The sequence below is a fragment of the Neoarius graeffei genome, chromosome 9, assembly GCF_027579695.1.
Source record: "Neoarius graeffei isolate fNeoGra1 chromosome 9, fNeoGra1.pri, whole genome shotgun sequence".
In the NCBI taxonomy this organism is placed as follows: domain Eukaryota; kingdom Metazoa; phylum Chordata; class Actinopteri; order Siluriformes; family Ariidae; genus Neoarius; species Neoarius graeffei.
Window position 1 is genome coordinate 61,040,820 of NC_083577.1, and position 288,358 is coordinate 61,329,177.

General features: G+C 41.0%; 4 protein-coding genes across 16 annotated transcripts; 3 read left to right on the forward strand and 1 right to left on the reverse strand.

Annotated features, from left to right (window-relative positions):
* The first annotated feature begins 41,738 nt into the window (after positions 1-41,738).
* On the forward strand, positions 41,739-154,508 carry rapgef4a (Rap guanine nucleotide exchange factor 4a). Of its 6 annotated transcripts, XR_009655381.1 has the most exons (32): positions 41,739-41,925; positions 60,292-60,434; positions 60,623-60,711; positions 63,730-63,876; positions 85,145-85,217; positions 90,553-90,614; positions 96,150-96,256; positions 96,397-96,518; positions 102,780-102,963; positions 107,670-107,754; positions 108,077-108,137; positions 108,684-108,760; positions 108,973-109,119; positions 115,803-115,909; positions 116,074-116,159; positions 127,627-127,705; positions 128,007-128,157; positions 129,142-129,230; positions 129,349-129,379; positions 129,490-129,568; positions 141,986-142,132; positions 143,173-143,270; positions 144,131-144,256; positions 145,363-145,541; positions 149,027-149,117; positions 151,846-151,896; positions 152,006-152,093; positions 152,335-152,399; positions 152,685-152,739; positions 152,877-152,897; positions 153,048-153,793; positions 154,328-154,508. XR_009655381.1 is itself a non-coding variant. In XM_060930013.1 (31 exons), exons 1-31 carry the CDS (start codon positions 41,843-41,845, stop codon positions 153,173-153,175), a joined length of 3,051 nt encoding a protein of 1,016 aa, XP_060785996.1. In that variant the 5' UTR covers positions 41,739-41,842; the 3' UTR covers positions 153,176-154,090. The 6 variants fall into 6 exon arrangements, 5 of the variants coding, with proteins under 5 accessions (XP_060785996.1, XP_060785997.1, XP_060785998.1 ...); XM_060930013.1 differs by lacking the exon at positions 154,328-154,508 and having other exon boundaries at positions 153,048-154,090; XM_060930014.1 differs by lacking the exons at positions 152,877-152,897; positions 154,328-154,508 and having other exon boundaries at positions 153,048-154,090.
* Positions 154,509-160,503: 5,995 nt separating this feature from the next.
* map3k20a (mitogen-activated protein kinase kinase kinase 20a) lies at positions 160,504-201,524 on the forward strand. Of its 5 annotated transcripts, XM_060930019.1 has the most exons (22): positions 160,504-160,660; positions 161,255-161,371; positions 163,128-163,294; positions 166,617-166,808; positions 167,549-167,636; positions 171,059-171,160; positions 171,384-171,449; positions 171,713-171,741; positions 171,841-171,978; positions 172,560-172,646; positions 173,295-173,369; positions 176,444-176,550; positions 179,403-179,538; positions 182,679-182,723; positions 183,268-183,301; positions 183,439-183,578; positions 184,219-184,281; positions 184,561-184,659; positions 192,516-192,632; positions 192,722-192,796; positions 193,740-193,890; positions 199,196-201,524. In XM_060930019.1, exons 4-22 carry the CDS (start codon positions 166,650-166,652, stop codon positions 199,876-199,878), a joined length of 2,394 nt encoding a protein of 797 aa, XP_060786002.1. In that variant the 5' UTR covers positions 160,504-160,660; positions 161,255-161,371; positions 163,128-163,294; positions 166,617-166,649; the 3' UTR covers positions 199,879-201,524. The 5 variants fall into 5 exon arrangements, with proteins under 5 accessions (XP_060786002.1, XP_060786004.1, XP_060786003.1 ...); XM_060930021.1 differs by lacking the exon at positions 163,128-163,294; XM_060930020.1 differs by lacking the exon at positions 161,255-161,371.
* Positions 201,525-203,538: 2,014 nt separating this feature from the next.
* On the forward strand, positions 203,539-208,761 carry cdca7a (cell division cycle associated 7a). Its single transcript, XM_060928791.1, has 10 exons — positions 203,539-203,641; positions 204,117-204,248; positions 206,105-206,233; positions 206,359-206,571; positions 206,718-206,795; positions 206,934-207,128; positions 207,221-207,355; positions 207,482-207,631; positions 208,075-208,211; positions 208,365-208,761. Exons 1-10 carry the CDS (start codon positions 203,630-203,632, stop codon positions 208,393-208,395), a joined length of 1,212 nt encoding a protein of 403 aa, XP_060784774.1. The 5' UTR covers positions 203,539-203,629; the 3' UTR covers positions 208,396-208,761.
* A 56,742-nt stretch (positions 208,762-265,503) lies between these two features.
* On the reverse strand, positions 265,504-284,857 carry sp3a (sp3a transcription factor). Of its 4 annotated transcripts, XM_060930023.1 has the most exons (8): positions 284,684-284,857; positions 284,288-284,455; positions 284,003-284,098; positions 270,965-271,984; positions 270,220-270,445; positions 269,739-269,928; positions 268,685-268,881; positions 265,504-267,955 (listed from the first exon to the last, which is right to left on the reverse strand). In XM_060930023.1, exons 2-8 carry the CDS (start codon positions 284,354-284,356, stop codon positions 267,639-267,641), a joined length of 2,115 nt encoding a protein of 704 aa, XP_060786006.1. In that variant the 5' UTR covers positions 284,357-284,455; positions 284,684-284,857; the 3' UTR covers positions 265,504-267,638. The 4 variants fall into 4 exon arrangements, with proteins under 4 accessions (XP_060786006.1, XP_060786010.1, XP_060786009.1 ...); XM_060930027.1 differs by having other exon boundaries at positions 269,739-269,826; positions 284,288-284,857; XM_060930026.1 differs by having other exon boundaries at positions 269,739-269,829; positions 284,288-284,857.
* Positions 284,858-288,358: the final 3,501 nt, after the last annotated feature.

Consider the following 288,358-nt stretch of genomic DNA (forward strand, 5'->3'; position numbering starts at 1 on the left):
TTTCCCGGTTTGGTTTGTTTTCACGACCGCCATTTTTAAAAACACGAGCGAAGATGGAGCAGCACGAAGAGCGGTTGATCGAGGAAGTGAGGAAGTACGTACATCTATACGACTCCAGTTCTAGTCATTATAAGTAACCGGAGGATAAACACTCCACTAACCACATCCACCAACTACTCCTAGCGATTTCGCGACTTCGCGCCCCCTTGCATTGTGGTGGTGAATAACATTGCGCACGCCTATTACTCCCCGCTCAACGATAAATTACAACTGTCTGCGAAAAGCTATCTGCGAAAGCCTTGTCGCAAGAGCATGCAGAGGCCCTTAAGGCCAATTTATGCTGACAACCCAGTCCTCGCAGATGGCGTCGCAGATGGCATCTGCGTAGCCCCCCCACCTTCGCAGACGCTCTGCGCGCACCTCCCAAAAATTGTGACCACCGCAGACAGCCTCGCAGACAGCGTCGCAGACAAGAGGGCTCTGATTGGTCCACTCTACATCCGCTGTACACGCACTTCCGCTTCCCTACTTTCCCGGTTTGTTTTGTTTTCACGACCGCCATTTTTAAAAACACGAGCGAAGATGGAGCAGCACGAAGAGCGGTTGATCGAGGAAGTGAGGAAGTACGTACATCTATACGACTCCAGTTTTAGTCATTATAAGTAACCGGAGGATAAACACTCCACTAACCACACCCACCAACTACTTCTAGCGATTTCGCGACTTCGCGCCCCCTTGCGTTGTGGCGGTGAATAACATCGCGCACGCCTATTACTCCCCGCTCAACGATAAATTACAACTGTCTGCGAAAAGCTATCTGCGAAAGCCTTGTCGCAAGAGCATGCAGAGGCCCTTAGTCTGGCCAGGCAAGCTATCTACAGCTTTTCCAAGCTCCCGAAAAATCGGGAGCCAATCAACTTTGAGCATCTCCAACGGCCCTGGGGAGAGGCGTGTTCAAGGCAATGACGCAGTAGAACTGCGACCGGAAGCCATAGATTGTTTAAAGAATCTATGCCAGAAGCGCTTCATTCACTAGAAACATTACGAACATGGAGCGAGTTCTCATTGAAAACGGAGCAAAGAGCAGCCCTGGAGGTATTTATTGAAAGGAAGGACGTTTTCGCCTTGCTCCCGACCGGCTCCGGTAAGAGTTTAATCTACCAGTTAGCCCCGTCGCGTCACATACGTCAGAGGAAAGAGTGATGTGATTGGTTTAAGCTTCGTCACAGCCTTTTCTGGCTTTGACCAGTAGCAAACTGAGGCATTTCAGGGAGGCGGGTCAACCACGCCTTTGGGAAACAGTTGGGCTTAATATCTTTGCCAGACAAATGCTCGCAGAGCTTTGAAGTCGCATTAGCCAGACTATGCAATATCTACATAGGTGTATAGAGGCCCATTTCCAGCAACTATCACTCCAGTGTTCTAATGGTACAATGTGTTTGCTCATTGCCTCAGAAGGCTAATGGATGATTAGAAAACCCAATCGTGTTAGCACAGCTGAAAACAGTTTAGCTCTTTAGAGAAGCTATAAAACTGACCTTCCTTTGAGCAGATTGAGTTTCTGGAGCATCACATTTGTGGGGTCGATTAAATGCTCAAAATGGCTAGAAAAATGTCTTGACTATATTTTCTATTCATTTTACAACTTATGGTGGTAAATAAAAGTGTGACTTTTCATGGAAAACACAAAATTGTCTGGGTGACCCCAAACTTTTGAACGGTAGTGTATATACTGATTGGGAACATATATGTACCTTTTTGACCCTAAAAAGGGACACACAGTTACCTTGAAGTCCAATAATGAGCCCAAGGGAGTGGTACATTACTACAGATTGTATCTTGGGGGACGGAAATGGACTCTTACTGTACCCCTATTTCTGACAGTGTACCTATATAAAGTATAACTTATAGATTTATAGAATACGTGCTAGAGCGGCATGGTGGTGTAGTGGTTAGCGCTGTCGCCTCACAGCAAGAAGGTCCTGGGTTCGAGCCCAGCAGCCGGCGAGGGCCTTTCTGTGTGGAGTTTGCATGTTGTCCACATGGGTTTCCTCTGGGTGCTCCGGTTTCCCCCACAGTCCAAAGACATGCAGGTTAGGTTATCTGGTGACTCTAAATTGACAGTGAGTGTGAATGGGTGTCTGTGTGTCAGCCCTGTGATGACCTGGTGACTTGTCCAGGGTGTACCCCGACTAGAGATAATGAGATGAGATGAGACATGTTAGAGCGGCATGGTGGCCTAGTGGTTAGCACTGTCGCCTCACAGCAAGAAGGTCCTGGGTTTGAGCCCAGCGGCTGGCGAGGGCCTTTCTGTGTGGAGTTTGCATGTTTTCCCCGTGTCTGTGTGGGTTTCCTCTGGGTGCTCTGGTTTCCCCCACAGTCCAAAGTCATGCAGGTTAGGATAATTGGTGGCTCTAAATTGACCATAGGTGTGAATGGTTGTCTGTGTCTATGTGTTAGCCCTGTGATGACTTGTCCAGGGTGTACCCCACCTCTCACCCATAGTCAGCTGGGATAGGCTCCAGCTTGCCTGCGACCCTGTAGAACAGGATAAAGCGGCTAGAGATAATGAGATGAGATGAGATGAGACATGTTAGAGTGGCACAGTGGCCTAGTGGTTAGCACCGTCACCTCACAGCAAGAAGGTCCTGGGTTCGAGCCCAGCAGCTGGCGAGGGCCTTTCTGTGTCATACATGTCAACCTTTGGTCAATCAAACCTGTATAACCAACCTCCAAAATCCGTATTTCCCTTATAAAATCCGTATAAGATGCAAATTAAAATAATTTACCTAAAATTTGAATGATAATTAACAATGATATATCCAAGTTACTTTTTATTCAATATTAATAACAATAAACCTTCAGAATGAATACAAAGCTCCAATGTTCGACAAAAACACAAAGTGTCACTCTAATGTTCTGAATTGTACTCCATGACAGCTTTTTTTAGCAGTCTGCACCAATACCTCACGAGGCTGCATGTCACAGCAAGTGTCTGTTGATCTTGCCAGAGTGCCCATTCAGAATCTTTTCAGTCGCTATTGAAAGTCGCTCAGGTGGAAATACGCGTTTCAAACAAAATGTAACTTCCCGGTTGGCGGGATTCTCGCAATGCAGTGTGCACATGATCAAAAGTGGAACGAAGTCTCGCTACCACGAGATAACGTGCGATTTCATAAGACTCTTTACTGGCTGGCTGTGCTTTCTGTGGTGTACAGTACGTTTCTAAATGTTATGCGCTCTTTTATCATCGTGGGAATTGATTATAGCTCTAAATAAATATCGAAGTTTTTTTAAAGAATCCGTATAACTTTATTTGTACGCCTGTATACAACATTTATTGAATCAAATCCGTATAAAATACGGACATTCCGTATAGGTTGACATGTATGCTGTGTGGAGTCTGCATGTTCTCCCCATGTCTGCATGGGTTTCCTCTGGGTGCTCTGGTTTCCTCCAAAGTCATGCAGGTTAGGATAATTGGTGGCTCTAAATTGACCATAGGTGTGAATGGTTGTCTGTGTCTATTGCCGCTTTTCCACTACAAACGCGGCTGAGCCGTGCCGTGCCGAGTCGAGCTGAGTCGAGCTGAGCGGGGCTGTTGGAGTTGCATTTCGACTACAACCGCGCTGAACCGTGCTGGCTGGAAGTGGGTGGACACATTGGGTGGAGTTAGCGAAAGTGGGTGGACGTCATGTGATGCCGTTAAGCAGCGCAAACAGTGACATCAGTGACAGTGGCGGAACAAGTCAGAGCCGGGCCGGGGGCGGGGCAAATGACCGGGCCCTTTATTAAAGCTTATCATAACATCATTTTAGGCTACAAAATGTCCGCAACTGCGGTGTTTACCAATTTCAACACTACCGGGTGCAACTATGTTATTTAGTACATCAAGTCCTTCAAACGAACATGTAACTCAGAAACAAAAAACATTAGGATACTGTACATGGCTCATAATAAAACATCAATAGCCTATACTGCGCACATTATTTGAAGGGCATACGAATGAGCGCTCAGAGGTTGCAACGCTGACAGGAAGAGTCATAAATAAAAGGAGGGCGGTGCAAACCTCACTGAATGCACTGTGTTTACCAATTTCAACACTACGGGGTGCAACTATGTTAGTTTGTACATTAAGTCCTTCAAACGAACATGTAACTCAGAAACAAAAAAACATTAGGCGACATACTGTACATGGCTCATAATAAAACATCAATAGCCTACTGCGCGCATTATTTGAAGGGCATACGGCGAGCCTTGCGCTCCGCGAACTCGTGCACGATGCTCTGTATGTCACTGATTCAGTGAGCTTTTAAGCGGTAGTCTCACGACCCGAATAGTAAACAATAAACATGGAGGACATGGAGTCGTTAGTGTTGCTGGTCTCGGTGCTGTGGCTTGTTGTCACCGACAACGCGGACAGATACTGGCAAGAGCGTATAGATGAGGCGAGGCGCATAAGGCTTCAGAAATTCTCGTAATTCATAATTCTTCTTCTTCCGGGTTTACGGTGTTTACAGATCCCAGCGCGCTCGCGGGGCGTGTGTGGGCATGTGAGGACACTCCTCCTCACCAATCAGTGCACAGGGGAGTGTCTGCTCACGCCCCCAGCCTCAGTCGGCACGGTTTGGCTCGCTTCAGCCCCACTCCAAAACGGTGCGAGTTTTAGGGGCTAAGCAGGGCTGAAACGAGCTGAGTCGTGCTGGTTTTTGGTAGTCGAAACGCGAGCCGTGTCGGGCTGAAGTGAGCTGAAGCGAGCTGAAGTGAGCTGAAAAAGGGTAGTGGAAAAGGGCCATATGTGTCAGCCCTGTGATGACTTGTCCAGGGTGTACCCCACCTCTCACCCATATGGCCCTTTTCCACTACCCTTTTTCAGCTCACTTCAGCTCGCTTCAGCTCACTTCAGCCCGACACGGCTCGCGTTTCGACTACCAAAAACCAGCACGACTCAGCTCGTTTCAGCCCTGCTTAGCCCCTAAAACTCGCACCGTTTTGGAGTAGGGCTGAAGCGAGCCAAACCGTGCCGACTGAGGTTGGGGGCGTGAGCAGACACTCCTCTGTGCACTGATTGGTGAGGAGGAGTGTCCTCACACGCCCACACACGCCCCGCGAGCGCGCTGGGATCTGTAAACACCGCAAACCCGGAAGAAGAATAATTATGAATTACGAGAATTTCTGAAGCCTTATGCGCCTCGCCTCATCTATACGCTCTTGCCAGTATCTGTCGGCGTTGTCGGTGACAACAAGCCACAGCACCAAGACCAGCAACACTAACGACTCCATGTCCTCCATGTTTATTGTTTACTATTCGGGTCGTGAGACTACCGCTGAAAAGCTCACTGAATCAGTGACATACAGAGCATCGTGCACGAGTTCGCGGAGCGCAAGGCTCGTCGTATGCCCTTCAAATAATGCGCGCAGTAGGCTATTGATGTTTTATTATGAGCCATGTACAGTATGTCGCCTAATGTTTTTTTGTTTCTGAGTTACATGTTCGTTTGAAGGACTTAATGTACAAAATAACATAGTTGCACCCCGTAGTGTTGAAATTGGTAAACACAGTGCATTCAGTGAGGTTTGCACCGCCCTCCTTTTATTTCTGACTCTTCCTGTCAGCGTTGTAACCTCTGAGCGCTCATTCGTATGCCCTTCAAATAATGTGCACAGTATAGGCTATTGATGTTTTATTATGAGCCATGTACAGTATCCTAATGTTTTTTGTTTCTGAGTTACATGTTCGTTTGAAGGACTTGATGTACTAAATAACATAGTTGCACCCGGTAGTGTTGAAATTGGTAAACACCGCAGTTGCGGACATTTTGTAGCCTAAAATGATGTTATGATAAGCTTTAATAAAGGGCCCGGTCATTTGCCCCGCCCCCGGCCCGGCTCTGACTTGTTCCGCCACTGTCACTGATGTCACTGTTTGCGCTGCTTAACGGCATCACATGACGTCCACCCACTTTCGCTAACTCCACCCAATGTGTCCACCCACTTCCAGCCAGCACGGTTCAGCGCGGTTGTAGTCGAAATGCAACTCCAACAGCCCCGCTCAGCTCGACTCAGCTCGACTCGGCACGGCACGGCTCAGCCGCGTTTGTAGTGGAAAAGCGGCATTAGTCAGCTGGGATAGGCTCCAGCTTGCCTGCGACCCTGTAGGACAGGATAAGCGGCTACAGATAATGGATGGATGCTAGGGTGGCACAGTGGTGTAGTGGTTAGCACTGTCACCTCACAGCAAGAAGGTCCTGGGTTTGAGCCCAGTGGCTGACGAGGGCCTTTCTGTGTGGAGTTTGCATGTTCTCCCTGTGTCTGTGTGGGTTTCCTCCGGGTGCTCTGGTTTCCCCCACAGTTCAAATACATGCAGGTTAGGATAATTGGTGTCTCTAATTTGACCGTGAGTGTGAATGGTTATTTGTCTTTATGTGTCAGCCCTGCGATGACCTGGCGACTTGTCCAGGGTGTACCCCGCCTCTCGCCCATAGTCAGCTGGGATAAGCTCCAGCTTGCTTGCAACCCTGTACAGGATAAGCGGCTACAGATAATGGATGGATGGATGGATGGAATGCATGATTGTTTTTGAATGAATAGCCACATAATTGCCTTACTGTCTTGGACTTACAGTTCTTCATTCGTTCATGTTCAGTAACTGCTTTACCCTGGTCAAGGTTTGCAATGGACCTACAGCCAAACTTCAGCACAAGCTGGGAGAATTCACCCCAGTCCATCGACACACACATTCACACTTATTGTTTAGCATAGTCACCTACCTGCATGGTTTTTGTGGGTGGGAGGAAACCAGAAAACCCAGAGGAAACCCACAGACACAAGGATAACATGCACAGAAACTCTCCACAGAGAGTAACCTGAGCTCGGGATTGAAACAGGGACCCTGTGAGTTGGCGATGATAGCCCCTGCACCACTGTACCACCCACAGCTCCTAATACTCAAAGAATTTGTTCAATCTGCTCACAACTCTTACTCTCTTATCTAAACCTGTGAGACATTCTTTTTTTATCATTGCAATTTTTTCTTTGAAAATTGATTCACATGAAAGATTGATTCATATGAGGGATCTGTTGCTACCTGCTTTTGACAGTACCAGTCAAATTCTGTTCCTGTTTAGCAAGTAGTTTATAGAGTGCAAACCTTTATCAAGATGACTGTATGTTACAAAACTAAAAATTTTAGATCATGACTATGAGGATTTAGTACACAATGAAAGTTAGGCTTGCTAATTGTTTTCACAAAGTAGCAGTATATTGTGAAACGAAAAGTGTGTGGTTCGTATCCCATGTTAGGTACCTGGGATTTGCAGAGAAATGATAAAGTTGATGCAGTTAAGAAACAAATTTCAACAATCACTCACTTTTTCCAGTTTGTCCCACTTATGTTTGGGGGGGGGGGGGGGGTCACTGCTACATGGACCCTATTGATCCCCATGTTACGTGTCTGTGAAGATTCTCAGTCATCCAGGTCATAGTAACTGTGGGTGGTTGCTTCAAGAATCTTCAAGCAAGTCCAGTTGCTCTCTTTTACCACCCACAATCCCCATGTTACATTAATTGGAGCATAGTTTTACACCAGATGCCCTTCTTGCCACAACCCTCCCATTTCCAGGCTTGGGAAACAACCATTCACACCTATGGGCAATTGCTGGGTTTCACGTGACGTCACATCTGCCTCATTAATTATTCAAAACTTTAGCTGGTGGGCTACCAAAGCTCAGTTGACAAAGATGTCTGTGAAGATTCTCAGGCCCTGTCCACACAGCAACAGATTCAGGTGAATCTGATAAAATTGTTTATCGTTTCGGCCTGGCGTCCACACGGCACCGGCGTTTTGGGTGCCCCAAAACGAAATCTTTTGAGAATGGGTTTCAGAGTCAAAAAATCTGGCAACGGCGCCATTGCGAAGTCGTCTGGATGAGTAGAAAGGATTTGTTTACGATGACATCACAACCACATGACTGTCAGTGCTTCACGCCGGGGAGAAGTGTAACGAACTCGATGCGAGTTGTCAACAAATCCTATAACTTGGTTCATGAAACGCGCTTACAAAATATTTTCACTGTGAATATTTATTGTGTAATGGTGCAAAGTGAGAGAGAGAGAGAGAGAGAGAGAGAGAGAGAGAGAGAATAGCCCTTAGGGCAGAGTCTTTAGTCCAAACACTGTGGAAGCAGTACCAAACCGCGCACCGCCCGTGCACTTTCCAAAAACAAAAACAATCCCGCCAGCAAAAATAGGAAAAAAAAAGGAGCGATCTCACCTCTTCAGATGTTGGTTTAAGTCCGACAATACATTCCTCAAAAAGGGCGTAGAAGAACAAAGTAATCCATCAACGTGTAGCATTCAATTTATTCCGGACCATTAAAGAATTCTGGAGGATATCAGAATGTTGGCGTACCGGCTTCCATCTACCCCCATTCATTCCTCTTTCCGCGTCTTTCGTTTTACGCTACTGATTAATAATCTAAACTTTGTGGCTGATCCTACAGAAGAAGGGGTTTATGCGCATGCGTTTACTTCTTCTATTGTTCTGGTGTCTCCGATGGGACCGTCTTATAGCGCACATAGAGGTGTGGCATGTGTATTGCATCGTTTTCAGCAAGCGTTGCGTTGCCATATGAACCTAATATTTTACTGATCCGTTGCCCATGTGGACGCGATATTTTTTTTTAAAAATCTCGTTGCCGTTGTCGTGTGGATGTAGCCTCAGTCATCCAGGTCATAGTAAACTGTGGGTGGTAAAAGAGAGCAACTGGACTTGCTTGAAGATTCTTGAAGACGCTTCACCTCTCATCCGAAAGGCTTCTTCAGTTCTGTCTGACTGGTAGGGAGCATCAGGTATTTATCCTCTCATGGATGGAAAGCTCATCTAAGGTGTCATGGAGTCATCCTGTTGGTGTGGGTCACTGGGGGCTGGTTGTGAACAGCCTCGAGATCATGATCATCCTATCGACTCTCGAGGCCGTTCACAACCAGCCCCCAGTGACCCACACCAACAGGATGACTCAATGACACCTTAGATGAGCTTTTCATCCATGAGAGGATAAATACCTGATGCTCCCTGCCAGTCAGACAGAACTGAAGAAGCCTTTTGGATGAGAGGTGAAACGTCTTCAAGAATCTTCAAGCAAGTCCAGTTGCTCTCTTTTACCACCCACAGCTCAGTTGACAAAGCATTTGTACAGAGAAGGTGTATTGCTCGCATGAAAAATGCCTTACACTTGCATTGTTTTAGGTTGTTTGAATCGATCAAGCTGTGAAACTGATAAAAGTTTCTTCAGAGTTCCCCATGAACTAATAAAAAAGGGTGAACGAACACAGGATTTCACAAAAAGACGTCGAGAAAGGTGGCTTTTGAACCTCTCACTGAAATCGAAGGGAGCTGGGTCGAAGCATGCTCGAGTTTGCAGTGATCACTTCGTGAAAGGTTTGTATATCCCTCAGCTATGTCCTTAGTGTTTTCCAAGTACTTTTCTTGCTATGTGTCATTATTTTACAGTACGTTTTTTAGTCACGAAGTGCTAAAGTCCCCAGCTGTTTCTTTGTTTACTCCTCACTCCTCACAAAGTCCATATGCATGAAGGTCGCGACAAAATTCTTACCCAGCCATACAGTTACAATGCGCTGTGATCACCATCTTGTATAACTAAGATCCAGGTCTTTAAAGGGGTTTCTGATGATCTTTGTGAATGATTTACCTGAGAGATAAGAGCCAACACAAGTGAAAATCAAGCGAACAGTTGTTTATTTACACTTCAACTTGCAGCACTTCATTGTAAAGACGCAAACGAAAAGCTTAAAAAAAACCATACTTACACGGGCAAAAACAATACAGGATTCATTCGGCAGCGACTTGATACCGAGGTCCTTTACCCAGCCACATACAAAAAAGTTGTAAGCCTCCATACTCTTACATACTTTCATCTGTTTTGCGGTGTAGAAGGATGTCTGCAACACCAGATAGTTCGAGATGTCAAGGAACCCGACTGAAGGGTCGTTTTCAAGATCGTATGACAAATCCTTCTTTCCCAGACTGTAGGGGTTGATTCCATTGCACATAGCGATCTTCTGAATAATATCTAAAGTGAGCAGTGGCTTCTAGATTACCAGCATACTCTGATAAGTTATCGCTAGTTGTTTGCACTACGGCAGCCATTTAGACCACCAGCTATTTCACTTCTGGTAAAACCACTAAGAAAAGTCACGTGACTGAAACCCAGCAATTTAGAGTAGCCAGTTAACCTAACTGCATGTCTTTGGACTGTGGGGAAACCAGAGCACCCAGAGGAAACTCACACAGAGAGTATACAAACTCCAAACCAAAAGGCCCCTTCCAGCTACTAGGCTCAAACCCAGAACCTTCTTGCTGTGAGGCGACAGTGCTAACCACTGCACCACTGTGCCAACCAAACAATTTTCAGCAATAATGAAAGGAATGTCTCATCTCATCTCATCTCATCTCATCTCATTATCTCTAGCTGCTTTATCCTGTTCTACAGGGTCACAGGCAAGCTGGAGCCTATCCCAGCTGACTACGGGCGAAAGGCGGGGTACACCCTGGACAAGTCGCCAGGTCATCACAGGGCTGAAAGGAATGTGTCTTCCTCATTTGTTTTAAGGAAACATTTTTTGATGGTCAGTTCAGAAAGTCATAATTCCACTCTTATGGTACCCACTTACAAATCTCCCATCAAGAAAGCCTGCTATTACATGCAGTGCTATGCAGCTAACATCAAGTACTATATCCAGTCTACTTATTTGGGTCAGCTTATGTAATGTTCACTGGAGTGTGATGCTCTGTCTAAAAAAATCACATAATACTCTATACCAGCCTTTCTCAACCGGGGTGCCGTGGCACCCTGGAGTGCCATCTGACTTCGTTAGGGGTGCTGTCAAAAAATTATATATTCTAAATAAAATAAATAAAATGAATTAAAATTCCAAAAAACAATAGTTACACTAGTGCACATCATCGCCGCCTCATGCATCATCAAAATTTGTCTCACGGCCCCCTTTCCCATGTCACAACGTCACTGCCGGGGTCAGCATATGGTCAGTGTGACTGCATATTTTTTATATAGGGGTGCCTTGAGAATTTGCATTTTTCTGAAAGGTGCCATGACTGAAAAAGGTTGAGAAACGCTGCTCTATACGATGTAATAATAATAATAATAATAATAATAATAATAATAATTAAAGCCGCAAGCGGCCTCGACGGGCCCTCGCGCCAGCGGCCAAGGGGGGCGGGGGCATGCGTCCCCGCGAAATACCTTCCACAGCTTCTTTGGCAAGAGACATTACTCCCACAATGGTGACAAAGCACAGAATTGGACACAGAGTACACGGTGCGCTGAGATGTTGTCATGGACAGAACATTTTATGCCATGGCCTCCCAACCAAATTAATGTATTTACCTCATCAGTCACCAAGCTAAAGCTACATAGGATTGTCTTCTGTTAGACATCTATTAGTCTGTATGTAACGCTACAACACTTGCTCCCGACTGCCTACCCATTCCCCACAAGTCATGTGTTTTTAAGGCAACCAAAACAACATACTCCTGGTGCCTCATGATTGTAAACACCTCTCCTGCAACTGCTACAGCGCAATGAGCGCCCCCAGTGGTCCACAAGTCATGTGTGTTTAAGGCAACCAAAACAACATACTCCTGGTGCCTCATGATTGTAAACACCTCTCCTGCAACTGCTACAGCGCAACGAGCGCCCCCAGTGGAGAAAGTTCACCAAATTTGGTATACATGTCAAGGGACCTATGAAGAGTTGTTTTGTAAAGTTTGATCAAGTTTGACCAATCAGAAGCCGAGATATAAATTGTTGCCTGAAAACAGCGCCCCCAGTGGCAAAAGTTCACAAAATTTGGCACATATGTCAGGTGACCTGTTAAGAGTGTGCCTATCAAGTTTGATCAAGATTGAGAAAATAGAAGATGAGATATTGATTTTTGAAGAATAAATTTTCTGGTTTCTCCCATGTCAGTAGGTGGCGCTATGCTGCACATGAGCGATTATGAGTTGGAAAAATAAGTGTCTACAACAGCAACGTACTATCAGAAGGTAGTGGTGTGAAGGAGAAGCATTATGGAATTATTTACCAAAAACCTGTTTCGGAGCAATTGCGTTGGCCAAAAACAGCGCCCCCCATGGACGAAAATTCCCAAAATGTGGTGTACATGACATGGGAGGTAGTAAGAGGGTGGCCGTGAAGTTTGACCAAATTTGAGGAAAGATTGGATTTTTTGCCCAAAAATAGCGCCCCCAGTGGCGAAATATCACAGAAATTGGGTAACATGTCAGATGCCCAATGAGTGATTTGCGTGTGAAGTATGAGCAGTTTTGAGCAATTTGAAGATATGTTATGAATTTTTAAGCATGTAAAATTTTGCATTGAAAATTGATTGACGTATAACTTCTGAACGGTTTATTCTACGTGAAACGTATTTAGGAACTTTTGTCAGCCGTGTCTGTAGATGATGTGTATCAATTTTGGTGACATTCCTATGAACGGTCTAGGAGGAGTTGCGCCGTCTTCGTCGCCATGCATTTCGCACAAAAGTGAAATTACCTCACTTCCTGTTGGGCGTGGCTAATGCATTGGCATTACATTTTTGTCCGGCTTAGTGAGATACATATGCGTACCAAATGGCATGCCACTACTACAAACTACATGGCAACCAGGCACCTTAATGCGGGAGGCCAAAATCACAATGAGTTAGGGGGCGCTATAGAGGCCCTGAGGCCCGCCTGGATCTGGGCTTCTGGTTCTCAGTAGCGGTGGGAGTCTAAGAAAAAGGAGCCAAATTTCGTGCGATGTCGACCATGGCAAGCGCCCCAAAAAGGGTCTTGTAAAGAGTTTGCTTGCCAAGTTTGACAAATCAGAAGCTGCAATATCATTTCTGCCATAACCAGCACCCCCAGGGGCGAAAGTGCACAAAATTTGGCGTACATGTCAGGTGAGCTATGAAGAGTTCGCGTATGAAGTTTGATGACAATTGAGTAAACAGAAGATGAGATATAGATTTTTGAAGAATACATTTTTTGGTTTTTCCCATGTCAGTAGGTGGCGCAATGCTGTACATGAGTGATTATGAGATGGAAAAATAAGTGTCCACAACAGCAACGCACTACCACAAGGTAGTGGTGTGAAGGAAAAGCATTATGGAACTATTTACCAAAAACCCGTTGTGGAGAAATTGCGTCGGCCAAAAACAGCGCCCCCCATGGACGAAAATTCCCAAAATGTGGTATACATGACATGGGAGGTAGAAAGAGGGTGGCCGTGAAGTTTGACCAAATTTGAGGAAAGATTGTATTTTTTGCCCAAAAATAGCGCCCCCAGTGGCGAAATATCACAGAAATTGGGTAACATGTCAGAAGCCCAATGAGTGATTAGCGTGTGAAGTATGAGCAGTGTTGAGCAATTAGAAGATTTGTAATGAATTTTTAAGCATGTAAAATTTTGAAGTGAAAATTGATTGACGTATAACTTCTGAACGGTTTATCCTACGTGAAACGTATTTAGTAACTTTTGTCAGGCATGTCTGTAGATGATGTGTATCAATTTTGGTGACATTCCTATGAACGGTCTAGGAGGAGTTGCGCCGTCTTCGTGGCCATGCATTTCGCACAAAAGTGAAATTACCTCACTTCCTGTTGGGCGTGGCTAATGCATTGGCATTACATTTTTGTCCGGCTTAGTGAGATACATATGCATACCAAATGGCATGCCACTACTACAAACTATATGGCAACCAGGCACCTTAATGCGGGATGCCAAAATCACAATGACTTAGGGGGCGCTATAGAGGCCCTGAGCCCCGGCCAAGTGTGGGCTTTTGGTTCTGAGTAGCGGTGGCAATTCTCGGAAGTGGCGCCAAATTTCGCGCGTTTTCGCCCATGGCAAGTGCCCCGAAAATGGCCCAACAGCGGAGAAAAATAAAGAAGAAGAAGAAGACGGAAGAAGAAGAAGAAGAAGAAGAAGAAGAAGAAGAAGAAGACGGAAGAAGAATTAAAGCCGCAAGCGGCCTTGACGGGCCCTCGCGCCAGCGGCCAAGGGGGGCGGGGGCATGCATCCCCGCGAAATACCGTAAAGAGTTTGCTTGCCAAGTTTGACAAATCAGAAGCTGCAATATCATTTTTGCCATAACCAGCACCCCCAGGGGCGAAAGTGCACAAAATTTGGCGCATATGTCAGGTGAGCTATAAAGAGTTTGCGTATGAAGTTTGATGACAATTGAGTAAATAGAAGATGAGATATAGATTTTTGAAGAATAAATTTTTTGGTTGTTCCCATGTCAGTAGGTGGCGCTATGCTGTACATGAGCGATTATGAGTTGGAAAAATAAGTGTCCACAACAGCAACGTACTATGACAAGGTAGTGGAGTGAAGGAAAAGCACTATGGAATTATTTACCAAAAACCCGTTTTGGAGCAATTGCGTCGGCCAAAAACAGCGCCCCCCATGGACGAAAATTCCCAAAATGTGGTATACATGACATGGGAGGTAGTAAGAGGGTGGCCGTGAAGTTTGACCAAATTAGATTAAAGATTGGATTTTTTGCCCAAAAATAGCGCCCCCAGTGGCGAAATATCACAGAAATTGGGTAACATGTCAGAAGCCCAATGAGTGATTTGCGTGTGAAGAATGAGCAGTTTTGAGCAATCAGAAGATTTGTTATGAATTTTCAAGCATGGAAAATTTTGCATCGAAAATTGATAGACGTATAACTTCTGAACGGTTTATCCGACGTGAAACGTATTTAGTAACTTTTGTCAGCCATGTCTGTAGATGATGTGTATCAATTTTGGAGACATTCCTATGAACGGTCCAGGAGGAGTTGCGCCGTCTTCGTGGCCATGCATTTCGCACAAAAGTGAAATAACCTCACTTCCTGTTGGGCGTGGCTAATGCATTGGCATTAAATTTTTGTCCGGCTTAGTGAGATACATATGCGTACCAAACGGCATGCCACTACTACAAACTACATGGCAACCAGGCACCTTAATGCGGGAGGCCAAAATCACAACGAGTTAGGGGGCGCTATAGAGGCCCTGAGGCCCGCCTGGATCTGGGCTTCTGGTTCTCAGTAGCGGTGGCAGTCTAAGAAAAAGGAGCCAAATTTCGTGCATTGTCGACCATGGCAAGCGCCCCAATAAGGGTCTTGTAAAGAGTTTGCTTGCCAAGTTTGACAAATCAGAAGCTGCAATATCATTTCCGCCATAACCAGCACCCCCAGGGGCGAAAGTGCACAAAATTTGGCGTACATGTCAGGTGAGCTATGAAGAGTTTGTGTATGAAGTTTGATGACAATTGAGTAAATAGAAGATGAGATATAGATTTTTGAAGAATAAATTCTTTGGTTTTTCCCATGTCAGTAGGTGGCGCTATGCTGTACATGAGCGATAATGAGTTGGAAAAATAAGTGTCTACAACAGCAACGCACTATCACAAGGTAGTGGTGAGAAGGAAAAGCATTATGGAATAATTTACCAAAAACCCGTGTTGGAGCAATTGCGATGGCCAAAAACAGTGCCCCCCATGGACGAAAATTCCCAAAATGTGGTATACATGACATGGGAGGTAGTAAGAGGGTGGCCGTGAAGTTTGACCAAATTTGAGGAAAGATTGGAATTTTTGCCCAAAAATAGCGCCCCCAGTGGCGAAATATCACAGAAATTGGGTAACATGTCAGATGCCCAATGGGTGATCAGCGTGTGAAGTATGAGCAGTTTTGAGCAATAAGATGATTTGTTATGAATTTTTAAGCATGTAAAATTTTGCATCGAAAATTGATTGACGTATAACTTCTGAACGGTTTATGCTACGTGAAACGTATTTAGTAACTTTTGTCAGCCATGTCTGTAGATGATGTGTATCAATTTTGGTGACATTCCTATGAACGGTCTAGGAGGAGTTGCGCCGTCTTCGAGGCCATGCATTTCGCACAAAAGTGAAATTACCTCACTTCCTGTTGGGCGTGGCTAATGCATTGGCATTACATTTTTGTCCGGCTTAGTGCGATACATATGCCTACCAAATGGCATGCCACTACTACAAACTACATGGCAACCAGGCACCTTAATGCGGGAGACCAAAATCACAACGACTTAGGGGGCGCTATAGAGGCCCTGAGCCCCGGCCAAGTTTGGGCTTTTGGTTCTGAGTAGCGGTGGCAATTCTCGGAACTGGTGCCAAATTTCGTGCGTTTTCGCCCATGGCAAGCGCCCCGAAAATGGCCCAACAGCGGAGAAAAATAAAGAAGAAGAAGAAGAAGAAGAAGACGGAAGAAGAAGAAGAAGAAGAAGAAGACGGAAGAATAATAATAGTGAACTCTTACAAGAACAATAGGGCCTTCGCCCATAGGGCTCGGGCCCTAATAATACCATGGATTTTTGCCTGTTCTGATTATTTAGTGTGCTAGCGTGCAGCTGTGTAGGTAGTTTTTCCCTATCCACTACGTAGTTCACTATTTTGGAGGTTTTGCTGTTTTGTAACTATACCCACAAGCACATGATGTCCCACAGTGCAATGCAATACGTCACAAACCAAATGAGATGGTATACAATACCCATAATGGCATTTGTAGTGAGCAGGGCACCATTTCGAACACAGAGTCATTCTTTCTCCACATCTAATGAAACAGGAAGCCACTGCAGTGTTAAAGGTCTGCTCCTTTGGCAGTCATTTAAACATTTTACATTTTGGTAGGCAATGAATGAAGAAATCCACCACACAGAACAAAATTTTCAGAGTAAATATGGATAGTGAGCACAAGTGTTATTGTTCTTGCAGCAGAAAAATGGTGATGAGTTTACCGCTTAGCAGTGAATTGAAAAAAACAGTTGTCCTTGTGGAATAAATTCACATGCCACTGATAGAGAACTGTTCTTGTTTGTGTATATTTGCTCCAATATTTGAATATATGCTGAATGTAATAATTCATGTTTTATCAACTCTAACTTAGCTCAACAGTGCTTCCATAACAATTTTGTAAATTGTAGTTTGAGACAGGGCGGCACGGTGGTGTAGTGGTTAGCGCTGTCGCCTCACAGCAAGAAGGTCCGGGTTCGAGCCCCGTGGCCAGCGAGGGCCTTTCTGTGTGGAGTTTGCATGTTCTCCCCGTGTCCGCGTGGGTTTCCTCCGGGTGCTTTGGTTTCCCCCACAGTCCAAAGACATGCAGGTTAGGTTAACTGGTGACTCTAAATTGACCGTAGGTGTGAATGTGAGTGTGAATGGTTGTCTGTGTCTATGTGTCAGCCCTGTTATGACCTGGCGACTTGTCCAGGGTGTACCCCGCCTTTCGCCCGTAGTCAGCTGGGATAGGCTCCAGCTTGCCTGTGACCCTGTAGAACAGGATAAAGCGGCTAGAGATGATGAGATGAGTTTGAGACAGACTGGCGTTCTTTTAGATCCCATCATTTGCTGATATATAGATGGCTGTGTAATGCACCGACTACACAAGTTCATGTGTGTGTTTAATATATAGATAGATAGATTTACTTTATTAATCCCAAGCTGGGAAATTGTTAAATTGTTCAATAATTAATTGCTTGTGTGTGTCTGTGCGTGCAAGGCTGTAGCCAGCATTTTAAAATCACTGAGGTCCGTGAAGCGCACGCAAAGTGCGCACTGAAAAATTTTTGACATATTTAAATGAAAGGGGTGACTTACACATCACACAAGAGATCTCATCTCATCATCTCTAGCCACTTTATCCTGTTCTACAGGGTTGCAGGCAAGCTAGAGCCTATCCCAGCTGACTACAGGCGAAAGGCGTGGTACACCCTGGACAAGTCGCCAGGTCATCACAGGGCTGACACATAGACACAGACAACCATTCACACTCACTTTAGAGTCACCAGTTAACCTAACCTGCATGTTTTTGGACTGTGGGGGAAACCGGAGCACCCAGAGGAAACCCACGCGGACACGGGGAGAACATGTAAACTCCACACAGAAAGGCCCTCGCCGGCCACAGGGCTCGAACCCGGACCTTCTTGCTGTGAGGCGACAGTGCTAACCACTACACCACCGTGCCGCCCCCACAAGAGAGCTATTCCTGAAATTACTTTTAATGGTGTTTGAACTGAATATCATCAGTTTTGAAAAAAAAAAATCATGTATGTGGCAAGAGTAAGAATAATTTAAGCTTGTTTAATGGTTTGATCTGGCCCAAGCAATGAGGACAAAATTGCGCTGCTTTGAAAATGTAAATTTAACAGCTTCATGAAAGTGCGCTGATGGTTACCATGAAAGAAACGTGTCTCCTGCACTGCGTTCCTCCCCTGAGTCGTGCGCTCATTCGTTTTTGTGTTCTTGGTCTCAGAGCCGCTTGCACAAAACAGACACAGAAGACAGAATCAACGTTTAACATAATTAACAATGCACTTTTTACGGAGATGTTTTAATGTTATTCTTTATTTTTTATCCAGTTGAATATTTAGCGTACAAATTCAGCTCTTAAAAATGACCGAGGTCCGGACCTCGGTGGCCTCATAGCTGGCTACGGCCATGTGTGTGTGGTGTGTTTCAGTATCTCAAAAGCAAGTGGGTCATACGGTTAGGTCCATAAATATTTGGACAGAGACAACATTTTACTAATTTTGGTTCTGTACATTACCACAATGAATTTTGAACAAAACAATTCAGATGCAGTTGAAGTTCAGACTTTCAGCTTTAATTCAGTGGGTTGAACAAAATGATTGCATAAAAATGTGAGGAACTAAACCATTTTTTAAACACAATCCCTTCATTTCAGGGGCTCAAAAGTAATTGGACAAATTAAATAATTGTAAATAAAATGTTCATTTCTAATACTTGGTTGAAAACCCTTTGTTGGCAATGACTGCCTGAAGTCTTGAACTCATGGACATCACCAGATGCTGTGTTTCCTCCTTTTTAATACTCTGCCAGGCCTTTACTGCAGCGGTTTTCAGTTGCTGTTTGTTTGTGGGCCTTTCTGTCTGAAGTTTAGTCTTTAACAAGTGAAATGCATGCTCAATTGGGTTGAGATCAGGTGACTGACTTGGCCGTTCAAGAATATTCCACTTCTTTGCTTTAATAAACTCCTGGGTTGCTTTGGCTTTATGTTTTGGGTAATTGTCCATCTGTATTATGAAACGCCGACCAATCAGTTTGGCTGCATTTGGCTGGATTTGAGCACACAGTATGTTTCTGAATACCTCAGAATTCATCCGGCTGCTTCTGTCCTGTGTCACATCATCAATAAACACTAGTGACCCAGTGCTACTGGCAGCCATGCATGCCCATGCCATCACACTGCCTCCACCATGTTTTACAGATGATGTGGTATGCTTTGGATCATGAGCTGTACCACGCCTTCGCCATACTTTTTTCTTTCCATCATTCTGGTAGAGGTTGAGCTTGGTTTCATCTGTCCAAAGAATGTTCTTCCAGAACTGTGCTGGCTTTTTTAGATGTTTTTTAGCAAAGTCCAATCTAGACTTTTTATTCTTGAGGCTTATGAGTGTCTTGCACCATGCAGTGAACCCTCTGTATTTACTTTCATGCAGTCTTCTCTTTATGGCAGATTTGGATATTGATATGCCTACCTCCTGGAGAGTGCTGTTCACTTGGTTGGCTGTTGTGAAGGGGTTTCTCTTCACCATGGAAATTATTCTGCAATCATCCACCACCGTTGTCTTCTGTGGGCATCCAGGTCTTTTTGCATTGAGGAGTTCACCAGTGCTTTCTTTCTTTCTCAGGATGTACCAAACTGTAGATTTTGCTACTCCTAATATTGTAGCAATTTCTCGGATGTTTTTTTTTTCTGTTTTCACAGCTTAAGGATGGCTTGTTTCACCTGCATGGAGAGCTCCTTTGACCGCATGTTTTCTTCACAGCAAAATCTTCCAAATGCAAGCACCACACCTCAAATCAACTCCAGGCCTTTTATCTGCTTAATTGAGAATGACATAACGAAGGAATTGCCCACACCTGCCCATGAAATAGCCTTTGAGTCAATTGTCCAATTCCTTTTGGTCCCTTTAAAAACAGGGTGGCACATGTTAAGGAGCTGAAACTCCTAAACCCTTCATCCAATTTTAATGTGGATACCCTCAAATGAAAGCTGAAAGTCTGGACTTTATGTCCATGTCCATTATATAACTATAACTTGAATATGTTTCAGTAAGCAGGTAAAAAAACAAAATTTGTGTCAGTGTCCAAATATATATGGACCTCACTGTATTTGCAGGGGTGATGTGGCAGTTGGAGTGTTTAGTAACCTCCAGCCTGCATTCCAACATGTCTGACTTTTATTTCTAACAGATCTCAACTTTGGCAAGTGGCTTGCATTATTTAATCAGTTAGATGTGTATGAACTGCTTATGCAGCAGTTTTATAATTGGTGCATTGCACAAAAAGTTTCAGATAAAGCTGTAATGCAGACATACTGTACATGCTATCATTAGTATCAGTTCCTTGAGTCTATTCACTTTGCTGATGCAAACTGTACAAAACTATCCCAGCATGCACAGACATTTTTTCCACAGTTTAAAAACAAAAACAATTTTTTCATGCTTTCAAATGCCATGCTTTCAAAACAAATTAAGATTGATGTGTAAAGTGTGCTTGGATAATCAATCCATTGTGTGATGCTTGTAAGTCATGCATCTGCTTTTGAGTTGAACTAATGTAGATTCACCAAGCAACTGTTTCTGAATATTCTCAAACACAGAGTCTGGCAATCTGATGTTGTATCTATGTAAACAGGACTACGCCCTTGATTGGGTACGAGGGTATACACATTCACATTTGTAAGGTGGGAATAAATTGGAGACCCCAGATGCATCTGTGCAAACATGTGAAACAGACAATTCAGGATTGAGCAATGGACCCTGTATCTGTGAGACAGCAATGCTAGCTGCACCACTGTGCCACCATTCTGATCCTTGCCAAAGAGTCGATGACATCTGTTATTAGATTGGTAACAAAAATAAGTTCATTACTGCTTAATACCATAATCTACTTTAAACCATGAAACCTGAAACATTAGGATATGAAAACTAATGATAGTAATACATAGAAAAACACAGAAACTACTGTTCCTTTGTAACACTCCCCCCCCCCCCCCCCAAAAAAAAAGCTCTACTTGGCAGACAATGCTGAAGCAGATGGTGATTTATTTTACTAATGCATGTCCTGCATTTTTAGTGTTTTTCACCATGCCAAGAACGCCCTAGTATACATATTTATTTTAAAATTTGAATTACCACCAATACAACTAAATACTAATGTGGAGAAAAGGACTAAACATTACTACAGTGTCTTGCAAAAGTATTCATCCCTCTTGGTGTTTGTCCTGTTTCATTGCATTACAAGATGGAATTAAAATGGATTGTTGGAGGGGTAGCACCATTCGATTTACACAACATGCCTACCATTTTAAAGGTGAAAATTATTGTTTTTTTGTGACACAAACAATAATTAAGATGAGAAAACAGAAATCTGGAATGTGCATAGATATTCACCCCCTTTCGTATGAAACCCCTAAATAAGAGCTGGTCCAACCAATTCACTTCATAAGTCACATAATTAGTTGATTAAGATCCACCTGTGTGCAAAGTGTCACATGATCTGTCATATAATGAACCCTGTTCTGGAAGGACCCTGACTCTGCAACACTACTAAGCAAGCAACATGAAAACCAAGGAGCCTCCAAACAGGTCAGAGACAAAGTTGTGGAGAAGTATAGATCAGGGTTGGGTTATAAAAAATATCCCCAACTTTGAATATTCCAGGGAGCGCCAAACCTGACAAGAAAAGGCTGCCCACCAAAACTCACAGACCAGGCAAGGAGGGCATTAATCAGAGATGCAACAAAGACACCAAAGATAACACTGAAGGAGCTGCAAAGATCCACAGCGGAGATGGGAGTATCTGTCCATAGGACCACTTTAAGCTGTACGCTCCACAGAATGGGGCTTTATGGAAGAGTGGCCAGAAAAAAAGTCATTGCTTATGAAAACACATTTGGAGTTTGTCCATGGGAAATGCCATGTATGGCACAAACCCAACACCTAGAGAACACAATTCCTCAAGTGAAGCATGGTGGTGGCAGCATCATACTGTGGGGATATTTTTCATCTGCAGGGACAGGAGAGCTGGTCAGGATTGAAGGAAACATGGATGGCACTAAATACAGGGCAATTTTGGAGGAAAACCTGTGAGTCAGCCAGAGGTTTGAGACTGGGATGAAGGTTCATGTTCCAGAAGGACAATGACCCTAAACATACTGCTAAAGCTACACTGGAGTGGTTTAAAGGGAAACATTTAAATGTCTTGGAATGGCCTAATCAAAGCCCAGACCTTAATCCAACTGAGAATCTGTGGCATAATTTGAAGATTGCTGTACACCAACGTAACCCATCTAACTTGAAGGAGTTGGAGCAGTTTTGCCTTGAGGAATGGGCAAAAATCCCAGTGGCTAGACATGCTAAGCTAATAGAGGCATATCCCAAGAGACTTGCAGCTGTAATTGTAGCAAAAGGTTGCTCTACAAAGTATTGACTTGGGGGGTGAATACCTATGCACACTCCAGATTTCTGTTTTTTCATCTTAATTATTGTTTGTGTCACAATAAAACAGCAATTTCACCTTTAAAGTTGTAGGCATGTTGTGTAAATCAAATGGTGCTAATCCCTCAAAATCCATTTTAATTCCAGCTTGTAATGCAACAAAACAGGACAAACACCAAGGGGGATGAATACTTTTGCAAGGCACTGTATTTACTACAAACATATATTGTAGGTTGAAAATGTAATATAGTTTGGAAGAACAATTTCCAAAGTTTAAAAATCTTAAAAGGAGTCCCTATTTGGAATAAAGCCTACTGTAAGATTTATGTTTTTCAGTTACTTCAAATACACCATAAGGAGTATACATGTGGAATATCTGCTTCTAAGTTGCATACAAGCTATTTCCACAGATGAGTTTGGGTCCTGTGGCATTTCCGGCAGATATCTACTCTTTCATTCCGGCTTGACTGGACACAGTTATCTGATGAGCTCCGCGTCACACAACCATTCAGTCCTTCTCATGTACACAACTGATGTAATCATCTCATAGCTTAAGGCACAACAGAATTACTGACATATTTCCACAATGATCTGCTAAGAGTTTGGAGACGATGGTACTGATTGTGTAGGGAAGAGTGGGGAGACTTGGGACAGGAGTCTTGAGACAGTTTGTTTTCCCATAAATTCATTTCAACCAATCAGGATTTTTAAAAATCCATCAGAAGTTAGGTGTTGCCCCTTAGAGTAACCTACTTCCTTTGGAACCAGGAAGCTGGACACTGCAGTAAGGTCTGTGCAGTTCAATATTTTTGTCAACCAAAACTTGTATTTTCTACTTCGCAATCCACCTCCATTCAATGGTATAATGTTCAGGATTTGTTAGAAATTAAAGTATGTAGCCTAGAGTTACCATATAGTATTATTTATTAAACTTAATTTCTGGTGAAGGCAGCACAGTGATATAGTGGTTAGCACTGTCGCCTCACAGCAAGAAGGTTCTGGGTTCGAGCCCAGTGGCTGGTGAGGGCCTTTCTATGTGGAGTTTGCATGTTCTCCCCGTATCCGTGTGGGTTTCCTCTGGGTGCTCCGGTTTCCCCCATAGTCCAAAGACATGCAGGTTAGGTTAACTGGTGGCTCTAAATTGACTGTAGGTGTGAATGTGAGTGTAAATGGTTGGTTGTCTATGTCTCAACCCTGTGATAACCTGGCGACTTGTCCAGGGTGTACCCCGCCTCTCGCCCATAGTCAGCTGGGATAGGCTCCAGCTTACCTGCGACCCTATAGAACAGGATAAGCGGCTACAGATAATGGATGGATAGATGGATGGATGGAAATTCTGGTGAAAAACATTTAAGGATTTTTTTTTTTCAAAATAACCAGAAAGGGAGAGTTGGGACAGTTCATGTTACAGGTTTTTTCTTGTGACAAACAAGCAAACAAACATATCTATCTATCTATCTATCTATCTATCTATCTATCTATCTATCTATCTATCTATCTATCTATCTATCTATCTATCTATCTATTGTTAAAAATGTGGGTGTGTACCTGCATGAGAATTAAACTTGTTTCATTCCTTCTTGAGAATGGAACTGTTTTGTCTAGTCAGATTTTGGGTAAACTGACATTTTTCTATCGCTGTACCAGCATTGTGTGTTCATACAGTTCATATGTTACAAGTTTTGATAATAAATAAAAATGAAACATGAAGGCCAAATTTATTCCAAATGTATTTATTTATCAAGATTGCCTTTATCAGGATCTAGGTGTGACTTAGATCGTTTTTCCTTGTTCTTAATAAAGACGTCAGTGCAAAACTGATTACTTTAGCATAAAAGTCTAACATTTAGTGCTAAATTCTGTATAACTTCATGCTTGGATGGCTCTGGTTCCTCAGGCCAACATGTGTGCAGTGAACACTGCATGCCTCTTACGCATCTCCTAGTAACTACAGTCTGAAATGCAGACAGACAATTATTAATGGCAGACCATCCTGTGCCCTCATTTCCCAGGAGTATAACTGTTTTGTTAAGCACACTGTTGTCAGGCCAACCCCTACCCCCTCTGTCTCTGTATATTCAATCTGTGACTCTAAAGATTACAACAAGTCAGGCAAGGGCTCTGGGTGAGTTTTACGCTGAGCTGCTTTTTCTTCAAGCCCTCCTTTTTAGGACAAGCAGCTGAACTGAACAGTACACTACATGATTGTGTCCAGTATATGAGTGTGACGTGATCACTGAATTGATGCACTCTCAGAAATAAAGGTACCAAACTGTAATGTTCCTTCTCACTGGGTAGCATAAAGAGAGCATCTTTTGTACTAAGGTACAAGTTATCACAAAGTAGTACATTATGTCCTTCAATGAAATAAGAAGCCACCCTGAATGCCTTAGATTAAAATCACCCATGTTGAGTATAACAAAACTTCAAGGAATAAAAACACTGAAACTGAACAAAAAATAGCATTATACATTAATTCACAAGTATACAGATATTTAGGTCTAATATAAAGTGGATCTCATGCCAGTTCAGCTTCTCAAAAAGCTCATAATGCTTCCTTATGAGCCGTTTAACCAGTTCATCATAAATGACACTTTCAAGGGGACATTTTCAAGAACGATGTTCAGTCTTTCAATTCTGCTTCTCTGAAATATGCACATGAATTCTCACATGCATTATTATCATCATGGCTCAACATTAGAGCTTTCACGAGACTCTTCCAGTCCTATTATTAAACCTAGAGAAGGTAACAAAACAGGGCAGGGTGAAGTGCTGGCCAAACAACCTGGTCAAGACAATCCACTCACTCATATTTTACATCACTCATTCACTTACTCTTACCCCTCACTCATTTATTCACGTTCACTAACACAGCCATTCATTTGTTTGTTTGCTCATGCAAGAAATGTCAAATTGCAACAGTTATTACTAGTGCTGTCAAGCGGTTAAAATATTTAATCGCGATTAATGTCGCGACTGTCGTAGTTAACTCGCGATTAGTCGCAATTTAATCGCACATTTTTGTCACATGAAAAACCATTGTAATTCTCTTATCAGCATAAAAAAGTGAATGGGCTTGCTTTGTACCAATGTTTTTTTTTTTTTTATTGCAGAGCATAACACGTCTTGTCACAGCCACTGACATCCATAACTTCCATATTAGATGAGAAAACCAAGGGATGAAAAATAAAGTGCATATCACTGTGAAAATAAAAAAAAATGTTTTATTTTACTCTTCATTAGTTTCTTTTGAAGAGAAGTATTTGCCATAAAAGAAGAAAAAAACATAACAAAAATAAAAACATTCATCATACGTTCAAAAACGTTCATCATAGTGTGGCACTGTATTATCTAATTCTCACTGCTTATAACTCTACACCTACCCGGTGGAGATGAGCTGGGAAACTGAAGACTGAAGGAACAGTATTGAAAAGTATTTTTCCAGTCTCACCTGTGAAAGGTAATCCCATGTGATCTCATTTGGACGGTAAACCTGTTGGTACAGTTAAACACAGCACATGAATGAGGCATCTTTATTCTCGGCTACTGTATAGATGCTATACCAGAGACGGTTGAAGAATCTCCACTTTGCCCCATCCAATATGGCGGCGAGGATGTTTATATGTCTATGCCTTTCTCCATCACTCACATGTACTCTTATTGAAGCAGCGCACGACAAGCCTCAACAGGAACTACGGGTGACTCGCAGGGCCAAATTAGAATTTGCGTTAACGGCACTATTTTTTTTAATCAAGTTAAATTGAGATCGCGTTAACGCGTTATTATCGTGTTAACTTTGACAGCACTAGTTATTACATTACATTACATTAGCATAAAGGGAGCAGACGCTCTTATACAGAACGATGTACGAATGCAAAAGTCAGGTACACACAGTGCTGAACTTCTAGACAAGAAAGTTCTAGTGCCAACTGAACAAGTGACAGCAATACTTCGTGTAATATTCTGTTGAAGTATCAATACTCAAACAGCCAAGGAAACAAACCAACCATATAAAGTATAACTAGAGAACTCAAACAGCTAACCCCAGGCTAGACCATACACAGCCTGGATTGGTCTAGACCGAAACGCAGTTACACAGTGGGCAGGGAAGCAGGGGAGAGGTGCAGCCTGAAGAGGTGAGTCTTCAGTCTGTGCTTGAAGGTGGTCAGGGAGTCAGCAGTTCTGACCTTAATGGGAAGGTCATTCCACCAACAGGGAATCAGGACAGACAATAGTCTTGAGTGGGCTGGGCAGGAGCAGAGAGGAGGAGGAGCCAGGCAACCAGTAGTAGCGGAGCATAGGGATCTGGCTGGCCTGTAGGGTTGGATCAAACTGTGGCAGTATGCTGGACCTAACCCCTTAACAGCCTGGTAAGCTAGCACCAATGTCTTAAATTTGATGCGAGCTGCGATAGGTAGCCAGTGCATGTTGGCAAGCAGAGGGGTAATATGAGAAGAATGAGAGAGGTTGTAGAGCAGGCGAGCTGCAGCATTCTGGATGAGCTGCAGAGGTCTGATGGTAGAAGCTAGAAGGCCAGCAAGGAGAGAGTTGCAGTAGTCCAAGCAGGAGAGGGTCAGTGCTTGGACCAGGAGCTGAGCAGAGTAGGTGGTGAGAAAAGGGCGGATCCTTCAGATGTTGTAGAGGAGGAATCTACACATTTGGGTCACTGCAGCGATGTTCGCTGAGGAAGAGAGTTTGTCATCAAACATGACCCCTAGGTTCTCCGCACTGGGTGAAGGTGACCTAGAGAGGTGATTTATGCACTTACCAGCCTCTTTAATTGGAACACTTGTACCCCTGCTCCATCCATAATCTATACCACTTATCCGGCAGGGTCGTAAGGGAAGCTGAAGCCAATCCAAGAGAGGCAGGGTCAGGCCCTGGGCAGGCTGCCAATCCACTGCAGGGCTAACACAGAAACAAACAACCATTCACACTCAGATTCACACCTATGGGCAATTTAGAGTAGCCAATTGACTTAATCCACATGTCTTTGGACTATGGAAGGAACCCCATACAGGAACGAGGAGAACATGCAAACTCTGCACAGAATGTTCCCAGCGAGGATTGAACCCAAAACCTTTCTGCTGTGAGGTGACAGTGCTAACCACTGCACCACAATGCCACCTCTGCCCCTGCTCATTTTTGCAACTGTCCAATCATCCAGTCATGTGGCAGAAAATAAAGGCTCTCAGTGACTTTGATGGTGGCAAGTTTGGTGGTGCCAAATGGACTGGCTTGAACATTTCTGAGTCTCCTGGGATTTTCACACATAACAGTGTTTAGAGTTTACACAGAATAGTGCAAGAACCATAAAACATCCACCGTGCAGCAGTGAGTGAAAACATCTTGTTGATGAGAGACATCAGAGGAAAATGGTCAAACTGGTTTGATCTGACAGGAAGGCTATGGTAACTCAAACAACCACTCTTCAACCTTGGTGAAGAGAAAAGCACTGTAAAATGTACAACTCACCAAATCTTGAGGAGGACGAGCTACAACAGCAAAAGACGACATCAGGTTCCACAGTCGGTCAATAACAGGAATTTAAAGCTACTGTGGTCACAAGTTCACTAAAACAGGATAGGTGAAGATTGAAAAAAAGCTTTTTTCTCCCAAAAAATTATAATAAATATAATTCTAATTTAGGGGTGGCACGGTGGTGTAGTGGTTAGCGCTGTCGCCTCACAGCAAGAAGGTCCAGGTTCGAGCCCCGTGGCCGGCGAGGGCCTTTCTGTGCGGAGTTTGCATGTTCTCCCCGTGTCCGCGTGGGTTTCCTCCGGGTGCTCCGGTTTCCCCCACAGTCCAAAGACATGCAGGTTAGGTTAACTGGTGACTCTAAACTGACTGTAGGTGTGAATGTGAGTGTGAATGGTTGTCTGTGTCTATGTGTCAGCCCTGTGATGACCTGGCGACTTGTCCAGGGTGTACCCCGCCTTTCACCCGTAGTCAGCTGGGATAGGCTCCAGCTTGCCTGCGACCCTGTAGAACAGGATAAAGCGGCTAGAGATAATGAGATGAGATAATTCTAATTTATTGTTGCTGATGCCCCCTAAATCCCCCCCCCCCCCGAGGTTGAATGACAAACAGTAGTTATTATAATACAGCTTTCCATCATAGTTAAAATGAATTATAAGTGCCAGTAATCCCTGACACAATATAGGGTTGGGTTGTTTTTTTTTTGCATTAAAAACTATAACTATACCTCTTTTCATTACATGTGTGACATATGAGGCCACACACAAATTGACTTATTTTTGTATCTTCATTACCAGCCTCTAGCACATGTTATTTCAAAAGGATAAAGAAATTTAGACGCACATCCTTGTATTTCACACTGGAACAGACCTTGAACACACTAAAACTCACACTAGAATCTTTTGGAAGAACAGTGTTCATCCCTCAAGTTCAGTAACTGACACTTGTAGGATTTATGTCAAGGCTTACTGAACTGGTTTTGGTGACTCATGGTGCCCCTAAGACACTTTGTGCTGTTTTATCCTTTCATTTGTCACCTTTTTTGTTTGTTTTTGAAAGAAAATACTATACTACGAAGACTATACAAAGTGTAAAGTTTATTTGATACATTTGTTTTTGTTCATTTAAAGGGTGCCAATTATTCTATTCAATAATAAGTTTAATAGTAGTAAACTTATTATAACAATAATACGTTTACATATTACAGAGTGGCACAGTGGTGTAGTGGTTAGCACGGTCGCCCCACAGCAAGAAGGTTCTGGGTTCGAGCCTAGCAGCCGGTGGGGGCCTTTCTGTGCGAAGTTTGCATGTTCTCCCCGTGTCTGCGTGGGTTTCCTCCGGTTTCCTCCACAGTTCAAAGACATGCGGTTAGGTTAATATGGGACAGCCTTGGGCTGAGGTGCCCTTGAGCGAGGCACCTAACTCCCAACTACTCCCTGGGCGCTGTTAGCATGGCTGCCCGCTGCTCTGGGTATGTATGTGTGTGCTCATTGTGCATGTGTGTGTTGATTGCTTCAGATGGGTTAAATGCAGAGAGGAATTTCACAAGTGTGTGATGAATAAAGTTCTTCTTCTTCAAACAATAATAAGTTTAATAATAATATTCTATTTAATAATAAGTTTGAACTGTATTGTAGGGCTGTCAAAAATCAATAATAAATAAATAACATGAATTGATCTATCCATCCATCCATTACCTATACCACTTATCTGTCAGGGTCACAGGGGAAACTAGGGCTAATCCCAGCTGACTTCGGATGAGAGGGTGGGTTACACACTGGGCAGGTCGCCAGTCTAACAGGATTTGATAATGTTATAAATAATATCAATATTGAATAGAGTATTCAAATAACAAAATACAATAAAGCCCTGTGATGACCTGGCGACTTGTCCAGGGTGTACCCTGCCTTTCGCCCGTAGTCAGCTGGGATAGGCTCCAGCTTGCCTGCGACCCTGTAGAACAGGATAAAGCGGCTAGAGATAATGAGATGAGATGAGATGAGAAAATACAATAAACTCATGTGTGATAATAAATAAATAAATAAATAAATAAATAAACAGACAGACAGACAGACAGACAGACAGACAGATAGATAGATAGATAGATAGATAGATAGATAGATAGATAGATAGATAGATCAGGTGATATTTAGATTGTGGTATTAAAAGATATATACAGCTAACACAATGGAGTAAGGAATTCCACGAACAAATATAGCTGCAAGCAGCAATGTGGGGGTCTAGCAGAAATGGCAGCGTCCGCACTGGTCTTCAGATGCAACACTGACTGCACTACATGACAAACACTACATGACAAACAACCAAAGATTCACAGAGATGTGAACTTATCTCCTGCCTGGGGGCTTTTGGGTAAATGCTTTAAAAACTAGAGGTCAAAGGTCACATATAATGGTTTCATAGTCTTAACTGAATAATCCGTCCATGTACCAAATTTGGTTTCAACATGTGAAAGCGTTACTGAGCTATAACACATTTTCACTAATTATAGTGCCCCCCAGAGGTCAAAGGTCACCATATTTAATGTGTGCCCTCAGGATGGGGTCAAGAGTCTATGTACCAAGTTTGAACTTGGAACGTCAAACCGTTCCTGAGATATGACCTCACTTCCTGTTTGGCGGCTTCACCGCCGTTTTCGTTCGGCTGTGGCAGGCAAACGCTTTGGAATTTCTAAACGGCTATAAGTAAGTTTTGTGGGGAATGGCCTGAAGACCATGTGTTCCAATTTTCATGACAATCGGACTAAATTTGCGACCGCTGAAAATTTTGTTTCACTTTCAACAAAATCCAAAATGGCGGAAAATCCAATATGGCGGAAAATGACGTCATAGGGTGCGTTGAACCCAAGGATTCCAACGGTACCTGATTTTTGAAAATCGGGCATACGGTTCAAAAGTTACACTCATGGACGCAACTCCAAATTTGATCCATTGGTGGCGCTAGACCGCTTGACTTGCATACATGGAACTTGGTCAAATTAATCAGGGTGCCATCCCCAATGTGTGTGCAAAATTTCACAACGACTTCCATTACGGAAGAAAATTGAACAATCCTTGCTTACATGAATGGTCCTCTCATCATTCTGAATGCACTTTTAGAATAATCCACACAAATGCCGCCACCTACTGGAATAATGATGCCTAGCACAATATTTCACTTGATCTGTACCTGAGAGGAAAACGATTGAATACCCTATTTTGATACATAAACAGGGTTGTTCCAGAAAAATCTGGATCCTGGATCCTGTGCAAGCGATCCTGGAAATCTGTGGGTTGAAATCCTATGTCTTGGGGGAAAAAAATAGTACAGGACCTTCCTGGGTTGCCATGTCCAGTCCCTGCTGTAAGTAGAGAATATGAAATGGTGTTGAGAAATTGTTGAAAACATAAACAGGTGTACCTAGTGCAGTAGCTGACATGGACAATAACTGAGTTGAGTCTTTTATAATGAACTAGGAGACAAAGGATGCAACACTAAAACTTTGACTGTTGTTTTTACTGGCTAGTGCCCACAGAATCTCTATAATGCAAATGAACTTCAGTAAGCACCGAGTGTGAGTGAGAAAAGATCAAAACCAAGGCACCAGTTCACAGAAACCAGTTATCTTTATCTCCACCAAACTTCTGTTTATGAGTTGCCAGAAAGCTGTGTTAAATAAGATCTGTGTGAGATGCTTTGCTTTTTGCACATAACTGATACACAAAGTCAGCAGGAAACATTGCCTTCTTTCTCTCACTCTGTCTTTGTGTCTGGCCTTTATTTTCTCTGCAGAAATGAAAACCTCAGGGTTGCTGAGTGGACACATTCATAATGAAACTCGGTGACACTGCTTCTCAGCATCTCAGTGTCTGGAGCTCACACAGCTCACACAGAACAAAAAAGTTTTTTTTTCCCCCTGTCCTGTGCCAGAACACACAACCTACCGCAAATGTGACATGAAGTTTCTCAGAGAGCCAAAATCCTTACACAGCTCTGACTGAAACACATACATTGTCTTTTCCTATCTCTTTACTATTTTAAATGTTTTATTCCTCTTATACTGCTGCAAATTTGCCAACAGTAACAAATTTTTATTTATTGAAGATGGACACATCATGCCATTTTCTAAAATCCATTTATAGGTTTACAAGCCCAGTTCCAAAAAAAGGGGACATTCTGTAAAATGTAAATAAAAACAGAATGCTATGATTTGCGAGTCCTTTTTGAATACAATACAAAGACAAGATATTTAATGTTTAAACTGAAAAAAACTTACATTTTTTTTGTAAATGTATACTCATTCTGAATTTGATGCCAAAATTGCTATGACAGGGGCATGTTTACTAATGTGTTACATCACCTTTTCTTTTAACAATACTCAGTAAGCATTTGGGGACTGAGGACATTAATTGTTGAAAATTTTAAAATGAAATTCATTCCCATTCTTGCTTGATATACGATTTCAGTTGATCAACAGTCCAGGGTCTCCGCTGTTGTATTTTGTGCTTCATAATGTACCACACATTTCAATGGGAGGCAGGTAGGCCAGTTTAGCGCACATACTCTTTTACTATGAAGCCATGCTGTTGTAACACGTGCAGAATGTGGCTTGGCATTGTCTTGCTGGAATAAGCAGGAACATCCCTGAAAAAGACTTCATCTTAATAGCAGCAAATGTTGCTCTAAAACCTGTATCGATATTTTAGCATTAACAGCGCCTTCACAGATGTGCAAGTTACCCATGCCACGGGCACTAACACACCCCCATATCATCACAGCTTCTGGCTTTTGAACTTTGTGCTGGTAAAAATCTGTATCGTTCCTATTTAGCCCGGAGGAAGGACACAATGTCCATGATTTCCAAAAACAATTTGAAATGTAGACTCATCAAATCATAGCACACCTTTCCACTTTACGTAAGTCCATTTCAGATGAGCTCGGGCCCAGAGAATTCAGCAGAGTTTCTGGATGTTGTTGATATATGGCTCTTGCTTTGCATGGCAGATGCAGCGATGAATTGTTTTTACTGACAACGATTTTCCAAAGTGTTCCCAAATCCATGTAGTAATGTCCTTTATACAATCATGTTGGTTTTTAATGCAGTGTGACCTGAGGGATCAAAGGTCACAGGCATTCAATGTTGGTTTTTTGGCCCTGCCCCTTACATGTAGAGATTTCTCTGGATTCTCTGAATCTTTTGATTATATTATGGATTGTCGATGGTGAAATCTCTAAATTCCTTGCAACTGTACATTGAGAAACACTATTCTTAAACTATTGGACTATTTGCGCATGCAGTTTTAGTACACCTTGCTCCATCCTTGCTTGTGAATGACTGAGCCTTTCTAACTACCAGTTAACCTGTTTACCTGTAGAATATTCCAAACAGCCATTTTTGAGCATGCTACAACTTTCCCAGTCTTTTGTTGCCCCATCCCAACTTTTTTGGAATGTGTTGTAGGCATCAAATTCAAAATGACTGTATATTTACAAAAAACAACAAAGTTTATCAGTTTGAACAGTAAATATCTTGTCTTTGTATTGTATTCAATTGAATATAGGTTGAAAAGGATTTGCAAATCATTGCATTCTGTTTTTATTTACATTTTATACAGTGTCCCAGATTTTTTGGAATTAAGGTTGTACTTAATGTTGTGGAATATCCAAGAAATAAGTTAATATTTTGTTATCACTTACCTTACAGCAGCTATAAACAGTCATTCACTCACCAGCCTCTCATTTTTCTATCAACAACCCACAAACTCTCCATCCTGAATACTTTCCACTTTTAGACAGTCTGCAAATGGACAAATAGTCATTTTTCTTCAGTTTACATTGCAATAATTAATCATAGATGAGAACAAGAAAAGAGTCCCAAAAACAATTATAAGGTATTTTAAAACCATTGATAAATCCTGTATTCGACACCCTAAAATATCAGCTTTTTATTCAATTATTCATCATAATACATTATATTAATCAGTGACTACTGTGAATTGTTCAGTATTTATTCATATTCTGGATGACACGTATTGATGGTGTAATATTAACTGTATGATAAGTCCTTTTACTTTAAGGCCATGGCCTAATGGTTAGAGAAGCAGCTTTGGGAACAAAAGGTCACTGGTTCAATTCCCTGGACCAGTAGGAAAGGCTGAAATGCCCTTGAGCAAGGCACCTAGCCCCCAACTGCTCCTGGTACATTGTACATCGCTCTGAATGAGTGTCTGCTAAATGCCTGTAATGTAATGTTTAGATAACAAAAAAAAATTTAACTTGTGTTACACCTGCCTGTGGTTCCTCTACACTGTGTTCATTTCATGCCTCACTGCACAGTCTCCACACAGAAAAACCCCAGTTGGCCACAAGGCTTGAACCTAGAACCTTCTTGCTGTGAAGCAACAGTGCTGACCACTGCACCACCATGCTGCTGCTTTGTACCTCCTTTTGTGTAAATATACTTAAATGTCACATAAGGGACTGTTGGCATGATTTTTCCAGTGTATGTTCATCTTCAGCTCTTAGTCATGATTTACATTTGTCATTTTCATAACTGCTTACTTTTCTTGTTAGTTTCAGTGGAGATATTAAATAATTTATAGTGGTTCCTGAATAATTAGCTTTAAGTTGAATAATTGGTCAGATCACTTCCTGGACACCAAAGATACACTCTGTATGTGATATGGCTTTCTAGCCATCACAGACAAGAAAATGAAGTCATCAGAACGACTTCTACATGCAATATGAAGCACAGAACTATTAGTGTGTGAGAAATATCACACATGCTCCTCTGAAGACCAAGGTCTGTCCACAGATGACACCAGGAAAATGCAACCCCTATATGGCTGACAACATACATACAGTGGTGCTTGAAAGTTTGTGAACCCTTTAGAATTTTCTATATTTCTGCATAAATATGACCGAAAACATCATCAGATTTTCACACAAGTCCTAAAAGTAGATAAAGAGAACCCAGTTAAGCAAATGAGACAAAAAATATTATACTTGGTCATTTATTTATTGAGGAAAATGATCCAATATTACATATCTGTGAGTGGCAAAAGTATGTGAACCTCTAGGATTAGCAGTTAATTTGAAGGTGAAATTAGAGTCAGGTGTTTTCAATCAGTGGGATGACAATCAGGTGTGAGTGGGCACCCTGTTTTATTTAAAGAACAGGGATCTATCAAAGTCTGATCTTCACAACACATGTTTGTGGAAGTGTATCATGGCCCGAACAAAGGAGATTTCTGAGGACCTCAGAAAAAGCGTTGTTGATGCTGATCAGGCTGGAAAAGGTTACAAAACCATCTCTAAAGAGTTTGGACTCCACCAATCCACAGTCAGACAGATTGTGTACAAATGGAGGAAATTCAAGACCATTGTTACCCTCCCCAGGAGTGGTTGACCAACAAAGATCACTCTAAGAGCAAGGTGTGTAATAGTCAGCAAGGTCACAAAGGACCCCAGGGCAACTTCTAAGCAACTGAAGGCCTCTCTCACATTGGCTAATGTTAATGTTCATGAGTCCACCATCAGGAAAACACTGAACAACACTGCATTCCAGCATAAGAACCTTATCCCATCTGTGAAACATGGTGGTGGTAGTATCATGGTTTGGGTCTGTTTTGCTGCATCTGGGCCAGGACGACTTGCCATCATTGATGGAACAATGAATTCTGAATTATACCAGTGAATTCTAAAGGAAAATGTCAGGACATCTGTCCATGAACTGAATCTCAAGAGAAGGTGGGTCATGCAGCAAGACAACGACCCTAAGCACACAAGTCGTTCTACCAAAGAATGGTTAAAGAAGAATAAAGTTAATGTTTTCGAATGACCAAGTCAAAGTCCTGACCTTAATCCAATCAAAATGTTGTGGAAGGACCCGAAGCAAGCAGTTCATGTGAGGAAACCCACCAACATCCCAGAGTTGAAGCTGTTCTGTATGGAGGAATGGGCTAAAATTCCTCCAAGCCGGTGTGCAGGACTGATCAACAGTTACCGGAAATGTTTAGTTGCAGTTATTGCTGCACAAGGGGGTCACACCAAATACTGAAAGCAAAGGTTCACATACTTTTGCCACTCACAGATATGTAATATTGGATCATTTTCCTCAATAAATAAATGACCAAGCATAATATTTTTGTCTAATTTGTTTAACTGGGTTCTCTTTATCTACTTTTAGGACTTCTGTGAAAATCTGATGATGTTTTCGGTCATATTTATGCAGAAATATAGAAAATTCTAAAGGGTTCACAAACTTTCAAGCACCACTGTATGTTCAGAGAATGTGTTGATCAGCTTGCTGAGGCTAGAGGGCATGTTTTGATATCTCCATCATCATCTGAGTGGTGAAAAAGTCAACAGTGTCTCGCCTCAGTTACTCTTGCTTTCATCCAGGACACTTAATAACCACCAGCATTGCAGATGACCCCTCCCAACACTCCCATGGACTATTAATCGGAGCATCCATGCCTTATCAGGGAAACTACAACAACTTCCTTACCTCAAGCAATCAGCTTCTCAATAGCCTGCTCAAATGGACTAGACTTGACAACACCAAACTAAACAGCACCCTAAACAGCACTGTACTCGTATCCTAACAGTTTATGTAACTGCTAATTAGAGCCTTTTATATTCAGTACGCCCTTTATATTTAATATCTGATAGATTGAATAGGTTTTGCCCAGGTCCTGTTATGCCATGCAGTGTGTTATATATTATGCCAGAGATATGGCCTAATCAAGCCTGAGTTGTGGTTGTGTTCTGCTAGCAGTCACATTCAAATATATTAATCCCACAGTGATATGTTTGCCAGATGAAATTGTTAAGTGTGAGTCAGCACTGGGGCGCCACTCATTTATTAGATACACCTACCTAGTACTTGCACTGCCTGGCCATGTAATCATAGAATGCATATATAAATCATATAGGTCCATTCTGGATATAGCCCATCTGTTTCATTGCACAATTTGTCACCTCCTACCAAATTCATCAATGAAAATGGAGCACCATTGGACCACCAGTCTGGGTGGTGGATCATTCTGCCTGTAGTGGTACTGACATAAAAGTGGCATAGTAGTGTGCAGTGCTGGTAACAGTAGCATGCCAGGGTTTTTAAACACTAAGTATTCTTAGATTATTCGACATGCCATCCTTTTTGAAACACCTTGTAAGGGGTACAGTTATCTTCTGCATAATTTAAAGTAATATCAATCATCCATGGTGGAACGATGGAGCAGTGGATTTCTGTGTAGGTTTCCTCCAGCCTCCCAAAAAGATGCAAGTTGGTGGACTGGCAATTCAAAATTGACCCTGTGTGTGAATGATGCCTTGCAACAGACTGGTGTTCCATGCATGGTGTATTCCCAGCTGATGCCCAGTATTCCCAGAATTTTATTTTATTTTATTTTATTTTTGAGGGGGGTAGTTAAGTCTTTATTAATCACATGTATATTAGGGCACAGTGAAATTTTTTCTCTGCATATGAACACACATACCGAGAGCAATGGGTAGCTGTGCTGCAGCACCCAGGGAGCAATTGATGGTTAGGTGCCTTGCTCAAGGGCACTTCAGCCATAGATGTAGAGCGGAAAGTGGTATTTATTCACTCCCCACGCCCACACATTTTTCCTAGGAATCAAATCAATTATTTATTTGTTTGTTTGTTTATTTGTTCATTTTTTGTACAGGCTCCAAGTCCATTGTCACCATGACCAGGATAAAACAGTTGCTGAACATAAAGAAGATCAAAATGTTAATCATCCTCTAACATACTGTAGCCTATCAGTGGTTAGTTTCTGACTACAGGATGGCACTTGTACCAGTATCACACATCTGAGAAGGATCCATCACCCAAATACGAACATAATGCATACAATATGCAGCATAGTGGTGCAGTGGTTAGTGTTGTCACCTCACAGAAGAAGAAGATTCTGGGTTCGAGGCCAGTGGCCGAAAGGGGCCTTTCTGTGTGGAGTTTGCATGTACTCCTCGTGCCTGTGTGGTTTTCCTCTGGGTGCTCCACAGTCCAAAAACATGCAGATTAGGTCACCTGGCCAATCTACATTGCCCATTGGTGTGTATATGTACCTGCTACGAGATGAGGGTTTGGATCCCTCTGGTGGCCTATAATCTTCTTCTTTTGGCTGCTCCTGATTAGGGGTCCCCACAGCGGATCTTTCGTCTCCATTGCTCCTTGTCTTCCGCATCCTTCTCTACCACACCTGCCACTTTCATGCCCTCTCTCACCACATCCATGTATCTCCTCTTTGGCCTTCCTTGTTTTCGTGTACCTGACAGCTCCATCCTCAACGTTCTCCTTCCAACATGCTCTGCATCTCTTGATTGATTGATTTGATTGATTGCTTTATTCCGAACAGTAAAGAAGATATTAAAAAATTAAAAAATTAAAAAATAAAAAATAAAAAATGCAATAATCAAAACATCGTCATAAACAAACAGAATAGCGTAGCCACAAGGCAGTAACGTAAAAATGTTTGGAAAGGATTAGGAATAAGTAAATAACATCAAATCCTAACCCTCTATACCATCGCTAATCAAACATCACTTTCTGCCATAATAAACTATATATACAAAAGAAAACAAAAGCAACAAACAAAAAAGAAAACATACCAACATACCAAGACATACCAACATGGTATAATATCGACCAAATCAAATCATATATACAGATACTTATGTTATGCATATATACACACATGCAATACATATATACAGTACATACATATACACATACCTATAACTATACACATATCCATACGTACACAGAAACCCATGATATCATAATTATGCATATTATGCATATATATTATATACAATTATGCATATGCATATATATATATATATATATATATATATGGGTGGCACAGTGGTGTAGTGGTTAGCGCTGTCGCCTCACAGCAAGAAGGTCCGGGTTCAAGCCCCGTGGCCGGCGAGGGCCTTTCTGTGCGGAGTTTGCATGTTCTCCCCGTGTCCGCGTGGGTTTCCTTCGGGTGCTCCGGTTTCCCCCACAGTCCAAAGACATGCAGGTTAGGTTAACTGGTGACTCTAAATTGACCGTAAGTGTGAGTGTGAATGGTTGTCTATGTGTCAGCCCTGTGATGACCTGGCGACTTGTCCAGGGTGTACCCTGCCTTTTGCCCATAGTCAGCTGGGATAGGCTCCAGATTGCCTGCGACCCTGTAGAACAGGATAAAGCGGCTAGAGATAATGAGATGAGAGATGAGTATATATAATCCTCTTCTCAGGATGTGCCCATACCATCTCAATCTCATCTCTCTTAGCTTAATTCCCAAGCTCTCCACATGTGCTGTCCCTCTGATGTGCTCGTTCCTCATCCTGTCCAACCTTGTCACTCCCATCACAAACCTTAACATCCTCAACTCCGCTACCTCCAACTTTGCCTCCTGTCTCTTCCTTAAGGGTAAGGTCTCCAATCCATACATCACAGCTGGTCTCACTACTGTCTTATACATCTTACCTTTCACTTTTGCTGGGACTTTCCTATCACATCATCATCATCATTCGGCCTCAAGAGGTTGGAACACCAGCAACCACCTTGTATCACACTTCTCGGTTGTTCATTGCACTCCCCAAGTCCGACCTTTGCATCCCCGAGTCCCTCACGATGATGTCGGGGAAGGTCATTCTTCTTGAGTGGATGCGGCCGCTTGGTTTCCAGAGTAGAATTGACTGGATCACTTCACCCGTTGTACGATGACAGTGACCGGCAAATTGGAGGCATCGCTTTGTCTGGTAAATAGGTGGAATGTTTCCGTAGATGCGCTCACGTGTGGCATGCTCTGACCAATGAATGTTTTGGACATGTCAAAGCAAGTTGGTATATGCGCCATCTAGCCGTTGTTGTTGACGCATGGTTAGCATCCATGTCGCAGATCCGTAGAGGAGGACTGGCTTGATCAACGTGTGAAACAAGCTGAGTTTCTGGTCATTAGCCAGGCTAGAGTTCCATATGTGGTTACAAGCTGCCCACGCTAATGCCTTATGGGTCTTCGTGTCCCTTTCTGAGTTCACGATATAAGACCCAAGGTATCTGAAGTCTTCGACTTGCTTGATGGTTGCACCTGCCAGCGATCGTAGGTGACAGTTCATGGTTGTAGAGATGTACTCAGTTTTACTCTCGTTACAGTGTAGCCCCACTAGTTTTGCCACCTTTTCAAGGGACTGTAGAAGGGATTCTGCATTCTCAACAAGATCTGATAACAAGGCGAGATCATCTGTGAAGTCAAGATCCGTGAGATACCTTGCAGGGTGCCTCCGACTACGCATAGGATGGATTTGTAGGCCCTTGTTGTTGATAGTATCTACTGAGAGGTGAAGAATATAGTCCAGCACAATGATGAAAAGAAATGGCACCAGGGTATCACCCTGAAGGACTCCTGCTTCAATACCAATGAATGGTGTTTCGCCGTCTGATGTTATAACTGTGGCCTTGATGTTTATGTACAGTAACGATAGGTTGTGGGATACCGTAGAGGGGAAAAATGGTAAACATGGCGTCTCTAGTGATGGAGTCAAACGCCTTTCGAAAGTCTACAAAACAGATGGTGAATTCCTTATTCAGCCTCTTCATTTCCTCTATTACAAATTTCCTATCACAAATTACTCCCGAAATCCTTCTCCAACTGCTTCACCCTGCCTGCACTCTCTTTCTCACCTCACTATCGTAGCCCCCATTTTCCTGCACAGTTGACCCCAGGTAGTTGAATTCACCAACTTTCTTTACGTCTACTCCTTGCATCTTCACTACACTCTCTCTGATGTGCTATAATCACCCAAGAGAACTCAAAGAAGCTAGCTTCTTGGATTGCTGACCCTCAAATATGAGGATGGCAGGAGACAGACTTGGAATGGGAGTGAAATGACAATCCATCCATTATCTGTAGCTGCTTATCCTGTTCTACAGGGTCGCAGGCAAGCTGGAGCCTATCCCAGCTGACTATGGGCGAGAGGCGGGGTACACCCTGGACAAGTCGCCAGGTTATCACAGGGCTGACACACAGAGACAAACAACCATTCACACTTACGGTCAATTTAGAGCCACCAATTAACCTAACCTGCATGTCTTTGGACTGCGGGGGAAACCGGAGCACCCGGAGGAAACCCAGTGAAATGACAATCCATCCATTATCTGTAGCCGCTTTATCCTGTTCTACAGGGTCGCAGGCAAGCTGGAGCCTATCCCAGCTGACTACGGGCGAAAGGCGGGGTACACCCTGGACAAGTCGCCAGGTCATCACAGGGCTGACACATAGACACAGACAACCATTCACATTCACACCTACGGTCAATTTAGAGTCACCAGTTAACCTAACCTGCATGTCTTTGGACTGCGGGGGAAACCGGAGCACCCGGAGGAAACCCACGCGGACACCATGCAAACTCTGCACAGAAAGGCCCTCGCTGTCCACGGGGCTCGAACCTGGACCTTCTTGCTGTGAAGCAACAGTGCTAACCACTACACCGCCGTGCATACAGTAGTAGACTAATAAATGGTCTATAATAAAATTGTAGCTGCAAAAATGTACGTCTATCCTGGAGGATGCAGCTGATAAAATGGGTTATGGGCGTATCTACCGTACAAGGAGTGACTAGTAGTGAATTTCTCCTGACTAGACATGTGTGTAAGTGTGTGTGTGTGAGAGAGAGAGAGAGAAAGAGAGAGGAGGACAGTGCAGCACTTGGGCGCTAACTGAAGCGATGCCTACAGAGCGAACCGTTATTGAGTGAGTCCACAGCACCAACTGTCTCTCCATGATCTCTCCAAAGATGGTAGCAGCTCACACCTCTGCTCATTCCTCCGCATCTGCAGAATGGATAACCTGCCTCGACAAGCGGTAAGCTGCATTAATTACAGTGTCATTTATTATTATTATTATTATTTTTTTTTTTATCACAGTGCTTTTCCACCCGTGTGTTCACGCTTTGTCACGGTGTGTGTGTGATGTTACTCTGCTAACGTTACTCACTAGCCTATGCATGAATCATAATAATTAGAAACAACATAACAGTTGACCCACTAGCCCAGTGTTTATCCAGAAACCATGTTTGTGTCAGAGGAAGCCTGGAATGAAACAATGTGTCGGGTTGGGGATGCGGTCGCAGCCCTCACGTCTTCACACCTCTCGACGTCGCACACCTTACGAGTCATAATTCAGCCTTCCTTCATCCCATTTTCCTGCTCCATTCGGTGTTTTATTTTTAAACAAAGATATATTTTCGCGTTTAGGATATTACTGAGAATAAAACCCCAAACAGGAAGTGATGTTTAAAGGGACATGTATGGAACCTGAGGCAGCGTGGCAGTGACAGTAATACTGCAGACTCATTCATGTTCCTGCCCTGTGTGTGCAAGCTGTACAACAAGGTATAGATCGAGTCTGTCTGTAGGTTTCTTTCTGCTCTCATTTTATTTAGTGCCTCATAAGGATGTGGCTCTGTATTCATTTCTCAATATCAGCTCTCTCATTTAAACTTTATCTCTGGTCAGTTCCTCACAAGCTGCCTGTCCATCATATATTCCTGAGAAACAGACCATTATTGTGTTATTATTATTATTATTATTACTACTACTACATGATTATCGATTACTGTAGCTTTCCTAATGTGCTTATAGCGCACGCAGAGCTCATTTCTGCCAAATTAATGAGCTCCAGTCCATCCATGGTCAGCTTTAATGGATGTATTATCCTCGAGCAAATCAATATATGCGCAGTTTCACACAAGGATGTTGAGAATAAGGCAGAGCCACGCCTCAGATGCCCTCACCCCTTCCTCAGATCACTGGGCACAGAGTCAAAACATTTTCTGAGTCTCCTCAGTTTTCTAAAAATCATATTTGATTGGGGGCGGCACGGTGGTTAGCGCTGTCACCTCACAGCAAGAAGGTCCGGGTTCAAGCCCCGTGGGCCTTTCTGTGTGGAGTTTGCATGTTCTCCCCGTGTCTGCGTGGGTTTCCTCCGGGTGCTCCGGTTTCCTCCACAGTCCAAAGACATGCAAGTTAGGTTAACTGGTGACTCTAAATTGACCGTAGGTGTGAATGTGAGTGTGAATGGGTGTCTATGTGTCAGCCCTGTGATGACCTGGCGACTTGTCCAGGGTGTACCCAGCCTTTTGCCCGTAGTCAGCTGGGATAGGCTCCAGCTTGCCTGCGACCTTGTAGAACAGGATAAAGCGGCTAGAGATAATGAGATGAGATGAGATGTTGAATGGATGTTTGTTTACTAGTTTTCTAGCAAAATACAGTGACAGGAGTATATATCCATCCATCATCTGTAGCTGCTTATCCTGTCCTTCAGGCAAGCTGGAGCCTATCCCAGCTGACTATGGGCGAGAGGCAGGGTACACCCTGGACAAGTCGCCAGGTCATCGCAGGGCTGACACAGACAACCATTCACACTCACATTCACTTTAGATCCACCAATTAGCCTAACCTGCATGTCTTTGGTGGAAACCGGAGCACCCGGAGGAAACCCACGCAGACACGGGGAGAACATGCAAACTCCACAGAGAAAGGCCCATGTCAGCCACTGGGCTCAAACCCAGGACCTTCTTGCTGTGAGGCGACAGCGCTAACTACTACACCACCATGCCGCCCCAGTGACAGGAGTAGTGTAGATTAAATTTTATTAGATAGCTATATATTAGACAAGATATTGTGACACCACAAGTGGTGACAACATGAAAAGTAGAGATAACCCTCACATAATCAGGGTTAATAGGGGAGAGCGGGGAGACTTAGGACGAGGGAGACTTGGGACAGTTTGTATTCCCATAAATTCATTTCAACCAGTCAGGTTTTAGATTACATCAGAAGTTAGATGTTGCCTCTTAGAGTAACCTACTTCCTTTGGAGTCAGGAAGCTGGACACTGCGGTAAGGTCTGTGCAGTTCAATATTTTTGTCAATCAAAGTGTGGATTTTCTACTTTGTAGTCCACCTCCATTCTATGGTGTAATGTATGCTGGTGAATTCAGGATTTGTTAGGAATTAAAGTATGTAGCCTAGAGTTACCATATATAGTATTATTTATTCAACTTCAATTCTGGAGAAAAGCATTAAAGGATTTTTTTATTTATTTTTTTCAAAATGGCCAATACCGAGTTTCTCAAAAGCATCGCAGCACAAACATCATCGTTAAATGGTAGAGCAAGCAGCCCAGGGAATGCTCTCTCTCCAAGTTAAGATGCTCTTAGCATTAAGAGGTTTTTGGGAAACCCACCTCTGATGGGGAGAGTTGGGACAGTTCATGTGCCAGGTTTTTTCTTGTGGTTTAGAAATGCAATTTTAAAAAAAAAATTTTGTTAAAAAAGTGCACGTGTATTTGCTTGAGGATGAAGCTTATTTCATTCCTTCTTGAGAGTGGAACTGTTTTGTCTCATCTGGTTTTGGGTAAACTGACATTTTTCTATTGCTATACCAGCATTGTATATTCATATAGTTCATATATTACAAGTTTTGATAATAAATAAAAATTAAACATGTAGGCCTAGGTATTTTATTTTTATTCCATGTCTCCCCACTTTGTCCCAAGTCTCCCAACATAATGCCCCATATCTTCCCTCAATGTCCTATGTCTCCCTTTAAAAAATAATGACAGAAAAATTGAAGTCTGAAGGCCAGTACATATATGTGACAAGCTGAGAAACTAATGTTATGGTAAGAGGGTACTGTACAGTAAATACTCTCTAATGCAATATGAATGTGATGCTACTTGCAAAGAATTTAACACGGTCTACAAAAGCCGAAAACTTGTTCAAAGTGTCCCTGCTTTACCCTATATACCTTACCGTTCAAAAGTTTGGGGTCACCCAGACAATTTTGTGTTTTCCATGAAAAGTCACACTTTTATTTACCACCATAAGTTGTAAAATGAATAGAAAATATAGGCAAGACATTTTTCTGGCCATTTTGAGCATTTAATCGACCCCACAAATGTGATGCTCCAGAAACTCAATCTGCTCAAAGGAAGGTCAGTTTTATAGCTTCTCTAAAGAGCTCAACTGTTTTCAGCTGTGCTAACATGATTGTACAAGGGTTTTCTAATCATCCATTAGCCTTCTGAGGCAATGAGCAAACACATTGTACCATTAGAACACTGGAGTGAGAGTTGCTGGAAATGGGCCTCTATACACCTATGGAGATATTGCACCAAAAACCAGACATTTGCAGCTAGAATAGTCATTTACCACATTAGCAATGTATAGAGTGTATTTCTGATTAGTTTAAAGTGATCTTCATTGAAAAGAACAGTGCTTTTCTTTCAAAAATAAGGACATTTCAAAGTGACCCAAAACTTTTGAATGGTAGTGTAGTGGCATAGACTACCCCAGCTGTCTGCTTATGCTGGGATCAGACTAGATGATATTTTCTGTCTTTCACAATGATCACTACGTCAGATTATTCTTGCCATGTCTTGGTTGGGAGATTGGCACCACTACAAGTTTGACCCCAACCTATCATCGTTCCTCAGGTGAAGAAATTTTCAATCATGGCTACAGAAGGAACGACAAGGAACATGTTATCGGAATTGTCAAACTAGGCAAGAAAATACAAAAAAAATTCTGACATGCTATATTTTTGTTGTGGTGTTGCTGTTCTTTGATTATGTTACACTACAAGGCCCGTTCATGTTTGGGCCTGATGCTGGATATTTGTCAGCCACAATAAAATTGTGTCGAAATTGGGCTGAATTTGTGTAATCTGGTCCTTGCATTAGTGTCTGAGGTAGATGTTTACAAAAATGTTGTGAATAGTTTAAAGCTGTAGGATATAAGATTGCTGGAATTTCACTCTTTCTGTGGGGAGAAAATGCAAAAATACTATTGGAAGCTATATGTGGAGCATTTTCTGACATGCATTGTTCTGTGTCCTTGTCCAATGTGTGGATTCATAAAAGCGGCTGCCTTACAAAACAAAAACAAAAACAAAAAACCCTGCATTGTATGCACTTAATGAGATGGATCAATAATAATGACACTGTAGGTGTAGTACTGTATTATTTAGTAGTGTAGCACATCTGGAAGTACAGGAAGACACACAAAAGCTCTGGTTAGTCACTAGTTGTGTGTATTAATGCAGCAGCTAAACCAGTTTAGAGAATAAATAAATACAGATTTGTCAAAATTACAGACACCAAAAGTGAACAGACATATTGATCATCTTGCTGTTGCTTAATTTAACTGAGCTTGAAATGCAGAAGTACACATGACTCCTCAAACACACCTTGGTATCACTAGCTAACTGGCTAAAACAGCTTAAAAGTGGCTAATAATACGAATGCCCCAAGAAGAGGTTCATAGTAAATTAGAGAACAAATACAAACCCCATTTCCAGAAAAATTGGGATATTTTCCAAAATGCAATAAAAACAAAAATTTGTGATTTTTTTTAAAATTCACGTGAACCTTTATTTAAGTGACAAAAGCACAAAGAAAATATTTTCAATAGTTTTACTGACCAACTTAATTGTATTTTTGTATTTAATGAGGTTAGAATTTGATGCCGGCAGCAGGGTGGTGTAGTGGTTAGCACTGTCGCCTCACAGCAAGAAGGTCCGGGTTCGAGCCCCGTGGCCGGCGAGAGGGCCTTTCTGTGGAGTTTGCATGTTCTCCCCGTGTCCGTGTGGGTTTCCTCCGGGTGCTCCGGTTTCCCCCGCAGTCCAAAGACATGCAGGTTAGGTTAACTGGTGACTCTAAATTGACCGTAGGTGTGAATGTGAGTGTGAATGGTTGTCTGTGTCTATGTGTCAGCCCTGTGATGACCTGGCGACTTGTCCAGGGTCCCCCGTACCCCGCCTTTCACCCGTAGTCAGCTGGGATAGGCTCCAGCTTGCCTGCGACCCTGTAGAACAGGATAAAGCGGCTAGAGATAATGAGATGAGATGAGAATTTGATGCCTGCAACACATTCAAAAAAATGTTTGGACAGAGGCAAAATAAGACTGAAATGTTTATAGGATATCCAAGTAACACCATTTTGGATAATTCCCCAATAAGCACATTAATTGGTAACAGGTAAGCGTAACATGATTGGGTATAAAAGGAGCATGCACCAAAGATTCAGTCTTTGCAAGCAAAGATGGGTCATGATTCACCCCATTGTGTCAAAATTGTTAGTCGATTCAAAAGAATTGTTTGTCAGTTCAAAAAGTACATTTCTCAGTGCAAGATTGCAGAAAATTTAGGTCTTTCAAAATCTACAGTACATAATATTGTGAAAAGTTTCAGGGAATTCGAAGACATCTCAGTTTGTAAAGGGCAACGTCAGAAACCACTGTTGAATGTGCGTGACCATCGAACCCTCAGGTAGCACTGCCTGAGAAACCGTCATGCTAATGTGACAAATATAGCAACATGGGCTCAAGAGAACTTTGGAAAACTGTTGTCACTTCACACAGTCTGCTGCTGCATCTAGAAATGCAACCTGAAACTGTATTATGCAAGGAGGAAGCCATTCATCAAGTTTATACAGAAACGCTGCCGATTTCCCCGGGCCCGAGCTCATCTCAGATGAACCAAAAGACAGTGGAAATGTGTGCCATGGTCAGATGAGTCCACATTTCAGCTTGGTGAACACGACCATCCGATTTGTTATCAGAGAAAGGTGCAAAAGCCAGCATCTGTGATGGTGTGGGGGTGCATAAGTTCCCATGGCATGGGTGATGTCTCTTCCTGGGAAGTCCATGCTTATTTGAGTAGGGCAATACCAGGTCTCATTCTGCATGTGCTACAACAGTGTGGCTTAATAGACACAGAGTACGTGTGCTTGACTAGCCTGCTGCCAGTCCATATCTGTCTCCTCTTGAGAATGTATGGTGCATCATGAAGATGAAAATAAGACACTGACAACCTCAGACTGTTGAGCAGTTGAAGTCTTGTATCAAGCAAGAATGGACAAAACTTCCAATTGCAAAACTGCAAGAATTAGTATCCTCAGTTCCCATATGATTAAAAAGTCTTATTAAAAGGAAAGGTGATGTAACACAGTGGTAATAATGCCTCTGTCCCAACTTTTTTGAGTGTGTTGCAGGCATCAAATTCTAACTTCATTTATATTTACAAAATTCAATTAAGTTGGTCAGTAAAACTACCGAAAACCCTTTCATTGTACTTTTGTCAGTTAAATAATGGTTCGCATGAATTAACAAATCATAGATTTTTGTTGTTATTGCATTTTGGAAAATATCCCAACTTTTCTGGAAATGGGGTTTGTAAATACCTTACCTGTTCAAGCAAGAAAAAAGTCAAAACCCCATTATATCTGAATCCATTTTTCCTCATGTAGTATTATATTGGAGCCTCTCACTCTCTCAATTCTGATTGGCTGTGACTTTTGCCAGTCATTGCTTTCTAGCCAAATACAACCCACCACCTCTGACTGAGAATTACTATTACAGGAGTGTCAAGGTGATTCATAGCAGCTCAGAAACATCAGGGTATTCTTTTTTCTTTCAATACCCAATAATAATAGAAAAGTTTTAATAAAAAAAAACCCTATGCACTGCAGCTTTAAGATATAGTCATTTTTTGCCTAAAATAGGCCAAGTGAGCAGCCTGGAGAGCAATTGAATCGTCGGGTGTCATAAAAGAATGTAATATGACCAGCAGGCCTGCCATAATTTCAATTACATTTGCATTACCTTCATGTAGAGGTGTTCGATATGACAAAAATACATTATCACAGACGCCATTTCTATGATACATGATATGTATCACCATATTGCTCACAAACTGCTAACAATACAACAGTGTGGCATTTAAAATGTTCAGTGTTTTATTTAATGCCTACAAAAATGTATTTATTTGTATTTTTTAAATTTACAAACAAACAAACAAACAAACAAACAAACAAACAAACAAACAAATATTTAACAATGGAAGGGAGAAAGCAGGTCTATAAAAATATTAACATTTTACAATATAAAAGACTAAAAACAAAATTTGAACATCAGTTGCTTTCGGTCAGTTTGTAATTATTATTATTTTTAAAATAAAACAATTAAAAAGGTATAAAAAAGATATCACACTATCCACAGAAAATCCTTCTGAGACATAAGTTCTCATGATATTGATATTATATCATCATATTGCCCAGCCCTACCTCTAATTCCCATATTTTATTTCATTTCATTTAGTAAGACTCAATTCAATTCAAATTTTCAGTTCAAATGTCTTCATTTCATCGGATAAAAGTATACATCAGATGTTACAATTTAAGGTAGATTAAAAAAAGGTAATTTGTTTGAAAGTTCGTGAACCCTTTAGAATTTTCTATATTTCTGCATAAATATGACCTAAAACATCATCAGATTTTCACACAAGTCCTAAACGTAGATAAAGAGAACCCAGTTAAGCAAATGAGACAAAAAATATTATACTTGGTCATTTATTTATTGAGGAAAATGATCCAATATTACATATCTGTGAGTGGCAAAAGTATGTGAACCTCTAGGATTAGCAGTTCATTTGAAGGTGAAATTAGAGTCAGGTGTTTTCAATCAATGGGATGACAATCAGGTGTGAGTGGGCACCCTGTTTTATTTAAAGAACAGGGATCTATCAAAGTCTGATCTTCACAACACATGTTTGTGGAAGTGTATCATGGCACGAACAAAGGAGATTTCTGAGGACCTCAGAAAAAGTGTTGTTGATGCTCATCAGGCTGGAAAAGGTTACAAAACCATCTCTAAAGAGTTTGGAATCATGTGGACAAGCCAGAAGGCTATTGGAAAAATGTTTTGTGGACGGATGAGACCAAAATAGAACGTTTTGGTTTAAATGAGAAGCGTTATGTTTGGAGAAAGGAAAACACTGCATTCCAGCATAAGAACCTTATCCCATCTGTGAAACATGGTGGTGGTAGTATCATGGTTGGGGCCTGTTTTGCCGCATCTGGGCCAGGACGGCTTGCCATCACTGATGGAACAATGACTTCTGAATGATACCAGCTAATTCTAAAGGAAAATATCAGGACATCTGTCCATGAACTGAATCTCAAGAGAAGGTGGGTCATGCAGCAAGACAACGACCCTAAGCACACAAGTCGTTCTACCAAAGAATGGTTAAAGAAGAATAAAGTTCATGTTTTGGAATGGCCAAGTCAAAGTCCTGACCTTAATCCAATCGAAATGTTGTGGAAGGACCTGAAGCGAGCAGTTCATGTGAGGAAACCCACCAACATCCCAGAGTTGAAGCTGTTCTGTATGGAGGAATGGGCTAAAATTCCTCCAAGCCGGTGTGCAGGACTGATCAACAGTTACCGGAAACATTTAGTTGCAGTTATTGCTGCACAAGGGGGTCACACCAGATACTGAAAGCAAAGGTTCATATACTTTTGCCACTCACAGATATGTAATATTGGATCATTTCCCTCAATAAATAAATGACCAAGTATAATATTTTTGCCTCATTTTTAAACTGGGTTCTCTTTATCTACTTTTAGGACTTGTGTGAAAACCTGATGATGTTTTAGGTCATATTTATGCAGAAATATAGAAAATTCTAAAGGCTTCACAAACTTTCAAGCACCACTGTGTGTATATATATATATATATATATATATATATATATATATATATATATATATATATATATATATATATATATATATATATATATATATTTCAGTTTTAATGTATTTGAGAACAAAGACAAAGCATTCACTGTCAGTTATCCAAGGGTGGTACTGTAGCTACTCAACCGTTATCTGTATCTGAGATCATTCACATTATAAATTGCAAGACAGTAAATGGTGCTATGCATCCAATTACTAATTGCAAGGATGTTGGTGAGGGGGTTGATTTAAAGCAAAATTGTTCTAATATGGCTGAAAGCTGCATAGACAGAAGGCAAAAAAAAGGGTAAACCAGTTGACTTTTCCCAAAGAGTTCAGAGTCTGTTAATGTTATATTCATGTTACACGGCTGGAAGCTGTTCTGTGCTCAGGTTTACAATGTGGTGTTCATGGTGACCTGACGCACTGTGCCAGATGTGTTTGCATAGTAAATGGGACTTTAGTTCCACTTTAACAAACACACTTGCGTACACAGATGAAAGGATGACAGTTTGCTCAGGTGTAATTCACCTGTGAGCTGCTCATTCAAGGCACAAGGTTTATTCATTGTCAAGACTGCTGACATTTGCTTATTGTTTTTTTTCTAAGCTGTTGAAATTGTAATATACTGTTTGTTTAGTTGTAATGCTAAGAGAAAGAGCATAATACTTTAGAGTACTGATCACCTAAATTGTGCTCTGGGCCAAGACCACGCTTGCTATATAGGTGAACTGGGCACCACTTAACAGTAGCACTTTTCTGATTGCTGCCTTTGTTTCCCCACTTCTATGGAATCAATTTTGTGCCAAAATGTTCATACAATACTTTTGAAATATCAAACAAAAACGACAAATCAAAATACAAAAAAAGAAAAAAAAAGTCAATTTTTTTAGACTGGCAAACAAATTATTCGTGTAATCGTGCAAAATATCAGTCTATCACTCTTCAGAACCCTTTTATTTTTGTTCCGCGTCTTTCTCAGTTTTGTTTGACGTAATTTATTTTGGTTGCGATTCCAGCTTTCTCGTTTGCGCTCCCTGACTTTTTGCTTGCAGTTTTGGCACAAACTTCACGTGTGGGTGGGCTGTCCAGGAATGCATTCCCATTGGGTAACTTGTGTTTGACTGACAGCTACGCTCAGCCATTCCCTACTCGGATTCTGGCGGACTGTTTGACGAGTGACCGATCCATTGATGGTAAACAAGGATTGAGTGGACTTCAGTGGCGACTATGATATTGAATTTACACTTTGTTGAATTAATTCAATATCATAGTTGCCACTGAAGTCCACTCGATCCTTGTTTACCGTCAATGGATCGGTCACTTGCCAAACAGTCCACCAGAATCCGATGGCCGCAACAGCCTCCGGGGAATGGCTGAGCGTAGCTGTCAGTCAAACACAAGTTAGCCAATGGGAATGCATTCCTGGACAGCCCACCCACACGTGAAGTTTGTGCCAAAACTGCAAGCAAAAAGTCAGGGAGCGCAAACGAGAAAGCTGGAATCGCAACCAAAGTAAATTACATCAAACAAAACCGAGAAAGACGCGGAACAAAAATAAAAGGTTTCTGAAGAGTAATGGACTGATATTTTGCACGATTATACGAATAATTTGTTTGCCAGTCTAAAAAAATTGACCTTTTTTCTTTTTTTGTATTTTGATTTGTCGTTTTTGTTTGATATTTCAAAAGTATTGTATGAACATTTTGGCACAAAATTGATTCCATACACTTCCAGACTGCTTTGTTTACAACGTGCAACCCTTCACCCATGTAGACTAGAGTACTGTTTGTCAGCCCTTGCTAGCAGTTGATTTGGTCCAAGCACAGATTGATAAGTTTGGGATAAAATCTTTAAGAGTTATTCCACAAAATTGAGTCGTACATGAGCTGATAGCCGATGAGGCGCGTAGCACTGAGTCGGCTATAAGCCACGTACAATGAGATTGAGTGGAATAACTGTTTTATTCTATCCACATTCACTGAATTTTGAGAAACAGAGCATTTTTATTTTTTGCAAATTTGATACATAAAAACTTTATACAAAATGTCCGACACAATCATTTCCGGGGCGGCACGGTGGTGTAGTGGTTAGCGCTGTCGCCTCACAGCAAGAAGGTCCGGGTTCGAGCCCCGTGGCCGGCGAGGGCCTTTCTATGTGAAGTTTGCATGTTGTCCGCGTGGGTTTCCTCCGGGTGCTCCGGTTTCCCCCACAGTCCAAAGACATGCAGGTTAGGTTAACTGGTGACTCTAAATTGACCGTAGGTGTGAATGTGAGTGTGAATGGTTGTTTGTCTATGTGTCAGCCCTGTGATGACCTGGCGACTTGTCCAGGGTGTACCCCGCCTTTCGCCTGTAGTCAGCTGGGATAGGCTCTGGCTTGCCTGTGACCCTGTAGAACAGGATAAAGTGGCTAGAGATAATGAGATGAGACAATCATTTCCGCTTAGAATATAAACAAACTGGCAAAATGACAGTAGCACTTTGTGAAAAGTGCTATAAAAAAAGATACGTTCTTACCCTCAAGTACTTTCCTCCCATATTTTGTTGCTTTTTTAAAAAATATTTTTGGGGGTGTTGTTTTCGAGTAGAGTTTTTATTTCTTCCTCGGCTGGTTCAGTAACACACTCCACCATTTTGTTTTTCTCTACTCACAGTATTGTACAGGGTTAGTCAAAATTATCTTAACACTAATGGATTATTTTTCTCCTGAATGTGTGGTGCACCGTGACCGCTGCTGGCGTAATTGGGCCCTACTTTTTTGACACCCCAACAGTGATGTCAGATGTCTGCTTACAGATGGTGCAACAGTACGCCACTGATGAACTTCCACTACAGATCTGATTGGCGGGGTATTTCCAACAGGGTGGCACACTGCTGCATTTTGGCCGTACTGTTCGTGCTTATCTCGACCACACGTTTCCATTTCGATGGGTAGGTCGCGGTGGACCATTACCGTGGCCTCCACACTTCCCTGATTTGACGCCCTGTGATTTCTGGTTATGGGGTATGGTGAAGGAGTGCGTGTATAGCAGGAAAGTTCGTGATATCAATGACCTCAAGTACAGAATAAGGACTGTGGTATCATCTATTCCCTGCGAAATGTGTGTCCAGGCTTTAAATGGTACTATTGCTTGCTGGTTTTTGTGTATTGAACATGATGGCAAACAGGTTGAGACCGTCCTGTAAATCATCTTTCACATATGATGTATGTTTTGTGAATAAATGGTTTCTACCATTTAAGTGTTAACATAATTTTGACTAACGCTGCACCGTATATGAGCTGATATATGAGCCTAGTAGTAGAGTAGCCAATCAGAGTGTGCGATTGCTCATATCCAGTGAATGTGGATAGAATAATACCTGATATTCCAACAAACTGCAGGTAGAACAGCCCTGTAGTACTGCCTCTGTAGTATTTTTCTGGTGAAAGCCAGGCGGCAGATTTATATCGGCACATTAGTTTTAAAGATCTATGGTAATTACATTACACTTTGTTTGTGTGTGCATGTGTTCTTTTGTCATCTGTTCATTCTGCATGCAGGATGCATTGCAGCCAAGCACCATCGGTCAGTGGAGCCAGCAAACCTGTCTTTAACTTAATAGTGAACTGTGAGTTAAAAGAGGTTATATTATAGTGGCCAGTGTCTTTTATAGTAGTTACTGAATGACATGTTTTCAGGTGAATAACGGAAGAATAAGCTGAGGTTTTAAGGTGTAAAAGGTTGATACGGATTTAAAAGTGGGAAAAATGTATCCCTGAATATATTTTATTTTCTTTTGGTTTCCGTGTTTAGCTACATGTGTATTTTGTGTGTGTTCTAGGATCTTGGAAAGTTATAATTGGATGACTGGACATTACTGACCACGGTTTTACTCTATTTCAGAGCTTGTCTCTATTCAGGTCCAGACTCACAGGCAACTATCCAACATAATTAGTTCATTGAGCTCAACGTCTCACACACACACACACACACACACACACTTTTCTCTGATTTAGCTATAAAAGAGAGCTCTGTCTCATGATCCATATCTTCTCATCTCATCTCATTATCTCTAGCCGCTTTATCCTGTTCTACAGGGTCGCAGGCAAGCTGGAGCCTATCCCAGCTGACTACGGGCGAAAGGCGGGGTACACCCTGGACAAGTCGCCAGGTCATCACAGGGCTGACACATAGACACACAACCATTCACACCTACGGTCAATTTAGAGTCACCAGTTAACCTAACCTGCATGTCTTTGGACTGTGGGGGAAACCGGTGCACCCGGAGGAAACCCACGCGGACACGGGGAGAACATGCAAACTCCACACAGAAAGGCCCTCGCCGGCCACGGGGCTCGAACCCGGACCTTCTTGCTGTGAGGCGACAGCGCTAACCACTACACCACCGTGCCACCACCTGCTATAATATAAACCCATATTGTTGTGTCAAAAAATTTAACTATTTTGTTTTGAAGATATCTGAATCAGTTCCCATAGGTTAAATGAACAGCCAGAGGTCAATCAAATATTTATAATCTCGTCTCCCACCTCCAGTGCCATAAGCATAAAGAACAGAATCAGACATGTATTTTTGAGGTTTATTTTGGAAAACAAACTCTTTTTGATGGCTCTTCTCATAACTATTTATAAAAGCTGAGATATTGCAGACTAACTGTATGTTCACACCAGATGCGGCCAGAGCATCAAAATTCGCTCTGGCTGCCCTGTCAATGACGTTGGTAAGTTTGTGGACGCTCTGTGATGTAGATGGAATAGTTGGCTACATGGTTGTTCAGAATGCTTCATCTTGCAAAGTTTATTTACAAGGCTCACAGAGCAAAGACAAACATCTCAATATGTATGTTATATCTTAATAAAATAATAAAAAATACAGCTATTTAAGGTAGCACGGTGGTGTAGTGGTTAGCGCTGTCGCCTCACAGCAAGAAGGTCCGGGTTCGAGCCCCGTGGCTGGCGAGGGCCTTTCTGTGCGGGGTTTGCATGTTGTCTGCGTGGGTTTCCTCCGGGTGCTCCGTTTTCCCCCACAGTCCAAAGACATGCAGGTTAATTCTAAAGTGAGTGTGAATGGTTGTCTATGTGTCAGCCCTGTGATGACCTGGCGATTTGTCCAGGGTGTACCCTGTCTTTTGCCCGTAGTCAGCTGGGATAGGCTCCAGCTTGCCTGCGACCCTGTAGAACAGGATAAAGCGGCGAGAGATGAGACAACTATTTAAAAAAAATTAAAAATTGGTTAACAATGCCATTTGGGAGACCGGGTTGATTTTTTTTGTTTTAATTTGTTTTTGCATTGTTGCCCAAAAACAAACAAACAAAAAAATTAAAATAAAATAAAGTAAAATAAAAGAGTCAGTAAAAGTAATTCCCTTCTGTTTTCACAAATATATTGTGCACTTCACCAACTCACTTGAAACACCCACAGTTTGTGATATGTTTCAGGGGTGGGAATTTTTTTTTTTAGTTAATGTTTCTATATGCAAGCAAGGACACATCATAAATAAGGGGGAAACCTGCCACCACAAGTATTAATTTCTCTTCCATTCTACTTGAGAACGATTTGCATGGAACCAAAATTCACATGGTTGTGTTTTCTAGTATTCTCTAGAGCAGACCACCTCGAAATTCCGATTACTGCCACACTGTCTTAGCTCATTACTATGAAGTTTCCTGGACTTCAACTTTATTCTGACGCCCTACCACTCAAGATTCACCACCAGCGGTCATGCTGCTGCTCACTGCCAGGAGACACTGGCTCACAGAGAAAATAAAAGATTTCCAGTCACTTTGATGCTGTCACTGCTTTTGGTCTGAACACACTACTGTATAATGCTCAGAGCAGGAAACTGTTGAAGAAGAAGAAGGATTTATTTGTCACAATGTTCACTCAAGCACAGCGAAATTCCTCCTCTGTATTAAACCCATCTGGAACAGTGAACACACACATGCACACACAAGTGAGCAATGAGCACACACACATACCCAGAGCAGTGGGCAGCTATACTGTGCTAATCTTATGTTGATTCATGTGTTTTCTTGAATCGTGATTATGGAGACAGACGGTACAGTTTCTGGGAGTGGCCATCACGGAGGACCTCTCCTGGACTGATAGCACCTCAGTGGTAGTAGGCAAAGCACAACAACGACTCTACTTTCTGAGGAGATTAAGGAGAGTCAACCTCCTCCAGAAGCTGCTGGTCAATTTCTATAGGTGCACCATAGAAAGCATATTAACAAACTGTATGACCGCCTGGTACAGCAGCTGCACCAAAGCTGCCAGAAAAGCCCTACAGCGTGTTGTGTAAATGGCACAGGACATCGTTGGCACTGAGTTGCCATCTCTGGATCTGCTACACAACACTCGCTGTGTCAGAAGGGCCAAAAATATTATATTACCCCGCACATCACTTGTTTAAGCTCCTCCCATTAGGCAGGCGCTTCAGATCTATACGCACATGTACCAACAGACTTAAAAACAGTTTCCTTCCAACTGCAATAAACTTACTGAACTGCGACATCTCCACAGTCTGAGATATGACATGATATTCAAGCCACAACCTGCACATATTGCTTGATTTCCATATCGTTTCTGTTAAGTGTATTTATGTTCATTTCATATACAGTGGCATGCAAAAGTTTGGGCACCCTTGCTGAAAATGTCTGTTACTGTGAATAGTTAAGTGAGCGGAAGATAAACTGAACACCAAAAGGCATAAAGGTAAAGATGACACATTTCTTTAATATTTTCCGCAAGATTACATTTTTATGGGGGTGTCATGGCTCAGATGGCTAAGGCACCATGCCATAAATCCGGGGACCCGGGTTCGATACCGACCCAAAGTCATTTCCTGATCCCTCCCCGTCTCTCTCTCCTGCTCATTTCCTGTCTCTCTACACTGTCCTATCTAAAAAAAAGATTACATTTTTATTTCCATCATTTACAGGCATAAAATACCAAAAAATGAAAAGGACCTGAAGCAAAAGTTTGGGCACCTGACATAGTCAGTACTTAGTAACACTCCCTTTGGCAAGTATCACAGCTTGTAAACACTTTTTGTAGCCAGCTAATAATCTTTCAGTTCTTACCTGGGGGATTTTCGTGCATTCATCCTTGCAAAAGACTTCCAGTTCTGCAAGTGTCTTGGGCTGTCTTGCATGCACTGCTCTTTTGAGATCTCTACACAGATTTTCAATGATGTTTAGGTCAGGGGACTGTGAGGGCCAGGGCAAAACCTTCAGCTTGTGCCTCTTGAGGTGTTCCATTGTAGATTTGGAGGTGTGTTTTGGATCATCGTCTTATTGTAGGACCCATCCTCTTTTTAACTTCAACTTTTTTACAGATGGTGTGATGTTTGCTTCCATAGTTTGCTGGTATTTATTCGAATCCATGCTTCCCTCAACCAGTGAAATGTGCCCTGTGCCATTGGCTGCAACACAACCCCAAAGCATGATCGATCTACACCCATGCTTCAGAGTTGGAGAGGTGTTCTTTTCCTGGAATTTGGCACCCTTTTTTCTCCAAACATACCTTTGCACATTGTGGAAAGTAGGGTTCATCTACTAGTAGGGTTGATTACTGCAATGGCCTTTTCACAGGCCTACCAAAAAAGACCATCAAACGACTTCAGCTGGTTCAAAATGCTGCGGCTAGGGTTCTCACATGAACAAAAAGAACAGAGCACATTACTCCAATTCTAAGGTCCCTTCACTGGCTTCCAGTAAGCTACAGAATTGACTTTAAAGCATTGCTGCTGGTGTACAAATCTCTAAATGGTACAGGGCCCAATTACCTCTCTGATATGTTGCAGCGGCCTAACCCAATCAGATCTACCAGATCGCAGCAGCAAAATTTACTGGTAAAACCTGTTGTTAAAACAACAGGATATGGTGAAGCAGCTTTTAGCTACTATGCAGTACAGCTATGGAACCAACTGCCAGAGGACATCAAAAATACTCCTGCTGTAGGCAGCTTTAAATCTAGATTAAAGACCAAGCTGTTCTCAGATGCTTTCTGCTAACTGATAAATATCATCATCTTTACATGTTTTAAACTTTACGTAACTTTTACAGTCTCTGCATGTTTTAAACTTTACTTAACTTTTATTCTATTTTATTCTGCTGTTTTTTACTGAACTTTTACTTCATTTTATTATTTTATTTCTACTATTGTTTAATTCTTGTTTTTTTTCTCTCTTCTTCCCCCTTTATTTTATGTAATTTTATTTTCTATTGTTTACTGTTTTGCTTTTACCTCTGTAAAGCACATTGAACTGCCACTGTGTATGAAATGCGCTATATAAATAAACTTGCCTTGCCTTGCCTTGCGGCCAAAAAGTTCTATTTTGATTTCATCAGTTCACAGGGCTTGTTTCCAAAATGCATCAGGCTTATTTAGATGTTCATTTGCAAACTTCAGACGCTGAATTTTGTGGCTAGGATGCAGGAAAGGTTTTCTTCTGATGACTCTCCCATCAAGGTCGTATTTGTTCAGGTGTCGCTGCATAGTAGAACAGTGCACCACCACTCCAGGGTCTGCTAAATCTTTCTGAAGGTCTTTTGCAATCAAACAGGGCTTTTTATTTGCCTTTCTAGCAATCCAACGAGCAGTTCTTTCAGAAAGTTTTCTTCATCTTCCAGACCTCACCTTGATCTCCACGGTTTCTGTTAACTGCCATTTCTTAATAACATTACAATCTGAGGAAACGGCTACCTGAAAACACTTTGCTACGCTCTTGTAGCCTTCTCCTGCTTTGTGAGCATCAATTATTTTATTATTCAGAATGCGAGGGAGTTGCTTAGAGGAGCCCATGGCTGTTGATTTTAGGGATAAGTTTGAGGAGTCAAAGAATTTATACAGCTTTGAAATCTGCATCATCTGACCTTTCCTAACGAAGAATTTGAACAAGCCACAGCTCAATAAGCTAATTAAAGTCTGGAACCTTGGTAAAAGTTACCTGAGAACTCAAATGTATTGGGGTGCCCAAACTTTCGCATGGTGTTCCTTTTCTTTTTTCACTCTCCAATTGTACAAAACAAAGATAATACACAAATCTTGCAGAAAACACTGAAAAGAAATGTCTCATCTTTACCTTTATGCCTTTTGGTGATCAGTTCATCTTCTGCTCACTTAACTATTCACAGTAACAGACATTTTCAGCAAGGGTGCCCAAACTTTTGCATGGCACTGTATATTATATTTAATTACTTATCACCTTTCTTAGCTCTCAGGGGTTTTTTTTGTCTGTCTTAATATTTTGCACCTTAACTTTTTGCACCTTTGGGACCAGCACAAAAGAAATTTCGTTGTGCCTTAACAATGACAAAGTACTTGAACTTGAACTACAGCAGTGCAGTGATCATCACTGTCACCGCACAGCAAGAAGGTTTTGAGTTCGAACTTTGTGGCCGAGCGGGGCCTTTCCTTGTAGAGTTTGCGTGTTCTCATGCCTGTGCGGGTTTCCTCCGGGTGCTCAGGTTTCCTCCACCAGTCCAAAGACATGCGGATTAGTTTAACACATTATAATGTGTATATACTATATCAGTAAAATATGGAATGTCAATACAATAAATAAGTCAGTGTTGATGTATTATGTTCGATATAATAATAACAATGAATAATGATTGCATCATATTATATTTTCTTGTGTTGTGTAGACCAGAGGAGCGCTCTGGGGAAGATGTGGACATTATCATGGCTCGTCTGAAGCGTGTGAAAGCTTTTGAGAAGTTCCACCCTGCCATGCTACAGCAGATCTGTCTATGTGGCTACTATGAGTGCTTGGAAAAAGGCATCACATGTAGGTCATACCACACATACAGACATAGTAAACATATCCATAGACTCAAGCACATGCAACCACGCAGTCACAAAATGCTTCTATTCTACTAGAAGTTACAAGCAAGAGAAAAGAAACAAGAAGATGCTTGTCTTGACTATCATGACTCTTAACTCTGTTGTCTATTCACTTTGCACGCTGTGCTGTAGTGTACCGACAGGGTGATATCGGCACTAGTTGGTACGCTGTCCTGTCTGGCTCGCTTGATGTTAAAGTCTCTGAAACTGCCAACCATCAGGTAAAACGTTGCCCATTTTCTGCTCTTCAATGTGTATTGTGAGGAATAACCGTCCTCTTAGACATCTTTTACATATAATGCTTGAATCTTTTTTCCTGCCTTATAAGAGCTGCACACTGTGCTCCTCTAAAATATATATTCTTAAAAATGATGTATTTTTTGATCTTGTATGTGAAATTAAAAAGCCAATCACATTATAATAACGTCAGTATGTTATGATGTTAATGATATGATGATTTAACATTATGATTACGCATACAGAGAGTGATTTTTTTCCTCTTCCTGTTTTGATATACTTAACAATTATTCCACAAAATTGAGTCGTACATGAGCTGATAGCCAGCGAGGCGCATAGCACCGAGTTGGCTATAAGCCATGTACGACAAGATTGAGTGGAGTAACTGTTTTAGAGCCATTCCAAGGAATCGGTGCCATTTCCGTCCCTAGAAAATTATATGTATAAATGCACATAAAAATGTACTTTAAAATACATTTCCTTATTATGCAGAATGTCCTGCACATTGATCTGATTTCAAATTTAAGATATATAATTGTAAGGATTAATAAAAACTACCTAAAACACTGAAAAATAGCATGTGTTACCTGTCCCCGGACTCTAACTTTATACTTAACTATGAAATATTATGATTAAAATCCTTCAGAAACATTATTTCTTTTGCACTGTTGTGTGACTCCATATCCTATCCATGGTTTAAATATATTTTTTTCATAAGAAATCCACAATATCTTAGTTAAAATACACATTTTAGTCGTGTCCCTGGGTTTTCACTCAGTCCTGTTACCCAAACATATTACCCCATCTGACAAATTTGGAACATTCTATAAATCACATGCTCAATGGGAAGTTACATCAGTTGTGTCTTCTGAAGGCCATGGGAAGACCAAAAGTTAGTTCTCTCATTTACTTTTCTGTATATTTGATGATTTTTTAACTTTGACTGATAAGGTCAATGTCAACATACTGTCCTGTTACTTAAATTATTTCTTAGATAATATTTGTTTATTTTAAAAAATACAGATTTTTGGTAAATCACTAGAATGTGCTAAGTGTGGTCATGCTATTAGCGATGACGCCATGTGGCTTAATTCCATGTATTAGCTAATCCTAGGCTAAAAACTCAGTCCTGTTACTTTCAGTCCTGTTACTCATATAAAGAGTATGCAGCCATCTTTGACTTCCAAACCTTGTAAAAAAAATAAATAACGTAGCCTGAGGTTGACCAATACACATTTTGAATAGTTAAATATGTGTGTTATTATAATCAGTGTTGAAAAGATATAACAAATTAAGTTTAATTTGGGAGTGGTACAACAAGCAAATGGCACCCATTCGGTGGAATGTCCCTTTATTCTATCCACATTCACTGGATTTTGAGAAACAGAGTATTCTTATATTTATTTTTGGCAAATTCGATAAATAAAAACGCCCACTTTAAAACGTGCATGTAAAGCAGCTGTGTAGACGTTCCTGTGCTAAACTAATGAGAGACTTCTCTAAGTTGTTGCAAAAATTATGCAAATGGAATATGCTTTAAGTGCAAAACATCCGACAAAATAATTTCTACTTAGAATGTAAACAAACCGGTGAACTGACAGTAGCAATTTGTGAAAAATACTACAATAATAATTCTTGAAAAATAAAAAAGATATGTTCTAACCATTAGATACTCATCTCATTATCTCTAGCCACTTTATCCTGTTCTACAGGGTCGCAGGCAAGCTGGAGCCTATCCCAGCTGACTACGGGCGAGAGGTGGGGTACACCCTGGACAAGTCGCCAGGTTATCACAGGGCTGACACATAGACAACCATTCACACTCGCACCTACGGTCAATTTAGAGTCACCAGTTAACCTAACCTGCATGTCTTTGGACTGTGGGGGAAACCGGAGCACCCGGAGGAAACCCACGTGGACACGGGGAGAACATGCAAACTCCACACAGAAAGGCCCTCGCCGGCCCTGGGGCTCGAACCCGGACCTTCTTGCTGTGAGGCGACAGCGCTAACCACTACACCACCGTGCCGCCCACCATTAGATACTTTTATTCCATATTTTGTTGCCTTTTTTAAAAATATATATTTTTGGAGGTTTTCTTCTTCTTTAGGGTTTTTTGGCGGTTGGCAAACCAACTTAAAGGAGCACTACCGCCACTGAATGGGCTGGAGTGTGGAACAGGAGATATTGAGGAAAAAAAACTATATCCTTTTAGCTATTTCTGTTTCTTTTAAATACTTGATAACAATTTTTGGAGTTTTGTTTTTGAGTAGAGTTTTTATTTCGTCCTTGGCTGGTTCAGCAACACGCTCCACCATTTTGTTTTTCTCGACTCACGGTATATGAGCTGATAGCCTAGTAGTAGAGTAGCCAATCATAGTGCACGATTGCTCATATCCAGTGAATGTGGATAGAATAATAGACATTATAAAGTGGATCTGGTATTTATTGACAGTTTGGTCAGTATCGCATTGGATTATAGCCCACTTAACACCAAGGTTTGTTAGACCTTTGTGTCTCTCAAGCTCCATGAAATGTGAACGTCTCTCATTCCATATGCTTGAGCTATAGTTCTACAATCTGCCCTTTGTCTCATGTATAAAAATGTAGATTTTGAAAATGTTTGCACTTTAAGCCACATGTTTTTCAGGAAAAGCAATCACAGAAATAGATACAGCTCCATTCCTGAGAGAAGATACAAACTGTATTGATACTTCCAACCAGAAATAGTTAACGCCTTCATGTTTGTTTGTTTGTTTGCCAAGACTCACACTCTTTCCATCTCTCTCTCTCTCTCTCTCTCTCTCTCTCTCTCTCTCTCCCTCCTCATTGCTGATTAAGCAGCACTTTAACCTTTTTAACCTTAATCTAAGACAGTACAGTGATTTAAGAGATTGCCTTCTGTCTGGAAAGGAGGCTGGAGCCAGACTTTTTTTTTTCTGATGGCCTTTAAGTGTTTACTCATGCAGGCTGTGTTCCTTCCTGCTCTACATCCCTTTAAGGATGCAGTTACCATTTGCACACTGGGCATCGGCACAGCATTTGGGGAGTCTGTTTTGGACAATACACCGCGTCACGCCACGATTGTAACCCGAGAGTTCAGTGAGCTGCTGCGCATCGAGCAGAGGGAGTTCAGAAGCCTGTGGGAGGTAAGAGAGCCCTCACTGAGTTACACTGCTATGTAAATACATTCTAATATGTTGTTATGCAGGTTGTTCAGATGTGAGATACTCTACATCACTGGTTCTATAAGTGGGTTCTGGGGGGCCGCCAGGGTTTGTGCAGCGTTGTGCAATTTGTTTTAATTTCATTATAGTTTTGGAAATCTCAACCCACTGTTATCAAAGCTATTTATTATATTTATTATTGAGTTTTTGTAATTCTTTATATGAATTTGTAATGTAAGCCTATAAGTAATGTTATTTTGGATCTAATGTGTTCAATGAATGGAAAGTTCAAGAATAAAAAGGCTTCAAATAAATAGCCAGATTTTCATTGTACACATTTAAGTAATGAGTCAAGTATTTGAACAGTTGGATTATTTCCATAAAGTAAATCTATACTGAAGGGAAAGTGAAAATAATTTAAAAGTTAAAGAGCAGAGGCCTTTGGCTGCACACGGTTTGAGAACCCCTGCTGTACATCATGTATGCATGTGTAGAGACTGGGTTCAATTTACACAAGTAAATAGTGTGTTTTGGTGCAAAGGCATATTGCTGGAAGATTTTTTTTTTCTTTGCTTTGCTGTGTTTGTTGTAGTGCTGACCAGCAGAGGGGAGTGTTTTGTAAAAGAAACACTCCTATACTTCATAATTTTGGCACAATATGTCAACTATTCTCATTCATTCATTCTTGTAGCATCCTCCAGTGTTAATAAATATGCAGAGTATTGCAACAGGTTGTACTGATGTTTGCATTGATGGGAATAGAAAACTCACCATTTACGCTGAAATGTATTTTCACATGTACATTTTTAATAAGGGATGCACACAAAGAAACCAAACGTCTTTATTAGGGCTATAAATAATTTAAACACTAACAGGTGCATTATAAAAAACAAAACAAAATACAATATCATGTGCAAATATTTGTCTAATGAAAAACAATGAAACCTCCAGAACATATGAGGATGCAGGAGTCGACAGTGCTCAAGTACTTTAAACTGTTAAATGAACATTAAAATCTAGTTTACAGCCACGTAAAAATTCACTACTCTTTGGGAATGACTCATAAATTGGAAATAAGTGTTACACATGAATGTGGCTTTTTTTTTTTTTATTAAAACCAAACATAAAACGGTAGTAATGCAACAGTGAGAAAAAAAATAATAATTAAAAAAAAACACAGACTGCGTAAAAACATTAAATAGTGAGCTACAATATGAAGGTAGTAAAAAGAACCATTAGTGGCTAACAGCCCAGAGGGGGTTAATAAAATGCATTAAAATAAAACTTCCTTGATATACACACACACACACACACACACACATATATATATATATATATATATATATATATATATATATATATATATATATATATATATATCTTGATTAAGTACTTCATACAGAATCCACAACAAAATGCAAAGGAAGATATGTTTAAGATTTTATATATATATATATATATATATATATATATATATATATATATATATATATATATATATATATATATGAGTGATTCCACGCTTATGGGTACTGAAATGGGGACATGAACTTATTTTTAAAAATTCACCTAAAACCATTTCTTTTTTTTACCATCAGGTCACAAAACATGTCATCTTTAATGAATATGTTAAAAGATAACTTTAATTTTCTGAGATATAATAAAAACATATTTATATGCCAAAGTCAGAACGTAACAGAAGTGCTGTGGACATATATATTCTCAATTTTAACAATGTAGAATTACTTTTTGAAACATAGGAAGGTGATGTTTTAGCAAATATAATTAATAAACATGTGTAGTAGAATAAACATACACATTCTTTCAATAAGATTAACATGGTATATAGCTAGATTGTAATTAATTTGTAACAGACGCGAGATGGACAATCGTAACAGAAGTAATGTAACAGACATCATTTTGGAACCCATAGGCTTGACTTTGGCATATAAATATGTTTTTATTACATCTCAGAAAATTAAAGTTATCTTTTAACATATCATTCATTAAAGATTACATGTTTTGTGACCTGATGGTAAAAAAAGAAATGGTTTTAGGTGAATAAGTTCATGTCCCCATTTCAGTACCTATAAGCGTGGAATCACTCATATATATATATATATATATATATATATATATATATATATATATATATATATATATATATATAACACACACACTGCTGCACACACTTTTTATATGAATGAACCAGACATTTTTAAGAGACACTGTAGTTTTTCTTGCTGGATGTACCAGAGATTTGTGGTGCTGCTTGGACACCTCTTTCTGTCTCGCTCACTAATAATATAATTAAACTCCTCCCAGAATAACTTGATTAAAACCAGGAACTGCATACTCTGTTTCATTGCATGCACTCCTGCCTCTCTCCTTTTTATAAATCTTTCACAAAGCTTAAAGGTTTCGCAGAAGTTACTGAAAACCAAATCTTACACTGAAAATCTCCTTAAACATTTGACTGGTAGTGTACCTTGCTTTCCTCCTACCTTGACATAAAAGCCTTTAATTCTTAAAAACACAGTAATGTGAGGAAAACAGTTTCTCAAGAAGCGTTTCCTAAAGCTTTGGGCCAGGCCCAGGGCTGGATATGGGCCTGGAGGGAAGTGCTGAGACTGAGAGTTGAGAGAGTGAGTCCATCATACTACTTCCTCTGGGACAGGAAGCTGTCTCTCTATGGAGACTGTGCCACTCTCTTGGTGTTGTAGGTCAGACAGCAGGTTGCTATGGACCGTTGTTTTGTAATGCTGTGAACAACAGGGAATGTAAGTTAGGAAGAGTACCAGCAGCACTCAAGCTTCTGTCTGATGTGAGGCGAAGCACAGACCTTTCAGATTTATACCATGTGCAATTTTAGTGCTTGCACATATACGTTCAGTGGTGTGTTGGCGAGGTCGGGCATTAGACTGGGCGAAGTATGAAGGGACAGTCTGATTTTGTGAAGTTTGCAATGGCGATTTTGATGAGCTTAAATTATCCTTCATTGTAATATACAAAGAAGAATGGTCTAGTTAGAGAGTCTGGTAGTGGATATGGTACCGTACTTGACCACGACCTGCTTACATTCACAGAAAGGGGCTATTTGTCTGGCATAGCAAATGACCAACCATAATCAGTGGCTTAGTAGACGCTGGAAAATGTTCACAGCCTTCTTTAAAACTTTTAAAGAAGGCTGTGAAAAACTCTCAAACTTTTTTCCAATCACTGCCATCGTTTCCCCAACATATGTTGTCTGGAAGTGTGTACACTCTGAGGTGTTGATAGCTAGTGAGATGACAAGATTATGTGAGTTGTGGCCAGATAGTTGAGGCTATCAGACGGTCCGTGGGCGAAGCATCTGAGGCTGAGTCTAATTATGAGGCTAGTATTCACTGGTGCTCTTGACTGTTCTTTCACAGTCTTTCTTTAACTAAGCCACAAATTTGTGGTTAATACGATCAACAGCTTTAAGCTTCAAACCAGTTAGGAATGTTTGAGGAAGTTCAGGTTAGGAACGGTGTTGCTAGGAAACCAGTGTTTTTGCAGATTTACTCTTTGAAAAATGAGCTTTTTTTTTTTTTTAAATATCCTGTAATGGTAAGACGAGTTTTTTTTGTTTGTTTGTTTTTTTAATGCTAATGGATCTCTTATTACCAGCTCAGAGAAGACAGGGTTCTACCATACACACATATTCACACTAACCACTATGGGTAATTTATAATGGCCAATCCAATTTGGCAATCTTTAGAGAACCAGAATAAACCCACAATGGACACAAGAAGAACATGCAAAACCTCGCACAGACAGTAAACTCGAGCAGGATCAACATTATCCCAGTGAAGGAAAATTTAACCAACAATGAGAACCACACACATCACTGTTACGGAAGGCGCTGCCCTTGCTTTTAATAAACCAACACATTAACATAGACTGACTGTTAAATGTGAACATAAATACTGATCTACTAATACCAGATCACTATTAACTGCTTGCTCTTCAATGCTAATACGAATGCTTTAAGGCACTTGGAAGAAAGTTGTTAATCCTGTAGATAAAAGATTCAAAGACGCTGCTCATATTAACTGTATACCATAAATATGTGCTGTGCTTCAGGTCCCTAAATACAATGATAATGAGTGCGGCGTTTTATGAGAGTGAATTAGATCTAAATTTTTACAATCCAATAAAGTATTTCTCAGTTCACTAGAATTTTTATGATTATACGTTTTTCAATTCATTATATATGTTCAAAATTGTTTGCCTGGAAGTGTAATCTATTGCGAGATTCTACACATACAGGGTGTTAAAAAAGTCTTGCATGGCAGTGTAATTTGTTACAAGATTCCACACATAGAGCGTGTTCAAACACTTATGTCTGGGTGTGATATTTACTGCAAGATTTGGCCAAATCTACGACTAGGAAACAAGCTTTAATTTCCTTATTATTATTATTATTATTATTATTATTATTATTTTATTTTTTTAAATATCATTCTTAACTTGTGTGTGTGTGTGTGTGTGAGAGAGAGATAGAGAGAGAGAAAATGTGAGAGATAGACAGTACCAGTCAAAAAATTTGTACACACTCATTCATAGGTTTTTCTGTATTTTGACTATTTTCTACATTGTAGAACAACACCGAAGACATCAAAACTACAAAATATCATCCATCCATTATCTCTAGCCGCTTATCCTGTCCTATAGGGTCGCAGGCAAGCTGGAGCATATCCCAGCTGACTATGGGCGAGAGGTGGGGTACACCCTGGACAAATCACCAGGTCATCACAGGGCTAACACATAGACAACCATTCGCGCTCACATTCACACCTACGGTCAATTTCGAGCCACCAATTAGCCTAACCTGCATGTCTTTGGACTGTGGGGGAAACTGGAGCACCCGGAGGAAACCCACGGGGAGAACATGCAAACTCCACACAGAAAGGCCCTCGCCGGCCACGGGGCTCGAACCCGGACCTTCTTGCTGTGAGGCGACAGCGCTAACCACTACACCACCGTGCCGCCCGTCTGAGATCATCAAATAGTAAATAATAATAAAAAATACAGTAAATAGCCCTATGCCACAGCTGTAGTAATCCATATTATGTCAAGAACCGCTCAACTAAGTAGAGAAATGACATCCATCATTACTTTACAACAGGAAGTGTCTTTTAATTAACAAAAATAAAGAAAAAACATTGAATTAGAAGGTGTGTCCAAACTTTTGACTGGTACTGTATATAGTCACTGTTCCACATAAGTTTGGGTGTTTACATGTCTGGCTATGTTGTATTATTATAGTCAGAGTTCAGGGAAAGCTGACTAATGTAGGAAGTGGAAGAGACACTCTGTGTTTATATGTGGACTCCATGACCGTAGGCTTGGGCAGTGCAGTCATAGCACAATCCCTGTACCACCCACACAAGTCCATATGCACGCACAGACATCATCATAACAACACACACACACACACACACACACACAAAACTACTATAAGGCTTTGCCATCATTATCTCCTCTTTTTGGACAAACCAGCACTAGAGACACTATTGTCTTTTATGAAAAGAAGGATGATGTGAATTAAGATCTCAGCCAGTGCTTGCTGATGTGGGAGTGATCAGGCTGTGTTGCTCTGAGCTTCCCACATCATCCATCATGCAGCTTACAAAGAAAGAAGAAATGATCCAAGTGAATGTTACATCATTTTAAATCTTTTTTAGCACACACTAGCGCACCTAATTTGGCATCAGTCTGCAATGGTTAAGAACAAACATTAAGCACAATAAAGAACCTACCAATTCAAGACACATGGAACAAAGTAGAATCCACGTTATTATTATAAAGAACAGCATTATTTCGGAGAAGTTTACTTTTAAATCCATTGTGAAATTAACGTTTTTTGAATAACTAATGTAGATTTTATTTTCAATGCTTTGTTTGGATATAAAAAAAGGAAATTAGTGCATTTAATACATTTCCCACTTCAGTGTAATCAGATAGGATTGCTTAAGCTTGTTCAAAGAAAATTGTGAATTAAAAAAATGAAAATATGGCTAATCATGCTAATGAAAAGCTATATTACTAATGCCTTATTGGCAGCTTTGAGTCTCATTTCAAAGAAGGATATTAGACTTCCTTAAGTCTAAATTAAACTACTTCATCTATTTTTATCTATTCTTCACATACAATAAAGAATATTATCAATTCCGTGAAGTGCTATGTAATGAATAAGTTGCTTTTAATTTCGCTTGGAAGGTGATGCATACTATGTGTTTGTGTCCCACCAATTCTGATATAACAGACATATTGTTTTACTGTTATTAAGTATTAAAGGAGATATGCAGAACCTTTATTTTTAAATAAATTCCTGAGTGGATAGTATCTCCATCCTTGACTCTTGTACTGTATGCTGCATAAATGAGAATTAAAAAAATATAATTTTGAGAGTTAAAATCGACCGCAAAGTTGGCATTCGAGCTGCCCCGCTGAGCCAGCCAGCCCTGAGTGCGTGACGTCACAGCGGGAACCGGTTTTAAGGCCGAGGACTTTGACAGCTATAGACCAAAGTCATATAAATAAAAATTTATGGTGAAAGTAAGAAATCCCGTTACCGACTTGCTCAACTAAGACTGATTTGACTTCATTGATTGTGGGTTGACGCTCATTAAAACAGGATAGGTGTTATAACTTATGCAACATACATGTACATGCATGCATTTTCACTGATAAAACGTAAAAGGCTAATTAAATAATCAGATGAACTGAGACAATCACATTCTGAAGCAAATTAAATAATCTTATACCGGTAACTTAAACACACAATACAAGTTACATGTATTAATCTAAATGCAGGTAAACAACATGTTTTTGTTGTTTTATATCCAAATGAGAGTCGGAGCTTACCCGTCTGTGTTCTCGCTTCTTGAAGGCCGATCTTGTGGCCGATTGTTTTGAAACAATCTGACTTTCAGTTGTTCGTTCAGTTCTCCGTTCATTCGCTTCTTCCACGTAAAGGTGAGATGGCAGCGATATCCAGTGAAGAAATGAGACGGCTGCTCCACTCATTCTCCATTTTCTCCATACTGAATACTCTGCCATTACTGCTTGGCTCAGGCAATTGCTAAACCCGGGACGGGACGGAACATCACCGGTTTTAGCAACAACTGCAGGGAGGTCACTGTCTGAGCGATATGTCCCGTCCCGTTCCGTCCCGGGTTTTACCAGCAACCTTCGGCTCACACTCCGGGAGAACTGGTGCAACTGAACTTACTTTCCTTTTAAAAAAAATAAATAAACGCTTCCCTTTTCTTGTAGTTTGATTTAATTGTTGGTACTGCACCCTCTTTCAATACGGGCTTATAGCCAACGCTCCTCAAAAGATCAGAGGTTTCGTACGAGTCTTCAGTAAAATGTGCAGAGCAGAGGAGAGACCACTTCGTAGGTGCCCAATGTGCCCGTGAACTTCTCGCAAAACGCATCCAAATCTTTGCAGTTTGAACATTCTTGGGCCATGAATGCAACGTAAATCCACCTTCTGTCGTGTTGCTGGCACATCTACGTGGCATGGCGATAAATTAGCTCAAAATGGAGGATCAGAGTTGCAGTCAGCTCTGTGTTTTAGTATAGCGGAAATGGCGATGAGACCAATAGACTTCCTGCTGTGATGTTACGGACGTCAACATCATTCACTCAGACCTCTACCTATATGAATCACTTTAATCATAAAAATTACTATATTAGATTTATTGTTAACGCTTAAAACTATTCCTGTGCCATTCTTGAGGTCTCAAGGCATTTATAAACAAAAGTGAGGCCATGGCTCTGCGTATATGCTTTAAGTATTATTATGTATATACTATTATATAAGTATTTGCTTGTGCATTAGATTTGTTCTTTTTCCTTGTTACTCATCTTGTATAAAGTGAGTTCTTTTATTTCACAGTGCTTTTTCCTTCAACTGATATATTATCAAGGTCTATGGTGTTTATATACTCATTTTGAAATTGTATCATGTCTGATACACAGTTTTGGAAAACAGTTCGAGATTAGTCATGTTTGCATACACTCACATAGACAGTGTATGATGGCAGTGGTAGCTCAACAGTTAAGGCTCTGGGTTACTGATCTGAAGGTCAGGGGTTCTAGCTGTAGCACTGCCAAGCTGCCACTGTTGGGCCCTTGAGCAAGGCCCCTAACTCTCTCTGCTCCAGGTGTGCTGAATCATGGCTCTGACCCCAACTTCCTAACAAGCTGGGCTATGCGAAGAAAAGAATTTCACTGTGCTGTAATGTATATGTAGCAAATAAAGGCTTCATCATCTTAACCCTTTGATGCAAAACATGGGTCAAAAGTGACCCGGCTGCATTTTTATCTTCTATATCTTTGCAATAAATTAATTCCATCATTCAGTATTCAAGGTATTCCTCAATTAACTTGTTTTTGATCATCAGACATCCTTATTTTATTTTTTCCTTTCTTACTTTTTGAATAAAAACCCTTTTTGTATCACTACCCTTCTAATGCACAACATGGGTCAAAAACGACCTGCGTTCATTTTCCAGGTTATTTCATGTATGGCTGAGTGTTTCTATGATATACTTTTGAAATACATTCATTTTGTCATTTACTTTTCCAAATATGCAGTAAATATCTTGTTTTTGTTTAGCACAAATCATCATTTTTATTTTTCCTTTCTTAAGTTATGAACAAGCACAGCTTTTGTAATTCGACATCAAGTTTACACACATGGGTCAGAACCGACCCGCATGCATTTACTCCAACGTTTGGTGGGAACTGTGAATTGTGCTTGTGTCAGACATTTCACAGCTCAGCACAGCACAGTGCCCTTTGCCCATCTAATACATGCAAGTAATGTTTTTCAATTGTTCTAACATTACCTTAGAAAAAAATGGATTATGTTTAGGTTCCCTTGAGAGTGAGTAGATTACTTGTCAGAAAGTTGCAAGTAATTACTATTAGCTACCGAGCTGTTGACATATTCTACTTTAGTTCGCTAATTTTATTGTAGTTGGCTTAGCTAACTTAGTTAATAAATAAATAACTGGCCCCATTCACTGCTAAAGTAATTACTTGAAACAAATTATTATTATAGTATTAAGACATTTAATTTTAAATCACACTTGGATGACCCATGTGTAGTAATATAAAAAGTATTTTTGTTCATAAAGTAGGAAAGAAAAAATTAAATTAATGATTTGTGGTAATTAAAAACAAGATATTTAAAGAATACTTGGAATATTCAATCATAAAATAAATTAATTTCAAAAGATAGAGCAGGGGCAGCACGGTGGTGTAGTGGTTAGCGCTGTCGCCTCACAGCAAGAAGGTCCGGGTTCGAGCCCCGTGGTCGGCGAGGGCCTTTCTGTGCGGAGTTTGCATGTTCTCCCCGTGTCCGTGTGGGTTTCCTCCGGGTGCTCCGGGTTCCCCCACAGTCCAAAGACATGCAGGTTAGGTTAACTGGTGACTCTAAATTGACCGTGAGTGTGAATGGTTGTCTGTGTCTATGTGTCAGCCCTGTGATGACCTGGCGACTTGTCCAGGGTGTACCCTGCCTTTCGCCTGTAGTCAGCTGGGATAGGCTCCAGCTTGCCTGTGACCCTGTAGAACAGGATAAAGCGGCTAGAGATGATGAGATGAGATGAGATATTTAAAGAATACTTGGAATATTCAATCATAAAATAAATTAATTTCAAAAGCTAGAGCAGGGGCGGCACGGTGGTGTAGTGGTTAGCGCTGTCGCCTCACAGCAAGAAGGTCCAGGTTTGAGCCCCGTGGTCGGCGAGGGCCTTTCTGTGCGGAGTTTGCATGTTCTCCCCGTGTCCGCGTGGGTTTCCTCCGGGTGCTCCGGTTTCCCCCACAGTCCAAAGACATGCAGGTTAGGTTAACTGGTGACTCTAATTGACCGTGAGTGTAAATGGTTGTCTGTGTCTATGTGTCAGCCCTGTGATGACCTGATGACTTGTCCAGGGTGTACCCCGCCTTTCGCCTGTAGTCAGCTGGGATAGGCTCCAGCTTGCCTGTGACCCTGTAGAACAGGATAAAGCGGCTAGAGATGATGAGATGAGAAGATAGAGCAAAGAAAAACTCAGTCAGCATGAAATAACCTGGAAAATGAATGCGGGTCATTTTTGACCCATGTTGTGCATTAGAAGGGGTGTGCATATGTTTTGCATCAAAGGGTTAAAAAATCTGTACAAGCATTCATCCTGACAGTTATATAATGAGTGTAATTCTGACAGAACCTCTAGGCAGAATGCCCTTGCTGTGATCAATGCACATTTATAATTGGGAATACTCTACTGATCATGCAGAGGACACACACGTGCACACACACACCCTTTCTCATTCATTTAAAGAGCCATACAAACATGCATGAGCAAAATGCTCCCCGTGTAGCAAAAGAAAGAGGTTCTGACAAAAAAACAAAAAACCACCGGCACCTGTTTGTATGTCAAATAACTAATTTCTATTTCAAAGCTGGCGGCATCTGATTGGTTATACTGATGTCTTTGAATGCAAGCTTTTCCTTTTGAAGCTGCGTGGCTCTGTCAGCCATAAAACCTTGATCGAGGCAAAGTGAAGCTTTAATGTGAGCAGATGGACAGTGTACTTACTATGTGCAGTCCACCTCACTTTCTGCCCGAATGCAGCCATAAGGACCAGCATGTCCAAACAATATCTCTTGTCTTTTTCAGGATTTGTGTTCAAGGGCAGACCTTGTGCTTTAATTATTCAGATTGAGACCCTTCAGCATTATGTGTGTATTACAGTTGACAGTGATTACATTCACACTCAGATATGTCATAAAAATTACTTTGTCTCAATGACAGCGAAGATGTTGGCATGTCATTTTTTATGATCATCTGTATTTTCAGCGAAACTTGAGCATAATGTGTGGTTTAAAGCTATTAGTGTTATAAGACAGCACCCCCTGTTGGTGGAGATTTAATGAATCTCCACACTCTCAACTGGTCATGGCAGATTCAGCTTAAGTTCCCTTTGCTTAGAGTACCTCAATTAACTAATATACGTAATTGATGACATTAGTGTTTATCAGGTGTTCTTAGAAGCACAGTTACGTATGCAGTTAGCATTTGATTTCACCTCTTTGAATTGGCAGGAGTGGTGAGAATCACTTGGGTAACCTATGTCTATGTCACGAAGAACCAACCCACATTAGGACTGACTGGAAAAGTGTTCAGAGATGACCACTGCTATCATGCCAATAGGAGGGATGATGTTAACATTGTAGAACCTGGAGATGGTGCAAAGTGATGCCTAGGTAGCAGCAGCACAAACTTTCTGGAGTGCCACACTTCTCTGTAATGCCCATGAGGCAGAGATACTGCTCTTAGAGTAACATGTCATGGTAGGGGCTGGGCATCTGGCCAAGGTTTGTGGGCCAAATTTAAGACCTCCACCACCCAGTGGGCCACTCTCTGTTTAGACAGGGGAACTCCTCATGTCTTCCTTCCATGGCAGATGATCTGATGATTTGGATCTCTGTCATCTGGTCCAAAAAAGCACCATAGGGCAATACTGGGCATAACAAATAATGCTCATCAGGCTCCTCTTCATGGGATGCTACAAGGTCAATCACTTGGTTAGAAAAATTACATATATGAATTTAGGAAGATAGACTGGGTGCAGAGGTCCACCTGTGACTTGCAAAACTTTTCCTAGATCTGGGACACCATTTCTGAATGCAGATGTCAATCTCTCAGGTGTGTGCACTGTCTTGATAGAACATCTGGATGGGTTCATGTAAGGCAGAGATCAGCATCACCTTGTGCTGCCCCAGTGACTGATTTATCTGACAGTCAAAATGTTGTCCGAATGGACCAGCACAACATAGTATCTCAGAGCTAATTAGAAGAATTTGATAGCAAGAGAGACCACTCTGAATGCATGATAATGACTGTCACATGTTGGGATGACAGTGTGGCTAGTATTCTCAACTTCAATTGATGAATTGTATGGCCTGCTTTGATATTAGGGTGCTTTTTTTCCAAGTTCATTATGAGACTGAGCATCATAATATATGCAAAGAGGGCAGGCATATCCCAGATGGCCTGCTCCTTGATGGGGGTGGAGAAGAATCATCGTACTAGAGAAAGGCCAAAGTGTAGGAATTATTCAAATTAGAGTCCCTGCCCTTGGAAGGAAATCCTCAAAAAGCATTAATGCAGATCTGTTGACGTGAACCAGTCTTCTGACAACATTAAAAAAAAACCAACCTGAATACTGTGATGGCTGAAACCAGAGGGCTTTTAGGAACCAGTTTAGCTCTTTCAAATCTAAAATTGGCCGACAACTACAATCCTTATTCTGAAGTAGGAAGTATGTTGAGTAAAAAAACTCTTCTTCTGAATAGCAAGGTCTGTTATTTCAATTGCACCTCTATCCAACAGGAAACAAGCCTTTTGGAGTGCCAAACTTAGTAGGTGTATAATTTGAAAGGCCCTGAACCCAAAGAGCTTGGGGACTGACAGTGGAACATTATCATCAGACTGCATTGTTTTGATGTAGTGGTTGACCAATGAGCAAAGTTTTTGGCTGTAAAATGTCCAATCTGGGTTCGAACCTGCCAGTCGACTGGAGCCTTTCTTTATGGTTTGTTAATTCTTCTGAAACTGGGATTGGCTCCAGCTCACCCAAGAGACTCTGGCTGCAGACTTGAGCACCACATTAGACCAGAAACACATGACTTCCATGCTCGAAATAACGAGGAAGTAGCTGGGTCAAAGGCTTTTTTTTTTAAATCAACCTCGGTGTGAAATTTGAAAGTTCCTGAACCCGAAATCTTGGGGACTGACAATGGAACATTATTATCAGACTGCACTGTTGATGTAGTAGCTGGTCAATGAGCAAAATTTTCAGCTGTAAAGTGTCCAGTCTGCATAACTCTGTTTATCATGGGTGTTCAGGTCTCACACCAGGCTGATGGAGCGTATATAGTGCCAGTCTATTTAGCTCTACTGGTTTCTAATTTCTGAAACCTGTAACCTTATCTCCACGACTTCTTTGGTCTCAGGTCCAAAGAGCAACCCTGGCACCCAGGATAGGTTTGGTAGGGGTGATTTGCACATATTTTACAGAACAGATTGTGTTAGCTACACTTGGCACCATCCATAAACCAGATCACATCCTGGCCTAAGCGTTTCAGAGTCAGGAGTGAGATTTCAAACAGCCCCCTTCAGGCTATCAGGGTTGATAGTTGCAGACTGGAGAGATCTTTCCAATGCAAACAGAAAAGCCTATGCCCTATTTTCAGGAGATTGTGAGTTTGAATACTGATGCAAGTGGCATGGTGGTTAGCACTGTTGCTTTACAATAAGGAAGTTCTGGGTTCGAACCTGCCAGTCAACCAGGGTCTTTCTGTGTGGAGTTTGTTAATTCTCCTCAAGCTGAGATTGACTCCAGTTCACCCAAGAGAGTCTGGCTGGAGACTTGAGTGCCATGCTAGAATGGAAACACATGACTTCCACACTTGGAATAATGAGGAAGTAGCTGGGTCAAAGGCTTTTTTAAATCAACTTAAAAGGAATAACCAATAGTGAATTCAAGAAACATGACCTCCACTCTAGGCAGGAAACACATGACCTAGAGTTAAGATTAAAGTTTGGGTTAGGAGGTCACATGTATGTTACGTGTTTCCTGTCTAGAGTGGAGCTCCAGTTTGCAGCCAGACCCTCAGCTCACCCATGACTCCCAATGGATAAGCAATATAGAAAATAAAAGAATGAATGAATGCTGACACAACCTCAGCTATCTCTGTTAAAATTGGCCTTAGTCTCTGGGTGTGAGGGATGGCATGCTCTCTTTCTCATCTCAGTAACACATAACTGTTTTTCTTTTAAGATTTTTTTTGGGCTTTTTTTCACCTTTATTGGATAGGACAGTGTAGAGACAGGAAATGAGCGGGAGAGAGAGAGATTGGGAAATGACCTCAGGTCGGAATCAAACCCAGGTCCCCAGATTTATGGTATGGCGCCTTATCCACCTGAGCCATGACACCCCCATAACTGTTTTTCTTATGGCAAATTAGTAGAGAGTTGCCAATCCTTTGATCGCTTGTGCCATTGAACTAGTTCTCTTACCATGCTGTGATTGTGTCCTACGCTAACTCCATAATCACTGCAACACCCCTCAGGATTGCCACACTCCCTCTTTAAAAGCTTGTTGTCATTAGATTTTTTGAATGGTATAATTTCTTTGCAATGCAGACATCAACATCAGACATTTAGGGCAGTTTATGATTTGGTCTTGGTAACACGGGGTGATGAGGTTACAATGTCTGAAGTATGGAGGTGCGAGTATGGTTATGTGTGTGTGATGCTGGTATGGACCAGTAACTGACCCCTCCCCATGACTCGGGAGTGGTTGCTAGGCAATTAGAGTACTCCAATCATCATCATGCTCAGATGAGTGCTCACTCTCTACAGAGAGCACACACTCACACACATGCGCTGCAGTCAGCTTGCTACTCAGTGGGACCTTGATACCCAGAACAGAACTCTGGGCATCTCTTGCACTCTCTCTCTCTCTCTCTCTCTCTCTCTCTCTCTCACACACACACACACATATCCTGTTGTCTGTTTGCTACACATCCACCCTTAGATGCTCTCTCAGAAATATACGCTTGAGTGCAGGGGAAAGGAAAGAGAACTACTACTGTAATGCACAGGTTCATTTTGTGATCGGAACTGAGTGCAGTAAAGCATGCAGAGAGAGAGCAACAGCAAGGAATGTCTCTGAATCCCTGCACTTATGGGGATTACTCAACTGTAGGTAAGTTTGTGCTCTATTGCTATCTATTTCCGTCATCCCTCTGCAGTGTCCTATTTGGAATTTCGGCATATTTTTACGCTTGGAGTGTAAAAGTGTTTTTTTTTTTTTTTTGGGGGGGGGGGGGGGATGCTTAGTCATGGTAGCTTATTTAGTTTAATTTTTGCCTATTGTATGTTGTGAAAGGCTTACGCTAACCCTTCAATTCCCAGAAACTGTCAGCAGGTCTATACCTACATTTCTCACCCTCTGTAAATACATGCTCTACTAGTTTCCCTGTAGTTATTAAACAATTAACTGCTATTCATTTTAAAGCATGATATTCAATAACTACTATATTGAATATCATGCTTTAAAATGAATAGCAGTTAACGACAAATTGCAAGCACACTCTGTATGTGGTATGGTTGGATACATGCAAATAAATAGAGCAAAAAGCACTAGTTAGTATTTGTGCTTGAGATTAGGGAAGCAGTTCTGGCTGACAGATTAGTTTCTTTATCTGTTATGTTGGTAGGACAGTGATTCATTTGCTGGTCTTCAGATGAACTAACAGCTAAAGAAGTGGGAATAATGATAGATCATGCATATGTTGTATACAGGAATATGCTGATGAGATGTGTGTGTATATACAGGAACTAGAGTTCTTCATCAATGAGAGAGAGAGAGAGAGAGAGAGAGAGAGAGAGAGATTTGTATCGCAGATGGCTTCTTGAATCACACATCACACCCAGGTTGTCATTATGCGAGATTTTATGCACTGCAAAAAATTGAAAACTGAATTTGAGGAGAAAATTACTTAATACTTGTGAAATTATCTTGCCGCATGGACAGATATTTTTACGTGATAAGACATCTTAGAATAAGTTGGTTGCAATCTAGTACTAGGTTTAATAATCTCAGAATTGGTGTCTTGTTTTCTTCTAATAGGAAATGCTAGATCGTTTCAACTATTTTCAAGATATTTTCACTTGCTAAGATATCATTTTTTGCAGTGTGAAACATAGTGATTCAAATCATTCAACTCTTGTTGCCGCACCACTTTAGCTGAGCTTTGAAGGTAATCTACGATTATAACTTTGCTTGAATCAAATCATACCTTGCGTTCTGATCTGAAAGCTTTTATTATTTAGAATACAGACATGCACTTAACTTAGCAGGTCAGGTCATCGTCACACAACTAGGTTGAGTTCTTTTCACCTGTTTTTGACTGACAGCTCCTCGAACCCTTTTGTATAACATGGCTGAGGTATGTTAATGTGCAGGACTTGGGAAAGTTGTTTTTTTTTCTTTCTTTCTTTTTTTTTGCAGTATCTGCACAGAGAGCTCTGGTTGTCATAGAGATATGAAGTCCTATCCTTAATTTATGTTTCTTCTTCTGGTGGTGTTCAAGTTGGCAGATGGTTTAAGCCCATTTGTGTAGTCTTCAGAGCAGAAGAGCACATTCAGGTCTTTATTTTGTGAGTAAATGTGTTTCTCATGTTTAAATAAGATACAATCCATATTAGCCTTTTCTGCTTTTCCTGTCTTTTTGTTTCTGCAGAAGAATCAATATAGTACTGTAATGACCAATGCAAATGGAGCCAATTTAAGTGGCATTGAAGAATGACTTCCGGTAATTATATTAATTTGTTCGCAGTAGCAAGTAGAAGCACACAGACAAATGACACTCTTTATGTAGGACAGCCCTCTCTTATGGACTAAAACATCTTTTAGATAGAAGGGATAAGTATGTGGGGCAGCACGGCGGTGTAGTGGTTAGCACGGTCGCCTCACAGCAAGAAGGTTCTGGGTTCGAGCCCAGTGGCCGACAGGGGCCTTTCTGTGTTGAGTTTGCATGTTCTCCCCGTGTCTGTGTGTGTTTCCTCCAGGTGCTCTGGTTTCCCCCACAGTCCAAAGACATGCAGGTTAGGCTAATTGGTATTGTACATTCACTGGCCACTTTATTAGGAACACCCATACACATGCTGTGGTATGCAGTTCTCTAATTGACAGCAGCACAATGCATAAAATCATGCAGATACAAATCAATAGCTTCAGTTAATGTTCACTTCAAACTTTAGATTGGGAAAAATTGTGATCACTGTGGCATGTGTTGGTGCCAGATGGACTGATGTGAGTATTTCACACGTGTGGGGTTTTCACACAGAACAGTTTCTAGAATTTACACAGAATGGTGCAGTGGCGGGGGAAAAAACACTGAGTGAGCGACAGTTCTGTGGGTGGAAACGTCTTGTTGATAAGAGCAGTCAGAGGAAAATGGCCAGATTGGTTTGAGCTGCCAGGAAGGATATAGCAACTCATAGCAACCCTTTGGAACCGTGGTGAGCAGAAAAGCATCTCAGCATGCAACAGCAGAAGACCACATTGGGTTCTACTACTGCCAGCCAAGAACAGGAATCTTAGAATCAAGAACAAGTTCCTATTAAAGTGGCCGGTGAGTGTAGGTGGCAACTATGAAATAAGCATAGTAACTGATGGAAGGTAAAAGATAGCAGTTTACTTTATTGTGTAAGTATAGGTGCTGCAGAAATTAAATATGGTTAAATATACATGCTGTAGACACCTCTAATGAAATCTTGAAGGTAGAGGTCTGCGCGGGTCGGATTTTTCAGTCCCGCTCCCGCCCGCGCCCGCATTGTGCAGTCACGCTCCCGCCCGCGCCCGCAAAGAATTATGATTTTCAGTCCTGCTCCCGCCCGCGTCCACAAAAAAATTATGATTTTCAGTCCCGCTCCCGCCCACGCCTGCCATATTTTGTCCCGCTCCCGCCCGCAAATCCCGCATGATGCAGACGTTCGCGTTATTTCTCAGGAAAGTTCTTGTCTTGACACAGCGTTATGGTGCCCCGCCCCCTACTTTGAGTGGATTTGAGCATAAATATCTACAGCTCACGTTCACGTTTGTTATTATTTACCTTGTTTCTGAATTCAGCATGTAGTGTCTCTAATAATAATAATAATAATAATAATAATAATAAGTGCTGTCAAGCGATTAAAATATTTAATCGCGAATCGCACATTTTTATCACATGAGAAACCATTGTAATTCTCTGATCAGCATAAAAAAGTGAATGGGCTTGCTTTGTACCAAGGGTGTTGTTTTTTTTTTATTGCAAAGCAGAGCTAACAAGAGGAGTGAACTTCACTCTTCTTCCACTTCACTCAGTGAAGTGATTTACTGCTTGAGTTAGTCTACAGCTCTATCAGAGAGACAGGTTACACAGTGACGGTAGGCTTGACATGCTTGATTATAATATAAAGTACACTATTATATTAACTTCAAGTTGAAGGTACTGGTTAATCACAGATGTTTTCCACACGTTTTCTGCTCGCTGTCGTTTGCGATTACTGGCAATCCAGTAGTGCAGTAGGGGTGGACATGACATACCGTAGCACCTTTTATTTGGAGTGAATTTAATCGTGTCTTTGAGACTTCATAATCACCTGGCTACATCAGCCATGCTCAAGCTCCTGGAAGCTGCAATAAGTGTTTATGGATTATGGATGTGGTGTATGAATGTTTAACATTCTCAGAACATTATTATTGATTTTTACATTTTGAGACCAAGGTCTGAATACAAAGATGCTATTTAAATGCCATAGAATATTGCTTGTGCAAATAAATGTGACGTTGTATTGGCTTTGACATTGCTGAGGGTTAAGATTTTAACATTGTGTACCATCATGGAAAGCATATTTATAATAGTCATTCTTCAGTCACAAGTGATGGAGAAAAAATGGTGCTTTGTACCACCATTATGATTTTTTTAAAGAATAAACAAAGTACATGATCATGTGGGATTAACAATAACATTTTAGAACAATCAGTATATTAAAGGAAAATATATAGGAAATAATTGACAATTTAGAAATATGTTAAAACTCCTAAGTCATAGATTTAAGCAGCAATTTCCTGTGCAGTCTGTACCGTATGCTATATAGTGTGGGAGTCAGTACAAGAATATGTAGGCTTCAAACAGCTTTACGAAGCATACAGATTCATCTGTACTTTGAAATATAATGGGTGAAGAGTGCTGAAACGAATAGCATAATGGGTTCTTGATCTATTAAACTTAATATCTGTTGCAAGAGTTAATCTCCTCCAATGAAATAGATAACTACGGTACATAACCAGTATATCAGATGATGAGATGGATACAGAACTAAAGACAAACACTGATGGTAGGATAAGATAAGATACTGTAAGATAAGATAGACAACAATGCATGAATGGCAGAAGCGTGCCATTTTTAATTAATTGCCTCGGAAGAAACTCTCAGCATGGAATCACATCCTGGGATACTGGATAACCATTAGTATTCATCATCATCATCATCATATTCCACATTTTATGAAATCTGGCCTTAAGTAATGCTGTAAAACAAATCAATTTGCTTTTAGTATAATTGTGATCTGTGCCCATTACTATCCAACCTCCCGTCCCCTGAACACACACACGAAGTCTGACTCTCATTAGAGCCACTGCTCTGAGGGGGGATTGTGAGAAGAATTAAGCCCGCTATAACATCCCAGGTGTCTGTATTGACTAATGGACCCAGCAGTGTATGTCATTACTCACCATGCTTATAAATGCTAAACTGTAGAATGGCTTGCATGTAACAAATCTTCACTTATATCAGCTGGATTTGTTTTTTTTTTTAGACTGCTTCTGACAATGATCAATCCTGACAGCGTGCACTATACCCTCTGAAATGCAAATGAATCCTGCCTCAGATGAATGCTGCTGAATACATAGGTCAGGATAATATATTAGAGAAACTAGCTGGTGTTGAAGCTTGAAGTTGGGAATATTTTTGCCATGTCTGTACAAGCTAGCAAATAAGCATAATTTGGAAAGTGAAACATACAGAGCCTGCTAGGAAAACGGGCTTTCGTTTGCTCTTTGAGCATAGTAATTCTCATGAAAAATAATTACATTAAGACCCCTTTATTGCTCTTTGCTCTCGTCTTCTTTGGTTTAGTTCGCTAGACCTCTCAAACCTAATTTCGCTTTATAGATCCATATGAGTTCATCTCGTAGTAATGTACTTTCTCATCTCTTGCCCATATTCTGTCTCGTTCCTAACCTAGATGATGAGCTCATGCATTGGTAATGTATATTAGAAATGAACAGATTTATGAATTTTTATTGCACTTGATTCAAATATGTGAACTGTTGTGTGTTTGTTTTGTAGTGTATTGTATGTTGTAATGTACTGTGTATGTGTATTATATGTATATGTATGATTTGTTTGATGTTGTGATGCTAATGGTGATTCTGAATAAAAATGAAATGAAAATGTGCGTAGAAATGCCAGTTTCATTTACCTAAGCAGAAAACGTTACATCACCACTCTGCTGTCACTGACTCCAACTTTGAGCCTCCGATAACTGTACTTTTCTGTCATCAGACATTGTTTGATGGTAACGGCTCAATACTGTCACAGAGAGTACTTTACTCCATATGCACACATAAAAAGATGAAGCCTCGACTGAGATGTATATGTTTTTGTTTTCTGTGTGCAGTCGGTTTGTGTGGGTGCGTGCTGAGCTTTGATTTTGTGGGCTTTTGAGTTTGTTATCCTCTGTAATTCTGTCTGATTCTCAAATAGAGCAGATGAGAGGGATTATAAGCATTCAGGGACCACAGTACTAGGTTACATTATACAGATACATCATCTCTTCTTACTCCTCTAAGCCTCTGACCAGCACTAAGTGCCAAACACATCACACACCTACATGCTGCCTCGGAAGATGAAGCAGGATGAAAGGGTTCCTTAAGGGCATCCCAGTCCAGTATATATCTAGTATATGCAGATGTATAGACTAATCTAATCTTATCTGTTGTCATATAATATAATCAGTAAAGGTAGTGTTTCTTTGCAAGTGCAGAATGAACTTAGATTTTTAATTTTTTATGTAACTGGCAACCACGGCTTGGCTGTGCTCTGATTTCTCCCTAGTAATATATGCTAGCCAGTTAAAAATGACACAGAACTCATGCACTAGTGAATTCTGTAACATCTGGCTACTATGATGCTGTTCAAAACAGATAAAAATAGAATGATAGGCTTTAATTGCTTTATAGCAAGGCATGTGTTAGCACACCTCTCTCGGGTTGGTACCCATTGCAAGTTATTTATGCAGGGAGTGTGTAGGGTGCAGTTTATAGTGGTCTAATCTGGCACCTTTTCTTTTAATCCATGAACAGCTCTTACTTAACTCTCTCTCTCTCTCTCTCTCTCTCTGTGAGACTAAATATGTGTTAGTGCATGTTAATCTCTATACTAAGGCCCATGATGGAGTTTTGAACCTATAAAAAGGTGCCATCTGTTTCTGCCACACTTGGATAGATGTTATTATGAAGGTGTAACCGCATGACCATGAGTGCACCCATTCATTCCTTTCTTATTCTTGTTGTGTTTTGTTGTGTGTTGTTGTGTTCTCAGAAGTACCGTCAGTGCATGGCTGGTCTCCTGGCCCCTCCCTATGGTGTCATGGAGAGTGGGCCCAGTGCTGACAGTGAGTATACTCCCTTTTAGCTATTATACTAATCTCATTTTCAGAAAAGTTGGGATATTTTCCAAAATGCAATAGAAAATAAATAAATCTGGGATTTGTTAATTCACGTGAACCTTTATTTAACTGACAAAAGTATAAAGAAAAGATTTTCAATAGTTTTACTGACCAACTTAATTATATTTTGTAAACTAGACAGGGACACTCTAATGAGTGCAAACCCCGCCTTTTCCCTATTAAAATACATTGGGCGAAAATTTCGAAGTTCTGCCATGACCTTGACCTTTGACCTTTGACCTCCAAAATTTAATGTTTTCCTTCCTGGGTGATTGGCAACACATGTACAAAATTTGGTCCAAATCGATCCATTGGTTCTTGAGATATCTTGCAGACACACAGACAGACAGACAGACAGACAGACAGACAGACAGACAGACAGACAGACAGATACACACACACACAGACTGACACAGGTGAAAATAATAACCCCTCCGACTACTGTCGGCGGGGTTAATAAAATATAAATGAAGTTAGAATTTGATGCCTGCAACACACTCAAAAAAAGTTGGGACAGAGGCATTATTACCATTGTATTACATTGCGTACAAGACTCCAGTTGCTGAACAGTCTGTGGTCGCCGTTGTCTGATTCTCACATTCATGATGCACCATACATTCTCAATAGGAGACAGATCTGGACTGGTAGCAGGCCAGTCAAGCACACGCACTCTGTGTCTACGAAGACATGCTGTTGTAGCCCGTGCAGAATGAGGTCTGGCATTGTCCAGCTGAAATAAGCATGGACTCTTGGGAAGATATGTTGCCTTAATGAATATGTCTCTCTAAAATCCCAGTACATGCCTCCGCATCAATAGTACCTTCACACACATACAACTCACCCATGTCGTGAGCACTGATGTCCCCCATACCATCACAGATATCCTGGCTTTTTCACCTTTCTCTGATAACAAACTGGATGGTTGTGTTCACCTTTGGCATTGAAAACTCAACGTTCAATTTTCCCAAAAACAAGCTGAAATGTGGACTCATCCGACCATAGCACACATTTCCACTGTATTTCGGTCCATCTGAGATAAGTTCTGGCCCAGAGAAATTGGTGACGTTTCTGCATAGAATTGATGAATGGCTTCCTCCTTGCGTAATGCAGCTTCAGGTTCCATTTCTGGATGCAGCAGCAGACTGTGTTAAGCAACAACAGTTTTCCGAAGTACTCCCGAGCCCATGTGGCTATATTTGTCACATTAGCATGGCGGTTTCTCAGGCAGTGCCGGCTGAGGGCTCGAAGGTGACGCACATTTAACAGTGGTTCCTGACCTTGCCCTTTACACACTGAGATGTCTTCGACTTCCCTGAATCTTTACACAATATTATGTACTGTAGATTTTGAAAGACCTAAAATCTTGCCTAGAGAAAATTTTTTTTCTGGCTTTGCGACACCAGTGACGCATTTGCGGCTATTTTGAGAGAAATTTTGTCGCACAAATTTTTTGAACATGTTCAAAATTTCAGCAACGAAGGAGCGACACTTTGCGACTCATGCGAGGAAATTGAGAAGCCCCGCGAATGTTTCAAGACACTTTTGAAACTCTCTCGCGAATGGCGTTCGCAATTTGTCGCAAGGTGTTGCAGCCCAGTGAGATACTGGCTTTACAATTCTCTCGCGAATTTTGGCATGAAGGGGTGAGTCACATCCCATCCTTGCTTGCAAAGACTGAGCCTTTGGTGCATGCTCCTTTTATACCCAATCATGATACCCTTACTAGTTACCAATTAACCTGCTTATAGTGAAATCTTCCAAAATGGGGTTATGTGAATATCCCTGTCAACTTTTCTGTCTTATTTTGCCGCTGTCCCAAATTTTTTTTGAGTGTGTTACAGGCATCAAATTCTAACTTTGTTTATATATGCAAAAAAAAAATTAAGTTGGCCAGTAAAACTATTAAATCTTTTCTTTGTACTTTTGTCAGTTAAATAAAGGTTCCTGTGAATTAACAAATCCCAGGTTTTTGTTTTGATTGCATTTTGAAAAATATCCCAACTTTTCTGGAAATGGGGTTAGTACTTTGAAGTATAGTTTTATTGATTAAGGATGGTTGCGTTTCTACAATATATCTGACTCTTAAAGATAACATTAATTTTGGTAATTTGCCAAAATAGTTTAATTAAGAAAGCCTAAAATGTTGTGTATGTTGGAAAAAAATGCTTAATGTCATAATATACTACACAGATAGGTACATAAAGGAAAAAAAACCTAATGTGACTTATTATTATTATTATTATTATTATTATTATTATTATTATTATTATTACTGTATTTCAGTTATATCAAATAGAAAGAAAAGGAAACTTCTGTCCTTTCAGTGTTTTATTTATTTATTTTTGATCCTGAGCCAAAACCTTAGCAATCTCACATATCTCTGCAAGTTTCAGTAGGGATGTCAACAAAGACACAAATTGTGTAATGAGGTTGTTTAAACGTACTGCAAAGGTGAGCCAAATTTACTAGAAGCATACTCTGGTATATTTGCAGTGATGTTAATTTTACATTCAATATGCTATTATGTCTAATATACAGGATTTCAAGAGAAGTACATAGTATATTTTTGATATTCTAGTCTGATATACAGTCTAAGTATGCTATTTATTTTAGAAGCTAGCATTTGTAAATAGACCTGAAGAGACATACACTGAATGCCAAGTAAACTATTTGTGTATTTTTTAGATCTAGTAACATGGATAAATATGTATATACATACATACCCAGATCTACTAATTTAATCTCCACATTAAATGATTTATTAACTTGCTTTGTGAACATGGTTTAATTCAGTGTAACAGTATGCTCAGAATACATTTTTAACAAGCATTTTACAGTTGAGTTTGCGGGAGAGATTTCAATCTTCTTTTGCTCAGAATTGTATTTTTTAACTCAAATGTTTCACTTTTATTTTTTAACTTTAATCAGTCTCTATCTTAACATTATATTAACGGCATTTAGTAGACACTCTTATCCAGAGCAACGTGCAACAAATCCAGAGCAGCCTGGGGTGCAGTTCAGTGGCGGCTGGTAGTCTTTCAAACAGGGGAGGCTGGTCGGTTACGATATTTCCAGATTTTAAAAGAAAAATATCAATTTTGCCCATACTCTTGCCTCTGATCTGGCTGATTGTTGGCAGGGTCACAAACTGTGAAATAACAGGTTCTTTTGGCCCATTAGCCTACTGTCCAATATACATGATGGTGGTGTGGGGGGGGAGGGGTATATTTTAACATTTTATATTTTAAAATTGTGGCATGTTGTTTAAAAATTGATCATTATTGAAAGCAGCTCTTTGTCAGGAACCTCAGCAGTAGAGCTGGGTGCCACACATTTCATTCAATGACACTTTCCCTATATTTTACTTATTTTGACTGAGAAATGTTTTATTGACAATTTTGATAACCCTTCACTTTTAATCCAGGTCTGTAGTGTGAAATGTTCCCGGCTGTGTTTTTGTTTAAAAATGTTTTCCAAATTGTAGCTGTGTTTAATTCATATCCAGAAAAATATATATTCCAATATAATATACTCAGCATAAACATTTTAAATAGATTCTATATTTTTGGTCCATCCATGACATATTACTAAAGTAGCCTATTTACTGTTGTTGATGTGGGTCACTTGCTGTTAGCCAATTCACTTTCTCATACCAGGAGAGCTGAAAGGAACGAGTATTATTCCCTACCTTTTTCACCAAGTCAGTTTGAGGCGTTGGTCTCTTTAATTTTAATTTTTTCCTCGAAAGGAAGACTGGCAAATGGCTTCGGCAAAATTAAATCAGCAATGCTTGGCATCCGTGCGCAGCTTTCTTGCTAGCTGACTAGCCCCCTCAAGTTCAAGTTCAGTCACTCAAATAAACAATTTCTGGAACTAAGATAGCAAACTTGACAACACTATATTTACACTTTATTTACAATGAAAATATATACAAACTAAAAAAGCTGGTAGAAACCGTATGTAATGAATGAAATCGAAATGTAAGCTGATCTCTTACAATACACCACAGCACTTGCGAATCCTCATGGGACTGAACTGAGATTCACCGCTGCCTGTCTATAGTTGAAACGAGCTGTCAATCAAAGAAAATATCCGGCCGCTTTCACCAATCACCAGTCTCCTCACGGAAAGCTTTGCCATGTCCCTCCCATGTGAGGCTCGGAGTCTGTGGGCGGGCGTTTTCGCAGTATTTGTCCAATAACTGTCTTGCATTTTGAGATTGAAAAGCGCAGAGCTCCCAAATGCCATTGAAGTCCACTGAGGCTGGGAGTCCGTGGGAGTCCGTAGGCGGGCGTTTTCGCAGTATTTGTCCAATAATCGTCTTGCATTTTGAGATTGAAAGCGCAGAGCTCCCAAATGCCATTGAAGTCCACTGAGGCTGCGCTGCATCGCGCTGTCACGAGGGGGGAAAACTCACGCACACATTAAAGTTATAAGGGCATTTTTAGAGGAGGCTGAGCCTCCCTCGTTGTCTTAGAGCAATCGCCCGTGGTGCAGTTGGGGGTTAGGTGCCTTGTTCAAGGGCAGTTTAGCCATTCGTGCTGGTCCAGGGAATTGAACCAGTGACCGTTTGGTCCCAAAGCTGCTTCTCTAACCATTAGGCCATGGCCTTCACCGGTTTCTCATTCGGTTTCTTTGAAGAAATATTCAGAGAAATGTCTGTGATAAAGTTAACGCCTTAATGAAACGCAAATAATAATTACTAGTGAATCTCTTAAGATATCAAAGAGAAACCTTTAAGCAAAGAAAAAAAAATCCTCTGGCTAGGAATGCATTTTGCTTCAATTGCAAAGATGATCAGAATAAAAGTTGGAAGTGTTATTATCTCTCCCACAGATATTGTTTTAGAATATTTTTAGCAATGTTTTTCAAGGTCTATAAAAAGAGCTTTGTGTCAGCTGAGAAAGGGTGTGCTTTGTGAAAGATAAGAGCATTAGATGGCCGGATGCTCTAAATGGACTGTTTGTCCTGAAGGAGCAGTGCTTACTTTTGTAACCTGAAGTAAAGATCAAGACCTCCCTCAGGATGTGCCTTTACAGATTACACACATCCTCACACACACTCACGATGAATTCCCAGCAACTGTCTCTCTATCATGATGCATTTACGAGCTGTCCTTTGCATTTTTGCTATAGTCTTAGTGGTGTGCTAGATAAACTGTTATGGTAGACGGTTTCTGTTAAAGATAGAGAGGGATCTCTGTGGCTGTAAATGTGCTCAGTTTGTTGTACTTCGAGAGAATTTTCTTTTGTAAATTCAGTTGATTTTTACTTGTTTGTAGGAATGCCTGACAAAGAGAATCTGGGTAACCCCCTAGGATCAATGACCAGACACCTGAATAAGGTATGAACATACTTCTCATGCATGATTTTCCTTCGCTTAAAATTTGTCATTTAATATAGTCAAAAAATAATAAATCAACATAAATTACAATTAAATATTTAGTCAACTGGAAGCAGGGTCATTTTCCAGTCTACTGAAAATATGTGATATTTGACGTTTGTTAAAACATTCGCCTAATTATAGCCGATGCAGTATGCTGATGCATTGAATTGATAACATTTTATTGAATGATACAATACAAGGGTTGTAAGGCATAATGCATAAATGAAAATGGGAGGGTGTTAAAAATGCAGTGTGCTGGCATGTGAACAGGATATGGCTCTGGGGGGCAGACACAAGAGGGGATCATCTCCTGCAGCTCAGCACATGCTGATGTGTACTGCAGGGCTTCCACTCCTGCTATTACAGGGGAAATGCAACCTTTTCATGAATGGGAAATATGTTGTGTATTTTAACAGTAAAGCTCATGTAGTGAGCCAGTGTAAGGTTTTCAGTCATTTAAACGCTTGTTAATGTCTTCTTTACCTTATAAGATCCAAGTGGTACAGTTCCTCAGATCCTCAAAATTCAGGTTACGGCAGAAACCTTTTAAGAATATCTCTCCGAAGATTTAAAATATTAAAATTCACTGTAAAATGTGAACTCATTTGGACCAATTATAGCTTATTTAATTGTGCAGAGTATCTAAGACGCAAGGTTCTAGTTTGGTTCTCTTTTCCATACTGCTTCACCATCATGCGGGAAGCTGCAGCCTATCTCTACTGATATTGGACAAGAGGTTGGGTACATCCTGGGCAGGTCGCCAATCTATATCAGGGCTAACACAGAGACTAACAGCCATTCACATTCACACCTATGGGCAATTTAGAGTAGGTTCAAACCCAGAACCTGCTTGTTGTGAAGCAACAGTGCTAACAAATGCACCACAATGGCACTCTTTTTAGCAGAACAAATTGATAAATTTACAACCCTGATTCCAAAAAAGTTGGGCCAAAGTACAAATTGTAAATAAAAACGGAATGCAATGATGTGGAAGTTTCAAAATTCTGTACATATTTTATTCAGAATAGAACACAGATGACATATCAAATGTTTAAACTGAGAAAATGTATCATTTAAAGAGAAAAATTAGGTGATTTTAAATTTCATGACAAGGCCACACCAATTTAATTAGTTGGTTCTCGGATTTTTTCAGGAAAAATATGAAGCGAGCGGGTGAAATAAAAATTAAAAAAATGCTCTGATGGTAACATTAGCAGTGGAAATAGACCAAACAATACAGGCAAACCAGTAAACAGATAGGCTAAATAAATGATTGAATTACAGTCAATTGAACATCTACAATGCACAGAAAAAAAGATTTGACCAGGAGTAGACTACTTCAGAAGTCTTTAACGAAAGTGAAAGGGGCGATTTGATTGGTTTTCGACGTCACGTGATCTCACATCACGTGACCTTTTCTGTTGGCGGGAGTTTGATTTCGATTTTTTTTTTTCATTTTGCATTTTCTTCAAGCGGCGATTCCGAGAACCAGCTAATCGAATTGGTGTGGCCCAACAACACATCTCAAAAAAGTTGGGACAAGGCCATGTTTACCACTGTGAGACATCCCCTTTTCTCTTTACAACAGTCTGTAAACGTCTGGGGACTGAGGAGACAAGTTGCTCAAGTTTAGGGATAGGAATGTTAACCCATTCTTGTCTAATGTAGGATTCTAGTTGCTCAACTGTCTTAGGTCTTTTTTGTTGTATCTTCCGTTTTATGATGCGCCAAATGTTTTCTATGGGTGAAAGATCTGGACTGCAGGCTGGCCAGTTCAGTACCTGGACCCTTCTTCTACGCAGCCATGATGCTGTAATTGATGCAGTATGTGGTTTGGCATTGTCATGTTGGAAAATGCAAGGTCTTCCCTGAAAGAGACGTCATCTGGATGGGATCATATGTTGCTCTAGAACCTGGATATACCTTTCAGCATTGATGGTGTCTTTCCAGATGTGTAAGCTGCCCATGCCACACACACTAATGCAACCCCATACCATCAGAGATGCAGGCTTCTGAACTGAGCGCTGATAACAACTTGGGTTGTCCTTCTCCTCTTTAGTCCGAATGACACAGCGTCCCTGATTTCCATAAAGAACTTCAAATTTTGATTCGTCTGACCACAGAACAGTTTTCCACTTTGCCACAGTCCATTTTAAATGAGCCTTGGCGCAGAGAAGATGTCTGCGCTTCTGGATCATGTTTAGATACGGCATCTTCTTTGAACTATAGAGTTTTAGCTGGCAACGGCGGATGGCACGGTGAATTGTGTTCACAGATAATGTTCTCTGGAAATATTCCTGAGCCCATTTTGTGATTTCCAATACAGAAGCATGTCTGCATGTGATGCAGTGCTGTCTAAGGTCCCGAAGATCACGGGCACCCAGTATGGTTTTCCGGCCTTGACCCTCACGCACAGAGATTCTTCCAGATTCTCTGAATCTTTTGATGATATTATGCACTGTAGATGATGATATGTTCAAACTCTTTGCAATTTTACACTGTCGAACTCCTTTCTGATGTTGCTCCACGATTTGTCGGCGCAGAATTAGGGGGATTGGTGATCCTCTTCCCATCTTTACTTCTGAGAGCCGCTGCCACTCCAAGATGCTCTTTTTATATCCACTCATGTTAATGACCTATTGCCAATTGACCTAATGAGTTGCAATTTGGTCCTCCAGCTGTTCCTTTTTTGTACCTTTAACTTTTCCAGCCTCTTATTGCCCCTGTCCCAACTTTTTTGAAATGTGTTGCTGTCATGAAATTTCAAATGAGCCAATATTTGGCATGAAATTTCAAAATGTCTCACTTTCGACATTTGATATGTTGTCTATGTTCTATTGTGAATACAATATCAGTTTTTGAGATTTGTAAATTATTGCATTCCACTTTTATTTACAATTTGTACTTTGTCCCAACTTTTTTGGAATCGGGGTGGTACAAACACTATGGTTTTACTAGTCCTTTTTGTTTTTGCAAATCATTGTACACAAACACTGACAAAAAGGTCAAATCTATAACCCTTAAAGGTTGTTCAGTCCCTCTGGGGGAACCCTTAAAGGGTTTTATATAGACCCTGACAACAGAATGTTTCCCTATTAGAAAGAATGTTTTCTGTTACACCATTTTTCTAAAGGTGTAATTTAGGAACATGGAAATTCATTCACTGCTTGATTACATTTTGGTATAAAACACCTGGTTATTATTAGTTGTTTATTAAACCCACAAAACATTGCACTGCTTGATTGAGCTCAGAAATAGATTAGTTTTTGAATACCGTTTCTAAAGGCTTTAACCCACACAATCACTGTAACTGCTGAATAACATCCCAACAAAACATAATTAAAATCAGTACACATTGTAACAACTGCAAGTTGGCCTAGTGGTTAGCGTGTCTGCCTCTTGATTGGAAGATTGTGAGTTCTACTCGTGGTCAGGTCATACCAACGACTATCATAAAAATGGTACCTACTATTGTTTGGCAAGGCACGCTGCACTACAGATGCAAGTGGGGAAGTCAAACTCTGGCGGTTACCAGAGGACTAACCCCCCCCCCCCCCCCCCCCCCCCCCGTAAACCTAGCTCTAGAGGCAGAGGGCTACTGAAACGGAGATTGGTGCCGCACCCATACGCCTTAAAGAGTTGGTTAGTACTGGGACAGGAGACTGCCTGGGAAGACCAGATTCTGGTGTGAGAGGGGCTTTGACTTTTTGACACATTATAATGCACTAATACAATTAACAATTGGAATCAGAGTACCTTTTCATCTGTTCCTTTGAGTAAGGCTATAGTTTATATACATGAAGGCACGCTGCCATTAAAATTATTACTTTTCTCATTTTAAAGAGCAGAACTGAGCTGCACTTGGAAAACAGAAAATGAACTCTGAGAAGTGTGTTGATGTGCTAAAATAAGCTCTTTGTGAATTGGTGTTCTTTAGTTGCAGCTGCTGATATTTTTTGATGACTGCATTTTCAGATTGTAGATCTTTAAATAATAATGGCTGTTTTTTTTCGTGGTCTATCAGATATATTCCATTCAGCTAGCATGATACTGAATGAGTCGAAGACAAGTTCAATATCATGCCAGCTGAATGGAATATATCTGATAGACCATGAAAAAAAGCCAGCCAATATTATTATTATTATACATACACACTCTCTTCATATCAGCATATCAGTATACTTGAAGGCCAACACTAGTTTAACCACGACTCAGTGCTCTCAGCGTGGTAGTGCAGTCACCTTCTAGCTGGTGTAGCGTTCATTAGTAGTGTTAGCGAATGCTAATAAACTGGTCAAGCTCCTGCTATTAAGAGCCAGTATCACAGGCTGACTGAAAAACTAAGATTTCTGTCTCTAGACTCTTCTTCCACGCACACTCGCCACAGTATTTTTCACTCAGACTTAAGTATTCATTTTCCGATGTAATTTATTTCGTTACTTTTAAAATCAACATCGATAACTACACACAACGGCGCTACATGGCAGCCAAAATTATCTCAAAATCTTCCACATTTAATGAAAAAAACCTGGCAGCCATGTTTGTTTACAAATTGTCACAGTCACTCGCTAGCATGGAAGTTTTACGTCTCCGACGTGTCTCTTTTCCAGTGTTTTGATATCCGTTGGTATGTTTTTTCTTGTAAATATGTGTGAAGAATATATAATGAAGTTTTGGTAGCCTTTCGGGTGTTCAGCATGTCTTTAGTTTCAGTTTTCAGTTTATTTATTTAGTGCTTAATTATAGCATAGCTAATCCTAGCAGTAGCACTGGATTAGCCTCGTCATTACTCTTTCCCGGTGAACACAGAAATGATTGTGCGCATGCGCAGCAGAAAAGTTTTGTCATTGAATATTTGCATGAACTCCGACGTGTGACGTCATGTTGTCTTGACAATGTGCAATATTGTAACAATATTGCATGCTCATTCACCATTGGGTAGAATGGTGTAATACATGGAGGATAAGCGATATGCTCGCAATATTGCATGCTGTCAAGCCAAATGAATGAAACCCGCTAGAAGGAAATAGAATACATGTTTTTATTCCATGGAAAAAGTGTCCTGTATGTATAATAATACTTTATATAGACTATTTATTACTAAAATCTCACTGTGGTCTGAGGGTTATAACTAAGGGTTATGAGTCTGTCTTTCTGTCATTCAACAGAAAAAGGGGACAATTTAAAAAGAGTTATAAACAAAGATTGGTCAGATGGAATCAGCAACATGGAGTTAAATATTTCCCCTTTCTCACTCTCTTTCTGTATTTTCATTTTTTCCTGTTCACTCCATCATGTTTCATCAGTGCCTTCTAGTATCTCTCTACATTTTGTTTTCCAGAAATCATTTATTAAAAACTTTGCCCAACTTCACCCCAAAACCATGATACAGGTACAAGTCCATCCCATCATCAGACTGACAGCTGTGTAAGCCAATCACAGTGCAGAACAATTCACTTCCTTGTGGTGATACAGATATCTCTGAATTTATAGGTTCCATCGGAGAAGATCATGCGGGCAGGTAAAGTGCTAAGGAGTGCCATCCTCACCCAAGCACCTCACATGATCCGAGACAGGAAGTACCACCTAAAGACTTACAAGTGAGCATCTGAGGAGCAGCGGCGTTCTTGTCTAATAGACTAATGCTGTTTGACACATTCACAGAGGCATTTTGTTACAGCTCAGTCTATGAAAGGTGCTTTGTGTGTGTGTGTGTGTGTGTGTGTGTGTGTGTGTGTAGGCGGTGTTGTGTAGGCACAGAGCTGGTTGACTGGCAGATGCAGCAGAGTTCCTGCGTGCACACACGGGTTCAAGCTGTTGGGATGTGGCAGGTGTTGCTGGAGGAGGGAGTACTCAACCACGGTCAGTTACAGCGTCATAGACTTGTGCAATACACACAAATATTAATATTTATATAAGTATTCTCTATTTGACGTTCCCTTCAATTAGCCACATTTTCTGCAAAGGTGGCATGACAGTGTTGTGCACTGTGAAGTGAATAATGTGCAATAATGCCATCCTTTTTTCCCCAACTCTCAGTATCCAGAAACTTTATTGTTGCTTTTGACCAAATCTATTTCTGCCAGTAGTCAAAAATACAACCCCCCAAAGTCGAGAATCATCTGTGTGTGGTCACATGAGACTAAATGTAACTTTTTAGCCATAAATATCACTGACAGTTTTGGTGAAAAATGGGGAATTCATACAAGGAAAAGCATCTGATCCCCATTGTAAAATATGGTTATGAATCTCTGATGCCTTGGGGCTGTTTTGCAGCTGGTGGTCCAGTGAAACTTCTGAAGGTTGATCAGGATATTTTATTTAGGTAATTATATAGTTAACTCTGCCAGGAGGTTAAAGCATATACGCAGAACCTTGGCCTCACGTTTGTTTATAAATGCCTTGAGACCTCAAGAATGGCATAGGAGTAGTTTTAAGCGTTAACAATAAATCTAATATAATAATTTTTATGATTAAAGTTATCCATATAGGTAGAGGTCTGAGTGAATGACGTCACAGCAGGAAGTCTATCGGTCTCATCGCTATTTCCGCTATACTAAAACACAGAGCTGACTGCAACTCCAATCCTCCATTTTGAGCTCATTTATCACCATGCCACGTAGATGTGTTGCTGGCCGGTGTAGCATCACGACAGAAGGTGGATTTACGTTGCATTTATGGTCCAAGAATGTTCAAACTGCAAAGATTTGGACGTGTTTTGCGAGAAGTTCACGGGCACATTGGGTGCCTATGAAGTGGTCTGTCCTCTGCTCTGCACATTTTACTGAAGACTCGTATTAGACCTCTGATATTGAGGAGCGTTGAGGAGCGTTGGCTATAAGCCCGTATTGAAAGAGGGTGCAGTACCAACAATTAAAGGAAAGGAAAACTACAAGAAAAGGAAAGTGTTTATTTATTTATTTTTTAAATAAAGGAAAGTAAGTTCAGTTGCATCAGTTCTCCCGGAGTGTGAGCTGAGGGTTGTTGGTAAAACCCGGGACAGAACAGGACGTGACATATTATCGCTCAGGCAGTGACTTTCCCGTGGTTGTTGGTAAAACCGGTGATGTCCCGTCCCGGGTTTTAGTAATTGCCTGAGCCAAGCAGTAATGGTGGAGTACTCAGTATGGACAAAATGGAGAGTGAGTGGAGCAGCCGTCTGATTTCTCTGCTGGATATTGCTGCCATCTCGCCCTTACGTGGAAGAAGCGAATGGACGGAGAACTGAACAAACAACTGAAAGTCAGATTGTTTCAAAACAATCGGTCACAGGATCGGCCTTTAAGAAGTGAGAACACAGACGGGTAAGCTCCGACTCTCATTTGGATACAAAACAACAAAAACAACACGTTGTTTACCTGCATTTAGATTAATACATGTAACTTGTATTGTGTATTTAAGTTACCGGTATGAGATTATTTAATTTGCTTCAGAATGTGATTGTCTCAGTTCATCTGATTATTTAATTAGCCTTTTAAATTTTATCAGTGAAAATGCATGCATGTACATGTATGTTGCACAAGTTATAACACCTATCCTGTTTTAATGAGAGTCAACCCACAATCAGTGAAGTCAAATCAGTCTTAGTTGAGCAAGTCGGTAACGGTATTTCTTACTTTCAACATAAATTTTTATTTATATGACTTTGGTCTATAGCTGTCAAAGGCCTCGGCCTTAAAACCGGTTCCCGCTGTGACGTCACGCACTCAGGGCTGGCTGGCTCAGCGGGGCAGCTCGAATGCCAACTTTGCGGTCGATTTTAACTCTCAAAAATATATTTTTTAAATTCTCATTTATACAGCATACATGAGTCAAGGATTGAGATACTATCCACTCAGGAATTTAGTTAAAAATAAAGGTTCTGCGTATCTCTTTTAAGGCTTCATTGCACATTGTATATGCTTAGCAAGATAATGACCTCCAAATGAACCTAAGGCTATAAAGAAGCTTGAAATGTTCAGCTCAAAAGAGTGCACACATAAGCTTTTACAGGAGGAGGCTCAGTGTTGTTATTGTCTCTGGGAGAACTTCACCAAATTGTAGGGGTACCAGTAATTTCAAAACCGAACCTTCAAAACCAAACATTTAATATCCAAAAAATGCTGCTATAGTGGATCTGAAGCGATCGTGAGTTTGAATGCCAATGATGCCACAGCCATCTGTGGCTGGGATAGCAAAGTTGGCCATGCTGTGTGGGTGGGAGAGGTGACAGACTTTCTCCCTTGTCATTAACAATAGCTACTTGTCACAAACTAGTCACAGTGACACTAACCAATCCTGGGTGTCTGAGAGCTCATGTATGTGGAAGAGGGTGGATAGAGCTTTCCTCTGAGTGTGGTACATTATACTGTGATGATGCATGAGTTTGTAAAGATGCTTGGTTAACTTCGTGTGTCTCAGAGCTAGCATGTGTTAGACTTCACCCTCCCTGGCTGGTAGCTGTCGTATGATAGGAGAGAGCTGGCTGGTGAGTGGGAATTGGTCTAGAGTGCAGACCTGCCAACCTTTACGCATTTTGCGTAGCAGATACGCATTTAGACATCAAACTACGCTGCTACGATTTAACACTTCAAAATACGCAAAAAGCCATTGATGGCTTTGAGTTCAAAGATCTTTAATATTCCGGTTCAACTGTCTGCATTCGCGCACTAGGCAACTCGTCTATGGGTGTAACCGCATTGACCAGCAACCTGTAGAGAAAAAAAGACTTCGACCAGTCACAGCGCTGGTTTTAAACTCTTCAACTAGGCCTAGGCTATGAGGCTAAGCGGAGAGCCGAGGAGCCATCAAAACGAAAGTAATGAAATTGATTTTCATCCCTCTCGGTCGATCTTCATACTGTGACTGGTTTTACAAGGGAGGGCGGTGCTAAACACCGTTTCGAAGGTAAATGGGCAGGGTAAGGGTATTGTGAATAAAGCAAGGACAACCGTCCTAACGTCATAGTTCAAAGCACAGTGTTCCGCCTTATCTGAAGGAAATATTTGTTCCAGCTTGTTTTGATATTTGACCCAGGCTTCTCATCTCATCTCATCTCATTATCTCTAGCCGCTTTATCCTTCTACAGGGTCACAGGCAAGCTGGAGCCTATCCCAGCCGACTACGGGCGAAAGGCGGGGTACACCCTGGACAAGTCGCCAGGTCATCACAGGGCTGACACATAGATACAGACAACCATTCACACTCACATTCACACCTACGGTCAATTTAGAGTCACCAGTTAACCTAACCTGCATGTCTTTGGACTGTGGGGGAAACCGGAGCACCCGGAGGAAACCCACGCGGACACGGGGAGAACATGCAAACTCCGCACAGAAAGGCCCTCGCCGGCCCCGGGGCTCGAACCCAGGACCTTCTTGCTGTGAGGCGACAGCGCTAACCACTACACCACCGTGCCGCCCCCAGGCTTCTCAATCCAAAAAAATATTGCATAGCCTAAAGTGAAAATATACTGTAGTAGCCTACTGACGTTTCCATCCAGTCAACTGATAGACGCGTTAAAATCTTCTGAACTAGGCTACTCGTGCATGTGAGATTCAATGAGCAGTGCACCAAGTGTTTTCACGTACCGTAAGTGCGTGTGGTGGATGATGATGTGTGTTTGTGTATGTGCGTGCCTTGCAGTTAATAATACACGTGACGTCAGATGAGGATACTGACAGAGAGAGAGAGAGGGAAGCAAATCTAAAAAGAAGCGAGTCCATGCCCCTCAGAAGTTCCTAACGAAGTATCAAGATCAATGGCCATGCCTCCGCCCCTCTAAACTGCCTAATCATGCGTTTTGCACAGTGTGCAATTATGATTTTGACATTAGCCATCAAGGAAATACAAGTAATAATATTGCTAACATAGAAATGCTTGCATTTATATACATGGGCCATTATTTTTTCCAAATTAGGCCAGGTCAGTGAATATGAATATTATAAAGGCTATGTTATTGGATAGGCCAGAGTAGCCTATAATTTATTTTCAGTAAATTTTTCTGTAAGTGTGGTTATCAGTTTGCATTTACTAAATATTAATATTGAAAAATATATATTTATATAGGTACTCTGGAATATTCACTTTCGATGTTTAGTGTAGCCTAGTTCGATGTTTAGTGTAGCCTAGTTCGATGTTTAGTGTAGCCTAGTTCAAAGTGTAGCGAGGAGCAACAGAATCTCTTTTACGGTCAAAACTAAATTTATGAAAAAAGGATTTAGAGTGTGTGTGTGTGTGTGTGTGTGTGTTTTGCAGACTGCCGGCGTCTGTTTTAAAAGACATAGGCTATAGCCCTTTGGTTTTTCTGTTATCTATACAATATAATGCTAAATGTCAAAAGGGACATAGCATGCTATTTGGGATTCTTTGTTGTTTATAATTCCCAATGTATTTAAGACACAATATGCCAAAGGCAGTACGTTTATCCGTTATCTTTAAGTTTAAGGTCTGTATAAAGGACATATTTTTCGGGTACAGTTGCCTTGTGCCAAATGTCTTGGTGAAAGCATTGGAAATAAATTCATGCCTTTTCATTAAGAGTTCTTGTTTTCTTCATAGCCTACTTGTATGTTGAATAACTAGATATGGTAGTGAGTGGGAACTCTGTGCTTAGTAATACATTGTTCACATGCTCACTCATTACAATCAATACTGATCAGCAAATGTGCCTGACCTCACGCCGTGCTGCGCTAGACCGCCGCGATAAGTTCTCATCTCCATCTCATTATCTGCAGCCGCTTTATCCTGTTCTACAGGGTCGCAGGCAAGCTGGAGCCTATCCCAGCTGACTACGGGCGAAAGGCGGGGTACACCCTGGACAAGTCGCCAGGTCATCACAGGGCTGACACATAGACACAGACAACCATTCACACTCACATTCACACCTACGGTCAATTTAGAGTCACCAGTTAACCTAACCTGCATGTCTTTGGACTGTGGGGGAAACCAGAGCACCCGGAGGAAACCCACGCGGACACGGGGAGAACATGCAAACTTCACAAAGAAAGGCCCTCGCCGGCCACGGGGCTCGAACCCGGACCTTCTTGCTGTGAGGTGACAGCGCTAACCACTACACCACCGTGCCACCCGCCGCGATAAGTTGCTACTCAAAATTTTTTTCCAAGGTTGGCAGGTATGGTTCAGTATCATATTATCCATCCATCCATTATCTGTAGCCACTTATCCTGTTTTACAGGGTTGCAGGCAAGCTGGAGCCTATTCCAGCTGACTATGGGCGAGAGGCGGGGTACACCCTGGACAAGTCGCCAGGTTATAGTATCATACTAGCTGAATGGAATATATCTGATATACCATGAAAAAAAGCCAGTCAATATTATTATTATTATTATTATTATTAATATTATTATTATTATACATGCACATTCCTTTCTGGTGTCCAACTTGTCTTTCTCTGTCAAAGTTCTCTCAAAATCTTCCTTATTTCATGAAGCAAAAGCCATGTGTGTTGACAAGTTGTCACAGTCACTTGCTAGTGCAGATTTACGTCTCTGACATGTGACAATATGTTGTCTTGACAACCATGCAATATTGTAAACCATATTCAACACTCATTCTCCATTGGATAGAGTGAAGTAATACACATAGGATAAGCGATATGATAACACTTTTGCATGCTATCAAACCAAATGAATGAAACCCGCTAGAAGGGAATAGAATACGTTTTTATTCCAACGAAAAAGTGTCCTGTATGTATAATAATTTTGCATATTTTCATGAAGCGTGCTAATAATTATGGAATTTTGGAATGATACGCCTTACTTTTTGTTATACACTATCACAGGTAATTACAGTCGAATCACACATTTGTCTGTGTGTGAAAGAGTTGTACGATTGTAAGTGAGCTGATATTCCACTTGCTGAATGAGGCAGGCATAGTATAAAGGCTTTGTCTCTCTTTGTGGGCACGCACTTGGTTGGCACGTGCTCCAGTCCAGAGATAGCACTGGCTTGCTTGCTGCATGAGAAGAATCCTAATTGAACCTTTATTTCCTTTCTGTGCAAATCAATGGAACACATACAATCGGTACAGCATATGCTATGGTGCTGCCAGGTGAATGTGTGTTTGTGTCTGTGTATTAATTCCCTCTCCATTGAATAATGCTTGTTTTTGTTGTGCTGCAGTTGATCAGGAGCTGAATTTCCAGGATAAGTACCTGTTCTATCGCTTCCTGGATGATGAGCAGGATGATGCACCACTCCCCAGTGAAGAAGAAAAGAAAGAGAGTGAGGAGGAACTGCAGGACACCCTCCTCTTCCTATCTCAGATGGGTCCTGATGCCCACATGCGAATGATCCTTCGAAAACAGTATGTGCCTGCCACAGAAATAGGAGTGACCTCAAGAGCTGTACTGTCATTATATTTCCTCCCAAGGGCACAGCTATGAATAGAAGTGCTGTGAAATTTAACTGATTAATACACACTCTTGTCTTGGCAAGCTTTCTGCCAAGATATTTTTTTAAATAGTGCTGATCAGACACAGGTTGAGTAACATACAGTAACTCACTACAGGAAATGATATTTTAAGATTAAGGGGAAAAACGCTTGTGGTGGTGCCAAAAGTTTATTGTTCATTGTTTCAAACCCCAAAAGTTGGGACAGTATGGAAAATGCAAATTAAAAAAAAGACAGCAGTGATTTCTAAATTTACTTTGAATTGTATTTCATTGGGGCGGCACGGCGGTGTAGTGGTTAGCACTGTCGCCTCACAACAAGAAGGTTCTGGGTTCAAAGTCCAAAGACATGCAGGTTAGGCTAATTGACCATAGATGTGAGTGTGAATGGTTGTTTGTCTCTATGTGTCGGCCCTGTGATGACCTGGCGACTTGTCCAGGGTGTACCCCGCCTCTCGCCCATAGTCAGCTGGGATAGACTCCAGCTTGCTCGTGACCCTGTAGAACAGGATAAGTGGCTAAAGATGATGGATGGATGTATTTCATTGTGGATAGTATGAACCCAAGATATTTCATGTTCTGTCTGATTAACTTAATTTCATTTATTAATACACAGCCATTCCTACGTTTCAGGCCTGCAGCACATTCCAAAAAAAGTTGGGACAGGGGCAATTTATGGTTAGTAATGAGGTGAACAATGCTGTGATATGAAACAGGTGATTGTAATCATGATTTGGGACAAAATCAGTATCCAGGAAAGGAATCTGAAGGAATTTGGGCATGTAAAGGGCAAGGGCGCAAGCCTAAGCTGAACACCTGTGATCTCCGATCCCTCAGACGGCACTGCATCAAGAACCATCATTCATCTATCACTGATATAACCACATGAGCTCAGGATTACTTTGGCAAACCTTTGTTAAGCACTAAAATACAGAGTTACATCCATAAATGCCAGGTAAAACTCATCTCATCTCATTATCTCTAGCCGCTTCATCCTGTTCTACAGGGTCGCAGGCAAGCTGGAGCCTATCCCAACTGACTACGGGCAAAAAGCGGGGTACACCCTGGACAAGTCGCCAGGTCATCACAGGGCTGTCACATAGACACAGACAACCATTCACACTCACATTCACACCTACGGTCAATTTAGAGTCACCAGTTAACCTAACCTGCATGTCTTTGGACTGTGGGGGAAACCAGAGCACCCGGAGGAAACCCACGCGGGCACGGGGAGAACATGCAGACTCCGCACAGAAAGGCCCTCGCCGGCCACGGGGCTCGAACCTGGACCTTCTTGCTGTGAGGCGACAGCGCTAACCACTACACCACTGTGCCGCCCCGCCAGGTAAAACTTTACTGTGCAAAAAGGAAGCCTTATGGTAACTGTGTCCAGAAGCGTTGTTGACTCCTCTGAGCTCTGAGGCATCTGGGATGGACCATCACACAGTGGAAATGTGTATTGTGGTCAGACGAATCAGCATTCCATGTTTTTTTTTTTGAAGAAGAAATGGATGCTGTGTGCTCTGGATCAAAGATGAAAAGGACCATCCAGACTGTTACCAGCAACAAGTCCAAAAGCCAGGCAGGGCTCAAAATTCGCGGTGGTCCGGTCGCCCGTGGCGACTTAATTTGTCATTTGGCGGGTAATTCCTGTCACTAGCCAGCCCGGCTGGCTAGTTGAAAATAAAAAATATATATGAAGCGAAGATTCAGACTAGGGCTGTGCGATATATCTCCGAAAATTCTGTGTGAGATACATATAATTATTATATCGTAACTATCGAGTATTTTATGGTCATCTGTCGACTTGCGTTTGTTTCATGTTTGTTGCATTTGTTTAAAACCTTTTCCGGTGGTTTTCTCCCTGTCCCTCAGGCAGTAACGTGAGAGGCTGCCTAAGGGTAAAAAAACCTAATAACTTCATGCACTTGCCAACCAATCCCGGGCGACATCTAGGTGCTGAAAGGAACTTGCAGGAAGATTTTCTAGTTTCGGTTTACAGCGCTGACTCAGTTCGTGCAATCGCTGGTGTTGGATAGGCTACTGTGTAAGCTCTGTCAATTTCAGCGACAAATTAAAAATGGAAGCGGACGAATTGGTTCCTAAAAGAACTAGTAAGGGGTCAGTCATCCGGCATTTTTTTGGATATCGTGAGGAGGACGTGGAACAGCAAATGCCAATTTGTAAAGTGTGAAAAAAAAAGTATCAAAATACTCAGGTCTTGAAATAAATGGACATTAGTCATGAACAATGGTAACTACTCTCTTTTGTGTTATTTTTGACAGAAGTAAAATTCATACATGAACAAATTTTGGCTAGTTGATTTTCTGTTTGGCTAGTTACTCTGGAAGGTAACTAGTCCGGCTGGCTGGTGAAAAAATATATAAATTCCGAGCCCTGCCAGGATATGTCATGGTATGGGGTTGTATCAGTACTCGGTAAAGGTAACTTACACTTCTGTGATGGCAGCATTAATGCAGAAAAGTAAATTGAGATTTTGGAGCAATGCATGCTGCCTTCAAAAATACATCTTTTCCAGGGAGATTTCGACAAAACAATGCAAAACCACATTCTACACACATTACAAAGGCATGGCTGTGGAAGGAGAGGGTGTCTGTCCCCTCTGTCTCCAGTAGAGAATGTGTGGTGATGACAGCCCTGTACTGTTGCACACCTTAAAGTGCATATTCTGGACCAATTTCGTGTTTTTTTTATATGAAAGTATGTCTCTTTACACACTCATCCAGAAGGGTAATTTTGCACAAGGCCATCTGTCTACAACAGAAAAAAATAAAATAACAAAACGCATCTGGAAAAATCCCAAGGGAATCTGGAGCCAGATTCATGACGTCACGTGCGGATCCGCCAGCAGGCTGCGAGAGCTTGCATGGATTCAGTGCACAGCCTGTGTAGACCAAGTTTAGCAGCTAGCGATTTTGCATTGAAATATGGAATTGTCGCCTGAGCTTCTAAACCCATGGATTCATGTATCAATGCTCATCTATCTATTGTTACATAAATCATATATTTTCTAATTACTGTTATGTATTTATATATTTCTTCATTTAGAAGAGTACTGGCTACTGTAGGAGAAAGATTTCATAAGCTACACACATGGCATCGGCTAAGCAGGGTTGTACAGTATATACATTTAATGTGTTTGACAGGTCCCAAGATCTCAAGCCCTAACACGCATATCCCTTGATACATGTGAAGTAAGTGTATTATCGCCCAGCGCTTTCGTGTTGTTTACTTTTGTGTGTGCCAATAAATAACATTATCCGTGTACCAGACAAACACAGGAACACCTAATTTAGAGTATAGTCTCTCTTATTTCTTACCCTGGCAACAGTTGACTTGTGAATCGCCAGTTTTCTTGGTCTTTTTCTCGGTTCTGCTTTGGTCCTCGGCTTCCGGGTGCCTTGCACGAAGCGCTCCCATTTCTCTCTCATTGTCCGGTCTTTTGGGAAACGATGAGTACTAATCCCATCAAGATTGGTGTTGCTACACCCTCCTACGATACATCTGTTAACCATTTTAATAATTACGCGATAACGTTTAAGAAATTTGCAGAAAACCACCAGGTCGTTTTCTCATAAACAAGCCAGCGCTGACGTAGGATTCAGAAGGAGGCATCCCGCACATGATGTCACGCAAATCAATGTTTGCCGGGAAATCCAAATGCCAAGTTTTTTCAGAGGCGGACCAATTCGCCTCAAATGGCTTGATTTCAACTGAATTTTTCTGGTATTGCGCAAGGTAAAAAATTGCGCAAAATGTGACAGATATCTGACCAAAGTTTAATATAAAATAGGAGAATTACATTGATCTTGCTCCTGAATTTACCCGTGATATGCACTTTAAGACCTGTTTGCAGGAAGAATGGGACAAAATTAACACCTGAAACACTTCATCAGGGCGGCACGGTGGTGTGGCGTGGGTTTCCTCCGGGTGCTCCGGTTTCCCCCACAGTCCAAAGACATGCAGGTTAGGTTAACTGGTGACTCTAAATTGACCGTAGGTGTGAATGTGAGTGTGAATGGTTGTCTGTGTCTATGTGTCAGCCCTGTGATGACCTGGCGACTTGTCCAGGGTGTACCCTGCCTTTCGCCCATAGTCAGCTGGGATAGGCTCCAGCTTGCCTGCGACCCTGTAGAACAGGATAAAGCGGCTAGAGATAATGAGATGAGATGAGACACTTCATCACTTTCAGTCCCTAAGCATCAAGTGCTGTGAGAAGGAATGTCATCATTACAAAATGGCAAATGCTTTACCGTCCCAATTTTTTTTGGAAATGTGTTGCAAGAATCAGAATTAATTTAAAAAAAACAACAACAACAACAAAAAACAAAATTCATGAGGCAAAACATCAAATAATGTGCTGTTGTATTGCTCTGAGTGTTTTGAGTCTACAGGTCAAAGATTATTTACAAATCATTGTTTTCAGTTTTAATTTCAGTCTCAACATACCGTCCCAACTTTTTCCTGATTTGAAGTTGTATTTCTTTGTAACTGAATAATCTATCAGCCTATTTTTGATGCCTTAAAACTCCCTCTTATGATAGCTTCTATGCTAATTCTGGTTACAAAAGTGATATACATATTTTTCACTCTTTGCAGGCCTGGCCAGAGGACACTAGATGATTTAGAGATTATTTATGAGGAACTGCTACACATAAAAGCCTTATCTCACCTTTCTACGACCGTAAGTGCGCATGCTGCAGTAGTAAATTACATTAATGTACCTCTGGTCTCCCTATGAGTGGTCCAGCAATGGGCAGTCAGGTCACACAGCAGTGCGGTATAACCATTAAAAGACTGATTCCTCAGACCGCATTGCACTGAAGAATAGTATAAAATTGTGCAAATGTTTATTAAAAATTCAAGTAAGAAGCATATTAATTGCTTATGAAAATATTACATAGATAATGAGATATAGATTATGAAAGGTGTAGTAGGTTACCATAAGAATATGGAGCCAAGGTTTTTTTTTTTAATGTGTGTGTGTGTTTTTTTTGTATTTTCAGGTTAAAAGGGAGTTAGCAGGTGTCCTCATTTTTGAGTCCCATGCGAAAGCAGGAACAGTATGTAAGTAGCTACATTATACCTGTTTGAGCAGAATTCGACATGTACCTTTTATTTGATTAAAGCTAGATTAACATGGCAATGATTACTTACTGAATATGTATTTCTGGGTGGTGCAGTGGTGTAGTGGTTAGCACTGTTGCCTTACAGCAAGAAGGTACTGGGTTCAAGTCCAGTGGCCGACAGGGGCCTTTCTGTATGGAGTTTGCATGTTCTCCTCATGTCTGCGTGGGTTTCCTCCGGGTGCTCCGGTTTCCCCCACAGTCCAAAGACATGCAGGTTAGGTTAACTGGTGACTCTAAATTGACCGTAGGTGTGAATGTGAGTGTGAATGGTTGTCTGTGTCTATGTGTCAGCCCTGCGATGACCTGGCGACTTGTCCAGGGTGTACCCCGCCTCTCGCCCGTAGTCAGCTGGGATAGGCTCCAGCTTGCCTGCGACCCTGTACAGGATAAGTGGTAATGGATGGTTGGATGGATATGTATTTCTGTTTCACTCATCTTTTTCTTTTACGTGCCTGACTTGTATTTGTTATTCTTTCGTTGTCAGTGTTTAATCAGGGAGAGGAAGGAACCTCGTGGTACATCATCCTAAAGGGTTCAGTTAATGTGGTCATTTATGGCAAGGTGAGATCAGATGTCATTCTATTACCGTTATTTCTTTTCTAAATAATCGCTAACCTTTTTTTAGGATTTATTGTATGATATCATATACAGGCTGTTATTACAATTTCTGTGTATGTTTAACAAAACCTGAAGTGACATTTTTGAGTTGTCAGTGATGATGTTGTGAGCAGTGTTGGGGTGTAACTCTGCTGTGTGTGTGTGTGTGTGTGTAGGGTGTGGTTTGCACACTGCATGAGGGGGATGATTTTGGGAAGCTCGCTCTGGTAAATGATGCACCGCGTGCAGCCTCCATCGTCCTGCGAGAGGACAACTGCCACTTCCTGAGGGTGGACAAAGAGGATTTTAACAGGATCCTTAGGGTAAGAACATATTTAGAATAATATTTATGTTTTCTGTGTTCATTTGATGTGCTCTTTGGTGTACTGTGGTACTTTAGTTAGTGCCTGTTGCTCAGTAATAACTTTTGGGTGCATTTCTCATTCTTTGCTTTTACATTTCCACCTCTACTCCCTTTACATGTCATTTGCAGTCTGTTGACTCTGACACAGGAAAATCCTCTTTGCTTAGACAATAGGAGCCTCAGCTCAGGAAACGCAAAGCAGTGTCCACCGGATGCTGTCTGTTGGAGAAGGGGTGTGTGTGTGTCTGTATTGCACAGGTTTTTTTTTTTTTTTTGGAGAGGATGAGAGGTAGTCATTTATTTATATTTATATCATTTTTATGTCACTTATTTATATTTATGGCTAGTTTACTGCTCAAATAAAGTCTCCCTCTGTTGGAGATTTTGCAGTATTGCAACAAGTTCTGTGTTGCTTCAAACTGAATGGAAAATGTTAGGAATCTTGTACTTGAAAGAGAAGAACCACTCCAGTGTCTATTAGTGTATGAATATAAAACACTTTATTCTACCATATTTATATTTTGGTAGTTACACAGGACAGTCCTGCGTGTGTGTGTGTGTGCATGCATGTGTGGTAGATCCCAGGATCAATTAATCTGCTGACTACTCTTCTGTCTCACAACCTTGCTAATCCAGCACGCTGACCCCGCTATTCAGCATTCTGTGTGAGCATGTGTGTGTGTGTGTGTGTGTGTGTGTGTGTGTGTGTGTGTGTGTGTGTGTTTCACGGATAGAAGTAACAAATTACAATTACTCTTGTTACTGTAACGAACTTGATTTTTTGTGTACTTGTAATTTTTTTGAGTATATTTTTAAAACTGTAATTTTACTTTTACTTAAGTATGTTTATTTTGCGGTATCTTACTTTGCTACAATTTAAATTCCCTCCATTACAGAGTAAAAAAAAAAAGTCTCCATGAATTATGCACCAAGAAATGACGTGATCTCCTACATGCCCCTTTTTGGTCAAAAACAAACCTTTGAATGGTGGTTAATGGAGTCCACCACTGTTTGACAAGTAAATTGTCGTCACTGCCAAACCTGATCCGATTCATGTTTTGGTTGACTTGGCCAGCATTGCAGCAGTAGGGTGGCCGGTTCCTTTCTGTGCACTCACACACACATTCACACCTATGGGCAATTTAGAGTAGCCAGTTAACCTAACTGCATGCCTTTGGACTGTGGGGGAAACCAGAGCCTCGTCTCGTCTCGTCTCGTCTTCTTCCGCTTTATCCGGGACCGGGTCGTGGAGGCAGCAGTCTAAGCAGGGAAGCCCAAACTTCCCTCTCCCCAGACACCTCGGCCAGCTCCTCGGGAAGAACACCGAGGCGTTCCCAGGCCAGCCGAGAGACATAGTCCCTCCAGCGTGTCCTGGGTCTTCCCCGGGGCCTCCTCCCAGGGGGACATGCCTGGAACACCTCCCCAGGGAGGCGTCCAGGAGGCATCCGAAAAAGATGCCCGAGCCACCTCAGCTGATTCCTCTCGATGTGGAGCAGCAGCGGCTCTACTCCGAGCTCCTCCCGAGTGACTGTGCTTCTCACCCTATCTCTAAGGGAGCGCCCAGCCACCCTGCGAAGGAAACTCATTTCGGCCGCTTGTATCCGCGATCTTGTCCTTTCGGTCATTACCCAAAGCTCATGACCATAGCTCATGACCATAGGAAACCAGAGCACCGGAGGAAACCCGTGCAGACACGGGGAGAACATGCAAACTCCATACAGAAAGGTTCGTCGGTCGCTGGGCTTGAACCTAGAACCTTCTTGCTGTAAAGTGACAGTGGTAATCACCACACCACTGTGTCGCCCTGACAAGAAAATACATTAAAATAAAAAAAGTAAACGTATAGTTGCAATGACATATCAGGAGAGTTATATTAATACTTGGGCAGCTGATGACAGGTGTCAGTATTTCAATAAACTTTGTGGTATCGGTGGTCAGTGTCCTTTTAGCCGAACACCAGAATGGATTAATGATCCCATTCAGTGGCCGGAGGTATCATATCCCCTGCCATTTACAACTACCTCATTAAGTCTCCAGGTAATATTGATTTCTGTCATCTATGAATTTTCTATACACCCACTCCGAGGGGTGTGTGTGTGTTTATACTGGTTTACCTCTGTCTGTAGAAAAGTATACGCTTTTTATCTGTTTTGTACTATGAGAGCTAAGTGAAACCGGAGTCAAATTCCTTGTGTGTGTCCACATACCTGGCAATAAAGTGTTTCTGATTCTGTCCATCTGTCCGAATCTCCATCGGTCCAAAACACCCTTTTTCTTAGCAACCACAAATCATAGCCACTTGGTACCAAACTTCAGCTTGGGGTTCTATACCATGCATACCGTTTTCAGGTTTGTCACACATCAACTTCCTGTTTATTGACTGAATGTATTTACGAAACATATAGGATGGATTTGCAAAATTTTGTCACACTTTTCTCAACAACTACAAATCACAACTGCTTGATATTTGGTACCGAGCTTCAGCTTGGGGTTCTGTACCATGTGCACCGATTTCAGGTCTCTCGCACATCGACTTCCTGTTTACTGACTGAATGTATTTATGAAACGTATAGGGTGGATTTTGATGCTATTTCAAGAAGCAAAATGCTCTTTCAAAATGACAGTTTACCAGGATGCTATTTGAAACCCCTGGCGAGAACACTGCTCTTCACATACTTGTTTCAGGGTTAATTATTTGTTGAAGTCAGCATTCATAATAAGTGTCCTATTCCTTCGATTGCTTACATTCTGATATAAGCAAGAGCGGGGGGATACGTAAGTGAGCAGTAGCTCACAGTTGATCTTGTTTCTGTAGCTGTCTTCTTATGCCATGCACACACGTAGCCGGGTATTTTTAAAACCGAACATTTCCCCCCCCTCCGTTTATAAAAATGTTTTATCCACACCACCTCGTCTTCGAAAAAAATCCCTTCCACACATAACCGAACATCTGCGTTTTCAATCACATTCATAAGCATTCCAAACCTGTAGATGGCTATTTCCCCAAATCCTACCCCCTAATCACATCGCCTGTGCTCTTGGAGCAGTAGTTGGGCTTCTAAAATTAAACATGTAAATAGCACCTGCACAATAATTAACGCTTTCAAGGCACTACTCCGATCCATTACTCTTTAGCTAGCCGCACACTACGCCGATTTTCAGCGTACCGAGCCAACTGAAGTCGCGAGTCAGGCGTAAAGACTAGTTTTCGATGGTACCGACTCATCTCACAGCCGATTCGAAAAACTAATCGGGAGCCAGACTGATCGGCGAGAGTCGCTAGCAGTAGCCAATCATATCTTTCGCATATAACACGTGACATCATTAAACACAATTTCTAGCGCGAGAAATACGTGTTGGTAGCACCTAATGCAGGTATATACTGTAATTCCATAGACTGAAGCTTTATCCATAGACACAGTGGGCTGGAAAGCCACTCTGCTCAAGTTGTGTGGCTGAATTCCAAATCGCTTTAACTCCCCTATATAAGTGCACTATTTAAGGTTGGGAATAATAGCTCATGCAGCCTAGATAGTGTGCTACATATTCCGTGTTGTGTCATTTGTAATTCAGCCTGTAGCATCTTCAAGTGTTGGATTTAACAGTAACTATATCCAATAGCCAATCACAAAGCTATTAAGTTGTCACGTGTCGCTTCAATCGCGACTGCACTCGTCAACAGTCGGGGGATATGTACGTGCCCTGTCGGGAGTCGGCTCTGAAATGGGTCGGTTCGGTACCGCGTGGATCGCCGTGGTGTGCGGCTAGCTTAAGTCCATGCTTAATCTGGCTTCTGCAGTAAACAAAGGTCGCACGTTTGACGTCAGGGCAGATTTGTTGTCATTTTTTTGGCGCAGATTGTGACGTTCTAAAACGCAAACCTCCGGTTATCTCTGTCTACACGAAAAGGCATACACGGAGTTTTCAAAAATCTTCACTTTGCCCGGAGTTTTTTTAAATATTCGTTTTTGATGTGTTTTCATGTGGATGACAGGCCAAAACGTAGAAAAATATCTTCGATTTAGCAGATACCCGGCTACGTGTGGACGGGGTCTCAGTTTGTCCACTTTGTTTGCTGCTGTGATGACTGCTGACTTACTGATGTGCAGATCCATTTTAGCACCTGCTAGGCTAGACTGGACTGGACTGGAGGCGGCAGTATTTCACGCTCTCCTTCCTAGTTTATGTAGGTGAACATTCCCTACCAGTGCCATAAAATCTGTCTTTTGCCCTCCCTTTCCTTATTCAGTAGTCAGTGTGTGAGTGTGTTTTACTGTTGACGGTGCAGGACAAAACACAGTAATTTTTAGGCATGGTGACAACCTCTATCTCTTATTTGCCTCCAGTCAGTTTAACCCTTTGATGCAAAACATATGCGCACCCCTTCTAATGCACAACATGGGTCAAAAATGACCCGCATTCATTTTCCAGGTTATTTCATGCTGACTGAGTTTTTCTTTGCTCTATCTTTTGAAATCAATTTATTTTATGATTGAATATTCCAAGTATTCTTTAAATATCTTGTTTTTAATTACCACAAATCATTAATTAAATTTTTTCTTTCCTACTTTATGAACAAAAATACTTTTTATATTACTACACATGGGTCATCCAAGTGTGATTTAAAATTAAATGTCTTAATACTATAATAATAATTTGTTTCAAGTAATTACTTTAGCAGTGAATGGGGCCAGTTATTTATTTATTAACTACGTAGTTAGCTAAGCCAACTACAATAAAATTAGCTAACTAAAGTAGAATATGTCAACAGCTCGGTAGCTAATAGTAATTACTTGTAACTTTCTGACGAGTAATCTACTCACTCTCAAGGGAACCTAAACATAATCCATTTTTTTCTAAGGTAATGTTAGAACAATTGAAAAACATTACTTGCATGTATTAGATGGGCAAAGGGCGCTGTGCTGAGCTGTGAAATGTCTGACACAAGCACAATTCACAGTTCCCACCAAACGCTGGAGTAAATGCATGCGGGTCGGTTCTGACCCATGTGTGTAAACTTGATGTCGAATTACAAAAGCTGTGCTTGTTCATAACTTAAGAAAGGAAAAATAAAAATGATTTGTGCTAAACAAAAACAATATATTTACTGCATATTTGGAAAAGTAAATGACAAAATGAATGTATTTCAAAAGTATATTATAGAAACACTCAGCCATACATGAAATAACCTGGAAAATGAATGCAGGTCGTTTTTGACCCATGTTGTGCATTAGAAGGGTAGTGATACAAAAAGGTTTTTTATTCAAAAAGTAAGAAAGGAAAAAATAAAATAAGGATGTATGATGATCAAAAACAAGTTAATTGAGGAATACCTTGAATACTGAATGATGGAATTAATTTATTGCAAAGATATAGAAGATAAAAACTCAGCCGGGTCACTTTTGACCCATGTTTTGCATCAAAGGGTTAACTGCTTTGTTTTCCCCCAAAACGGGGCGTATCCCCAAAACTACTTCAAACTGATGTCATGTTGCTCTGATCTATATTTGATCTCGGACCTGATAGAGAGTTTGCTGTGTAGGAGTGCAAATGATGGGAATCAACATTTTAATATGACCTAATCATTCCCGTTATAACGTCGGCTTGTTATGGTTTTTAGTTTTCTTCTGTTATCATTTCTATTCTGAAGATGACATGGTACAAAAATCCTGCAGCTTGGCTGTCAGTTGAGGTGGCATTATATTTTTGCTCAGTATATTTCAGTCAGTAATGTATGATCAGATGAAATGAAAGCTATATGTGCGCCCTTTGTGTACCATGATTATAAATTGCAATATGAAAATGGGATGTGATCAGTTGTTCATAATGTAAATACAGTACAGTGGCTTAACGTGTACCCTTTCAAACAGTTTGTAACTTTAGCTTCAGACATATTTTATCTGTAAGCAAGAAATATACTTGATCAAATTTCAGTATCGCAAGTTTTGCATGAAAGTAATAAATTCCAGCTGTATGAAAAAAGGTGAGCTTAAATTAAAAATAATGTTAACGTAACATTATATATTAAATTAAGGGTGGTGTAGTGGTTAGCACTGTCACCTCACAGCAAGAAGGTTCTGAGTTCGAGCCCAGTGGTCGATGAGGGCCTTTCTGTGTGGAGTTTGCATGTTCTCCCCGTGTCTACATGGGTTTCCTCCGGGTGCTCCGGTTTCCCCCAAAGACATGCAGGTTAGGCTAATTGGTGGCTCTAAATTGACCGTAGGTGTGAATGTGAGTGTGAATGGTTGTTTGTCTCTGTGTATCAGCCCTGCGATGATCTGGCGACTTGTCCAGGGTGTACCCCGCCTCTCACCCATAGTCACCTGGGATAGGCTCCAGCTTGCTCGTGACCCTGTACAGGATAAGCGGCTACAGATAATGGATGGATGGATGGATGGATGGATGGATGGATGGATGGATACTCCTTTGGTGTTTCTACTATTGTGCATGTTTTTTTTGTGTGTGTGTGTTTTCTCTGACCTATGTAAAGCGACCTTGAGTTTGAGAAAGGCGATATATAAAAGTAACCTCTTCTTCTTCTTCTTCTTATGTCTGTATGTTGCCAGTAACCAAGTAAAGCTTTCCCCCCTTATTTATGTAAGTCTTAAGATAAGGCCTGTGTGTGTCTGTGTGCTTTTGTAGGATGTAGAGGCAAACACAGTGCGTTTGAAGGAACATGAAGCAGATGTTTTAGTTCTTGAAAAGAGCAACATCAGAAGCTTCAGCCATGCAGGCTCCTCACCACTCAAGTATGACCCCATCACTGCCTCTTTATCTCAGTCTCTCTGATTCTCTCCTTCTCTTCGTTTTTTAATGATTCATTCACTCTGTGTGTGCATCTGTAGTTTATCAGATGTTATTAGTACTTGCTTTGTGAATACACTGAATGTTTATTTAATATTGTGTGCTGTAGATACACTGTGATGTCCGGAACTCCAGAGAAGATTCTCGAACACTTCCTAGAGACCATGAAACTAGACTCCAAGTTTACAGAGTCAGGTACTTTCATTACGAGTAAGGAATAAAACTAGGGCTGTCAATCCGATTAAAATATTTAATTGCAATTAATCACATTATTGTCCATAGTTAACTCACAATTAATTGCAATTAATTACAAATTACTCTAACTTTTTTATCTGTTCTAAATGTACCTTAAAGGGATACTTTTCAAGTTTTGGGGGAGTGGGAGTGCAGAAATATGCTTGCTTTATGCAAATGTATGTGGGCAGGTCAGGAAGGATAAGGCTGGACACAGCAAAAATGATTTTTGTGGGTATTTTATTCCCCCACTGCATTTAAAAAATAAAGCAGTGTTAACTTTATAATTCTGAGGGTTTAGCACAATTTAGTGTGAACAAAACAATATAGTGTTTTCCTCGAGTTCTGTGCTTAACTTCCAGCCTCAAACTATACAATAGAATAAAATAAATTAACTTGGTGATGTGGACTGTGGAAAACAGTAGTGGCTATCTTTAAATAAAGAAAATAAAAATACAAAACCCAAATAAATACATTCGTTAAGCCACACAGCTCATAAAGATGTTTTCCAGTAAAATACAGAAACTCACGGGTAAATATACAGAAAATTCAGGAGCAAAAACTGCAGTTATGAACACGTTTACAGAACTCACAAATTTCTCAGAATAAAACAAACTATCCAGTGTGCAGCCTGCGCGCTAGGGTTATGACTGTGAAAGTGTTTTCAAAATTTCTACTTTCCTGATGTTGCATTTGGTGAACTTTTACTCATATATTACTTTTTTGAAGTTATTTTTATCGGGTCATGCAAAAACCTCCCGCACCCAACATCACCTCACTTTTGATAAATACATGTATATTAAATAAATAAATCATGATTATAAAATAAATTCATTGAAAGATGTGTAAAGTACTTTTATATAGCAATAAATTGCTTAACAATTGTTGTAATAATAATTATAATTGTTAATTAATACAAATGTAATAATAATTATTAAATTTTTATTAATTAACAATTATAATTATTACCGTATTGGCCCGAATATAAGACGACCCTGAATGTAAGACGACCCCCCCTTTTCCAAGTTCATCTTTGGGGAAAAAGTTTTTTGAAGACCAAATGTTCATTCATATAAAGCATATTTATTTCAAAATTCTGTTTAAAATTAGAGGCTTTTGTTTTTCACATTTAAATAGAGGTCATTTCAGTCTCATTTCCGTGAACACTTTTCATAGAAGTAAAAAAAGAGGCTAAACTGCAGGCTACTAGACAAGCCAAATTAAAACATTTAAATTGCATTAATTCAACAAATTTGTCAGGTTTAGATTGAGAGTTCATAAACTTCAGAATGTCAATGCATTAACTTCCCATAGCCTACGGGTATATGGAATAAATTTGCAGAACAGTGCAAATGCTTTAAACAATGCATTAAACAATACATTAAGATTTACAATAATAAACAACTGAAACAATGGAAAGGGTAGTTTGCTAAATTACAGCTACTCAGCACAGAGATCCTCAGCCTCACTTTGCTCACTCTCACTGGCCTCACTTTCACTTTCGTTTTTGGTGGCATTTTGTCTAGTCCGCGAATTTAAGACGACCCCCCTTTTTAAGAGCTATTTTTTACAACAAAAACACCGTCTTATATTCGAGCCAATATGGTATTACAACAATTGTTAAGCAATTTATTGTTATATAAAAGTACTTTACACATCTTTCAATGAATTTATTTTATAATCATGATTTATTTATTGGGCGGCACGGTGGTGTAGTGGTTAGCGCTGTTGCCTCACAGCAAGAAGGTTCTGGGTTCGAGCCCCGTGGCCGGCGAGGGCCTTTCTGTGTGGAGTTTGCATGTTCTCCCCGTGTCCGCGTGGGTTTCCTCCGGGTGCTCCGGTTTCCCCCACAGTCCAAAGACATGCAGGTTAGGTTAACTGGTGACTCTAAATTGACCGTAGGTGTGAATGTGAGTGTGAATGGTTGTCTGTGTCTATGTGTCAGCCCTGTGATGACCTGGCGACTTGTCCAGGGTGTACCCCGCCTTTCGCCCGTAGTCAGCTGGGATAGGCTCCAGCTTGCCTGCGACCCTGTAGAAGGATAAAGCAGCTAGAGATAATGAGATGAGATTTATTTATTTAATATACATGTATTTATCAAAAGTGAGGTGATGTTGGGTGCGGGAGGTTTTTGCATGACCCGATAAAAATAACTTCAAAAAAGTAATATATGAGTAAAAGTTCACCAAATGCAACATCAGGAAAGTAGAAATTTTGAAAACACTTTCACAGTCATAACCCTGCTGCGTGCTTAGACACACACACACACACACACCTGGACTTTAACACGTCTTCTTTTCTCCCCCTGGACCATCAAAAGCATATAAAAAATACACACTTTTATTTTATTTTATTTTATTTTTTACACATTTTATGTAAACAGTCAGAATGCAACAATATGAGTTAATTCTGTACATAAGTGCACTTTCTCACGACTTATGCCGACCAGCTACTTGCTACATTGCTCGCTTGTGCTACATCACTTCCTGATTTCCCAAACTCCGGGTGACGAATACAGAACATGCACACGTTAATCGCGCATCGAAGAAATTAGTAGCATTAAAAAGAATTTGCGTTAATGCATTATTATTGCATTTACTTCGACAGCCCTAAATAAAACACAATGCTATGTCCAACTATTGAAAAACATCAGAAGATGATCATTTTTTGGAGAGTGCTGTGATGTGATGTGGCCTGAGGTGAAGTGGATCCCATAGCTGATTATTTTCTGATAAGAGCACATCTCAGCTCTTATACCACAGCAATATTCCAACTATTACAACATATACATTTGATCAATTTATAGTCATTATCCCCTGCTGGCCAATAGGCCCAAAGGGAGATTATGTCGTGGCAATTTCCTTCTGTCTGTCCGTCCCGGGAAGGGTACTCACCTTCTGAAATCAGCTCCTCTCACAATTTTTGGAGGAATTTCACCAAACTTGGCAAAAGGCATTGTCATATGTTGGTAGTACGCATATTGTTATTTTGTTCAATTCAGTCGCGTTTTACCAGAGTTGTGGTCCTTGATTAACAAACTTGTACTTTCACAATTTCATGAAGGTGTGTTTGCCTTCTGACATCAACTCCTCTCACAATTTTTGGACGAATTTCTCGAAGCTTAACAAAAGGCCTTGTTATATGACGGTAATACGCATATTGCGATTTAATTTCGTTTGTGAAAATTTTACCAGAGTTTTGACCCTTGATTAAATAACTTGCACTTTGACAATTTCATGAGGGTGTACGTTCTTCTGAAATCAACTCCTCTCACAATTTTTGGAGGAATTTCATGAAACTTGGCAAAAGGCATTGTTATATGTTGGTAGTACACATATTATTGTTTTGTTCAATTCGGTCGTGTTTTACCAGAGTTGTGGCCCTTGATTAACAACCTTGTACTTTCACAATTTCATGAAGGTGTGTTTGCCTTCTGACATCAACTCCTCTCACAATTTTTGGACGAATTTCTCGAAGCTTGGCAAAAGGCCTTGTTATATGATGGTAATGCGCATATTGCGATTTAATTTTGTTTGTGAAAATTTTACCAGAGTTTTGACCCTTGATTAAATGACTTGTACTTTGACAATTTCATGAGGTTGTAGGTTCTTCTGAAATCAACTCCTCTCACAATTTGTGGAGGAATTTCACCAAACTTGGCAAAAGGCTTTGTGATACGACAGTTATACGCATATTGAAATTTCGTTTAATTTGGGCAAATTTTACCAGAGTTATGCCCTTGATTATTAATAAACTTTGGCAATTTCATCAAGGTATGCTTGCTTTCTGAAATCATTTTCCCTCACAATTTTTATTATCTGCCGCTGGCCAAAAGGCCCGAAGGGGGATTATGTCGTGGCGATGTCCGTCTGTCCGTCCCGGAAGGGTACTCACCTTCTGAAATAAACTCCTCTCTCAATTTTTGGAGGAATTTCACGAAACTTGACAGGATTCTTTGCTATCTGTTGGTAATACGCATATTGCAATTTTGTTCAATTCAGTCACATTTTACCAGAGTTATGGCATAGTTGCCAGTGGGGGATATTGTGCTCTCAGAGCACTCTTGTATTTCGTATAATGGAACACCTACAAAACAACCCTTTCTAGCAGTACACTATAGGGATGTGCATCTCCATCACTGAGGCTGAAACGATACACTCAATGCGATCTCGATGCATTGCCAATGATCCGATATGTTAAAGATACAGATGAAATAAATACTAATGCAATACAATATAATTTATCCCGATTTCGATGCCGTGTGATCTGACATGATTTCATTCAACATGATGCAATTTAGCGCAGTATGATGTGATGCCATTCAATATGGCAGCTCTTTTGTGATAATCTGTGACTCCATGATAACCTGTTACTCCTTCGGACACGCCTCCAACTCACTTGAGACTTAAAGTGCCGTTCCACCATTGGATGTATTTTTTGGCATAAAATACAATATATTTTATGACAACATGACTAGACAGAGAAATCTTTTAGCTTCAAAATGATATATCAAACATAATTTTTTGACAACGACAAGTATATTAATTTTGCGACCAAAGTCACCTACCCTTTTAATTTCCGCGCGGTAGTGAAACGTGATGTCATCGGCAGGTTCCCCTTCTTGTGTACTACGTCACGTGTGACGTGGCACAGATTATCAGCAATGGCGGATAGAACGCGATTGTCAGCTTCGGAAAAGAAGCGAAGGAAAATAGCAAGTGATGCCCAAAGGAGACGGTCGATGGTGAATATCGGCACAGCAATCGACAAGTGGAAATCGCGTTCTATCCGCCATTGCTGATAATCTGTGCCACGTCACACGTGACGTGGTACACAAGAAGGGGAACCTGCCGATGACATCACGTTTCACTACCGCATGGAAATTAAAAGGGTAGGTGACTTTGGTCGCAAAATTAATATACTTGTCGTTGTCAAAAAATTATGTTTGATATATCATTTTGAAGCTAAAAGATTTCTCTGTCTAGTCATGTTGTCATAAAATATATTGTATTTTATGCCAAAGAATACATCCAATGGTGGAATGGCACTTTAAAGCAGAGACGCAGAACCTTTATTTTTAAATACATTTCTGAGTGGATAATATCTCCATCCTTGACTCTTGTATGCTGCATAAATGGGAATTAAAAAAAATATTTTTGAGAGTTAAAATCGACCGCAAAGTTGGCATTCTAGCTGCCCCACTGAGTGTGTGATGTCACTGCGGTAACCGGTTTTAAGGCCGAGGCCTTTAACAGCTATAGACCAAAGTCATAAATAAAAATTTATGGTGAAAGTAAGAAATCCCGTTACCGACTTGCTCAACTAAGACTAATTTGACTTCATTGATTGTGGGTTGACTCTCATTAAAACAGGATAGGTGTTATAACTTATGCAACATACATGTACATGCATGCATTTTCACTGATAAAACGTAAAAGGCTAATTAAATAATCAGATGAACTGAGACAATCCCATTCTGAAGCAAATTAAATAATCTTATACTGGCAACTTAAACACACAATATAAGTTACATGTATTAATCTAAATGCAGGTAAACAATGAGTGTTGTTTTTGTTGTTTTTTTAATCCAAATGAGAGTCGGAGCTTACCCGTCTGTGTTCTCGCTTCTTGAAGGCCGATCTTGTGGTCAATTGTTTTGAAACAATCTGACTTTGTTGTTCGTTCAGTTCTCCGTTCATTCACTTCTTCGATGTAAGGGCGAGATGGCAGCAATATCCAGTTTAGAAATAAGATAGCTGGTCCATTCATTCTCTCTTTTGTCCATACTGAGTACTCTGCCATTACTGCTCGGCTCAGGCAATTACTAAAACTCAGGACAGAACGAGACGTCACTGGTTTTATCAACAACCGCAGGGAGGTCACTGCCCGAGCAATATGTCACGTCCCGTTCCATCCCGGGTTTTACCAACAACCCTCGGCTCACTCCGGGAGAACTGGTGCAACTGAACTTTGCTTTTTAAAAAAATAAATAAAATAAATGCTTTCCTTTTCTTGTAGTTTTCTTTTTCTTTAATTGTTGGTACTGCACCCTCTTTCAATACGGGCTTATAGCCAACGCTGTCAATAGATTAGAGGTTTTGTACGAGTCAACAGTAAAATGTGCAGAGCAGAAGAGAGACCACTTCATAGGCACCCAGTGTGCCCGTGAACTTCTCACAAAATGCATCCAAATCTTTGCAGTTTGAACATTCTTGGGCCATGAATGCAACGTAAATCCACCTTCTGTCGTGTTGCTGGCTGGTGCAGCAACACATCTACGTGGCATGGTGATAAATTAGCTCAAAATGGAGGATCGGAGTTGCAGTCAGCTCTGTGTTTTAGTATAGCGGAAATGGTGATGAGACCGATAGACTTCCTGTTGTGATGTCACGGACGTCAAGGTCGTTCACTCAGACCGCTACCTATATACAGTAAATCACTTTAATTGTAAAAATTACTATATTAGATTTATTATTAGCGCTTAAAACTATTCCTGTGCCATTCTTAAGGTCTCGAGGCATTTATAAACGAAAGTGAGGCCATGGTTCTGCGTATATGCTTTAAGTGAGAGACTTGACCATAATTGGCCACTGATAGCAGTAAAGAGTGCTCTTGAGAAACAGTTTACAGAGAAATTGATTTAAATTCCTAAATATAAAATGAATGGTCAAACCTTATTCGTCACATTTCTAAACAATAAAGGCACAGGGCCTCTATTAATGTTTATATATATTAATCAGTTGGATTTTACTGATGCAAAGATGTTAGAAATGATACATCCTAAGTTCATACCAAGTTGTATTTGGTGCACACTTTTTTTAATCAGGGTAATCACGTCGTGAACCTTTATGCCAGTGCACTGATGCAAATCAATGAATCTTATTATCCCTCGTACATTGGGGTTCGATTCTACCATATAAACAAATGAATTATTTTATCGCCTCAGGTGTGTTATAAAATTACTCAGGACACTGTTGGATTTCTGTGTGTAGAGCATCATAACTAGCTTTTGGTGAGCAGGGTGATGGGAAATGGAAGGGGTGCGAGCCTCGTTTTGGGCAAACGATTCACACCTTTCTATAATATCATTAGTATCGAGATAAAATGTACAGCGCATCGTAAGCTTTTTTGATAAAAAAACACAGTATACAACTGCCCCAATAAAATGAAAGCATTTAAACCTACTAGCCTAGTTAAAAAAAAGAAATACTGCAAAAAAGAGCTGCAAATTCTTAAAGCCCTGAGTGTCTAATTTCATATGAACCATTAATCATACTATGGAGTGTGACACACACACACACACACACACACACACACACACACACACACACACACACACACACACACACACACACACACACAGAGAAAATAAAAATAACCAATGCTGAACACAGGCACCCCCAAACAGGTGGAAATTCCTTTTTTTGCCCTGTGGAAAAACAAGTAACATATAAGTTCCTGTTATCATTCATGCTATAACAGCTGTAAACAGTCATTTCCTCATCAACCTTGCTTGGTTTCCTCTCTCTTGAAGTAACTTAAACAAAAATGCAGCTTTGCGTGATAGTTAGAAATTCCAGGACGCTCCTGTGTTAGAAAACTTAATGTTACAACTAAAACAGCGCTAACACTGGAGACTCAGAAATGCTAAATAAATGTCTCTTCACAGAAAACAACCATGCAGGTTATTGTAAATTGTGAGTATAGAAACAAAAATGCATTTGAGTACATGCAGTAATATAAACTTTGCAGTCAGAACTATTGTCTGAGCCATGCTGTTACTGAAAATTAATCCGTTCCTTCTGATCAAGCAGAATTACAAATTCAACAGCATACTGACCGCGAGTCTGATGATGAGACAGACAGAGAGATGATCTTTCTTTTTCAGGCTTATACAGCTTTTACGATATCGCATGGTTGTCAAGACAACATGATGATATTGGAGACTTAAAGCTTCTGCACTAGTGAGCGACTGTGACAAGTTATAAACAAACATGTCCACCAGATTCTCATCTCATCTCATCATCTCTAGCCGCTTTATCCTTCTACAGGGTCGCAGGCAAGCTGGAGCCTATCCCAGCTGACTACGGGCGAAAGGCGGGGTACACCCTGGACAAGTCGCCAGGTCATCACAGGGCTGACACATAGACACAGACAACCATTCACACTCACATTCACACCTACGGTCAATTTAGAGCCACCAGTTAACCTAACCTGCATGTCTTTGGACTGTGGGGGAAACCGGAGCACCCAGAGGAAACCCACGCAGATACGGGGAGAACATGCAAACTCCGCACAGAAAGGCCCTCATCGGCCACTGGGCTCAAACGCAGGACCTTCTTGCTGTGAGGCGACAGCGCTAACCACTACACCACCGTGCCGCCCTAATAATAATAATAATAATAATAACTACCTTTGGGTGGCACGGTGGTGTAGTGGTTAGCGCTGTCGCCTCACAGCAAGAAGGTCCGGGTTCGAGCCCCGTGGCCGACAAGGGCCTTTCTGTGTGGAGTTTGCATGTTCTCCCCGTGTCCGTGTGGGTTTCCTCCGGGTGCTCCGGTTTCCCCCACAGTCCAAAGACATGCAGGTTAGGTTAACTGGTGACTCTAAATTGACCGTAGGTGTGAATGTGAGTGTGAATGGTTGTCTGTGTCTATGTGTCAGCCCTGTGATGACCTGGCGACTTGTCCAGGGTGTACCCAGCCTTTCGCCCGTAGTCAGCTGGGATAGGCTCCAGCTTGCCTGCGACTCTGTAGAACAGGATAAAGCGGCTACAGATAATGAGATGAGATGAGATAATACAGGTAGTTGTCAACTTACGACCTATGCGACTTACGACCGATCGACTTTACGACTGTCTGGTTATGACTGGCAAGTGTTTCCCAGCTGAGCTAGCTGAGCGTACGGCAGTTTCCGCCCCAGCTCCCGGCAGTGCCTCTCGCCGCGTACAACAGTTTCCGCCCCAGCTCCAGGCACATGCGCAGTCTTTCTCGCACTCCCTCGCGCACTCCGTCATACAGTTTCCGCCCCAGCTCCAGGCACATGCGCATTCTCTCTCGCGCTCCCTCGCGCTCCCTCGCGCACTCCGTCATACAGTTTCCGCCCCAGCTCCTGGTTTACGAAATGAGCAAATCCTCCCGCCAGCCCGAGCGCTGCAACAGCTGATGATGACGTAGACGACCCACAGCCAAGCACCAGTGATGCCAGCAGTCACTAAGTTTTGTATTTTGCTATGTTTTACATTTGTATTTTGGTATGTTTCAAACTAAAATGTTTTCTATTTTTCACACCTGTATTTTGTATTTTTTGTTTTGCACATATTAAACGAATTGTACTGTACGCAGTGTAGTATGCAGTGTTTGACTTAAACCAAATAATGAGCCAAAGTAATGAAATAAGAAAATGTTGATAAAATAAGACTTTAAGATGATTACAATATCATTACACGTCACAATATACTTACGTTCATTTAACATAGGCCGACTTACGACCAGATCGGTTTACGACCGGTCAGTCATAACCAAACGCAGTCGTAAGTCAACGACTACCTGTAATGATAACTACCTTTTTTTCGTGGTATATCAGATATATTCCATTCAGCTAACAGGATATTGAACTCGTCTTCGACTCGTTGTTCAGTATCATGCTAGCTGAATAGAATATATCTGATATACCACTCAATGCCAGCCAGTATTATTTAAACATCAGGTAAAGAGCTTCTCAGTTATTTTCTCGGTTTAGAGAACTGTGTAGAAATTCTTCTCCGAGGTAATCACACATACTCCACTGAAACAGTCAACAGAAACTTGTTTGAAAAATGTGGGAGAATTCTTCTAGACAACATTTTCTCATGAACTCGGCTCATTTCTGTCAGTGAATTTTGTCTTGACCAATTAATCAATATCTCACATCAACATCTGATGGAGCTTGGTTCATGATTACAATTTATAGGGGGATCAGGACACTTTGTCCAATGTCATTTAGTCCAGTGGTTGAGACATTTCGTCCAAAGCCTTTTTCATACGCACTATCAATTATTTTATATGTGCAAGTAGATCGAGATATAAACAAACTATAATTAATTTAAGGGAGTGCATTAAGCACCATCAAAGCCTTTTTCATACGCACTAAAACTGAAATTAAGAACAGGAAACAGGATCGGAAACCCAGGGAATCAACACGGGAGAATAAGGCTCAGTAATGTGCACTGACGTGGCGTGATACTTTGCACTGAACGTGTGTTTTCTCAGTCTTTATATAGGCACACTGATGCCTCTTGATCATGTGGAGTGCACGTGTGAGTCGTGCGCGTAGTCCGGAGCGCACCGAGCGGACTCTCGCACGCACGCTGTTAATGAGGCTCACCTGCACATGATCAAGAGGCATCGGCGTGCCTATATAAAGACTGAGAAAATGCATGTTTTCTCATATCTGGATATCATATCTTATATCTCGCACTTGCCAAGGATATCTGCCAAGTGCGAGTATAGATTTTCTATGTAATTTGGTCTAATAAAAACGATCTCTCCCCACAAGCGGCCCCAGCCAAATGCGCCCAGAGTTGACACTCGCTGATTCCCATCATTTCCAGTTTCGTTTCTGTAGCTGCTTATCCTGTACATGGTTGCAGGCAAGCTGGAGCTTATCCCAGCTGACTATGGGTGAGAGGCGGGGTACACCCTGGACAAGTCACCAGATCATCGGAGGGCTGACACATAAACAACCATTCATACTCACATTCACACCTACGGTCAATTTAGAGTCACCAGTTAACCTAACCTGCATGTCTTTGGACTGTGGGGGAAACTGGAGCACCCGGAGGAAACCCACGCAGACACGGGGAGAACATGCAAACTCCACACAGAAAGGCCCCCGTCGGCCACTGGGCTCGAACCTTCTTGCTGTGAGGCGACAGTGCTAACCACTACACCACCGTGCCGCCCCAGTTTCGTTTTCATTTTGCAAAAATGTGTTTTGCTTCAGTCAAATTTCACTGAGAATTCCTCCTTTTTTTGAACAAACAAATACCTGAAATATGAAATACTTGATAGTGCGTATGAAAAAGGCTTTGGATGAAATGTCTTAACTCTTGGACGAAATGGTCGTTGGACGAAATGACCTGTATCCTTTACAGGTAAACTGTTTAATATGTATCCCACAGCATTTTCCCTCTGAGACTCAAATGAAAGTGGTTGGATGAAGGATGAATGAGCGAGTCCAGTTTGGATGTGTCTATATTTAGTACTAAAGACAGCCACTGATCTAATGCAGAACAAGCCATGTGCTTAGTATTCAGGGGTCTGGCCTGACATTTATTGGATATGCTGAAATGTGATAGAGATCTTTTTTTCTTTCTATCGCACTGTTTTTTTTTCCATTTGTCTATGTAATTCTTAATCTCTCTTTTAATCTTTCTATCTCTCTGCAGATCCAGCGTTGGATGACTTTGTGCTTATGCACTGTGTATTCATTCCCAATAAACAACTGTGTCCACTCCTCATGGCCCAATATCCTTCACCTATGTAACTTTTACCCTTTCTTTATTTTTCCTCCTTCTCCTGCTCTCTCTCCCTCTTTTCTCTTAGGCCTAAGTGCTCGTGTACATTTTCGACCTATCTGAAATTCCTCCTACTGTATAACTTTACTTGTCTTTTTCAATACAAAATCACAAATTCTGTCTCACAAATTGGACCGTTCTTTTTGTTTAAACATTACAATATACGGTATCTCGAAACTTCTGGAACTGTTTCAGCAGCTGTATCCACATCAGATGCTGTATAGTACATTGTGTCCTTAACCTCAGTGAACCTACCAGGCGCAGGCGTCTCAGGGCAGTGATCAGGAAAGGCTGGACTATGCTCTGAATAACAAGCGCAGAGTCATTCGTCTGGTGCTGCACTGGGCAACCATTAACACCCCCCACCTGCAGGAGGAGGAGAGCTCTCTGGCCTTCCTCCAGGTCTCCTTCAGCGCACGAACACCAAGGGCAATGTTTCAGTTCACATTACAGTTAGAAATCAGAATAAAGGCTCTGCATCGGTTTCAATAAATATGAGGTCTACATTACACCTAAGTGCACCATTTAGATTTTCAGGGTTTCATTTTCATCACTGGCTTGAAATATATTTTGATGATGACATTTCCTGCTTCCCCCCCCAAAAAAAAAAATTAACTTGATTAAATATGCAGTTGAGTGCAAATGTCTGCACACCCTTACTTCAATATGATCAAAAATCACCAAGACATTTCAAATTTTACTTCATTATCCGAAGTATGAAAAAATGTCGGGATTATTAAGAGTGGAACAATCAAACTTATATTTCTGAATGAGATAAAATGTGGGCTTTTATCCCACTTGTGACTAATGGCTTTTTAATGTCTTATGCTATTTGTTTTTGAATTTTTGAGTGGCACACTTTTTGCCCCAGTTATTTTTTCCCATTCTCTGTAAGTGCTCTTATCTACGTATGTTCCTTCCATTTCTGAATTGTGGTTTTCAATGTTGATAGTGATTTCCCTACAATTCTCTCTTTTTTACACCCTTTTTTTAGGTCAGAAGGATCCTTTTTTCTTTGTAAGGCCTTCTAAAAGCTGTTGTTTTTTCCCGGATTGCACTGACTCAACTTGAATACTCTTGGCAAACTGCCTGAGAGTTTGTGTCTGTTTGAACTTGCATGACTTTTATAAGAAAACATGCTGACCGTTTTAGTTCATTGAAAAAAAAAAATCTAGAGCATGAGAGATTCAAACTTTTGAGCTAATAAATATAAATGCTGTTTTATATCCAACTGCTCTTATATTAATACAGTTACTGTAAATAAACAGAAAATTCTATATGAATGAACCAGAAACTGATCTTTTGCACACAATTCTAAATCTAAGCAAGGTTATGTGTGGATTATCTTTGCATGATACTGAGTTTGCTTTGTTGTTTGTGGTGCAGGATTTTTACGTGTCCGTGTCTGAAGATGCCAAACTTATTCCTGCACTCAAAGATCAGCTGCCTGAGTTGGAAGCTGCCCTCAAACAGAAGTGAGACATTACAGTTCTTCTATTTGCCATTGGTCAGGTTTTAAAATATTTTTAAAGGCCATGATGAACGCTATTAATTTGTAATCACCATGACGAATCCATTCATTTATATTTTCAGTTCAGACGATGCGAATCCTTCTCAGAAAAAGGTAAGGAAAAAATTAAAATCTCTGAAAGAACTGAGCAATTTACATTAATACATGCTGTTCTAGAGTAGTGTATGTCTGCAGTCGTTTATGTTTAATCCCTCTGCTCTCAGCACAAAGTGCTCCTGCGCCACTTCAGCATGGGAGATGAAAAACTGCAAAAAAGGCAGCCAATCAAAAGCACAGATGAGAGTAAGTATCCACGACTTTGAATCATATTTCAAACTCACATGGCAGCAGGAGTTTGTAATATTGTTTTACTCTGCCGTATATAGAAATAGTTTTCATTTGGTTGAATGCATGAAGGAAGCAGTTGGTAATGCGGTGTATATACAGTATGTTTGATTATTAAAGTAAAAAATATGTTCATTTTTCTAGGTTTCACTGTACACACTAAAAAGTGATTATGGCATTATGTAGCTTTTACATATTGATATGTCATGTTACTACATATGAAGTAAGTCGGGGCTAGAGGTCTGCGTGGGTCGGATTTTTCAGTCCCGATCCCGCCCGCGCCCGCAAAGAATTATGATTTTTCAGTCCCACTCCCGCCCGCGCCCACAAAAAATTATGATTTTCAGTCCCGCTCCCGCCCGCGCCTGCCATATTTTGTCCCACTCCCGCCCGCAAATCCCGCATGATGCAGACGTTCGCGTTATTTCTCAGGAAAGTTCTTGTCTTGACACAGCGTGATGGTGCCCCGTCCCCTACTTTGAGTGGATTTGAGCATAAATATCTACAGCTCACGTTCACATTTGTTATTATTTACCTTGTTTCTGAATTCAGCATGTAGTGTCTCTAATAATAATAATTAGTGCTGTCAAGCGATTAAAATATTTAATCACGAATCGCACATTTTTGTCACATGAGAAAGCATTGTAATTCTCTGATCAGCATAAAAAAGTGAATGGGCTTGCTTTGTACCATGAGTGAAGTGATTTACTGCTTGCGTTAGTCTACAACTCTAATCAGAGAGACAGGTTACACAGTGACAGTAGGCTTGACTCAATGCTATCCCAGAAATCCTTCCTGTAATATGCAAATTTGGCCGCCTCTGATTGGACAGCCAAATTTGCATATTACAGGAACGATTTCTGGGATAGCATTGAGTCAAGCCTACTGTCACTGTGTAACCTGTTTAAAACACGTTTTTAGTTAGCGGGACTGCAGCTTATCACCGCTCCCACCCGCGCCTGCATATGTGCACTTCCGGTCCCGCCCGCGCCCGCGATGAGCTTTCAAAATTTGTCCCGCGCCACACTGCTTTGCGGCGGGTCCCGCGAGTCCCGCGGGACTCCCGCGGGAGTGCAGGGCTCTAGTCGGGGCAGCACGGTGGTGTAGTGGTTAGCACGGTCGCCTCACAGCAAGAAGGTTCCGGGTTCGAACCCAGCAGCCAGCGAGGGCCTTTCTGTGTGGAGTTTGCATGTTCTCCCCGTGTCTGCATGGGTTTCCTCCGGGTGCTCCGGTTTCCCCCACAGTCCAAAGACATGCAGTTAGGTTGACGTGGGGCGGCCTTGGACTGAGGTGCCCTTGAGCGCTGTCGCCTCACAGCAAGAAGGTCTGGGTTCGAGCCCCGTGGCTGACAAGGGCCTTTCTGTGTGGAGTTTGCATGTTCTCCCCGTGTCCACGTGGGTTTCCTCCGGGTGCTCCAGTTTCCCCACAGTCCAAAGACATGCAGGTTAGGTTAACTGGTGACTCTAAATTGACCGTAAGTGTGAATGTGAGTGTGAATGGTTGTCTGTGTCTATGTGTCAGCCCTGTGATGACCTGGTGACTTGTCCAGGGTGTACCCCGCCTTTCGCCCGTAGTCAGCTGAGATAGGCTCCAGCTTGCCTGCGACCCTGTAGAACAGGATAAAGCGGCTAGAGATAATGAGATGAGAATTTCACTGTGCTTGAAGTGTGCATGTGACGAATTAAGGTTTCTTAAAAATTGTCTTAAGTTTGCAAAGGTAAATCTGTCTGTTTAATGAGTATAACATAAACCTGCATTTATTTAAGTATTTAATCTTTGTTGAATTTACTTTTTGTTGAAATTCTGCCCTTAATTTAGATAGATAGATAATCAGTCAAAGGAACAATTTTAGACCTACAAAAAATTTTTTTTCCCCATTAAAGGTGCTATGTGTAAGGATTGTTCACCTGGCGAATTCATACTACACATTCCATATATTAACAGTATATTAACAGAAGGTTGGGGAGTCCACCACTATTATAATAAGGAAATGCATGAATGATCACTAACTGAATATCGTGTAAAGCTATTTTTATTCTAACTTTACATTCATACGTTATAAGAAGCCAACTACTAACTAACAGCAAGGCAACAATAAGAAAAATTTGAGTAAACTGCTGAAACTGTGTAACGCGGCTGTGATAAACCAGACGCTCGTGGATTATAAATGAACTCAAGGTTTTAATGAGAACAGGGTAATCAAAACAATGTACAAAAGCCAGGCCAAGTCAATACCAAGAGATCCAAGACAGTAACGAGGGCTAGAGAAATCGTGGTCAGGAAACAGGCAATAGTTCAAGAACCGGGAATCAGGAGATACGGGCAGTCTAAACACAAGGACTAGGTGAATCGTAATCCGAAAACAGGCAAAGATCAAGAAACCGGAAATCAAGAGAAACGGGCAATCAAAACACAAGGGCGAGGCTAGACGGGAAAAACCAGAAGGCAAAAAGGGTATTACACAGGTAAATAATCAGCTCAATAGGCTTACGAAAAGATAAGGCAATACTGTGTAAAGACCAAAACAGACAAAGGGGTATAAATACAGATGCAAACAAAAAGGTACAGGTGATGGTGATTAGAACTCGGGGGAACCACTCCTAGGAAGTGGTTCCGGATTGGGTGACAGAGTGCACGTGGTAGCAACTGGTGAGTGAGGGGGATTATGGGAACTGAAGTCCTGAGGGTTGAGGGTGAGTCCGGAAGCGTGACACTCTGAGAGCCAGTCAAGATAACGTTGCTGTCTTATAATCTTCATGTGTGCCGTCAGCCTATAGTTTAGGCTACGGTATGTAACCGTATTTATTAATAATGTGTCTGATCAAAAGCACTGCCTATGATTCAATACAATAATCACAGAGCTGAATGTTTTTGAAAGATTTATATTTTGTTAATTTACTAGTTGGGACAAAAAGAGGCGTGCAGTCTTACCATGGCCAGTATGACTGTGCTCTCGCAGCTTGCCAGCTTGTGCATTAGCAGATCTTGCACTCAGCCACTGCAAAACTGTTCATGAGTGGAGGGTCTGTAATTCAGTCTTTGGCTGTTGTTTTGTGCTTAGTTTGATCAGAAACGGTTACTTGGCATTTATGGTTCAGTTTCTCCCATTCGGGTCCCTTTTCTTTTCTCCAAAAATACAGCATACTGACATAAAAATGATAACTCCAAATCCAGGTTTCGGTGCCAGGATTCCAGTTATTTCTACAAATTACAGCAATTAATTTGCTTCTCTTTTCATAAATTTTTGGCAGTCTGTAAAAAGATAGCTCAGAGGCTAATGTACATTACCGTTCAAAAGTTTGGGGTCACCCAGACAATTTTGTGTTTTCCATGAAAAGTCACACTTTTATTTACCATCATAAGTTGTAAAATGAATAGAAAATATAGTCAAGACATTTTTATGGCCATTTTGAGCATTTAATCGACCCCACAAATGTGATGCTCCAGAAACTCAATCTGCTCAAAGGAAGGTCAGATTTATAGCTTCTCTAAAGAGCTCAACTGTTTTCAGCTGTGCTAACACGATTGTACAAGGGTTTTCTAATCATCCATTAGCCTTCTGAGGCAATGAGCAAACACATTGTACCATTAGAACACTGGAGTGAGAGTTGCTGGAAATGGGCCTCTATACACCTATGGAGATATTGCACCAAAAACCAGACATTTGCAGCTAGAATAGTCATTTACCACATTAGCAATGTATAGAGTGGATTTCTGATTAGTTTAAAGTGATCTTCATTGAAAAGAACAGTGCTTTTCTTTCAAAAATAAGGACATTTCAAAGTGACCCCAAACTTTTGAACGGTAGTGTATGTAACAGGCAGTGACTTCTGTGTATGGTGAGGTCATGGGCATCCTTATTCTCCTCTCATGTTGGACTGAGGGCAGACTGGATGCTACAGTTACTCACTATCGCCTCTTGAGGTACAAATTGGTATTACAAGATGAATGGACCATCCTGTCTTGGGGCAAGCTACTTAGCATGCAAACTTTAGTCGATATCACTGCAGCACAGTACATATGTATTTGACATAAGATCAAAGCTGTTAGGTGGCACGGTGGTGGAGTGGTTAGCACTGTTGCCTCACAGCAAGAAGGTTCTGGGTTCGAGCCCAACGGCCGACGTGGGCCTTTCTGTGTGGCGTTTGTATGTTCTCCCTGTGTCTGTGTGGGTTTCCTCCAGGTGCTCTGGTTTCCCCCACATTCCAAAAACATGCAGGTTGGGCTAACTGGTGGCTCTAAATTGACCGTAGGTGTGAGTGTGAATGGTTGCTTGTCTCTATGTGTCAGCCCTGCGATAACCTGGCGACTTGTCCAGGGTGTACCCCGCCTCTCGCCCATAGTCAGCTGGGATAGGCTCCAGCTTGCCTGCGACCCTGTAGAACAGGATAAAGCGGCTACAGATGATGGATGGATGGATCAAAGCTATTATTTCTTCACATTTTGTTGATAATTTTAGTTCATTCTTTGAACATTTTAAAATAAAATTCTTACACATAGCACCTTTAAAAAATTAAGATTATTAGTTTTTTACAGAAAAATGGTTGAATGTTAAGATTTAACAATTATTCAGTGAAAGTGAGGTTATTATTCACTGATATTCACTGAGCCTGAGGCGTATAATTGTTTTAGTATAAATACACAGGTAATTATTTAAAAAAATTTTTTTTAATTGTATTTAAAAATTTATTTCAAACTTCAAAAGTGGCACGCGGGGGGGAACAAGATGGCGTCGTAGAGTGAGCAGCACTGTTCAGCAGCTCCAGTGGCTATCTTTATCTTTTTTTTATATAAATACGTGTTTGTATAAAAGACATACGAAATAACTGCGAGGGAGGTACCCTAATATGAATCTAGACACTTATTTTGGACAAAAATTGACTATGGACAAAAAATTGATGAAAAAAACGAAGAATACTCCTGCGAAATCTAGCCTGAGAGGTGAGCAAACGAGGGCAAGCGCTATGGAACCTAGCATTGTCCAGGCTTTGGATAATTTATCAGATAATCTCACGAAAGCTATCGACACGAAAATCTCCACCGTACTAGATGCCATTAAAGAACAGACCTCACAAATTCAAGCTGTTGCCACACGCATCGAAGAGGCTGAAAAACGAATCCTCGATGCTGAGGAAGCGGCCATAGCCTCAGAAGCTAGGATAGCATCACTTGAAAAGCAGGTTCGTGATATGCTTGAACATGTCGATGACTTGGATAATCGGGGTCGCAGGTGTAATGTGCGTGTCGTTGGCTTACCGGAGGATTCAGAAGGGAAAGATCCAGTGAAATTTTTAAAAACATGGATTCCCGAACACCTCCAAATGACGATGAAAGGCAACCGCGTAAAGCTTGACCGAGCTCACAGATCCATGGCACCAAAACCCGGCCCGAATCAGCGTCCAAGGCCACTGATTTTGAAGTTCCACAACTTTCGAGACAAACAGCGAGTAATGGAGGCGGCAAGGCGGCTAGGATCCCGTGATCAAGATGGCTCTACATCCAGGGAGCCCAAGATCTCCTTTTTCAACGACTTCTCGGCTGAAGTGGTACGGAGGCGCAGGGCATTTGATGATACGAAGACACGACTGAAGAAACTTAACGTGGCATATGCGTTGCTCTATCCGGCTACTTTGAGGGTGACATTGGACGGAAAACAGACGAGATTCAACTCTCCTAAAGATGCCGCATTACTTGTACAGTCGCTGGAGGAGGGACGCAGAGGTAACGTTAGGTCGAGCCAGAGCAATGAGTCTGAGGATGATAAAGTGGACACTGATTAGCCTGGTAAATTTGTAAGTAGTACCTCCCTGCTTAACGTTAACGAAAACTTGTATATTTTATTTGTCTAGCCACTGTGAGTGTGCTGAAATGTTTTTTTTTACTATTCTTATTGAGGGTTCTTTTGTTGTTGTGTAGGCTAAGCCCATGTTTACATTAGACTGTATCAGCGGATCATCAGATTAACGTTTTTAAAACGATTAGTGTGCATACAGCAACACCAATACACGATTCGCGTGCACACAGCAACACCAATACACAGATACGCTCAGCTCCGCAGGCATCCTGCGCTCCAAATCACTCCGCCCTGAACAGCGAGTGCCCTCTGGAGGGTGCGCACTCCGGCCCTGCGCAGCTCACAGAGCACGCGAGTGGAGCGCACGAGCCACGATTCGGGACTGAGTGTGTGATCCCAGCGCATATCACTTACCGTACCACTTGCAAGTGGAAGGATGGCAAGCCAAAAGACAATCATAACTACACAATGGGCAGTATTTGCATCAGTATTTGCAGTATTTTCATACTTTTATACTCTTTAATGAAAGGTGATACAAGGCGGAAGTCCGCGCCGTTTTTCAGCAGTCGCGTCACATGACCAACGCCAGCGAATCAGGAAGGTGGATGTCACAGTGACGTTGGCCAATGACGACGCCAGCTAGAGCTCAGCACAGTGTATCCGCGTATCTCAATGTTTACACAGCACCGGAGCTGACACGATCTGGATTGAATACGTGGACGCTGGCGGATTCCCGTTTCCCGGCGTTTCCAGGCGGTTTAATGTAAACGGACAGTGCATCCGCGAAGAAAACGAGACAGATACGGTCTAATGTAAACTTGTCCTAAAAGCGCCTCAATAGTGGCTTTACTTATGGTGAGAGATGAGGATTGGATGGCAAGCTGTTTAAGCTGGCCGAGGATGACGTTTAGAGTTCCCTGCAGGTTAGGTAGCAGGGATATCCCCCGTGAACTTTTAAGTTGGACTTGTTTTTCTTTGTATGATAGTTCTTTGTTACACTATCAGCAGTGTTTCTCTCTTGGCTCAGTGAATGCATTATGTTTTTTTTTTTTTAAACGTTTTATGACACATGCTCAGTATAGGTTATTATTTGTGCAAGCTTATGGTTAAAGTCAGACAATGTGTCAAATGATAAATTGCGCCTCTGTACATGGAACATAAAAGGGGTTCATAATCCTGTTAAAAGAAGAAAAATTTTGACCTTTTAGAAAAGAGGTAATATTGATATTGCTCTCTTACAAGAAACGCACTTAAATGATGAAGAACATTTAAAACTGCAGCGGGGAGGTTTTGCACAAGTTTTCTTCTCTTCATTCACTTCAAGGAGTAGAGGGGTAGCTATATTGGTAAAGAAGAACTTACAATTTTCAGTACTGGATCGTGTTAAAGATAAAAGTGGCCGATATGTTATTGTTAAGGGTGTTATACAGGGCGTGACCATCTCTGTTTTGAATGTATACTATCCTCCTGCTCACCCTTCGGACTTCATAACAAAAGTGTTTTTGGATTTTTCTGCTATTCAGTCAGATATTGCCATTGTAGGTGGGGATTTTAATTGTTTATTAAACCCAATGATGGACAGGCTCCCCCCTAAAGCTATGCCTCTCTCACCACAAACTAAAGCTCTCAGTGCAATTTGTGAGGAACTTGGATATGTAGATGTTTGGAGAGCTCTTCATACTACTGATAAAGCATATACTTTTTTTTCTGCTCCCCATGGCTGTCATACTAGAACTGATTACTTTTTTCTATCAAGGCTCTCTTTGCACAGAGCTCTGTCCTGCTCTATTGGCAGCATCTTGATTTCTGATCATGCTAAAGTGGTTTTGGATCTCTCCATTAAAGGAGTGAATAGTAGGGTGAGATGCTGGAGACTGAATACATCTATTTTGAAGGCAGTGTTGCCAGATTGGGCGGTTTCAAGTGCATTTTGGCGGGTTTTGAACATATTTTGGACTGGAAAACGTCAGCAGTATCTGGCAACACTGTTTGAAGGATCAAACATTTCTTGATTACTTCACTACGGAATTTGGGTATTTTTTGACTACTAATTCCCAGTCCACAGATAACTCAGCTTTACTTTAGGAAACTACTAAAGTGTTTGCTAGAGGGTTAATTATTGCTTTTTCAGCCAGTAAAAGAAAACAAAAAAGGGAGAAGCAAAATAAGTTAATGGTGGAACTCAAAACTAAAGAAGAGGCTTATGTAGCATCCCCATCCCCTGCTAAGGCAGAAATAAATGCAATAAAAATAACCTTAGATAATCTTCTAACACAAGATGAAGAGATCAAAATTCGATTTATTAGACAAAGGATGTATGAACATGGGGACAAACCTGGAAAGTATCTGGCTTATCTCACCAAGAAAAGAGCAGAGTCACAAACCATTGCAGCCCTTGTTGATGCACAGGGCAATCTCATATATGAGAATAAGCTTATTAATGACACTTTTAAGATATTTTACCATAATCTTTACACTTCAGGGCAACCATGTGGTGTATCTGTATTGATGGATAATTTTTTTGCTCCATTGGAAATGCCCACTGTATCACCAGAGGATAAGCTTATTCTTAACTCCCCTGTTTCCAGAGAAGAGGTGATTAATGCCATAAAAGTACAACAGAATGGGAAAGCCCCAGGACCTGATGGGTTCTGTGTTGAATTCTATAAAGAATTCTCTGGCTTATTAGTGGATCCATTGGTTAGCATGTTTAATGATGCATTCTCAAAAAACGAATTGCCCCAGACATTAAGAGAGGCAAATATCGCTCTCATTCTTAAAAAAGGGAAATGTCCAGAGGCATGTGGCTCCTATAGGCCCATATCCCTTCTAAATGTTGACAGAAAGATTTTGGCAAAAGTTCTGGCCACACGCCTTGAGGGTTTATTACCAAAGATCATAAAGGAGGATCAAACCGGATTTATTAAGGGACGAAACTCTTCTAACAATGTCAGGCGTCTTCTGAATATCATTCAAGTTTTTAAAAGATGGCAGATTGATGGTTTGGTGCTTTCTCTGGATGCAGAGAAAGCGTTTGACCGAGTTGAATGGTCTTATTTATTTTACTGTTTAGACAAATTTGATTTGGGAGATAATTTTATTAGATGGGTTAAGGTCCTATATGATAACCCTCAAGCAGCTATTCTAGCTAATGGTATCAGGTCTGGCAACTTTTCTGTATTTAGAGGTACTAGACAGGGTTGTCCCCTGTCCCCCCTTCTTTTTGCCTTGGTCATAGAGCCATTGGCAGAGGCCATAAGGACAACACCTTCTATTCATGGTTTAAAAATAGACAAGATAGACCATAAGATAAGTCTTTATGCAGATGATGTCTTGATCTATGTTGCAAACCCGGAAACATCAATGCCCATATTACTCAATGTTATTGACTTGTTTAGTAAATTTTCTGGATATAAGATTAATCTGACAAAATCAGAAGCCATGCCACTTGGGAGTCTTGAGTCAGTTCCTAATGTGCTGCCTTCTTTCCCCTTCAAGTGGTCCCCAGGGGGCTTTACATATCTAGGTATATTCATAACCCCTGAATTTCAACAAATGTACAAAGCCAACTTTGTCCCACTATTTGAGAAGGTGAGACAAGATCTGGAGCGTTGGAGTTCATTACCAATCTCCTGGCTAGGACGCATTGCTATGATCAAAATGAATACTTTGCCTAGATTACTGTATCCTATCCAAATAATTCCAATTTTGTTTTCAAATGCAGTTGTGAAAAAGCTAAATGGCTGGCTTAGTGCATTCATTTGGAGCAAACGCAAACCCAAACTAAAGATGACTACCTTGCAGATGCCGCATTCTGAAGGTGGGCTAGATTTACCGAACTTTAGAAAATATCAAATATGTGCCCATATGCGATATATTTATGACTGGTTCTTTGTCGACAACGGGTCTGTCTGGTTAGATGTGGAAACTTCTCTATCTAAATACCCATTAAGGGACTTGTTGTTCATCAAAAACTTTAAAACAATTAAATCACTCTGTGATAATATTATCACCCTCAATACAATTAAGGCATGGCGTATAGCCCGTAGGCTTGAAGGAAGGTCAAAACTAACATCAATTTACACCCCCATCTTGAACAATCCTGATTTCCAACCAGGATTGATGGATGCTGGCTTTAAGCTTTGGAGTGGCTATGGCATATATATGTTAAATGATCTATTCTCTAATAAGACGATAATGTCATTTAGTCAACTGGTTGAGAAATACAATATTCCCAGACAGCATTTTTTCCGTTATTTACAGATAAGACACTATATATTACAAAGTACAACTCTCACTGATAACTGTGAAACATCTCCCCTGGAGAGAGTGCTGTTTGGAACATATGGGAGGATGTCTATTAGACGACTTTATGGAGCTCTGCGCACACTACCAGCTGTAGGCCTACAGGAGCTTAGAGAAAAATGGGAGACTGAGCTCTCTGTTACAATAAGAGATAATGAATGGCATGATATGTGGACCTATGCTAAAGCAATTTCAGTTTGTAACCGGTCTAAATCAATACAGTTCAAGATTTTACATAGAATGCACATATCTCCTAACCGCAGACATATGTTTAATCACACTTTGTCACCAATGTGCCTCAAATGTAAAACAGAGATTGGTACTTTAACTCATTGCCTATGGTCATGTCATAAACTGCAGAGCTATTGGTCAGATGTTGTAACGGAAATGGAAAAGATACTGGGTGTGAGGGTAGAAATGGAACCTATGTCTCTTATTATGGGTCTTCCAGGCAGATTTGTGATGTCAAGGAATCAGAGACTTTACTGTATTCTAACATACGCAGCTAGAAAAAATATTCTATTGCAATGGATCAGTGATAAGGGGCATGGTACCTCTAGAATATTTTACATGTGTAATACACTCAAAGTCAAACCAGTTCTTTAAGGTTTGGGAACCATATCTGAATTTTTTAGACCCGGATGTGTCTGATATTATGTTACAAGGATTTTTTGAAAGGTAATAGGAAATTGCTTGATGCTGTGTAACTGTCATAACTATGTTTTTGTAATAATTATTGTTTTGTGCATGTAGCTGAGCCGTGTTGTTGTTGTTGTGGTTGTGTGTTATGTTTATGTTTGTGTGTCTTTTCTAAAGTGAAAACCAATAACCATATTTCTAAAGAACAAAAGTGGCACGCGAATGTAATGCGCCCAGGCTTGTGTCACTTATCTATGCCGACACATAAAATACTTTGTTTTGAAATAGATAATATAAATCACAATTCCACCTTAACTTTGAATAGTTTTAGATCAAACTTCATAGCATCTTTAGTGCTTTTAGGAACACCATTTTCTTTCATAATTTGTAATTCCTCGTCACTTATGGTGATGAAGCGATTGGCTGCCATGTTGTTCGAGGTGATTATTGAGAAATAGTCTGAATCTCTCAACCAATCAGTGTGCGATTTCCTATAATCACCTCTGTATTTATACTAATACCTAATATATGACTTTCAGACCCCCACCCCCCCCCCAATAAATAAATAAATTTACGAACACTTTCGGACTTTATCTGCAAACACAGAAGCAAGTCTGACAGTCAAAGTTTCCAGAATTCTCTGGTATGCTTAGAAATGACGTACCAGTCAATTTCCTTATAAAGCTGCACAAAGTGTACCTGAGAGTACTAATGCCTTTTTAAAGACAATGGGTTGTTTCACCAGATATTAACTTTTGTTTTGTTTACTGTTGTTTACTGCTTATAGAAGTTTTTAATGTTGAAGAAGTTTAATTGCAAGATATATTAAGGCATCCTTGCTTTATATCATTTCTTTGCATGCACCTTAGATGTTTATACAGTACTGTACATCTTAGCCAGAAAAAAAACAAACCAAATTTTATATTTTTATATTATTTTAATTCCAAAGCTGACAGGCAAGGAAAACACGTTTATAATCTAGCCAGCCTGTTAGTTAGTAAGATTCAGTTAAATTCAGAAACAAATGTAGTGAAATCCCATTTCTATGATTTTAATCTTTATACAAACATCTCATCTCATTATCTCTAGCCGCTTTATCCTGTTCTACAGGGTCGCAGGCAAGCTGGAGCCTATCCCAGCTGACTACGGGCGAAAGGCGGGGTACACCCTGGACAAGTCGCCAGGTCATCACAGGGCTGACACATAGACACAGACAACCATTCACGCTCACATTCACACCTACGGTCAATTTAGAGTCACCAGTTAACCTAACCTGCATGTCTTTGGACTGTGGGGGAAACCGGAGCACCCGGAGGAAACCCACACGGACACGGGGAGAACATGCAAACTCCACACAGAAGGGCCCTCGCCGGCCACGGGGCTCGAACCCGGACCTTCTTGCTGTGAGGCGACAGCGCTAACCACTACACCACCGTGCCGCCCTTATACAAACATATAAATTTAATTGTAGCATTCCCACAATGTTGGTGCAACTGAAAGAAGCAGGGCTGTCCCACGTCATAAATCTCGGTTTAAACCCTGGATTCAGCAATGTTGGAAGAGTTGAACATATTCAGCTGAACATCAGTCTCTTTCTTGTCCATGCATTTAACTAGTTCTGTGTTTTTTCCCTGCAGTTCTGTTTAAGGTGTACTGTAGCGACCACACTTACACCACCATCCGAGTGCCTGTGTCTGCCGCTGTCAGAGAGGTTGTGTCTGCTGTATCAGATAAACTGGGCTCACAGGAAGACCTTCTCCTAGTTCACCTGAGCTCAGCTGGTGGTGAGAACATACACACCCATATTTATCTATGCACAGTCTGCTTTTTTTGCTATTAATCATTAAGAGAATGGATTATCTTGTGAAAAAAAAAGTTTATTTAAACTTGGTAAGTGCTTCATTATACAATGGATGATGAATGGCTATGTTAATGTTCTCTAAGTGTGTGACCTCTGGCTGCTTGCCACATGAATGCTTTATTCTGAGCAGCGCATCACTGTCACTGCATTGTATAAAATTCTGCGCACCACTGTGGCTCCTGGAGAGGAGACAAGCTTTTCCATTATGGCCTAATTCTGACCTTCAACCCCCCCCCACACACACACACAAATCTGCAAAGATACTAGTGTTTGCCATGGTACAGTTCCATTATTTGTGTTGTAGACTTTCTGATGCAGATGGTGAAGCCACTGCGTGGCGCGTGTGTACTGTCTACACCTGGTTCCTACACAGATGTATCACAACATACCTGTCATAGTTTGAGGTGTCTGATGATAAAGAGGAGAGTGAGGGCTCAGGGTTATTATAGAACAGCAACCACTCTGTTATGACAACCAGGCAGGAGAACACACTCCTGGGCTGTGCGTCAGGAAAAGTGTGCGAGTGCTCTAAAGCAATAATAGCACACTATATTTAGACTCGAAAGCACAAGCAGGGATTTTTGGCACTACTGATAATGATGGATGTAGTCACTGATTAGACTTGAGGCCGTGTGAAATCTGATGAGCCACATTTTTAATGTCTGAGTTTTGATAAACTGGCGTACGTACATCCCAACATCTCAGACTGTTATGTGGTAGTCTTGCATTTGGGTGAATGTGTACCTGAAAATCTCTTGTGCAAAACAAGCTTTACCTAATTACTTAAGGTCCAAGCAAGCAAAAGCAGTGTTAGAATATCGGAAAACTCTCTAACAATACACAGAACAATTAATATGTTGTTAATAATAATAATAATAATAATAATAATAATAATAATAATAATAATTATTATTATTATTATTATTATTATTATTATTATTATTATTATCTTTTTTTTCCCAGATAAAGTGGTGCTGAAGCCAAATGAAGTGTCCATCTTCTCCTCCCTCAGTATTAATGGCCGTCTGTTTGTCTGCTCTAGGGAACAAATTAACTCTTTGGTAAGTGAAAGCCAGAATATCTCTCTCTCTCTCTCTCTCTCTCTCTCTCTCTCTCTCACACACACACACACACACACACACACACACACACACACACACACACACACACACACACACATTACTGCATTTTCTTTGAACAAAAATTGTATTGTTCTTAAAGAATTACAAAATGTACTCATGAGTAGTATACATTACAGCAAAAAAAAAAAAAAAGACAATGCAAAACCACATTCTGCACACATTACAAAGGCATGGCTGCGGAACAAGAGGGTGCCTGTCCTTTCTGTCCCCAGTAGAGAATGTGTGGCAAATTTTGAAATGAAAAATATGACAATGATGACCCCATACTGTTGCACACCTTAAGGCCTGTTTGCAGGAAGAATGGAACAAAATACCACCTGAAACGCTTCATCACTTGGTGTCTTCAGTCTCTAAACGTCTTTTAAATGTTGTGAGAAGGAATGGCAATGTTGTAAAGTGGTAAATGTTTTGCCGTGCCAATTTTTTTTTTTTTTTGATATGTGTTGCAAGAATCAAAATTTGAAATGTATTCATTTTGAAAAAACAATACAATTGATGAGATAAAACATCAAATAATGTGTTGCTGTACTACTTTGCAGGAGGTTTTTTTTTAAAGCGAATGCATGAAGTGAAACCAAGTTTAGCAGTATAAGAATAACTTTCCTGTTTGTGAAAATCCTTTACAGAAAACAGCTGAAGCATGTCAAAAACAAGTATTCATGGTCTAAAGATGTCAGTGAAGCAGCAGCTTTTGCAGGTGTACAGGTGTACAAGTTTATTGTTATGTTCCATGAGGTGTGTCAACCCGGAGTGATTACTGTGCTTTACTGTGAGTGCAGACTCCACTATCAGAGCAAGAGGGACCGTCTGCTGGCTCCATGTCCACCCTTGAGCTAATGAGCTCCAAAGAGGTGGCCTACCAGATGACCCTTTATGAATGGGAACTCTTCAACTGTGTGCACGAGGTAAACATGCACACATTTACATTTATTCATTTGGAAGATGCTTTTATTGAGAGTGACTTACAGAATAGAATCCAAGCATACAGCTATGACAAAAAAAAAAAAACACATTTGATGCAAATGCTACATGAGCTGTTTCCACAACAAAATACCATAGAGTTCAGGATGTAAAATGAAAGAAACCAAGTGTTACAAAATAAACAACTATAAATAACATTGGCATATAGTAAGGCAAAGCACAAGAGAGGATCACATTAACAAGCGCTCACAGAAGACCAAAGTATTGAGAACACTTCAGGAGATCTGCACGATGAACAGATGTAGCTTATTCTACCACTGAAAAGCCACAATTATTCCATCCACATTCACTGGATATGAGCAATCGCATGCTCTGATTGGCTACTCTACTACTAGGCTACCAGCTCATATACCGTGAGTAGAGAAAAACAAAATGGCGGAGCATGTTGCTGAACCAACCGAGGACTAAATAAAAACTCTACTCAAAAACAAAACCCCCAAAATACAAAAGAAGCAACAAAAAATGGAATGAAAGTATTTGATGGGAAGAAGATTTTTTTTCAAGAATTATTATTATAGCATTTTTCACAAATTGCTACTGTCATTTCGCCGGTTTGTTGACCTTCTAAGCGTAAATTATTTTGTTGGACGTTTTGTATAAAGGTTTTATTTATCGAATTTGCAAAAAGTAAAAATAAAAATGTTCTGTTTCTCAAAATCCAGTGAATGTGGATAGAATAAAACAATTATTCCATTCAGTCTTGTCGTACATGGCTTATAGCCAACTCGGTGCTACACGCCTTGTCGGCTGTCAGCTCATGTACGACTCGATTTCGTGGAATAACTATTAAATATAACTTTTTTGAAGTGAGACATGCAATGAAGGCAACACCTCACAGCAGTTATCCACAGACTATCATGGACCAGATATCATGTAGTGTCAGATGAATGACAATATCTTGTGCTTGCACACACACACACACACACACACACACACACACACACACACACACACACACACACATTAGCACAAAAACACCTAAGACTGGGTCTCCAACAGAACTGATAAACTTCACTCTGCTCTCTTTCAGCACGAGTTGATTTACCATACATTTGGCCGGCAGCACTTTAAAAAGGCGACGACGAATCTAGATCTCTTTCTACGCAGGTTCAATGAGATCCAGCTGTGGGTGGTGACAGAGGTGTGCCTCTGCTCCACCCTCAGCAAACGTGTCCAGCTGCTGAAGAAATTCATCAAGATCGCTGCTCAGTGAGACTCAGCCTCATGTTTATTTGCTTTTTATTTAGGACACTTTCATTATTCAAAAGAGTTTAAAAAAAACACTAGGGCTTCATGATCTCATCTCATCTCATTATCTCTAGCCGCTTTATCCTGTTCTACAGGGTCGCAGGCAAGCTGGAGCCTATCCCAGCTGACTACGGGCGAAAGGCGGGGTACACCCTGGACAAGTCGCCAGGTCATCACAGGGCTGACACATAGACACAGACAACCATTCACACTCACATTCACACCTACAGTCAATTTAGAGTCACCAGTTAACCTAACCTGCATGTCTTTGGACTGTGGGGGAAACCGGAGCACCCGGAGGAAACCCACGCGGACACGTGGAGAACATGCAAACTCCGCACAGAAAGGCCCTCGACGGCCACGGGGCTCGAACCCGGACCTTCTTGCTGTGAGGCGACAGCGCTAACCACTACACCACCGTGCCGCCCGGGCTTCATGATAATAAGTATAATACTAATTATTTTACTCAGTATTGCAATCACAAGCACTTATCACAGTTATTCAGTTTAGAACTAAAATGGTGTATAAGTTATGGTTTTGTAAGGCATTTGGATATGTACTTGATTCTAAGAGCTTATGCACAGTTTAATTACATACAGTACCAGTCACACCAGTTTGAACACACCTTCTGATTCAGTGTTTTTTCTTTGTTTATTAACTTTTATTAACTATTTTTAAGACGTTTCATGTCTTAAAGTAATGATAGACTGTCATTCACTTTATTTAGTTGAGCGGTTCTTGACCATTCTTTTAAGGCTATTTACTGTATATTTTTTTAATTTACTATTTACTGTTTGATCTCAAACACATTAAGAAGGCAAAAAATTGCACTAATTAACTTTTGACGAGGCACCTGTTAGCTGAAAAGCATTCCACCTCATGAAGCTGGTTAAAATAATGCCAATAGTGTGCAAAGTGTCATCAAGGTAAACGCTGGATACTTTGAAGAATCTAAAATATCAAACATATTTAGTTTTTTAAAACACTTTTGTTTACCACATAATTCCATATATGTTTCATATGTTATTTCTTAGTTTTGATGTCTTCAAATTTGTTCTACAACGTAGAAAATAGTCAAAATATATAAAAGCATATGAAGGTGTAGGCATGTACAAACTTTTGCCTGATACTATATACAGTTAGGTCCATATATATTTGGACACTGACACAAATTTTGGTTTTTTTTACCTGTTTACTGAAACATATTCAAGTTATAGTTATATAATGGACATGGACATAAAGTCCAGACTTTCAGCTTTCATTTGAGGGTATCCACATTAAAATTGGATGAAGGGTTTAGGAGTTTCAGCTCCTTAACATGTGCCACCCTGTTTTTAAAGGGACCAAAAGTAATTGGACAATTGACTCCAAGGCTATTTCATGGGCTGGTGTGGGCAATTCCTTCGTTATGTCATTCTCAATTAAGCAGATAAAAGGCCTGGAGTTGATTTGAGGTGTGGTGCTTGCATTTGGAAGATTTTGCTGTGAAGAAAACATGCGGTCAAAGGAGCTCTCCATGCAGGTGAAACAAGCCATCCTTAAGCTGCGAAAACAGAAAAAAACCATCCGAGAAATTGCTACAATATTAGGAGTGGCAAAATCTACAGTTTGGTACATCCTGAGAAAAAAAGAAAGCACTGGTGAACTCATCAATGCAAAAAGACCTGGACACTCACAGAAGACAACAGTAGTGGATGATCGCAGAATAATTTCCATGGTGAAGAGGAACCCCTTCACAACAGCCAACCAAGTGAACAATACTCTCCAGGAGGTAGGCGTATCAATATCCAAATCTACCATAAAGAGAAGACTGCATGAAAGTAAATACAGAGGGTTCACTGCACAGTGCAAGCCACTCATAAGCCTCAAGAATAAAAAGGCTAGATTGGACTTTGCTAAAAATCATCTAAAAAAGCCAGCACAGTTCTGGAAGAACATTCTTTGGACAGATGAAACCAAGATCAACCTCTACTAGAATGATGGAAAGAAAAAAGTATGGCGAAGGCGTGGTACAGCTCATGATCCAAAGCATACCACATCATCTGTAAGACACGGCAGAGGCAGTGTGATGGCTTGGGCATGCATGGCTGCCAGTGGCACTGGGTCACTAGTGTTTATTGATGATGTGACAAAGGACAGAAGCAGCCGGATGAATTCTGAGGTATTCAGAGACATACTGTGTGCTCAAATGCAGCCAAACTGATTGGTCGGCGTTTCATAATACAGATGGACAATGACCCAAAACATAAAGCCAAAGCAACCCAGGAGTTTATTAAAGCAAAGAAGTGGAATATTTTTGAATGGCCAAGTCAGTCACCTGATCTCAACCCAACTGAGCATGCATTTCACTTAAGACTAAACTTCAGACAGAAAGGCCCACAAACAAACAGCAACTGAAAACCGCTGCAGTAAAGGCCTGGCAGAGCATTAAAAAGGAGGAAACACAGCGTCTGGTGATGTCCATGAGTTCAAGACTTCAGGCAGTCATTGCCAACAAAGGGTTTTCAACCAAGTATTAGAAATGAACATTTTATTTACAATTATTTAATTTGTCCAATTACTTTTGAACCCCTGAAATGAAGGGATTGTGTTTAAAAAATGCTTTAGTTCCTCACATTTTTATGCAATCATTTTGTTCAACCCACTGAATTAAAGCTGAAAGTCTGAACTTCAACTGCATCTGAATTGTTTTGTTCAAAATTCATTGTGGTAATGTACAGAACCAAAATTAGAAAAATGTTGCCTCTGTCCAAATATTTATGGACCTAACTGTACACTTATATTATATTGACATCAGTGTTTTACTGGGAAATACGCCACTTGTATTTTTCATACGAGCTACATCCGGGAAATGGAGAACCAAAACCGTGACATAAATCTCTATATGTCAGTTGTGAGGAAATCAATTAATTGTTTTGATAAATTTGGGTACTTTTTGTTTGTGAATGTGTCGATATAATAAATAGAAAATCACACGTTGGCTTGAAGATATGAAGTTTATCTTCTCGTGTTGAAAAACTCGCATTTTTCATATGAAATACATCATGGATCTGAGTGACATATTTCCCGATATTTCACTCCGATGACGTCACTCCCAGTGTTTTCCTGCTGACTGGATGCGCATTGTCAAAATGGCGAACCGGTTCAAAATTAAAATTCTTTTGATTAACTTGCATATTTTTTTGTGGATGTATCCATATAATATAAAGAACATTACACGGGGGTGCAAAGATAAGAAGTTTATCTTCTTGTGTTGAAAATATTTTCATTCATTTGCTCACTCGTGAATATGTTCACGACTCGAAGATAAATTTCATATCTTCACACAACCGTGAAATATCATCTATCTATCTATCTATCTATCTATCTATCTATCTATCTATCTATCTATCTATCTATCTATCTAGTAAGTGAGTTAAAATTATTTTTATGTTTCTCTTTCCTAGCTGTAAAGAGTTTCGGAATCTGAACTCGTTCTTTGCTATTATTATGGGATTAAGTAATCCAGCAGTCAGCCGACTCAGTCAGACATGGGAGGTAAGATTTTACATTGTCATCATCATCATACACTGGGGACAGATTTAACTTCCTGAGAACAGCATGTAATAGCACTACATACACTGGATATAAAAAGTGTACACACTCCGTTAAAATGATAGGGTTTTCTGATGTAAAAAAACCGAGATCACGATAAATAATTCCAAAACTTTTCCCACCTTTAATGTGACCTATAACCTGTACAATTCAATTGAAAAACAAACAAATCTATTGGGGGGGGGACATAAAAAAAAAAAAAGTACAATAAGCTGGTTGCATACGGTAAGTGTGCACACCCTTACACTAATACTGTGTTGAAGCACCTTTTGATTTAATTACAGTCTTTTTGGGCTCACACCTACCATCAATTAAAATGACTCTGATTAACCCCAAATAAAGTTCAAACATTTACTCAGTTGCATCCTGCAGCAAAAGCCAGGGTTCACAGAGAGCTTACAAAGCATCAAAAGGATCTCATTGTTGAAAGGTATCAGTCAGGAGAAGGGTACAAAAAAATTTCCACAGCATTAGATATACCATGGAGCACAGTGAAGACAGTCATCAAGAAGTGGAGAAAATATGGGACAACAATGACATTACTGAGAACTGGACGTCCCTCCAAAATTGATGAAAAGACAAGATGAAAACTGGTCAGGGAGGCTGCCAAGAGGCCTACAGTAACACTGAAGGAGCTGCAGGAATTTCTGGCAAGTACTGGCTGTGTACTACATGTGACAACAATCTCCTGTATTCTCCATATGTCTGGACTATGAGGTAGGGTTGAAGAAAAACATCCAGGCCCGGCTAAGTTTTGCAAAAAAAAATACATCAGCTCTCCCAAAAGCATGTGGGAAAATGTGTTTTGGTCTGATGAAACCAAGGTTGAACTTTTTGGCCACAATTCCAAAAGGTATGTTTAGCGCAAAAAGAACATTGCGCATCACCAAAAGAACACCATACCCATGGTGAAGCATGGTGGTGGCAGCATCATGTTTTGGGGTTGTTTTCCTTCAGCTGGAACAGGGGCTTTAGTCAAGGTGGAGGGAATTATGAACAGTTCTAAATACCAGTCAATTTTGGCCCAAAACCTTCAGGTGTCTGCTAGAAAGCTGAAGATGAAGAGAAATTTCATCTTTCAGCATGACAATGACCCTAAATGACCCCCATGGCCTTAACTTTCATTGTTATGCTGATGATATTCAAATCTACATCACTATCACCCCTTCCATAGCCTCTGTTCAGCTGCTAAGGTCTTGCATCACTGACCTTAAGCAATGGCTGTATAAGAACTGCCTTAAACTTAATGCTGGCAAAACGGAGGTTCTATTAGTAGGTACCAAAAGACAGGTTCAGAATTTCTCCAGTTTTACTATTGATGTAGATGGTGTGTCTATTCATCCTTCCCAAGTTATAAAAAACCTTGGAGTTATCTTTGACTCCACCCTTACGTTTGAACCCCATCTTAAACTAATTACGAAGAATGCTTTCTTTCACCTCCGCAATATTGCTCGTCTCCGCCCTTTTCTTTTGGAAACTGATGCCAATATGTTGGTCAATGCATTTATTTTTTCTCGTCTTGACTATTGCAATTCTCTCTTTTATGGTCTCCCTGCCACATTGCTCAATCGCCTGCAGTACATTCAAAACTCAGCAGCAAGAATCCTCACACTCACCAAGCGCACTGCTCACATCACTCCTGTTTTACAGCAACTGCATTGGTTGCCAGTTATCTCCCAGATCAAGTACAAAATCTTGCTGTTAACCTATAAAGCTCTTCATGGTTTCGCTCCTTCCTATCTCTGTGAGCTAATTCATTTGTACTGTCCCTCCCGCTCCCTCAGATCTTCTGTCTGTGGACTTCTGACTGTTCCTCGTTTTAAATTGGCATCTATAGGTGGCAGATCATTTAGTGTTGCTTCTCCTAAACTTTGGAATTCGTTACCACAATCGCTTCGTGACTGTTCCACACTCTCTTCCTTCAAAGCCAACTTGAAAACTTTTCTCTTTACCTCACACTATTCTTCCTAATTTTTTTTTTTTGGTGGTAACTCTTTTGTAAAGCGTCCTTGGGTTTGTGAAAGGCGCTATATAAATTGAACTTATTATTATTATTATTATTATTATTATTATTATTATTATAAAAAAGTTTTGGAATGGCCCAGCAAGAGCCCAGACCTAAATCCAATTGAAAATCTGTGGGGGTGACCTGAAGAGGGCTGTGCACAAGAGATGCCCTCACAATCTGACAGATTTGGAGCGCTTTTGCAAGGAAGAGTGGGCAAATATTGCCAAGTCTAGATGTGGCAGGCTGATAGACTCCGACCCAAAAAGACTGAATGCTGTAATTAAATCAAAAGGTGCTTCAACAAAGTATTAGTGTAAGGGTGCGCACACTTATGCAACCAGCTTATTGTACGTTTTTTTATTTTTTATGTTTTTCCCCTGAACAGATTTGTTTGTTTTTCAATTGAATTGTACAGGTTATAGGTCACATTAAAGGTGGGAAAAGTTTTGAAATTATTTATCGTCGTCTCATTTTTTTACATCAGAAAAACCTGTCATTTTAACGGGGTGTGTAGACTTTTTATATCCACTGTGTGTGTGTGTGTGTGTGTGTGTGTGTTATGCAGATGTTTTAAGAACTTATAAACATATCTAATCAATAACACTATTAGCATCTTCCATTCAGGGGGAAAAAAACAGTAAAAAAATATTTTACTCCTTATAGAAACTGCCCAGCAAGTTTAAGAAGGTTTATGCAGAGTATGAAAACTTGATGGTAAGCTAAAGTCTTACATGATTTAAAGTACATATGGCAAGAATAGTAAACAAATTCAATCTCTCATTCACTTCCTCACACTTTCGCTCTCCTGTTGCGAATGTTTCAGGACCCCTCGAGAAACCACAGAGCATACCGTCTCACTGTGGCTAAGCTGGACCCTCCCATCATCCCCTTCATGCCTTTACTGATTAAAGGTGGGTGCAGATTAAGCCTGTCCTAACTGTTTTTAATACTCACTTCCAGTTTATCAAAATCTGCAATAAGAAAACCACTTACAGAGAAGATTATAATATGGACCAAGTTATAGCAGAACATACATGGAGTTATAACCGAGCACACCATGATCGTAGATGAGGTTATTAAGCTAAAAAACAAAAATCAGTATAAAGTTGATTGTTTGTTATTGTCTCATTTATGATTTTATATTCCTGTCAGATATGACATTTACTCATGAAGGCAACAAGACATTTGTTGACAGTTTGGTGAACTTTGAGAAAATGGTGAGTTTTATGTATTTATTTTTTGGTTAATCTGTAAAGAATTATATGTAAGAACATTTAACCCTTTAAACTCCTATGAGCCAAGAGCCATTCCTTACTATTCTAACTATGTATCTTTTCTATACAGTACCTTTCCCTGTAGTTACTACTATATCCATAGTAGTTTCTGAATGATGTACATTAATTTGAATAACAGAATAATACATAGAAAATGTAAAGAGTTCACAATATATTACATTTAAATGGATCTGTGTTAGATTATTATAATGTTTATATATTTTTCAGCGAATGATTGCCAACACAGTCCGGATAATAAGATACTGCAGAAGTCAGCCTTTCAGTAAGTCCACAGCATGAAAAACACTTGTATTTCTTGGTATTTCTAGTTTCGCTGATTATTCAGCAGGTTTGTGCAGTAGACATTTCAGCCTGAAAAAAGTCAGTCAGCTGATTTTTAATTTTTTTTCTTGCTTACAGATGCTGTTCTTTATAATTTGGGTTAGTAGGTTGTGGTTAGGAAAATGTGTTGGCAATTCTGAAAATGTCATCTTAACCAGTTAGCAGTTAAATTTTAACATGAATATGATTAAACCACACCCAAAACTGCTTGGACTCTGATCCGCTTGTATCATGTTATCATGCTTATAGACCACGAAGCTCCTCAAGCTACCAAGAATCACCAGGATGTTCGGCTCTATGTGCGACAAATCAGTGTGATTGACAACCAACGTACTCTGTCCCAACTTTCTCACAAGCTGGAGCCCCGACGCCCCTGAGCCCTGCTCATCAAAGAACATTAAAGAACTCCCCATGCTGCTTCACTAGCTGTATACACTCACTGGCCACTTTAGGATAGGAACAGCTGTACACCTACTCATTCACTATTATCCAATGAGCCAGTCAGGTGGCAGCAGCACAATGCATAAAGTCAAACAGATGAACGTTATACATTGTACTGCAGCCACATGACTTGCTGTTTAGACACAGGTGTACAGCTCTTCCTAGTAAAGTGGCCAGTGAATGTATATGACAAGCCTAGAGACCGCTTCCTCCATTGATCTGCGGAAACTGCGAGCATACCCACACTGAAATTATATGTGCCATTTGTAGGATGCTGTTTCATTTTAATGGATAAGGAATTATCCGAGACAATCTTTTGCAGTTTTTTGTACCTTTATGTACATAGTATATTTTTCTGACATGCTGAGGTGTTGTCCTATAATTGTTTTCAGGTCCATCAAAAATGTTAGAAGGCTGGACTGTCTGCTAAAACCTAAAAGGTTTTAAGAAGGAATGTGGAGGAACTATCTGTTTATTACTTGTACTGTTCTGTTTGGTGGCGTGTCAGTGAGCTTGTTGAATTGCAGATGATCTCGTGATGAACGTTGCACAAGGTGTGTTCTATTACTTTTGCACACGAGTTGTTCTGAATGATTGGAGTTTGTTGATGTTGTGCATTTGATGTACTGTTAAGTGTTACTTCATTTGCACCTCAGCATGAAATTAAATTAAATCAGCATTAAACTGAGGGACCCCGAGCACATTTTAGACGTCTGTGGGGAAGCTCTGTTCAAACTTTTAACTGGTATATGTAGACTGCACTGTGTAAATAATTGGAGTGTTTACTGAGGGATGTATGCATTTTGTAAATATTTGAGTCTATTAAAAGAAGGCCTATTTGCCAATCTAAATAGTCTCAGTCATTTATGTTCTGTGTATTGACAAAAACTCTTTTTTAAATAGTAAATATATACGTATATGTCGTATATATTTGAGATATACTTTCAGTTGTCACTTTATTAGGTACTTTTTAACGTATACAACTTCTGATTGTTGCTATGAACAGTGACATTGATGTGTCAGGTACTGTTTTATTGATATTTTGACCCAACTGGCCACTTGTAACACCTTTTTGTATAAATATGCAGGTGATTATAGAAAATCACACGCTGATTGGTCGAGAAATTCGGACTATTTCTCGATAATCACCTTGAGTGACTCGGCAAATGGTGGCCAATCGCTTTGTCACCATAAGTGAGGAAGAATGAGAAGTTATGAAAGAAAATTCTGTTCCTAAAAGCACTAAAGATGCTACGGAGTTTGGTCTAAAACTATGGAAAGGTAAGGTGGAATTGTAATTTATTTTATCAATTTCAAAACAAAGTATTTTATGTGAGTTGGCATAGATAAGTGACACAAGGCTGCACCGTGCCATTATTACATTTGTATGCTGCTTTTGAAGTTTGAAATAAATTATTAGTGTGCTTGCTCAAGCACACTATTGTTCTTCTTAAGTTTACTTATTCTGCCTTATTCCGACACGTTTTTTGGATCCACTACTCCTCCTAGGGTGTTCGAGATAGAGACACCGTTCCAACTCTGAGATGTCTGGCCTGAAGTGTTGTAGTGTGCTTGTATACAGCTTTTGGATCAACGCACCCGTTCTTTTGTTCTTGTCGTTTTTCTTTTGTTTTTTTTCCCATAGAGAATGAATAGGGCTCATGAATCGAATCGTCCTACTCGGACAAGCTCCATCGCAGATGCACCAAACCTCATGTGATACTTCATGCCAACTCCCCCGACACATACATGGAATCAGTTCTGACCCACACTCATATTTTTCCTTTCTTTTTGCTCATCCCTTTTTCCTCCATAGGCTTGCATTGATTTTTGGCCCCATTGAAAATGAATGGTGTTTCAGGAGAAAAACTTTCACTCTCCATCAGTTTTTTTAACCAAGTGACCAAACTTCAAGAAACTTCACTTGATGCCTCAGGCCAAGTCCCCGCATAGATCCATCCCCTCATCTGTTGACCTGCACTCGTCTTTTCCTTGGTTTTCACGCATCTGTTTTTTCCTCCATAGGCTTCCATTGATTTTTGGCTCCATTCAAATGAATGGAGTTTTATTCAGTAACACTTCACCACACATCCACCAAACTTCATACGGCACCTCAGGCCAAATCACCCATCACACACATGATATCGGTTCTGACCCGCACTCGTCTTTGTCTTGTCTTTCATCTGTCCATTTTTTCTCCATTTTGCCGCTAATCAGTGGAAGCTTGACTGAGTCATTCCTCCCTTCCCCCATAGGTGATGATGCATTTGGCAAGGATCTGCTCATTTGAGACTTTGACAGCAAATCAACTTCAACTCAATGGCCACTTTATTAGGAATACTTACACGCACACACGATAGCAATTAGCATATAAGCATTCACGTGTTACCATGCTAGCTGTTAGCATGTTACCCATTATGATATCATGCCTGCTGTTAGCTCACGAGTTGTTAGCATGTTCACCATTAGTATGTTATCATGAGAGCTGTTAACATGTTAGGATTAGCATGGTAGCATGCAGAGTTCGCATGTTTGCTGTTAGCGGGTTCGCCTGAGCATGTTAGCATGCTAACTGTTAGCATGTTAGTTGTTAGCATGTCACCCTCAATGTGTTAGCATGCTAAAAGTTAACATACTAGCCATTAGCATGTTAGCCTGTTAGCTGTTAGCATGATAGCTGTCAGCAGATTAGCCTTAAAGTGTTAGAATTTTAACAAATAGCATGTTAATCATTAGCATGTTAGAATGTTAGCTGTTAGCATGTTATCCATTAGCATGTTAGCATTAACATGTTAACATGCTGGCTTTTAGCATAGTATGCTAACTGTTAGCATGCTAGTTGTTAGCATGTTGGCATTAGCATGTTGGCATGCTAGCTTTTAGCATGCTAGCATGATAGCTGTTCTGCTACAGCTCAGCAAGCACACTTTGCATTTTCTCTGTGGAAATGCAGTCTAGTTTTTAATATGATTTTCTAATTTTATTTGAAATAATCACCTGTGCATTTATACGAAAACAATTATCCACCTCAGTCTCAGTGAATATTGTTGAATAATAACCTCGACTTTGTCTTGGTTATTATTCACCAATATTCACTTTGCCTCTGGCGAATAATTATTAAATATAGCTTTTCGAGTTTATTAAAATAAAATTTATTAAAGACTATAGTTCATATTTTGCCATGCACAGTTTGTCTATGGCTTCTATAAGTTTTTGACCAAAGAGATAATGTTGGTAGGATATTTTTGGTTGATGGACTGTTGTCAATTCAGCAATAACAGTGAAGTATTTAAAAGTATCCCAGAAACATTGCTGTACCTGATACACTTGTATCAGCACCATACACATCTCACTACCATTCTGATATTAGTCCTGTGATGGTCTCTTTTCATTGATGGAGGGAATATAAGAAGGTGAAACACTGTATCAACAAATGGGCTACAGTGTAATTCTGTAATTATACACCTAATATGTGCACCTACACTCACCAACCACTTTAATAGGCACTTGTTCTTGATTCTAAGATTCCTGTTCTTGGCTGGCAGTAGTAGAACCCAATGTGGTCTTCTGCTGTTGCATGCTGATATGCTTTTCTGCTTACCATGGTTGTAAAGATTTGCTATGAGTTGCTATATACTACCTAGCAGCTCGAACCAATCTGGCCATTTTCCTCTGACGTCTCTTATTAACAATGTGCTTATACATACTGTGATGACCTGGTGACTTGTCCAGGGTGTACCCTGCCTCTTGCCCATAGTTAGCTGGGATAGGCTCCAGCTTGCCTGCGACCCTGTAGGACAGGATAAGTGGCTACAGATAATGGATGGATGTGTGTGTGTGTGTATATATATATATATATATATATATATATATATATATATATATATATATATATATATATATATATATATATATATACTAGTGCATCTCAAAAAATTAGAATACCATGAAAAAGTTCCTTTTTTCATAATTTAATTCAAAAAGATAAACTTTCATATATTCTATATTCATTACATGTAAAGTGAAATATTTAAAGCCTTTTTTGTTTTAATTTTGATGATTATGGCTTATATCTCATGAAAATCAGAAATCCCGTATCTCAAATTATTAGAATATTCCCTAAGGTCAATCAAAAAAAGGATTTACAATACAGAAATGTCCGACTTCTGAAAAGTATATTCATTTATACACTCAGTACTTGGTTGGGGCTCCTTTACCATGAATTACTGTATCAATGCGGTGTGGCATGGAGGTGATCAGTCTGTGGCACTGCTGAGGTGTTATTGAAGCCCAGGTTGCTTTGATAGTGGCCTTCAGCGTATCTGTATTTTTGTGTCGGGTGTTTCTCATCTTCCTCTTGACAATACCCCATAGATTCTCTATGGGATTCAGGTCAGGCAAGTTGGCTGGCCAATCAAACAGTAATATCATGGTCAGCAAACCATTTGGTAGTAGTTTTGGCACTGTGGGTAGGTGCTAAGTCCTGCTGGAAAAGGAAATCAGCATCTCCAAAAAGCTCGTCAGCAGATGGAAGCATGAAGTGCTCTAAAATCTCCTGGTAGATGGCTGTGTTGACTTTGGACTTGATAAAATACAGTGGACCAACACCAGCAGATGACATGGCACCCCAAATCATCACAGACTGTGGAAACCTCACACTGGGCTTCAAACACCTTGGATTCTGTGCCTCTCCACTCTTCCTCCAGACTCTAGAACCGTGATTTCCAAATTAAATGCAAAATATACTTTCATCTGAAAAGAGGACTTTGGACCACTGAGCAACAGTCCATTTCTTTCTCTCCTTAGCCCAGATAAGACACTTCTGACATTGTCTCTGGCTCAGGAGTAGCTTGATATTAGGAATGCGAAAGTTGTATCCCCTTTCTTGAAGATGTCTGTTCGTGATGGGTCTTGATACACTGACACCAGCCTCAGTCCACTCCTTGTGAAGCTCTGCCAAGTTCTTGAATCAACTTTTCTTGACAATCCTCTCAAGACTGCGGCCATCCCTATTGCTTGTGCACCTTTTCCAGCCACCCTTTTCAGCAATGACCTTTTGTGGCTTACGCTCCTTCTGGAGGGCATCAGTGGACAACAGCCAAGTCAGCAGTCTTCCCCATGATTGTGGTTGTGTGTACTGAACTAGACCGAGAGATACACTGTGTTCATACTGTTTTACTCAAACTCGAAATGAAATATTCTAATATTTTGAGATGTTTTTTTAATGTTTTTGTACTGTATGCCATACTGATTAAAATTAAAATAGAAAAATGCTTGAAACATTTTAGTTTATGTGTAATGAGTCTATAATATATAACATTTTCACTTTCTTAAATAACTGATGGAAAATATTGAACTTTTTCACAATATTCTAATTTTTTGAGATGCACTAGTGTGTGTGTGTGTGTATATATATATATATATATATATATATATATACTGTTTCCTTTTTTTAAGCACTTAAGGGACAATTTTCAATTGGGGTGCGAACCCTGTTATTGTTCTTAGCCACCATGTTTATTGTTTTGTATTTAGCTGTATTTAATTCTGTTTTTTTGTCTCATCTCATCTCATCTCATCTCATCTCATCTCATCTCATTATCTCTAGCCGCTTTATCCTGTTCTACAGGGTCGCAGGCAAGCTGGAGCCTATCCCAGCTGACTACGGGCGAAAGGCAGGGTACACCCTGGACAAGTCGCCAGGTCATCACAGGGCCGACACATAGACACAGACAACCATTCACACTCACATTCACACCTATGGTCAATTTAGAGTCACCAGTTAACCTAACCTGCATGTCTTTGGACTGTGGGGGAAACCGGAGCACCCGGAGGAAACCCACGCGGACACGGGGAGAACATGCAAACTCCACACAGAAAGGCCCTCGCCGGCCACGGGGCTCGAACCCGGACCTTCTTGCTGTGAGGCGACAGCGCTAACCACTACACCACCATGCCGCCCCCTGTTTTTTTGTATTAAATTTAATTATTGTCATTATTTATTTTTTTTGTGGCTAACCGCAGTAAACTAAACTAAACAAGACATTTCCACCCACAGAACTGTCACTCACTCAGTGTTTTCCCCTGCACCATTCTGTATAACCTCTCCAGACTGCTGTGTGTGAAACCTCCAGGAGATCAGCACTTTCTGAAAAACTCAAACCAGTCCATCTGGCACCAACACCCATGTCACAGTGAAAGTCACAGAGATCACTTTTTTTTTTCCTATTCTGACGTTTGAAGTGAAAATTAACTGAGGCTCTTGATGCATTGTGCTGCTGTCAGTGGAGATAACAGCATAACACAGCAGGTGGATGGGTGTTCCCAGGGTGCGATTTGTCAAAAAACCAGAAGGGGGGATGTTTTTTTTTTTAACCATGAAACGTCACAAAATTAAGGTAACAATAGACTAACAGCTCAATAACATCCGATGATATCAAATGAATAACACTAAATGAAAACGAACACTAAACCAGAGATAGTAAATTCATCTTCCTATCTCTCTGACTAAATACACGAACACTAACACAACAAAGTTCGCATTGCTTGTCGCGTTGCTGTGATGTTTCTCTCCCTCCGGATTAAATGGACAGTGACTCGAAAATCACTAAAATACATGAATACTAAATGAGCTCTGATGGCGCAGTTCACATTGTGCGCAGCTTTCCGATTTAAACTGTTTTTTTTCTCATCCTTATACTTCCTGTTTCATGGACTGTAACGGATTTGCTTATTTAGTAATTTTAATACAGAATTTACTTTGAAATTATAATCAGACACTCCAACGTCCCCCCTAAAAAAAAAAAATCGGCCGTGAAAAAGGCGGCATCCGCCAAAAGGCGAGCTGTTTGCATCCCTGCATAGAACGCAAAGATATTGTTATTATCTACAATGTATCTATTTGCTGGGGACGTTCGTGAACATCAAAGCTGCCACTTCGGGTCATTTTGAAAGTGAGTGCAATGTAGACCACAGAAAACTGTCACAACATGCCTGTCATGTCAACTTTGTTTTTGGTTTGTTTGTTTTATTGACGGGGTTGTCCCCGAGGATTTTTTTTTCAGCAGAGATAAAAACCAGAAGGGGGGATGATCCCCCCCAGCAAATCGCACCCAGGGTGTTCCTAATAAAGTGGCCGGCGAGTGCATGTGTGCATCAGGTTCATGCCGGTTTACCTGGCAATACCGTTTCCGTCCACCATGTGGCGCTGTTGTCGCGTGTGAGACGTGTGTGCGTGTGTGTGTAAGAAGGAGAAGCCAGTGTTTGTAAGACACTGCCAGATGAAAGTTGTTGTGCAACACGTGAATTCCCGGCGGAAAGGCGAGTCGCGAGTGTCACAAGCTCCCTGGCGACCTTTCACCAGCCTTGCCACAGGTCCATTCAGCCTAAAGAGCCGACAGGGTGCGGAGAAACAACACGTGGTATGCAAACATTTGTTTAACCCTCTTGTGTGTTCGCAAAATAAGTTTATTACTAATATTCCTAATAGCGCGTTCGTGCGGCTTTACTGTTGAGGAAGTGACGTTGTTTATCGCCAGTCAGCACTGAGACACAGTGGGAGCTCAGTGTGGAACTATAGGACATGGGGCAGCGTCTAATCGCATGGCATTAAACATGCACCAGATAGTATTTACTGTCACCTTTTTAATATTCCTGGTAGTTTAGGACACAGCCTCGGTTGTGTAACATCTGGATGTTCTGCTCGTGCACCTCTGTAGCCGAGACTACAAAGTTTAGCACTTGGCTAAAAAGAGTAAACAGTCGCCTATAGACTGACGTGTAAAGTATGTTTTTCAGGCTCACAAACATAACTTTAGGGCTGTAAATATACTTGTAAGGATAACTATGGTAGGCAGGGATAGTTTATATTTGCATGACTATAGTTCCAGCAGGATAATTTACTCATATATATATATATATATATATATATATATATATATATATAAAACACTGAAGTACAGACTTGTCCTTGTCACTTTTAAGCTAATGTTTAAATTAGGCACTTTTTTTCTAAGGTGTTTTCGGTTGTCACTGGGTGAAGGGGTCTGTGCTTTTATGAAGAGACAGAACATCAGGACCATATTGGGAGCTTTTACTTTCTTTTTCCAGTTTCAGTCACGTGACCGCTCTTGGTATGTACATTCCAGATAATACTGATGCCCTTGGTGAGTATGGGTTGTTTGGCCTGGTCTCTGCGTTATGCTGAATTATGCATGCACATTGCATTCGGGTTACGTTTTAGGCTGAAAAAACTTTTGAGCATAGTTTTGGGATTAGGCTAGATAACCTACATAACTGCCAGCAGTGGCATGATGGCCATTAAATAGGCATATTCAGGGATATTTTAAGGTTGTGGCAGCACAAAGTCTACTGTATGGAAAGCGAGATGTCCACTTGACCTCTGGTATTGTTTAGTAGTAACCGTGTAATGCCCGTTCTGTCCTGTCCTTTATTCAGGATGTGTGGAGAGGCCATGCTGCTGAACTGCAGCGCTAAATATAGACTTGCGAGGAGAGAGAGAGAGAGAGAGAAAGAGAGAGAGAGAGAGAGAGCCAGCCCCTCATCACTGCTGTGTAACATGATGCAGGCAGCTCAGCAACCACACTTTGGATGAATGCTGTTTCCCGTCTCTTAACCACAATCTGCAAGCCACATGACCAAATACATCTTATTGTTTGTTTATCTAAAGAGCTCAGCTTTAAAGTAAATAAGAGTGATAGTACTGATTTTCCTTTTGATACCGTACCAAGTGATAGGCTACCTCTGAAACTGATAGGCTTCTTATCTTCTTGTGCATATGAAAAGGAGGGAACTGGTCATTTCTAGAATGAGAATTTGCAAACATGGATATTAATCATTATATGTGAAATTAGTAACTTGATAGTGCTTTCTCTTTGGATCCTGTGTGATTACAGGAAAAAAATATTATTAGATACATTTACAATACATGATCACTCTTGTTGGAGTGTGTGTGTGTGTGTGTGTGTGTGTGTGTGTGTGTTTACGAGGGACAGAGGGAGGTGGCAGAAGGAGCAGTAGATCCTATCCTCCATATCAATATGAGGTTACATTCTGTCATTTAGTTTTCATATGTTTGATTTAAAAAAAAAAAAAACAACGCATACATTATATGGCCAAACTTTTGTAGACAACTGACTGTCATACTCATATATTGTTCTTCCCCAAACTGTTGCCCTAAAGTTGGAAACACAATTCAATTCAATCTTATTTGTATAGCACTTTTACCAATGAAAATTGTCACAAAGCCACTTTACGGAAATATATCAATTCCAGATATAAATTTTACATAGATTAATTTATTACGGGCAGAAGAGTGGTGTAGTGGTTAGCACTGTTGCCTCACAGCAAGAACCCTGGGTTCGAGCCCAGCGGCTGACAAGGGCCTTTCTGTGTGGAGTTTGCATGCTCTCCCCGTGTCTGCATGGGTTTCCATCAGGTGCTCCGGTTTCTCCCACAGTCCAAAGGCGTGCAGGTTAGGCTAATTGGTGGCTCTAAATTGACCGTAGGTGTGAATGTGAGTGTGAATGGTTGTTTGCGTCTATGTGTCAGCCCTGCAATGACCTGGCGACTTGCCCAGGGTGTACCCCGCCTCTCAGCTGGGATAGGCTCCAGCTTGCCTGTGACCCTGTAGAACAGGATAAGCGGCTACAGATAATAGATGGATGGATGAATTTATTACATTTACCCCTAATGGGAAAGCCAGAAGGTGACGGGCAAGAAAAAACTCCCAGAGACAACATGAGGAAGAAACCTTGAGTGGAACCAGACTCAAACAGGAACCCATCCTTATCTGGGTGACATCGGATAGTGCGATTATAAATAACTCACTTTTACAACAATTGTCTTGCACATCTTTTTATGCTGTAGCATTAAGATTCCCCTTCATTGGAATTAAGAGGTCCAAACCTGTTCCAGCATGACAATGCCCCTGTGCACAAAGCAAGCTCCATGAAGACATGGTTTGCCAAGGCCTGAATGGAAGAACTCAAGTGACCTGCAGAGAGCCCTGACCTCAACCCCACTGAACATTTACGGTATGGGACAAACTGGAGCACCAACTACATCACAGGATTCCTCACCTGACATCAGTTCCTGACCTCACTAATGCTCTTGTAGCTGAATGACAACTAATGCCCACAGACACACTCCAAAATGTATTAGAAAGCCTTCCCTGAAGAATGAAGGTTATTAACTCTTGTATAAGTCAAAGCACTACTATTTAACCATGTTATGTAGACATGCAGTAATGTTCTGGACCCAGTCTCCCAACAGCATTGTAAAATTAAGATCAGAAAGAGTGTATAATATGAGACTCCTTCTGCCATTTAACAACATTTTGTATTGCAATATATTTAGAAATAGGTGCAATCACACCTCGCTGTGTTTATTCTATTTAAGTCCGTTATGCTCAGTGACAAGCGATACAGTTGGACATCAAGTCAATAACAAGTAATTTGATGCTTTAAAGCAGGGGTTTTCAAAGTGTGGGAGAGTCAGCCCCCCCTCGGAGAGCAAATAAACAACAGCGCCCCCCCCTTACAATTTTTGTTGTTGCTATACTTAATGTTCCATTCGTATTTTTAAAAAATGGTTGTTGTACACATTTTAATTTTTTTCTTTTTCACATTTTAAACATCTGTGCTTTTTAAAACATCTTGTTTTACACATTTTAAACATCTCATAGCATCGTTAGCTAGCACCTCTTGGCAGACAGCACACTGTGGCAGTGGAGCATTTTCAGATCCAGTCCATGAAAATCCAAACTTTAAATAATCGTGGTCATACTTCCTTCTTTTTTCAGTCCCCCCAGGATTCCGCGGGCCTTTTTTGTGATTGTTGCGGGCTAAAATGTCTGATGTTGCAGGGGGTTTTCCAAAAAATTGCGATGAAAGTTGCGGTGTTTTTTAGGTTTTTGTTGCGATTACATTGCGGGCGGAAGTGAAAGTTGCGAGAAATTGTTGCGATTTTCTCTTTTTGTGATTAAAATTGAGTGATATGTTAAATATTAAGTTATTACTGAAAAACTATTGATTAAAAAAAACAAAGACACTGAGAAATGGTCCTATAAACAACTTTACCAATATAAAAGATTACCAGGACTACAGAAATGCAGAAAAATAGTCTTTACTTATCCAAATGCACCTGTTGGTGCAAAAGTTAAAGTGCAGAGAACCTCACAGCACAACATGAAGTTACCTTAAAATATAATATAAATGCCTCAGCTTTCATGTAAGAAAAAAAAACTATTAATACTAGTACTGTGTGCAGGCAGTCTCTTCTGAAGACTAAATTAAACAATAATTATAAACTAATAAAATAAATGGCTCAGGCTTCATAGAAGAAAAAAAACAATTTGAACAGAATCTCACAGTATGATGCTGAAGCTGCCTAAACAACGGAAAATAAAATACCATTTTGGCAAAAATGTTGGCATCCATTAATTTCTTGCATTAAGTAAAAAAATAATGTAAAGTGCACACAGTCCTTCACTGTAAACATAACACACTTTCAGTAACAGAATTTAAACCTATATAAACACTGACTCGCACATGCAGTGTTGCCAGATACTGCTGACGTTTTCCAGTCCAAAATATGTTCAAAACCCACCAAAATGCACTTGAAACCGCCCAATCTGGCAACACTGCACGCATGCTGCTTCTCTTGAACATATACACGGAAGTAAGGCGGAAGGTAGTTTGTCGACGTCACCTCAAGACGACGCCAACGATTGGTCAAATTTGCGGGAAAGTTGCGGTGATTGGATATAATTGCAACACCGCCCTGAATTTGCGGGGATTGGTTGAATTTGCATTGAAGTTGCAAATCGCAACATCCTGGAGGCTCTGTTTTTTTGCTTGGCCCAGACTCTGTCTCCTCACTCACTGTAGCTTTAGGTACTAAAAATCGATCCATTTTGTCTCTGGTAAAGGCTAGCTGAAGTTCGCTAAATGTCCGCAATAGTAACTTATTCTGGTTTATTTTTCCTCACGTTGTGCCCCCCCTGAAGAACTCTGGCGCCTCCCAGGGGAGGCGCACCCCACACTTTGAAAAGCCCTGCTTTAAAGCATCTTATTTTGTATCAGGTCACCTATTCTTGTTTTTCCCCCCTTGCCTTTCTTCCTTGCATTTTGAAGAGAAGTTAGGACACAAGGAAGAGGAGCAAGGCAAGAAAATAAGAAAGCATTTTCAAATCAATTATTTGCTGAAGAGTCACTTCCTCTGCTTCTTTATTGAAAAGGCTGTTTCACAAGTTGTTTGCAAAAGAGCACAGTTGAGCGCCTTCGTTCTTTAAAATATGTAAACAGAAGCCTGAAACAAAGAAATCAGTTAGATCCATTGCATGGCAAATTTGTGAGTCAGTGTTTCTATTAACGTCTAAATGACACGATTATTACAGGTCTATAATCTCTCCTAAGAGTTACAAACTGCAGCTTTAAATTAATGGCATAAATTAAGATTTCTACATCACTGACTCCACTATCTACAACATTGTCAGATATCGTTATTTCCTCTTTTCCTAGTTAGCAAGATAAATGCTTTGAAAAAACATTCATTTAAGATGAATGATTATGTTCGGTGGAACTCTCAGGTAGGATTGATTCTGGTAAAACGACTTACTACGGTAAGTGTGTAATCTGTGGAATTAAAGAACCAAAATGTACGTGAATAGAGTGAATACACTGGAGTATGGTTTTTATTTAAAGCTGATCTGGAGCGGTTGGGAATGTTCTAGAACAGTCTCGGGTTCCCCATGGTGATCTTGGAAATTCATGCACTGTGTTTGACATGAGCGTGTAACAGGCTGAATGCCAGGAATACCTCAGGCCTAAACCAGTGTACGACTGAATCTGACTCACACACTTAGGTTGGCGTTGTTGAAGGAAGGGGCATAGGAGGAATGTGCTGTAAAGCACTTGCATGGATGAGGAATATCACACGCACACACACATAGTAGTTCAGGCTGCTCTCATTCTCAAACATACAGTCACCTACATTTACTGTCACTTAAATCGTCTTCCTCAGACCGTGGCTTTTGAGTTATACCCCTCCCCGCTGACACAAACGTCTCTGGCAGTTGAGACAGCCCATGACACCAGAGTCAAACATGTTCCTGTGAGTGCACAGTGAGCTCACACTGCCTGTAACTCTAACCCTGTGTTTGTGTGAGTGAGTGTGTACGAGGTGGTGGTTGGATGAGTGTGTATCTTTATCTGTGTCACTCTACAATGGCATGAAAGTAGACACAAGAGCAGCTCAGCCCTGGATGTCACTGCGCACAGGGACTCAAATCATCTTCATCTCTAATTTGTCCGTTTCTCTTCCCTCTTTTTTTCTGCCTACTCACTGCCTGTACAGGAGAGCGGAGTGTTTTAAAAGTGTCATTATGCCATGGCGTCTCTGGGCGCCTCCTTCGTTCAAATCAAATTCGATGACATCCACTTCTACGAGAACTGTGGCGGCGGGAGCTTTGGCAGTGTGTACCGTGCCCGCTGGATCTCACAGGACAAAGAGGTGGCGGTGAAAAAGCTGCTGAAGATTGAGAAAGAGGTGGGCGACGTAATTGCCTGCGCTTTTCATATTCGCGTTTTAATTGTCAGTGTGATAATCATTTTAATTGCCTCTCTGCATGTAGCGCCTGGTGCTACGCACCAGCCTCGAATATGCTTCCCCCTTGCTCTGAAGAGGGTGTGTGTGGCGCTGAGGGTTTCATTTGTGATCTTAGAAATGCATGCACTGTGTCTTTAAAAAAAAATTATCACATAATTAAACCATATTAGTCTCAGGTGAGAACTGTGTTTGGCTTCAAATTACCTTTAAGTGATGGATTTGTCATTTTGTCATTTTGATTTTTTTTTTTACATTTTAATTTTAGCTCAGACTACGTCATGATTTTTATATCGCTGTGATCCTGGTTATACAGTTAGAAAGTCTTTGGAAATGTGAAAAAAGTTACACATCCTTTGATATAAGGATGTAAGTCAGCATTAGTCTTGCCACAATAAATTTGGCTTACTAATAAAATTTGAAAATCATAAGAAACGCATACAGCATGTCTTTCTTGCAAAGAAATAAAACATCTAAAATGGTGTTGTAATAAAGTTTTGTTAGAAACCTAAGAAGTCCAAGACATCACAGGATGATTTGGTTACAATAGCTGTTACAAAATCTGTAGATCACACCGGATACGTCGAAATCTGCCCTCTGATATTTACAAGTGGAAACTAATTTTCTTGTTTGTCGTAATGTGTTTAATTTTTGGTCTTTATTTGTTGCCTTATCTGTCACAGGCGGAGATCTTGAGTGTACTCAGCCATCGAAATATCATCCAGTTTTATGGTGCTATTCTTGAGGCCCCAAACTATGGAATCGTCACAGGTCTGTTTTCACACAACCTCTTGTGCCTTGTAGTCTTTTCTACTCTGAGTGTTCATTATGAATATCATTTATTTCACTGATGACTTATTTGCATCCGAATAATAAAAAGCCAGTGACAACGTATAAATATATAATAATAAACCTGTGACAGTGTACAGTAGGAATGTCAATATTTGATCAGTCATTTTCATCAAATTTTTTATTGATGCTTTCTATGAAATGGCCACACTAAGTCAACAACTGTTAATCACAGTGTATTTTATCCCATTCTTCACTGGTTAATGTCAGCATTGCTGGAGTTGTGTAAATTGTCAAGGGACCTAAATGGACGGGGGTTATAATTTTGTTTTTATACTTATTAGACTGTCAGACTTGTCGTAAATTTTATTTCTTATTCAGTGACATGCACCACGTAATGAAATAAAAACAGAAAATAACTACTAAGCTCTGAAGTAGGTGCAAGAGGCTTGTTGATAATTGATAGTGTTATATTAATATTGTGAAGTGCTTGATCATGAGATGGTAGGCATATTGTCCTAATACTGAACCAAGACAGACTTCTGTATTATACTTATTCTCTATCTTGAAGAAACTACACATTCCAATCTTAGCAAGCATACTAGAGACATTTTAAAGTCCTGTGTTCTGTCTGACATTCATTACCTTTGTCAGTAAAATAATGGCTTGGCCTTGCACAGCTATAGATAGAGCATTATATAATATTCAGTTTTTATTTGAGATACTATCAGACCAGCCCTGCGATAATCTGGCGACTTGTCCAGGGTGTACCACACCTCTCGCCCATAGTCAGCTGGGATAGGCTCCAGCTTGCCTGCGACCCTGTACAAGATAAGCGGCTACAGATAATGGATGGATGGATGGATGGATGGATGGATGGATGGATGGATGGATATTATCAGACCAGGTTTGTTATGTGATCAGTACAACAGTAGGAAGGCTATAGTATGTACATGGAGTATGTACATACTATCAATAAAGTTTTATCTAATCTAATCTAATCTAATCTAATCTATGGGTTGTCATGGAACTGCCATAATCTATTTATCAAAGGCCGAACTAATTAGCACCAAGTAAAGGAGAGACGTTTACAGGCAGACTGGCTGGCATCTTGTGTTTCCATTTTCATCAGCAGGGTTATAAATCTCCCATCCCATCATATTTCAGTAATGAAAGAGTCAAAGCCCAGTGTTTAATAGACAGTTTATCTGATTCTCTGATGAACTGGCCTATGTGTGATATGGCTTATAAATTTCATACAAATATAACTTGAAGCATTCATGACACTTCTGTATTGTAGTCAGATACATTATACAGTATGTTACTAGTCTGATCACATGCCAAAAAGGAATTCCCAGAAAAAAGTAGGGCATGTTGTCTAAGAAGTCATGATAAAGGGTACACTGCAAAAAATGATATCTTAGCAAGTGAAAATATCTTGAAAATAGTTGAAACGATCTAGCATTTCTTATTAGAAGAAAACAAGACACCAATTTTGAGATTATTAAACCTAGTTCTAGATTGCAACCAACTTATTCTGAGATGTCTTACCAAGTGTAATTATCTTACTGCACTGGCAGATTATTTCACTTGATTATAGTCTGAATGTTCTCAAATTTATTATGTTTTTCCTTATATTAGGATGGCTAGTTTTTGCAATGTAGGCAGGATACGTCTCGTAAAAGAATGCAAAGTCCACAGCAGAGCAAACTGTTGTGACATCAGTCAGTGCTGTCCAGTGAATTTTCTCGGTTATATAATTCTTCATATTAAATTTTCTTACAATGCCTTTTTAGTCTGTGAAATGTAGCGTGATATAAATGCCACATTTTGTGATATTCATGTTAGATTTCTGTTCGCACTTTAAAGTTCTGCTCATGTACACACACTGCTAGAGGGCATATATACACCGACCAGCCGTAACATTATGACCACTGACAGGTGAAGTGAATAACACTGATTATCTCATTACAATGGCACCTGTCAAGGGGTGAGATATATTAGGCAGCAAGAGAACAGTCAGTTTTTGAAATTGATGTGCTGGAAGCAGGAAAAATGGGCAAGTGTAAGGATCTGAGCGACTTTGACAAGGACCAAATTGTGATGGTTGGATGACTGGTCTGAGCATCTCCAAAATGGTACATCCTGTGGGATGTTCCTGGTATGCAGCAGTTAGTACCGACCACAAGTGGTCCAAGGAAGGACAACCAGTGAACTGGCAACAGGGTCATGGACACCCAAGGCTCCTTCATTCGCATGGGGCATGAAGGCTAGCCCTAATGGTTCAGTCCCACAGAAGGGCTACTGTAGCACAAACTGCTGAAAAAGTTAATGCTGACACCTTTCTGTTTTTGCCAGCATTAACCTTTTCAGCAGTCTGTGCTACAATAGCTCTTCTGTGGGATTGGACCACAAGGGCTAGCCTTCATGCCCCATGCGAATCAGTGAGCCTTCGACACCCATGACCCTGTTGCCGGTTCACCGGTTGTCCTTCCTTGGACCAGTTTTGGTTGGTACTAACCACTGCATACGGGGAACACCCCACAAGATGTGCCATTTTGGAGATGCTCAGACCCAGTCATCTAGCCATTACAATTTGGTCCTTGTCAGAGTCGCTCAGATCCTTACACTTGCCCATTTTTCCTGCTTCCAAGACATCAACTTCAAGAACAGACTGTTCTCTTGCTGCCTAATATATCCCATCCCTTGACAGGTGCCATTATAATGAGCTAGTGTTATTCACTTCTGATCAGTGTATATGTAAAATAGAATGTATATATAACTATATAAGTTTATGTGTCTATTTCATTTTGCATCACTTAATGTTTTTTTTCTCTGTTAGCTTGTTGTCCTTTTGTTTGAGCATGCTGGTTTTTTTTTTTGGAAAGTATTGTGGCCTGGTGATATAGAAGATGTGTTTTAGTTTTCCTCATGGTATTGTTATAGTGGATGTACAATAAATTATGATTTCCTCTGACAGAAGGAGGAACTCCATTGCTGCATGGTGTTAGATAACTTTCACCATAATATGTGTAATGTATGTTTACATACGTATGGGTGGAAGCCCTTGGACAAATGAACTGGCCACATTCCCATGAGAAAGATACTGGACAGTAGGGGTCACTCTCACTCCTTCATGGAAATATGAGCTGAACAGGAGACCCGTATACTGACATAATGAGTCTGAGGGAGTAGTGTTCTCCTCCAAACACATTGAGACATTTAACAATATTGTGTGGTCAAGATTTGATAAAAGATACAGCAGTGACTCTTCGAATGGTTAAAATTTTTAGTTAAAAAATGATATATCAGATGATGTGTTTTACAGATTAGACGTTTTGCTTTGAGTTTAAAAACATATTGCATGAAATATTTTGCATTTGCATGTATGACATTTATTTCAGAGTATGCCAGCGGAGGGTCGTTATATGAGTATCTATCAAGTGATGCAAGTGAAGAAATCAGCATGAGGCAGATCATGACCTGGGCAACAGAGATAGCTAAAGGTACATACAAACATGCACATACACCAGAATGTAGCTGGAGCTAATTACAAAAAAAAAAAAAACATTCATTATTAAAAACACACAGTGGAAAATGATTCATTTGGATCATTACCAGAAATGTTCATCAGTGAATACAGTATGTATTTATTAACAGTGAAAATTCTGAAAGCTTATGTTGTACTTAATTATAACTACAGTAATTTTCTCTCTTTGTTTACTGCAGGAATGCATTACTTACATGCAGAGGCCCCGGTCAAAGTTATCCACAGGGATCTCAAGTCCCGAAATGGTATTTTAGCCAATTCTCATGAGTTTGTCCCGGATTGTTTTGAAGTAATTCATCTTGAAATATATGATTCAGTAACTACTATGAATTCGTTAGCACAGCTTATTGGGAAACTGTGTACAGTAGTTACAGTCACAGAATGTGATTATAGATAGATAGAAGCGGTTATAGATAGATCTTATTACTCTAAAATCCTGGCCAGAAATAATAGAAGCCTGTTCACGACAGGAAGTGTTCTTACATGCACATGATGTTTTTCTTTATAGTGGTCGTGACAGCAGACAAAGTCCTCAAGGTATTTCTCAACGCTATTCCTTGTTTCATTGATGAGTTTCATCATGCATGCACTGAGACTTAAAATTTGTATAAAATCTTCTGTCCATGTGATTTATAGATCTGTGATTTTGGAGCCTCTAAGTTTCATTCCCACACCACGCACATGTCTCTGGTGGGAACGTTCCCCTGGATGGCCCCGGAAGTCATTCAGAGCCTTCCTGTTTCTGAAACGTGTGATACATACTCCTATGGAGTGGTGAGTCTCTCTCTCTCTCTCTCTCTCTCTCTCTCTCTCTCTCTCTCTCTGTGTGTGTGTGTGTGTGTGTGTGTGTGTGTGTGTGTGTGTGTGAGTGAGAGAGAGAACCCATAGTTAAACTTGACTGTACATAATTCTGAATTGAAATAGGTTTCTCTTTTGCATGTATCTAAACCACCATAAAGTTCCAGCATTTAGTAGTCTAGGTAACACCAAAAGTGGGAAAAAAAATCGTTAAATATTCCATTTCAAATTCACTCAAAGACATCAACAGACTGGAAAATAAATTTGCATGTAATGTAATTGTCTACTTTTATACTCACTTTATTCCTAACCTCCAGCTGTTAAACTTTTACATTGTTAATCTGGCTCCTTATCTACCTAACATGAAATATATTTATGTTTTCTTAAAGTAGGAGTCATCAAAGAATGTTCTAGGCAGGAAAAAAACTAGTTTTGGTCAAAGTCAACACTCAAAGGCATTTGTGCAACTTTTGTAACTACACAAATTATAATTGAAACCATTATATCTATTTCTCTCTCTCTCTCTCTCTCTCTCTCTCTCTCTCTCTCTGAGGTAGGTTCTGTGGGAGATGCTGACTCGTGAGATTCCATTCAAAGGGCTAGAGGGGCTGCAAGTGGCTTGGCTGGTTGTGGAGAAGAATGAGGTAAACTATAACTAATCATTTAATCATTTTCAGTCTACAGTAATCAATTCTCTTTGATTTTTATCTTATACGAAATACATTACATACATTCGCTTATGGGCGGCACGGTGGTGTAGTGGTTAGCGCTGTCGCCTCACAGCAAGAAGGTCCGGGTTCGAGGCCCGTGGCCGGCGAGGGCCTTTCTGTGCGGAGTTTGCATGTTCTCCCCGTGTCCGCGTGGGTTTCCTCCGGGTGCTCCGGTTTCCCCCACAGTCCAAAGACATGCAGGTTAGGTTAACTGGTGACTCTAAATTGACCGTAGGTGTGAATGTGAGTGTGAATGGTTGTCTGTGTCTATGTGTCAGCCCTGTGAAGACCTGGCGACTTGTCCAGGGTGTACCCCGCCTTTCGCCCATAGTCAGCTGGGATAGGCTCCAGCTTGCCTGCAACCCTGTAGAACAGGATAAAGCGGCTAGAGATAATGAGATGAGATGAGACATTCGCTTACACTGGTCACGTGAAACCATGTTTCAGCTCACCAAACCCCAAGCATTGTGTGCTGCAGTGTGATATGCTCTTTTCCATGTCCTGAGCTCTTTGCATCTTGTATATTGTACAGTGGATAGGATGGTAATGGAGTGTGTGTGTGTGTGTGTGTGTGTGTTGCAGAGATTGACTATTCCCAGCAGCTGTCCTGCCAGTTTTGCAAACCTGATGAGGAAATGCTGGGAAACAGAACCAATGGTAAGAATGAACAAGATTGAGTTTGCTTAGTCATGAACAAGATTGAGTTTGCTCTCCAGAATACGGTATCTGTTTCTGCAAACACAGTTTATTCATGCTATGATTTATGATATTGCATAAACCTGCAATAAACCTTTAATAAAATATAATGCAAACAAGTCCCAATACAACATCTCCAGTTATTACCTTTAGTTTAATCCCATATATAGTCAGTTCAACGTAGCAGAGCAAACGCTTAGAACAAATTCACTAATAAGTAATAAGTCATAATAAGTCTTAATAAGTCATCCTTATTAAGACATGACTTGACGATTCGCTCTCTGATGGTTCATATCATCTGAATGAAATGTAAGCTCCAAGAATCCAAGAGGCTTCTGTCATCCCTCCATCAAGCTTCAGGTTGTCAGGTCATGTATCTCCTCAAACACTTCCACACCCAGTTCAGTGAAGATGACAGAGAGACATTTCACTGGCTCAGTCCTCATCCTGCCAGTCAATAAGAGCAGTATGAGCCAGGGTTTTTTTAAATTTTTTAATTTTTTTAGTTGTTTAAATAATCACAAACCTTACAGTGAACTTCTAATCATGTCATAAAAAGGCTTTTTATAGGCCATGTAAGAATTTTTTTTTCAGTCTGTTAAAGTGTTTCAGATATACCAGTACCATTCCTTCTTCTTCTGATGACTTGTCTCGTCATGTCTTGGATATTACTGCTGCATGTAATTCACCAAGTATCTGTATTCACAGCCAAATGATGATGTATTGATATATTTAAAGGAGCATTTAATAGTGATGGACTATTCTGTCATTTTGAATCATCTGTCATTTTGAATACATTACTGCTGGCCAACTGAGTGCCAAAATTAGCACAAACAAGTTTATAGACTTACCGGCCCTTTAACTTTAATGCTGTGTATTAAAATTGTTGGAAACGCTTGCAGGTGTGCACTTACACATGAGAGATCATTTGCCCTGCACAGTTTTTCCAGGCACAGTTATTCATATCAGGGTTACTTTTGATCACAGGACACTGCTGGCTGAATATTTTTGTTTGGTGGAGTTTTCTGAAACTCAGCAGTGATTTATTTGTGTGTGTGTGTGTGTGTGTGTGTGTGTGTGTGTGTGTGTGTGTGTGTGTGTGTGTTTTAATAATCCCAGCAATTACAGTGGTGCTTGAAAGTTTGTGAATCCTTTAGAATTTTCTATATTTCTGCATAAATATGACCTAAAACATCAACAGATTTTCACACAAGTCCTAAAAGTAGATAAAGAGAACCCAGTTAAACAAATGAGACAAAAATATTATACTTGGCCATTTATTTATTGAGGAAAATGATCCAATATTACATATCTGTGAGTGGCAAAAGTATGTGAACCTTTGCCTTCAGTATCTGGTGTGACCCCCTTGTGCAGCAATAACTGCAACTAAATGTTTCCGGTAACTGTTGATCAGTCCTGCACACTGGCTTGGAGGAATTTGAGCCCATTCCTCCGTACAGAACAGCTTCAACTCTGGGATGTTGGTGGGTTTCCTCACATGAACTGCTCGCTTCAGGTCCTTCCACAACATTTTGATTGGATTAAGGTCAGGACTTTGACTTGGCCATTCCAAAACATTAACTTTATTCTTCTTTAACCATTCTTTAGTAGAATGACTCGTGTGCTTAGGGTCGTTGTCTTGCTGCATGACCCACCTTCTCTTGAGATTAATTTTATGGACAGATGTCATGACAGTTTTCTTTAGAACTCGCTGGTATAATTCAGAATTCATTGTTCTGTCAATGATGGCAAGCCGTCCTGGCCCAGATGCGGCAAAACAGGCCCAAACCATGATACTACCACCACCATGTTTCACAGATGGGATAAGGTTCTTATGCTGGAATGCAGTGTTTTCCTTTCTCCAAACATAACGCTTCTCATTTAAGCCAAAAAGTTCTATTTTGGTCTCATCCATCCATAAAACATATTTCTAATAGCCTTCTGGCTTGTCCACGTGATTTTTAGCAAACTGCAGACGAGCATCAATGTTCTTTTTGGAGAGCAGTGGCTTTCTCCTTGCAACCCTGCCATGCACAGCATTTTTGTTCAGTGTCCTCCTGATGGTGGACTCATGAACATTAACATTAGCCAATGCGAGAGAGGCCTTCAGTTGCTTAGAAGTTACCCTGGGGTCATTTGTGACCTTGCCGACTATTACACGCCTTGCTCTTGGAGTGATCTTTGTTGGTCGACCCCTCCTGGGGAGGGTAACAATGGTCTTGAATTTCCTCCATTTGTACACAATCTGTCTGACTGTGGATTGGTGGAGTCCAAACTCTTTAGAGATGGTTTTGTAACCTTTTCCAGCCTGATGAGCATCAACAACACTTTTTCTGAGGTTCTTAGAAATCTCCTTTGTTCATGCCATGATACACTTCCACAGACATGTGTTGTGAAGATCAGACTTTGATAGATCCCTGTTCTTTAAATAAAACAGGGTGCCCACTCACACCTGATTGTCATCCCATTGATTGAAAACACCTGACTCTAATTTCACCTTCAAATTAACTGCTAATCCTAGAGGTTCACATACTTTTGCCACTCACAGATATGTAATATTGGATCATTTTCCTCAATAAATAAATGACCAAGTATAATATTTTTGTCTCATTTGTTTAACTGGGTTCTCTTTATCTACTTTTAGGACTTGTGTGAAAATCTGATGATGTTTTAGGTCATATTTATGCAGAAATATAGAAAATTCTAAAGGATTCACAAACTTTCAAGCACCACTGTATGCTGAACTTGATATATTACCACATCAGTGTCTCTGCTGTACTCTAAAGGATCCACCAATACAAATAATATCTGGTTAGCAAATTGTTCATCGCTACATGGACTACAGTCACTAATAATCCGACAAAACACACTTACATAGTAAACAATAAACCAACAGTCTTGTGTAAATTAGGAACAGAGCTTAGTTCTACTCATTCCACCTGATTATTTAATTTCTGGCCTTTTAGAAAAGTTGCAGTGAAAGGGTAATGCATTTTTTGAACATGTAATGATATATGTTTTTTGTTCTGTTGTAGAAAAGACCCTTGTTTAAAGAGATCCTGTCTACCCTAGAGGCCATGTGCAATGACAGCCAGCTCTCAGACCAGTGCAACTCCTTCCTGCAAAACAAAGCAGAATGGAGGTCAGGATATTTACATCCACGCGCGCGCGCACACACACACACAGTATATAGTAATGCATGATCATGTACCAGAGAAATGGAACGAAAACTGCTCATGATCTAGCCCTGGTAATGCCTGTGTTTACTAATCACAATGTACTAAACACAACAGTGTTATTTAATATGAGTATTTATCTCATTAACATACTTCGGCCCTCATTTAGTCTTTATCTGATCTGCAATGTTGATAATACCTTCAAAAAATGCTCAAGCTAGTTTATGACGGAATAGTTTAGGAATAGGTTTATCTAATTTTGTGTTTTTCAAACGAGCAGATAAGCAGTTAATAAGTTTATGCAGTGAATATGCACATTCTAGGGCAAGTCAGAGCAAGTAGAGTAATTTTACACCCACGGTGAGATTTATTAACCCTGAAAATCAGATATTAATTAAAATTAATATGTCCAGAAAGCGGCGGCACGGTGGTGTAGTGGTTAGCACTGTCGCCTCACAGCAAGAAGGTCCTGGGTTCGAGCCCAGTGGCTGGCGAGGGCCTTTCTGTGTGGAGTTTGCATGTTCTGTCTGTGTGGGTTTCCTCCGGGTGCTCCGGTTTCCCCCACAGTCCAAAAACATGCAGGTTAGGTTAACTATACTGTAGTCAGCTGGGATAGGCTCCTGCAACCCTGTAGAACAGGATAAGCGGCTACAGATAATGGATGGATGTCCAGAAAGCAAGTGCTATATTTGTTTATGGCTGTTTCAGATATCTGAAGATAAAATAAAGATGTACAGTACCTGTTAAAATTTTGGACACATCTTCTAATTCAATTATTGCTCTTTATTTTTATTATGGGCGGCACGGTGGTGTAGTGGTTAGCGCTGTCGCCTCACAGCAAGAAGGTCCTGGGTTCGAGCCCCGGGGCCGGCGAGGGCCTTTCTGTGCGGAGTTTGCATGTTCTCCCAGTGTCCGCGTGGGTTTCCTCCGGGTGCTCCGGTTTCCCCCACAGTCCAAAGACATGCAGGTTAGGTTAACTGGTGACTCTAAATTGACCGTAGGTGTGAATGTGAGTGTGAATGGTTGTCTGTGTCTATGTGTCAGCCCTGTGATGACCTGGCGACTTGTCCAGGGTGTACCCCGCCTTTCGCCCGTAGTCAGCTGGGATAGGCTCCAGCTTGCCTGCGACCCTGTAGAAGGATAAAGCGGCTAGACATAATGAGATGAGATGAGATTTTTATTATTTAAAAGACACTTCATATCTAAAATGAGTAGGTGTGTCCATACTTTTGAAAATAACACACATTTAAAATATTGGTTCCTCCCCTGCCTTATTTGGGATGTCAGGACATCAAGGCCTTGGACTCCATGAAATTGAGGGACTGTTATAATAATGTATAAACCTGCCATTTATACATCTGCAATTTAAATTCATGTAGTCATTCTATCATGACAAATCTAATATGCGAGCTGGATCACAGAATCGAAACAAAAATGATGTCTGTTGAATTACTTACAGGCTGCACTGCCTATTGTGATAGCTGAATTTCAGTGATAAAAGTTAGCTCTATGATGGCAGCTGAGTATTAAGATAGGCTTGTTTGGTGGGAGTAAAACCTGGTCAGGTCAGTATGAAGCATTCCCACTATGCATGCTGGGGCTTCAGGGTTTTGGTGCTGACAGACAGCTGTAGAAGATTCTGGCTGTGTGATGTGAGACCTATATTAAGATCAGCTGGAAGAGGCCCCCAGAGCAGAACAAGAGATTCCCATCTTTCAGGTCCTTCTTACAGAAGGCGAGAAAGTAAAAGTAGCAAATGTTATGTCTGGAAAGAAAAGTCGGCTAAGGGCGCATGCGAATGTGAAATTCCATGTGTGATTGTCGAGTAAGTGACAAGCAAGGAAAGCAATTACATGAGAAGTTTGGAGTGGGAGTGGAAGCCTGGCTGGAGGGCACTGAGTGGGAGGTCTGGGTTGCGTCACATACTTTATAAATAACCGTCGTGGGACAAAAATTTGCAGCCTACCCACTGCCCCCTCTGGTGGCCTTTATGGTGATCACAGCGATCAAACGATCCTCAGCAGCGGAAATAATGAGACTGATAAATATCAAATGAGTCCACTATTAAGAAGTGTTATGATGAAAGACAAGGTTTTTTTTTTTTTCAAATTATATCATGTTTTACAAGATAAAATTACTACTATTTGCTGTTATGAATCAAAACATATTCTGGCCTATTGAAATCAGCACACAGGAAATTTGCCTGAGTAAAATTTACTCAAATTGAAGAAAAATTTTTAGAGAGGGACCAAATATTATCTGGCGTACAGTAAAATTGCTTCAAATTGAGTAAATCTTACTCAGGCAAATGTAGTAATGTAGTGTCACAGTGTCACCCAAAAGAGGATGTGTTTCCTTTTGAGTCTGGTTCCCCTTTAGATTTTTTTCCTCATGTCGTCTTGGGGGTTCTTTGCCATTGTTACCTCTGGTTTGCTCATCCAGATTTCTGCCAACCTGCTTCTTAACCACGTCTATTGTCAAAAGCTGTATGAAAATAAAATAAAATAGTATTGAATTGAAACTGAAACTAAAACACTGGCGACCATTTAAATAAAAGTAATGGCATCTCAGTCACTTTAACAAAAGTGTATGCTCCAAGGATATTCAAACATAGTAATAAGTAATAAAAATAATTTATTGTTGAACGATAAAAAAGTTGGTATTATGATAAAACAGGTGACTAAAACAGGAAGTAATAGACCTTTGGAACCTTTGATGTGTTTGTGATTGTTGAATTGGTGTGCGGGTTGGTTTCTGTGAATGAGTGCACCTGTGATATGAAGACTAAAGGGTTTGTGGAATGTTTCCTTGTGTGAAGGCGGGAGATCGAGGCGACTCTGGATCGCTTGAAGAAGCTGGAGAGGGACCTGAGCACTAAAGAGCAGGAGCTGAAGGAGAGAGAGCGCCGCCTGAAGATGTGGGAGAAGAAACTCATAGAGCAATCCAACACTCCGGTGAGTCCTCTCTCTCTGTCTTGCTTTCTCTCTCTTTTCACCTCATCACCGGCCACCTTTCTCATACATGCACTCACTTCGTGTAAGGCAGGAAGTAAATGTATTGTGAAATGAATCGTTCGATTTGGTTTGTGCTGCTGCTCTACATAGCATGCTGACAGATATTAATCTGGATGTGTTCACATGGCCTGCTACAGAATGCTTTCAGAGCACAAATAGGGAGACAATGATGAACATTTAGTGGCACAGACTTGTTGGCTTTGATCATTTTCACATTTCACCTGGTGCTTTTCTGTATGAGCATTCCTCTATCATGACAAAAATCACTAATTTCCTCTTTTCCATCTTGTATTTGAGTTTGGTTTTGCTATTTGTTTATGTCTATTTGTTTACTCTCCCTCTTTCCATTTCCCATCTCATTTTGTCTCGTTTTTCCCTTTCTCCCATCCTTCCCTCTTTTCCGCTTTCTCAACCTCCCTTGCCTTTTCCGCTCTCCTCTCAGCTCTTTGCCCCCCTGGCCACTAAGATAAGTTCGGAGTCATTTTTTGAGACTAAGATGGAGGAGTCAAAGAGCTCGGAGCTGTCGTGTGAGATAAGGGGCTGCTGTAACGGAGAGCTGGGCGCTTTGGCTCTACAGGCTGTGATGAAAGGCTTCGAGGATGTGTTCAGCCTGGATTCCCCTTCTGTCCCTGTCCTGCACTCTGACATGCAGGTCAGCATGCAGGCCACGCAGAACTCCTCCAAGACCTGTTCCATGAGAGAAGGACACAAAATCAGCATGGCTGCCTTTAGCTGGTCCGACGACAGTGACAGTGATTAGGAGTAGCGCCTCTCGGTTAATTAGCCAGCCTCAAAATCTATGGTCTTATACCAGCTTTCCTCACTGTTCACAAAAGTATTGAAGATATTACTCATAATTCTAAAAACAAATGTTATCTATAAGGTTTTAGATGTATTTGTAGGAAATATCTATATGTAGCTCTGATATCGCAATTATTACAGTTTTGTGTTGGTTTATTTTTCTAATAATAACAACACCATGTTTTTTTTTTTCCCAAAACACACGAAGAAACACATATAGAAACCTTAGATTGAGCTAAGAGGTGAAAGTAATAATTGTTTCCCACTCCTACGTATGGACTGCATTAGCCCTGCCGGCGTTCCTACGCCTACAGAGTCCTTATGGATGTCATTTATGGCAAATGAAGTGGATGTATAGCAGCGTGCTGAGGGGCGAGCAAGCCGCGTGTCAGCCTAGTGAAGATTTGTTGCTTTTATGATGAAGTGACATTTTGCTGACATTAAGATTGGCCAATTTGAGCAGTGAGGCTGGGAGATACTCACATAGGCAAGAAAGGAGAGAGTGAGAGAGAGAGCGATTCCCTTCTGTAAAACTTTATAAATCTTTGATACAAAAGGCTGAGCAAACTTGTCTTGGTGTTCTTGGATTAACTAAAAAATTGGATGAGCTACCAAATTCGCATAAGAATGTAACATAAATATGTTGTTGAACATAATTGTTCCTGCATATTTTCATTAACTTAATGCAGTTTCGAACTGTATACATTACAGTCTAATTGAAAAAAAAAAGCATACTAATAACTGCATGGTTTATCAGGGTAAATACCTCGCACGTGATCTATACACAGATATCAATATGAGGTCACACTTTTGCTTTTGTTCATTAAAACACATAATTGTAATCTTCACATTCTAATATTTATTCCTTTTATGTTTTTTACTTGTAGTACCCTTGTTTGCAGTATATTATTATTATTATTATTATTATTATTCCTACCCAGACTTTGATAATGTTTGCATTTAACATTCAAATAAACTTAGAACTTATATTCATTAGAACACTCATATGCATATATACAGTACATATATTATAGCAGGTTTTGCATTTGTATTTGCAGTTTTTCTTAGATCCTTTGACGTTATATGATTCATATTCTGTTTTCTTTTCTTTTATGATCCTGTCTCTTTCTGCCTTTTGCAATAAACTTTGTCACACAAAAAAATGCTTAAACTCTCTTACTTCCATATTTTGCTTTATATACTTTGCATAAATCTAATATAAAGCTCCTATTTTATGAATTTTAATGATAAACATAAGTGTATGTTGATTCAGATGACATGATTTTGGGAGACAAATGTGCCACTACTTAAATGCTGACTATGCACAATGCACACACATAAATAAAGCACATACGTATACACTGCAACTGCCGTTTTTTTTTTTTTTTAAATCAAGAATAGCAAAAATCTTCTGGGGTTGCACTGATGTGCCCCCGAATAAGCTCTATTTTCAGTGTGATCTCTGGATATGATGTGTGGATGTGCTCCTGTGGCGTCAACTGAACATAAGGTCAAATCATGGCCATATTCTCTCAGATAACACCAGCAGGACAGAGTGCACTCTGCACCCTGCTGAACTCTGCTGAGCTCTTAAAGGAATTTCAATTACAGAGTCATTTGTGCTGACTGTTTCCACGCCTCCCTTCATCCCATCTCTTCTTTGTCAACAGTCTGTTTCCCATCCTTATAAAACCATGCAAGCCAGTTGTGAAATACAAGATGGCTGCTTGAAATGCACTGTTATGTCACCCTAATTAGGCAGATGTATGTCGTGGAGCTTTGGCGTGTGGCAGATGCAATTTTTTTTTTATATAATTTTGTTTACATCCTCTGATATGAGTCCTACACAGACAGGGGAGTTGAGGGCCCATCTGGCTACACAGAGGGAAAACACCAGTTGTGCTCTCTCCTTTCTTTCCATCTCTTTCTCCATATTTTTTCCTGAAGAGGTTTGACGTACTTCATGCACGGAGTACTGATTCATTTTGATTTCTTTCACCTTCTTTTTGCACAGCAGTGTTCTTGTAGTGTACTGTTACCTGCTAATAATGCGACTTGTGTTTTGACTGACATTTACCTTTTAACGCACATGTCCCCCTGGAGTTTGTTAGGACATTTCATACAAAAGTGCTGCATATTATATTTTGTATGCATTTTAGCTTCATAAAGACTTGATGGAATTAATGTTAATTTACATGATAGTATTTATGAGTAAATTGAAACCATCCTGTAAGAAGAGTTCACTACTCGTATGCATTACTCTCTCTTTCTGTCTGTAGCTGCTCCCGAACCTGGCCATCCATGTCTGGACAGAGGAACACGTGGTCAGTATCAGTGTTAAATGTGCATTACAGTATTTAATTGATTAGGACAGTACTGATAATTTTAGCTCTTGTGTGATGTTCACTTCTTCAGTAGACAGTCCAGGGCATCTTTTTTTATTTTTTAATTTGTCATAATTTTATACGAAATATCTTTTTTTTTTAAACTAATTACTATAGCTTATATTTGTGCTAATCAATAGTAATACATTTTAGTGCAAACGCATAAGGCAAAGTGAATAAAACAAAACATTTAGTGTGTTAAGTTACACTGATGGTTCTTCGTTAATACAGAAGATATTAATGATCAAACTATTACTCAGTATAAATTATTATTAATATAGGTAAAATGTGGAATAAACAAAAAATAGATACATTGAACATTTTCTATCCTCTGAGGATTTTTTGGATCATCTCAGCTGTAATGGCTGTATTATAAAGATGTCAATTTTCCTGTAGAAATCAAACAAATATTAGGAATTAGGAATTAGCATAGGACTAGAGAAATAGAACAAGTGTATTTACTAAAAGCTCCTCCATTTCGCAGTACTTCTGGATGTCACAGATTTTCGTAAAAGAAGGTAAGACGCTCTCATAAGTTGATTATTTATTTCATAATTTTGGTTTCAAAAATCCTTCCCAGATGTTCCAGTCAGAGTAGTGTTGGTACATGTAGTAAGTGAGATTTCCTGCTGTATGCGTGTGTGTTTTATGGCAGGCGGGGCAGAGTGTGAGATGCAGCGCTACGCTGATGTCTTCAAGAAGAACCACATCACTGGACGCAGGCTGCTGCTCCTCTCTGAGGCAGATATGAGAGATATGGGCATCTCATCTAAAGGGCATATCATACACCTGAAGGTAGTGTAGTGAAACCGCTGCACAAGGGCACGATATGGAAAGGCATACAGATTTTTAAAAATATAAAACACATTTAGGTAGCATTGAACTGAAGCCAATTTATTAACAATTAAAGGTTATGTAAGTGTTTTGATGCATAAAAATAAAACACAACGTGACATGCAGTTATAGGAAACTAATCAACAACAGGGTGAGGTGACGTGTAGAAAGACTGCTGACGGAATAATTCTTTATTGCTGGTTATGGGAACTAACTTGTTTCTCAAAATTTCTGTAATATTAATGTAAATTTAAAAAGATAAAAATGTGTTGTTCTTTAATTAGTATTTTTGTGGAATAAGTGAAATATAATATTTCAGGATATGCAGTTACCAGAAAATATTCAGCTTTGCCCGGGTAATGATCCTTTTCAAATTACACCACCCCATCATTGATTATTTTCTTTCTGGAGTGTTTTATTCATTCTTTATTGCAGTTATGGTTTTTTTTTTTTGGTTTTTTTTTTAGTTGAAAGCCTTCCTCATCCAAACATGAAATTCTTTGTCCATGAAATTCACATACTCCATAATCTGAATGTATCTATATCTATTATGTGTAATGTTTCATGCTCCTCAGAGACAACATTCATTCTTTTTTTTCAGGCTGAAATTGAAAAATTAACAAATGATTACCTGGCTCTGTTCCATTTCCCTCCGTTAACAAAGGTACGGCCAGTGTTGTTTAAGAGCCCTGTTTTGCATTGATTTGTCATTTTGTAATAATAACTGAAGTCATTTTGTTAATTCGCTATGATATTGTGTCGGTAAATAAACGTTTCCTTAATTGTTCAAAACCCACTGTGTCATTTCTAATGATGACATGCTTCCTATTCTGTGTAACCGTGAACCTTACCCGAGTCTTTTTACCAAGATAATATATTTGTAACTGTGCTAATGTTGTAATTCGAGTTTTGCCTGTTGAAATGTCCCTGTGTCCCATGTCAGGATGAATGGGACAGAGCAGAGGAGACAGAAAGCTGGAGGAAGACTGTTAATCTGGAGCTGGTGTTTGGTTATCACTGGAAACCAGGAACAGGGCCAGAGGTACTACAACAGATGCCTTAAGAGCACCTATGACACATTTGTGCAAACAAGGATTACATCAACGTTTGTGTAAATCCCGTTGCACCACACTTTAAATCTTGTTTATAAGTTAGCATGATTTAAGATGACATTTAATCTTGGTTTTAGTCTTATTGTCCACTTAGCTGAGGCGATATAAATCACCAAAATGGCTAAACATACTGTACTTGCATGATATAATTAAGGAATCATTTGAAAATGATTGATCACAAGAGAAACATGGACTTGCCGACACTCAGAGAGTGCCTAAGAGGTTTAATGCTCGATTTTTTCAGATGTTTAAAACTATGCTGCAAAAATAAAAATGATGCAGTACAACTTGAATTCAAATAAAACTTTAGAAAACTACAAATCCTTGATTAGCTCTCGGTAAACTCACTCGAATCCTCGAGTCCTTGTAAACGCAGCCGTCCCTTAATGTTTCAAAATTTCATTCGTGTCTTCCCTTAAAATAACACTTGAGGAAACTTTTTAACCTTGGTCATGCGTGTGTTTTATTTTTCTTTATTTATAGGAACTTTAGAAGCTCCAGGCCAATAGATACATGTTTGGTATCGACATCCAGAAATCCCCTAGCGCTGTATCAGAGTTTCCAAACTGCTGATTCATATTCATACTTCATTTATTTTTCAGATAGTGTGTTGGTATGTTTTTGCATTCATTATTCTGAATTGTTATTTGCGCTGCAGTGGAGACTGAGGCCTTTTGTTCCCTGGGTAATGACTTGTCATCAGTGTATAGCACCGAGACTCTTTAGGATGTCAAGATGGCGACACTCGCCTTGAAGTTGCCATTTCCTTAAGTAAAGATGCCTGTTATTCTCCCATCAGCTATTGACCACTGTCTCACTAAGCACATTTTTTCTGTTTGCAAGATTGATTTTTTTTCTTCTTTCCTCCTTTAAAAATAAACAAAAAAAGATAAATAAATCTTCCGTCTAGAGTGATACATGGCATCCACCCCCTCTTGCTTGCAAAGGCTTTGTTCAGTTCTCAAAGAGGGGAGAAAGGCCGCTTCTCCACTTGCTGCTTGAATTTAATCAAAAATGGCCCATTTAGCCAGAAGTCATTTTCTTTTTAAAAGGCAAATGTTATTTAATCTTTCAGCTGTTCATTGTCCCATCATAAATAGTCCCCTTTCAGTGCATGCGGCGGGGCTGAAGCGAGGCCGCTAATTGCCTCCCATTTCTCCTGACATGTGGTGGTTTAGTGGGGAGGAAACTCAGCAGGGAGAAGGAAACAGGAGGCTGAGAAAATGAGAGCTAATTATTTTCCCCTGCCTGGTGTCAGGCTCTGTGTCAGCCTTGTTTTTACAAACTGGAAGGTTCTTTTGGACTAAATAAAACAAACCCGCTCTGCTTACTTTTCCCCACTCTCTCCTTCTCTCTCTTCCCCCGCCCTCTCTCTCTCTCTCTCTCTCCTCTCTATCTTTCTCTCTTCCTCTCTCTGTCTCTCGTTCCCCCCCTCCCTTCTTCTCTCTCTCTCTGGCGGTGTCATGGTAGCAGCTGCACTTCTCAAAGACTAAATGAGGGGCCTGCGATTGTGCACTGGCCATCTGACAGGCAGCAAGTGTGCTGTTAATGAGGATATCAGCTCTGAGTCGAGGGAAAGGTGCTGAATTATGTATGAGGCGTCATTAGACGCTCGCTGCGCTGGCCGCCATCATGGCGCATTGTTTCTGCCGGTGTGATTAGGCCAGGCCCAACAGTGCCAGGCCAAGGTGCTAGCAGTCTGTTCCAATGAGGAGGAGTCTGGCACCTTTACAGCAAGACATGGCTTCTGACATACACACACTCAGGACCTCTGACACTGCTGCTTTGAGATACATCCAGCAAACACACACGCACGCGCGCACACACACACACATACACACAGTCCTAAACACAAAACACATCCTCAGAACACATACACACACGCTCATCCATGCCACGCTCCTCATTTAAACACTCACACCACACACTTGTGAGGATGTTAAGATGTGTGTTAGGGCTCTCCTGTGATGTGTCATCCTCTGATCTCAGTACACAGTAGATTGGCTTGCAACAGGAGCAGTGTGTTTTAAGTAATGACCAGTGAATGGCGCCCGGGGCTGGAGGAATGGAGGAATCGTTATTGCTCGGTCAGCATGTGCACCGTGTCCAAAGCCAGCCACTTTATAGCATGTTCTCTGATGAGGAACACATTTGCATTGATGATGGGAATGAGAGTGGTTGTTATAAGCTCACTTGCACATTTTGTCTTCTTTTTTTTGTGGCTTTCATGGTTGGCTCTGTTTTTTTTTTTTTTTACCTTTGTTGCAACGGTTTGTTTATTCAGTTAAAATTCTTCGTAGTATTATTTCATTGGACTTAATGAGCAATATGCTTGGTTGGATGATGCACTGTTATTCACATATGCCGATCTCTGAACTCATTTCAGTATTTGGCTATTTGAACAAGTATTAGAGCAAAAAATTCATAATCACAAACAGCATCATATGTCACGTATCATGCACAGAGAATGTTGGGACATTTAACAATTATTCCACAAAATCAAGTTGTACATGTGCGGATAGCCGACGAGGCGGGTAGCACAGAGTAGGCTATAAGCCATGTACGACGAGATTGAGTGGAATAATTGTTTTATTATATCCACATTTTGATTATTATCAAATTATTATATCCACGGATTTTGAGAAACATTTTTATTTTTGTTTTTTACAAATTTGATAAATAAAAACTTCATACAAACCGTCTGACAAAATCATTTCCGCTGAGAAGGATTTCTTAAAAACCTATCGACGGCTGCATGAATTGACTTTAGTGGGTTTTTTTTTTTTTTTTTTGTAGAAAGTGTCGTCTTGCTGTCGTGCCTAGGTATAGAATAGCTTTAGACGTTTGTTTAATTCTTCCTTGGACATTTCAGTTATGTAATTTTCAAACTTCTTTGAGCTTTTGAACCAGTCTAAAAATATTCAACAAATTTTAATGCTTAAAGATGAAGAATGTAAACAAACCAGGGAAATGACAGAAGCAATTTGTAAAAAACGCTATAGTAATATCTCATCTCATCTCATTATCTCTAGCCGCTTTATCCTTCTACAGGGTCGCAGGCAAGCTGGAGCCTATCCCAGCTGACTATGGGCGAAAGGCGGGGTACACCCTGGACAAGTCGCCAGGTCATCACAGGGCTGACACATAGACACAGACAACCATTCACACTCACATTCACACCTACGGTCAATAGAGTCACCAGTTAACCTAACCTGCATGTCTTTGGACTGTGGGGGAAACCGGAGCACCCGGAGGAAACCCACGCGGACACGGGGAGAACATGCAAACTCCGCACAGAAAGGCCCTCGCCGGCCCCGGGGCTCAAACCCAGGACCTTCTTGCTGTGAGGCGACAGCGCTAACCACTACACCACCGTGCCGCCCGCTATAGTAATAATTCTTGAAAAATAAAAAAGATACGTTCTTACCCTCAAATACTTTCATTCCATATTTTGTTGCTTTTTTTTTTATTTTTTTGGGGTTTTGTTTTTGAGTAGAGTTTTTATTTCATCCTTGGTTGGTTCAGCAAAATGCTCCACCATTTTGTTTTTCTCTACTCACAGTATATGAGCTGATAGCCTAGTAGTAGAGTAGCCAATCAGAGCATGTGATTGCTCATATCCGGTGAATGTGGATATAATAATAGCAGTTATTATTGCATGTAATGTCAAGTGGTGATATAACTTCTATGCAGCGTTCAATTTGGACATACTATACTAGCTATGGGGTGGCGTGGTGGTGAAGTGGGTAGTGTTGTTGCCAACAGTCCTGGATTGATCCTAAGCTCAGGTTACTGCCTGTGTGGAGTTTCTATGCATGCTCTTCATGTCTGTGTTGTTTTTTTTCCCAGGTTCTCCAGTTTCGTTCCACATTCAAAAAATATGCTAATAGGTGGATTGGACATGCTAAATTGCCCCTTGGTGTGAAAATGTGTGCATAGTGTCCTGTGATGCACTGGTGTCTGATACAGTGTGTATTCCCACCTCATACCCAGTGTGTCTGGGATAGGATTCAGAGCCACCAGAACCTTGACCAAGATAAAGCAGTTACTGAACATGAATGAGGGGCAGCCATGGCCTGTAGGTTAGAGAAGCAGCCTTGGGTCCACAGGGTCGCCAGTTCGATTCCTGGGATCGACAGGAAAAACATGAGGGGAGTTAAGTGAATGAAAAGCACTTTCCCCTTCCTCTGTATCATGGCTGAAGTGCCCTTGAACAAGGCACCTAACCCACAACTGCTCCCTGGGTGCTGTAGCATAGCTGCCCACTGCTCTGGATATGTGTGTGTGAGCTCGTTGCTCACTTGTGTGTGCATGTGTGTGTTGACGGCTTTAGATGGGTTAAATGCAGAGGAGGAATTTCACTGTGTTTGAGTGTACATGTGACAAATAAAGGCTTCTTCTATATACAAGCTATGCCAGCTTATTCTGTCTGTGTGGAGAAAGTTTGACATCTTTGCTGGAATTTTCCAGGTAAATTTGGTTACATAACAGTAAACAATTTTGAAATTTTTGTTTGGATATTTGAATACTATTCAAATATAGGTGTCAGAAACGCATGGTGTATCGCAGCTTTGCGGTGTATGGGGCTGCCTAGCTGCAGACCAGTCAGAGTGCCCATGCTGACTCTTGTCCATGGCCGAAAGCACCTCTAGTGGGTAGATGAGCATCAGAACTAGACCATGGTACAAAGGAAGAAAGTGGCCTGGTCTGATGAATCACATTTTCTTTTATATCATGTGGATGGCTGGGTACCTGGGGAAGAGATAGCACCAGGATGCACTATGGGAAGAAGGTAAACCAGTGGTGGTAGTGTGATGCTCTGAGTATTATATGTTCTGCTGGGAAATATTGGATCCTGTGATTCATCTGGATGTTACTTTGACAGATTCCACCTACCCAAACATTGCTGCAAACCAAGTACATGCCTTCGTAGCGTGTTCCCTAATGGCAGGGGCCTCTTTCAGCAGGATATTGTGCCCTGCCACACTGAAAATACTGTTCAGGAATGGTTTGAGCAACATGACAAAGAGTTCAAGGAGTTGACTTGGCCTCCAAATTCTTGATTGAGCATCTGTGGGATGTTCTGGACAAACAAGTCTGATCCATAGAGGCCCCACCTCACAACTTACAGGACTTAAGGGATCTGCTGCTAATGTCTTGGTACCAGATATCACAGCACACCTTCAGAGGTCTTGTGGAGTCCATGCCTCGATGGATCAGAGCTGTTTTGGCAGCACAAGGGGGATATTATGCAATAATAGGCAGATGGTTTTAAAGGACATGGGACATGAAACATAAATGCACGCTATATCAGTTTCTTTCCATTAAAAATATGAATTAATTGCATCAACAAATACAAAATCATCTATTAAATTCAGCAAAATCGTTATATTCGTGATGATTATATGGCATTTCTGCTCGAGCTCCGATATGCATATTTTACAACCGGAAGAGCCGCGGTCACGTGATCATATGTCACAAAAACTTTCGGGCACAGCACAAGCGGGTAGATGAATGGAGAAGTGGATGACAAGAAAATTGTTTTTATAGTCTTTAACGTACATTGAACATCATGGTGTATTGTGCTGCTTATGGTTGCAATAATTCCAATGGGAAATGCCCTGGAGTAAGTTTTTTTGCATTCCCCAAGGACCCGAAGCTGAGGAAAGTGTGGGCTCACTACTGTCGTAGAAAAAACTTTGCACCTACTGTTTCCCACAAACTGTGTTCGGACCATTTCACTGAGGATTCTTTCAACATTAATACTCAGGTACTGAGCGATATTAATTGCCAAGCCAAATTTAAGAGGCCGTATAGCCGGGTTCATGGAGGCAGTGATAGCGCCATAATATACAGGGCCTAACATTCCTACAACTGTAGAGACAGTCAAGAAATCCTGTAACATTAATGGACATTTAAATAAATGTTATGTTGGTAAGTTTGTTTAACTTTTCTTAATTTTCATCTCTTTCGCCAAATGGCGTAGTGTTGTTGGCTGTGTGATGGCGTTTCGCCATTTTGAATGTTTTCATCTCAGACTCTGGAAGCATTGTATCTCAATCAATCTCAAAAAATATCAGCAAAAAAAACCTAGCTTGCAACGGACTTTAGCTAGATCTATGATGAACTTTCAATGTATGATACAAAAATAATACTTATTTCAACAGATCATTAGCCTTTGAGCAGAATTGTTTTTAACTTACCAGGAAGTGTTATCCAGCCGACCGCTTTCAGTTTCATGGGGATTGAATGAACTCTCACTCTCAGAATCATCTGACCCGTCAGAGTAAAGACAAGATCCATGTTCATGTGAATTTTCAGCTATCGGTTCGAATTGATAGGGTCTAACTTCACATCTCTGTGAAACATCGGGAATGTCACTGTCGATGGTGTCCATTTCGGTAACCTGTTTACATTAGATACCCAAGCGCTGGCTCCTTGGAAAGTTTTTGTGACGTCACGGGTCACGTGACCAACTAGCTAATTAACGAATCATTGTTTTACGCTGATGTATAAAAAAGTTGAATAATGTGATGATTTTCACATTTTGGACGCCCTGCAGTGATTTAGATGGCATTTCTTATGTCCTTTATACATAATTATACCCAGAAAAAAATCCATGTCTCATGTCCTTTAATGTTATGGCTGATCTTTATGCAGAAAATATTTACCCTCAGGATTTGCATATACAAGTTGTTGAGCATGATCATACATTTTATTTTCTTATGGAATGTCCCTCATGGAACGTTCCATCCATCCATCCATAGCCGCTTATCCTGTACAGGGTCCTATCCCAGCTGACTATGGGCAAGAGGCGGGGTACACCCTGGACAAGTCACCAGGTCATTGCAGGGCTGACACATAGAGACAAACAACCGTTCAGATTCACACCTACGGTTAATTTAGAGCCACCAGTTAACCTAACCTGCATGTCTTTGGACTGTGGGGGAAACCGGAGCACCCGGAGGAAACCCACACAGACACGGGTAGAACATGCAAACTCCACACAGAAAGGCCCCCGTCGGCTGCTGGGCTCAAACCCGGAACCTTCTTGCTGTGAGGCGACAGTGCTAACCACTACACCTCTGTGCCGCCTCATGGAAAGTTATTACAGTTTATTGCAATTTAATTATGCTATCTAGGTAGCAGGCTGTGCTAAATTATTATGAGGTGTGAGTGAGTCTGTATATACGTGATGCATGGGTCTATCTTGGGAACATTGGATGTGAGGCAGGAATACACACTGGATGGGATGCCATTCCATTGCAGGGCACCATTCACACGCACATTCAATCACTCGTTCACATCTAGGGTCAATTTTAACATATCCAATCCATCTATAGACATGTTTTAGGAAAATGGGAGAAAACTGTAGAAACCCACACCCATGCAGGGAAACCATGCAAAACTCCACACAGACTCCACAATCTCAGGATAAACCCTTAAGCTTTGACCTGCTACACCACTTTGCTATCCAGATATGACATATCCACACCAAAGGTCATATCCAGTAATCTTTTTATTATTATAGTTACACAGTATGTTTTAATTTAAGACTTCCATCATGCCTGTGCCTGCACAGTATTGTACATCCTTGTTATTCATTGTATTAGAAGCCCTTCAGAAAGTCATACAATTAACTTCTACTCCTGCCTATTAAAAACAGTGATAGTGTTTACTCCAGTTCTGACTGACAAAACCTCAGAACAAAAGAAAGCTTCTTATTAGCGAATAACTGTCCACAGCTTTTAAATGTCTTCTTGTGTCTTCAATATGCTTTTTGCAGGACTGCAAATGGAAAATGTACATGGAGCTTGACGGAGATGAAGTTGCTTTAACCTACATCAGAGATGTCACATTTAATGCAAACAGATCAGATGTGGAAGTCTCAAAGATGACCAAGGTACGTTCTGTTTATCCATATTGGTTATAATGTACAGCACAGTATAGGCTGTGAGCTGATGTACAAAGTTGTGTACTTTTTCTTCTCAGCCACCGTTTGTGATGGAGAAATGGATTGTTGGGATATCTGACAAACAGACGGTGGACTGCATTGTAAATTATGAGGTAACTGAAATTCACAGCAAATAAGTAAATAAAAATAAACCTAAAATGAGCACAAGACATGTAAGGAAGATAATGTAGCTCTGCAAACATCCTCAGGCTTTTACACTACTGTTCAAAAGTTTGGGGTCACCCAGACAATTTTGTGTTTTCCATGAAAAGTCACACTTTTATTTACCACCATAAGTTGTAAAATGAATAGAAAATATAGTCAAGACATTTTTCTGGCCATTTTGAGCGTTTAATCGACCCCACAAATGTGATGCTCCAGAAACTCAATCTGCTCAAAGGAAGGTCAGTTTTATAGCTTCTCTAAAGAGCTCAACTGTTTTCAGCTGTGCTAACATGATTGTACAAGGGTTTTCTAATCATCCATTAGCCTTCTGAGGCAATGAGCAAACACATTGTACCATTAGAACACTGGAGTGATAGTTGCTGGAAATGGGCCTCTATACACCTATGGAGATATTGCACCAAAAACCAGACATTTAGTAGAATTTAGCTAGAATAGTCATTTACCACATTAGCAATGTATAGAGTGTATTTCTGATTAGTTTAAAGTGATCTTCATTGAAAAGAACAGTGCTTTTCTTTCAAAAATAAGGACATTTCAAAGTGACCCCAAACTTTTGAACGGTAGTGTACTTCTCTACACACTGATGTATACTTTAAGAACGGCAGGATTTGTAGTAAAGTGAATGTGAATGTTTATCCTCTTTACTGGCCTAAACCGGAAACACTCATTCGTTACACTTCACTTGGATTGTTTGATTTAAGCCATTAAACCAACAGCTTGTTCAACCACACTGAGTGCAGTATGGACTTTTCTGCCATATATCTATCTAGTCATGTCAAATCTGCAGTAGGGCACTAGAAGAAGATTGTAGGGCTTGGTTCCTGTTTGGACCTGTATGCATAACTCACCCTGTGCTTACTGTCTCTTCAGAATGATGTCAGATCTCCAAAGAGCACAAGGCATGTGCACTCAGTGCGGTGGAGCTCGGTCAGTGGGGCAGATGAAATCAGAAGTGTAGAGCTGCTCATAGAAACAGCACCAACAAACGGGGATGGGAACCACAGACGCTGTTCCAATTCTGGTAATAGTAGACTGTCTTTCAGATTTTTCAAGTGTAGGTCATAAAAAGAATTTTCCCTGACACCCAATTATTTTTGTTTAGTGGACCAAAAGCTACTGAATTTGAATCACAGACTTCCAGTTTTATTTGTTTTTTTTTTAATAGAACAATTAATGAATTTAAAGCCACGTGGTCCTAAATTCTCTGTTATTTTTTCCTGCGGCGGCACGGTGGTGTAGTGGTTAGCGCTGTCGCCTCACAGCAAGAAGGTCCTGGGTTCGAACCCCGGGGCCGGCGAGGGCCTTTCTGTGCGGAGTTTGCATGTTCTCCCCGTGTCCGCGTGGGTTTCCTCCGGGTGCTCCGGTTTCCCCCACAGTCCAAAGACATGCAGGTTAGGTTCACTGGTGACTCTAAATTGACCGTAGATGTGAGTGTGAATGGTTGTCTGTGTCTATGTGTCAGCCCTGTGATGACCTGGCGACTTGTCCAGGGTGTACCCCGCCTTTCGCCCGTAGTCAGCTGGGATAGGCTCCAGCTTGCCTGCGACCCTGTAGAAGGATAAAGCGGCTAGAGATAATGAGATGAGATGAGATTTTTTCCTGCTTCATCATGACCCAATTCAAGATACTACGTCATGCATCATGTGGTGGGCTTTCCATGTTCGTGCAAGGAATTGTGGGATACAAATTTGAAACAGGAGAGAAAAATGGAGGACGTGAGTGTGCGAATAAACCATGAAAGACCGACTACAGTAACGGAAAGCGAGAAGAAAAGACGTTATTTTGCGAAGGAAAGGAAACACAGGACCAATCTAATAAATATCGGTGGTCAGCGAGCACCTCGGTGTGATCAGCTGTTCGTTTAGTGACAGAATGATGTAACTGTCAGTGCATGGTCAAAGTAAACCTGTAGATGGTAGTAATGCAACACTGTGGATGCCAGCTGCCATAAAACCCAATAGAAGAAGAAGAAGGTAAACCTGCGCATGCACACACCATCTTCCTGTCTGCTCGACTGTGCGAAACGAGTGATTTCATGCACATTATTTGCTAGGGAATCCCCTCCAAGTAAATAACTCCCCAGCCATAGAATGGCCTGGTTATTATTATTATTATTTTTTTAGATATTACAGAGCTAAACATATATCACGATGACCAAATTTCAGAGGGAACTGATTTTATGAAATTGAAAGGCCGTCTAGCGTTAAGTGTCTGGATTTAATGAGAATGTTAAATGAAAATAGAAAAAAAAGTGGTAAAGGGAATTGAAATCAGTTATTATGCCCGAATACAACTTGTGGGGAAAAAACAGAACTTATTTTGAATCATTTTTGGCTTTTACCAACTATCTTCTCATTTGTCAAAAGCATTATAATATGAAGTTTATACAAAATATGGCTGAAAATATGTGGACACCTGATCATCACACCCATATACAGTGGTGCTTGAAAGTTTGTGAACCCTTCAGAATTTTCTATATTTCTGCATAAATATGACCTAAAACATCATCAGATTTTCACACAAGTTCTAAAAGTAGATAAAGAAAACCCAGTTAAACAAATGAGACAAAAAATATTTTACTTGGTCATTTATTTATTGAGGAAAACGATCCAAAATTACATATCTATGAGTGGCAAAAGTATGTGAACCTCTAGGATTAGCAGTTAATTTGAAGGTGAAATTAGAGTCAGGTGTTTTCAATCAATGGGATGACAATCAGATTGTGAGTGGGCACCCTGTTTTATTTAGAGAACAGGGATCTATCAAAGTCTGATCTTCACAACACATGTTTGTGGAAGTGTATCATGGCACAAACAAAGGAGATTTCTGAGGACCTCAGAAAAAGTGTTGTTGATGCTCATCAGGCTGGAAAAGGTTACAAAACCATCTCTAAAGAGTTTGGACTCCACCAATCCACAGTCAGACAGATTGTGTACAAATGGAGGAAATTCAAGACCATTGTTACCCTCCCCAGGAGTGGTCGACCAACAAAGATCACTCCAAGAACAAGGCGTGTAATAGTCGGCGAGGTCACAAAGGACCCCAGGGTAACTTCTAAGCAACTGAAGACCTCTCTGACATTGGCTAATGTTAATGTTCATGAGTCCACCATCTGGAGAACACTGAACAACAATGGTGTGCATGGCAAGGTTGCAAGGAGAAAACCACTGCTTTCCAAAAAGAATATTGCTGCTCATCTGAAGTTTGCTAAAGATCATGTGGACAAGCCAGAAGGCTATTGGAAAAATGTTTTGTGGATGGATGAGACCAAAATAGAATTTTTTGGTTTAAATGAGAAGCGTTATGTTTGGAGAAAGGAAAACACTGCATTCCAGCATAAGAACCTTATCCCATCTGTGAAACATGGTGGTGGTAGTATCATGGTTTGGGCCTGTTTTGCTGCATCTGGGTCAGGGTGGCTTGCCATCATTGATGGAACAATAAATTCTGAATTATACCAGCGAAGTCTAAAGGAAAATGTCAGGACATCTGTCCATGAACTGAATCTCAAGAGAAGGTGGGTCATGCAGCAAGAAAATGACCCTCAGCACACAAGTCGTTCTACCAAAGAATGGTTAAAGAAGAATAAAGTTAATGTTCTGGAATGGCCAAGTCAAAGTCCTGACCTTAATCCAATAGAAATGTTGTGGAAGGACCTGAAGCGAGCAGTTCATGTGAGGAAACCCACCAACATCCCAGAGTTGAAGCTGTTCTGTATGGAGGAATGGGCTAAAATTCCTCCAAGCCGGTGTGCAGGACTGATCAACAGTTACCAGAAATGTTTAGTTGCAGTTATTGCTGCACAAGGGGGTCACACCAGATACTGAAAGCAAAGGTTCACATACTTTTGCCACTCATAGATATGTAATATTGGATCATTGTCTTCAATAAATAAATGACCAAGTATAATATTTTTGTCTCATTTGTTTAACTGGGTTCTCTTGATCTACTTTTAGGACTTGTGTGAAAATCTGATGATGTTTTAGGTCATATTTATGCAGAAATATAGAAGATTCTAAAGGGTTCACAAACTTTCAAGCACCACTGTATGCTGGTTGAACGTCCCATTCTAAACCAGGGGCATTAATGTGGAGTTAGTACCCCTTTATAACAGCCTACACTCTTTTGGGGTGTTATAAAGGTTGTCTTTTTGAATAACACTAACTAGCTCCTACAACGAGGTCCAGTATATATCTGCTGGAGTTTCTTATACCTTATTTTACAGGGACACACCAGCCCTACCTACAGCACTGATGCCTTTTATAAGTTCTTATAAATATGTTTGTAAGAGTCAAATGCAGGCTCAGTTTTGACCTTGTGGTCATTTCATTTAATTCTGCTTTAAATATTTCACTTCGATTTTACTGGTTAAATTCAGAATTGCATTTTTAGCACAAATTAAGTTTTACTTTGGGACGTATCCTTTTATTCACAATAGAAAGATATTTAAGTGGAAGTTACTTTTTTTGTAAACTAAGTGCCTCTGACAGTATCGTTTGTCCATCAGAAATGTCCTCTCTGGAAAACACTCACCATATGATGAGGTTGTAAATGATTTTTAAGAAAATATTTGTCTCTTTTGAAGCCGAATACTCTGTTGTTGCGCAGTAAAAAACAGGACTTGAAACAGATGCAAGACACATTTGCAGCATTTCACGTGGTTGAAATATGAGTTCGTCGAAAAGTGTCCTCTCCAGAAAACCACAAGGATCATCACCACTTCAGTTGTTAATACAGTTACTGACATGTACAAACATCACTGCACAGTACTTGAAAATTTGTACTAAAAATGACATACATTTCAACAGTTTTTCACTTTGTATCCCTTACTCTTGTGGCCTATCAGAAAGGGGGTCAGTTTTAGAAATATACTACATGCTGTCTTCTCACCACAAGTAACATGCCCAGTATATGACGTGTAGCTCTGAAATTCTGTGCAGTTAATTTCCATCTCAAAAGGTTGTTTTTGGCAGCAGAGAAACACAAAAATCTGAGGTTTGATTTTTGGACTATTCTGGACCCGAAAAGCATACCCTGATTGTGAAATTGCCCTTTGAGAAGACTTTCACCTAGACTTTGGAATGTGGTTGTAAGGATTTGAGCCTATTCAGCCACAAGAGCATTAATGAAGTCAGGATCTGGTGTCAAATGAGAAAGTCTGTTTCAGTTCATCCCGAAGGTGTTCAGCGGGGTTGACGTGCAGGCCACTTGAGTTCTTTCACACCAGACTTGGCAAATCATGCCTTCATGGACCTCGATTTGTGCATTGGGCTGTTGTCATGCTGAAATAGGTTTGGTCTCAACCCCTTAGTTCCAACAATGGGAAATCTTAATGCTAGAGCACTGAAATATCTCATCTCATCTCATCTCATCTCATCTCATCTCATCTCATCTCATCTCATCATCTCTAGCCGCTTTATCCTGTTCTACAGGGTCGCAGGCGAGCTGGAGCCTATCCCAGCTGACTACGGGCGAAAGGTGGGGTACACCCTGGACAAGTCGCCAGGTCATCACAGGGCTGACACATAGACACAGACAGCCATTCACACTCACATTCACACCTATGGTCAATTTAGAGTCACCAGTTAACCTAACCTGCATGTCTTTGGACTGTGGGGGAAACCGGAGCACCCGGAAGAAACCCACGCGGACACGGGGAGAACATGCAAACTCCGCACAGAAAGGCCCTCGCCGGCCACGGGGCTCGAACCTGGACCTTCTTGCTGAGGCAACAACGCTAACCACTACACCACCGTGCCGCCCCGTAGTTAAACATAAATAAATAAATAAAATGCACTTGTGCTAGTGTACTATTATTGATCTCTGTGCTTTTAGAAACCAGGTGCAAAAGTTCAGTGCAAAAGTATATATACCCCTTGGTTTCTATGTGAAAAAAGGAAAATGTACTGCAGTTGTACCAAGCATCTACTCCAAACATGTTACAAGTGAAATGTGGGTGTATCCAGTAACAGGACAACAACCCAAAACAATGCAAAACAGAATCAACAGAAAAATAGTTTGAAAAGAATTTTTGCCATGAAATTACACGAAATGTTTTTAACAGACATACCGTATGAAAAGACATCTTTTCTTCTAGACATATTCAGAGCTGTATATTAAAGCTTAGTGGACCCAAAACTGTTCAGATGATATGAAAGATATAAAAGAAAAGGGAGGAGTTATTATTGAATATTTATATCATATTAAAAAAAACTTTTTTTTAAATAAAATAAACTTCTTTTTTTTTTTACTAGTGATAATGAATGAACATCTGTGAAAAACACGTTACATTTTTGTACTCAACTGTCTTTTGTATTATCTTACAGGTGTTGATCCTCAGTGGATTTCCAGTCTAAGAACAAAGCAGCTCACAAAGGACCTAGCCCAGGAGCGTCACAGTTCCACTTCAAGCAACCACTCAGACAGCATGACCCTCCCGCAGTTCCTGTCTGTTTATGGTAATCAATCATCATATGCTTCTGCTGTGCGAAAATCACCCAATCGCAGTCCACTTTCACGATGGGCCGACTCCCGAAGCTCCTCTCCTACGCTTTCAACCAAACTCTCCTCAGTCCACCTGGGGTCAAAGGGTAGCAGCCCATCCAGTACAACTTCAGAGAGCACATCAGAGAGAGACCGCTCTCATAGCAGTAGACATACGTACAGTTATCAAAGAAAGAGCTCCTGTAACTCTCTAAATGTCACTGGAGGAGGAGACCGGAGAGTCTTTAGAGGGAGCGGTCATGCGTATCATGGCAGCTCTAGAGGTGGACGACACCGGACCAACTACGTAGTACCACAGAGCCAGTCACAGATAATTCCAGGACTGGCCACAGAAACAGCAGGAGAAAAGCAGAAAGATGAGCTAGAGGATGCCAAAGCTACAGAAGGAGGATGGATTAAAGTAGAGCGCAAGAAGCCTCCAAAACAGGACCATAAGCAGCAGGACCAAAGACAGCTCAGAGGCCGTTCACGAAAAGGAGTAAGAGGGGGGCGTGGGCGGAGCTAATGGTTTTTATGCCTCGCATATGTTGACATGTGGATTGAGGAATTAAATTATTACACCAAAGAGGGAAAAACATTTTCACAAGATGTACAAATAACAAAACAGCAGATGGAGTACTGGTAATGGTATAATTGAAACTGCTTGGCAAAAGTTTATGAAAAGAGGTTTTTTAACTAATGATGCCAATATTCAGGCATGCCATTCTTCTTCTTCTTTTGGCTGCTCCTGATTTGGGGTCGCCACAGCGGATCTTTCGTCTCCATTGTTCCCTGTCTTCCGCATCCTCCTCTACCACACCTGCCACTTTCATGTCCTCTCTCACCACATCCATGTATCTCCTCTTTGGCCTTCCTCGTTTTCGTGTGCCTGGCAGCTCCATCCTCAACATTCTCCTTCCCACATGCTCTGCATCTCTTCTCAGGATGTGCCCGTACCATCTCAGTCTCATCTCTCTTAGCTTAATTCCCAAGCTCTCCACATGTGCTGTCCCTCTGATGTGCTCGTTCCTTATCCTGTCCAACCTCCCATCGCAAACCTTAACATCCTCAACTCTGCCACCTCCGACTTTGCCTCCTGTCTCTTCGTTAAGGGTACGGTCTCCAATCCATACATCACAGCTGGTCTCACTACTGTCTTATACATCTTACCTTCCACTTTTGCTGGGACTTTCCGATCACAAATGACTCCCGAAATCCTTCTCCAACTGCTCCAGCCTGCCTGCACTCGCTTTCTCACCTCACTATCGCAGCCCCCATTTTCCTGCACAGTTGACCCCAGGTACTTGAATTCACCAACTTTCTTTACGTCTACTCCTTGTATCTTCACGACACTCTCATCCCCATTCTCACTGATGCACATGTATTCTGTTTTGCTACTGCTCACCTTCGCAGGCATGCCATTCAAAGGGGAAAAAAATCACAGATTAAACACAGAAAAGAAACTTTTCAGCGCACAATTGCTTGATCTAACCAAAAACCTCAACTTAACACTTCCTGACACAATCTTATTCTACAGTATAGATGACAAAGCTGTGAATGTTAACAACACAACTTTTACCAGTGGTTTTCAGACTGGGGTCTGTGAGCCAGTGAAGAGGTTCCATATTTATTGTTCACCTTTTTATGAAATACTACATTTTAGCAAAATCACCCAAGGATGACAGCTATGGAATCTGGATGTGGGGCTGTGTCTGAAATGTATTTAAAGATTAAAAACAATTTTGTACTGTATGTACTGTGTGTTACAATCAAATGTATTGAAAGTCTTTTGTGGTTGGGAATATAATCACTGCCTTAGACCTTAGAACAGGCCAAGGGCCTAACTGTTTTCAAATTTTTAACTAATATTTGTATGACTCTTGTCTTGAATCCTCATGCCCCCATATGTTTCCAGCTTGTGACAAGGGTCTCTTCTACAAGACACTCCAGAAATATGAATGTTTCAGTACTCTACTAATATTGTTCAGGATTTGAATTATATAACTGTTGACACGTGTGCGCATGCACACACACACACACACACACACCACTACTAGATTAATTAAGGTTTTTTTGCCTCATGTTTCGGACTGTTGCGTTTTGTTATAATATTTTTATATAATTTTTTGTCAACTATTTCATATTGTCAAAATAAAAATGGTTTTAAAATGACGTGTGTCTACAAAGTCAAGGATGTTGGTCATGCTTCACACCCATGATGCCTTCTTCTTCTTTCAGCTGTTCCTGTTAGGGCTCGCCATAGCAGATTATGTCCCTCCATCTCCTCTTGTCCTCTGTATCTTTTTCTGTAGCATAAACCATTCGCATGTCCTGCTTGACCACATCCATAAATCTCATCTTTGCTCTTCGTCTTTTCCTTCTACCTGGCAACTCCATCTCCAGCATTCTTTTTCCAATATGCCCTGGATCTGTCCTCTGTACGTATCCAAACCATCTCAATCTCACCTCTCTCACTTTGTCTCCAAGCTGTCCTACATGTCCTGTCCCTCTAACATTCTTGTTTCTCGAGTTCCAACTTCGTCACTCCTAATGAAAATCTCAGCATCTTCAACTCTGCTACCTCTTGTCTTTTTGTCAGTGCCACCGTCTCCAAACCATACATCGCTGCTCTTACTACTGTCTTTATACTTTCCCTTCTGTCACACTCCTCCATCCATTCCAACCTGCTTGCACTCAGTCCCAACTGCTCCCCCGGCACTGTTAGCATGGCTGCCCACTGCTCTGGGTATGTGTGTGTTCACGGCTTCAGATGGGTTAAATGCAGAGAGGAATTTCACAAGTGTGTGATGAATCAAGTTGTGCTTTCTTTCTTTCTTCACTCACCATTGCTTTGTACAGTTGACCTCAAATATTTGAACTCAGAAAGTCCTCTTCATCATCATCTGCAGTTGATTGGGGTGGGTTTTATGCCTGATGCCCTTCCTAACACAACCCTCCCTATTTATCCAGGTTTGGGACTGGCACTAATAATGCACTGGTTTGTGCCGGAGCATTTTTTAAGGATTTTCCACTAGGAGACCAACTGGTCTGGGCAATACAATCACAGGCCCCAGAGTCCATGCGGCTGCACCGCTGCGGCATATTCTGTGATGCAAAATGGTTCACCAATCACCATACAAACACACTACAGTGACTACACAGCTATCAAGAGCAATTACCAAGCAGAAATGTTATGTCAAAGACACTCAAAGTTACACAGTAATGACATCGGATTCTGACATCAGCCATCTCAGTAACCAAATTTTAGTTTTGTTTTTCTTAACCAACATGATCTTGGGGGCGGCACGGTGGTGTAGCGGTTAGCGCTGTCGCCTCACAGCAAGAAGGTCCAGGTTCGAGCCCCGTGGCCGGTGAGGGCCTTTCTGTGCGGAGTTTGCATGTTCTCCCTGTGTCCGCGTGGGTTTCCTCCGGGTGCTCCGGTTTCCCCCACAGTCCAAAGACATGCAGGTTAGGTTAACTGGTGACTCTAAATTGACCGTAGGTGTGAATGGTTGTCTGTGTCTATGTGTCAGCCCTGTGATGACCTGGCGACTTGTCCAGGGTGTACCCCGCCTTTCGCCCATAGTCAGCTGGGATAGGCTCCAGCTTGCCTGCGACCCTGTAGAACAGGATAAAGTGGCTAGAGATAATGAAATGAAATGAAACATGATCTTGTGTGTGTATCTTATAACATAGATCTTCGTTTTCCTTGTTAAATGTATACTTACATGGTACTTGGTTAATTAATTGCAACTGATTGAACCAAATGATAAGACATAACTTGGTTTAAAATTTGGTCTCCCAGTGAAGCTGGTTTGGCATTGACTAGGAGACCAAATCTGGCCACTGGGAGACCATTTGGTCTCCCAGTAACTATGTTAAAAAATGCTTTGGTTTGTGCAACCCAAGTGGCTGGATTGCTTCACACCCATGATGGAAATCTGATAAAAATGTTTGGCGCCATTGGCGAAGGTCCTGAAAGGGCGTCTTCATAAACCTGTATTTCTTCTTCATCTTTAACACTCTGTCGATAATATTTAGTGTTTACAGAATAGAAATCTAACTTAGATACATGGAGTTGGACAGACCAGATTAAATTGTTCCTTAGGTGGAGTTATTTATAAAATAATTAGGCATCTTACAGGACTCTGTCGTGGCGCGAACAAGACCACGCCCCCAGACATTTTCCCGCGAACTTCACACGCTTTACAGCCTGTTATCTGTTCTAACCCATTCACACCACACCAGTGCAAGCTCCAGGGTAGAAGAACAGGACCATGCGTTCCAAGGTAAGTGATTTATTTTTTTAATTGGATAATTTCAGTTAAAGTAATGTTGCGTTCACAATCCTGCTTTTTTTTAAACATAGTTAAGCTGTTTACTGAGTTATATTAAGGATAAATATGTTTTTCTGAATGCATTATCTTTCTGAATGACTGTATAAAGCATTATTAGCATGCAAAACCTTTTACATTTGAGTTTAAGGCTGCAGATTTGTGTATTAGAGCCAATGTGTCCTGTGGTTGTTAAATAAATTGCACGCAACAGTCAAAACTAAATCACTGTGAATGTTTGTTTTAATCTATCCGAGTTTGCTGAGAACACCATCACAGGCTACAGGGCCAGTTATTGAGGGGGGAAAAACAAACAAACAAGGCTGACTATGTCATGTGTTGAACTTTGCACTCTATATATCTGTACAAAGGACAAACTCCACCATTCGCAAGTGTTTTATTAATCTGCTTTGATTTCTTCCCGCCACAGAGCCAGCAGGCCCCGCCCCCATCGATCAGAATGAGCCTGAGGAGTTACCGGAACTCCGCCCTGGTCCCCATGGAGACGTCATCTTCAGAGGACAGCTGTGACAGCTTCGCTTCTGATGGCTTTGCACCAATGGTAGTTAACTTAAACATGTATTTTAAAGCATCTTTTTCTTCAACTTTTCAGTTCACTCTTTTCACAGCTGTTTTTTTTTCTTCCCCTAAAGCCCTGTTTAGATTAGATTAGATTAGATAAAACTTTTTATTGATCCCTTTGGGCGGGTTCCCTCAGGGAAATTAAGATTCCAGCAGCATCATTACAGATAAACAGAGAAAAGAAATAGAGAAAACTTCTAGATAAATTAAAATAAATTAAGTATTTACATATACAAATATAAAAAGAGGCGGCACGGTGGTGTAGTGGTTAGTGCTGTTGCCTCATGGCAAGAAGGTCCTGGGTTCGAGCCCCGTGGCCGGCGAGGGCCTTTCTGTGCGGAGTTTGCATGTTCTCCCCGTGTCCGCGTGGGTTTCCTCCGGGTGCTCCGGTTTCCCCCACAGTCCAAAGACATGCAGGTTAGGTTAACTGGCGACTCTAAATTGACCGTAGGTGTGAATGTGAGTGTGAATGGTTGTCTGTGTCTATGTGTCAGCCCTGTGATGACCTGGCGACTTGTCCAGGGTGTACCCCAGCTTTCGCCCGTAGTCAGCTGGGATAGGCTCCAGCTTGCCTGCAACCCTGTAGAACAGGATAAAGTGGCTACAGATGATGAGAAATATAAAAAGAACAAGATATGGGGAAGAAAGGAAAATAACTTGAGCTTCAAACCTGCTCTTCAGAAATCCTATGATACCCCTTTTCCACCAAATCAGTTCCAGGGCTGGTTCGGCTGAGAACCAGTTTGCTTTTTCATAGCTCGGGTTGCTAAGGGAGCCACATCATTACGTCACTGTATACATCAGTTACGTCGCTGCGTTTGCACAAACCTTGGCGCGAACATTGAAGCAACAACAACAATAATGGATGACTTCGCGTTTATACAGCTGCTGCTTCTGGCTTTACGGTGCTTCATTGGGATCAGAAAACAGCAGATCCAATATGTTTGTGTTGATCGACAGGTTTTGAGTGGACGGCGATTACGTTCTAGGAGCCAGGTAATAACCTAATAACGTTTTGACTCTCAGTGAATGTGAGATGGTTATGTTAGCCTTTGTTATGAGCTAACGTTAGCCGGTGTTATGTCGGCTTTGGCAGTCTTGCTATTGTAAGCGGTTCTTTCCTCTGGCCCAGCAAAGAGCTGGCGCTAGCCTGGAACTGTTTTTTTCTGGCCCCAGAGCCAGTTCTTTGTCAGTGGAAACAGAAAACCTGGTTCCAAACTAAGCACTGGCCCTGAACCAGCCCTGGAACTGCTTTGGTGGAAAAGGGGCATGTGTGATGTCACAGAGGCTTTGTCCATAATTTTTACAGTCTATGGTTGAGATGCATACTCTGAATGCATTATATACATGTCCAAAGAATACTTCTGAGATGTGATTTTAATATTGGCGTATCCCTTATGTCTTAATTGGAAAATGTTATTTGGAATCAGGACAATTTTAAGAATATCGACACAGAATATGCTGCTTACATGATCCATATCAAAATGTGAATGTTGTTGTATTTGGAATAATAGTGGAATATTAATGTGCACATAAACATACTGACAATGTATGTGTCTGAGTAACAGACATAACACTAACGATACTCGAACTAGCTTTGGTTATTACATTACTGTGAGGTCAATTTGAGCAAGACTGCTTTAACTAATAGAGCTCAGTCTTTGGGGGAATTCACAATTTGCTCTGGTGATTACTTGCCAGATTGTAGAAACTAGACATTTAAATGTTCACACAAGATTCAAATCATATCTTCAAGCATCATTTGTTATACAAAAGGAAACCAGCTTGTGTAGGACTTTAGTTGAACAGACTTTGACATGAAGATTTCCCTCACAGAAAAGACCTCTCAGGCAGACAAGAAGCTCGGCTCGGCAGGAGAAAGTCTTAGAGACGCAGTCAGTGTTGGAGGAGGAAGGCTGCAGTGGTTTTGAGGAAAGTGACTTCAGTAATGAGATGAGCACCATGGTGAGTGGCAATAAAACTTTTACTGTTCATCACACACCGCAGCGATCTTTTCAGTTTCTGTAGTTCTTTCATTTGTATGCTTGTTCTCCCCACCCCATTTCTTCACTGTCTTGTTCTTCTTTCAGAAAATGGATTCTGAATCTGACTCAGAACCCCCGAAAAAATCTCGTCGCCCCTTCACTCTTCGAGTGGCCATGAAGTTTCCCACCAAAAATGTCACTTGGAGGAAAGCCCCAAGCCCTGAGTCTGCTCCTAAACCCAAAGACACAGAAGTAGATTCTGAAGAAGAGGACTTTGTTGCAAAGAGAGAACTTAATATTAAAGAGAACAAGGCGATGGTAAGAAAAGATGTAAAGATGCTGCCATGAAGATTTGATTAAATGCCATATAAGTAGCAAAGCAAACTCATTTTCTAATAATTGTAGAATTTTAAGATGACTTTGTCAACTGATGCCAAGTTTAAGAATTCTTGCTTGTCTTGTAGTTGGCCAAACTAATGGCAGAGCTGAACAAAGTCCCTGGACTTTTCCCTAAGAAGACATCTCTTCCTGTGAACAATCCAGTAAGTGTAAGAAGTTTGTCCCTGAACTTGTAATTGGACATTTGGATTCAGTTTGGATTTAACAGATGGTGTGTGTGTGTGTGGCTTTTTTTTCCCCCCTTTTCTTTCTCCCCCTCTCCCTTAATTTCCCAAATTTAGCCTCGTGTTCCCCGTCGTTCTTTGGGAACCCCTGGAACTCGCAGGCAGAACCCAGAACGTTTATCACGGATTCACACCCGTTCCCGTTCACTAGTGGATGGACCACCTACCCCCACTCCTGAAGAAGAGCCAGAGGACAAGTTCAGCCTGGTGCGCAGGATCAGACAAGATGATGATGAGGATGATGAAGAGCCAGTGAGACTTTGGAAATGATATTTTATTTGATAAAATTCCAATTACTTTCTCGGTTTAATCAGTATTTTGATTTAAAAATTTTGTATGTTCAGGAGCCACGTCGGCGGCGCAGCTACAATGGCGTCCTTGCCATCCCTCATGTGGTAAGACCTGTGGAGACGATCACCCAGGCTGAGTTGAACAACATTTGCACTAACGTCCGAGAGAAAGTCTACAATCGTGCCACAGTGAGTTGTCCTGATGGTTCTATGACACAGTTTTTGTCTTCCGCCTGACACAGCTTCAATCATGCTAGTCAGTAGTGGCATTGGCTTAACACTGTAAGGCGTTCTGAAATTCGAATTGTCCCACAGGGCAGCACCTGTCACCAGTGTCGTCAGAAGACAACTGACACCAAGACTAATTGCCGTAACCCAGAGTGTGTTGGAGTCCGAGGTCAATTTTGTGGCCCCTGTCTGCGGAACCGTTATGGAGAGGAAGTTCGTGATGCACTTTTGGACCCGGTATGTGCACGCTTCAGTCTGCTAATCTCTGACAAAATGAACAAGGCTTTAATGTGGCATTTGAGGCTTCTTTGGTTTAACATGTCGCAGATAAATCCAATTGACATATACAGGGGTGATAGCGTTCCGGCGCCGCGCCGGATTTCCGGCGTACCGTGGCTGGGTAAAAAAAAAATCTAGTTCGCCCATTGTCCTGTGTCATTCTGAGATGCGCAGATAGACAGTAAAGGGAATTCGGAATTCCCTTTACTGTCTATCTGCGCATCTCAGAATGACACAGGACAATGGGCGAACTAGGATTTTTTTTTTTTTTTCCCCAGCCACGGTACGCCGGAAATCCGGCGCGGCGCCGGAACGCTATCACCCCTGCATATAGCTTTTTTTTTTTTTTTTTTTTTTTTTTCCACTTTAATAAATTAATGAGGGTTTTTCTTTTTTCCCAGGAATGGCAATGCCCCCCATGCAGAGGCATTTGTAACTGCAGTTTCTGCAGGGCCAGAGAGGGGCGCTGTGCTACAGGTGTGCTTGTCTACCTGGCCAAATACCATGGCTATGACAATGTCCATGCTTACCTGAACAGGTAATGATTTGGTTGTAAGGCTTTTATCATGCATATTGTTCACATATAATTTCAAATGAACATTTACAGTGCAACTCAAATATTGACTGAAGTGTATAGATTTTTATGTCTCATTTAATTTTTTTTCCTTTCTTTCCCCCTTTTTGTCTGCAGCCTGAAGAAAGAACTGCAGGAGACTGAGTGAAAATGCTGACCCTGCTCGTTTCAATCCATACCCTGTGTTTATCTTTTGCTTTGGACATTATATGCTTTATGCAAGTTTGTGCCTTCTTGTTAATGAACCTCAGTTCATTTACATTGTTTTAAATGTAATTTTTTTTTTTTTTTGGGGGGGGGGGGCTGCGATCTTAAAGATTGTTGCAATTTTGCGATAGCTTTTTAAGGCCAGTGAACTGTAAAGTATTGAAATCTCGCAAAACTCTGCTGCTTTTGACTTCTAGAGTTTAAATGAATAAAACCAGACCAGTAGCTACTTCTAAGAGAATCATTTCAAATGTTTCAAAACATGGCACAACTTCTCCGACCAATAAAAGCTTTTTATTTTTTTAAACCAGAGCTTGCGGAATGTATTTTGTGTCTCTCTATTGCAATGTTTTAAATTAATAGAAGTTTGAACTTCCTTCCACGTCCCTTGCAGGCGGAGAGCTTCATCTTCCCAGTTGTCCTGCTTTTACTAGAGCGCACTGATGTACTGCATTGCCTTCTCTAATCCTTCATTAGAAAGCTGCCACTAATGGTGTGGAAATAATTAGCAGACTCTAATGGGAAATTTTATACCTGTAAATCATTTCCTTAGCACTTTCTCTGTCTCTCTCTCTCTCATATCCTTTAACATTGTCCTTTTATGTTAGAGAATGTGGTGTTAGTGTGAACGCTTTAAACCATGTAGTTTTTACTGAAGTTAATGTTCAACAGCCATGTTGAGTCATGCTTGAGCCCTCGACAGGCTTTGAGAGAACCTCAGTGTCCGATGGTTTTAGTCAGAATGATCCCATGTCACTCTTTAAAGAACATCCAGTGTTCTTTATTTCCTGGTGTGACTGCTCGGCTTGTGCAGGAAACCAATGCTTCAAAAAACTATTTTTAATCTGCATAATAAAGATGCACTTGAAAAATACTGGCATTAAATACCAAACGATCATCCACTTTAGGGCGATGAATATTTAGGGAAATAATTGTTTACGACGCTCGAGCATTGAGACGATCTGGCAATCAGGCTATGAAATACAATATTTATTCATTAGAGCGGACTTAATGAGGCCTCGCGGCGCTAATTAAGAAAAGCAGCGTTGCGCTAAATGAGGCTCGTGGAGCAGCGGCAGTCCACACGATCTTACCTGCATGAGGAGGAGAAGGAGGAGGTCCGAGTCTACTGCTCTCCCGAACCCCACCCGCAGCTCCTGGACATTTAAGGTAGGATTTTATGGAGCCGTAACGGTGTCAGGAGTCCTGAGCGTCATCTCAAACACTCTGCTCTTCTAAAATCTCGAGCCACTAGTATGAATAATCAGGCTTCGCTTGACAGTTTTTCAGACCAATATAAATATACCTATGTATAATCCTGTTTCTTCATCAAAATGTCTTGCTTTTACCCAAAATATGTCACTTCAAATGTATTTCCCCAAACAGTTTTAATTAAGCACTTTTTAAAAAGAAGCATCCAACAAATGTTTAGCCTATTTGTGGTTTATGAAAAGCGTCCTGGGTGAAGTTCCTCCATGAGCTTTGGTTTTATGGTACCAAGAATGTGTGCAAAGCTTCATCAGGGATACTGTTTAATATTTAAAATATGGCAGGATAATTCTGTAATTCCATGTTCTTTCATAGTGATGTCTTTTTATTTTAAAATAATAGGAAATGGGAAGTGTGTGTGTGTATATATTAATGTCCACTCAGAATAATAAAGTACCTGGTGGGTTTTTTTTTCTTTAAACATAATTACATAAAAACCACAAACAATTTTGTCCAAGTAGGCCTACTCACTACACCTTTCACCTCACTACAGCATGATATGGCACATGGTTCAGTACATGGTTTGTGCAAGTTTAATTTCAACAAGAGTTGTGTTATATATATATATATATATATATATATATATATATATATATATATATATATATAAAAAATAAAACAATATAGTGTGTCCAAACTTGCCTGGTAGTGTACTGAACCATGTGCCACATCATGCTGTAGTGAGGTGAAAGGTGTAGTGAGTAGGCCTACTTGGACAAAATTGTTTGTGGTTTTTATGTAATTATGTTTAAAGAAAAAAACCCCCACCAGGTACTTTATTATTCTGAGTGGACATTAAGTAAACATGGATTTCTCTCTCTCTCTCTGTGTGTTACTCTATAGGGTAGTATATGATATTTTGCTATGATTATAGCATACCGTCATACTATTTCGTGGATCGGTTCACTCTTAAAATGAATGTGTTGGAAATCAACACATCTTTTGTGCAAGTTTAATTTCAACAAGAGTTGTGTTATATTTCAGAAATGTTTAACACCAAAATTGCACAAATAACAAATAATGTGTTAAAATGAACAAAAGTTCTGTTGTCCCAATCTGGACATAGAGATGTGTTAAAAAACAACTCAAGTTGTGTTATTTTCAACACACGTGTTTTAAGAGTGTTGTATTTTGGCATACCATTAATCTGACAGGTTTTGTAAAATGTTACGACTCTAATTTTTGTTCCCTTTGGCTTGTCTGGGGCTCTTGTCTGTGGTGTAAACCCAAAGTGGTGAATTTACCTCAGCAAATGCTTCCAAATCCAACAGACATCTATTTTTATGTGCTCGGGTTGGAATTAAGACATCAATCAATCAAAAAAAAAAAAAAATTCCAACTCAAACTTCTTGTCTTTGACCTCTTGTGTACTCAGTATCATTCCTACCTCCCCATTTACTAGCCTATAGTAGTAACTCTGCAGTTTTGTATGTAGTCCTGTATTGAAAGGCCATTTTAATTACCAGATGTTGTCTTCTCTGGTTTCTGCTTGTTAAGACTATAACCGTGTGCTGGTTTGCTTCCTCATATGGAGTCAGTGAGAGAGAGGTTTTCTCAGCTTTTTTTTTTTTTTAAAGGATTTTGAGAAAGAAGGATTTTCCTGAATTTTACTCTGAACTCTTAGAGTGTGAAGAAATATTAGGATCTTATTTCTTTCCAATCCCACATAGGCTTGGGTTTACACACTGATCCTTTTTTTTTTTTAATCTTCTCAATTTCCGGCTTGGGAAAATGACTGCAATACTGTTTTATTCCTGAGGAGGGAGCTCTAATACAGGCATCCCAGGTTGTAGTGAGTTTACATGCACCTGAATGAGAGTGAGAGGACATGCAGCCATTTAAAGGTCTTATTGTCTAAATTGATGGACACTAGACAGGAGTGTCATGGCTACCAAGGACGCATCAAAGACACACTGTATTAAAATAACAGTAATTCACACAGAATGCAAAATCCATCAGTAGGTTTACGTCAAATTTCAACCTTTGATCAGGTTAAGGAGAGTGTATTTTTGACAGTAAGTAGCAATGTAGTTTTGAAATGCTGGAGTCCAGCTTGTCTTTCTTGTATGTGTATGTAAAAGAGGGTAATGTAACTGAACATTGCGATCATAATGGCTTTGATTGTATCCCAGGAAATTGTGGTTTATCATCTGATTTTGGCCTATGTATAATAGTTTACAAGTACAACATGAGATACAGAGCTTCCTAAACATTTTATTTCAGAATCTTCAACATTGCACGTCGTAGCATACTAAAACCTATAATCATTTGAAGGAAGAGTTTTAGTCCTTCTATGTAGTCATTGTCATTTATGCACAATGACACGAACATTTTGTTCAACTGTTGTGACACATGATGAAGCTGTCATACATTCCTTGATCAGCTCTTAGAGAGCTGTACTACTTGCAACATGTTCTTCACTGGGTTCCTATTAGTGTTGTCATTTCTCTGAACCGACTCCAGGATACATTTAGGCTTGCTTCAGGCTTTGGAACATTGTTTAGCAGACGGAAACAGCTTTTCTTGTAATACTGGCATGTTGCTCAGTCCATTTATCCTTCAGTCTTAACAAGTTCCAGCCCCAGCTGATGAGATGCAATCCCTCAGTGTGATGCTGCTGTCACCGTGCTTCACTATAGGGATTATATACAGGACAAAATGTTCCATGGTTTGTGTGTGAAACACTTCAGCTGACATGCTTATATTTGTACACAGCTTATTGCAGCTTCCACACAATTGTCAGACATTTCAGGTACTTTGAGAGGTAAGGCTCCAGAAAGGCACTGAGATGATGACGATGTTTAAATAATCAGTTCATTCTGACTAAACAGCCATATAAACAAAGTCTGCACTGGATTCAGTAAGTATAGACTGGGGTACTGTTGGTGGATATCAGCCCTGATCATTTGTAGATCTATCAAAGTTATAGTTGGCCTCACAGTAGCAAGTTCTCATCAGTTTTATTTCAAATCAGCTACTCCATTAGGTGTTGTTTGGATCATATGATGTGTCACACACACACAGAGTCATTTTGTAACTTCTGGTTCTACACTACGGATAACCTTTATTTTATTTTTCCTGCTGAAATTCTTTTTCCTGTTCTTTCAGACTTCCTCTGTATAGCAGTGATCATCTTTCTTTCTTTCTTTCTTTCTTTCTTTCTTTCTTTCTTTCTTTCTTTCTTTCTTTCTTTCTTTCTTTCTTTCATTTTGAATTAACTTCATTTTGCTTTATTTGTATTTTCCTCTTATTTCCCTTTTCTCTTTTGGGCTATATTATTTCTCTTTCTTTCTATTTGTTTCATTTCCTTTTTCTTTTTTCCTGCTTATTTTTCTTTTACTCTTATTCTTCTGTTGCCCCCCCACACCGTCTTTTGTGTAACTTTTAACCTTTAAAGGTGTTTGACACTTTTAAATGTGTATTTTGCTCAATAATTTAAGTTCTTTTCTTTGATAAATGATCATGCATTATTTTTACAAAATGTAGACATCATCAGAAACACCGTTGCCCCCACACCACCCATGGGCTACATGCACTGAACTGTCTGTCTCAGCTCTGCATGTAGAGGTCATTGCACTGTGGACCACAGGACAAAGAGCATATGATATACCTTGCACATTCTGACCAGAGTGTGACGGGTTCAGGAGATACTCTAATTGTAGCCCCTCCAGGTATCAGGCTATAATGTGTACATTTAATCTGGCCATAAGAGTGTACTGGGGGAATGAACTGATTTTATTGAGACCATACATTATGAGGAGAGTGTGTGAGAGTCTCTCAGCTGTGATGTGCTGGCTCTCATAAGCTTCATTAGTTTTTACCTCATTAATTTGCTCGCTCATAACCTCACTGGACCCACTAAGAGACTTGTAGTTTGAGTCATATAACAAAATTTTATTCATGTTTTACAGAGACATCCTGATATGCAAACAGGCAAACAAAGTAGATTGTCAGAATGTTTGAAGCAGGCGCCTATGTACAAATCCATAAATTAAATTATGAATACGTGAAATATAGCAGCTGTTAATAAATACAATTTTGTTTCTTAGAATTATGGTATATATTATAGTACAGTATAACTATAATACCGACTTTCATTTCTACTCCTTTATTAGCAAAAATTGTGCGTATATTTGCTGTTTATTTGTGAAACATGACAGGTGAATTTGCTATAGAGCAGTTTGTTATTCTTTAAGGACAACTTGGCTCAGCCTGGAAATAGCTGTAGATCTGTATTGGCCATCATGAGCGTCTCTCATGAATCGCAAGCCATAGGAGATGTGTTATGTTGACACTGATATCCTAATAGCCTGCTGAAAAAAAATTGAATCAGATGCACTGGTAGCTGTTCCAACTCCGCACAGCACAAGTTGATTTCCCTAATAAGCTCCCATTCTTCTAATAGGAAAGACAACCTAATTAGTGATTATTGAAATCAGAAACAGCAGGTTATTGCAAACACCTGTAGAACAGTTGGCACAGTGGCCACTAAAGGACCAAACTGCATATCCAGGGTCTGTATTATTATAATTAGCAGAAATGGTCCTCTGGAGTAAGCGGCGCAGTGGTGTAGTGGTTAGCACTATCGCCTCACAGCAAGAAGGTCATGGGTTCGAGCCCAGTGGCTGACGGGGGCTTTTCTGTGTGGAGTTTGCATGTTCTCCCCGTATCTGTGTGGGTTTCCTCCAGGTGCTCCAGTTTCCCCCACAGTCCAAAGACATGCAGGTTAGGTTAACTGGTGACTCTATATTGACCGTAGGTGTGAATGTGAGTGCAAATGGTTGTTTGTGTCTGTGTATCAGCCCTGCGATGACCTGGCGACTTGTCCAGGGTGTACCCCGCCTCTCACCCATAGTCAGCTGGGATAGGCTCCAGCTCGCCCTGCACAGGATAAGTGGTTATAGATAATGGATGGATGGGTGCCTGTAGTATTTATTTATTTATTTCATTATTATTCATAAAGCAAGACTCAGTTAAGTCTTTTTTTTTAAACCATCTACTTTTCCCTTCTTTGCTCATTTACTTCATTCAGTGGAGAGATGCAAAATGCTTCTCCTTGCAACACAGTACACAGGGTATTATGTCTAACTGCCCTATGCAGACTCGGATTGATTTTAGTTGATCTTAGCTTGAAGAATAAGAAGCTATCTCTTGCATGGTAGAGGCTCCTGAAATAGATGTCAGCGTTTACAGTACCTCCTCCTCTTCCATGGACCATTTATTTAATGCCATATTCTAACCTTGCAATGTCAATCAGTCATGAAAGTACGTGTGCATGATTTCATGCCCTCTTCCAACAAATGCCTTCATTACCTGCACCTCTGATTTCGAACTCAGACATTTGTGCTGGTTTGTGTGAGTGTTTAACATGGCCTTTTGATCTAGTCACCTTCACATACAACACGTGTATGGCTGATACAACATCTGCTCAAGCAAAGCTTCTTGGTTTATGCTCAATTAATTCTGACAAGTTATTTCCTGGATTATCCAGAATGTAATGATAATTTGACCTCTATGATGCATGCCCTTTTCTTTGCAGTATCTGTTCAGTATGTAACCTAACTAAGTGTAACATCTAACGTAAGAGAAAGCTAAAATACAAGACCATGATTTTCAAAATTTAGTTTTGAACTTCTATTTGAAGCTATAACTTTCTGCATATGATACATGTACAGTTTCATACCACAATGATAGTTTGAGTTGTTCTATGAATTAGACTGTAGTGTTGTTTCTGTATAGGAGATATTGAACCCGGACCTTCTTGCTGTGAGGCGACAGCGCTAACCACTACACCACCGTGCCACTCCTCGTCAAAAGTTAATTAGTGCAATTTCTTGCTTTCTTAATATGTTTAAGACCATCAAATAGTAAATAATAAAAGTACAGTAAATAGCCCTATTCCATATCTGCAGTAATCCATATTATGTCAAGAACCGCTCAACTAAGTAAAGAGAAATGACATCCGTTATTACTTTGACATGAAGTGTCTTTTAATTAATAAAAATAAAGAAAAAACGTTGAATTAGGAGGTGTATCCAAAGTTCTGTCTGGTACTGTACATGACTAATAATTTCATATTACACAGTAGTAATTAAATAGTATGCTTTCAAATCAATAACTAAATAATAATAAGCTGGGATTTGAATTGTGATATGAAGTTTTGTGATTTATACAAATATTTAACACATTATTCAGGCTTATAAAGCCCTTATTATCATGGATATTTGCAAAGTTCAACTGCATCACCATTTACCACATCAGTTAATCCACATGGAATCATGAACACAGTGAACTGATTCAATTCCACCTTGCATTCCCCCAAATCCCAAAAGTAATGTATTGTTTAAAAACCCTAAAATATCCCAAAGCTAAGATAATTTAAATAATACATTAAATTTTGTCCCGGGAAAAAAAAAAAGGTAATTGGCAAATAGGAAATTGAACCCTGGAGCTTAGTTCCTTAACCAAACATGCTGTGGTTGGTTAGGCTCTGTCACAGAGGAGACGCCTGACGCACAGATTAATTTTCTCTCTCTGTGGAGTCGGAGGCAAGAAAACAATTAGGTGTCTAAAATGCGTTTCACTGTGTGCCACTTGATACAGCTTTGCTCATAAAAGGGGCAATTGTCTCCAAAGAGGTCAGATTCAGCGATGACTTCAGTGTCTCCGAAAGACACCGTTGTCATTTGCACCATTCAGTAACATTTCAATTAGGAGTGACAGAGTGGTAATAAACATAATGGTGTAAGAGTTCCATTGTTGTTCTTTCTGCTGTCACATTCTTGTAGACGTGGTAACTGCCTGGAGGCCAAAGGTGGTGTGTGTATATACATGTGGGTGTGTAAACTCTTGCCACTACCTTCTTACCATTTCCCCTGACCTCAGTCTGTAGTCAGCTGCCTCAAAACAAGGTTAAATCTATAAAGTTATCATGATCAAACAGTCACATTACACGTGTGTGTGTGTGTGTGGTGACAGGGGCAGTGCATACAGATTTCTTTAATTGTACCAGGCCTCACTGCCCCTGTCTGTCAATCTCACAGCTTTGAATTGGAGGAATTTCCCCTGCTCACGCTGTTAAATGATGTACCCAATTAAAAGCGTTAGAATTCATGATCTTCAGTCAAGGTTAAATGAAAGCGCTCAGTCCTGTCAGTGGGGGTGATTAAACGTTGCCTAGATCAGGCACATTCGTTGGAAAAAAAATTAAAATTTGGGTCTAAAGCATGAATTTTTATTCATTATCCCACAGCCTGGCTGTCCAAATGCTCAGCACATATGCTCTTAATCACTGCATTCATTTTAAAACTGCCCGCTGTTACCACACTAAAAAAGGATTAAAACCTTCAAATGGCAGTGTTTTAGACACTCGCAGAAGGAACTCAGAAGTGACACTGCGATTGATTTTTCAAAGACTCCTTTTTAAACAGGGAAAGACAGGTTTGTTTTTGTGTGGGCTGATTGCGCCTTTAGTTTATTTAAGATGACAGACACACTGAACCTGCCATTAGTGGTTTGAAAAGGGACTTTGTAAAATGCTAAGAGATGGGCTGCTGAATTACACATAAATATTTTTGGCAAACATGAAAGCAACTAAAAATCCTGCAGAAACCTTGAGGAACGTATTAAGCATGTTCACAGATTAACCACACTAAAGCTGTGATCACAAATGTATCTGTTCAGTGCAATTACAGGACACAAAATAGTGGTATTATTGCAGCAGAACATCTTGCACAGCTCTCAGATCATATTAGAATAATAAATACATTAATGAGATGAGTGCATTATCACAGTGGCCCTCAAGTCCCTTAGTTCGGTTCCCCCATCTTTACTGATATATCTGATTCAGGATATGAATGGCTTGATAATTAGCTGATGAGCTGATTCAGTTTGGTTAAAATAGGCAAAATGTGAAACGATCAGAGGACTGAGACTGAAGACCACAGCATCATTACAAAGCTCTTCATATGCTGCATACTAATTGTCAAACTCACTAATTACCTATAAAAGCACTTAATGAATAAAAGTGTGAAATGTATTAAAACAACGTTACCAAGTTCTTTGTAACCAAACACTAAAAATCATTTTTATCACACTCTGGTAATAGTTTAAAAGAAACCTAAGTACGAGCTTTTCAAGGGTCTAAACCCATAAAAAATAGACTGAGAAGAAAGAATCATAACTCAGTGTGATGTGAATTAACTCATGGCAGTAAGATGAATAGTGTAGGGGCTTATTAATATGCACAGTTGTTTGGTGAATAAGTTTCGTGTTCAGCTGTGATGAATGAGAAGGACCCAGAGAGGTTGCTTATGAGTAATGACCTTATAATAAAACAGAAATCAGCTGTCCTGCAATGAGGCCTACACCTTGTACAAAAATCCCGTGACTTTTGTCTTTTTTTTTTTGTACAAACCTCTCTCTGATAAGGTTTTAGCTTGACTGTATTCCCTGAACTATTGAACTAGTTTGATGATATCTTTCTGATGGAGACTATAAAGCACTTCTGCAAGTCACTCTAGATAAGGGCTTCTACTAAATGATATAAATTTACTGTCAAACTGCATGCACGCACGCACACACACACACGCATTACTTGAATATACAAATACCTTTTGTAAATTTACTGTCACTGTAAAAGTACAAGATTCATTGTGCAGTTCCACACTCATGTCTACCACAGCAAACGTAAATTATTCTCTAATAACTGAAAAGTTTGCAGTTTTTACTAAATTAAATATTTAAAGATGAATAATTGAAACCTTAAGGTACTTCATCTGATTATAGTCACTTCCAAGCCTCACTTGAAAGCTGGTTACAAGCAATATTTTAAATCTAATCCATTTAAATTGGTAAGATTTTAATGATCACTTGGTCTGAAATATTGCATTTTTCAGTCAGAGGTAAGATCCTGATTAAGTGACCTAGAAACATGACCAAGGGATAGTGTGTACAAGTTTATTTCAGCTTTTTTTTGTCTTCCATTTGTGCATTTTGACACTCTATTATGAAACCGTATCACTTGAATGACTGCCAGAGTGACTGCACTTTCCCTGCTCAAGGGTGCAACATTCATAAATAAGATTTTGGATAACAAGAAGCATATCACAGCTCGCCAGAGCAACAAAGCAAGTGCTCACCCACAGGACAGCACCCGAAGGACAGCAGCACGGCACACGCATCAGCGGCGGGTCTCATTTAAACAAGTCTGAGAGAGAAAGAGGAAATAAATAAGGCCTCGGGCTCCTCTCTCCTTTAATGTATTCAATTAAACTGCTTCCCTTGGGAGATGGGCGACACACACACACACACACACGCACACGCACAAATACACTGGTGTGAAGAGACACGATTGCCTGGAGAAGAATGCTCTGAATACTCTCATTCTCAGCCTGCTGATTAGAAATCTCTCTCAACAGGTTTTTTCTTAATTAAACTTCCCAAGAGCAGAGACCCTCTCAATTTTGACTAGGAAATAAATAAATTAATAAATAAACTTTTTTTAAAAAGAAATTTTACTCATAAAAGAGGAAAGTTAATGTGGAATCATTTGAAGTCATTGAAATAACTTAAAGGTGTGCCAGAAGCTTCTAAAGCACAATGTTCATGGTGATGTACAATGCGGATCAAAGTTTCCATACATCCATCTTCAGTCATCAAACATTTTAAGGGACTGCAGCTATTCACCGTGATCACGGAGAGCGTAATTATAAATGAGAAAGTGACACTGCCTGAACATGTGTTCTTCAAAGAATTAAAAATGTCATTACATGTAACATTGTCTTCAACTGAAGGTGGTGGTTTGTCTTCGAAAATTCATGACAAAAGCATGAACTGCACCCCTGAGTTCGCTTGCTAACCCCCCTTTCAAAATTCTGTCTGTCGTCGACGGCAGGTATACGGCGTAATGAGCCTCGTTGGCGCAATTATGAAAAATATGTCTGTGAAAGAATTAATTTGGTGTCCCTTTGTACTTGGTGCTAATTTTCCATGCAGTCCCATTGTGTTCCAAAACCCCACTGAATTTGTATCTATTAAAATGAATCTCTTATTACATTGCCTACATCGCCCCTTTGCTCTCTCATTTTTTTCCATAACAAATCAACTTAATCAAGCTCATTAAGTGTCATTATTAGCCATTTATTGTTATCTTTCCCAGTGCTCTACTGACAGGCAATTCCCACCCACTCATGTCCTCATGGCACTGCGGGCATCACTGGGCCTTGACACACACACACACACACACACACACACACACACACACACACACACACACACACACACTCACTCACTCTCTCTGTCTCTCTCTCTATGAAAGGCAAGAATACAAGAACGTGCACTCTTCAACACGTATTCTATTTTACATCGAGATCCACACATACACCTCAGGTACTATACAAGTGCACTTTGTAATACAATTACTCTCTGTGGCCCAACTGCTGCTATACACAATTTGTCACACCCCCTTTACCACATCCATCAATAAACGGGACCACCATAGAACAGATATTATTTGGGTGGTGTATATTTCTTGGCCACTTTATTAGACACATTGTGTTGGTTAGAGACTGTAGCATTGTTGTACAAGTTAGCAAGTGATTGACAAACTGTGCATTGCAACAGACGAGTTAGACTCAGTACTAACCCTTCAAAAGTGCACCCGGATTGGACAACTGACTGTGTATAGATGTAGTATTTTGTCTCATTGTCTTAATCTCCAATAATTGCTTCTTTTGTCACATGCCAAGCACATGTCTATATAAAGATATTCTGTACTTTTGACATGTATCAATGGGAAAAAATGAGAAAACATGTAAACGTATAAAGAAGTTGATATTCTTACATCAATGTTGTGTAGCCTAAAGTGACATTTAAGGATCTCTCTCTCTCTCTCTCTCTCTCTCTCACACACACACACACACACACCCTTATCCAAGACTAAGGCAGCTGGTTAATTAGAGTCATTTCTCATGTCATGTGGTGTTTAGACAAAGTGTAACTGATCATTGATGTTGACACTTAATGTTTTAGTGTCCCCACAAGTTTATGTCTCCACCAGTGTGTGTGTTAGAAAGCTTTTTAGGAAGTTAATGAACTGATATTTCCATCAGATGCCACAACAACATCCAGAGAAATAGGACGTTACCGATTGATTACATTAACTCTGGGAAAGAGTTTAGCTATTGTAATTCTTTGATCTCTAAGCTCTGAAAAGTTTCATTGAACTGCATGATACAGGAGACAATACAGATTTCATTTTATGAGAGTCATAAGCTTTTAAATCTAAACAAATTACACTAAATATTTTAAATCTAAACAAATATATATATATGTATGTATGAGAGAGAGAGAGAGAGAGAGAGAGAGAGAGAGGATATTACACAGTTGTGTGAAGTTTATCTTCGAGTGGTGAATATATTTCATGAGTGAGCAAATGAGTGAAATATTTTTCAATACAAGAAGATAAACTTCATATCTTCATGCCACCGTGCAATATTCTTTATATTATATGGATCCCCACTCCTCCCCCAAACACACACACACAAATACACAAGTTAATCAAGAGAAGTTTAATTTTGAACCATTTTGCCAATGCGCATCCAGTCGGTGGGAAAACACTGGGCGTGACGTCATCAGAGTGAAATATAGGAAAATATGTCACTCAGATCTGCAGTGTATTTTGTATGAAAAAGATGAGTTTTTCAACACAAGAAGATAAACTTCATATCGTCAAGTTAACGTCTAATTTTATATATATATATATATATATATATATATATATATATATATATATATATATATATACACAACTCCAATTCCAAAAAAGTTGGGACAAAGTACAAATTGTAAATAAAAACGGAATGCAATGATGTGGAAGTTTCAAAATTCCATATTTTATTCAGAATAGAACATAGATGACACATCAAATGTTTAAACTGAGAAAATGTATCATTTAAAGAGAAAAATTAGGTGATTTTAAATTTCATGACAACAACACATCTCAAAAAAGTTGGGACAAGGCCATGTTTACCACTGTGAGACATCCCCTTTTCTCTTTACAACAGTCTGTAAATGTCTGGGGACTGAGGAGACAAGTTGCTCAAGTTTAGGGATAGGAATGTTAACCCATTCTTGTCTAATGTAGGATTCTAGTTGCTCAACTGTCTTAGGTCTTTTTTGTCGTATCTTCCGTTTTATGATGCGCCAAATGTTTTCTATGGGTGAAAGATCTGGACTGCAGGCTGGCCAGTTCAGTACCCGGACCCTTCTTCTACGCAGCCATGATGCTGTAATTGATGCAGTATGTGGTTTGGCATTGTCATGTTGGAAAATGCAAGGTCTTCCCTGAAAGAGACGTCATCTGGATGGGAGCATATGTTGCTCTAGAACCTGGATATACCTTTCAGCATTGATGGTGTCTTTCCAGATGTGTAAGCTGCCCATGCCACATGCACTAATGCAACCCCATACCATCAGAGATGCAGGCTTCTGAACTGAGCGCTGATAACAACTTGGGTCGTCCTTCTCCTCTTTAGTCCGAATGACACGGCGTCCCTGATTTCCATAAAGAACTTCAAATTTTGATTCATCTGACCACAGAACAGTTTTCCACTTTGCCACAGTCCATTTTAAATGAGCCTTGGCCCAGAGAAGACGTCTGTGCTTCTGGATCATGTTTAGATACGGCTTCTTCTTGGAACTATAGAGTTTTAGCTGGCAACGGCGGATGGCACGGTGAATTGTGTTCACAGATAATGTTCTCTGGAAATATTCCTGAGCCCATTTTGTGATTTCCAATACAGAAGCATGCCTGTATGTGATGCAGTGCCGTCTAAGGGCCCGAAGATCACGGGCACCCAGTATGGTTTTCTGGCCTTGACCCTTACGCACAGAGATTCTTCCAGATTCTCTGAATCTTTTGATGATATTATGCACTGTAGATGATGAGATGTTCAAACTCTTTGCAATTTTACACTGTCAAACTCCTTTCTGATATTGCTCCACTATTTGTCGGCACAGAATTAGGGGGATTGGTGATCCTCTTCCCATCTTTACTTCTGAGAGCTGCTGCCACTCCAAGATGCTCTTTTTATACCCAGTCATGTTAATGACCTATTGCCAATTGACCTAATGAGTTGCAATTTGTTCCTCCAGCTGTTCCTTTTTTGTACCTTTAACTTTTCCAGCCTCTTATTGCCCCGTCCCAACTTTTTTGAGATGTGTTGCTGTCATGAAATTTCAAATGAGCCAATATTTGGCATGAAATTTCAAAATGTCTCACTTTCGACATTTGATATGTTGTCTATGTTCTATTGTGAATACAATATCAGTTTTTGAGATTTGTAAATTATTGCATTCCATTTTTATTTACAATTTGTACTTTGTCCCAACTTTTTTGGAATCGGGGTTGTGTGTATATATATATATATATATATATATATATATATATATATATATACACACACACACAGTATAACAGCAAGGGTTTAGATGGAAATACAGTCTGAGTTGTTATACGCAAACATTTCAGCTTAATTGCATCTACTTATTCAATTAGTTTCTACCTTGTTTAGGTTAATTACATTACTATCTGGTAGGCAGAAATATGCAGAGCGAGAAAAATAATGTATGGTAACGCTTGGGAAATGCTAATGAGGCAGATATTTATTCCTCATTAATGAGAAACACAAAAGCAGCACAGATAGCAGCTTTCAAACTTCAACTTAAGTTTGTAATGATGCATCTTGCACATTTTTCCAGGAACATGAATGCATTGATGGCCACAAACTGTGAAGCAACACACACACACACACACACACACACACACACACACACACACACACACACACACACACACACACTATGTGTGTGTGTGTGCAATTTAGAGATATTTAATTTTAACTCAAATATTGGTCTTCACCATTGAAAGGGGTCTCTTAGTTTTTCCATAGTTGTATTACAGCTCATTGTTCTTTTATATAAGTGAATGCTTTCATTATGATGAACAGTTAAAGGGTAAATACAGAATGATTAGATCACAGCAGTACTATCCACTGCAATCAAGTTAAAAAATTTCCTGTCAAAAAAAGAATGATTTTTGTCAAAAAAAGTATATTTACAAATCAGACCCATAGAGACTGAATACTAGAACACCAGCCATTTCCTTCTCAGCAAGACCAGCTACACTACACCACCTCATTTTCATCTCACCATTTCAAACTTTAATCAGACTTTAACTGTGGCAATGTGAAAGTGTCTTAAATAAAGGCGCCTGCTCTCCACAATAACACTTAAAAAGGTCCTTTGTGTGGCTCTTTCCCCCTGTGAACAATAGCAAATTATATCAGGGTAAGAAATCTTTTATAATGAATCACACATTTGCTGATTGCAAATAATTGCGTTAGGCGTGTAATATTGGCGGGGTCGTGGAGGTGACTGAGCCATGAGTAATACGAGGATTTGATCTGTGGCCCTCGCTGATGAGGTCTATTCACAGCGCTGCTGACCTGCACCCCCTTCCCAAGAGTTCCCCCTACCACCAGTACTCCCCCCCCCCCACCGCCACTTCACTGTGATCACAAACGTGTTGGTTAAAGTTTGAAGTAAGGTACGATAAGAACACAAGCTGTTCTGCTCCCTATACATCAACACCCCTCTTTCTCTTTCACCTTTGGCTGTTACATTGCAGTCTCTGTCAATGAAAGAGGCTGTAAAATGATGTTCGGCTCTGTGAGGGAGCAGAAAGCACACAGCAACACTCAGCAGTGCATAGCAGGACACAGACGTAGGAATATGGATCGATCCACAGCTTTCTGCACAAATTCTAAAATTATAAATAGCAATAGGAACTTAACATGAGAGTATTTCTTTCTTTTTTTTATGCATTCTGGATATTTTTTATGCATGATCAGAAATGTGAAACAAACAAAAACACCCAGTATAGAGCAATAATAATTAAGAAATTAAGTTGCAATATTCTTTTTTTTCTTATTTTAAGCATTTATTAAATAATAAGTCCTGACATAATAAATACTGCGACTCTTAAAGCCTCCAAAATAAGCCAGTTTCACTCATCCAGTGAATCAGAAACTGGTTCTTTTTGAAATTAATCCCAGCTTTATTTTATAAGCAAAAATTGAGATATAAAATCCTATCTATAAGCAAGTTACACACTGGCTAGTTTATATTTATTTGCTCATATGAGCCAACTCAAAGCTTAATGTACACAACAGCATTTGTGTTTCCAATACAGTGTCATTTAAATTACTGACTGAAAATATACAATTCCATTACATCCTGTTCCAATTTTTCCTTCCCAGATGTGTTTACTAGGGCCTGAAAACACACACACTGGGAAAATTGGGAAGAAATAATGACCTTACATGAAGACAGTGGGCCCTTTGAAGTTTGTTCACACAAATTAATTCAAGGAAAAGTGCTGTCCGACAATTTTATAAATTATATAACTGAAGAAATTCCTGCTCTATGGAAGTAAGTCAAGGTCATTATATTGAATTCAACAAAGCCTAAACCATATTTTAGACAGCGTTAATACAGACTTAACCCCGTTGTTTTTGCTCTACTCAGTTATTCAGTCGCAGACTGGCCTTCGTAAATGGACACGGCTTATTTACAGCCTGCTTAATGACAAAGAGTGTAAACAAAGACTCAAGACACTGAGCACATTGTTCTGATTTTGAAAGGAAATATCAGGGGAAATAATCAAAAACACAAACACCTACATTTCAGATGAATGAATCTGTAATTACTTCAGGGTATCAAAGTCTCCTATGTGCATATTTCTGAAGCAATTGTGTCCGAGATTTATGACACAAATATGTTGCAGGAGAGAAAAATACACCAAAATATAAACACCTCGATACTCCCTAGTCTCTCACACACAAAAATATTTATATATTTATTTATTCATGAACAAGTCTCAGAGCTCCAGAGGCTAGATATTTCTGTGAACATTCAAAGTATGCCAATGAATAATTATGAGAGAGTTTGGTGCAGAACTACAAATACAGAAGACATAGAACCAGTGAATTTAATCAGGCAAAAAGGAAAATTTATTATGAAAACAAAATTCCAGTATTGATTAATTGTAAACCGCTGAACATCGATTTAATGATGAATTTTTTCAAGCCTTCATAGTACTAAGTTACACAAGGCTACTTGCACACGTGTTTAAAAAATTGCATTGCGCTTTCAGCTGATAATGAGATGAAGAGAAAGAGATTAGTGGGGAATAAGAAAGGGAGAAGTTTGTTTGAAGGCATGTGTGGTTAGTTTTTAATGCGTATGTGGTCAAGGAGTGGACTGGCTATAAGCATGTGTGTGTTCAGAGATTAAAACCAGTTTAATGAACAACTAAAACCCAGAACTGGTGTTTTGTTAGTGGTCGAGAACAATTGAAAGCATCAGCTGGTTGCCATCTCATGCTGAGCATCCGGCCAAGCTGTGAAGTACACATGTATATTCACTGGTTCAGCATGTGGATGCGATTTGTCATGGCTGAAAATTAAACAAACATTCTCTTAAACCATACAAATGTAAATACTTACCGCAGGGCCAAAGCCCACCCTTTTGGTACAAAAATCCCTCTGTAGTAACTAAGGACAATTAACTTACACCACCGTGGGTGGCACGGTGGTGTAGTGGTTAGCACGGTCACCTCACAGCAAGAAGGCTCTGGGTTTGAGCCCAGCGGCCAGTGGGGGCCTTTCTGTGTAAAGTTTGCATGTTCTCTCCGTGTCTGCGTGGGTTTCCATGTTCTCCCACAGTCCAAAGACATGCGGTTAGGTTAATATGGGATGGCCTTGGGCTGAGTGAGGCACCTACTCCCAACTGCTCCCTGGGTGCTGTTAGCATGGCTGCCTACTGCTCTGGGTATGTGTGTGTGCTCATTGCTCACGTGTGTGTGCATGTGTGTGTGTGTTCACTGCTTCAGATGGGTTAAATGCAGAGAAGAATTTCACAAGTGTGTGATGAATAAAGTTGTTGTTGTTCTTCTAATAATGTAATGAAACAAAGGCACACAAACTGCAACACACAAACAAGTTGATTTCACCCACCCCGGGGGGAGGAATACCATATGGATGATTATATGAAAAGCATATTGGTTATTAAAAAAAAAACAAAACCCACTGTATTCCACAGCACTACTGAATTCTCAAATCTAGCTAGGCAAACAATTTTCTTCATTTGCCCCTGACTGTATACTGATTGTACAGATCTCTTAGCCTTTAAATCTTCTCACTAAGCTGGAAATTCTCTGTCTGATTTAATAGATTTTATCCATCCATTCATTATTTATATATCACTTATCCATCAGGGTCATGGGTGAGCTGGAGCCAATCCCAGCTGGCTTCAGCCGAGAGGCAGGGTACACCCTGGGCACGTCACCAAACTCTCATAGGCCTAACACAGAGACAAACCACCATTCATACTCACATTCACACCCGTGGGCAATTTGGGTAGCTAGTTGACCTAATGCATGTCTGTGGACTGTTGGAAGAAACAAGAGCACCCAGAGGAAACCCACACAGGCATGAGGAGTGCATACAAACTCTACACAGAAAGGCACCAGTCGACCAAGAGTCCCAAGATGGAAGTAATCACTGCACCACTGTGCCATCGTAATAAATTATATATTTTAGTAAGCACAAATTTAAAGTTAATTTTGAACATTTTGAGTCATTAAAACTAACTTATGACTTGTTATAATAGAAAATACAAATATAAAACTAATCAAAATAAAGTTGTCCTGATGAACAGAACAGACTGAATGAAAAGTTTTTTCTCTCTGGAATTTTAGTGAAGAGAGCAGCATGGTGGTGTAGTAGTTAGCACTGTCGCCTCACTGCAAAAAGGTTTTGGGTTCGAGCCCAGTGGCCGATGGGGGCCTTTCTGTTGGAGTTTGTATGTTCTCTCCATGTCTGTGTGGGTTTCCTCTGGGTGCTCCGGTTTCTCCCACAGTCCAAAGGCATGCAGGTTAGGCTAATTGGTGGCTCTAAATTGTCCACAGGTGCAAATGTGAGTGTGAATGGTTGAGAGGAGAAAACCTCTATAATAATCCAGTAGAAGCCAACGGGAAACCACTACTGTAATGTTCCCTAGACACTTTGATGGCTGAAGCTGTCAGAGCAGCCACGTCACTGTAGCGATAAGCCGAAATGGGTGGATGGAAATTGACTGTAGGTGTGAACGTGAGTGTGAATGGTTGTTTGTCTCCATGTGTCAGCCCTGCGATGATCTGGTGACTTGTCCAGGGTGTATCCCGCCTCTCACCCATAGTCAGCTGGGATAGGCTCCAGCTTGCCTGTGACCCTGCACAGGCTAAGCGGCTACAGATAATGGATGGATGGATGGATGGATGGATGGATGTATCCATACATGATAAACAGCATACTAACAGTCTCTCCATCACTGGGAGTCAGTTAATATGGAAAAATAAAAATATTTCATTTTTCAGTAGTTCTGCTTCACTGGTTATTGAATTCCACAATTTGATAGAAAATCAATCCAAGAAGCCAATCCACAAGCATTCAAAAAAAAAATAATAAAAGTTTACTAGGTGAACGAAAGAAAGAAAATGAACACAGGTAAAAGAAAAAAAGATTATACAAGTAATTAAAAAGCAGAGAAAGGTTCATCAGGTTACACTTAAACCATCAACTTGGGGAGTTTAAAAAAAGGTTCAGCATTTTTACACGTTTTCAATGTAATCAGCTTTGTGTGAAAGGTTGGAATATGAGAAAATTTATCTTACAATAGGATATAATTAGGCCACATTTTGGGATAATGTTTAAACAGAGGGCACAGGAAAAACGGACAATGATCATAAGTGAAGTGGATTGGGAATTTCATCTCAATAGAATTTTGAAACAAAAATCATGTTCATACTTCATTTTCAACAGTATATTCCTAACAACAGATGGACACCATGTTTCCTTGCACTAAGACTATTCTAAACATTAACCATCAACCTATATGGGTCTGTCATTTCAGTCTTGTGAAAGACACATTTTTACATCATTTTTGCAACAACTCAGACAAGTCTATCATTAGTTTAGCACAGGAACGTCTACACAGCTGCTTTGAGTGCATTTCCTGTGCAAATGTACCACAGCAGAAAGAACTAAAAAGCTCATGAAAAATATCATTAGAGTGTGCTAGACCCCAGCTATGAAAAACACCCAACAGCACCAGAGCAATCTTCACACAGAACCGTTTCCACAAATTGATTATCAGCTTGAAATGCAATTTTATGCATTAATACCAAACATACTGCCTCCCCCTTCTTCTCAAAACGTTTTTAGAGGACAAAGCACCCTGACATATGATTACCAGTGAACTAAACAATCCTGTCTCCTCCCTGCCAGCATTTTTCCAGTCCCTGTGTGCTCCTGCAGCCTTCCCTCAGTCCTGTCATGGCCGGCATGATGGAGGTGTCCACAGGCCTCCAGAAGCTAAATCGTCGCCAGCAGATGATGTTCTTTGATTTTTAACCATTACAGAGTTTTCACAGAGCTGCAGTCAATTTATTTTATTTATTCTAATGAGGAGCATTAACGGTGGCATGGTGAGCGGAGGTCTGGGCTCGTCGCCTCGTTAATCACACTTTGCAGACACTCGCAAATCAAGGTCTAACAGCAAGCACTGAATCAAGCCCAATGGAGCATGCACTCCTTCACAATTTATGATCTTTCAAATTGCATCTTTTCAACCATTAAATTGTAAGATACCATAAATTTTTATCTCTTCTACTTCAGTCCTGGTATTGATTCTGCTGTGTGAAAAATAGAAAAGTAGTAAATTTGGGGCAGTTATTGAGAATGTAAGTCTTGTCTCCTGAAAGGAAACCCAATGGCAGAGTGAAGGCTGTTAATTTGCCATAGAGAACAAATACCAGGAGTGATAAAATTTGAAGGCTCCATAGGGAGTAAAATCTGGCCTGGGTGAACGGCAGTCCTCTACAACCTTGAGTCCAGCTTAGCACTCTGTGTGTGTGTTTTAAAAGAACACTTAAAGCCACCATCACTCTACTTTGTGCAGAGGTGTAGCTGAATTCCTGAATTATAGTCCAGTATAGCAGGAGAGCATGGATGGAATTAAGAGCCCTGTACCCCTCCCAGTGGATGGACAGAAACTAGGAAAAGATATTGCCAAAGTGTGTCAACATGTCTAAGATATAATGGTCCGATGGATCGGACCTGCCTGAGCCATCCTGATGCCCTACATCTGGTTGAGGTCTCATCACATCGCTCCTGTGGAGGAGGACGGCCCCATATGGACAGTTGAAAGTCACACTTGGAAGACGCTCTGGACGCTTACAGTAATGCTTTTATGGCTGAGGACTACAGTTGACTTGCTAACTTTAGGACTGCAGTTGTCATGAACAGTTTTGCACTCAAGTTTCCATCAATGACGAGTTATAACATCAACAAAACAGACTTCATGTTAAAACTGTTATAATCACATTGTCTGTCATCACCCAAATGAGGATGGGTTCCCTTTTGAGTCTGGTTCCTCTCGAGGTTTCTTCCTCATGTCGTCTGAGGGAGTTTTCCTTGCCACCATCGCCACAGGCTTGCTCATTGGGGATAGATTAGGGATAAAATTAGCTCATGTTTTAAGTCATTCAAATTCTGTAAAGCTGCTTTGTGACAATGTTTATTGTTAAAAGCGCTATAAAAATAAACTTGACTTGATATAATAGAATACACTACCGTTCAAAAGTTTGGGGTCACTTTGAAATTTCCTTATTTTTGAAAGAAAAGCACTGTTCTTTTCAATGAAGATCACTTTAAACTAATCAGAAATACACTATACATTGCTAATGTGGTAAATGACTATTCTAGCTAAATTCTACTAAATGTCTGGTTTTTGGTGCAATATCTCCATAGGTGTATAGAGGCCCATTTCCAGCAACTCTCACTCCAGTGTTCTAATGGTACAATGTGTTTGCTCATTGCCTCAGAAGGCTAATGGATGATTAGAAAACCCTTGTATAATCATGTTAGCACAGCTGAAAACAGTTGAGCTCTTTAGAGAAGCTATAAAACTGACCTTCCTTTGAGCAGATTGAGTTTCTGGAGCATCACATTTGTGGGGTCGATTAAATGCTCAAAATGGCCAGAAAAATGTCTTGACTATATTTTCTATTCATTTTACAACTCATCTCATCTCATTATCTCTAGCCGCTTTATCCTGTTCTACAGGGTCGCAGGCAAGCTGGAGCCTATCCCAGCTGACTACGGGTGAAAGGCAGGGTACACCCTGGACAAGTCGCCAGGTCATCACAGGGCTGACACATGGACACAGACAACCATTCACACTCACATTCACACCTACGGTCAATTTAGAGTCACCAGTTAACCTAACCTGCATGTCTTTGGACTGTGGGGGGAAACCGGAGCACCCGGAGGAAACCCACGCGGACACGGGGAGAACATGCAAACTCCACACAGAAAGGCCCTCGCCGGCCACGGGGCTCGAACCTGGACCTTCTTGCTGTGAGGCGACAGCGCTAACCACTGCACCACCGTGCCGCCCCATTTTACAGCTTATGGTGGTAAATAAAAGTGTGACTTTTCATGAAAAACACAAAATTGTCTGGGTGACCCCAAACTTTTGAACAGTAGTGTACATACGATATAATAGTAAATATTACTATGTAGCTAAATGTATTAATAAAGGAAACTTTTTATGCCTCTTATGCACTCTCTCATGTGTAGGTAATGCCAATCTCATTCTGTGATGTAAATTACAAAAGAAAACTACTTCAATTACCAATAAAACTGAATATTCCTTGGAGCATTAATTAAAAGAAATAACACACGGCTTACTGACAGTAAATAAAAGCTGTAAACATAGGATCTGACTGGTATTTCTGCTAATTGCAGATCACTACTTGTTTTCTAGATGCTTTCAAAGCTAACAATAATTAAAAGCTATAAGGATTACGCATGGTAAACTTTAATTGAATATACTTTCTTTGGCTCCATCATCAGTGGCAGAATCTGAAAACTCAAGTAGAACTAAAGACCAAATGTGAACATGAAGCAATCCAGCAGCACTGTGCTGAAGACTGGCATAAAAAAAAGACACATTTTTCAAACTTTGACTATACAAACTTTAACTAACTTCTAACTCTTGAAATTCACTTTTAAAATGAAGGAAATGGAAAGCCTATTGAACTTAACCTGAAGAAGGTTAAAAACATGCTACTTACCTGCACCATACTGTTCCTAGGGAATTGGGATAATTGTTTCAGATTACATCTCCATAGCTGGGAGCAGTAAGGAACACACTTGTCAAACAATATGGTCAGATTAGCTATTTCTGATTGGGTACGTGGAGGAGCAATCTCACTCATTACACACCTAAGAAAAGAAACAAAAGTGCGATTTAAAGTGACTCAATTACGCACATAAAGAGTGGAGTGACAAAGCCAGCCGTTGGACTCCAAGTGGAGTATTAACTCTTTCACTCCTCTCAAACTTGCACTTACACGACTGTAAGTGAGTGAACACTACTGCAGGGGGCCAGCTAGTGAATCTATTACAGACAGCCAGTATGTGGCAAAATAAAAGAAAAATACTTTAGTGGACATAAAAGCTAGTACATTAAGTTCTACCACATTCACATTAGCAGATATGGCACTGTGCAAGCAGTGGAGATGAATTCCTTTGCTTTTAGTGACTGCTCTGAAATTAATAGAACAACAACAACAAAAAACTAGTCAAAACTAGTTGCACTACTTAACGGAACTTTGACGAAAATGTGAGGTTTTCTTTCGAATGAGAGCCATTGTTTACATGATATGATTTCTCTCTCTGCACACCAAGAAAACTGAAAGAACTTTTAAACCTCAAACATGCACTCACATCCCCATCAAATTTTGAATTATATTACTGATCATTTGAAAGTCCATCATATATCACACTAGGACATATGGCAAGCTGAATTACATTTCAATCATTCAGACAGGTGTGCTTGCCTTTACCTTAAAGTGCAAAGCAATCTTCCTGTATATCAAAGCCAAGAAACGCATACTTGAGTATTAGGCTCATATTAACCTGTCAGTTCTTCTCAGACATCATTATGTTTAACAGGGGACATTTTAGAAGGTACGTTATTACTGCAGGGGACAAAGTGAAATAGATTCGAAAAAATGTGCTGTGAAATAAATTTGGAGGACAAGTTCAGATACAGGAGAGTGAGAGATAAAAGCAGGTGATAAAGAAAAGGTTACTGAAAGTCAGTTAAAACATGTCTGTAACGAGCATTCTAAACAGCTTATAGAGCTCTATGCTAATATTAATCACCTCGAGCAATTTATACAAATTTTTGATATAAATATAGCTTACTTGTGCACCTAGATTTCCTTTACAACATGACTGATGTACAATGGCATAAGTGAATGCTATCAGCATATTTGCACTATTATAAGCACAGGCTCTGAAAGTGAAGTGAATACATTAGCCATATGTTGCCACAGGATACAGTCCTCTAGAGTGGGCACTAAAAACCGGCCTGGCATGGCAGGCAACATGCATAAGCCATACATACACACCTGGCATGCCGGGCATGTGCTTTTCTGTGTGACACAGCATAACCCTGCATGTGTGCCAGTTGTGTGAGTGTGTGTGGGCACATGGGTAACACACAGGCTCTCCCCTGGGAGGGATGCTGGAATCTGCAGGCTGAATAATACATAAGCAAAACAAACCATAATAAAAGGCATAAAAGTTCACAAACATTGGATTAAGCAGACAATTACAACCCATCTGGCTTGTTAAACACAATATGCTAGACACACACACTTTTTTTGGGGGGGGGTCAACTTACTGACGCAAAACATTTCTGCATCTGGGGTACAATCATGAGCTCAGGTGAGTATCCATGTATTTCTAGCTTTTTGTTGCTGAAGAGAAGTCTAGTAAATGACAATGACCCGATACTGACAATTGGAGAATTATTGCCATCCTTTCAGAGAATAGTCTCATCTCATTCTCATTCTCTCTAGCTGCTTTATCCTTCTACAGGGTCGCAGGCAAGCTGGAGCCTATCCCAGCTGACTACGGGCGAAAGGCGGGGTACACCCTGGACAAGTCGCCAGGTCATCACAGGGCTGACACATAGACACAGACAACCATTCACACTCACATTCACACCTACGGTCAATTTAGAGTCACCAGTTAACCTAACCTGCATGTCTTTGGACTGTGGGGTAAACTGGAGCACCCGGAGGAAACCCACGCGGACACGGGGAGAACATGCAAACTCCGCACAGAAAGGCCCTCGCCGGCCACGGGGCTCGAACCCGGACCTTCTTGCTGTGAGGCGACAGCGCTAACCACTACACCACCGCGCCGCCCTCAGAGAGCAGTGTAAAAAAAAAATTAATTTTTTATCTTCAGTATCTGCTTTATCCTGTTCAGGGTCAAGGTGGATTTGGAGCTTATTCTGGGAACACTGGGGTGAAGTGGGAATACACCCAACATGGTGCAACAGCCAATAACACAGCACATGCACTCACACACTCAATTACATCTATGGGCAATTTAGCATAGCCAATCTACCTACTGGCATGTTTTTGGGAGGTGGGGAGGGGGACTGGAAAACCAGAAGGAAAACAGGAAAACCAGAAGGAAAACACACATGAACACAGAGAGAGCATATAAAATTCCACACAGAGAATAACCGGACAGTTAGGATTGAACTGAGGATCCTGGAGCTGTGAACTGGCAGGGATACACACAGTGTCAAGTCAAGTCAAGTCAAGTCAAGTCAAGTTTATGTGTATAGCACTTTTAACAGTAGACATCGTCGCAAAACAGCTTTACAGAATTTAAATTACTTTAAACATGAGCTAATTTTATCCCTAGTCTATCCCCAATGAGCAAGCCTGTGGCGATGTTGGCAAGGAAAAACTCCCTCAGATGACATGAGGAAGAAACCTTGAGAGGAACCAGACTCAAAAGGGAACCCATCCTCATTTGGGTGATAACAGATAGTGTGATTATAACATTTTAAACAGTTTTAACATGAAGTCTGTTTTGTTGATGTTATAAACTCTTCATTGATGGAAACTTGAGTGCAAAACTGTTCATGACAACTGCAGTCCTAAAGTTAGCAAGTCAACTGTAGTCCTTGGACATAAAAGCGTTCCTGTAAGTGTCCAGAGCGTCCTCCAAGTGTGACTTTCAACTATGGGGCCGTCCTCCACAGGAGCGATGTGATGAGACTCCAACCAGACGTAGGGCATCAGGATGGATCAGGCAGGTCTGAGGAGCAGAAGAGGTCAGCATCTCGATCTCAGGATTGACTTGTACTGCAACTCAGAGGGATCCCCCCATCCCTCTGAGTTACATGTCAATCCTGAGATCATGATGCTGACCTCTTCTGCTCCTCAGACCTGCCTGAACTGTCACTCCCCCCGAGCGCCACTCTGCTGCCCCACAAAATAAAATTATAGAAAATAATGTTATAAAATAGGCAGCATGGTGGTGTAGTGGGTAGCGCTGTCGCCTCACAGCAAGAAGGTTCTGGGTTCGAGCCCCGTGGCCGGCGAGGGCCTTTCTGTGCGGAGTTTGCATGTTCTCCCCGTGTCCGTGTGGGTTTCCTCCGGGTGCTCCAGTTTCCCCCCACAGTCCAAAGACATGCAGGTTAGGTTAACTGGTGACTCTAAATTGACCGTAGGTGTGAATGGTTGTCTGTGTCTATGTGTCAGCCCTGTGATGACCTGGCGACTTGTCCAGGGTGTACCCCGCCTTTCGCCCGTAGTCAGCTGGGATAGGCTCCAGCTTGCCTGCGACCCTGTAGAACAGGATAAAGCGGCTACAGATAATGAGATGAGATGTTATAAAATAAACATTATATGCAATGATTTTTTTTTTCACTCAAGATGCCTGGATTTACTGAATTTAACTCTCCTCTAACAAAACCATTCTCTTAAGAGCTTTTTAAAAGAATAACAATTTTCTTCCTCTCTCTGGGAACTAAATGTTGCCCTTGCTGTGTCTCTGATGCAAAAAAATATACAGTAATATTGCACATAAGAAAACAAAGAGGTTTCAATACAACAGATAAGTTCACTTGCAAAAGTCAGGCAATAAAAATAAAAATGTATGTATAGAAGTTAAAAATACACTATATGGCCAAAAGTATACTGCCTGGCAAAAAAAGGCTCTGTGAGATTTAAATAAGCAAATACTTAAGTCTTTGGTTGGATAACTACTGCAGTAATTCATGTGTTTCAGCTGGCAAAATTCTTTTAACCCTAACTAATGCAGTGAGTAGCTTTGCATTTCTTTATTAACCACATCAGAAGACCTATCCTGCGGTCGTGGAAAAGATATTATTGTGTTTCAGAAGGGTCAAATTATTGGCCTGCATTAAGCAAAGAACTCAACTAAGGAGATTGCTGAAATTACTGGAATTGCGTTAAGAAATTTTCAACGTATTATTAAAACCTGGGAGGATAGTGATGAACTGTCAACTTCATGGAAGAAATGTGGTCAGGGAAAAAAAAAAATCCTGACTGACCGTGATAAGACGACACAAACATTTGGTGAAATCAAATCTAAAAAAAAATTGACAGTAGAACTCATGGCTATATTTAATTAGTAGACAGAGTAGGAGCATTTCCACACTCACAATATGATGAGAACTCACAGGATTGGTAATAAACAGCTGTGTGGTCCTAAGAAAACCACTTGTTAGTGATGTTAATCAGAAGAAAAGGCTTCAATTTGCTAAGGAGCATAAAGATTGGACTCTGGAGCAATGCAAAAAGGTCATGTGGTCTGATGAGTCTAGAGTTATCCTATTCCAGAGTGATGTGTGCATCAAGATAAGAAGGGAAACGCATGAAGTGATGCACCCAACATGCATAGTGGCCACTGTACAAGCCTCTGGAGGCAGTGTTATGATCTGGGGTTGCTTCAGTTGGTCAGGTCGAGGCTCAGCAACAAAATGGGGCAATAAAATGAAGTCAGCTGACTACCTGAATGTACTGAATGACCAGGTGATCACATCAATGGATTTTTCCTACCCATGCCATGGGCTGGGATTCATCATGCTGAAATTGTGAAAGAGTGGTTCAGGGAAGCATGAGGAATCATTTTCACATGAATTGGCCACCAGAGTCTTAACTTTAACCCCATTGAAAATCTTCAGGATGTTCTGGAGAAAACTATATGGAGTGGTTTGACTCTCCCATCATCAATACAAGATCTCAGTGAAAAACTAGTTCATAAGGTTGTTGAAACAACGCCAAGGTGAATGTGCACCGTAATCAAATCCATTCATCCATTATCTGTAACCGCTTATCCTGTGCAGGGTCGCGGGCAAGCTGGAGCCTATCCCAGCTGACTATGGGCGAGAGGTGGGGTACACCCTGAACAAGTCGCCAGGTTATCGCAGGGCCGACACATAGAGACAAACAACCATTCACACCTACGGTCAATTTAGAGCCACCAATTAGCCTAACCTGCATGTCTTTGGACTGTGGGGGAAACCGGAGCACCCGGAGAAAACCCACACAGACATGGGGAGAACATGCAAACTCCACACAGAAAGGCCCCTGTCGGCCACTGGGCTCAAACCCAGAATCATCATGCTGTGAAGCGACAGTGCTAACTACTACACCACCGTGCCACCACCGTAATCAAAGCTAAAGGCAAAATATTAGCGTATGTGGCTTTTTTTTTGTTTGTTTGGCCAGGCAGTGTATTTGGACACCTAACAATCACAATACTATAGCTGTGTCCGAAATCACTCACTCATTTACTACTCCCTACTCACTATCTAGAGAATTCTATACAGAGGACTACATGAGCTCATTGGTAAAATGAAAAGACATTTTCTGACACTACTCCACTGTGCCGTTATTACTGATGCACAGTTAAAACGTGCCAGATCAGTCAGCTGGTGGGTTTTCAGAATAATAAATACATATTATACTGAGCTCATTTCCCACATTAATCAATACAAAGTACTTTGTGTCTGCTGCATCTTTCAGTTTTTTTAAATCAAGGCTGAATACTTTCTTCTTTGCCGCTGCCTTTTATTAAATCAAATTTGAGGCTTTTGATTAATTCCTCACTCTGCACTGTCACTTATTCTTGTATTTTATTTGTCTTTTTCTATTTTAGTTTATTTTCTATTATCTTAATATTTTCAATTGTACTTGAATGTCTGTTTATAATGTGTTTCTTCTTCCATCCATTCACACCCAACATACTACAATATTATTGCCATTTTCACGCCACAACTTATAAATTTGTCTCGTGCCCATTGTCATAAGGAAAATAAACTACCGCTATACTCAGTCTAAAATACTTAATGGTCCTTATGAAACAGCTTTTCTTTCAGCGTGACCACAATGCATGATGGCATATATTGCTTGGTTAATGACCATCATTTGTACACCACTTTTCACGATGCATTGTGAGATACTATGAGTCCACTATAATAGGGTGCAATAATTCTCGCTATACATTCGGACAGCACTACAAAATGGCGAACTCACTATATAGTCCACTATATAATGAGTGATTTCAGACACAGCATATGTGCTCTGTGAATATCCTGTTAGGGTTTTGCTGGGATTCGAACCTGGTTCGTTGGTGTGATAATCCAGCAAACCCCCACTAGGCCACCAGGGGGATGACTCAAATGCAGAGGCGTGAGGCGGAAGTAGAAAAAGAATCAAAAGGTTTATTTAAACTATATACACTATATACAGGGCAAAACAAAAGACAAAAAAAAAACCAAAGAGTAAAATCCAAAAGAAAAGCAAAGTGCAAAAATTCAAAAGCTAAGATCAAAAAACACAGTAAACACAGGAAACACAGGAAACTGGAGATAAACATAACAGCACAAAGACTCCGTGACAAGAGGACTGAACTCAGGGGTATAAATACACAAACTAATTAAGGACACAGGTGAAGATAATTAGGCAATTAACACAAACACAAAACACAGGAACAGTGGCGGCCTCTAGAGGCCAAAATAAACACGACATGAAAAGGAAATAACAGCGGCCTCTAGAGGCCAAAACAGTCCTAGTCCTAACAGGACCCCCCCCTCTAGGAGCGTCTCCTGACGTTCCCAGGGCGATCCGGATGGGCCGAATGGAAGTCCCGACATAGTTCTTTATCAAGGACATCCCGAGCAGGAACCCAGCAGCGCTCCTCAGGACCATAGCCCTCCCAGTCCACCAGATATTGCAACCCGCCACGGACCCGGCGGGAGTCAAGCAGGCGATTCACAGTGAACACAGTCTGCCCCTGGAAGATGCGGGGGGGTGGGGGGTTCCTAGGGGCAGGGGCATACGTAGACGTCAGTACGGGCCGTAACAGGGAAACATGGAAAGTGGGGTTGATCCTCAGAGTCCGGGGCAACTGGAGCCGGTAGGAGACAGGGTTCACCCTGCGCACCACCTTGAAGGGGCCAATGTAGCGAGGAGCAAGCTTGCGGTTCTCCACCCGCAGTGGAAGGTCCTTAGTGGACAGCCAAACACGCTGCCCAGGGCGGAAAGCGTGTGCAGGTCTTCTATGGCGGTTGGCCTGAGTCTGGTTGGTTCTGGAGGTCTGTATGAGGGTCTTCCTGACCTTGCTCCAGGTCTTGCGACACCGTCTCACATATTGGTTGACCGAGGGCACCCCCGCGTCCTCCTCCTGGTCCGGGAACAGAGGTGGCTGGAACCCGAATTGGCACTGGAATGGCGACAGCTTGGTGGCCGATGACTGCAGGGTGTTGTGGGCGTACTCCGCCCATGGCAGCCAGGTGCTCCACGATGTCGGGTTATCCATAGCCAGGCCTCGCAGGGTGGTTTCCAGGTCCTGGTTGAGCCTCTCCGTCTGACCATTGGACTGTGGGTGAAACCCAGAGGAGAGGCTGGCAGTGGCTCCGATGACCTTGCAGAACCCGTGCCACACTCGGGAAGAGAACTGGGGCCCTCGGTCTGAGACGATGTCCTGTGGAAGACCAAAGACTCGGAAGACATGATTAAACAAAAGTTTCGCAGTTTCAAGAGCAGAGGGGAGTTTGCACAGTGGTATGAAGCGGCAGGCCTTGGAGAATCTGTCAACTAAGACCAAAATGACCGTGTTACCTTGTGACTCAGGGAGACCCGTGATAAAGTCGACTGCCACGTGGGACCAGGGACGCCGGGGAATGGTCAGAGGATGCAGGAGACCCTGGGGACGCTGTCGTGGGTTCTTGGTTCTGGTGCAAACCTCACAGGACAGGACAAATGACCTAACTTCCTTCTCCATGTTAGGCCACCAGAAGCGTCTTTTCAGGAAGTCCAGGGTCCTCCGAGCTCCCGGGTGGGCGGTGAGAGGGGAAGAGTGACCCCACTGGAGAACCTTGGCCCGGGCTTGATGTGGGACGTACAAGAGGCCTGGTGGCCCCGTCCCAGGACCGGGGTCCTGGCGTTGGGCTCGTCGGACAGCCTCCTCAATACCCCAGCGGACAGGGGCCACAATCCGGGACACAGGGATAATAGGCCCGACTTCATTCTCCCTGTTAGTGGCAGAGAACAGTCTGGACAGTGCGTCAGGTTTGGTGTTCTTGGAGCCGGGGCGGTATGAGAGGGTGAAGTCAAACCGACTGAAAAACAGGGCCCACCTAGCCTGTCGAGGGTTCAGTCTCTTGGCTTGCTGGAGGTACTCCAGGTTCTTGTGGTCAGTCCAAACCAGGAATGGATGTTGTGCTCCCTCCAGCCAGTGCCTCCACTCCTCAAGGGCCAGTTTGACCGCTAGCAGTTCTCGATCCCCCACATCGTACCGGGACTCAGCAGGACTCAGGCGGTGGGAGAAGTAAGCGCAGGGGTGCAGCTTTCCTTCCGAACGTTGAGAGAGCACCGCGCCGACACCACTGTCCGAGGCGTCCACCTCCACGATGAATGGTTGGGAGGTGTCCGGGAGAACCAGAATGGGTGCCGTGCAGAAGCGGTCCTTGAGGTCTTTGAACGCCTTTTCTGCCTGAGGAGACCAGCCATAAGATCCACCTGTCCCTTTGGTGAGGTCTGACATGGGTGCTGCCACAGAACTGAAGTCCCTGATGAACTTGCGGTAGAAGTTAGCGAATCCTAAGAACCGCTGAACCTCCTTAACGGACTTGGGAGTAGGCCAATCCCGGACGGCCAGGGTCTTGGCAGGGTCCATTTGGAGTTGGCCTGTCCGTACAATAAATCCCAGAAAGGAGACCTCGGGAACATGAAATTCGCATTTCTGGGCCTTGGCGAACAGATTGTTCTGTAGCAGCCTCTGGAGAACCTGGCGGACATGGTGGCGGTGCTCCTGCACGGTCTTGGAAAAGATAAGGATGTCGTCGAGGTAGACAAAAACGTATAGGTTAATCATGTCCCTTAAGACGTCGTTGATTAGGGCCTGAAAAACAGCTGGTGCGTTGGTGAGTCCGAAGGGCATCACCTGGTATTCGTAGTGCCCAGACGGGGTGTTAAAGGCAGTCTTCCACTCGTCTCCCTGTCGGATACGGATGAGGTGGTATGCGTTCCGTAGGTCCAACTTGGTGAAGACGGTGGCGCCTTGGAGCAGGTCGAAAGCTGTGGACATCAGCGGAAGGGGATATCGGTTGCGCACAGTGATCTTATTCAGGCCCCTGTAATCAATACATGGTCGGAGCCCCCCATCCTTCTTGCCGACAAAGAAGAAGCCGGCTCCAGCAGGTGAAGTGGAGGGTCGAATAAACCCAGAGACCAGGGCATCTTTGAGGTATTCCTCCATGGCCTTGCGTTCTGGCTGAGAGAGTGAAAACAGTCTGCCACGAGGAGGGGTAGTCCCAGGGAGCAAGTCGATGGCACAGTCGTAGGCCCGGTGCGGAGGAAGAACGGCGGCCCTGCTCTTGCTGAATACCTCCTTGAGATCCCAGTACTCTGTGGGAACTTGAGATAACTCGGTGAGATCAGGGGGCTCGGCAGGAGACACAGGATAGCTAGAGAGCAGACAAGAGGCATGGCATGCAGGGCCCCATTCCACAACCTGGCTTGTTACCCAGTCTATGCGAGGGTTGTGGCGAGTAAGCCAAGGAAGGCCTAGAATAACTGGGAACTCAGGTGAAGGAATCAGGTGCAGGGATATTTCTTCCTTGTGACCTTGAGACTGGAGGAAGACTGGAGAAGTAACTTGAGTGACTCTTCCATCACCTAACGCTTGGCCATCGAGGGCAGACACAGACAGTGGGACTTCAAGAGGTGCAGTCGGAATATTGATGCTTTGGGCGAAGTGAATATCCATAAAGTTCCCAGCCGCCCCTGAGTCTATCAAAGCTTGACAAGAGTGGACAGACTCACCCCAGGAGATGGAGACCGGGATGTAGATTCCTTGGCCAGGGAGTCCGGGAGAGAGGGTAGGCCCCGTCACAACCCTCCCTCGGCTGGACGGGGCGGTCCTTTTCCCAAGAGTTCGGGACATGATGCTCGGAAGTGACCAGGCTTGCCACAGTAGATGCAGCACTTGTCCCTCCTTCTGCGCTCCCTCTCAGATGCGGAGAGGCGAGTACGACCCACTTGCATGGGTTCTGGACAGTCACTGAAGGAGGTAGACGGTCTCCAGGTAGAGGTAGGGAGGCTGGGGGGGCTCAAGGCTTGGTGGCGTTCTCTCATCCTGTTGTCCAGACGAATAGCATGTGAGATGAGGGTTTCGAGGTCACTTGGGCATCCAATAGAGGCCAGACCGTCCTTGATGGGGTCAGACAGACCATGGTGGAAGGCTGACACCAGGGCAGTCTCGTTCCATCCACTTACTGCTGCGAGTGTTCGGAACGAGATGGCGTAATCTGCGACGCTTCCTCCTTGCCGGATGGACATGAGCTTTCGGGCTGCGTCGGTACTGATGTCTGCCTGATCGAAGACCCGAAGCATCTCTTCAGAAAACAGCTGGAAATCAAAGCACTCAGGTCCCTGTCTTTGCCAGATAGCAGTAGCCCAGGCTCGCGCCTTACCAGCTAATAAGGTGATCACAAAGGCAATCTTGCGGCGATCCGTAGTGTAGGTGGTAGGCTGAAGCTCAAAGGTGAGTTGACACTGGGTAAGGAACTCTCGGCACTCACTGTGCTTGCCGTCATACCTCTGTGGTGCAGGAAGGCTGGGTTCGCGAGGTGAAGAAGGCAGCATTGCAGGAGGCACTGGAGCAGGAGTGGGAGCTGGATCAGGAGCAGGAGATGCAGGCAGAGATGTCAGCTGTGCCAGGGTTTTCCCAATTTGCTGAAGCAGTTCCTCGTGGCGAGCGAGGGCCTCACGTTGGCTGGTGAGCGTACGTCCATGAGCGTCCATGGTCGCTCCGAAGCGTGTCAAAGCTGCCATAATTCCCTGAAGGTTGGCCGGGTAGACAGTTGAAGCAGCCTCTGCTGAGTCGGTCATGACGGAGTCTTTCTGTTAGGGTTTTGCTGGGATTCGAACCTGGTTCGTTGGTGTGATAATCCAGCAAACCCCCACTAGGCCACCAGGGGGATGACTCAAATGCAGAGGCGTGAGGCGGAAGTAGAAAAAGAATCAAAAGGTTTATTTAAACTATATACACTATATACAGGGCAAAACAAAAGACAAAAAAAAAACCAAAGAGTAAAATCCAAAAGAAAAGCAAAGTGCAAAAATTCAAAAGCTAAGATCAAAAAACACAGTAAACACAGGAAACTGGAGATAAACATAACAGCACAAAGACTCCGTGACAAGAGGACTGAACTCAGGGGTATAAATACACAAACTAATTAAGGACACAGGTGAAGATAATTAGGCAATTAACACAAACACAAAACACAGGAACAGTGGCGGCCTCTAGAGGCCAAAATAAACACGACATGAAAAGGAAATAACAGCGGCCTCTAGAGGCCAAAACAGTCCTAGTCCTAACATATCCCATTCAGATGTTCCCATCCCAGACGATTATAATTCTCGAACTATAGAAAATTAGGTAGGAATTGAACGAGTGTCCTCCCTCCCTTCTCAGTGAGGTAGCAAAGAAGGCCATCTCTGTCTTTTAGACAACATTCTTTTTTATAAGAACAAGCTGTTTGGACAGGTTGGATGAAAGATCAACCCACAAATATAAGCACCCGGACTTCATCAAGCAGTCAGATATTTGGTCCAATAGTCCTCGTAGTCCAACAACCCTTGCAAAGATTTATAGCATTAGGAATTTTGATAAGTACCAGAATAATTTATTCCAAGTCTGGGTTGTCTCTGTCAGGAAGTTAATATTTGGCCAGAAATGGCTCTTTTAACTACACACACACACACACACACACACACACACACACACACACACACACACACACACACACCCCATTCTGCAATAGTCATATCATTTGCTGAAAATGGAACCTTATTGAAAACCTGTGGTTTGAAGTGAACAGTGAAAAGTGAACAATTCATAACTGGCAACTCATGAATAAGCGACTTCAATGTTTGTGCATTATACAGTGTCTGAAATCTCTCTACAGGGGAATCCAACTTTGATATTACAGGAAGAGGCTCAGTGCTGTTATTCTCTCCAGCAAAGACTTCACCAAATATTAATCGTGAGGTGTCAAAACTAGTTGCACTACTTAAGGAAACAAGATGGACGCTTATTATGTTTCAGACACATTTTAATAAAAACAACATAACCGAATTCCTCATTAGGTAAAACTGAAAGAAAAAAGAACCGAGTACAACCTTTGTTATAATATAAAAGAGTACCAAGAAAAAAAGAGCCTTAAAAAATCACTTATTAATATAATCTGTCCATGAAAAATAGACATAGTGAATAGATGCGTGAACTCAACTGAGGTACAATTCTGCCATCTTACAAAGAAAAAGAATGAAACCTGATGTTTAATTCATGGCTGCCTTGGACAGCATGTACGTATCTGGGAACACAGTTTCAATGTGTAAAGCTGGAAGAAAAAAAATTGAATATAAAGGTTTGGGAAATCTGTTCAGGTAGATGGAAAAATTGAACCTGTCATGAATACAAAGACCCAGCCGTGATCACACAGATCTTTATCTTTTCATAAAGCAGAGACACAGAGAGAAAGCAGGAGGCATGTAAGTGGTGAATATGCAGCAGTTGAAATAGTGTGTGTGTGTGTGTGAGAGAGAGAGAGAGAGAGAGAGAGAGAGAGAGAGAGAGAGAGAGAGAGAGAGAGAGACGTGTTTGGTACAGCTGTAATAGGCTGAGTAATTGTGTGATGACAGTTTCAGTGCACAGTGATCTTCAGGGTATTGTGATCATCTCTGACAGGTGATTCACCTGCGGTGGGAAACAGCCTTATTTTACAGTGGTGCTCAATTCTTCATAAAGTCACACACACATTGTCATAGATACAGCAGCGTTACATTTCACACACACACACCACTAAGGTTTGAATAGATATATACACGGGGTGAACAAGCATATAAATGCAAATACACACCTCCACATGCAATATACTGTACAAGCAGACAGAGTGCCAGTGGTCTCAGAATAAGGTTAATGAGTGGCCACTTACGGTAAGCAGCAACTACAACCATTACAGACGGACTCAGAAGCACAGAATGTGTGCTGATTCAAAACATGCTGTCAGAGAATGATACTACAGACACAAAATGCCCCCCCACCAAGTAATGTGTTTTCCCTGGGATTTATGCAGAGTATATAATTATACTAACACATTAATTATCCCAAATCTAAGATTTAACCTGGCAAAAAAATACATGTGAACATCTCTGCCTGTCAAAAACTCTAATAACCCTCAGGTTTGTAATAATAAACAGAAAACATCCCTTGACTTAATAAAAATTTAGTTTGCTATATTAGAAACCTGTTTCTATTATAGGGGTGGCACAGTGGTGTAGTACAACCCCGATTCCAAAAAAGTTGGGACAAAGTACAAATTGTAAATAAAAACGGAATGCAATGACGTGGAAGCTTCAAAATTCCATATTTTATTCAGAATAGAACATAGATGACATATCAAATGTTTAAACTGAGAAAATGTATCATTTAAAGAGAAAAATTAGGTGATTTTAAATTTCATGACAACAACACATCTCAAAAAAGTTGGGACAAGGCCATGTTTCCCACTGTGAGACATCCCCTTTTCTCTTTACAACAGTCTGTAAACGTCTGGGGACTGAGGAGACAAGTTGCTCAAGTTTAGGGATAGGAATGTTAACCCATTCTTGTCTAATGTAGGATTCTAGTTGCTCAACTGTCTTAGGTCTTTTTTGTCGTATCTTCCGTTTTATGATGCGCCAAATGTTTTCTATGGGTGAAAGATCTGGACTGCAGGCTGGCCAGTTCAGTACCCGGACCCTTCTTCTACGCAGCCATGATGCTGTAATTGATGCAGTATGTGGTTTGGCATTGTCATGTTGGAAAATGCAAGGTCTTCCCTGAAAGAGACGTCATCTGGATGGGAGCATATGTTGCTCTAGAACCTGGATATACCTTTCAGCATTGATGGTGTCTTTCCAGATGTGTAAGCTGCCCATGCCACACGCACTAATGCAACCCCATACCATCAGAGATGCAGACTTCTGAACTGAGCGCTGATAACAACTTGGGTCGTCCTTCTCCTCTTTAGTCCGAATGACACGGCGTCCCTGATTTCCATAAATAACTTCAAATTTTGATTCGTCTGACCACAGAACAGTTTTCCACTTTGCCACAGTCCATTTTAAATGAGCCTTGGCCCAGAGAAGACATCTGCGCTTCTGGATCATGGTTAGATATGGCTTCTCCTTTGAACTATAGAGTTTTAGCTGGCAACGGCGGATGGCACAGTGAATTGTGTTCACAGATAATGTTCTCTGGAAATATTCCTGAGCCCATTTTGTGATTTCCAATACAGAAGCATGCCTGTATGTGATGCAGTGCCGTCTAAGGGCCCGAAGATCACGGGCACCCAGTATGGTTTTCCGGCCTTGATCCTTACGCACAGAGATTCTTCCAGATTCTCTGAATCTTTTGATGATATTATGCACTGTAGATGATGATGTGTTCAAACTCTTTGCAATTTTACACTGTCAAACTCCTTTCTGATATTGCTCCACTATTTGTCGGCGCAGAATTAGGAGGATTGGTGATCCTCTTCCCATCTTTACTTCTGAGAGCCGTTGTCACTCCAAGATGCTCTTTTTATACCCAGTCATGTTAATGACCTTTTGCCAGTTGACCTAATGAGTTGCAATTTGGTCCTCCAGCTGTTCCTTTTTTGTTCCTTTAACTTTTCCAGCCTCTTATTGCCCCTGTCCCAACTTTTTTGAGATGTGTTGCTTTCATGAAATTTCAAAATGTCTCACTTTCGACATTTGATATGTTGTCTCTGTTCTATTGTGAATACAATATCAGTTTTTGAGATTTGTAAATTATTGCATTCCATTTTTATTTACAATTTGTACTTTGTCCCAACTTTTTTGGAATCGGAGTTGTAGTTTGCACTGTCGCCTCATAGCAAGAAGGTTCTGGGTTCGAGCCCAGTGGCCCAGAGGCCTTTCTGTGTGGAGTTTGTATGTTTTTCCCGTATCTACGTGCAGGTTAGGTTAATTGGTGGCTCTAAATTGACCGTAGGTGTGAATGTGAGTGCGAATGGTTGTTTGTCTCTGTGTGTCAGAACTGTGATAATCTGGCGACTTGTCCAGGGTGTACCCCGCCTCTCGCCCATAGTCAGCTGGGATAGGCTCCAGCTTGCCCAGGACCCTGCACAGGATAACTGGTTACAGATAATGGACAGATGATTCTATTACAACCTAAAATTTGCAGAACGTATGCTGTCCTTTTATCTGTCCTGTGTTAAAATAAATAAGGTTTATGATTCAATTTTCAATGCCCACTTTGTCCTGCTGAGGATGGAGGTGGAATCACAGGGGCAAATCAGGAACACACCCTGGATAAAACAACAGTCCCTCTCCCTTTCTCACATCTTCATATCTGCTGTGCCATGTGTGACCCTTAATTTTCTTGTCTAGAAGTTCAGCACTTCTCGTACCTGACTTCTGCACTTGTTGTACATCGCTCTGGATAAGAGCATCTACTAAATGCCATGTAATGTAACAGTTTAACACTATAAGATCCAAGCTGTGGGCGGCGCGGTGGTGTAGTGGTTAGCGCTGTCGCCTCACAGCAAGAAGGTCCGGGTTCGAGCCCCATGGCCGGCGAGGGCCTTTCTGTGCGGAGTTTGCATGTTCTCCCCGTGTCTGCGTGGGTTTCCTCCGGGTGCTCCGGTTTCCCCCACAGTCCAAAGACATGCAGGTTAGGTTAACTGGTGACTCTAAATTGACCGTAGGTGTGAATGTGAGTGTGAATGGTTGTCTGTGTCTATGTGTCAGCCCTATGATGACCTGGCGACTTGTCCAGGGTGTACCCCGCCTTTCGCCCGTAGTCAGCTGGGATAGGCTCCAGCTTGCCTGCGACCCTGTAGAACAGGATAAAGCGGCTACAGATAATGAGATGAGATGAGATCCAAGCTGTACAAGAAAGAATAAATAATAACTTAATAATAAATAATCTATAGAAAATAATGTATGTAGCATTGTGCATATAACCACTGTTGCTGTTTGGTGATCTAATTTCAAGTAGCATAAAACTATTTTAAAAGCAATATCATTGTGAATTGCAACTTTGGGCATTTTACCAAATAACAGGCACTAGATGTACAGTTGAACAGTTTGAAGAAATCATTGAAAGTCCAATACATGGCATTCACGTCAATCATGAATGTACAGTATGTACACTTCTGACGATAGCCATATGCATGCTTTTATTCTATTAATATACTATTATTTTTGTTCTTACTTTTACTCCTGACACTGTACACCCTTTATAGTCATTTAACTTGTTTTATTGATAACTTCATTTATAGATATTTCATATGTTATTTCCGATATTTACATAAGTAGATAAGTATGGTGAGCATTTGTTACATGGATTTCTAACTGTCTTTTATCTGATTGCTTCATTCCGTGAAATAATTCAACCCATACCTGCAGAAACATACCTGATTTAATCTTAATGATTTGCTTTTTTTCATGAAATTCATGAAAATCATCCCAATGGTTAGCAATACAATCATAGTTTATCGTATAGTAAGTATAATTTCCTTCTAGTGTGTTGTGTATTTAACAAAACAATATACATTGTTCCCAAATGGTCTTATAGAAAAGATGTCCTACTATAAATATATTGCAGCAGTTTAAAAAAGTGCATACTTTTTTTTTCTGCATTCAATAATTACCTACACACCATGTATTGATTCACTATTAAAGTACCAGGACAGATTTTCCTGTTTCGGCTCTCTGTTTCTCCCTATATTCTAAAATAATTGTGCATTAAAGAGCCCTCCTAGTCAGTGTTCTCACCTACTGCCTCGTCAGAGATGCGATTTGTAAGAGAGAGCTTATTCTGGGCTCTTGTGCCTCTTGAGCATAGAGCATATTTCCCTCACATGTTAACAAACATGTAATTTCCATAAACAAACTGCTGAAATTGACAGCTTGATTTGGGCTCGTCTGCCAAAAAAAAAAAAAAAGCCAGAAGGGGCTGAGAGGGAGCCTGGTGTGCAGGACTGGGATTATCAGCTGCTCTGCTGGCAACAGTAAGATTTACAAGTGTACACAGTAGACTGACTATCTTGCTGGGGTGTATGAACCCTGCAGCTTTTGAAGGATTATAGCCATTATATGTGGATTTCCAGCTCATAAAAAGTAAGATCCAGCATTCAGGGTAAATACACCAAGCACTTGAATACTCTCTGGGGACACTGGTAGATGTAATGGCCTATTTAATTGCATTTTGGTAATTATTGACATCCTAAAATCTAAATATGATTCACATCAGCTAAGATTAACAGATGCAATAAAATTAAATTCTTAGCTTAAAAAGATATACTATATACACGCCATCATTTTTTTTTTAAACTGTATGTGCCAATATCAACTACACCCTACACCTTTGTCCAGGTTTATGAGCAAAATTCTGATTTCCATTCTCTGCAGGAGCGCAGTCGCTTCATTATGACATTGACAGTGCATTTTACTTTACTTACCTTTAAAAACTGCCTCTGCCCATATCAAAGAAATACACAAAGTTTAGTTGAACAAGGAAAAACGCTAAAGCAAACGTAATCACCTGTCACCATCTGTGTGACTGCAAAATATTCTTTATGTGCTTTCCTGGGGATCACACCAGATGGCACAATGGTGAAAATGAGTGAGAAAGGCCCAAATCTGATCAAATTTATATAGTAGTTATTGAGCAGTATCTGAGGAGGCTCTAATAAATATTTATGTTGACAGAAGGATTTGCAAGTGAATAAAAAAGCTTGGGGATTAGACATTGCTCGCCTTAGAGAGGCAGGCCTGAGCAGTGGCGGCCTTCTGTGGGACTCTTGCTTATCTGATCCCTCCGTGAGTGGGAGAACCACACACACTACAGCCTTATCTACACCAGGCCTCTCTGAGAGGTTATAATTTCTCGCTTCGCTGAAGCCTGAGCAGGGCTTGTTAGTGCTACAAAGCACAGAGAGAGAGAGAGAGAGAGAGAGAGAGAGAGATAGAAGCACTCATCCCTGTGGCTAGACACATTTCCGTTTTTGATAACAGTCAACTTGTAGGGTAACGGTGGAGGACAACAAGTCCTCTCGCACACATGCACACACTTCTCACATATGCACTGAGCTAAGTACTCAAGCAGCTCATGACGAAACTGTTCATCAGGCTAAAGAAATCGATCTTTGGATTGTTGGACTTGAATAGGCCTTGCAAAACCAAGAAGGGGGACAAGGCCAAATGACACTGTATTGTTTACACTGATAGTGCGCTTGTTCTATGGACTGGCATGTCCATTTCTGTCTACTTTTTTCAAAAACTGTGCCGCACTTGAATTATATCCTGCCTAAATTGTAAATCCATTTGGAATAATGCAGCAGTTCAAAATGCAGCAGCAAGAGTCCTTACTAGAACTAGAAAATATGACCACATCACGCCTGTCTTATCCACACTGCATTGGCTCCCAATCAAATTTCGTATTGATTATAAAATACTACTATTGACCTTTAAAGCACTAAATGGTCTCGCACCACAGTACCTGAGTGAACTTCTGCTCCTCTATGACCCGCCACGCCTACTTAGATCAAAAGGTGCAGGCTATCTGCTGGTACCTCGTATAGTGAAGGCTACATCAGGGGGCAGAGCCTTTTCTTACAAAGCCCCACAGTTATGGAACAGCTTTCCAAGTAATGTTCGGGAATCAGACACAGTCTCAGCATTTAAGTCTAGGCTGAAAACATATCTGTTTAGTCAAGCCTTTTGTTAATGGTGTTTATGAGGTAAAGGAGTAGATCTGGAGGGTCCTCAGACAGTGTGTTTTGGTAAACTGGGATGTATGGATGCTGTCAGTCCCCACTAGCTTGCTCACTCGAGTTTGTTGACGGTGCAGTGGCTGCTGCTTTATGTCCCGGGGCTCCCTCATGCCTGTGTTACCTTCTGGCTCTCTCCTTTTAGTTATGCTGTCATAGTTAGTTGCCGGAGTCCCTGCTTGTACTCGGTGCAATATGTATACTGCTCCTACTTATTCAGGTGACATTGGGCATACCTAACCACCTGTGTTTTCTTCCCCCCCCCCCCCCCCAAATCTGTCCCTCTGAGTTACATGGAGTCAACAGGAAATCTTTTGGTGGAGACGGTGGAGACCTCGACTGGCTATCGTAGCCTGCAGGGAATCGGCCGTCAGACATTCTGTCGCATGTCCCAGACCCGGTGAAATGTAACTGAATTGTCTTGGCCAGCCCTAAGGGTCCCATCTGCATCTCATCATTGCTGAGGAGTGTGCTCCCATCACCCAATCAAGCATCCAGCCAGAGCAGGTCATGATATATTTTACCATATTAACATGCCATTGTGTGTTATGCCTGATGTAAAGACTCTCGTCTCTGTGAGCCTACCACACAGATTTAATACTTGTCATTTTTAGGGCATACCTAACGTGTTTTCTTTCTCTCTCTCTTCCCCCCCCCAATCTGTCCCTCTGAGTTACATGTTGATCCTGGGATTGAGATGCTGGCCTCTTCTGCCCCTCGGACCTGCTTGATCCATCCTGGTGCCCTGTGTCTGGTCGGAGTTTTATCGCACCGCTCCTGTGAAGGACGGCCCCATGAGGACAGTTGAGGGTTATACCTGTTAAAACTGTTAATATTATAGTCAGGCTGTCTGTTGTTGCCCAAATGAGGATGGGTTCCCTTTTGAGTCTGGTTCCTCTCGAGGTTTCTTCCTCATGTCGTCTGAGGGAGTTTTTCCTTGCCACTGTCGCCACAGGCTTGCTCATTGGGGATAGATTAGGGATAAAATTAGCTCATGTTTTAAGTCGTTCAAATTCTGTAAAGCTGCTTTGCGACAATGTTTATTGTTAAAAGCGCTGTACAAATAAACTTGATTGATTGAGAATAAAGCATCTGCTAATGGGATGAACGTAAATGCACATTGGCTCTGTATTGTATCGTATCGCATTTTGATTCTGAGTGCCTATGTAAGAGATGACAATAAAGCTGAATTGACCAGATTCGAGGAACTAACTATGGCATCCGGAGAGACAGAGAAAGGCCAAACGTGCAAAAAGAACCACCACAGGTTTCTCTAACATCTGGTGGTTTTGTAATGACTCATAAATGATTAGTCGTTTAAGGGCGGCATGGTGGTGTAGTGGTTAGCACTGTTGGCTCACAGCAAGAAGGTTCTGGGTTCGAGCCCAGTGTGCCTTTCTGTGTGGAGTTTGCATGTTCTTCCTGTGTCTGCATGGGTTTCCTCGGGGTGCTCCGGTTTCCCCCACAGTCCAAAGACATGCAGGTTAGGTTAATTGGTGCCTCTAAATTGACCGTAGGTGTGAATGTGAGTGTGAATGGTTGTCTGTGTCTATGTGTCAGCCCTGCGATGACCTAGTGACTTGTCCAGGGTGTACCCCGCCTCTCGCCCATAGTCAGCTGGGATAGGCTCCAGCTTGCCCGCGACCCTGTACAGGATAAGCGGCTACAGATGATGATGGATGGATTAGATGTTTTGTGTTTTCCATATAGGTTTACACCTAAAGGCTGTTAATATTTTAACAGGTGATTTGTGACAGATTCTCAGACAGGTTTGATTGTTTTCTAATGGGATTCTGAGATATTCTATCAGAGTATTGTGGTTGCTCATAGTGACCTTAAGGTAATAGGCTGTGGATTATTGATGATTTGATGGAGCTAATGGACATCTATAAATGATTCTTCCTTGGGAAGAAAGAAACCTTTGCTATGCAGAGGAGTGGGTCCCAAGGATAGAGTTAAAAATCCAGGAACTAGAAAAAACAACAACTGACAGATATCCTCTTAAGCTTCACTCTCAGAAACAATAGCTGTGAACTGTACCTTTCCTGCTTGCTGGGGTGGGCCCTTTAAGCTTGCATTTTTTTTTAAAGCTTTAGTTTGTACCTTCCACCTGGAAATGTGGATTATAGTTTTTCCATCCATCCATTATCTGTAACCGCTTATCCTGTGTAGGGTCGCGGGCAAGCTGGAGCAAACTCCACACAGAAAGGTGCCTGTTGGCCACTGAGCTCAAACCCAGAACCTTCTTGCTGTGAGGTGACAGTGCTAACCACTACACCACCGTGCCGCCTTTGGATTACAGTGTACTTTTACAATCCCGATTCCAAAAAAGTTGGGACAAAGTACAAATTGTAAATAAAAACGGAATGCAATAATTTACAAATCTCAAAAACTGATATTGTATTCACAATAGAACATAGACAACATATCAAATGTCGAAAGTGAGACATTTTGAAATTTCATGCCAAATATTGGCTCATTTGAAATTTCATGATAGCAACACATCTCAAAAAAGTTGGGACAGGGGCAATAAGAGGCTGGAAAAGTTAAAGGTACAAAAAAGGAACAGCTGGAGGACCAAATTGCAACTCATTAGGTCAATTGGCAATAGGTCATTAACATGACTGGGTGTAAAAAGAGCATCTTGGAGTGGCAGCAGCTCTCAGAAGTAAAGATGGGAAGAGGATCACCAATCCCCCTAATTCTGCGCTGACAAATAGTGGAGCAATATCAGAAAGGAGTTCGACAGTGTAAAATTGCAAAGAGTTTGAACATATCATCATCTAGTGCATAATATCATCAAAAGATTCAGAGAATCTGGAAGGATCTCTGTGCGTAAGGGTCAAGGCCGGAAAACCATACTGGGTGCCCGTGATCTTTGGGCCCTTAGACGGCACTGCATCACATACAGGCATGCTTCTGTATTGGAAATCACAAAATGGGCTCAGGAATATTTCCAGAGAACATTACCTGTGAACACAATTCACCGTGCCATCCGCCGTTGCCAGGTAAAACTCTATAGTTCAAAGAAGAAGCCGTGCCTAAACATGATCCAGAAGCGCAGACGTCTTCTCTGGGCCAAGGCTCATTTAAAATGGACTGTGGCAAAGTGGAAAACTGTTCTGTGGTCAGACGAATCAAAATTTGAAGTTCTTTATGGAAATCAGGGACGCCGTGTCATTCGGACTAAAGAGGAGAAGGACGACCCAAGTTGTTATCAGCGCTCAGTTCAGAAGTCTGCATCTCTGATGGAATGGGGTTGCATTAGTGCGTGTGGCATGGGCAGCTTACACATCTGGAAAGACACCAATGCTGAAAGGTATATCTAGGTTCTAGAGAAACATATGCTCCCATCCAGATGACCTCTCTTTCAGGGAAGACCTTGGATTTTCCAACATGACAATGCCAAACCACATACTGCATCAATTACAGCATCATGGCTGCGTAGAAGAAGGGTCCGGGTACTGAACTGGCCAGCCTGCAGTCCAGATCTTTCACCCATAGAAAACATTTGGCGCATCATAAAACGGAAGATACGACAAAAAAGACCTAAGACAGTTGAGCAACTAGAATCCTACATTAGACAAGAATGGGTTAACATTCCTATCCCTAAACTTGAGCAACTTGTCTCCTCAGTCCCCAGACGTTTACAGACTGTTGTAAAGAGAAAAGGGGATGTCTCACAGTGGCAAACATGGCCTTGTCCCAACTTTTTTGAGATGTGTTGTTGTCATGAAATTTAAAATCACCTAATTTTTCTCGTTAAATGATACATTTTCTCAGTTTAAACATTTGATATGTCATCTATGTTCTATTCTGAATAAAATATGGAATTTTGAAACTTCCACATCATTGCATTCCGTTTTTATTTACAATTTGTACTTTGTCCCAACTTTTTTGGAATTGGGGTTGTAAATTATTTGAGATATACACAGCTCATTTTTACAGGTACTATTTATTTTAAATTTTTACACTAAAAATGTTTATGCACATCTATGTAAAAATACACACTATAGGTACAAAAGAGATGTAGAAACACATAACTGGTTGCTCTGTATAATCAAACATACATCAAAAAAATATAGAAAAATATGTGTTGGGTCCTCTTGGAAAATGGTGAAAAATAAGGTGCGAAAGCAAAAAGATAATCCAGGCACTCCAAATATATGAAAAAGTGAACAAACAAGGAAGGAAATATGAGAAAGCCTTTATTATAGTGGCAAAATCAACATGTTTCGACCTCTGGTGGTCTTCGCCCAGGCTTTAAAAAACTAAATCTCTTTTAACAAGAGATTTTTTTTTTGTGGGTTCCACCCCAGCCACAAGGAACGGTACAGTTCAATACCCTTTCCTCACCTAAGAATCTACAACAATTCACTGAATTGCACACTCAAAAAATCCTGGATCTGTAACTGAGTGAATAGTGAGTGGACTTGTGAAACCCTTCTGATGAGATGATGTGTGGGAATCCAGCAGGCTGACAGAGTTTGCTGTGTATGATCCCACATGGATATCCTAAAGATTGCAATCATATAACAGTCTACACCCAAGACTCACCCATTTGTCAGTGGATAAATTCTCTCTGATACTGCAGACTTTTTTTTGTAGACTGTAGTACCTTTAAACTTCTGCTGTAACCATGAAGAAACTGATCCTCATACTCAACATCCTTTCAACAATCCCAGTATTTTTTGACGATATGGTATATATTTGCAGAAGAGTAACCGTGCACAATCCTACAAAATTCAGCATCACCAAGAAGTAGAGGAGTTCCCTTTTCAGTCTGGTTTCTCTCAAGGTTTCTTTCTCATGCCATCTTTAGGGAGTTTTTCCTTTGCACTTTTTCTCTGGTTTGCTCATTATCGATCCACATTTATATCCAGATTTCTATAGACCCCTTTGCAGTAAACGTCATTCATACGAAAGCGGAAATTGCGCGCGCAGCCTGGACCCAAAAAAGACTCAGAAATGCCTAGTTGTTGTGTTGTCGGGTGTCAGAATCGTAGCAGTGATGGGGTTAAAATGTACAGAATTCCAGCAGGATCTCACCCATTCCAAAAAAATCGCCGACGTCTATGGCTACAAGCCATCAAACATGTAGACTGGGATGAAAGCGCCATCAAAAATGCGCGGGTTTGCAGCGCCCACTTCATCACAGGTAAGATCAGGCTATTTATTAAATATTTCTTTTTTATTCTTTCTAGTCTTCGCTTATTGATGTAGCAAAATACTTTGGTAACGTTTGTCTGATTAGCTGGGTCATAGTTACACAATGTAATGAATATTGCTAGCATGTTAACTTAGCTTTGCATGCAATTTTGTTTGTAGGAGAGGTCTCGCTTGACTCAAGCAGTCCAGATTTTGTGCCATCATTCTTTGGACCTTGTGTATGCCGAAAATCACAATTTTAAAGCAAGGATGGAAAGGTAAAATTGTGTGCCCTCACTCTAAATGCCAACTTGCGTTGACTGCTCTAACCTAGCTCCCGCCCCATTCAGTTTCATTTCTGCTCTCTGCCTCTCGCTTTTTACGCAGCTCTGATTTCTCTTAGCTGCACTCTTTACACTATCATTCCTTTCATGCCATCACCTCCTGCAAATTGCTGTTTAGTGTTGGTATTTGCTGTTGTAGCTAAAGCCACATTGCCATCACATCACTGGCATAATTTGATTAAAACAAAATGAATATGAATGTCCCATTGTTAATCAAGTTGTACATGCCCGCACATAACAATCATATGCATCTAAAGACTTGTAGGCATGAAGTTTTTCGTGGGTGTACACTGAAGTCTTGTCAATAAGGTACGAGTATATATCTGGCCATTGTATACCAGGGAACTTACTAACATCGTCCGTCCACTCTTTAATTAAATACGGATCCGGTAGGCGATGTCCACTTGTTAGAGTTAACTTATTTATGTAGCATTCTCGATCTTGTAACGACAATTGTTTTGCATAATCTGACAGCTCATAATGCCGGTCTATGGGCAGCGCCATTGTTTCTGAGTCCAGGCTGCGCGCACATCCTGGCAACGGTCGGTTTGTTTACAAACATGCAAAGGGGTCTATAAAGCTGCTTTATGACACTCAATATGTTTACATGCACACTAATATTCCACTATTACTCTGAATATGAAAATATTCTGAATTTGGTACAGGTCATGTAAACATCATATTCTGTTTGGATATCCCAAATTTGGCCTTATTCCAAATTTAGCAGTTTCTGTTTAAGACATGTGGAAGCATTCTTTGGACCTGTATATAGTGCATTTGCAATGTGCATCTCATTTGGGGTTTTTATGGCAGTTTGTGACACACTGTATCTTGCCTGTTCATGGTCAGAGCTGTGTGTTGTACACAAACTAAACAAGTCTGCAAAGTAAACAGGAATATTAGTGGAACATTTGTTTTCATTAGCCATGTAAACAGTTTGGAAGGAATATTGTCGAAAAACCCAGAATAGTTTGTGCATATAAACAAAGTGAATGACCAATGTGCTATAGAAATAAAATTAAACTGAAACTGAATTCCAATCAGAGAGCACAACTACCAAGTTTCTACAACAGTAGGAAGTTCAGATCAAAGGTCACGACCCTAAAGGATCCCCAAGAGGTGAACAGAAAGTCCACTCTGAAAGCAGTTGAGGTTTCACAGCTGATCATCTTCTGGCTGTTCCTGTTAGGGGTCGCCACAGTGGATAACATCCCTCCATCTCCTCCTGTCCTCTGTATCTTTTTCTGTCGCACCAACCATCCTCATGTCCTCCTTCACCACATCCATAAATCTCAACTTTGCTCTTCCTCTTTTCCTTCTACCTGGCAACTCCATCTCCAGCACTCTTTTCCCAATATGCCCTGGATCTCTTCTCTGTACTGTACGTATCCAAACCATCTCAATCTTACCTCCCTCACTTTGTCTCCAAGCTGTCCTACATGTCCTGTCCCTCTAACATTCTTGTTTCTTATCCTGTCCAACTTTGTCACTCCTAATGAAAATCTCAGCATCTTCAGCTGTGCTACATTCAGTTCAGCCTCCTGTCTTTTTGTCACTGCCACTGTTTCCAAACCATACATCATCAGTGGTCTTACTACTGTCTTGTCCACTTTCCCTTGTGTCACAAATCACTCCTGGCACACTCCTCCATCCATTCCAACCTGCGTGCACTCTCTTCTTCACTTGCTATTGCTTTGTACAGTTGACCCCAGATGTGGTTTCACATCTGGTAAGAGAAGAAAAAATTTTCAGAGTAACAAGTGTCGCAATGACAGAAAGCGTGCGCGTGCACACACACACACAGATGCGCAGCTTGTGAACAGGCAAGGCAGGCAACTGCTTGGGGCCCCCAGGCCCAGGGGCCCCCCGAGAGTCGGGGCCCAAGGGCTTATCTATTTTGTTTTTTATTGTTCGTTACCATTGTATTTTCACATTTGGAATTTAAAAAAAACTTTGGTTTCATACATTTTTCGTTGGTGTCAGATTATTTATAACATATTGGTGATGAACACTGGTCAGAAGGGCCCCCTGGAAATTTTTGCTTGGGGCCACAACAGACTCTAGAATCGCCTCTGCACACACCAGAGCAAATGGAAAAGGAGCACTTTGGACGCTGCGCCTTAACAACATTACTTCTTCATTACCGCTCTTGTCAGTCTCGTGAGCGCAGGGGCAAGTGAGCAAATGTTAGCATGTGCTGCTGGCTACTGATAGGAAGGTGTGTGTGTGTGAGAGAGAGAGAGAGAGAGAGAGAGAAACATTTCCCCCCAACTGTGAGTAAATACCGAGCGGGCCGCTTCATCAGGCGCGCGGAGGTTTGCACTGACAGCGCGCGCATTGTTTTTGCCGCGTGCCGCACGCTGCGAAATTCTATTTTCAGTTTTACTTGCCGCAGTAATTATATGCATTGTTGGCGAGGATAAAGAAAATAAAAGTGCATGAATGTGTCCCCCCGGTCAATTGGATTCTGTCAGTTCGAGCCGAATTGGGTACACACACATGCGAGCGCCTTGCCAGCTCGTAATGACGCCGCTGTTTGTGTGGAACAATTTCGCTCTAAACAGCTCATCAGCAACCGAGAGAGACTGTCAGCGCGCGCGCCGACTGACACGTCTTCCGTGTCTCCGCCTGTTATTAGCGCGTCTCTTAAGACAAGCTCAATTATCTGACACTGCCCGTAATTTTCCTTCCTTTTCCAGCACAATGTAAAGTTCCTCTCCTTTATTTCCCAAGCCGCTCATTTGGACGGCAAAAACAAGGAGAGAGACAAGAGTGGGTGGAGGAGACAATTTGACGAGAAAATCTAAAGGGGAGGGGGAGGGGTTGACAGGGTGGGGAGGAAGGGGTGGACGGGACAACATGAGTCAAAAACTAATTTGATGCTTACTTTACAAGAATAAATAGTTTCAGCAGATATTTTGTCAAATATATGTGCCAGATATTTGTATGATAACTTGATAGATGTCTGTCAACTAAAACAAAGAGGAACATGCTGCATCATTGGTCCTGGTAGGTTTAAAAAAAAAAGACAAGTTAAAAAAAAAATTCAAAAGGCAGAAAAATAATGGCAGGCCAAACACAATTTTACTCAATTCAGTAGTTTTAACATCCATTTTGACCTAAATAATCACTGACACTGGCTATAACAGGAATTTCACCAAACAAACAAAATTACAACTCAACCCTCAACTTTCCGTATTACTACTCCGTCTTACTGACTTGAAGGCACCCAATTAGATAATGAGGAGCAAGCTTTTGTCAGCAGAGCATCTTTCATTGTATTTATTTCACCATGACGATACCTGCTAATACCTGCTAGTTGCCATGAGAACGGGCAAGAAGTGGTAATGATGGCAGTTCTAACGCAGTGTAAGTGCAGTAACGCGTGTCAGGAGCAATCGCCCTGAACACATCACCTCTCCCACGGGAAACCATGCTAATGCGCTACGGCACATGCGCTAATGTGTTACATATCGTCTGCTGAGCAGCGACCAACTGTCAAAACTGAAATTTCCCTCATTTACAGACAAGACTAATGCGAAAGACAAGGTTACAGGGATGGCAGTGTGCCTTTTGTGGGAAACATCCCTGACAAAATTGATTCAAGACACTCTTTCAAAGAGTGTGCATGTGTGTGAGGAGGGACAATTGCATATATGTGACAGGCTTTCAAAAGAAAAGTGTTCCTTCATGTAAAACACCCATTCTTCCAGCCACTTACTCGCTGGCCTTTGCAGCAATCTGAGCTCGGGTGTAGACTGCAGCAGGGGTCACTCCTGTAAAGATGCCTAGCCTGTAATCATGGCTAGTCAGAGAAAATAGTGAAAAACACACACACAAAAAAGAGGCATTACAAGAAGTTTCCTCTCCTTTTGTGGAGGATTTTGTGTTTTCTCACCAGGGAGTGCAGTGACCTTGAAAGTCAGATGGAGGTATGAGTTAGATGTCTGCAGACAGCCACTGTTTGACCACTGAGTGCATGGTGTGTCTCATCAACACACATAAGCAGAGCACAAATGGGATGGAGATTGCAACGGCCTTCAGGGCAGCACACTTTCAGGGATGGAGAGAAAAAGAGAGAGAGAGAGCGCGAGCGTGACACATCGGTAACGTTATGCACAGCACAGAACCCAGCTGCAGCATTGCTTCTGTGTTTTTCCTGCCACAGACGGATGGCTGTAATCAGAGAGACAGTCCCAGATTACAGCCTTCAATCAGTCAGCCAGGAAAATGATATGTACATCACCTGTACTATATGGTGTATGGCACCTCACTGCATATTACCTGTGTCAGACCTGACAAAGGCATGATGGGAGAGATGGAGAGACATCAGATACCTGCCATTCCAGAGGGTTGGGAAGGTGGGCAACTGTCACCAAGGGGACCTGCTGTTGCCGTCCCTCGATTTTGTGGCATACGTCATTTAATGTACATTACTGCAAAACACACAATACCTCTCTCATCAATACCAGAGTCTGAGCTCTCACTCTGAATGGCAGCTCACAGGATTACAGTGGAAGCTATGCAGAGGTTATAGGCACATGTAAATGAAAACTCATTATACAGCTGTAAGTTGACAGGAAAATGCACCGACTATATAATTTTGGAGAATAAAAAGAGCTTTATAAACTGTAAGACTCTGATAGCAGTATATGATGAGTGTATAATACAGAAACTTTTAAACAACTGATGAGTTCTACAGACACACAACAAAATCCATTTCTAAAATATATTTAAGTAAAAAAATCTAAATACACTATAATTTTTTTTCTTCATTCTGAATGGATGTTCAGCAAGAAACAGAATCATGCATCCGAAGAAGCCTAAAATTTGCCAGTGAAACGTCATTTTAAAACTCAACAACAAATAAAATTATTTAAAATTTTCTCCTTGGAAGAGCAGAGAGATGCGAACCTATAATTTCCCCTGAAACAAGAACGCACCTAATTAGACCCTGTGAGCATCACGCACCTTTCTGTTGGCCAGAGAAAACGCATCAAACAATTGCAGCTCAGGGTGTTTTCTAGTTTTCTGCTCCCCTTGTTTCAAATTTCACATCTCTCCATCTTCCATCCACTAAGACACCTCTGTTAAATGCAGATGACAAATAATAGGTGAAAACCTTTGGGCAAAAAAAACCAATCCAAAGTGCCGCTGTGTTTGGAGGGAATTATTTGCATAAATGTCTCTCTTATCTCATTCAGGTAGCACACCACCCTGAACCGAATACCCTGACCACAATGTCACTATCCTCTTCTATCTAAATCTATTTTCTCACCCTCTCGTATCTCTGCTTCACTATTTTCAAAACACACACACCTCCTTGAGTCCTGCTGGCAGTGTAGAGGAGGTCACTAAATTGTCTCAACTTTGAAAAATGTGTGGGGGGAAAAAAAATCACTGACCTGAGGCAAAATTGGCCATATTCAGCAGTGGGGGAATATCAGATTATTGAGTTGATGCATGCTGAGTTGTCTTTACCCATGGAAAATGATCTGCTTAGTTGTGCGTGTTTGTGATTGTGTGTGTTCTGCAGTTGATCAAGGGCAGGAGTGTGCTGTGAATGCATAGCAAGTGGGTAGAAGACACGGCAAGAGCTTTCACTTTCTAAAGACAGATAGAGGAGCACGGCTGAGAAACTTTCTGCTGCAGCACCATCAATGTGTCAAACTGACAACGCAAGTTCAAGAATTCAAGCACTTTGCGAGTGCCAAAAAGGTTAGAATAGCAAAGTTGTACTATACTGATCCATCCTGATCATTTGATCTGAACAGGATATTTCCAATTCAACCATATTAAACTTACAATAAATACAAACTACATTAAATAATAAATTAAGAATATAGCCACATAATCTATATTAAACTATACCTCATAACTGCATTAATTTTGTTCACATTACTGTAAAAAAAAAAAAAGATTTTCCAGTCACAAAAAGAAACCAGAAAAAGCAGTATGTTTAACAACCGAAAATTAATTTCAAAAATAAATGTTTAACACATTCACTTCATTTTCAAATACTACACGTCACATTCTTGTGCAAACTTTATGATTCATTAAACAATTGAAATTGAATTGTTTCATGGAAATTTATTGCATTAATTTATTGTGATTCACACACAAAACAAGTTAAGCTAAATTTTTTTTTTTTTTGCTTAATTGCATCATGTCTACATAACATAGACCTTGATTGAATAGATTAGAATAGCATGTTAAAGTCTAGGCCTGTCAAAGCAAGAGAGTTTGAATTGCAATTGTGAATGTTTCTGAATATGATCCTGTCAAATGATGCATAAATACAGCAGTGATTCTTTCAACTCAGCAAAGCAGTTGGCTCTTTCAGTCTGATTGAATGCTGGTCATCTTAGTAAATTGCAGAGGGACTGAAAGAGTGATGCCATTAGATTAAACGAGAAATACGTGAGGTTTTTACATTGGGCCAAATACAAAAGATAATATACCCCCCCCCCCCCCCCCCCACAAAAAAAACCCCGTTTCCCATTACAAACCTGTGCCAAAGCCCCCATTTCTGAGAAACAGCAAACTGTATCATAAAAACAGCAACCAAAAACACCTTTATGCTATTATACCATGATTTCTCTGCTCATGGAATCTTGCGAGTTATCCTATTTATATTGCATGAGTATTGAAATGAAAAAAGTATGTGCAATTACTCTGTAATTCAGGAAGAGTGGGCCACCAAATGAGGAATATGCAAAAGACATTTATCGCCACAAACATCCCAAAGATAAAAGTGGGCTATTGGAATTATAGGCCTCCATCCTAAATCACACCTAAAATTGGGGGTGCGGACTCCTTTTCACGTCGCTATTAAAAACCTGCCATTTTCTTCCACTGGCCCGTACTCAGATCTCTTGAGTAGCTTGCTTCTGTATTATACACAAACTGTACAACACCAGTGTTAACATCTTAACAAGACTCAAGAAAGGGCTTGTTGTGTCCCAATGGAAATATTTTTATGTGAATGATCTGATAAGGCACACCAACTAGAAAGAAACCTCAGGCCCAAAAAAGTGGATAGGAACAAACCTCTTCGGTAACATTCCATCACATTTCTTTTTCTATATGGCAATCATTCAGTATATTGTGTTGTCTCACAGCTGTAAGATTTACAGAAACCTATACATACACACACCTCACCTGTTGAAGAGGTTTTCCACTACTTTGCACTACCTACTTCACTTCCTAACCTTTATCTGTCCAGTCCAGCAGAAACTCTTCCCTGTACTCCTCCATCCACACCGGTGCAATTCCACTTTATCAGTATGGCCTTGTGGTCAGGGCTCCACACACATCGATCTTCTCACACCACAGGCGCTGCTTTTATTGAGGTATGCAGCATTCTGCCTCTCATCCCTCTATCAGAAAAGAAAAGGCAAGCACTGTACAACACACAAGGCAAAAAAGAACTCACAACACAAACCTCACCTATCTGAGCGTGGATGTAAGAGCCTTATCAGTCAGCATGCAGGTGAAGGCCGCATGAGCTGGTGTATATTCAGCACAGTTGATTCTGGACTCCATAGATGAGCATGTAGTTAGCAGAAACTCTTGAAGACTTTGCAGTAATGGTTGTGCTCAAGCAGTGGAAAGGTAAGTCTATGATTCATGAACCCTGAATCGCCCTTTTCTTCATCTCTGCCCCTCAGCGCTACCCCCCTTCCTGCAGGCCTGCACAGCGCTATTACAATATTCAGATTACCATGCACTGGAAATTAATTGGACTAATTAACATACAAGTAAATGATGATACCGTTAACACATTTCATTAACTCAAACTGTCATTCCATGTTCGTTGTGCACTCCGTATTGCATTACAATGAATTGAATTCATTACATTATGCAAATGAAAGGTGGAAGGGAATGGACGTGTCCTTTTCTCAATGTTCATAGACCTGCTTTTCTCTGCATCGCATCTATGGCAAATTGACTTTAATACAGGAACATGTGCTTTTCACTTTGATGTGACCGATAAAATATTTTAGTATACATATACACTTTCAATCAAACAAACCTTCAAACCAGGAAAAGACAACCTGGACCAATTGTGCTGCTTTGTTCATACCAGACTGGTGGTGGTTGTTTTTTTTCCTTCCCCCCTCTCCTATAGAAAGGCAGAATTTACAGAACACACCGCCTAAGTGACAAAATATTAGACGGCTTCAGACACTCACCATAATTAGAAATATGAGCGGATGTAGAATGAAAACTTTATCAAGAAGACATAGATACCGAGCCCTGGAGACAAAAAACTATTCTCAAATATTTCCAGGGAAATCGTCTGTAGTACTAGTTTAATTATTCATTAAAATAACTCATCAAGAGAGTCGAGCACATTGTTAATTTTGCTCATGATAAACTATAATCCAGAAACAAATGGATGTAATAAGCTTGAAGAGACTCAGAACGTAGTTTGAATGCAAGATTATTCTCCTCCACCAACATTCTAACCACAGCTATTTCCTAACCACGTTCTTCATCATATCAATAGTATTCTCACCTTTTATAAAAATGATTTCGACCATTAGCTCAGGTCACTGGAAAGTACAATGTGGTCAGAAGGTCAACTGGCCTCTTACACTGCAGCTATGGATGTAGTGACATCTGCTGGACTACACCCAGGGGTCGGTCTCTGTCTGTCTCTCTCACACAAACAGTGTAGCCTCATTCAGTACATTGTAGGGTTTGAAAAGGAAAAAATAAATAAATAAAAACAAATAATCTTCATGGAAAGTCATCTCCCAGTGTGTGTGTAACGCTGAATATTTCACTTCATGTTCAAAAATGAAACCTGCTCGTTAATGAGAAGACATTATATAAACTATAAATTCAGTTAAGAGATTAAAAAAAAAAAAAAAATAGGAGACCTGACAGCCAGACTTCTTTTTAGTCATTTTAGTGTGAAATAAAAAGCTGCCCTCAAAAGTGGGCATTGTACAATAGTTTGAAGCTTTTTCAGAAAAAAAAGACCAAATAACAATACGAGAGTTACAATGCTATTTATAGTGAACAAAATTATAATTGACCTCACAAACTAGGGCAACATATTAAAAATGCAGATAGTAGGAAGGAAATAGGAAAAAAAAAAAAATCACAAAACAAAATAGTGTTTCATCAATTATACTCAACTAACGACGTTATCCGTTTCAGCAAGGCTGGGTAGTTGAGCATGGATCATCATTAGCATGTTGAAATTTCTCATCTTTAATAGCTGAAACTCCTAAAACAGACTGGCAACTGAACTCATAATTCATGTCTGGATTACATGGAATAATCCATCATATGAAAGTGCAAAACAATCCTGGAGATAAAGAGGGAAAATATTCCTACACCATCGCTTGAAGAACAAACTGCATACTGAGGGCAAGAAATCTGTCCTTCAGCAACCTGTGAAATATATAAAAGAGTTATGCTCTCTTTATAAAAAAGTTCATTATCAAATTGTGAGTATATACCAGTAATAAACAAATGTATTTGCACATGTAAATGGACATTTCTTTTTTTTTTCCCCTCTCTGACAGGATCTCAAATCAGGAGTACCCCAGCCTACAGCAGATCAGAACAAAGTCAATCAAATTACTGCAGAACCCATCAGAACCATCGTGAAGCTAAAATCCTTGATCCAGGTTGTAATTTTGCGTTTCTTGTCCAGAACTTGCTGGCCTAAAAATAAACTGGGCAGGTTTTGCTGTTACATGGTGGTTTGAAGAATCAGTCCTGGTCTCTTAAGCAGTTTGAAAGTGATTTGATTGAATTTGGTCCAAACAGCTTTAAGACCGGTGACACAGCACCCATGCAATCGAGTACTCCTTATTCCTAATGGATCAGCATGTGGTACAGCTTTTCACATGTGCAACCCAGAGCGTTAAACTCCAGGCACATCCAGACAAAATCACATCCTCTTCATGCGACACTGACATGTTACCAATTTCTAGACCACAAATCTGCCCATTATATATCAAATGATTCTGATAATATTCAGTCTTAGAAAAAAATTACATACTGGAATTATTATACATATTTAAAAAATAAAAAAAGCTCATTTAAGAGATGTAGACACCACAAAACCAGTTTACTATGCAAAGCCTCATATAAATATTGTCTTGCTCAAAAAGACTTAACAAAATGCATAACATCTGATCAACTGTAAGAGGTTGAAGAAGAAAAAAAAAGGTTTTTAATTACACTGATTGTTTTTCGTTTTTATAATTTTCTTCACAACGCTTCGGTTTCAAGAGAAAGAGCTTCGCAGAGCTTTGATTGGACTAAATAAAACAAAAAGGAACACGTTGGGAAAAAAATAGTATATATATATGTATATATATATATATGCATGTATTCAGAGAAAAGCATCAGAAACACGTACATTAAAGACACATTTGGACATGAAGAACTTCATAACGCCCCAGCACCAGAGTGGCACACTTCATTCAAATGTTCTACCCTGAACATCCTCCCTTACGGTGTGGCCAACTAACGCCACAGCATACCCTACACTAGCCACAACATTAGGTTAACATCCCTCCCATTGACCAGACCTAGCTTCCTTTATAAAGGTTACTCCCATTCAAACAAATACATGTCATAACAGTTGCTTTAAAGCTCGTCAGCAACTCTACTTTTGTACATAACATGAGTATGATACAAAATAAGGCATTTCAGTGTTTTTATATGGAAACTACTTTCGACGAAACCATTTTCTTCTGTTCCGTTGTTGCCATAAAAAAACTGCAGACAAACATAAATTGATATTCTATATTTGTAAAATATATTTTTATATATATGTGCATTTACGTAAATGGATATATTTACGCAAATGAGAATAATCTGTGGGTATAAAAAGCAGGATAAATTTGAGGGAGAGAAGTCTTGTGGTCAAACCGATATCCAGGAGGAAGAGATAGGAGAAGGTAATAATGACACTATGCTCAAAGCAACGTAACCTCGGATAAAAAGTTTACTCAAATCCTTGTGAAGCAGTTTCTTTCCTGACAATTGAGGAAGTCCTCTCTGTTAGTTGCTCAGCTCCTGTACGTACGCGTCACTCTGCAGCTTCGCTGGCTGCCACGGTGACTAACTGCAGCGGGATCTCTGCTGTAGTGAGTAGCTCCTGCGAGCTGGACGTGTTAACAGTAGCGTTAACAGTAGCAAGGCCCTGCACGGCACCTGGTTGGATGTTGGTGAGGATGAGTGTGGTCGCTCCTGAGGTGATGATGCTGTCAGAGGAAGCAGAGGTCTCCACGCTCGCCACCACTGAGCCACCACTGCCCTTCTTCTGATGTGTCTTTATGTGCTTGGCCAGGTGGTCACTTCGCATGAAGCGCTTTGAGCACTCAGGACACACAAACTTCTTCTCGCCTGCCACATAAGCAAAGGGTATAATTTACGCAAATAATGTAAAACAGCTTTTTTTTTTTTTTAGAAACTTAAAAAAAAAATCAGAATGGGAGCAGTCATGCTCTAGGTTTACTACTTCATGTTCAGGTGGTGGTTAAGAGAATTTATGTATGGCAGTGGTTCTCAAAATAGGATCTGGGGATCCCCAGGTGCCTGTGAAGCATAGCCAGAGGGTCCATGATTCTTTTAAAATAATTACAGTCACATCCTCACAAAAATACAGGTCACAAAAATCACAACCTATCATTGTCAAAGAGATGATCATTGAGCTCTTATAGGTATTAGTTTGTATGACTGGTCACTTGACTTACACAGGTTGAATCCAAACCTCCAATAATTCAGAAAGAAAAGCTATAAAATTGTCACCTTGGACCTAATCTGATCTGTTGGGTGAAGTACAGGAATAGGAAGCACTGTGGCTTGAAATAAAAACCTCATAATAATTACTGTTCAGTCACTGATCCAATTCACTGTTACAGGAATTTTACTGGTGCATGCTGGAGATGATGTGTAGTAGGTCCTGAGTTGATAATGTTATCAGACCCCACCACAGATCAACCACCACACCTATCTGGTGCTGCACTGTACCGGAAGTTAGGCCTATATAATAAACAAACCCTTGAAGCTGTTCACAATTTTGTACAGAAAGAAAGTAATGGAGAAGGAAAGAACAGGATAGGACATGCGTACCTGTATGTGTTCTCCGATGTCGCTGTAGCTCATCGCTGCGTGTGAATCTCTTGCCGCAGAACATCCAGTTGCAGACGAAAGGTCTCTCTCCTGAATGCCAGCGCAGGTGAGCTCGCAGGTGAGATGTCTTCCCGTACACCTTCCCACAGCCTGCTATATGACATACGTGCTGCTTCTTCTTCCCCATGTTGGTGCCCCTACAACACAAAGCATAGACACAACGTTATAAAGAAAGAAGTGCCATATGCACATTATACACAGACATTTAATCAGTATGCATGGGAAGTGTTAGGAAGATTAACATAAGATGACTGGAATGGTCTTAGGTTTGTTGAGTTGAGACAAAAAAAAAAAATAAATCCTAAAGCTTACAGTCAGGGACTTAATAAACTTAGAACACCAGCACTGGTGAATTCACTTGGTAAGCTCATTAGGAATATCAAAAATGAATAAGATGTGATCTAAATGCAGGACTAAACTTGCAATTTTAATTAAATTGACTTTCAACTGCTCGTTTCTTTAATTGCTGTAACCAGTGGGTTGTCAACAATCAACTGATGCTATCAAAATAAACAGACAAATCAATGATCGAGCTTTTAATCACTTGTTCACTGTTAAAGGCAATTCTAGTACAAGAGTAATTGCATGTTTTTGAGGAACAACCCATTACAATATGCAAAACCACAAGCGTGGTGCATTTCAGTGTGGTACAAATGGTTTATCACACACTAAAAGGCCCGTCAAAGAGCATGTAGTGAGGGTGTAGCTGTGGCAGGAGAATATAGTAATACTTATAATTGAGCACTTAAAACGTGTACATGTCCTGTAACGGACTGCAAAACATAAGTGCGTTATGTATGGCATAAGGGATTAGATTTGATGGTCAAAATTCATACGACACATAAAACTAGGAGTTTCCAAGCATGAAGCGTCACAATTTGGCTTGACATAATGCGCCCACTATTGCATCAATAGTGATTAGTCACGTCTAAAGATAATAGGTTCAGTAGTCATGTCTAAAGATAATAGGTTCAGTATGGTTTGTATACATTACCTTCCTCCTCCCTCTTTGCAGTTGGGGCAGGTGCAGGCGACTCTACGCAGCCGTTTGCCCTCCTGGCCCAGATTCTCCATCTCGTCTTCTACTAAGCGCACACGTAGGTGAGACAGGTCATTAGTATTCAGAGTGGAGTCACCAGCAAGAGACCACTCTTCTGAGTCTGGCTCCTCCTTTATCCGAATATCTAATCGGAAAAAGAAAAATCTTTTTTCTGCCACTATGGAACTAGCAATTCCACGAAAAAGTCAAATTGGGTCTTTTACTTGAGTAGTCCATATTTCATTCCATTGTTAAATAAAAAGAATAAATATCTTGTCAGTAGCCTGCCTGCACATAATTTTAAGTCAACTACAAAAGACTATTCCTTTGTATAACCTCACAGGGTTGTCAGTCCGGTTATAAACACCTGAAACAATTTTAGACAAGTCTGTTAAATAAAAACATCCTGACATTTATGAATCAGCAACAGCATTACCTCCAGGGCTGTCTGTGTCATCAGCCTGGAGCTGGAGCCCTGCATGATCCACCGAATTAACTGTGACTGTCTGCAAGTTGGGAATCTGCCCAGAGCTGATGCTAACTGGAGTGGTACTTAGTGTAGCTCCCTGCCCTATAGACAGGGTCTGCACTGGGGCTAATGTGATCTGTTGGGCCGGGGCTGTCTGGAGCTGCAGGTTCTGGAGGTTCTGAATACCCTGAACCTGGAAACATGGGACAAAGAGATAAAGGTAATGTTCAACATTAGCAACTAAAAATAAAAACGTAATACATTTTTAATTAAACACTTTATTTTCAGTCGCAAGCAATGAGAATACAAAATTGCATCTTTTCATTTTAAATATTAAACCAAAATAATTAAAGCAAATACAAAGGCAACAAATAATTTAGCATACTACAGAATACATCCGCAACTATTTTAAAGATCTTACTGGTCACCTATGCATCTAGTAAACTGGTCCACCATAGTAAACTGATCCAATACTTTCAGAGTAAACTAAGAGGAATTCTCTCAGCCTTCAGCAAATTATAAAAAATAAAAGCAGTGATACAGTTTACTTGATATGCACTTGGCATGTTTGCTCTTAGAGAGAGAGTGCAAAAGAAGGCTGACCTGGTTTAAATATCTTGTAAGACTTTATTTTGGTTAATATGTCCCCTAATGTCTCAAATATTGTGTACTTTTCAGAGTAGACTGTCTCACACCCACCACAAGTACCTACCTGGAAGGTCTGCCACTGTATCTGGCCTGATGGTGTGACGGTCTGAGCTTGAATGAGGAAGGTCCCTGGGTTGATTAGCTGGACGTTCTGGAGAGGCTGCTGCCCCTGGGCGGCTATTTGTTGTTGGCTCAGCTGCCCATCACTGCTCTGGAGTGGTACCTGCTGCAGCTGGATCACCTGCTGCCCTGTGGACGCTTGTACCTGGCTCTGAGCAAGGAATCCTTCAGTCTGCTCAGGCGTGCTCTGCGTTAGCACACCTGTACCATCGATTGTGCTGGCAGGCAACTGCGAGGACGAAGATGACGATGATGACGTGGTAGGCACAAACATCTCTGCTGCATTAGTGTTGTTGACCACTAGTGTCTGCTGTTCTCCTGTTTTCTCTGAGCCTTCTGTGTTTTCCACAGTCTGATTGGTCATGATTAGCTGTCCATCAGCAGTCAGCCCTGTGGCTATCGTCTGTGCCCCGGAGAGCCCAAGTGAGTCCAGATCTACACTGTTAATGGGTACAAAGGTAATATTCCCAGGCAAACCCACAGGCACGTTAGCAACCACCTGCCCCTGACTGTTGAAGGCTGAACTTCCCAGAGTGACTCCTTGGATCTGCTGGACTTGGCCAGTCTGGGTCATAAGGTTCGGGCTGTTGCTAAGAATGCCACCTGAGGCAGTGCCGGCTACACTGATGGCCTGAGAGCCATCAGGGAGAATCTGGATCTGCCCTGAGGCATCCTGAGCCAGCGAGGCACCCTCTACTGTTGAAGCAGAGAATCCCAACTGCCCATCAGTTGTCTGGATCTGAGGGATAACTTGGTACTGGATGTTAGGCACTGCATTGGCGGAGGAATCTGTCCCTGATGTTAGCAAAATGGGCTGGCTCTGGAGGCCCTGAATGGGAAGAACATACTGCCCATTGGAGGTGACTATGCCCCCACTGGGCAGCTGCACAATGCTTGAGTCATCCTTGACTCCATCCCATCTTTCTGATGAGCTTGTTAGGGGCACTGATCCTGAATCTGCAGGCTGAGAAAAAAAGATTAACGCGTTACCTGAGAACTCAATGCTGAAATCGTAGACTTGACAAATGTTATTAAACTTAACAAGATAATTTGGCAAATTCGTTCTTTAGAGAGGAGATCACTTAGAGATTCTTTAGAGAACGCATCAGTGTCACAGCCACAATACAAACATAACACCCTACGTTCACATTAGCAAGTGCCAAGTTGTAGTTAGTTTGTCTCTTACAGGCATGTGGCGACTGCTACTGTTGTCACGTGTACGGTTCGGTGGTTGATGTCTAAAGGTAGTAGCTACATAAACACCTGAAGCTAACATGCTGAATAATGCACTAACCCATTTGAAAAATTGTTCTTTGGTTTACAGTACAACCTACGCTGTGTACTAGCTAAGTTGACAGATTAACAAAGCAAGCTAACTATCCCAGATACATACCTTTATCAGCACGAACAACCATCTCTACTTCCTTATGAAAAACAATAAAGCTTGGAAAGTCTCGATACATGTTTAAAGAGAGGTTGCATAGAACAGTACAAGATGAAATTGTGATAAGTTCTTCCATTTTTGCATGTCAAACACTAAACGGGAACTAAGTGCAGGTAGGAAGTAAAACCGAGTGGTGAACTGAGGAAAATGTCAGACCACATACACACTAAAGGATTTTCAAATTTCAAGTGATTTTAAAAAATGTGCGAGACCACAGACATAATGATAAATTTAACTAATTTCTCATCTCATCTCATTATCTCTAGCCGCTTTATCCTTCTACAGGGTCGCAGGCAAGCTGGAGCCTATCCCAGCTGACTACGGGCGAAAGGCGGGGTACACCCTGGACAAGTCGCCAGGTCATCACAGGGCTGACACATAGACACAGACAACCATTCACACTCACATTCACACCTACGGTCAATTTAGAGTCACCAGTTAACCTAACCTGCATGTCTTTGGACTGTGGGGGAAACCGGAGCACCCGGAGGAAACCCACGCGGACACGGGGAGAACATGCAACCTCCGCACAGAAAGGCCCTCGCCGGCCACGGGGCTCGAACCCAGGACCTTCTTGCTGTGAGGCGACAGCGCTAACCACTACACCACCGTGCCGCCTTTAACTAATTTTTTTTTAAATATTTTAATTATAAGAATGCACACATCAGATGATTCGGTCAAGACAGGACCACACACTTGGCTATTATACTAAAACGATTTCAGAGTGGCGATTCCAGGGACTTGGAATCTCACCAAAGCTTGTGCGATCAAATGTGATTTCGGAGCAGAACAAACATGGAGGTGGACTGGTGTCCTCGGCTGGTTGCACTTGCGTGCATGTTGTGTTTTGCACAGAAAAACAAAAAGCGAGAAAAAAAAAAATGCATGAAGTGCTTGTCATGTTTCTCAAGCCTGAGAAGTACAAAGCCCAGGAAGGAAAGTGATTTGGGGGAGGGGGGATGACAGTTTTGGAAAAACTTTGTGAGGTCCCACAAAACATGCATCTTTTTTCCCCCTCCAGGGCTCCGTAGAGAAGAATCAGCATGGTTTACTACAGTGGCTGGGAAGTACAAAACAAAATTACAAAATGTGAAACACTAACATTTTATAAGACAAAATTACAAGAGCAAAACACCAAGGACAAAACAAATTTACATCTTTAAAAACAAACTGACAAGATGTGAAACACTTTTACGAGCGCCGAGATAAATTTACGAGTGGCGGGACACTTTTACCAGTCCCGAAACAAATTTACAAACGAAAATCTTCATGGAAGGGGACTGTACCAAATGCTGCAAGCGACCTGGAAGTACAGTGGCCAGGAAGCGATAGAGTGAGCGGTCAATTCATGTTCCGTGTTTGAAATCACTTACTACTCATTATATAGTCCTCTGTATAGAATTCCCTAGATAGTGAGTAGTGAATGAGTGAGTGATTTTGGACACAGCCGCTGTCTTGTTCCCTGTGCACTTGGTCCTTCTGTCTGGTCCGTGTCCTTTAAAAATTCTAGAGACCGTCCACACGAACCGCGTTAAGCGGTTCATGCGTTTTCCACAAAAGGGGCAAAACATCATTCGGTCACAGTCAACGCTCTGTCACCATAAACTCCATAGAAGACAACAAGAATTGACCGCTCACTCGATCACTTCCGGGTCGCTTGTGGCATTTGATACGTTCCCCTTCCATGAAGATTTTCATTTGTAAATTTGTTTTGGGACTGGTAAAAGTGCTCCACCACTTGTAAATTTGTCCCAGCGGTCGTAAAAGTGTTTCGAATCTTGTCAATTTGTTTTCTAAGATGTAATTTTTTTTTGTCTTCCGTAAAAGTGTTTTGCTCATGTAATTTTGTTTTATAAAATGTAAAAAAGCGTTTCACATTTTGTAATTTTGTTTTGCGCTTCCCGGTCACTGTAGTTTACAGTGGAGCACCGTTATAATAAGAATAGCTATTACATGAAAAGCGTTGCAACACGGTCAGCTCATGGTTCCTAAAACTTACATTTAACTTTATGCGGCTGCATTTGAGAACTCAACAGTCTCAGACTTGGAAGAAGAGTTACTTGAAAATGTGTTAAGATGGTTTGAATGCAATGAAACTTCTGTGGCGAATGTTACGCATCTATGAAACATGCTTCATTTCGTCCAACTACAGGCTCACGTGAGATTTCAACACAAGTTACAGACTTGCAGTAAAATCAAGGACTAAAATGAGCGTATTACACAGCAATGCCTGAACTCTGCTTCTTGCACGATAATCAAACGTTCTCTTCTTTGAATACTTCTTTACTTGTTATTACACGCAGTTAATTATTACACGATTGTCCATATTCTTCTCACTACTATAGTAATTTTATCATGACTTGTAATTAACTTGGCGGTGCTATTACGTTGTATAGAATTATGCTTACGCTTATTCAGAGCAGGCTGAAACTTGTATTTTTAAATACCTTCTATTACAAATATAGGATCTTGCTAGAAAGGGGGGAAAAAAAAAAGAGTTTTGTAAAGAATAAATGCATTTTATATATATATATATATATATATATATATGCATATAAATGTAAATAAAATGCATTTAAATAACACACAAGCATCCATTGCTCTAATCCAGGACAGGTGCATGTAATCAGTCTTTGAGATGCGCACTACTCAGAGCGTAGAAGCGCGCGAGTGAGAGTTCGAAGCGTGTAGGCGCGGATGCACACGGATGTGACAGGCAGCAAAATATTTTACTACATATTAAGCCTAGGGTGGCACGGTGGTGTAGTGGTTAGTGCTGTCGCCTCACAGCAAGAAGGTCCGCGTTCGAGCCCTGTGGCCGGCGAGGGCCTTTCTGTGCGGAGTTTGCATGTTCTCCCTGTGTCCGTGTGGGTTTCCTCCGGGTGCTCCGGTTTCCCCCACAGTCCAAAGACATGCAGGTTAGGTTAACTGGTGACTCTAAGGCCAAGTTTACATTAGACCGTATCTGTCTCGTTTTCTTCGCGGATGCACTGTCCGTTTACATTAAACCGCCTGGAAACGCCGGGAAACGGGAATCCGCCAGCGTCCATGTATTCAATCCAGATCGTGTCAGCTCCGGTGCTGTGTAAACATTGAGATACACGGATACGCTGTGCTGAGCTCTAGCTGGCGTTGTCATTGGACAACGTCACTGTGACATCCACCTTCCTGATTCGCTGGCGTTGGTCATGTGACGCGACTGCTGAAAAATGGCGCGGACTTCCGCCTTGTATCACCCTTCATTAAAGAGTATAAAAGTATGAAAATACTGCAAATACTGATGCAAATACTGCCCATTGTGTAGTTATGATTGTCTTTAGGCTTGCCATCCTTCCACTTGCAAGTGGTAAGTGATATGCACTGGGATCACACACACAGCGGCTCAGTCCCGAATCACAGCTTGTGCACTCCACTCGCGCGCTCTGTGAGCTGCGCAGGGCCGGAGTGCGCACCCTCCAGAGGGCACTCGCTGTTCAGGGCGGAGTGATTTGGAGCGCAGAATGCCTGCGGAGCCGAGCGTATCCGTGTATTGTTGTTGCTGTATGCACGCAAATCGTGTATTGGTGTTGCTGTGTGCACACTAATCGTTTTAAAAACGTTAATCTGATGATCCGCTGATACGGTCTAATGTAAACATGGGCTAAATTGACCGTAGGTGTGAATGTGAGTGTGAATGGTTGTCTGTGTCTATGTGTCAGCCCTGTGATGACCTGGCGACTTGTCAAGGGTGTACCCCGCCTTTTGCCCGTAGTCAGCTGGGATAGGCTCCAGCTTGCCTGCGACCCTGTAGAAGGATAAAGTGGCTAGAGATAATGAGATGAGATGAGATATTAAGCCTAGGTCACAACCGGACGTACGATTTTTTGGCCGTGCGATTTTTGGTGTTTCCCAAATCGCTGCGTTTTTTTTATTCATGGAGAAAGACGCACGTTGGCCGTAAGTTTGTCTTGCAACCTGAAAAAAACGTAAGCGCCCGTATAGATTGTTTGACATGACAAAGAACCTCTGTGGCTGGTCTGCGGCCAGTCTACCGCTCGAAAATCAGCACGTCACACGCGCGCCCTCCATGCGTTTCTTGCGTTTTTTGCACGTAGACCGGCCGTAGGAGCATGTACAGCCGATTGTGACCTAGGCTTTATGCGTTACATTGACAGTCAACAATAAAAAAAAAATTTTTTAATTTATCAGCATGGTAAAAACGATCATAGTTCTTGCAATTTCTTTCTCAGATATCTTCAGGGGACTGGTTTATCTAAAAAACTCAAGCTTCTAGAGCATTTTATAATTGAGCCTTGTCAGATTTTCCATATCGTTATAACACGGATTCACCCATAACACGGTTGGATTCTTTGGATCCCAACTACTGTGTTATAACAACACTCCACAGTATACATTTTGCAGTACGAAGTTGTGATCATTAGAAATGCAGTAATTTTTATATAATCACAGACCTTCCATTGCCATGAGGATGCTGTTCAACACAAGTACGCAATATCTGCTTCCTGGTCAGCTCCCTCTCACTGGCTATTCTGGGTTTCTGCTCAATATTACATCATTGTTCATATCATACTACAGTATTTCAAATCATATATATCAAAACATGTTCGAGACTTGCGATTTGAAATCAGGGATGCTCCAATCGAGTCGGTGGCCTTTGGATAATGTCTGTAAACCCCTCACGCTACAGGATTATTTGGGCAGATAATTGGTTCTGACCAGGCTTGAATCAAGAACGCCCCCAAGATTATTGGAAAAGGGTGTATCAGACCCAAAATTAGCCCGACTATCCTCTAACGTAGGGCTTGCTTTAGAATTTGTCCAAGGAATCATTCGAGCCAATTGTCTGAAGTTGTCACTTTACCCTGTCATAACTAATTTGCATAGAATTAATGTATCGCTTTTGCTGCTACTGAAATCATGGCTCTGTGTCAACATGTACTACCCCAAATCAGAAAAAGTTGGGATGGTATGGAAAATGCAAATAAATACATTTTAAAAAAAGCCATGATTTCTAAATTTACTTTGATTCGTTTTTCACTGCAGACAGTATGAGCCCTAGATATTTCATGTTTTGTCTAGTCAACTTCATTGCATTTGTTAATATACATCCATTCCTGTGTCTCAGGCCTGCAACACATTACAAAAAAAATCTTGATGGGAGAAATTTAGAGCTAGTAATGAGGTTAAATAATAATAAAAAAACGATGTGATTTGAAACAGGTGATTGTCATCATGATTTGGTACAAAATCCGTATCCAGGAAAGGCCTAGTGGTTGAGCAGCAATAACGGGCCAAAGATCTCCAGCTTGTCATCAAATGCATGAGAAAATTTTTTAAATGTTTAAAAAACAAATGGTCTTCAAAGAAACATACAAAGAGATTTGGATATTTTTCACCTTCAACAGTGCATATCATCATTAAATGATTCAAAGAATCTGGAGGAATTTTGGTGCATAAAGGACAAGGGCGCAAGCCTAAGCTGAACACCTGTGATCTCCAATTCCTCAGACAGCACTGCATCAAAAACCATAATTTATCTATTGAGGTATTTCACCTGACGTCACAGGGTCACGTGACGCCCCGGTGCCCGCCATTTTGAACGTCAAGCTAGCTAATGTCAACAACAGTAGCTGGTATGTTACTGTAGCAATGTTTACGTTCAGTCATTTGGATGACTGTTAAAACCTTTCAGTCTCAAGTTTTTCCTTTACTGGATTTACTAGTTTACTGAGCTAGCGCGCTCGGGCAAGCTAGCCGGCTTGCCCGAGCGCGCTAGCTCAGTAAACTAGTAAATCCAGTAAAGGAAAAACTTGAGACTGAAAGGTTTTAACAGTCATCCAAATGACTGAACGTAAACATTGCTACAGTAACATGCCAGCTATGATGTTGTTGACATTAGCTAGTGCTAACAGCTAGTTGCTAATACACTACTACAACTACACAGACCCTAATAATATAGTTCTTGGTCATTGTCTGGTAACAGCAAATTTATAACGGGCCATGTCTCAACAGACTAAGAAGTTATTTCAATGACATTTAAGAACATTTTGTTTATCCTGAGGACCGAAAGTAAATGAAAACGTGAACAAACCTTAGCTGTAATAAGATGGCGACCACCGGCTCCAGGGACGACCCGCTGATGTAGGCATGTTACCCAGCCTGACACAAAATATTTGGAGGTATCCAAACTCTTATACGCTTTCAGATCAATACCTGTGTATGGCGATGGGTTTTTAACGACATAGGTATACAGATCATGTGGGCCGAAGTCAGGTAAAGACGAGGGCTTCGTGTACTTCCGTATGTCAGTGAACAATCCTGGTGGAAGCAGGTAAACGTCGTTCTCTAAGCCTGCTAACCTCAATTTTTGCAAATACCTCTCCTTCTGCTCACCTTGTAAATGCCCTACGTCGCTGGATAGTGAAGGTGTTTTCTGCATCTCGCTCCTTTTTCTTTTATGTTTTTCGTTTGTCGCCTTCCTCACATTCAAACTGATTCGAGCCGTGCCGTCCAAAATGGCAGCATCACATGACTTGGTCACGTGGGTGAAATACCTCAATAGCTGATGTAACCACATGGGCTCAGGATTACATTGACAAACCTTTGTCAAGGATTACAATATGGAGTTACATCCACAAACTCCAGTTAAAACTTTGCTATATAAAAAGGAAACCTTATGTTAACTGTGTCCAGAAGCGCTGTCAATTTCTCTGGGCTTGGAGGCATCTGGGATGGACCATCACACAATGGAAATGTGTATTGTGGTCAGATGAATCAGTATTCCAGGTTTTTTTTGTGTGTGTGTGTGTATGGGGGGGAATGGGCGCCATGTGCTCTGGATCAAAGATGGAAAGGACCATCCAGACTGTTACCAGCAACAAGTCCAAAAGCCAGGGTCTGTCATGGTATGGGGTTGTATCAGTGCCCTAGGTAAAGGTAACTTACAATTCTATGATGGCAACATTAATGCAGAAAAGTACATTAAGATTTCTGAGCAACATATGCTGTAGTGGTGTGTCGTTCACGAACGAACCGTTCTTTTTGAACGAGTCTTCGAAGTGAACGACTAGAACTAGTTCGTGCTGCCTCTCGTTCTCGGTCGTTCGCGAATCAGCAGTCTCTGCTCGCTGGCAGCAGGGCGGTCGCTGAATCTCGGTCGTTGGCGAATCAGCAGGATCTGTTCAGCAGCAGAAGGGCGTCCAACTTGCATTTTGATCTGTGCAGAGCAGCGCCACTTTACTTCTTTAAGGGCTATCTGAGCCCTATTATCAGAGCGTTGACACATGCCAGGTCTTTAGTTTACAATTTAGAGCTCTCACTCAGCAATACATTTCAGTTCACAGCGAACGAGCTCAGCAGTTCGCGAACGAACGAACAGCCAGCAGCCAGCCTGCCTGCTGCCATACTGGGCTGGGCGCATCTTGCTCGAACAGCTGGAAAAGGTCTCGCTAGACGTGACGTCAATCGAATGTTTGTGCATAACAACCGTTTCCATGTCCATGACCAGGCCAAACAATGAATGATCATGAATGCAGCAGAGAGACATCGCAGGCTACTGTTCGCTGAATACGATGACTTGTAAAGTTGTTTATTCTCTGAAATGAGTGTTGCTGTTAAATAAGCAATTTTTTTTTTCTTAATGGGTTTGAGAGAACAACTGCATAGCCGGCAGACCATGGCTCTACTAAAATATAATAAATATAAAAACAGCTTTATTCTCATCTACATTTAATTAACTTTCAGAGCTTTGTTTATGTAGTCTTTTTCAGATAATGCTAGGATAATGTTTTTCTTCCATCTTTTTCTCAAGCACATTGTAATGTATGAAAATCTATTGTGGATGGCACCTCTGCCGCCTCTCGTTCACTCAAGATGAACTAAACTTCGGACGACAGCCATTGTTGTGCCGCTTTGGTGTGACGTCATCAAAATGAACGAGTGAACGAACTGAACGAACGAACTTCTTTGCTGAACTGACCGACATGAACGAACTGGCGGAAATGAATCGCCATGTCCCACCAATAATATGCTGCCTTCAAACGCTACGTTCACACTGCAAGGCTTAATGCTCAATTCCGATTTTTTTGTGAAATCCGATTTTTTTGTGAGGTCGTTCACATTAACAAATATATGCGACTTGTATGTGATCCTCAGTATGAACGAAAAGCGACCTAAAAGTGTTCCGCATGCGCATTGCAGGATACGACGACGTCACACGCAGTGAGCATGGCCAGCGTTTACAGAAGTAAAACCACCCGGTTGCGGTATGACTCATCCAATCTAGCTTGAATAGCTGCATCCCCCCAAATGGAAATCAGCTCCCTAACCTCTGCGTCCTTCCATTGAGAAGATTCAGAACCTTCACAGCCCGAAGCGTCCCTCGCATTGATGTCATGCGCAGGGGCGCAGATACGTTTTTTTGAACTGGGAGGGACAAAAAACTGGGGGGGACAAAGCTGCCAGCAAACCAACCCCAACCCCGATATGCCTGTCAAACTTGTTGTTAGTAACCATAGCAACCAAGCTCGAGCTCGCAACCTGTGCAGTCTGCGCAGCTCAACTAACCGAATATCAGTCTTTGTTTTGTTTTATGTGAGTTGTTGCAACTATGTATACACTGCTGTGCACCTCAATAAACTGAATGGTAATTAGTCTTTTGATTTTTCCGTGAGGTTTGCCTTATGCAAAGAAAGACAGCATAGACGTTTTTTCCTCCCTATAAGTGGGGGGGACCGAACGAGGTGAATTTAAATATGACTCGTCCCACCCTCTATCTGCGCCCGTGATTATGCGCCATGTTGTTGTAACTTTTTTGAGAGACCCGCCGCCTACTTCAGCGCAGAATAGTGACGTTTGTGGCTTGTTGATGACGTGTAAGTCGGATGAATGCGACCTGGCGGTTCAGACTGAAGTCGCATATGAAAAGAGCGGATAGGAATCGGAATTAGGACCACATATCCAAACGGCCTGGGTTGGATTTGAAAAAATCGGATCTGTGTCATTCATATTGTCAATAAAAGATCGGATACAGGTCACATATGGGCGAAAAGATCGGATTTGAGTCACTTCAGCCTGCAGTGTGAACGTAGCCAAAAGGACATCTTTTCCAGGGAGATTTCAACAAGACAATACAAAACCACATTCTGCACACATTACAAAGGCATGGTTGTGGAAGGAGAGGGAGCCTGTCCCCTGTCCCCAATAAAGAATGTGTGGAGAATTTTGAAACAAAAAAAATATGACAATGATCCTGTACTGTTGCACACCTTCAGCCCTGTTTGCAGGAAGAATGGGACAAAATAACACCTGAAACACTTCATCACTTGGTGTCTTCAGTCTGTAAACATCTTTTAAGTGTTGTGAGAAGGAATGGCAACATTATAAAGTGGTAAATGCTTTACCGTCCCAACTTCTTAAAAATGTGTTGCAAGAATCAGAATTGTAATGTGTTTATTAAGTAAAAAAAACAACAAAACAACATTCATGAGGTAAAACATTAACTAATGTACTGCTGTACTGTTTTGAGTGCAAACACAGGGCAAATATAGTTTACAAAATCATTGTTTTCAGTTGTAATTTTAATTTCAACATACCATCCCAACTCTTTTTTTTCCTAATTTGCAGTAGTAGACAGAAAATGAATGGTCATCTGTGGCTTGCTAGTGTGAACATTAGGTTGGTATGTAAAGAAGTATCCTAACTGTCACATCCAAAGCTACCACTGTTAAAGTAATGATGGCGTCTGGTTGAAGTTTTGGTTCCTATGCAAATGTTACACATCCATCCATTATCTGTAGCCACTTATCCTGTGCAGGGTCACAGACGAGCTGGAGTCTATCCCAGCTGACTATGGGTGAGAGGCAGGGTACACCCTGGACAAGTCGCCAGGTCATCGCAGGGCTGACACAGAGACACATGCCCCTTTTCCACCAAAGCAGTTCCAGGGCTGGTTCGGGGCCAGTGCTTAGTTTGGAACCGGGTTTTCTGTTTCCACTGACAAAGAACTGGCTCTGGGGCCAGAAAAACCGGTTCCAGGCTAGCACCAACTCTCTGCTAGGCCAGAGGAAAGAACCGCTTACGTCAGCGGGGGGGCAGAGTTGTAAAGACCAACAACAATAACAAGACCGCGAAAGATCGCCATTTTTAAGCGACGAGAAGCAGCAGCTGTACAAACGCTTAAGGCCAATTTATGCTGACAACCCAGTCCTCGCAGATGGTGTCGCAGATGGCGTCTGCGTAGCCCCCCCCACCTTCGCAGATGCTCTGCGCGCACCTCCCAAAAATTGTGACCACCGCAGAAGCCTCGCAGACAGCGTCGCAGACAAGAGGGCTCTGATTGGTCCACTCTACATCCGCTGTACACGCACTTCCGCTTCCCTACTTTCCCGGTTTGGTTTGTTTTCACTACCGCCATTTTTAAAAACACGAGCGAAGATGGAGCAGCACGAACAGCAGTTGATCGAGCAAGTGAGGAAGTACGTACATCTATACGACTCCAGTTCTAGTCATTATAAGTAACCGGAGGATAAACACTCCACTAACCACACCCACCAACTACTCCTAGCGATTTCGCGACTTCGTGCCCACTTGCGTTGTGGCGGTGAATAACATCGCGCACGCCTATTACTCCCCGCTCAACGATAAATTACAACTGTCTGCGAAAAGCTATCTGCGAAAGCCTTGTCGCAAGAGCATGCAGAGGCCCTTAGTCATCCATTATTATTATTATTGTTGTTGTTGCTGCTTCTTCCGTGTTGTTTTTGCTTCGATATTCGCGCCAAGGTTTATGCAAACGTAGCGACGTAACTGACGTATACAGCGACGTAATGACGTGGCTTCCCTTAGCACCGCGAGCGATGGAAAAGCAAACTGGTTCTCAGCTGGCTCGCAAGTTGAACGAGTTGTGAACCAGCACCAGCCCCGAACCAGCCCTGGAACTGATTTGGTGGAAAAGAGGCAACAAACAACCATTCAGACTCACATTCACACCTACGGTCAATTTAGAGCCACCAATTAGCCTAACCTGCATTTCTTTGGACTGTGGAGGAAACCCACACAGACACGGAGAGAAAACATGTAAACTCCACACAGAAAGGCCCTCGTCAGCGGCTGGGCTCAAACCCAGAACCTTCTTGCTGTGAGGCGACAGCGCTAACCACTACACCACTGTGCTTGCTGCCCCAAATGTTATGCTCAAGAGTATGTACATTACAAATCATTTTGATGCAAATAAACATGGTGTTTTTTTGGTTCACACGGTGGTTTTGCAGCAATCAAAACATTGCACTGTAAAGGGAAAGGTGAGTTCAGTTCAGTTGATTTATAAACTAAAAGGAAATAAAATCAGAATTAGCTACAGGATAAGCCACGAGGCATGTTTTCATTATTTTACGATTTTAACAAAACCGTCCAGAGTCCACTTAGATCAGACCGAATATAAGGAAATTTGCCTTTTCCCCAGCTGGCCTGAGTTCCTGATGGGGTTAGATGGCAGGCGGGCAGGATGAGGGGTCGGGAGGCGGTGTGTGAGGGACTTACCCCGGCAGCGGCAGCCCTGTTCTCCCCCCGGGAGGAGGGCGAGCCGAGCTCGCTGCAGGTGGCCGCCAGCAGAGCGAGCGGCGACGGCGGACTGGCCTACCCACAATGGGCGGGTTCAAACAGGAGAAAAGGGGGTGGCCGTTAGTCCGGAGCCACACAGGAAGTACCACTTTTTTTAAACAACAAATTTAAAAACGTGTGAACTTCACAAAAGCACCATGCGTCCAGCTACGGCAACAAAAAGCCCTACCAGAGGAAGGAAAGAGACGAAACGGAAAAGAGTACCTGATCTCCCCTGCTACCATCTTGCTGCAGAAACTCGCTTTGACTGCTGTCCACGTCTAAGGCAGCCATTTCCTCTTGTCTCCCGGCTGTTTGTTTGGGCGCTGTACACAGGCACGGTGCACGGACACGAAGCAGAACAGCTCAGTCGGACGTACTGCCAGCTCAACTCTCCGACCACAACAAAGAATACTTCAACAAACTGAATACAAACAGAGCTCCTATCTGCACACAGATCGGAAAATTCTGAAGTGGCTAAGCTAACTGGCTAATGTTAAGTTAGCACAACTGCAAAGAGATTAGCAAACCAAACCTACACACTTAGCCAGCATTAGCATTAGCTTAGCTAAGACAGGGTTGCGGAATGCGTCTAATGGAAATGTATTGAGTCTTACATACCAGTCATTACTTGAATATACTTTAATAGAAAAAAATATCGATTTAATTACACTCCAAGCATGATTATATTATTCGGAGGCGGGCTGCGATCGCTGAATCGAGTCTATTTTTTCTATTTTGATTGACGGTGCGGGAAACACAAAAGGTGGAGCTTCCGATGTTGACTGTGAAAATTTGCGTCACGAACAGGATGTCCCGCCATTCTTCTCTCTCACTATTGGCTGCCGCAGTTCAGCTTTTGTGTTCCGATTGGTCGTCCGACCTATCAATCCGTTTGAATCGCGCAACTTCCTGTTCCTAGTCTCGTGGATAGAAAACGTTGCGAACGTTAACCAATGTTGAGAAAGTGAAGTTATAGTTTTTCTTTTTACGTTGTTGTACAATATCTCTTTTGGTGTTTGGATTGGAGAATTGATTTGTAGATGTGTATTATCTCCCAACGTGTATATCATGTAATTAGTAGTAAGCTAACAGTGACTAGCCCAGCTTTTTGTTTGGTCATGGTAAGGCCGATCTGTTGACGTTCACGGCTTTAACACTGAACAAACAAACAAACAGCTCCCATGTTTCTCAGTTAGACAGCTAACAGTTTAACTTTAAACTCATTTCGGAAACCTGCTGCATTTGTGTCCGTTTTCGGAAACAGTACAAACGAAAGGTCTTTTGTCTTAAATAATACAATTGTAAAAAATAAAGTTTCTTGGGAAAACGCATTATATTTAAGTGAAAGTGTTGTGATGTTGCAGTTTGTTCTGTTTCTCTACAGATTTTTTTTCCTTCCTGTTTCCTGAACTCATCCTATGTAAGGAATAAAACCCATCGGGGCATGCTGTAATAGGAAACTAATCAACATCAGGATGGAGTGATGTATTATGCTGCGTTCATGTGCTATGGGAAGATGATATTTTCCAGTTGGGAAGTGGTATTTACCAGTGTGTTGTGTTCACATGCTTTTGTTGTTGTTGACAAATTAAAGATGGTGGACCAGATTCAGACTCAGGCCTGTTATTTGGCTAAAACAATTATAGATTGCCTTGTTCATCAGCTGCAGCAGGAATGAGTTATCAAAAGGTAAATAATGCTGAATATTTCATCATGACAAGTAGAGATTTTCTTAACACATTGAATGCCACGCAGTTTTTGGAAATTTGGCTGTAGCCACAATGAGAGTAGCCAGTATCTAGATCATTGTTGGCATTCTTTGGACAGCCACAGAATATTTTGTATTAGGCTATAATATACATATTATAATAATATACATAACATGACTCGTTTAGAAGGTGAGAGTCAGCTTTCCGTAGGTGAAAACCACTTCTTTCTTGGTTCATAAGCTAGTCTTGTACCGCTCACCGCCATGTTGAAAAGGTTAAAGTTCATCTCATCTCGGCAACTCGTGTATCAAAATTTTCTACGAGTTGCCCAGTGGAAAATACCACAAGAGGGTGCGTTCACGTGTGCTTTCCATGTCGGCGTTTGGTATTTACCATAATTCCCATAGCACATGAACGCACCATTACTACTCAAGTGTTTCATTCCTCTTATACCACAGAAATTTACCCATAATTTTTTTTAAAGGATCTACAGTCATGGCCAAAAGTGTTGGCACCCCAGATTTTTTTTTCCAGAAAATGAAGTATTTCTCCCAGAAAATGATTGCAATTACTCATTTTTTTAAAAACACATGTTTATTTCCTTTGTGTGTATTGAAACAATACAAAAAAAACCAGAGAAAAAAATAATTTGCATAATTTCATACAAAACTCTAAAACTGGGGCGGCACGGTGGTGTAGTGGTTAGCGCTGTCGCCTCACAGCAAGAAGGTCCGGGTTCGAGCCCCGTGGCCGGCGAGGGCCTTTCTGTGTGGAGTTTGCATGTTCTCCCCGTGTCCGCGTGGGTTTCCTCCGGGTGCTCCGGTTTCCCCCACAGTCCAAAGACATGCAGGTTAGGTTAACTGGCGACTCTAAATTGACCGTAGGTGTGAATGTGAGTGTGAATGGTTGTCTGTGTCTATGTGTCAGCCCTGTGATGACCTGGCGACTTGTCCAGGGTGTACCCCGCCTTTCGCCCGTAGTCAGCTGGGATAGGCTCCAGCTTGCTTGCGACCCTGTAGAAGGATAAAGCGGCTAGAGATAATGAGATGAGACTCTAAAACTGGGCTGGACAAAATTATTGGCACCTTTTCAAAATTGTGGGTAAATTTATTTAGTTTCAAGCCTGTGATGCTCGTTTAAACTCACCTGTGGCAAGTAACAGGTGTGGGCAATATAAGAATCACACCTGAAACCAGATAAAAAGGAGAGAAGTTGACTCAATCTTTGCATTGTGTGTCTGTGTGTGCCACACTAAACATGGAGGACAGAAAGAGGAGAAGAGAGCTGTCTGAGGACTTGAGAACCAGAATTGTGGAGAAATATCAACAGTCTCAAGGTTACAAGGCCATCTCAAGAGATCTTTGTGTTCCTTTGTCCATGGTGCGCGACGTCATCAAGAAGTTCCAAACCCATGGCACTGTAGCTAATCTCCCTGGATGCGGAAGAAAGAGAAAAATTGATGCAAGGTTGCAACACAGGATTGTCCGAATGGTGGATAAGCAGCCCCAATCAAGTTCCAAATATATTCAAGTTCTCCTGCAGACTCGGGGTGCATCAGTGTCAGCGCAAACTATCCGTCAACATTTGAATTAAATGAAACGCTATGGCAGAAGACCAAGGAGGACCCCACTGCTGACACAGAGACATAAAAAAGCTAGACTGCAATTTGCCAAAATGTACGTGAATAAGCCAAAATCCTTCTGGGAAAACATCTTGTGGACAGATGAGACCAAGATAGAGCTTTTTGGCAAAACACGTCATTCTACTGTTTACCAAAAATGGAATGAAGCCTACAAAGAAAATAACACAATACCTACAGTCAAATATGGTGGAGGTTCAAAGATGTTTTGGGGTTGTTTTGCTGCCTCTGGCACTGGATGCCTTGACTGTGTGCAAGGTATCATGAAATCTGAAGATTATCAAGGGATTTTGGGTTGCAATGTAGGGCCCAGTGTCAGAAAGCTGGGTTTGCGTCCTAGGTCATAGGTCTTCCAGCAGGACAATAACCCCAAACGTACCTCAAAAAGCACCCGGAAATGGATGGAAAGAAAGCACTGGAGGGTTCTAAAGTGGCCAGCAATGAGTCCTGATCTGAATCCCATTGAACATCTGTGGAGAGATCTTAAAATTGCTGTTGGGATAAGGCACCCTTCAAATATGAGAGAACTGGAGCAATTTGCAAAAGAAGAGTGGTCCAAAATTCCAGTTGAGAGGTGTAAGAAGCTTGCTGATGGTTATAGGAAGCAATTGATTTCAGTTATTTTTTTCCAAAGGGTGTGCAACCAAATGTTAAGTTGAGGGTGCCAACAATTTTGTCCGACCCATTTTTTGAGTTTTTCATGAAATTATATCAATTTTGCTTTTTTTTTCTTTTTGTTTTAATCCAATGCACACAAAGGAAATAAACATGTATATAACAATGTGTAAATGCAATAATTTTCTGGGAGATATGCTTCATTTTCTGGAAAAAAAAAAGTGGGGTGCCAACACTTTCGGCCATGACTGTATTTAGTTGGTCATGTCCATAAGTGCCACAATTGATCCTATTTTGCCTTTGTACATCTCCATAATGGATTTGAAATGA

Coding starts and splice junctions, on each gene's coding strand:
- rapgef4a (XM_060930013.1), top strand. CDS start 41,843: ATGATCTCTCCAAAGATGGTAGCAGCTCACACCTCTGCTCATTCCTCC. Junction 107,755..108,076: donor TATCTCACCTTTCTACGACC/GTAAGTGCGCAT, acceptor TTGTATTTTCAG/GTTAAAAGGGAGTTAGCAGG. Junction 152,094..152,334: donor CATGCCTTTACTGATTAAAG/GTGGGTGCAGAT, acceptor TATTCCTGTCAG/ATATGACATTTACTCATGAA.
- map3k20a (XM_060930019.1), top strand. CDS start 166,650: ATGGCGTCTCTGGGCGCCTCCTTCGTTCAAATCAAATTCGATGACATC. Junction 166,809..167,548: donor TGCTGAAGATTGAGAAAGAG/GTGGGCGACGTA, acceptor TATCTGTCACAG/GCGGAGATCTTGAGTGTACT. Junction 171,742..171,840: donor CAGCAGACAAAGTCCTCAAG/GTATTTCTCAAC, acceptor TGTGATTTATAG/ATCTGTGATTTTGGAGCCTC.
- cdca7a (XM_060928791.1), top strand. Junction 206,572..206,717: donor TTAAAGAGAACAAGGCGATG/GTAAGAAAAGAT, acceptor CTTGTCTTGTAG/TTGGCCAAACTAATGGCAGA. Junction 207,356..207,481: donor AAGTCTACAATCGTGCCACA/GTGAGTTGTCCT, acceptor ATTGTCCCACAG/GGCAGCACCTGTCACCAGTG.
- sp3a (XM_060930023.1), bottom strand. CDS start 284,356: ATGGCTGCCTTAGACGTGGACAGCAGTCAAAGCGAGTTTCTGCAGCAA. Junction 268,882..269,738: donor TGCAAAGAGGGAGGAGGAAG/GTAATGTATACA, acceptor TTTGTGTTGTAG/GGGCACCAACATGGGGAAGA. Junction 267,956..268,684: donor ACATCGGAGAACACATACAG/GTACGCATGTCC, acceptor CTTATGTGGCAG/GCGAGAAGAAGTTTGTGTGT.